Here is a 241,091-nt window from a genome sequence, read left to right as displayed (position 1 = left end):
AGATTGGCTCTGCCATGAAGATAAGCTGAAAAGTGAAGAACCCAGACTCAGATGTGAACTGGAGGAGACCACAGGCACCATCTCAAACACCACCTTCCCTCCTCTAAACTGATGGGCAGACTTGGCCCAGATAACTGCCCAGTATCACTTAAGAAGTTAGTGGCAAGCGAGGCCAAGACTGAGTACTCCCCCCCCCCCATTATTTCCTTATTTTTTTTCCCTTAAAATTTTCCAAATTAAAATCCTTTTTTATAGAGGACTGCAAACCCCAGCAGGATTCAGGATGTCAATATTCAGCTTTTCACCCTGCATCCTTACGTATGTTGTATACGGATTTAGTGTTAGGTGTTGAAAGCTCGTCTGTCTTGATAGCAGTTGCCAATGGTTTGAAGGCTTCTTCCTTAAAACTTGAGAAAAGGGAGTTCCCGTCGTGGCGCAGTGGTTAACGAATCCCACTAGGAACCATGAGGTTGCAGGTTCTATCCCTGGCCTTGCTCAGTGGGTTAAGGATCCGGCGTTGCCATGAGCTGTGGTGTAGGTCGCAGACACGGCTCGGATCTGGTGTTGCTGTGGCTGTGGTGTAGGCCGGTGGCTACAGCTCCGATTTGACCCCTAGCCTGGGAACCTCCATGTGCCAAGGGAGTGGCCCAAGAAATGGCAGAAAGACAAAAAAAAAAAAAAAAAATTAAGAACATGGAGTAAGAGCTCTCAATCACTAGAAGAAAATCCTCCTTCAGAGCAGTTTGGGGAAAATGGGGGCCTATTTTCAGAGTGTAACTTTCCTGATAAATATATTTGAAATAAAACAATTCTAGGAGTTCCCGTCGTGGCGCAGTGGTTAACGAATCCGACTAGGAACCATGAGGTTGCGGGTTCGATCCATGCCCTTGCTCAGTGGGTTAACGATCCGGCGTTGCCGTGAGCTGTGGTGTAGGTTGCAGACGCGGCTCGGATCCTGCGTTGCTGTGGCTCTGGCGTAGGCTGGTGGCTACAGCTCCGATTCAACCCCTAGCCTGGGAACCTCCATATGCCCAAAGAAATAGCAAAAAGACAAAAAAAAAAAAAAAGAAAAAACAATTCTAGAATGGTCTAAATGATGTCCCTCGACTTGAAATGGTTTTAAGCATAATCACCTACTCAAGGTGTGGAGCAAAGTGATTTGCGTGCCTTTTCCGATGCAAATGAACAGTTTTTAACTGTGTCTACTGTTTGCAAGGCTTTGAAGGAACTGGTTGATTTTCTTCCTTCATAAAATAGGGTTGGTAACACCTCACCACATTAAACTTTTTTCCTTTTTCTGGAGGACTGCAAACACAAACAGGATTCAGTTTGCAGAGGAAGTTATTTCCAGGATAAGGTATTTTTGGTTGTTCAGTTTCGGATGGTATAACCTGCCTGCCACGATAGTTCTAGGCTTCTTGTCTCAAGTGTGCACACCCCACTGAGCTGCACTGAGCTGCCCTGAAACAGTGAAAAAGTCTGAACCCTATTCACAGAGGTGGAATAAACCGAAGGAGAAAAGACAAGCTCTTACAAAAGGCAGCCGGACACATCTTAGACAAAGAAGCTGCCCAGGAAGCCATAGAGCTAAGGTACTTGGTTTTCCCTTACTAGTAGTCTCCATCACGAACAAATAAAGTAGTACTGTGTGTCAGCAACAAGGGATCCAAGTCATGTCTGAGAACTGCACCACTGCTCACAGCAATGCTGGATCTTTTTTTTTTTTTTTTTTTTTTTTTTTGTCTTTTTGCCATTTCTTGGGCCGCTCTCGCGGCATATGGAGGTTCCAAGGCCAGGGGTCTAATCGGAGCTGTAGCCACTGGCCTACGCCAGAGCCACAGCACACAGCAACGCAGGATCCGAGCCGCGTCTGCGACCTACACCACAGCTCACGGCAACGCCAAAACCGTGACCCACTGAGCAAGGGCAGGGACCGAACCCGCAACCTCATGGTTCCTAGTCGGATTCGTTAACCACTGTGCCATGACGGGAACTCCCAATGCTGGATCTTTAACCCACTGATCGAGGTCAGGGATCGAACCTGCATCCTCATGGATACTAGTCAGGTTCCTTAACCACTGCGCCACCTCAGGAACTCGGACATCTCCTTTATTCTTAATGAGCATCTTTGTGGCAGGCTTGTGCTAGATGTGTTTCATAAAGGATTTAGTCAAATTCTTAAAGGGATCTTCCAAGTAATAGGTTCTCATGCAGAAACAGGTTCAAGTTAATTTCTGAAGACTGACTGGAAAGCAAGTAAATTGCAGGGTTAGGATCCGGTTTCATGACCGCCCTTACATACCGGGTGCCATTACCTGTAACCTCAGGAATTTTTTTTTTTTTTTTTTTTGGTCTTTTTTCTAGGGCCACACCCACAGCATATGGAGGTTCCCAGGCTAGGGGTCCAATCGGAGCTGTAGCTGCCGGCCTACGCCAGAGCCACAGCAACGCCAGATCCGAGCCACATCTGGGACCTATACCACAGCTCACAGCAAAGCCAGATCCTTGACATACTGAGTGAGGCCAGGGATCGAACCCTCAACCTCATGGTTCCTAATCGGATTCACTAACCACTGAGCCATGACAGGAACTCTGCTCGGGAATATTTTTTCCAGGGTTATAGAGAGTGAAGACTGGTACGTGAACCCAATTCACTGGACTACAAGTTTAGTGGTTCCCTCGCTTTCCCCATTACCATGATGTGACACTGCTTCCCCACAGAGTCTGTTCCCCTATGCTCTTAAGGCAGGTAGCGTTTATCCCTTCCTGCTCTTCATGCTCCCTGTCTGAGACAAGTCCACACAAAGTTCCTCTAAATCAGACTACAAAACAGGAATTGGGTCCATGCTTTAGTGCTCAGATTTCTCAAAACATAACTAATGTAACTCCATCCAACCCTGTGGGTGTTGTAGTTCCCTGATTACTACAGATGCTTTATTTTACAGGATGGATTAAGAGGCCCTCTAGCTCAGGGATTTCAAGCCAGTAATGGTCAACTTAGAAGACAAGGGCCTAGACATGGGACAGGCATTGCTAAGAAGACTGCCTTCATCTCTGCCAGAGGGCTTTTTTCTCCCCCCCTATTTAGGGCCACACCCAGGCTAGTTCCCAGACTAGGGGTTGAATGGAGCTGCCGGCCTACACGGGATCCAGGATACGAGCCACATCTGTGACCTACACCACAGCTCACAGCAACACTGGATCCTTAACCCACTGAGCAAGGCCAGAGATCCAACCTGCGACCTCATGGATACTTGTTGGGTTCCAAACTCACTGAGCCATGATGGGAACTCCTAGAGGGCTTCTGGAAAGTGAAGTTGTGAGGGGGAGGTAGTGAAGCCCTTGAGTTGATTAACTCCCTCAAGGGGAGTTCTCATGAGCATCTAGATCTGTCAATTCTTACATGTGGCTCCTATAAGGGAGAGGCTCCCTGGTTTTCATCGGATTCTTTTTTTTTTTTTTTTTTTTCCGGTCTTTTTTGCCATTTCTTGGGCCGCTCCCACGGTATATGGAGGTTCCCAGGCTAGGGGTCGAATCGGAGCTGTAGCCTCCGGCCTACGCCAGAGCCTCAGCAACGCAGGATCCGAGCCGCGTCTGCCACCTACACCACAGCTCACAGCAACACTGGATCCTTAACCCACTGAGCAAGGCCAGGGACCGAACCCGCAACCTCATGGTTCCTAGTCGGATTCGTTAACCACTGAGCCACGACGGGAACTCCTCATCGGATTCTTGAAGGAGGTCATGATCCTCCAAATCATTAAGAACCATTGGTCCTGGTCCAACTCCCTCTTGAAATTTATGGAGAATCTGAGACGGCAGCATAAATCTTTTAGGGACTTGACCATGATCAACAAAAAAATCAGCTCCACAACCAAATCTGAATCCAGTTCTCCTGACTCCTGGTATAGCTCACAGCAACAGCTCATCAAACACTTTGAGCACTTACTATATGCCAGATGCTAGACTGGTGCTGGTGAGGCGAAGATGTCATATGATGCCAAACCAGACATCAGAACTTCCCAACCATTTTACGTTATGATCCAGGAAATTTGTAGGGCACTCTTAAAATATAAAACAGATGAGACTTCTTGTAGCCAGAGAAGACTATCTTGCTTGGCTACACTGATTTCCCCAGAGGCTCACCATCCAGCATGCCTATAAACCATTCTTGATGGGCAGGGAAGCTTTGAGCTAGGTGAGTCCTCATGCACCCTCCTTAACCTAAGTGTTGCTTCCTCAATGCAGCTCCTCTAAACACCTCCCAGCCCCTCCCTTCTCCTTTTTTTTTTTTTTTTTTGCTTTTTAGGGCTGCATCCACAGCATATGGAGGTTCCCAGGCTAGAGGTCCAATCGGAGCTACAGCTGCTGGTCTACACCACAGCCACAGCAATGCAGGATCCAAGCCTTGATCCTTAACCCACTGAACGAGGCCAGGGATCGAACCTGCAACCTCATGGTTTCTAGTTGGATTCGTTTGCATCATACCATGATAGGAACTCCAGGAACTATTTTCCTGAGCACATCATTGTTCTTAGTCATTTCAATACTCCCTCCCCTTCTACTTCCGAGGTGTGTCTCAGCCAGAATCCCTCCCTCTTGCTCAAAATTTTAACCCTATGACCCCCGTTTCCATGATCTAACCCCAAATTCCCTCTCCATTTCACCTTGCTACTCAGTAATGCTTAATCCCGGCAGCACCTAACAATTTTCCAACTTCAGATCCTCTGCCTTTTCTGTTCTGACACCCTCATCCTGTTCTCAGATCCTTCCTTCAACATACCATCTCTTGCTCTTGGCTCTTTTCTAAGGCCACCGCTTCCCCTGCACTCCTTAACTGCTGATGCTTCTAGGAGTGGGTACAACCAGCATTCTTTTGATTCTCCTTTTGAGTAAAAATCTGTTTGGAAAGGTTTCATGCTATTCAGTTATATTTAGCCCTCTTTTTGGTTAAAGTCATCCCCGCATTCACTAAAGATTTTAGCACCTGGTAATAATAAATTCCATTATTTAATTCTTGCTTCTCACTTTCACTTCCACTACTGTATTCCATGGCTCTGTACTAGACTACTTTTTTGTCTCCTAATACTATTTAACTTAGGAACTTCATTTTACTGCCCTAACACAAGGCTCTCATAACCTTGTTTACACTGCCCTAGTCTTCAATAGTATAGAGACCTGCAATTTTATGGCTCTATCCAGTCTGCACTGGAGCTGTATTCTCACAGTTACTCTCGATTTCCTTTTGGCAATAAATCCCAAGCCCTGGGCAAAAGCTACAAACCATATTCTCTGCTTCTGCAGCCAGGTGGCTGAGTTCTGCTAGAAAAAACGTGAACCATCCACATCCACAGGAGACACTTGAACCCAGGCCTTTGGAAGGTCTTCTTCTGATTCCTCTCCCAAATTTTCTTCACTCTCTTTTGATTCCCTTGCCCATGAACTTCAACCACAAAATTGATGTCATCAAGCCATCGTCCAGAGAGTCTTCCCTCCTTCACATCTATCTGCATGCATGTTCTTGTTTCCTAACGTTTTAGTAGAAAACGGTGATTTGCCTGTAATTTACAGTTCCTTCTCCTAAATTCCTTCTGCGTTCGCCTGCAGGGCATCCCGCCTCCGCAGGGACCTTGAACCTTCATTAAAAGCCTTTCCCTATTCTTTGGCTCTTTTCTCTCAGCCTCTCACAGCTTGACAAATAAACCTAAAAACCAAGAAAATCCCTTTCTCGATCCTCTCACAGCCAAGTTTTCCCAAAGAATAGTCTGTGCTCGCTGCGTCCAACCTTTTCAGTGCCCTGCCTACGGCCTGGAAAAGGACAGAACCCAGCCAATGCTTGATAGGTCCGGAGGCTCGAAAGTACTAGGTGAGGGGAGACTGGCTTTGGGTTCTTCTTCCTGTGTCCAGATACGCCCTTCACTTTCATTCACTGCTCTTTCCTAATCTCGATCCCGCCCTCAGCCTGGGCTTCAGGACTCTCGCGAGACCTGGGGCCTCCGTTACGCGCCGCCCCGCCTGAGCAGCGCACTTCTCGCGAGGCTGAGGCAGGGCCGGGCCCGACATGGCGGAAGGTAGGGTTTTTGTGGAGCAACGCGGGAAGGCGCGGAGCTGTGGGGGCGCTGCTGGTTGGGAGAAGCAGCCCTGGGAAGGAACGGCCGGGCGTGGTCGCTTGGGCACAGCGGGTCTCGCGAGCCTTCCTCTCCAGCCTCTGCCGGGCGCCTGGGGCTGGGGTCTTGAGCGCTATTCCTATGGCAACGCCCCTCCTGGCGTCCCGGACCCCACGGGACCGCGGCGAAGTGCGGCGCAGTTCGCGAGGCCCCTTGCCGGGAATGCGTGCAGCTGCGGAGATCCTGAGGAGGGCCGCCGGGGAGAGTCCTTTGATTACGGGCGGTGCTTGGGACTGCGGGGGAAGTGACCCTTCTCCTTAGGAAATCGAAACTGCTGTCCTGGCAGGTCCCGCATCCGGAAGGGGTACATCCCTCTCCTGCGGAAGAGCTTGGGACTCTAATCGGGGTGGAGTGTGGGGGTGAGCCGGGGCTGTCACTGCCCAACGCGCCCAGCGGGCGCGCGCTGTAGACTGTGGATGTCCCAGCAGCCCGGGGATTCGGGCCGGCCGGGATTCTCTCCCCAGGCTTACAGATGTGGACGGGAGGCGGGGGTTTGCTTGGTAGAGGAATTGAACAAGGTCACACTGCTTTTAAGAGATGTGCTATATCAGCCCCCGCCTCCTTTGCCTCTCAGTCCTTTCCTTACTCGCTTTTCAGGCATTCTCTTTATGACACTGCAGGTAAAGGCAGTTCGGCTTCTCAGGTTCTGTCTCCCTTAACTTAGCAATATTGGAATCCTTTATCATGAAAGCCTTGTACAGGTTGGAGGAGAAGAGGCCCAAAGATGGGGGTAAGCTGCCAGGGACCCTAAAGCGACGGGTCGAACCAGGCTAACTTGGTTCTCCTTTTCACCCCATGACTGGAGGAAAATACTCCTTATTTGACTAAATGTTTACTGAGTGACTGTATGGTACTGTTCCACCACCTGCCTATTGGTTTTGAGCTAAGCTTTGTCTGAACCCATCTTTACTTGGATCTTAGATTTTAGGGGCATCTGACACTCTGCAGGCTTTTCTTATTTGGATTAAACTTGGCAGCAACCTTGTGAAGGAGGCCTGGTGTGGTGTGTTACTTGTACTTTCTTTTATTTATTTTTTTATGTCTGCACCCATGGCATGTGGAAGTTCCCAGGCCAGGGATTGAATCTGAGCAGCAGCTGTGACCTGTGTCACAGCCGCAGCATCGGCACATCCTTCCATCCACTGAGCTGGGCCAGCAATGGAACCCCAGCCTCTGCAGCCGTCTGGGCCACTGCAGTCATCTCCTTGACCCACTGCACCACAGCAGGAGCTCCCCTTGCCCTTTGTAGATAAAGGAATTGAGGCCAGAGTTCTAGAGATACCTGGGACTGACACCCACTTTTTGTCTGTTCTTTCTACCATGTTAGACCCCCTGAAGGAGGAAACATCAGAAAAATATTGTATGAAAGCAGAGGAAGACTAAAAGGAACAGAAAGAAAGCTAAGGTGTCCCCCGCAGCTGGTTTTTGGATAAATCACAGAACATTGTTTAACACAGCGGGCAGCCAGCGTAATGGAGCTTGTTGCCCAGAGCAGAGAGGTGGGGTAGAAAGGTTTGGGAAGGTTTTGTGGGAGGTGACAGGTAGTCCAGCGCTCTTGCACCAGTTAGAGAAGTTGAGGAATGTTTTGAGAATACATTACTGAGTTTGAAATTGAGAGAGCAGCTGGTTTTTCATTCAGTAATTTTACCGAGCATCTGCTGTGCCTTGCCGTCCAATTCCAGCCTGAGGAGCTCACACTGGCTGAATGTTCTTACTGATGGTTATCCTGCAAGTGCCTTTGAGACATGTGCTGGGGTAACCTCCAGAGACATCCAGCCAGCAGAGTACACACCCTAAACAAAAGATCCTTTCAGGGTTAAATTGGCAAGGGAGTACAGATAGGTAAGCAGAGTCAGGAGGGTCTGACTTGACAGTTTGTATCACAGTTTTTTGTGTGTGTTCCATTTTCCTGGTCTGCATTCTGATAAAAGTTTTTTGGAAACAATGTCACAGACTTTGGGAAGAATTGAGTTGAGCAGTCTAGTCCAGTTACCTCATTAAACTGAGAAATTATGCAGAGGAAGGCAAGATTAGCTTGAACATGTTTTGCCCAAGTGTTACTTGTTTAATGCTGCTTGTACTTGAGTCAGAATCTGTTGGAACCACCTATGCTTGTTCAGAAATACACATTTAAATGTAAACAAATAGCAAAAATCTGTGTCATGTTACAATTGGATTATCTATAAACACATTCTCTGGGAACTTTCCTGATGATGGATTTTGTTTGGTGCTGTGAGTGTGTGAGCAGGTGGGAAATTGCGCTTAGGAATAGTAAATAGAACCTGCAGAGGCAGAGTTATACAGTGACTTCTTAATGTGACCTGCATAGAAACCGAGCTCATTTCCTTCCATCCATCCATGGGTATTGGTTTGACCATGTATATTTAGCTAGTCTGCCCTAAAATTAGTTTTCCATTTCTGCCCTACATCTCTGCAGCAGCTATTCTGCTAATCTAAGCGTCCTTCATCACTCAGGAAAGTCCCTCCTTTACTGCTGTGGCTTGGGTTCGATCCCTGGTCCAGGAACTTTCACCAGCCATAGGTATGGGCAAAAAAAAAAAAAAAAAGTTCCTCCTACATGGTCTTCCTGCTTTTACTTTTTCTCCTTGATTTTGCTTCCCCACAGCCTATTTTTATGTTTCCAGCTTCCCTTTAAAACATAAATGAAATCATGTCTCCCCCACCCTTGCAATACACCTCCCCTTCCACGTGCCCTCCCCACTCCCATGGGTCACCGTGATCTTGAAATATATTCTGAAGCCCTGCAGTGACCTGAAGGAAGCGTCTGGCCGCTGGTTAACATTGATGCCTTATTTCTTACTCCTCATTGCCCTGCCTCTTGCCCCACTAACTTCCTTGCTGTTCTTTGTACATTCCCAATGTGCTTCCCCCATTTCTCTGTCTTTGTCCTGCAGTTTCCTTGGCCTCAGACAGTCTTCCCCAGTTTCTCCACTTGGCCGATTGATTTTTATTCACTCAGGTGTCTGTTCAGTTCTCACCTCTTTAGAGATTATCCCTAGTTTGTCTACAGCCATACCACCCTGAACATGTCTGATCTCAGAAGCTAAGCAGGGTTGGGCCTGGTTAGTACTTGGATGGGAGAGATTATCCCTAGTTTGTTTGTTTTTCTTAATTCCCTCACTGGATTATAAATCCCCATGAGGGCTTTTTCTGTTTTGTTCGCTGCCTGCCGTGTCTCCCAATTTAGAAGTGTCCCTGTGGTTGAAGGAACGGATGAGTTATTGAGCATCATTGACCAGACATTGAAGAAAAAGTTGCCTGGATACATCTTTCCTCTTTTGTTCAGTAAGCTGGCTGGTCCAGTTTTTAATGTGCTCTGAATAACTGGGAGCTGCCTAAATTTTGATCCAGGCCAGTTTAGTCTTAGCAGTTAAAGTGTGATGCTTAAGAGTGCCGTCTCTGCAGACGAACGTGGGTTGGAATCTGAGTTTTACTAAGCTGTGATTGTAGACAAGCCAGTTAATTGCTTTCAGCCTCAGTTTCCTCAGCTTTATTTAATTTTTCCAGTTTCCTCAACTTTATTTATTTATTTATTTTTGGCCTTTTTCGGGCTGAACCTGATCCTTAACCCACCGAGTGAGACCAGGGATTGAACTTGTGTCCTCATAGATACTAGTCGGGTTCGTTACTACTGAGCCACAACTAGAACTTCAAGTTGCCTTACCTTTATTATTTAAAAAAATTTTTTTTTAGGGCCGTACCTGCAGCATATGAAGGTTCCCAGGCTAGGGGTCCAATCGGAGCTACAGCCGCTTTCCTACACCACAGCTGTGGCAACGCCAGATCTGTGCCGCGTCTGTGACCTACACCACAGCTCAAGGCCACGCCGGATCCTTAACCCACTGAGTGAGGCCAGGGATCAAACCCACAACCTCATGGGTCCTAGTCGGATTCGTTTCCGCTGCGCCACAACGGGAACTCTTTCCTTAACTTTAAAAGGGGGATGATCACCATCTTGAAGGAAATAGTGTATCAAGAGCCCTTATATCGCAGTGCCTGACGTTTTTCCTCTGCCGTGCAGTCTTTCACTTGGTCTCCTCTTAAACCACTCTCCTCTTTCCTCCCCCAGTAAAATAAAAGTGAGAATTGGAAAAAATGTAAATAATTTGTTAAGCAGAAAAATGATCATAGACTTTTATTAGCTTACTGGAATTGGGTCATAAAAATACCTTTGACAATTGTTTAAGTAACAAAGTGAAGACATTCCATATTCTGGAAAATCACTGGCTGGTACGGTCGCTACTAGATACCTGGTACGGTCGCTACTAGATACATATGTAGGGCTACTTAAATTTAATTAAAGTTAAATAAAATTTAAAATTCAGTTCCTTAGTCACACTGGCCTCATTCCGGGTGTTCAGTAACCACGTGGTTAGTGGCTCCCACACTAGCAGACAGAACAGATGCATAGAACACCTGCATCATTCCCGAAGCTGCTGTTGGACAGCAGTGTTCTAGAAAATATACCAGTCAGTATAGGCTGATAGAAACAGGGAAAGGAGAACGTTTGCTCTTTCCAATTTTGTAATTTATCTCTTAATTTTTATTTTGCTCATTCATCAGATGCCCCAGGCGGTTGATAGTTACGTATTTTTAGTCTGAAGACCCCCTCAAGCACTATCCCTCTCTTTGCCATTCCTTTCTTTTCCTTTTCTTTTTTTTTAAAACAAAGTCTCCAGTCACTGCAGTGTCTGTGGATGTGCCAGAGTAGAGCTACTGAGTCATGCTGAGATATGCAGGCTTCAGTCACTGGCAAGGCGAGTCGCTGTAGTTAGACATTATCATGATTTACAGTCATGCCCAACACAATGAGAAATTGCTGTGAAGTCTGAGTAGGCCAAGGACCTGCCGTGTAAGGCCCTGTGCAGTGGAGGATAGGATGAGCATGGAGTCGAGGAGAGAGAAGTAGTGGGTGGTTAAAAAGGAGGAGCCGCACCTAGAGCCTCTTCTCGGGGAGCTCCGCAGTCCAGGAGGGGAGACAGAAGGCAGGTGTACAAGAAACTGCACTGGAGCCTAGAAGGCAAAACAGGCTTAGGAGTTACTTTGAAAATTCAGAGTAGGAGTTCCCGTCGTGATGCAGCGGAAACAAATCTAAATAGGAACCATGAGGTTGAGGGTTCGATCCCTGGCCTCGCTCAGTGGGTGAAGGATTCGGCATTGCCGTGAGCTGTGGTGTAGGTCGCAGACTCGGCTCGGATCTGGCGTTGCTGTGGCCCTGGCATACGCTGGCAGCTGTAGCTCCGATTGGACCCCTAGCCTGGGAACCTCCATATGCTGTGGGTGCGGCACTAAAAAGACAAAAAAAAAAGAAAAAGAAAATTCAGAGTAGGACGAGCTGTTTAGGGAAGGGGTGGGGAGTATGTTTTGGGTGTCAGGGGAGGCCTTTGCTGCAGGAGATAAGCTGGGCTTATCTGGGCTGGGCTTTGGAAAATAAGCCTCCTTAGGACATGTGGAAACGGGAGTAGTGAGAGGTCACTTTCACAGTGGAAGAAATAGTGGGATGTGAGGTTGGTTGGAAGAGTATGTGAAGGGCCAGATTATGAAGGGATTGGTTAAGCGTTTGGATCTTACTCTGTGGGCCATCAAGTGAGGCTACTGAAAGGTAACAGCTGAAGTAGTGACGTGACTAGAATTTCTGCGGCCTGTTAAAAGGGCTGCCATGTAGGGAATGGATTTGGTGGGGAGGGAGGCTGGAGCAGAGGCTGTAGCGTTGATGTTGAGCCCTTTGCTGAGGGGCGTTGCGGTTATTGCGGGCTGATGTGAGAGACTCGCTCTAGAAGGTGGAAGAGACAGGACTCTTGAAACCTGCTCGTATGTTGACAAGAGGGGATATCAAAGATGACTCAAGGCTTCTAGGTCATGGTGAGTCAGAAAATGACTGGGTTCTTAACGGGAAGAGGAGGGACTGATTTGAGAACAAATGTCTTGACCTCAGTCAGGGACAGATTTTTGCATGAAGTCTGTGTACCTTTAGGTAGTTAGGTCTTAGCAGGCGTTGGAAGCATTTCCAGTCGGACTGGTGTTTGGAAAATTAGCCAGTGAGCTAATATTTGTTGAGTGTCTCCTGTGCAGCCAGTCCTGTCTATAGAGTGTGAGATTTCGAAGGATGTGTAAGTCATGCTATTGACTTGCAGACAACTCTTATTAAGAGTTGAATCTCAATCGGGAAAAATGCGTTTCATTTCTATTCAGTGCAAAGCAGCTCTGCTGGAGACAATGACGGGAGCAGCACACGGTCTCAGTCTTAGCGGAACTTGGGAAGCTGACAGAGGAAGGCAGTTTCTCAGAGCAGCAGCACACAGTCCTTTATAGTTGACTGCGTTTTCTCATCTCTTTTCCATCGAGGATTAGTTTCACCACCATCCAGTCTGCAACTGAGTAATCCCCGACTTCCCCCAACTCTGTATTTGGTCACTAATTCCTGGATCCGTTAAAGCTCTTTCATATGCTCTCCTCTCTGGGCTCATTCCAGTCGTTCTCAACCCGGAGAACCCTGCATGTTAGAATCACCTGCGGAGCTTTTAGAAACCCAGATTGATGCATCACCCAGCTTCAGCAAAGATCAGTATATCCCACAAGATATTTTTTTCAAACTGAGTCAAAATTGAATAAAAGAGTGTCTTACTTAATCATTTTTCATTAAATATAATTATATGTGTGCGTGGTTTGTACACATATACATAAATAAAATAAGATCATCTTTCCAAAGAAGTCCTGAATAGTGAGTTTTATTTGTAACTGTAGTAAATGGATTTTTTAAAGCAAACTTGTATTAAATAATGGCTTTGGGCTTTGTGAAAGCATCCAGGTTATGACAGAATTGCTAGACTTTATAAAGGGTGAAAAAAAGTAAAAATATGAAATTTCTCTTAGCACAATTTTATTTTTAATTTTTTCTTTTTTTCATTTTTATGGCCTATCCCGTGGCATATGGAAGTGTCCGGGCCAGGGATTGAATCCGAGCTATAGCTGCAATCTGTGCCTCAGTTGCAGCAATGCTGTATCCTTTAACCCACTGTGCTGGGCCAGGGATCAAAACCCAAGCTTCTACAGTGACTTGAGCTGCTGCAGTTGGATTCTTTTTTTTTTTTGTCTTTTTGCCATTTCTTGGGCCCCTCCCACGGCATATAGAGGTTCCCAGGCTAGGAGTCTAATCGGAGCTGTAGCCTCTGGCCTACACCAGAGCCACAGCAACGTGGGATCCGAGCCTCATCTGCAACCTACACCACAGCTCACGGCAACGCCAGACCCTTAACCCGCTGAGCAAGGCCAGGGATTGAACCCGCAACCTTATGGTTCCTAGTCGGATTCGTTAACCACTGAGCTGAGCCATGACGGGAACTCCTGCAGTTGGATTCTTAACTCACTGTGCCACAGCAGGAACCCCTTTTAGCACTGTTATGTTTTTATTTTATTTTTTATTATTTTGTCTTTTCTAGGGCCGTACCCGTGGCATATGGAGGTTCCCAGGCTAGGGGTCTAATCGGAGCTGTAGCTGCCGCTTATGCCAGAGCCACAGCAGTGCCAACTCCGAGCTGCATCTGGGACCCACACCACAGCTCATGGCAACGCTGGATCCCTAACCCACTGAGCGAGGCCAGGGATCAAACCCTCAACATCGTGGTTCCTAGTCGGATTGTTTCTGCTGTGCCATGACGGGAACTCCACCAATATGTTCTTAATGATTCATACAAACTGTGTGTGTGTGTGTGTGTGAACTGGGAGAGTGCAGGCTGGCAGGGGTCTTACTATTCCCTTATACTCTCTTCCAGATGGTATTGCTGTCTTCTTTCCCCTTCCCTTCCTCTTTTCTTTAGGGTATTTTGTGAACTTGAATTCTCAATAGTAAACATACCACTTAGTTCTCATTTTTCACTAAACAACTTTGCTATGTTTAGCACTCTTGATTAGTGAATATTCAGTAATCCAGTGAAAGAAAAATTTCCTCTGCCATGTGACAGGGTTAGGAAAATCGTAGTGGTAGGAATTCATCACCAGTGAGGAGCTTATCCCCCTCCCCCCCCCTCCTTCCTTCCTCTCTCCCTGTCTCTCTCTCTTTTTTTTGGTAAGGAGCTTATCTTTTCTGTTGCCAATAAGGAAGATAGTATTTTCTGGGAAGATTGTACATTCTTTAGTGAAATAGAGATACATGAAAGACTCTTCTGTATGTCTGAAACAAAAATTGTTCCTGTAGTTCTGGAGTTCCCATGGTGGCTCAGTGGTTAACAAATCCGACTAGGATCCATGAGGTTGTGGGTTTGATCCCTGGCCTTGCTCAGTGGGTTAAGGATCCAGCCTTGCTGTGAGCTGTGGTGTAGGTCGCAGGTGTGGCTCGGATCTCGTGTTGCTGTGGCTCTGGTGGAGGCCGGAGGCAACAGCTCCGATTTAGACCCCTAGCCTGGAAACTTCTGTATGCTGAGGGAGCGGCCCTAGAAAAGGCAAAAAAGACAAAAAAAAAAAAAAAAAAAAAAAAAAAAAAATCCATGTAGTTCTCAAAATAGATGTTATCATAGCTTTTGCAATCATTTTTCTTTTATCTAATGGATGTAGAGTAGGGACAAAGTCATTTAATAATTAAAGAATTCCACAAAGAACACTAATTCATTGCTAAAATTGGGGCTAGAAAGTAAGAACTATGGAAATGTAGAGAAAGGAAATATCAGGGTTTTGTTGATCAAAAACACTGAATGAATTCAGTGGGTTAGACAGGAGGAGGCTGAGGGGAATAGAAGTTGCATTTGAGGCAGGGAATGGGAAGAACATCTAGTTCCTAAATCAATTAATTAGTAAATATTTGTTTGATATCCTAACACTGGAGCAGAAAGTAAGTAGCATAGTACATGGGATGAGCATGGACTTTGGCTTAAGATCTTAAATCATGATATAGAACATTTTTATAATCTTAAAAAAATTTCCTCAAACTTCTTTGCATTTGACCCCATTTGCCGGACCTCTGGCAACTGCTAATCTGCTTTCTACACAGAGCCTAAAATATTTACTATCTGGCCCTTCACAGAAAAAGTTTGCCAACTGCTGACATTGAAGGAAGAGTCTTTTAGAATCATTGTTGATTCCTTTTCTGAATGTCTCCTTACTTGCTGATTAAATGTATGTATATGTATATATATGTATGTATATTTACATGGCAGTATTTATAGTGCTGTCGATATTGGTCTGTCTTTTTTTAAGGTATTCCTAGGGACTGTAGATTTTTTTTTGTCTCAAGCATCTTTGGTATGGTCAAGCCTGATGAATTACCCAGAAAGCTCATCAGAATGGCCTCCAGTTGCATCGGTGAAGAGCAAGTGGGTATTACTTGGAAAGAAACGTGATTTAATTACAGTGCAAGTGCTTACATTCTTCACTGATACTTAGCATAGCTCTTTTGGAGAAACTGTAGGTTTTATCTCTTATTTAAATCTATAGGCTAAATTTTCAAAAGGAAAGTTGGAGGAAGAGAAAGAAGAAACCACAGCCGAAAAACTAGTCACTTGAAGACCTAGCAGTAAACCTTTAAACTAGAGACTGTTCTAAATACTTTAATCGTAATTACCCCTCATAGCCCTCTGAGGTGCTCTTTATTCCCACTTTTCCCTGTAAAACCGAAGCACCGAGAGGAGTAAGCGGCTTGCCGGAGTCACAGAGCGAGTCTGTGGGCAGGCTGGGTTCCCACCCAGTCAGGTGAGGCTCCAGGGTACATTCTCTTAAGGACTACATTGTGTTGCCTTTCTAAGAATTGTAATAGCAGCCACCATTTTTTGAGCAGGCCAGGTACTCTTACATGTATTAGCACATTTAATGTTTACAACATACTTGATATATGAGGAGGAGACATTTGCCTGATGTGTCAAACCAGAAAGTGGTGGGGCTGGGATTGGATCCCAATCCATCTAGCTCCAGAGCCTGTGCCTTTTCACCTCTGTGCCGTGCTGTAGATTCTCTCTGCATTATTTATTACTCAGCATGGTCATTGTGTATTTTTTCCTGGAAACAGTCTACCGCTTGGTGGTACTTCAAACAGACACGTTTCCCACAGAATAACATCTCAGCCATGGGTGCTCCCTCCATTACGCTATGAAATCGTCTGGCCGTTGCTATAGCAGTGGTAGATGCACTTGAGATCAGGGTTTCCTCCTACAAAAGATGCTGGGCGGCAGAGTTCACTCATGGTCTAGTGGTTAAGAATGTGGTATTGTCACTGCTATGGCTCACATCACTACTGTGGTTTGGATTTGATCCCTGGCCTGGGAACTCCACATGCTACAGGGCAGCCAAAAAATAAAAAATGAAAAACAAAGTAATTTGACACTACTTTGGTGCTACATTGTTTGGAAGAGGTGCAAATTAGATTGCTCTTTTAAAAAAACTCAGGAGTTGCTGTCATGGTGCAGCAGAAGCAAATCTGACTAGGAACCATGAGGTTGCAGGTTCCATCCCTGGTCTCGCTCAGCGGGTTAAGGATCCGGTGTTGACATGAGCTATGGTATAGGTTGCAGACACAGCTGGGATCCTGCATTGCTGTGACTATGGCATAGGCTGGCAGCTATAGCTCCAATTGGACCCCTAGCCTGGGAACTTTCATGTGCTGTGGGCGCAGCCCCAAAAAGCAAAATAAATAAATATTAAAAATCGTTGCAATTCTCACTTAAACAGAAAACCCTCAAGAGTTCTCGTCATGGGTCAATGGTTAACCTGACTAGGATCCATGAGGACGTGGGTTTGATCCCTGGCCTCGCTCAGTGGGTTGGGGATCTGGCGTTGCCTGAGCTGTGGTGTAGGTCACAGATGAGGCTCGGATCCCACGTTACTGTGTCTCTGACATAGGCTGGTGGCTACAGCTCTGATTCAACCCCTAGCCTGGGAACCTCCATATTCCTCAGGTGTGGCCCTAAGAAAAACAAAAGAGTCAATAACAACAACAACAACAAAAACCTCTCAAAGAGGCAACTCCTGATTTTAAGGCATAGTAGGTGCTTCACAAGTACTTGCAGAATGATAGAACCATCAAGTGCAATGGAAATGTGAAGTATTTACTGATGCTGTAGACTTGATGGATTGGAGCTCTTGGGCAAAATGTTCCCTAGAGTATAATGTGATTAAAACCAAGGTTAAAGGATTCAGTTTGCTTCAGGGAAGAAAAATCTGCTATCTAGAGCCTTAGGCTACCCCTGTGAAAACTTGGAACCTGTCTTTTGGGCAAATGAGATGCCACTGTAGCCATCAGTATGAACTAGCAAGATAAGGTGTCCCCTGGCTGTCCATTATTTGACTTATGCAGAGGCCAGTGAGTGACAGTCATTCTTGCCAGTGCCTTCTATGGAGGGCAAGGCTAGGTCTTGGCTTCTGATGATTTATTTTTCTCATGGAGCCTAGTATTATGCCTGTTCCACAAACCTATTGACTGATACAGTTTAGGAGGAAAATCTAAGAGAGTAAAAGACTGAAACCCTTTGCATGCATTTTCTGGATCCAGTATGCTACAAACACAGTCTTTATTTAAATCTTTGGCAGCGAAACACTCTGGGATATCTTTCCTTCGGCTGACCTAAGCCAGGCGGTCTTGCTCCAGGCTCTGTCAGATGCTGTCATTTTGTTTTTTCATTTTATTTTTCTGTTTTTGACTGTGCCTACGGCATGCATGAGTTTCTGGGCCACAGACTGAACCTCTGTCACAGCAGTGGACCTGAAACACTTCAGGGACAACATTGACTCCTTAACCGCTAGGACACCAGGGAACTCCTGACTTGTTTATTTATTTATTTCACTTTTTTTTTCTTTTTTTAAAGGGCTGCGCCTGTGGCATATGGAAGTTCCCAGGCTATGGGCTGAATCAGAGCTGCAGCTGCCTGCCTATGCCACAGCCATGACAGCGTAGCATCTGAGCCATGTCTGTGACCTACACCACTGCTTACTCACTGTTGGATCCTTAACCCATTGAGTAAGGCCAGGGATTGAACTCGCCTCCTATGGATACCATTTGGGTTTGTGACCTCTGAGCCACAACAGGCACTTTCCTGACTTGTCTTGTTTAATTGCCTGTCTTTTCCATTTGCCCTGTCACTTTGTAAAAATCATGTACCAAGATAGTTTTCTTTACTTTGACACTGCCACTGCATAGGTGCTTATTAAATTTTTAATGAACCTTTAGGTTATATAATTATCTTCTTAGATGAAAGTCTTTGGATAAATCAATAAATGAACAAAAAGTTGCAGCTCAGTCGGTCTTCGTTATAAACAGAACATTCCCAGACTGTGTGTGACTTGGGGAAGTACGTGCTGGGAGCCGAACTTTTTCCTCCAGGCTACTCATCCTGATACCAAGGATTGTCTTAGAAGGACTCCCGTTTTGGGCTTCTCTTTTGGTGTAGTGGGTTACAGATCTGGAGTTGTCACTGCAGCTGCTGTGGTGGGGTTCAGTCCCTGGCATGGGCACTTCAGTATGCCATGGGCATAGCCAAGAAAAAGGAAGTGCTCACATTTCTTGACCCTACCCCAAAACTGCTGAGTTTGGATACTTTCTCTGTTTAGTTCAAACTAGATGATTCTTATGCAGCCAGCTTAGGAATAATGTCATCAAGCATGATCTGAGCCAGTAGGTAGTTAGCTCCTGGTCATGGGTCTGTCCCCTTTCTGCTCCTCAGTTCATTGTCTGGGAATTGAACCAAAAGAGGTGATCCTTAGGTTCCTTCCCTTCCTGAAGTTTTGTGATATATAAAGCCCTTACACTTAGGTATTAGAAAATTTTGATTTCTGGAATTCCTGTCGTGGCTCAGTGGGAACAAATCTGACTAATATCCGTGAGGTCGCAGGTTCAATCCAGGTTCCTGGCCTCGCTCAGTGGGTTAAGGATCCGACGTTGCTGAGAGCTGTGGTGTAGGTTGCAGACGTAGCTTGAATCTGGTGTGGCTGTGGCTGTGGTGTAGGCTGGCAGCTGTTGTTCCGATTTGACCCCTAGCCTGGGAACCTCCCTATGCTGAAGGTGCAGCCTAAAAAGACAAAAAAACACACAAAAGGTACAGCTTAATTTGCATCTTTTCCAAATGAATAATAGCGATGAGTTTCAAGCATGTTAGGCTTTGCTTTTTGGTTTGGGATTTGTTAGTGTAGACTTACTCTATGAGGTGATGGAGTGTTTAAAGTAGCTTATTCAGTGTTTAGCAGTGTTTCCATTTCTGTTTTTACTTTTGTTCATCACCTCATACTTCTGATAATGTCCTGCTGATTTACCATGACTTTTAATTGATCAATCTTAATTTCCATGTCGATAAAACATTTGAAACTCATGAAGCTTTTCATAACTCAAAAAAAAATATTGTATAAACAGTTGTAGTTTAAACTGTTCGGTAATTCTGTAGTTGTGGAATGCAGAGAAGAGGGTGGAGGAAATTCTGACAGTTCTGAGTGCATGTGCCAGTTGTGGTCGTTTCTCATTTTCACAACACCAAAAAGTGTATCTCCCTCTCCCCTCAATTTTACATGTAGAGAAACCGAAGCTCAGAAAGATTAACTGCCCATGGTCCCTTTAGCTAGTTACTAAAAGGATTTGGACGCCAGACTCCACTACAGGTATATATCAGTTTAATTGAAGCATAAGATACGTGCAGAAAAGAGCAAATCATTAGTATAGAACTCAACATTGTAAATCAACCATAATAGAAAAAATAAAAATCTTACCCAAAAACCCTCAATGAATTACCAAAGTGAAACATGGGTGTAACCACTACACAACAACAAAAAGGAGGTTACCAGCACCCTAGAGGGTACCCCTCATGTGCCCTCCGCTACCACGCCCCTGCCAATCTTCCAAATGAGGGTACGCGTTATCGTGACACCCTCGATTGATCTTGCCGCAAGTGATAGCAGGTCTCGAACAAAATTTAATCTTACTCCTCATTTGTATGTCCTTTTACATTTTCTGTTAAAACATCTAGAAAATTGATGCTGGCTTTTCTTTAAAGATGCCCGTCAACACCATTGCTTTCTCTTCGGAAAAAAGTGTAACTTTTGTACAGTCACATGAACTTATTTACTGCTTTGTGTTAGATGCATCCCCATTTAGGGTAAATAGTTGCAATTTCTTGCCTCTTTAGTGCAAGTAGCTATGAAGAACTCTTCAAAACCAGTGATGCATAAATTCGTAGAATACAAGTGTAGACCTGAGTAACAGCGCCTTGCTGAGATTTTTAAAGTATAATAATAGGATTGTTGTAAGTACTGTTTTCCTTTAGTTTTTTGTTTGTTTGTTTGCTGTTTGTGTCTTTTTAGGGCTGCACACACGGCATATGGAAGTTTCCAGGTTAGGGGTTGAATTGGTGCTGCACCTGCTGGCCTACACCACAGCCACAGCAATGCCAGATCTGAGCTGCATCTGCAACCTACACCACATCTGGCAGTGCCAGATCCTTAACCCACTGAGTGGGACCAAGGGTCTGACCTGTGTCCTCATGGATACTAGTTGGGTTCATAATGCACAGAGCCGCAATGGAAACGCCTAGCTAGTGTTTTTAAAGCAGTATTTGGTTTATATATTAGTAGGCTAAATAATTGCAGTATTTTTAAAATATGTTATAGGAATTCTCATCTGATATGTAACTCATGAGCACAGTGCAGTTTAGCAGCTATAAGCAAACTTTCATCATCTAAGTGCCTTCTACTTGATTTTCCCAGGAATACTGATTTACACCTGAAATATCCAGGGCTTTTTTTTGTTTTGTTTTTTTTAACTCAGGTGTTTATGTAATATGGATACTCTAGATAAGGGAAAAAAGTTCCTTACTGTATGTATGGAAATTTGTTTAGTATTTAAACAAATTTCTCTTTAAATATTTTTTTTATAATTATGAAACGCATTTGTTATAGAGTACTTGAAATGTGCAGGAAAGCACAAGGAAGAAAAGAATTCTCTCATAATCCCCCCTTTCAGTGAGATCTACTTTATTTTGTGGTATTTGTCCTTTTACTACTCATATATGTGAATATTTATAATAAAATTGGAATTATAAAATATACTTAGTTTCACAGCCTGCTTTTTTCTGTTATAATTATTCTTTCAGTGTGCATATTTAGTATTACATATTTATTTGAAAACATTAATAGTTGCATAACAACTTCAAGCTCATGTACCACTTAGTTTAGGCCCTGTGCTAGGCTCTGAGATGCAGGTTTGATCTGCATCTTCCACTTTGGTGAGCAGATATGATGAGTAAGGGCCTGATTAAAGTCATGCTGGAGATGGGATACAGAAGATAGGAAAAATTCTGGAGAATGTTAAGTCAGATTTTGAGTTGGGGTAGTGTCACTTATTAATTTATTAATTTATGGGCCATACAAAGGAAGAGCAATTATGCCTGAAGTTTTTTTTTTGTTGTTGTTGTTGTTTTTTGTCTTTTTAGGGCTGCACCTGCAGCATATGGAGGTTCCCAGGCTAGGGGTCAAATCGGAACAACAGCTGCCAGCCTACACCACAGCCACAGCCACACCAGATTCAAGCTACGTCTGCAACCTACAGCACAGCTCTCAGCAACGTCGGATCCTTAACCCATTGAGCGAGGCCAGGGATTGAACCTGCATCCTCATGGGAACTAGTCAGATTCATTTCCCCTGAGCCACAGTGGGAACTCCTGAAGTTTTGTTTTGGATATAGAGAATTTAATGTGCCTGTGGGCCGCTGGGGAGAAATATCCGTTGGGCAGATGGATAGATGAAGCTGAGAAGAGGGCTCTCTACTAGAGAGATGGATCCATGGATCATCGGCACTAGGTTTTGGTATCAGCCACAAGATCAAAGATCTGGTGTAATTGCCTTGGGAGAACATCCAGTTGAGAAGAAGGCCATGGATAGACCTCGTGGGGGAGTGTTGGTGGTCAGAGGTTGGGAGGCATGCAGAGAAGCACGTCATGAGACAGACGGAATGGAAGAGAAGGTGGCATTGTGGTGGCTGAAAGAAGAGAAGAAAAGAGGGATGAACAGTCGTGTCCTCTGCCGTGTCGTATAGGTCTGGGAAGAGGACCACTGGCAAGTGTCTGTTGGGTTTGGAAATTAGAAGATCATCAGTGAGAGGAGTTTCAGGGCAGTGGTAGGAACAGAGAGAGGGAATGGGGGGGAATAGTGGGTGGGGAAATGCGCCTGGTAGCTCAGGATGGAGGGGCAGCACGTGTGGAAGGAGAGTTTTACTAGGTAGAGACCTGGACAGGTTTATGTGTTGATGAGAAGAACCCAGCTGAAAGACATTGAGTTGCTGGAGAAGGGGTGGTGGTTGATAAGGCAGAGAACCTGAGGAGGTGATGGGTTTGGAGCAGGGGTGGGGGGGGTTTGGAGAGGAGGGAGATGGTTTCTCTGAGAAAGCATGGGACAGATGGCAGTGGTTGCTGGTATGGTGGGAGTTGTTGGCAGTATTCTCAAGATACTGGCTAAGCATGAGGCAAACTGGGTGGGAGATGGGCTTGAAGGCAGTGTCACGTTTTGGAATGCCTGTGGTTGGGGAGAGAGATGAAGAGACTGAGGCCCAGAGGGTGATGCAGCAGCACTGTGGTTCCCTAGTTAGAGACCATGACTTTTGCATGGTTGCATGAGTCCCTTCCAAAACTCCAGGTAAAGGAGGAGAGAAGTTTCTTGATTATTTGCTTCCCCAGGAAAGCCTTCCCTGAGGTCCTAAGTTACATTTCTTTCTTGTAGGCTCTCATAGCTCTGTTCTTTCTTTCTAGTGCTCATTAGACTTGTAGTTTTGCATTTGGTTGTTGCAGTTGTTGTTGCGATGATAGAAGTTTACTTTCCCCAGTAACTAAAAGCTCTGAGGAAAGTTAGGTCTGATTTTGCTTATCACTGTACAAGGTCTGGCACCTTGTAGATACTTGGTAAATGTTTCTTAAATTTTTTGGGGGGGTCTTTTTTATTTAGGGCTGCACCTGTGGCATATGGAAGTTCCTAGGCTAGGGGTCAAGTCGGAGCTGCAGCTGCCGGCCTACACCACAGCCACAGCAACGTGAAATCCTTAACCCACTGAGCAAGGCCAGGGATTAAACTTGCATCCTCACGGATACTAGTGGAGTTCATAACTCACTGAGCTGCAACAGGACCTCCGTGTGTTGAATTTAATGCATTGAATACAGTGGTTCTCACCTTTTCTGATCTGCCCTAGCTCATCTGTGAAACATGACTTGCTTCCACCTGAACCATTATTGACTGCCTGGGGCCTTCCTGAAGGAGGCCAGGTGTCAGGTGGTGTGGGGTAGTAGTTAATAGAGCACAGGCCCTGAAGTGAAAATGCCTGGGCTCACAACCCAGCCTCGCCTCTCACCAGCTTCATGACTTGGGGCAAATTCTTAATCTCTCTGTGCTCCAGTGTCCTCATCTCTAAAGTGTGGCTGGTAAAATAGTACCTACCCCATGACGTTGTCATGAAGCTTGCATGAGAATGCACAGTAAGTCTGTAAAACAGCATGTGACACGTAGAAGTTAGTTCCTGCTCCTAGTGGTCTGCAGAAGTCTCCTTGGTGATTTTGGTAATCCGTCCTTGAGACTTCTGGCTTTGTGGTGAAGGACTTTTGGGGCAGGTACCTATTTGCATCTTATGTGCATCTGTTCCTTGTCGTATATTGAATACTGATCTTGAGGGAAACTGAGAAGAAGTCCCTGGGCCATGGCAAGAGCCCGAATCAAAAGCAGTGTTAGTCTTGTAGGCCTAGCAATAAGAAATGGCCGAAATGTCCTGGGACTGCATTGGACCCTTGAGCAACGCTAGGGGCTAACCTTCCTGCACAGCTGACAATCTGTGGCTTGGAGTTGGTCCTGTGTGACCCCAGTTCCTCTGTTACCTGTGGATTCAACCAGCTGCGAGTCGTGTAGTACCGTATCGTATTTACCATTGGAAAACACTGTGTATGTATAAGAAGAGCCGCGCGGTTCAGACCCGTGTTCAGCTGTAGTTGTTGGGGTTGCCGTCCTAGCTGTGGGAGGAGGGATGACGGAATGCTGTACCGTGGTAAACGTGAGTCTTTGTTTCCTTGCAGAGGAGGTGGCCAAGTTGGAGAAGCACTTGATGCTTCTCCGACAAGAGTATGTCAAGCTACAGAAGAAACTGGCAGAGACAGAGAAGAGATGCACCCTTTTGGCTGCACAAGCAAACAAGGAAAGCAGCAGTGAATCCTTCATCAGCCGCCTGCTGACGATTGTGGCCGACCTGTACGAGCAGGAGCAATACAGGTGCGCTCTTGCCGCCGGGCTAGTTCGGGGAAGCAAGCCCTTTTGCTTTATTCCCAGGCCACCTTGCAACGTCTCCTCTCTTACTGACTTTTTTCCCAAGTTTATTTTTTTAATATTGAGAAGCATTTAGTCTCTAGAATGTAAGGCCCTGGAGGCCAGATTTTGTCTCTTTTGTTTGCTACTTATCTTCAGCACAGAGTATGGGAATCATGGTGATAGCATCACTGGTACGAATAGGAATTAGCTCACAGGTCCAGGAATTCAGAGGGGAGAGGTCACTTGGGCCGGTCAAAGAAGGAGTCTTAGAACCAGTGGGTAGTGCAGCATGATGGTTCAGGGTGCACTCTGCAGCCACACAGCCTGTGTTAGAAGCTCAGCTGGCCACTACTGGCTATGTGACCTTGAGTCATATGATAGGCCTCAGGTCCCCAGTCTGTAAAATGGGGATAATAATACTGCTGTGTACCTTAGGTTGGTGTGTGGCTTAAATTAATAAATGCTTCGTTTATTTAAGCACTTAGAACAGCAGGGTCTGCCATATAGTGAGTTTTCAGGTTTTAGCTGTTGTTTTTGAGTTTGGAGGTCAATGTTAAAGGCTAAGTAGGATTTAATAAAGACAGTGATATTACTAGTCGAGGGAGTGGCTGAGAACAGGCTCAGGCAGGGGAACGTGGGGAGGATGCGGAGGACAGTGAGGGCATGGGTCCATGTAGGGGAGCGCTGGGGGAGGTGGGAAAGGTGGGGTGAGTTGCGTTGAGATGCCACGGTGAGGACTTTGGACTTGATCCTCTAGGAAGTGTGCCGCAGAGGGTTTTTGAGTTACAGGACTGTCATCATCAAAGCGGTGATTTAGGGCGATGAACCCGCTAACATCATATGGACGAAATCTTAAAGAGAAGAGAGCAGCTGTGAGGTTGTGAATTGTCCAGACCGGAAGCGATGAGGGCTTGACCTAGGATCTGGCAGTAGATGCGGAAGAGAAACATGGATGTGAGTGTGCCCAGAAAGGAGGGTTTGGCTGATGGGGAGAAGGATGATTGCACTAAATAAGACATAGCAAAGTTTCAAAATAAATTATGACATTTATTTATGTATTTATTTAGTCTTTTTATTTCTTTCTTTCTTTTTTTTTTTTTTTTTGCCTTTTCTAGGGCCACTTCCCACAGCATATGGAAGTTCCAAGGCTAGGGGTCTGATCGGAGCTGTAGACGCCGGCCTACACCAGAGCCACAGCAACTCGGGATCCGAGCCGCATCTGCGACCTACACCACAGCTCACATCAATGCCGGATCCTTAACCCACTGAGCAAGGCCAGGGATCGAAACCGAAACCTCATGGTTCTTAGTCGGATTTGTTAACCACTGGGTTGTGATAGGAACTCCCAAAATAAATTATGACGTTTAAAACAGTTCAAATTCCAGAACTGCCATCTACCATCTTAATCATTCCTGAAAGAAAAGTTTAGTATCAAAAAAACAGTGTGTAGGCGTTCCCATCGTGGCTCAGTGGTATCGAACCCGACTAGTATCCACTGAGGATGCAGATTTGATCCCTGGCCTCCCTCGGTGGGTTGGGGATCCGGCATTGCCATGAGCTGTGGTGTAGGTCACAGTTTCAGCTTGGATCTTGAGTTGCTGTGGCTGTGGTGTAGGCCGGCAGCTGTAGCTCCGATTCAACTCCTAGCCTGGGAACCTCCATATGCTGTGGGTGGGGCCCTGAAAAGACAAAAAAACAAAAAACAGTATGTACATATCTGAGTGAAGGACAGCCCTTAAAAATCTAATGGATGTAGCTACTCGTAAAATATCGTTCACTGTCATTTTTTTCCCTCCTCTCTTTTCCAAGGACAGGTGAAAACTTCATTTCCACTGGCCCCAGGGAAGCCTGACATAATTTTTTTTTTTCCCCTGTGGTTCTGGTGGGTCTCTCTTAGGCTTCTAAAACCTGTCCTTTATCTAGAAAAGGCTAAATACCTTTGTTATCTACAGCTGATAATCAGATGGGGAATGGAGACTTGAGAGAGGACCTCGCTTTTGAGGTGGAATAACTGAAATTGGAATATCAATTTCTTTCTTCTTTCTTTCTTTCTTTGCTTTTCCTTTTCCTTTTTCTTTTTCTTTTGCCTTTTTAGGGCTGTACCTGAAGTATATGGAGATTCCCAGACTAGGGGTCAAATTGGAGCTGCAGCTGACAGTCTACACCACAGCCACAGCAATATGGGATCTGAACTGTGTCTGGGACCTACACCACAGCTCACAGAAATGCAGGATCCTGGAGTTCCCATCGTGGCACAGTGGTTAACAAATCCGACTAGAAACCATGAGGTTGCGGGTTCGGTCCCTGCCCTTGCTCAGTGGGTTAACGATCCGGCGTTGCCGTGAGCTGTGGTGTAGGTTGCAGACGTGGCTTGGATCCCGCGTTGCTGTGGCCCTGGTGTAGGCTGGTGGCTACAGCTCCGATTAGACCCCTAGCCTGGGAACCTCCATATGCCACGGGAGCGGCCCAAGAAATGGCAAAAAGACCTAATTAATTAATTAATTAATTAAAAAAAAGAAAAAGAAATGCAGGATCCTTAACCCACTGAGCAAGGCCATGGGCTGAACCTGCATCTTCACTGATGCTAGTCAGATTCGTTAACTGTTGAGCCATGATGGGAACACCTGGAATATGAATTTCTGAAGCAAATGCTCTTTTTTTTTTTTTTTTTTTTTTTTGTCTTTTTTGCTGTTTTGTAGATCGCTCCTGTGGCATATGGAGGTTCCCAGGCTAGGGGTCAAATCGGAGCTGTAGCCGCTGGCCTACGCTAGAGCCACAGCAACGTGGGATCCGAGCTGCATCTGCAACCTACACCACAGCTCACGGCAACGCTGGATCGTTAACCCACTGAGCAAGGGCAGGGACCGAACCCGCAACCTCATGGTTCCTCGTCGGATTCGTTAACCACTGCGCCACGATGGGAACTCCTGAAGCAAATACTCTTTTACCAAGATAGGAAAAAAATGCCTTGTCCCATGAACATGCTTATTTTTTTTTCTGCTTTTTGGTTGTACCCATGGCATGCAGAAGTTCCTGAGCCAGGGATTGAACCTGCCCCACAGCAGTGACCTGAGCCACTGCAGTAACAATGCTGGATCCTTAACTCGATTAGCCACATGGGAACTCTACCATGAACGTGCATTTTGTTGAATAATTTTTTTTTTAATCTTTTTTGCCTTTTCTAGGGCCATTCCTGCGGCATATGGACGTTCCTAGGCTAGGGGTCAAATCCTAGCTGTAGCTGCAAGACTACACCACAGCCATATCAACTTGGGATCCGAGCCGTATCTGCGACCTACACCACAGCTCACGGCAACGCCGGATCCTTAACCCACTGAACAAGGCCAGGGATCGAACCCGAAACCTCATGGCTCCCAGTCGGACTCGTTAACCACTGTGCCACGACAGGAACTCCTTGTTGAAGAATTTAAATAGTGTTTTTATGTGCATTTCAGCAATCGGAGTAACGAGTCAAGTGTTAAAATTTTTCTTTCTTTTTTTAAAATTACTAGTATTTTTTGTTTCTTTAGGGCCGCACCCACTGCATATGGAAGTTCCCAGGCTAGGGGTCTAGTAGCTACTGGCCAACACCACAGCCACAGCAATGCCAGATCCAAGCCATGTCTTCCACCTACACCTCAGCTCACGGCAATGCTGGATCCTTAACCCACTGAGCGGGGCCAGAGATTGAACCAGGGTCCTCATGGATAATACTTGGGATCGTTACCCTGGGCCACGACGGGAGCTCCTTAAAAATTTTAAATTGAGGAGTTGTTGTGGCTCGGTGGTTAACGAATCCCACTAGGAACCATGAGGTTGTGGGTTCAATCCTTGGCCTTGCTCAGTGGGTTGAGGATCTGGCGTTGCTGTCAGCTCAGACACGGCTCAGATCTGGCATTGCTGTGGCTGTGGTCTAGGCCGGCAGCTGTAGCTGGGATTAGACTCCTAGCCTGGGAACCTCCCTATGCTGCAGGTGTGGCCCTAAAAAGACAAAAGACAAATAAATAAAGTAAAAATTTTAAATTGAACGTTGTGGAAGAAATTGGTTCACTTCCTTTATTTTTACTTAAGTTCAGGAGAAGGCTTTTGTCCCATAAGATAGTAAACGATGGTTATATGTAGTTATTTATTGTTTTAATTCTTTTAGCAATCAAACATAATTTTTCCTATTAATGTGTTTGAGACACTCTAGTAAGAAGCTCTGTATGCTTCCTCTCCAATAACAGCATCCTAGTATCCATATTTTAAAAGGAAATGCCTTTAATTGTCTAGAATGAAATTTAATAAAATCAGTTACTAGTCCTGGAGTTCCTGCTGTGGTGTAGCAGGATTACCGGCGTCTTGGAAGCGCTGGGATGCGGGTTTGATCCCCATGCCTGGCACACTAGGTTGAGGAGCCACGTTGCTTGTTGCTGCAGCTGTGGCTTTGGTCATGACTGAGGCACGAGTGTGATCCCTGGCCTGGGAACTCCATGTGCCGCAAGGTGGCCAAAAGTGAAAAAAAAAAAAATTACTAGCTTCGTAATTGTTTGTGCGTAGAGTCTTCATGGACCTGAGCTGTCCAATTTTCCATTTTTGAACTGTATTTTAAAAAAATTATTATTAGAGATTACTAGTGAAATCCTTCTCTTTATTTCCCTTTGGGATGTTAGACTACAAAAGAAAAAAGTTTGACTTGACATTAATGAATAGTAGTAGGAATTTTATAGACACATTTATTTACAAATTTGTATTGACGTATATAGTTGATTTATAATGTGTTAATTTCTACTGTACAGCAAAGTGACTCAATTCATTTATCTGTTCTTTTTCATATTCTTTTCCATTATGGTTTACTGTAGGATAGGACATATAATTCCCTGTGCTATACAGTAGAACCTTACTCTTTATTCATATTATATATACTTGTTTGCATCTGCTAATCCCAAACTCCCAGTCCTTCTCTCCCCTACCCCTCAACCTGCCTTGGCAACATCAGGTCTATTCTCTATATCTGTGTGTCTGTTTTTGTTTTGTAAATACATTGCTTCGTGTTGTATTTTAGATTCCTTGTAAGTGATATGGTATTTGTCTTTCTCTTTCTGACTTAATTTGCTTAGAAACATTGATTTTTATGATTTTGTGGCCAAGGTCAGATTTGTGGCAGAAACAGTAAAGTTAATAGTCGTTTATGTTATTAGAATTTAGTATTTTATAAGATGAATAGTTTACTCTCCACCAGTGCTTTACACCCGAATACACCATAGCAAACAAGAAATTAAACATTTCTTTATATAGAAAAAAGAAAAGAATTTAATACTTTATAAATAAATTCAGAGTTTAAAAATTATTTGTGCTTTGTAAAGAGCTGCATGTTTTCAGGGTTTTTTTTAAACCTTATCATAGGGTATAATCTGAGACAGTGTTTTATGTTCCGTTTTAAATAGAGTATCAATTCTCTTTTCTTTATTTATCAATAGTATTCTATGTTAATAGTATTTTCTAGTATTTTGCAATAATAAGTACCCTATTACTCTTTTCAGCTAACATAACTAGTTGCAGCTTGTTTAGTTCTTTGATAGTTTTTTTTTTTTTTTTTTTGGTCTTTTTGCCATTTCTTGGGCCCCTCCCATGGCATATGGAGGTTCCCAGGCTAGGGGTCCAATCAGAGCTACAGCTGCCAGCCTACATCACAGCCACAGCAACGCAGGATCTGAGCCACTACGCAACATACACCACAGCTCATGGCAACACTGGATCCCTGACCCACTGAGCGAGGTCAGGGATTGAACCCACATCCTCGTGGATAATAGATTCATTTCTGTTGCACCACAACGGGAGCTCCTAAAGTATGTTCTGGCTGGTGCTTTTGTGGGGTAAAATATATCTGCTTTGGGCATTATATAGAAACAGTATTCTGTTTGGGTCTTCTTTTAAGTAAATGAATTAATTCATGTAATAACTTTTTTCTTTCTTTTTTCATGTAATAGTTATTGTGATTTAGTTTCTAAAGGCTTTCTAACCTGACAAATTATTTTAAAGGGGAATATGAAAGTTTAAAAAAACATACAGATACAAGCAGGATGATGATGATTGTGGACTGCTGCCAACATAGCCATATGGCACGTGCTTGTGTCACCCAGTGGGTCATCCTTAGGTTTTTGTTAACTGCTCACATGATTTCCTGCCTTGGCATTTGGCATTTCAGAGTTAAATATAAATAACTATTTGGAAAGCTGTTTTTGTATAGTGGTATGTCATAGATAAGGAAACATGTTTGAAAAAAAGATTCTTCTCACCTCATTTCTCTATAAATTGTTGAGTAAGAAATGGCCAGTAATAGATCTGAATATTTCTGGTGAGAACAGGAGTCTAGATAGTGGGTTTCTTAATCTTGACTGCTTTGTCGAAGCTAATTTGTTCAGGAGTTCCCGTCGTGGCTCAGTGGTTAGTGAATCTGACTAGGAACCATGAGGTTGTGGGTTTGATCCCTGGCCTTGCTCAGTGGGTTAAGGATCCGGCGTTGCCATGAGCTGTGGTGTGGGTTGCCCACGCGGCTCGGATCCCGCGTTGCTGTGGCTCTGGCGTAGGCTGGCAGCTGCAGCTCCGATTCGACCCCTAGCCTGGGCACCTCCATATGCCGCAGGAGCAGCCCAAGAAATGGCAAAACGACAAAAAAAAAAAAAAAAAAGCTAATTTATTCATAGCTTTTTGTCTAACCTTACTTGACCGTTAATATAGTATAGAGCTTTGCAGCACCGTAGTCTCAGACTGTCATCATAAGCTTTCTGTCTTTCTCTCCCTGATGTTTTATTTTGATCTTTTTTTCTGCATATAAAATGTCTTCTACTTTTTATATGACTATTAATCATCCCGTGTAACTCGTAGGTTCACCATCAATATGTGCCATGAAGGAATGTCATTGAAAGCAGGACATCCCATGTGAACTAAAGCTAGAAGTTCAAAATAGAAAACATGTGTAGCAACATATTATAAATATAACCCATCAGAATTCGGTGCTTGGGTAGAGAAGTAATTTTCCTGTCACCTGTTTTCTTTTGCAGATGTGTGTCATTCTGCCAGTACTCATGTATTTGTCAGCTGTGAATCTAGCTCTGTCTGTTATGATGACATTTTCTTTCTCTATCTGTGGATATTTTTCCTCACCAGTGATCTGAAGATAAAGGTTGGGGGCAGGCACATCAATGCTCACAAGTTTGTCCTGGCAGCCCGCAGCGATAGCTGGAGTCTGGCCAGTTTGTCTTCCACCGAGGAGCTGGACCTGTCAGGTGAGCCTCTGACTGGCTGGGGACTCAAAAATCCCAGCACAAGAGCACTTGGCAGGAGGTTATGGTTTGACATCTTGAAGTGTTTGTGGTTTAATGAAAGTAGAATACTTTTTGTATCAATTGATGGCAGTCATAAACTAGTTAAATTATTAGTGACTCAGTAGATGGTACTTTGTGGATACTTCTGTTTAATATCTGGCTGACAGATCATAAATATTTGAGGGTCTACAGTATTGTTATAATTTATAAAATAAGACTATCTGTTCAGAAACTCTTATCATGTATAATAGTATGCTATAAATATGGGAGCATGTGTAGACAAAGAAATTTTTCTTCCACTCCAAGGAAAAAATCCTGCTGCTGTTTAGTTGCTTAAAATTTAATCATTACTGCCAAAGTAATTTTCCTGATCTGTAAGAACTGAATTCAGAAGTAACAGTTGCTCCAAAAATAAGAATATTCTTTCCTCTTTCTTTTTTTTATAGTGATTTTTATTTTTTCCATTAAAGCTGGTTTAGTATATTCTTTCTTCAACATCTAAGAATGACCATCAGTCTTCAGAATTTGAATAGGTGCACTGAAAAAAAAAAAAGGAAAATGAATAGCACATTGAGCTATTTAATGTTATTTGTTTTATGCCACAATATGTTGTATAGAATTTGGGTTAATATGGTGATTAAGGAGACTTAAAAACATCTTTCAGAAGTTGATTTCAAAATCGTGTTTTTTTTAGTTCTTGCCTAACTGCTGCTAAAAGAAATAAAAAGAGCAAATTTCCAATTTAATTTTGCAATTAATAGTCGAGAGATTACCACATAAGGAGCGTACCCAGGCATTAAGATAGATTTACTTGTAGAAGTGATTGGCTGTGTGCAAAGTCTGCTGAATTATGTCTTTGTTCAAAAGGTTTGCCAGTTCGGGAATTCTCTGGTGGCCTAGCAGTTAAAGGATCTGGCGTTATCACTGCTGTGGCACAGGTTTGATCGCTGGCCTGGAAACTTCCTCATGCCATGCGTGTGGCCAAAAAAAAAAAAAAAAGTTTGCCAATTCAGAAGGTGCTGTTTTCCACGGGCAGTGCTAGGAACCCTGAGAGGGTTGTAACACTCTCCTTGCCATATACAGTTCATACTCTGTTGGAGGAAAGGGGTTAATAAATCATTTCAGGCCAGGGCTGTATACTCAGTAGTGTAATTGCTGTATGTCTGAGGTACAGAAGCGATTAACTTGGGCTGGGGAGGAAGATGGCAGAGGTGGCTAACACCTGGGCAGTGTTGCACAGGTTCAGTAGGCATTTATCTCAAGGACATGGGGGAGTAGATGTCTGCTGCTTTCCCACTGTGAGTGAACTCTGTCTCACTATGTTCATTTCTAAGTTTAACCCGAGGGGCGTAATTCATAGTTGGAAACACACAACATACATACATGTCTGTACATGTGTGTCTGCATCCGTCCCTGAACTAAAACCTCTACTTGGGTAACAGCTTTTATTGGAAGGGCACCAGTCTCCATGATTGAAATCTCTGAACAGAGTTTTTCTTTTTTAAAAATAGAACTTTTGGGCGTTCCCATCATGGCTCAGCAGTGAGCGAACCCTGACTAGTATCCATGAGAATGAGAGTTGGATCCCTGGCCTTGCTCAGTAGGTTAAGGATCCGGTGTTTCTGCAAGCTGTGGCGTGGGTCGAAGACACAGCTCAGATTCTGAGTTGCTGTGGCGTGGGGGTCGCAGACACAGCTCAGATTCTGAGTTGCTGTGGCGTAGGTCGCAGACACAGCTCAGATTCTGAGTTGCTGTGGCTGTGGTGCAGGCTGATGGCTACAGCTCCAATTGGACCCTGAGCCTGGGAACCTCCATATGCCATGGGTGTGGCCCTGAAAGACCAAAAAAAAAAAAAAAAAATTAAAAAATTGCAATATAGCCTTTTGGAGTTCCTGTTGTGGCACAATGGAAATTAATCTGACTAGTATCCAGGAGGATGCAAGTTTGATCCCTGGCCTCGATCAGTGGGTTAAGGATCCGCCATTGCTGTGAGCTGTGGGGTAAGTCGAAGATGCGGTGCAGATCTGGCGTGGCTGTGACTATGGTGTAGGCCGGCAGCTGTAGCTCTGATTTGACCCCTAGCCTGGGAACCTCCATATGCTACAGGTACAGCCCTAAAAAGCAAAAATAAATAAATAAATAAATAATCTTTGGAAGCCATATTATCTTTGACCCCATGTAACAGAGCTGTGGATAGCAAAAAACCCTTTAGATCATGAGATGTTTTTCACAGAATACTTGATAGAATTACATGAACAGATAGTTTTCAAAGACTAGTATAGATAATAAAATGCTGAAAATTCAACTTTGTTAGAAAAAAAATTTAGGAGTTCCCGTCGTGGCGCAGTGGTTAACGAATCCGACTAGGAACCATGAGGTTGCGGGTTTGGTCCCTGCCCTTGCTCAGTGGGTTAATGATCCGGCGTTGCCGTGAGCTGTGGTGTAGGTTGCAGACGCGGCTCGGATCCCGCGTTGCTGTGGCTCTGGCGTAGGCTGGTGGCTACAGCTCCGATTCGACCCCTAGCCTGGGAACCTCCATATGCCGCAGGGGCGGCCCAAGAAATAGCAAAAAGACATAAAAAAAAAAAAAAAAAAATTTAGGATAAGTTGCCATCTCTTGATACCTAAAATACCAAAAATTTGATGATCCCAGTAGTCGTGAGGCTTGTGAAGGTTGCACTCTTGAACACTGCCAGTCACGTGATAATGGGTATGATGGTTTTAGAAAACTGCTAGGCAGCTGAGCTATAAAATTGTCTTTTTTTTTTTTTTAACCTCATCATCTGACTTCTAGGTGATTCAGACAGCATAGATGTTTATCATGGTTTATGTGTAACTGCGAAATACTGAATGTAACCAAATTGAGTAAAAGTGGGGAAAAATGAAATATGACTGCTCCCCAGAACAAACAAAATTACATGAGAACACAGAAAATTGCATCAGTATATAAAAAGCTAAATTTAAACATTGAACTGAAAACCTTGCTTTTCCTTTTTTTTTTTTTTTTAATTACATCACAACATTTAAGAGTTGCTTTAACAAGTAACCATCTGACCCATAATATTGTGTCACTGGAAATCAGATTTTTCTAGAGTTTAGGAAGGTATCATGTTAATGCCTTTAAATGTCCCTGGATGCCCTACTGTTGTCAGTGATCAACTCGGTTTGATCCTGCAGTGAGGTTTGCTTTTAGGAGCGAGCACTGCAGAGCCAGCGTTTTTTGTGGCTTTGGTAGATCAGGCACCTACTGGAGTAGCTGTGGTAGAGCCTATGGCATCTGTGCTTTGCTTTATGAAGTTTATCTTTGGAGGGTGTCATGGGAGAGGGTTCCACCAAGGTGGTGGCCTCTGGGGACTTCTTCATGTTTGTGTGCTTTGTCCAGTAGTCCTGCTGCCCAGCCTGTGTGGGCATGGGTGCGATTGCCCTAAATCTGGGGTTGCAGCAGCTGAAACTGCCTCCGGAGCCTGCATGTTATGCGATAGCTGGAAACACTACCGCTCGTGGCCGGCCAGGCGTTGAGGGAGAATAGAAATAGGTGCTTGTAAACAAGTGTATAAATAGCATGTGTAAAAAGCTATGTTTTAAGTGGTTGAACCTTTTCCACACTAATGGGCTTGGGGATAAAGCCATTTTGTGAATTTATTTGGTGTTTTGTTTCTTCAGAATTACTCCATTAGTATCACAGATGCTGAGTGCCAGACACTTTTCAGGTACTAGGGGGATAGTAGTGAACAAAACTAAATTCCTAGGAGAGATTGACAGCCTAAGCTTCACACTTTCTTTTGAAGATCTTGTGTAATTGACATTGCTTAAAATTCAAAACAAGCAAATCTTTAATTCTGTTAATTATGAGAATTTTAGCACGTCAGTGATGGTATTATATAGCAAGTGTTTAAAGTGTATTTGAACATGGAAATTTTCTTAAATCATACCTTGTTCAAAAAGGTAAAATGTTTTGGAGTTCCTGTTGTGGCTCAGTGGTAACGAAACCCAGCTGGTATCTATGAGGACTTGGGTTCCATCCCTGGCCCTGCTCCCTGGGTTAAGGATCTGGTGTTGCTGTGGCTGTGGCATAGGCCAGCAGCTGCAGCTCCGATTCTACCCCTAGTTTGGGAACCTAACTAGGGGTAGTATGCTACAGGTGCAGCCCTATTAAAAAAAAAAAATGTTTTGTGCCTGATGCAATGACAAAAACACAGTCACTTCTCTAGGATTCTTGCCGTAAATGCATAACCTTAGTCTAATTATAAGAAAGCATCAGTCTAACCCAAATTGAGGAACATTCCACAGATTAAGTGAGCCACAATGGAGCTCCTAATCACCTGGTTTTAATAATCGTACTATGATTGTGCTAATATTAGGGGAAGGTGGGTAAAGGATGTATGGGAACTCTTGTCTGCACCTGCTCTGTAAATCTTAAATTGTTTCAAGAAAGATAAAAAGATATAAATTTGGAGTTCCTGTTGTGACTTGGTGGAAATGAATCTGACTAGCATCCATGAGTACACAGGTCGATCCCGGGCCTTGCTCAGTGGGTTAAGGATCCGGTGTTGCCATGAGCTGTGGTGTAGGTCGCAGACAGGGCTCGGATCCCGTGTTGCTGTGACTCTGGCGTAGGCTGGCAGCTACAGCTCCAATTGGACTGTGGGTGTGGCCCTAAAAAAAGACCAAAGAGAGGGGGAAAAATATAAATTTGCTTTTTATTGATTATTTTACATATAAAGATATGTTTATAAAGATGCTGACTGTTCACTCGGGAAGAGAAGACTGTAACCGTTAGCTCAACACAGTATAACAAATCATGAGCTTTGGAGGAAAGCAGATATTTCAGTCTCAGTGAAGTAAAGCAGTTTGCTTCAGGCTCAGTGATTGGTTTATAGCCTCTGTAGCACTTGAGCCTAGCAGCTGACCCTGTGCGAGGTTCCAGGGCGGTAGAAGGCTGTTTTGAAGCTAGAGTTTCTTGCATGCTTTCTCCAGCAAAGGTCTTATGGTTCTCTGGCATAAGAGTTTATGGTGAGTCATTCAGCTTTCCTGGAATGTGTTCTGGGTCCTGTCGAGCCGTTCCGAGGAACGGGCAGCATCCTGCTTTGCTCTTTGCCGTCCAGGTGGGGAAACTGCTCATGAACGCACAGACCTGGGAGGTGGCACTGTGCAGTTGAAGGGGCAGGTGCTCAGACTGCGGGCTCAGGCACCCTAAGGTGCTACCGCAAACCCTCAAGGCCAGTGATGTTTTACATTTTCAAGAGAAACAAGGCGATATCTGTTGGATACCATGGGAACTACTAGCTCAAGATTGTTCATTTTCAGTATTTTGATGATATCCTTGGTAGTTTTAAATGTGTCCCTAAATTATTTGCTATTCTTCCCTTCAAAAGGTGGGGAATTCTTCTCTGGAGTGTAGGCGGACTGAGCTGGTGGTAGAAGTGATACTTCAGAGAGGTTCTTTCTTAGGCGTGTGCCTTCTTCCTGGCTGTGTTTCGGATTGCTCGCTTTGGAAGAAGTTGGCTGCTGTGTCATGAGGACTCTCAAACAGCCTTTGCGGCCTCTTGCTAACAGCTGAGACCCTCTCCCAGAGATTCTCTTAGAGCTTCACGGAATCTATTTTATCTGTGGTCATGTCTCCTTACTCGATCCTAACATGACTTTTGTGTTTTTCTCTAATCTTTGGTTATTCTTGAATTGTCTGTGTGTTGGTTAAAATAGTCTGCCTTGGAGTTCCCATCGTGGCTCAGTGGTTACCGAATCCGACTAGGAACCATTAGGTTGCGGGTTCGGTCTCTGCCCTTGCTCAGTGGGTTAAGGATCCAGTATTGCTGTGAGCTGTGGTGTAGGTCGCAGATGTGGCTTGGATCTGGTGTTGCTGTGGCTGTGGTGTAGGCTGGCAGCTGTAGCTCCAATTTGACCCCTAGCCTGGGAACCTCCATATGCCGAGGGAACAGCCCTAGAAAAGGCAAAAAAACAAACTAAAAATAAAAATAAAAAATAAAATAGTCTGCCTTAATAATAATCGTAGGAATTCTCATTGTGGCTCAGTGGTAAGGAACCTGACTAGTATCCATGAGGTTGTGGGTTTCATCCCTGCCCTTGCTAAGTGGGTTAAGGATCTGGCATTGCTGTGAGTTGTGGTGTAGGCTGGCAGCTGCAGCTCCAGTTCAGCCCTTAGCCTGGAAACTTCAGTATGTCGTGGGTGCAGCCCTAGAAAAAACAAAGAAAAAGGAAAAAAAATAATCATAGCAAATTTTTATATAGCAATTACTATTTGGTGCAGCAGGTATTAATGCATATATCTTTACAATAATACTTTGAGGAGTATTATCTTTAATGCTTTTAGAATAATACTCTTATAGATGAGGAAATTGTGAAGCAATATTAAATAACTCCCTCAAGGTCACACAATAGTAATGGTCCAAGCTGGGGTTTGACCCCAGTTATTTGAGCTGCAGAATCCATGTCATTAACCACAAGGCTGTGCTGCCTCTCACTTTTGGTTTCTTTTTCTTCTGACTTTATTGAGATATAAAGGAAGTGAAATAAATTGCCCACAGTAAAAGTGTACAGTTTGATTAGTTTTGACGTAACTGTGAAGCCATCACCACGTGGAATAACGAACATTTTCTTTATTTTGTTTTTGCTTTTTAGGGCTGCGCCTACGGCATATGGAGGTTCCCAGGCTAGGGGTCGAATTGGAGCTGTAGCTGCCAGCCTATGCCAGAGCCACAGCAACTCAGGATCTGAGCCATGTCTGCGACCTACACCACAGCTCATGGCAATGCCGGATCCTTAACCCACTGAGCAAGGCCAGGGATCGAACCTTTGTCCTCGTGGATATCAGTCAGGTTTGTTTCCACTGAGCCACAATGGTAGCTCCTCGTGTATGTTATCTGAGCCATTCTTTTGTATATATATGTATTTTTTTTTTGTCTTTTCTAGGGCAGCGCCCAAGGCATATGGAGGTTCCAGGCTAGGGGTCTAATCAGAGCTCTTGCTAACGGCCTACGCCACAGCCACAGCAACGTCAGATCCAAGCCGTGTCTGAGACCTACACCACAGCTCATGGCAAGGTCAGATCCTTAACCCACTGAGCAAGGCCAGGGATCGAACCCGCATCCTCATGGACAATAGTCGGGTTCGTTATCCACTGAGCCATGATGGGAACTCCACCTTCTTTTCTTTTTTTTTTTTCTTTTTTTTTTTTTTGTCTTTTTGCTATTTCTTGGGCCGCTCCCGAGGCATATGGAGGTTCCCAGGCTAGGGGTCCAATCGGAGCTGTAGCCACCGGCCTACGCCAGAGCCACAGCAATTCGGGATCCGAGCCGCGTCTGCAACCTACACCACAGCTTATGGCAACGCCGGATCGTTAACCCACTGAGCAAGGGCAGGGACCGAACCCGCAACCTCATGGTTCCTAGTCAGATTCGTTAACCACTGCGCCACGACGGGAACTCCATCCCCACCTTCTTTTCTAATGTAAGGACTTAAAGCTCTAAGTTTCTATGTACTGTTCTAGCTGCATCCCTGCAAATTTTCATATGTTGTATTTTCATTGTCATTTAGTTCAGGATATATTCTGTTTTTCCTTGTGGGTTCTTCTTTGACCCTTGAATTATTTACAGGTGTGTTGCTTAATTTCTAGATATTTGGGATTTTCCTAGATATTTTGTTGTTATTGGTTTCCAATTTAGTTGTTATTGTCCAAGAACATACTTTATGTTTCGATCCTTTTAAATTTATTGAGACTTTATTTATGGCTCCGCACGTGGCCTGTCCTGGTGATTACAGGCACTCTTGAAAAGAAAGTATATTCTGCAATTGTTGGATGTAGTGCTCTTTAAATGTCAGATCAAAGTGTTTGATAATATTTTTCTTTTTTTTTTTTTTTTTTTGTCTTTTTGCCTTTTCTTGGGCCGCTCCCGCGGCATATGGAGGTTCCCAGGCTAGGGGTCTAATCAGAGCTGTAGCCACCGGCCTACACCAGAGCCACAGCAACGCGGGATCCGAGCCGCGTCTGCAACCTACACCACAGCTCATGGCAACGCCGGATCCTTAACCCACTGAGCAACGGCAGGGACTGAACCCGCAACCTCATGGTTCCTAGTCAGATTCGTTAACCACTGTGCCACGATGGAAACTCCTGATAATATTTTTCAGACCTTCTGTATGTTTTCTTTGTATGTCTAGTTCTGTATGTTCCTTGAAGGTGGGTATTAATGTCTGTAATTTTAGAACTCTCAAGTTCTTTCTTGAATTCTGTCAGTGTTTGCTTCATGAATTTCCTTTCTTTGTCGTTATCCTCATGTACATTTGTAATTATTATTACTTTCTGATAAATAGTGGCTTTATCATTTGGAAATGATAATTTTTATAACTAGTAACACTTTTTGTCTTGAAGTCTGTTTTATCTGATATTAGTCACTGCAGCCTTATTATGCTTATTATTTGCATGATAAATCTTTTTCTGTTTACTTTCAACTTATCTGTATCTTTTTATTTTGTGTTCCTTAAGGAGCATATAGTGAGGTCTTGCTTTTCTCTCTCTCTTTCTTTTTTTTTTTTTTTGTCTTTTTGTCTTTTTAGGGCTGCACCTGCAGCATATGGAGGTTCCCAGGCTAGGGGTCCAATCGGAGCTGTAGCTGCTGGCCTACGCCAGAGCCACAGCAATGGGGATTCGAGCCACATCTGTAACCTATACCACAGCTCATGGCAATGCTGGATTTTTTTTGTTTTGTTTTGTTTTTTGGGATCCTTTAACCCACTGTGCCAGGCTAGGGATTGAACCTGTGCCTCTGCAGAGACCTGAGCTGCTGCAGTCAGATTCTTAACCCACTGTGCCACAGCAGGAACTCCTTTTTTTGCCTTCATTTCTAAGAAGGATATTTTTGCTAGATATGGAAACTCCTTTTTTTGCCTTCATTTCTAAGAAGGATATTTTTGCTAGATATGGAAACTTGAGTTGACAGCACCCCCCCCCCCCCCATTTTCTAGCACATTAAAGATATTTTTCCACTGTATTCTGGCCTCTTGATTTCTGATAAGAAATCTGCAGTCATTGGAATCTTTCCTCTGTATGTAGTGGTCATTTTTCTGTAGTTTCTTTTAAGACTTTTTCTTTTTTTTTATAGAATAATTTTTATTTTTAATTATGTTAAAATGCATATAATGTAAAACTTACCTTTTTTTTTTTTTTTTTTTTGCCTTTCAGGGCATATGGAGGTTCTCAGGCTAGGGGTCTAATCAGAGCTACAGCAGCCACAGCCACAGCAACTCGGGGATCTGAGCCTTGTCTGCAACCTACAGCACAGCTCACGGCAACACCGAATCCTTAACCCACTGAGCAAGGCCAGGGATCCAACCCGCAACCTCTTGGTTCCTAGTTGGATTCGTTTCCACTGCACCACAGTGGGAACTCCACCATTTTAAACATTTCTAAGTTTTCAGTTCAGCATTGTTAAGTATATCAACTGTTGTGAATCTTCATTGATGTGCAGCCTATCTCCAGAATTTTTTCATTTTGTAAAACTGAAAATCTGTGCCCGTTAAATAGCACCTCCTCATTTTCCCTGATTCTACCCCGTGGCAACTGCCCTTCTACTCTGTTTCTTTAATTCACTTTAATTATCTCATGTAAGTAGAATCATAAAAGTATTTGTCTTTTTGTGACTAGCTTATTTTATTTATTAACGCAATGTTCTCAAAGTTCATTCATTTTTTTTTTTGTATGTGTTGAAATTTCCTTGCTTTTTAAGGCTGAATAGTATTCTGTGTATATACCATATTACCCATCTGTCCACTGAAGGACACTTGGGTTGCTTCTACCTTTCGACTATTGTAAATAAGGCTGCAGTGAATATTGGTGTACAAATCCTTCTTTTAGATCCTGCTTTCAGGAGTTCCCGTTGTGGCTCAGTGGTAAAGAACCCAACTAGTATCCATGAGGACATGGGTTCGATCTCTGGCCTTGCTCGGCGGGTTAAGGATCCGGCGTTGCTGTGGGCTGTGGTCTAGGTTGCAGACATGTCTTGGATCCTGCATTGCTGTGGCTGTGGTTTAGGTTGGCAGCTGTAGCTCCCATTCGACCACTAGCCTGGGAACCTCTATATGTCGTGGGTGTGGCCCTAAAAAAAAAAAAAAAGATCTTTATTGTTAAAATTTTCTAATCATCATCTGACAACACAGGGTCACCATAAACCTTCAGTTTGTAAAACAAACAAGCAAACAAAACCAAACCCCACAGTATCTGTGAAGTGCCGTAAAGTGAATTGCAATAAAATGAGTTATGTCTGTACATAATTTTGGCACTTTTTGGTGACTCTGGACAAATCACATGGCCTACCTATTTTCTCTTACATTGAGACATTAAACCCAGTTTACAAAGCCAGCTTAGAATTTCACTTTATTCTAAGATCTGTTCTGTTATAGTTGAAATACTCCTTCAACTAGATTATTTCTATAAATCTAATTAGATGGTCTTCTGATTTTAAAATGTTTCCTCAGAGTTCACACTGCAGCTGTGGCTTGGATTCAGTCCTTGGCCCCAGGAACCTCCATATGCTGTGTGTGTGGGCATTAAAAAAAAAAAAGTTTGAGTTCCCATCGTGGTGCAGCAGTATATAGGTCGGCAGCTGTAGCTCCAATTCCTACCCTAGCCTGGGAACTTCCATATGCCTGGGGTGTGGCCCTAAAAAAAAAAAAATTACACTGGTGTGTATGTTCATTAAATAAAAATCAGGGAGACGATAATCTAAAAAAAATTAGTTACAAATTCTAGTAGGGTTGATAATTTTAGTGTATGACCTTCTAGTGTCTCAGCAGATAGGTAGATAGTCAATCTATGTATGGCCATACAACCCTGAATGTCTTCTCTCTTGGATTGATCTTGGAAGGTAAGTAGGGTTGGACCTGGTTAATACTTGGATGGGAGGCAGACGCAAAACTGTATATATGTGGGTGTGTGTGTATGTGCACCCATGTACACATGCAAATATATCTAACACAAATGAAATTGTTTAATACATGTATTTTTTTTTGTTGTTGTTGTTGTTGTTGTTGCTATTTCTTGGGCCGCTCCCGCGGCATATGGAGGGTTCCCAGGCTAGGGGTCGAATCGAAGCTGTAGCCACCGGCCTACACCAGAGCCACAGCAACGCAGGATCCGAGCTGCGTCTGCAACCTACACCACAGCTCACGGCAACGCCGGATCGTTAACCCACTGAGCAAGGGCAGGGACCGAACCCGCAACCTCATGGTTCCTAGTCGGATTCGTTAACCACTGCGCCACGACGGGAACTCCTAATACATGTATTTTTAACTACTTGGTTTTTTAACCTGCTATATAGTGAATTTTTTTTATGTTGAATATGGATCTAAATAATTTTAATTGATGCACAATTTTCTAGTATATATTATTTAATTAATTCTCTATTATTGGACTTTTAAGATTTTTGCTTCAGTTTTTCGTTATTAAAAATAATAGTGCATTGACTCTTATATTTCTCTATATTTGTTGAGTTATATTCATAGGATAATGTACATGCATAATTTCTGTGTAAAAGGTTATGCATTTTAAAGGATCTTTGCTAGTCTGAGACAAAAAATACATTCTAGCTGAAATTTGTATTTCGTTGTTGGTAAGGCTTGTTGGGCATTTATCTCTGTGAGTTACCTATTTATATCTATTGCCCACATTTCCATTGGGTGATCATCTTTTCATTTTTGTTTGTACAATCTTTTTATTAGAGAAGTTCCCTGGTGGCTCAGTGATAAATGTAAGCTATTTTTCATATAAAAGATATTCGGAGGTCTCTATGGCCTAGCAGGTTAGTGCTCCATCGTTGTTACTGCAGCTGTTTGGTCCGTGTCCTGGGAACTGCCACATGCCACAGGTGCAACAACAACAGCAAAAATTTCCCTTGTTTGACTTACATCTTTTAATAGGTTCATTTCCCCTACCCACTGCCCCTTCCAAAACTTAACACGTCTCTGGAGTCAGATGGGACTCAGAATGCTTAAGCGCCAATTTTAATGGCTGTGTGGTATATCTTTGAGTTGCGTATACCAGAATTTCCTTCCTTAGCCTCACCTTTTGGGGGTCCTCAGGAAGGCCTGAGTATGTCCTCTGTGCCTTGTTTTCAGTGCCTCCACTTTCTTTCCCCAGATGCCAACCCCGAGGTGACAATGACAATGCTTCGCTGGATCTATACGGATGAGTTGGAGTTCAGAGAAGATGATGTGTTCCTGACTGAGTTGATGAAACTAGCTAATCGGTTTCAGCTACAGCTCCTTAGGGAGAGGCAAGTCACAGCAGATATATTCAAGCACCTCAGATGGTGGTGGCTGAGCTTTAATTATGCCAAGCTCTGGGAAAACAGCTGCTTCTGCTAATGTAAATAACTTTTGCAAGGTGTTCTTTTAAAGGCAATAGTGGGGGGAGAATTTTATCTCCCTTCCTTTGTGTTATCTTGTAAGCTAAGCTTTGGCCAAAGCTCTCCCTGGTTTATTACCTGAGATCATAAAGTTTTGTGAACTGATGAACTGAATATGAAATAACATATCCAGTGTCAACCCCTCCCCTTTCCTTCCTATGCCTTTTCCTTTGACATTTCATCCTACTTTCTTTTTTTTTTTTTTTTTTTGGTCTTTTTGCTATTTCTTTGGGCCGCTCCGCGGCATATGGAGGTTCCCAGGCTAGGGGTCGAATTGGAGCTGTAGCCACCGGCCTACACCAGAGCCACAGCAACTCGGGATCCGAGCCGCGTCTGCAACCTACATCACAGCTCACGGCAACGCTGGATCGTTAACCCACTGAGCAAGGGCAGGGACCGAACCCGCAACCTCATGGTTCCTAGTCGGATTCGTTAACCACTGCGCCACAACGGGAACTCCCCATCCTACTTTCTGATATGTCTACCTGGATGAAGTTGTAGGATAATCTCTTGTTAGAAACACATTAAATGCCTGAATTAATCCCGGAGAGTTTCGTAGTCAGTGTTTCTGAGATCTCGCTTCATTTGTTACTGCTTTTTAGGTTCCCAAGGAGATGGCCTGCTCTGTTTTACATACTGCATTTTCTCCGTTGCTCTCCCGAGTTGGCCTTTTAGAACAACAGAAAGCAAAACCCGAGGATACTGGGCAGAATGCCCTTTGCTTTGTTGGAGGTGTGGCCCTTGGTAGTCGGCCTGGTCGGTGGAATGTCGGTGGTCTTCTGTATTCTGTGTGCGTGAAGGAGTGGCTTTTCTTTCCTCCTGGTGGGTCAAGGGATGGTTTCCGCCATCGGGAGGCCTGCCGCCTGTTGTTGTGTTGCCCTCAGGGAGTGAGAGAGACCTTGCTGCCTAGAGCTGCTTGTTCTGTTTTCATCGTGGGGCCGACGTTTCCCATGAGGCGCCCGCGTGCCCCACACGCATCAGCACCCGGGTTACTCCTAACTATCTATGATGCATGTGGGCTCGAGGACATTTTAATACCTAAATCTAAGAATTAAAAAAAAACAAAAACAAAACCAAAAGAGGGTCTAAGATTTGTAGGCACTGTAATATTAGGTTTACCAAAGAGTACTGTAAAGGCCTTTCTTTGGGTGAGTTTTTGAATTATCTGAGAGTGAAATGAGAATGATTTTAACTAGATTGAGTGTGATTTATATCTTCTTTTTCCCTCCAGATTTCCTGAGCTTTCTCCCGTTGCTTATAAATTAAATTGCTTCAATAAAAGTGCCCTGGGATTGGAGTAGTTTAGATAATTGTAATTTGTGTAATGGAGTCTTTAATTAAAATGTTTGTTATTTATTGACTGGTGAGGCTTCATAACTATCAACATTACCAGATGCTCAGTTTTGTGTTGTTGAATGAGGGCATTAAGTTTATCTGCTGCGGTTCTGTTAAGAGCTAGGGTGGAGGAGACTCCGTCCTGGAGTCAAATGTTGGCTTTTAAAAGATCACAGAGTGCCCCCTGCCGTCTGGAGGAGAAGTTACACATTTGAAAGAGTGCTCGAAAGGGCTCGGCCACAAATGTGTGCTGTTAAATGTGAGGCACGTATTGCTTGTTTTTGTAATCAGGGATCGTGGTGGGTTGGGAGTGCTGTCACCAACTTGATGAAGAGCTAATGTTTTGGGTAAGCATTATCAGGAAAATACTCTTTTTTAAAAAGAATTAATAGTGTTTGCTACTGATTGACAGTTAATATAATTATATCCTGATTATTAACTACATGTTCAGTGTATGGTGTTTGGAAAGTATAGAATCATGTAAAGAAAAAAAGTAAATCAACTGTAATTCAACCACTGTTCACCTTCTCTTGTTTACCCTTTTAGTAATTTTCCTGTCTTAGAGTCATACATATGGGATTGATACAAAACTAGACAGGAGTTTGTGGGATCTTCAGTATATGCTTGATTTTGTACTTTCAAAATTAGTTTTGTCGTTTTCGTGCATCCATCTCCTTTTTGAACTCTAAAATTAAAAACACGGAGTTCTTGAGGCTCAGGGGGTTAAGAATCCGACCAGTATCCGTAGTGGATTCAACCCCTGGCCTCACTCAGTGGGGTAAGGATCCAGCACTGCCATGAGCTGTGGTGCAGGTCACAGACGCGGCTCAGATCCCATGTTGTGGCTGTGGCGTAGGCTGGCAGCTGTGGCGTAGGCTGGCAGCTGCAGCTCCGGTTCAGCCCCTCACCTGGGAACTTCCATATGCCGCAGGTGCAGCCCTGAAAGTAAGTGAATAAATAAATTTAGAATTAAATTAAAAAGGTGTTAACAACAAATCACTTCTGAGGAAGCCAGTCTGCCTTGCTACTTTCCAGAGAAAAGACATGTCCTGAGAATCTGAATTTTTAAAAATGATCACATGTTCTTCCGGTGTGTAAATCACCTCAGTTACTATTTATAGGCTGTCCAGCTAGTGAATGGCACTCCAGGGGTTCCAGAGTTTCGTGAAACTAAAGTATCTGCCATGTGTCACAAAACATCTGTCCTCCTGAAGCAGAGTCGAGTATCTTGGTGTGTTGTCTTCGGCAGGAGTAAGGAGGAGAACGGAATTTTCAGACTCTCAATGCTTGTCTGTAAAAATTCTTTGTAAAGTGCTGTACAGATGTGTCCGATGTGATTCCCGAGATCACGCCGTGTGTTAGGATGCTAGGATGTTCGTCATCGTGAAAGCGGTAGAAGTTTCCCGTATCTGAAAAGGAGACCTTTTTCTGCTGAAAAGCTCTGATGTCATAGGGCTCCGATGACTTGGTGAGACAGTGCTGTGGTATGCTAGATGCTAGGGACACCAGCTGAGGGACAGCAGTGGTTCCGACAGCAGGGGCTCAGACAACACGGTCACTTAGTGTGATAGTAACTTATTTGGATATTGTGATAATTGGGTTTGAAGGTGCCCTGGGGAGATGCTTCTTTACACCACATCAGCTGTATCGCTTAAAAACAAGGCACTTAAGCCCAGGTCTTGGAATAAAATCGGTGCCTTCATTTACAGCCAGGTGGAGAATCAGCTCCGAGATTATTCTTGCCTCTAGCCTAAGGCCTCACTTGTGAGCTATGGAAGGTTTGTTCCTCCTCCTCCCCAGGTCTTTCTCATAATTTTCTCCTTCTTTCCCCCACCTCCTGCTCACCACTAGTTATCCAAACCAAAATTGGGAGTTACCTGCTCACCAGTCAGTGCTACTTGCGGTAGTTTGGAAACCCTTTGTATCGGTTATTAAATTTTGTGAGTGAGCGTACCTTTCATATACCTCAGACTGTGCCAAGTTTATATAGTTTTCCTTGATTTTGCAAAACAGCGATCCTCTAAACCTCTAAAGTAGAGTATTCTTATGTCACAGAGCGCCTGCGTAGCTTGGCGTTTCAAACGCAGTGGACCTCATCTGAGGTCTTTCTCACCTCATGGTCCATTTTGCTCTCATCACAGCATTCTGCCCTCGTGATCAGAAAAGGGTTTCTGTGGGGCTGTGGGACAGCGATGGTGGGGTGTCAGGGGACACTGACACCATACTAGGCCTCTCTCCGCTGCCCTTGGATGTGAACCAGATTTGTAGAGAGATGTACAAGGCAAGGGAGATGGAAGGACCATGCTGCCCGCCTCCTTCCCCCCTGCCCGTTTCTGTGGCAGCTCACTGGGATTTTCAGGAATTCTGGGGTAGCAAAAATCTGGGGCTTCCCAGCTCTGCATCTTGTAAGCTAGGATGTGCCCCTGCTTTGTGCTGCCAGAGGCCTGCCTACCTGCCTGTGTGCAGCCCTCTCTTCCCTGCTGTGGTGGGCGCCCCCTTACTAGTGATTGTGAGAGTCTTGTTGTCGTTACTGTTGTTGTGCTTGTTACCAGGCCTTACGGACGTCCGCTGTAGCCAGCTCTTCTCTGTCTTGGTGTACTGTAGTTTGCCTCCCAGCTCAGTTGTTTTTATACATGACACATTTTTAAAGTGGGCTTTCTAAGCTTTATTGAGCTGTAATTCACTTACCATATAGGTCACCATTTGGGAAGACTTGTATAAGGAGGGGTTCATATGCTGAGGCATGGAGCCTCATAGCTGAAGCTACTTCTAAGCCACACTGGTTGCGTGCTCGCGTTGTGCTCCTGGGAACTGCCCGTTGTCCCATGCAGCACATCCCAGAGGACTGAGCTTGACCCATCGTGTGTTGATATTACACCTACCTGTGTGTATGATCATTTGCACGTGATTACTTTCAAGGGTGTTGGGGGTTATGCTTAACCTGTTTATTTACAGATTATTTTGATTCTGAGCAGAATGAGTAATATAATACCGGACTTTTAAAATACAGTAACTCAGCTATCGTATATTCTTAACTGCTTTGCATAGACCTTACACCTCGGTGCTCTTGGACATGGCTGGCCAGTACACAGATTATTGCTTTGGGTTTCTCACTTGCGCATCTCTTGGTCCTAATACTGTACCTCGTCCCTGTGCTCTCGTAGATGTGAGAAGGGTGTGATGTCTCTGGTGAACGTCAGGAACTGTATCCGCTTCTATCAGACAGCAGAGGAGCTGAATGCCAGCACGCTCGTGAACTACTGTGCGGAAATTATTGCAAGTCACTGGGTGAGTGCAAGCCCGAGGGATGTGGAAGTAGGAAGGCTGGGGCTTGGGACCTGGTTCCATAGAAAGAGACCTCTCTGGTCCCTAGTGTCCTCTTGGAATGAAATTGAAGGCTCAATAGTTGCGTTAGGTGAGCTGGGAGGTTTTTGTTGTTTTGTTTTTGGCTCTCAAAGTCTTGTTGTTCTGATGTTGGAGTAGAGGGGCAGAAGGTAGCTCAGGTCGGGAAGCAGGCTTGGAACGAAGGGACACACCCGCGTCACCTTCCTCTGCAGGAGCTGCAGCGGAGCCACGGGCGCGGGGGCCGTTGTGGGGCCATCCGGCCCTTCCCAGCTCTCCCCGAGAGGGTGGTTGTGTTTACGTCTGCCCTTCTTAGGTAGCTTTCATCAGAAAGAACTGATACTGCCTTTCTTTTGTTGTTGTTGTTGTTTTGTGCATTAAAAAAAAATCGTGGCTAGTGTCATGCTTTATAGCCTAGTTTCTGCAAGTTGTTTGGTATTCAACAACAACATGTGAAAAACGTACCTTAAGGAACTGGGTTTTAAAGGACTGAAACAGGCACAGTAACCTTTCTCCTGAAATGGGTAGATGTTTAGAGAGCTGCAGCGGCAGAGACCGGCTCGGTGGAGGGATTTGTTTGTGGACGTTCCAGTGAATTCTGTGATGGCCCTCTTTGTAGGGCTGAGGGGCGGACCCTGTTCTCGCGTGGGTGGGGACCCCTCGGGACTGCGTCCCCGTGGGGTGTCAGTGTTGGTTGTGCTTTACCGTCCTCACCAAAGGCTCCATGCCCGGGAGGCGGGCCACGTGGCTGGGCCGTTGGCTCACTGTGTGGACTTGGGCAGATGTTCGCTTTATGCGCTACTTTCTTCATCCGCAAATGGGGATAATGATAGTACCCACCTCACGGGGTTTTCGTGAGAATCGCCTGAGTTGGCAAATGTTTATAAGCCCTTTGAAGTAGGGCCTGCCACATTCCAAGGGCTTCTAAATAAATGTCAGTTGTTGTTGTTGACATGTTGCATCGTCGTGTCTTTCCCTAGGATGACTTACGAAAGGAGGACTTCAGCAGCATGGGTGCTCAGTTATTATACAAAATGATCAAGTCTAAGACCGAGTACCCCTTACATAAAGCTATCAAGGTGGAGCGGGAAGACGTGGTCTTCCTTTATCTAATTGAAATGGATTCGCAGGTACTGTACCTTTTCCCCGATCTGTATTTCATTTGTTTTTCTCTCTAATGCTCCTCATTTCCTTTAATGTCTTTAAATTTTTATTACCATTATTTTTGGTCTTTTTAGGGCCCTACCTGCAGCATGTGGAGGTTCCCAGGCTAGGGGTCTAATCGGAGCTGTAGCTGCCGGCCTACCCCACAGCCGCAGCAATACCAGATCTGAGCTGCACCTGCGACCTACACCACAGCTCACGGCAATGCTGGATCCTTAACCTACTGAGCGAGGTCGGGGATCGAACCCGCAACCTCACGGTTCCTGGTCGGATTTGTTTTCCCGCCGGGACGGGAATTCCACCTTTAATGTCTTGAATGTCCACAGATGACTGCTGGCAGTTTGTTCAAGGCAATCTGAGCTTTTCCTGTCTTGCTTCTCGAAATTCTTCTACCTCTGCGCATTGCCTGCTTCTAAGGACAGTTCCACATTTGTCGGTAGTTGTTACAGCAGTATACCACTTTTAAGTACTAAAAATCTCTTTGAGTTTTTCTTTTCAAACTATAAGAAACCACCACAAATGTAGTGGTAGACAACGCAAATTTATTATCCTATGGTTTTGAAGAATGGGAGTCCAGTAGAGGTGTCACCTTTCTAAAAATTGAGGTGTTGGCCCACTGTGTTCCTTTCTGGAGACTCAAGGGAGGCCTGCAAATTTGGGTTGTTGGCAGAATTCAGTTCCTTGTGATTAGAGAACCAGCAACCTCAATCACTGCTACAGAGTGCCTTTCTTTGTGCGAGGCAACGTATTTACCGATCCCGGGGACTAGGACATGGACATCTTCAGGGGCTCTCATTCTGCTCACCACGCTGCCTCTGAAGACCTGCGGTTGCTCTCGAGAGATGGATGCGTCATGAGCTTTTATGCTGGGTGTGCAGGGGAGACGTTACAACTGTGGGGAGGAGTTGGGTGGTTAAGCCGCAGCTGTCAGCTGTTTCCCACCTGAACCTCTGCCCTGGCACGCGTGTTCTGCGGCATTGTCTGCATTTCCCCCGCACACCGCCTTCGTGGTATTTGCACCTGCTCTGTGACCCCTCTTAGTTCTGGGCTCCCTGAAAGGTGTGCATGCTGAAGAGGCCTGAGGGAAGTTTGTGAGTTGAGTCGAGTGTGGGGAGGAAGCAGTGTCACAGGACTAAAAGTTGACATTTGTATGAGATGGTGTCTGAGAGTCGAGGTTGGAGAGATTCAGCTGTATTCTCTACTGGCCGGGTGCTCATGTGCAAACTTCTCTGTGCAGCTGCCCGGGAAACTGAATGAACTGGATCAGAACGGAGATCTTGCTTTAGATCTAGCCCTTTCACGACGCCTGGAGAGTATCGCCAGCACGCTGGTCAGTCACAAAGCTGATGTGGACATGGTGGACAAGAACGGCTGGAGCTTGTTGCATAAAGGAATCCAAAGAGGTAGGAGGAAGCATAGTTTCTCTTTTTCTCTGGGGACAGTTTTACTTATCCAAGTAATTTTTGAAGACGCTCTGACTCCGTTCCACAAATTGCCAAAGGCTTCTTGGGTCTGCACTCGCAGGCCCCATGATGGCACATTTGTGCTTAGGGGGTCAGAGGAGAGGCCGAAGCACTCCTGCCTTACGCCTCGAAGAGGTGGGCTCCTTAGCGGGTCACCAGGACCCCTGAGGAAGGCTCGAAAGATGGTGCTTTCAAAGGAAGCGCCTTTTACTTGTGAGCAGTTGGAGTGGGTGTTTGCTCATTCAGATGTGTCGCTTTCTCCAGGAATTGTGCTAGGAAGACTTTACTTACATCTGTGACTTTACGAGAGGGAAAGTTTCAACACCACAATATTTAAATATATTCTTGCAGTTCCCGTCATGGCTCAGGAGAAACGAATCTGACTAGTGTCCGTGAGGACACAGGTTCAGTTCCTGGCCTCACTCAGTGGGCTAAGGATCCGGTGTTGCCTCGCGCTCTTGTGGTGTGGTGTAGTTTGCAGATGAGGCTTGGATTCTGAGCTGCTGTGGCTGTGGTGTAGGCCGGTGGCTACAGCTCCAATTCCACCCCTAGCTGGGAACCTCCATGTGCTGTGGGTGTGGCCCTAAAAAAAAAGAAAAGAAAAAGAATAGACAAACAAAAAACCCTATTCTTGGATTCAGAGTTTTCACTTTCAGAAGACTAGACTTCTTATCTGTCATGGCAAGTGATAAAGTTTCGTTTTTGTTCTAGAAAAGTGATTTGACATTGTAGCTATAGTTTGAGTACATTGTCATTAGTAGTGGGAAGAGGGAGGTGATAGAATTAAAATCAAAGCATTTTCATCTTAATGAATTCATGTTCCAAGGGAAAAAAAGTACTAGTCTTTTTTTTGTTTTTCCCGTGGACGTCTATAAAGGTAGAGTTCCAGTTTGGAATGAAAGCTTTCAAATGTCTCAAAGCCTTCACTATGTAGAGGTAATGACTTGATTAAAATACTCGCCTTGGCCATTTTTTTGTTTACATGTGGACATCAAAACCGAAATATACTGGTTTCCCCACATCTTTTTTTTTTTTTTTTTTTTGTCTTTTCTCCTTTTAGTGCCGCACCCTCGGCATATGGAGGTTCCCAAGCTCTAGGGGTCAAGGTGGAGCTGTAGCCCCTGGCCTACACCACAGCCATAGCAAGACCAGATCCGAGCCTCATCTGCAACCTACACCACAGCTCACAGCCACGCCGGATCCTTAACCCACTGAATGAGGCCAGGGATTAAACCTGCAACCTCATGGTTCCTAGTCAGATTCACGTCCGCTGTGTCACGACGGGAACTCCTCCCCACATCTTAATCATGTATCATCGTCTGGCTGTGCCTTATTATACTGTTATCATCTCTGCCACACTTTGACCGTTCACAGGTGGCTCCTAGTTGGTAGAATGTAGTTACTTCAAATATGGTCCTCTTGCAGCTGTGGCTTTGCCCTTTTTGGGTCAAGCTTTTAATATAAATATCCCTGCAAGCCATGTGTTAGAGTGTTATGCTTGTGCTGGCTGCTGGAGAGGAAAATTTTGTTCATCACTGGGAAGGAAGTCTAGAGTGCGTCAGTGTCAAGAGCAGATGCATTTTTCCCAAGTGCCTCGCCACACTGTGCAAAGCCGCTGGGTGCCGAGCCCTGGGTGTGCGTTCAGGGTGGAGAGTTTCCAGCACATCAGGAATTATTCTTTCCCATACTGCTGAGTGTCTGAGATGTTTATTTTGGAAACAAGAACACTTGTTACTGAAAAAAACAATCTCAGGATTGTGTCTCTTTCCTCTTAGGGACTTAAATTCTCATGTATGATGAAGAAACATCTTTGACGAGTTGCTAAATATTTTGGTGATTGCTTAGTTACGAGAATTGTCAAGAATTGGTGATGCCTTTTTGATGCTTATTTTCAGATGATTTAATCTTGCACTCTAAATTTCTCAGCGGCTGAAAGTGTGTGGGTTGCGGGGTGGGCATGAAAGACTTGATTGCTGCTAACTTGAGGGAGTGTGGCATGGGGTGGAAGACAGAGCACTGGCGTTGGAGCCTGGCTGTACCAGGGTTTGAGTCCTGGCTCATCCCTGTATCCGGTGGCCTTGGACAAGTGACGGAAGCCTTCTTGAGTCTCATTTTTCTCACCTGTAAAGCGGGAATCATTTCTGCGCTGCTGGTTGTGGAGAGAATGAGGGACAGCGCTGGCACCCAGCCCAGGGACCGCCATGTGGCAGGGGCAGCCTCCAGCTCTGACCTTGTCCTGTATTGGATTTCTGTGACCAGCTTTGATTTCTGTAGGAATTTTTCACTTTGCCATCTTCACCTTGAGCTGTCCATCTATTGACCTGCTCAAATGATTAAATTGAGTAATATCCTTAACCTTTTAAGTTCCTTCCGTGTGAAGGTTTTTAATCTACGAGATTTCGGTCTGGTTCTGAACACACTTTGGAATCTATAACCAGAATAGTGGGTGGTCATCCTAATAACGGAGTGTACCGATCAGTTTCTGTGACAGACAAAGGCGGCAGCCAGTGTCCGTGACTGAGTCTACAGGACGTGTGTATGTGGCCCGAGCAAGGCTGTCTTGTCTTACTAGCTAGGTCTGGGCAGGAAGATGAATCCTTGCTTTAAAAAAAAAAAAAAAAAAAAAAAACTAGTTCTAGAGTTTCCTGGTGGCACAGTGGGTTAAGGATCTGGCGTTGTCACTGCTGTGGCGGGAGTGTGACCCCTGGCTGGTGAATGTCCACCTCTGGTCCATCTTGTGCTTGTTTTTCTTGATGATCAGCAACATTCAGTGGGTCTGTTTTTGGCCGCAGCACACAGCAGTTGATGTGTGATCTCAGTTCCCAGACCGGAGATTGAGCCCTGGCCACAGCAGTGAGAGCACTGAATCCTAACACCGCACCACCAGGGAACTCCTTCAATCAGTGGGTTTCTCAAGCAGCATGCTCCTGTCTAATTATTTGTAGTAAGCCTGCAGATGCCACCAGCGGGAGTGGCATGAGATGCAGTTTTTATTGAGTAATGAAAATCACTGCCTATTCCTTGAATGAAACATCTGTCAGGAAGCTTCATTGAAAAAAAAGTTGTGTGTGCATTTTTAAGAAATGTTAGCTGAGTTATTAGAATTTTGTGTGTGCGTGTGCGTGTGCATTCTTTAGGGCCACACCCATGGCACATGGAAGTTCCTAGGCTGGGAACTGTGGACACCGCATCTGAGCTATAGCACCAAATTGGAGCTGTAGCCACTGGCCTACGCCACAGCCACAACAACATGGGATCTAAGCTGCGTCTGTGCCCTATACCACAGCTCATGGCAACGCTGGATCCCCGACCCACTGAGCAAGGCCAGGGGTCAGACCCACATCCTTGGGGATACTGGTTGGATCATTTCCTCTGTGCCACAATGGGAAGTCTCAGTAGAAATATTTTCATGTGGACAAGTCATTATAGTAACGCAGCGCCAGTGAATGAGGTGATGGAGTAACTGGAACTATAAGCACCAAATAGTTTTTTGATGGAACTCTTTCTAAAATGTACTAGAGGAGTTCCTGTTGTGGCTCAGTGGTTAACGAATCCGACTAGGAGCCATGAGGTTGTGGATTCGATCCCTGGCCTTGCTCAGTGGGTTAAGGATCCTGCATTGCCATGAGCTGTGGTGTAGGCTGCAGACATGGCTTGGATCCCACGTTGCTGTGACTCTGGCGTAGGCTGGTGGCTACAGCTCCGATTGGACCCCTAGCCTGGGAACCTCCATATGCCGCAGAAGCGGCCCTAGAAATGGCAAAAAGACCAAAAAAAAAAAAAAAAAAAAAAAGTACTAGAGCTTTTCTTATTTACAGAAACTCTTTTTTTTTTTTTTTTTTTTTGTCTTTTCTAGGGCTGCTCCCGTGGCATATGGAGGTTCCCAGGCTAGGGGTCTAATCGGAGATGTAGATGCCGGCCTACACCACAGCCACAGCAACTTGGGACCCAAACCATGTCTTCAACCTACACCACACGTACACCCACTGAGCAAGGCCAGGGATCGAACCCGAAACCTCATGGTTCCTAGTCTGATTCGTTAACCACTGAGCCACGATGGGAATGCCTACAGAAACTTTCTAGGTGATGCTTTTGGCATTTTCTGTTCCCTCATTCTCCTTTTTTGATGTCTGTTGTCTGTTTCCACTAGGTTGTATATCCATGGGCTTTCTTTTAACGTAATGGACTTTGTTTTTTTTTTTTTTTTTGTCTTTTGTCTTTTTGTTGTTGTTGCTGTATCTCTTGGGCCGCTTCCGCGGCATATGGAGGTTCCCAGGCTAGGGGTTGAATTGGAGCTGTAGCCACTGGCCTACGCCAGAGCCACAGCAACGCGGGATCCGAGCCGCGTCTGCAACCTACACCACAGGTCACTGCAACGCTGGATCGTTAACCCACTGAGCAAGGGCAGGGACCGAACCTGAAACCTCATGGTTCCTAGTTGGATTCGTTAACCACTGTGCCACGACGGGAACTCCGACTTTCTTCTTTTAATGTAAAACACCATCAATATTCAGTTTCCAATAATTCCTAATTTGTGTGGGATGCATATATTGTATGTATGTATGATTATTTTTAAGAGGGCTGAAGATGTAAAAAATTTTCTCATTATGCCATTCATCTGAATCTAGCTATTGATAGATTTCCCTGTACCGTTATTTCTTTGTGCAGTATATACACCATATGATAATTTTCATTGGCCTATCTTATTTTAGCTTTACGATCTGTTTATTACTTAGTTTGGAATATATGCCAGGCTTCAAGTTAACAAAACCACATTCCATCTCTCCCCCCAGTATGCTGTATATCAGATTTGTCATTTTAAGGCTCTCTGTCCTAATAATTGTAAATTTCCTTTCCACTTCCAGTAGCTTCTCTAGGATGGTATATTCTATTGCTAATGTGTTGTTTTTACATATTTTCTCTTAGACTGAATCTCTCTGGGGTTTGTTCATGTTACATCTTAGGGCCCTACTGAGAATCTGGATATGTTTATGTATGGATGGAGAGCAGAGGCCTGAACCAGCCTAACCCTCTGATATGCATGTTACCTGTTGCTTTCAGAGCTGTACCAACGGTTTTTTTTTTTTTTTTTGTCTTTTTGTTGTTATTGTTGCTATTTCTTGGGCCGCTCCCGCGGCATATGGAGGTTCCCAGGCTAGGGGTTGAATTGGAGCTGTAGCCACCAGCCTACGCCAGAGCCACAGCAACGCGGGATCCGAGCCGCGTCTGCAACCTACACCACAGCTCACAGCAACGCCGGATCGTTAACCCACTGAGCAAGGGCAGGGACTGAACCCGCAACCTCATGGTTCCTAGTTGGATTCGTTAACCACTGCGCCACGACGGGAACTCCTTTTTTTTTTTTTTTTTTAAAGGGCGGCACTTGCAGCATGTGGAGATTCCCAGGCTAGGGGTTGAATCGGAGCTGTAGCCGCTGGCCTACACTACAGCCACAGCAACACTGGATCCTTAACCCACTTGGCGAGGCCAGGGATCGAACCCGCGTCCTCGTGGATACTAGTCAGGTTCATTACTGCTGAGCCATGATGGGACCTCCTCTACGAACATCTTTTGTAAAGAAATCTAAGCTTTGGTCCTTTACAATGATGTTGGTAAAGACAGCGCCTTCCCTTAACCCCCTCCCCCAAGGAAAAAAAAAACAGGGACAGAAGAATGAAAGCATTTCAGAAGGAGCTGGTTAGAGAAGCCTTAAGTTACCAAAGTCATAATTGATTGGAATTAGAGCCAGTCTTTTAAAATAGAATCTAATAGTCTGGACCAGCCAATTCATTTTCTTCCCAAACATTTCCTTGGTGCTTGTTTTGTATAAGACAGTGTGGATACAAACATAAATCAGACATGGACCAATCTGCTTAGTGGCCTTGCCACCTCAATGCCTAAGCTCACATTCCCCAGCAAGATGCTTCCTTGGAAGGAAGAAGAGAGCAGATGGGAGATGTCGAAACTAGATATTTTGAAATTCCATCTCCACCGAAGATCAGATGAAACTCATATTATTCAGATGAAAATGAGCCCAGGAATACAGACAACAGACTTGAGAGCTTTGCCACTCCTGAAATCCCAAGTGCCATCCTGGAAGTTCAGACAGCGGAAGGGTGTTTGAAGAAAATGAAATAATATTGCAAGGCATAAAAGCAAGTTATAAGTGACTGTGTAACAGAAAATCTCATCTGGAAGTTGTGATTCAAAGGAGTGTGGGTCCACAGCACTAAAAGAATGAGGAACTGGAGTTCCCATGGTGCCTCAGCGGAAACGAATCTGACTTGCGTCCATGAGGACGCAGGCTTGATCCCTGGCCTCACTCAGTGGTTAAGGATCTGGCATTCCCAAGAGCTGCAGTGTGGGTTGCAGACACAGCTCAGATCTGGTGTTGCTGTGGTTTTTGGTGTAGGCCGGCAGCTACACATAAAATTTAATCTTTCCTAAGAAAATGAGGCAAGACTAACAAGAGCATCGTAAGATAATTTGACCTCTAGCCTGGGAACCTCCATATGCCGAGGGTGCGGCTCTGGAAAGACAAAAAAAAAAAAAGAAAAACAAAAAATGAGGAACCGATGATAGTGTCCTGATGCCAAGCAAAGGACAGGACAGCTCTGGCAGGAGCACCATTGCTGATGATCAGCACAGGGAAGAAGTTCAAGGACCTTCAGCAACCTTGCATTCACCCCAAGACTTGGTGGTCGTAGGACCAGCAAATCAGCCTGGGAGGTTGCTCTGCGTTTTAGGGAACTTTTAGCTGAAGAAGGATGTGATTTGCAAAAAAATTCATCCAGTAGACCTGGGTGGAATAGAGGTCTGCAGAAAGTACCTCTGAATCCCAGCAAAGCTCTTGGGATGACTTAACATACGGACTTTGGCACAGCCACCAAAGCCAGACCATCCAGTTTGCTTTGAGATGCCCATCTGTGAGCTGATCGGTGCACCTGGAGGCCCCTGAGAGAAACACTTTCTTCCACCCAGTTAGGTGGAATGCCTCAAAGCTTGCAGTGTGCACTTAGAAGTGATGGTTTTTCTGTTAAGCTCATTATCTTATGATGTTCTTGTTACTCTTGCCTCATTTTCTTAGGCAAGATTAAATTTTAGGTGAAGTGAGTGTTTTTGTATGTTTTAAATTATAAATGGAACCAAACCTGGAGTTCCCTGGTGGCTCAGCTGGTTAAGGATCTGGTGTTTGCCCCTGCTGTGGCTTGCTGGCTGCTGTGGTGTGGTTTCAGTCCCTGGCCTAGGAACTTCCACATGCTGTGGGCAAAGCCAAAGAACAAAAAATAACTAGAACTAAATCCAAGGAAAATTGAACTTTAAGTAATCTTACAACAAACTTATTTTCTTAGTCCCTATCATCTTCCAAATTAACTTGATCAAGCATATTCTAACTGCTTTTCCACAGGTTTTTTTTTTTGTGTGTGTTTGTGTGTTTGTCTTTTTAGAACCTCACCTGTGGCATATGGAGGTTTCCAGGCTAAGAGTAGAATTGGAGCTGCAACTGCCAGTGTATACCACAGCCACAGCAACCAACTCAGGATCCGAGTTGCCTCTGCAACCTGCACCACAGCTCATGGCAATGCTGGATCCTTAACCCACTGAGCTGGGCCAGGGATCAGTCCCAACTCCCCATGAATACTAGTCGGTTTCGTTGCCACTGAGCTACAGCAGGAACTCCAGTTATTGTCTTAATTTGGTATTTGTAAATAATTTTAGGTAGATTTTTCTACTTGTAATACTGCAAGAGTTAAAGCAATTGAAGGGACTTAGAAGCTTTGTTTTTACAACAAAGTAAATAGTAACGTGCAGATTCTTTGTTAAAAGAGTCAGTTGAAAACCTCTTGTTATGTTAGTATGCAGTGAGGCTGAGAAAGTAAAAGGCATCTTTGTGATAATAATAAATCCGTCACATGGTCTTACCCTGAACAGGAACCTGGCGACAAATACAGCAGGTTGGGAGTAGGTCTTAGGTACAGACTGTGGTCCAGAATGAGAGAGGCAGGTAAATTGTGTTGGGAGGAGTCTTGGAACCCTTTCTGAGAGCTGATGACTGGAAGAGGCCTTTGAAGGGTAGAAGCCTGGTGTACTTAGAATTGTGAGGTGATGCAGAAGTGGAGGGTCACGGCAGATGACAGCAAGTCATCAGAAATTGAATTCAAGTATTTAAGTGCAGGATTGCAATGATGAGATATACTCTATCTGCAGTCACTTTTGGGGGGTGGGGGTTGCTTTTTTTTTTTCAGTCCACACCCACTGCATATGGAAGTTCCCAGGCTAGGGGTCCAATCAGAGCTACAGCTGCTGGCATCTGTCACAGCCACAAGGCCAGATCTGAGCCGTGTCTGCAACCTACACCACAGCCCGCAGCAATGTCGGATCCCCGACTCACTGAGCAAGGTCAGGGGTCAGACCCATATGTTAGGACCCATCATGGATCCTAGTTGGATGCCTTTCCGCTGAGCCACAACGGGCACTCCAGACTGGTACCTTTTTGACGCATTGGCCAGAATAGCTTGCCCTGGGCGTTGTCAGATGTGACCATTGCTTCTCCTGTTTCTTTTCAAGGAGATCTCTTCGCTGCCACTTTCCTCATTAAGAACGGGGCCCTTGTCAATGCTGCTACATTGGGTGCCCAGGAGACACCGTTGCACCTTGTAGCTTCGTACAGCTCAGAGAAACACTCTGCAGGTGTGATGTCCGAGATGGCACAGATTGCGGAGGCTCTCCTGCAGGCTGGCGCCAACCCCAACATGCAGGACAGCAAGGGCAGGTAAGCGGTGGAGCAGATCAGCTGCTCTGAGCCCTAGTCCCAGAATGTTGTTTGATGGTGGCACATGGCCGGTAGATGAGGACTGGTCAGTTTGGGGTTATTCAGTCTGAGTTTTATTGAAGTCACAAACATGTGGTTGTTTGTTTGTTTTTATAAACATGTATTTTGCAAATGAGAGAGAGGACTAAGGCCAGAGGCCCTTGGGGGAACCATTCCAACCATTTGCATCCTGGGTAACTGAGGTCCTTGGTTTTAAGCAGTTTCTGTCATTTCCAGAGGGGTCATCAAGTCCAGCTCCTCCAGGGGTTCCTTCTTCCAGCATCCTTGTGAGGGTTACGTGGATACGTTGAAGAGGAGCACGCCATCGCAGAGCGATTTGCTTTATTGCACACCGAGCAGTGAGGTCTCATGGTTGGGAGATTCTCTGGATGAAACCCAACTCTCACAGCTTGCAGATTCCACAGCACATCCCTTTGTGTATTTGACCGCAGTTGTTGTGTTCCTCTTGCCCCTTCCTAGAAATATTTGGTTGAGGATTCCTCGTGGTTTAGAATGTAAGAAAGAGCTGCTTCTCTTTAGGACAACAGCATGGGGGGCATGGAAGGGAGTTAAGCCACCTGAATGATCAACACAGGCCAGACCCACTTTTGTCATGTCCACTCAGTATTTCCTACCTTTAATAATATATACCTCTCGAAGTTCCCGCCGTGGCATGCAGTGGGTAAAGAATTGCTGCAGCCATGGCTCTGATTCATTTCCTGGCCAGGGAACTTCCATATGCCCTGGGTGCAGCCAAAGAAACCAAACAGGAAGAAGAAATAAGAAAGAATGGAAACAGAGATTTGTACGATGGGTGAAGGACCTCAATAAGGCGGATCTCCGTGATCTCAATGTAATGGGATAATTACCTTATTTTTCAAAATAACTGCGTCCTCTTTTCTCTTCTGGTGATGCCCTAATTTTTTCCCCCAACTGTAACCATCGCCAGCGTTCTCTACTGCTGAGACCGCTGCCAGCCTGGGAGTCCCTGTGCTCTGCGGGGCAGTCTTCTCGGGGCACGTGAGGGCTAGGCGAGAGCGCTGCAGAGCCGCGAAATGGCTTTGTAATCACTTCTCACCTGTTGCCACTCAGAATATAGCAGAACTGTGGAACGAAAAAAAGTGTTTTCAGAATTATGCAGGCTAGATAGCGAAAAACAGGCATACCTGCGGCAGAAACTACTGTTTTAAAAACACGAGTGAAGGTCAGTATTTCATTGGAGAGTATTTTATTTTATTTTATTATTTTTTATTTTTTATTTTTTTATTTTTTTTGGTCTTTTTGCCACTTCTTGGGCCGCTCCCTCGGCATATAGAGGTTCCCAGGCTAGGGGTCTAATCGGACGGAGCCATAGCCACCGGCCTACGCCAGAGCCACAGCAACGCGGGATCCGAGCCGTGTCTGTAACCTATATCACAGCTCATGGCAACGCCGGATCGTTAACCCACTGAGCAAGGGCAGGGACCGAACCCGCAACCTCATGGTTCCTAGTCGGATTCGTTAACCACTGCGCCACGACAGGAACTCCTGGAGAGTATTTTAGATCTCTTCCTTTTAATGATTTTTGTTCTTTTGGCTACTGAATAAATTGTAACATGTAATCAAATCCTAATGGAAAAAATAAAAATCAGTCAAAGCCAGGAGTTTCCGTCATAGCCCAGCAGTTAACGAACCTGACTAGCATCCGTGAGGACACAGGTCCAATTCCTGGCCTCCATCAGTGTGTTAAGGAGCCGCCATTGCCGTGAGCTGTGGTGTAGGTCACAGATGCAGCTTGGATCCCACGTTGCTGTGGCTGGCGTAGGCCAGTGGCTACAGCTCACATTAGACCCCTAGCCTGGGAACCTCCATATGCTGCAGGTGTGGCCCTAAAAAGACCAAAAAAAAAAAAAAAAAGTCAAATCCAGTTTTATTCTTTGAAACTTGGTCATGGCGTTGGAAAACTGTTTGATGGGGTGAAAGACTTTGTGGCAGAAATGTAGAATTTCTTGTGGATTCTAGTCGCTTCCTGCTGGGCCCGTCCTGAGCTGACGCCTCTTCTTCTTCGTCCTGCAGGACTCCCTTACACTTGTCCATCATGGCCAGGAATGAACACGTCTTCAATCAGTTGCTGCAGTGTAAACAGTACGTAGGGAGACATGGAGAAATGGAAAGCCAGTTGTGAGGGTGGGATTGTGAGTGAAAAATAATGCTTTTAAACCTTCTTTTAGCACTATCAATTTTAAGAAGTAAAAGTAAAAGTACACCGTTTTCGGAGTTCCCACTGTGGTGCAGCAGCATCTCTGGAGCGCTGGGACGCAGGTTCGATCCCTGGCCCAGCACAGTGGGTTAAGGATCTAGTGTTGCCACAGCTGCGGCATAAGTCACAATTGAGGCTTGGATCTGATCCCTGGCCTGGGAACTCCGTATGCCTCAGGGACGGCCCCCAAAAAATGTAACATTCAAAAAGTATAAAGCGAAAGAATGAGCCGTTGACGGTACAGAGTGTCTAGAGATGATGGTGTATGCGGTTCACATTGCTTCCTCATTTCAGACTGGATCTGGAGCTGAAAGACCATGAGGGCAGCACAGCTCTGTGGCTTGCGGTGCAGTACATCACGGTGTCTTCCGACCAGTCCGTGAACCCCTTCGAAGACCTCCCTGTGGTCAACGGGACCTCATTTGATGAAAACAGCTTTGCCGCCAGACTCATTCAGCGTGGCAGCAACACCAATGCGCCTGATACGGTAACAGGTAAAGCGCAGACCCCTGAGAGCTAATGCTCACGTCCGGAGACTCTGCGAAATAGTGTGTCAGCGTTTTTACCAAAAATTTAGAAACTGAATGGCATGCTATTATGAGAATTACTATGAACTTAATTGCAACCATAGTAAAAGGCCTGCTCTTGTGCTTCAAAAACTTAGCCAGTGGAGTTCCTGTTGTGGCTCAGCAGGTTGAGAACCTGCCATAGTATCCATGAGGATGTGGGTTCGATCCCTGGCCTCACTCAGTGGGTTCAGGGTCTGGCCTTGTGGCAAGTTGTGACGTGGGTTGCAGATGTAGATCGGATCCAGTGTTGCTGTGGCTGTGGTGTAGTCCAGCAGCTACAGCTCTGATTGACCCCTAACCTGGGAACTTCCAGATGCTGTAGGTGTAGCCTTAAAAAAAAAAAAAAAAAATTAGCCAGACTCTAAAGTCCTTTAAGTGTAAATACTTCTATTTATTTAATGCAGTGAGTTTCGGTCTTGTTGGACTCAGACCTCTTTTGCACTCTTAAAAACTATATGTCAACAAGCTTTTGTTTCAGTGAGTATCTTTGATATTTATCATATTAGAAATTAAAACTGAGAATAAGATGTATAATGACAACAAACCATTTTAGGTTCACATAAAACATTTTTCTTTTCTTTTCTTTTTGTCTTTTTAGAGCTGTACCCACAGCACATGGAGGTTCCCAGGCTAGGGGTCGAATTGGGGCTGTAGCTGCTGGTCTATACCTCAGCCACAGCAACACCAGATCCAAGTCATGTCTGCAACTTACACCACAGTTCACGCAACTCGATCCTTAATCCACTGAGTGAGGCCAGGGATCAAACCACCATCCTCTTGGTTACTAGTCAGATTCATTATCGCTTAGCCACAATGGGAACTCCTTATGAAGATTAATTTTCAAAACATAATTTAGGGAGTTCCCGTCGTGGCGCAGTGGTTAACGAATCCGACTAGGAACCATGAGGTCGCGGGTTCGGTCCCTGCCCTTGCTTGGTGGGTTAACGATCTGGCGTTGCCGTGAGCTGTGGTGTAGGTTGCAGACTCAGCTCGGATCCCTTGTTGCTGTGGCTCTGGTGCAGGCCGGGGGCTGCAGCTCCGATTCGACCCCTAGCCTGGGAACCTCCATATGTCGTGGGAGCGGCCCAAAGAAATAACAAAAAAGACCAAAAAAAAACCCCGAAAAACATAATTTAGTTGGCAGAGTGACTGGTTTCTGAGCTATGCATTATATTCCGTCTTTCGAGATGTGTTGTTTTGGTTAAAGAAAACACACCTCACACAGATACGTGGAAGGAAAAGGGAGGAGGAGGGAGGTGTATTTCATTTCATTTCATTTCATTTTTGCTTTTTAGAGCTGCATGTTCAGCACATGGAAGTTCCCAGGCTAGGGGTCGAATTGGAACTGCAGCGCCTGCCTGCATCACAACCACAATGCAGGATCCGAGCGACCTACACCACAGCTCATGGCAATGCAGCATCCTTAACCCACTGAGCGAGGCCAGGGGTCAGTTGAACCCACATCCTCATCCACACTAGTCGGGTTCGTTACTGCTGAGTGACAACTGGACCTCCAGGAGGCGTCTTTAAGAGCCTTTTCACATAATTGTGGTTATGTTTCTTTGATGCTATAGCTAGCAAAATTTATCAAGGGGTAATTTCTTTAAGATTAGTTGCAGTGTGGAAGCTGAAAGTATTTCAATGAACTTTTTTTTTTTTTTTTTGTCTTTTTGCCATTTTTTGGGCCACTCCCGTGGCATATGGAGGTTCCCAGGCTAGGGGTCGAATCGGAGCTGTAGCCACCGGCCTACACCAGAGCCACAGCAATGTGGGATCCAAGCCGCGTCTGCACCCTACACCACAGCTCACGGCAACGCCGGATCATTAACCCACTAAGCAAGGGCAGGGACTGAACCCGCAACCTCATGGTTCCTAGTCGGATTCGTTAACCACTGCGCCACGACGGGAACTCCTCAGTGAACTTTTTGTATTCTGTCACTAAAATTCATTGTCTGGAGTTCCCGTCATAGTAACGAGCCCGACTAGTATGCATGTGGATGCAGGTTCGATCCCTGGCCTTGTGCAGTGGGTTAAGGATGGGGCCTTGCTGTGAGCTGTGGTATAGGTCGCAGACATGGCTCAGATCCCATGTTGCTGTGGCTGCTGTGAAAGTGCCGAATCCTAACCACTGTACCCCCAGGGAACTTTCAATAATTAACTTTAAATAAAGGTCAAATGTAATCACCTTTTGGGTGACATAAAAGCTAAAGGCAGCACTGCTGCAAGACAGGAAGTGTAGGGAAAACTGTGTTTTAGACTAAAGATCTCTGGAAATGAGGTTGTTACTAAATTGTTTTTAATTCATAAATGTATGTTGTTTTTTGGCCGTACTTTAACTGTGGGATGCATGTAGCATTCTCTGTTCATTATGCTGTTCAAATCTTATTCATTAACCTTTGGATTCCTTAATATATCAGTTTCTGGGAGGTGTATTGATAAGGTTCATGGTGATCATGGATTGGCCCATTTTTCTTACCAGTTTTGTCAGTTTTACATTATGTATTTTGACTTGTTTTTTTTTTTTTTTTTTTTTTTGCTGCACTTGGGAGCATACAGAAGTTTCCAGGCCAAGGACTGAATGCCACAACAGTGACCCAAGCCACAGTGGTAACAACGCCAGATCCTTAACCTCTAGGCCATCAGGGAACTCCTATATTTTGAGTGTTTTGTTTGTTTTGTTTTTTTGTCTTTTTAGGGCCACACCTGCAGTGCATGGAAGTTCCCAGCCCAGGGGTGGAATCAGAGCTGTAGCCACCGGCCTACACCACAGCCACACCAACACGGGATCCAAGCTGTGTCTGCAACCTACACCACAGCTCATGGCAGCGATGGATCCTTAACCCAGAGATTGAAGCCAGGGATCGAACCTGCATCCTCATGGATACTAGTCAGATTCATTTCTGCTGAGCCACAACGGAAACTCCTATATTTTTAGGGTTTTTTTTGTTTGTTTGTTTGTTTGTTTTGTTTTTTTTTTTTTTTTTTGTCTTTTTGCTATTTCTTGGGCTGCTCCCGTGGCATATGGAGGTTCCCAGGCTAGGGGTCCAGTCAGAGCTGTGGCCATCGGCCTACACCAGAGCCGCAGCAACGTGGGATCCGAGCCCCATCTGCAACCTACACTGCATGTAGCTCACGGCAACGCCGGATGGTTAACCCGCTGAGCAAGGGAAGGGACCGAACCCGCAACCTCGTGGTGTCTAGTCGGATTCGTTAACCACCAAGCCACGACAGGAACTCCTATAGTTTGAGTTTTAACCCAAGTTTAGGGTTATTTTCCTTGTACCAGTTTTCAAGTAACATGTAAAATAACCTTAGTCCTCTGTTTTCAACATGTCAGTAATGTTTTAGCACTTGGAGGTTTTCTGTGTTCTGTGGGAAGGTACATGATTTAGGTCTTTTGTACACCAGGATGACCACACCAAAATAGAACTCCTTTTTTTTTTTTGTTGTTGTTGTTTTTTTTTTTTTTTGGCTTTTTAGGGCCACGCTTATGGCATATGGGAGTTCTCCCGCTAGGTCAGGGAATCAGACCCGCATCCTCATGGATACTAGTCAGGTTCATTGCCATTGAGCCACGATGGGAACTCCCCCCAAATAGAACTCTTAATAGGAGTCTCTGAGTTCGAATGACTCTCACCTCGGCATGGAATTGCTTTCTCTGAGGGAAAAGGTAAAGAATGGCATGGAAACAAACAGTGCTTTGTCCCATTGCTTTACTTTGCTTTTTAGTCCTGTGATTTAATTTAATTTGAATTTTCAAACGGCATAGCGGTAGAACATGGGATTTTGTGTTTACTAGAAATAGAAAACACTGCTCTGGGGTAACACCCTTTCAAGAAGAGAAAAAAAAATTTTTTTTTTCTTTTTAAGATTTTTATTTTTAAAAGAGCGACAGTGCTAAACTAAGCACAACATTTCTAAGCCAAGAACAAACATGTTTAAAGCCCTAGGAGTAAAACTGAAACATAAGGGGCATTTTTCTGGTAGAACTTTAGCTCATAACGTCTTCCAAATGGTCATCTAGCCCAGAGATTCTCAGAGTGGACGGTCCAGCCCTCACCCCCAACATTTGGCCACATTGGTGGACATTTTTGATTGTCATCGTAAGGCTGGCGGTGCCGCTGGCGTCTAGTGGGCAGAAGCCAGGGATGCTGGCGAATACGGTACCTGTGCAGGACAAGGAGCTTAGAGCAGAGAATTGTCTGGCCCCGAATGTCAGTAGCACTGCTGTTGAGAAGTCGCTTTCTGACCAACCCAGGAGCGGAGACAGGACTTCCCTCTGGGCCTGGGCGGTGGCTGGTGGCAGCCCCAGGCAGGAGTGAATGTCTCCTGACTGCCAGGCCCCGGCTCAGCCTCGCCTCGTCTCCACGTCCACACACACAGAGTGCCTATGTGGACTCAGATCCTGCCTCCCCGCTTCTGGTGTGGGCTCGCCAGCATGAAAGGCGGCGGGGAGGGGGAGCAGGGTGTGCACAGTGTGAAATTTGACCTCATTTCAGTGCCAATGGCAGAGCGAATATGCCCACTTTCTCGTAGGAAATTGCCTACTCCAGCGGGCGGCTGAAGCAGGAAATGAGGCAGCAGCTCTTTTCCTGGCAACCAGTGGTGCCCACGTTAACCACAGAAACAAATGGGTAAGTGTGACCGGGCAGCCAAGTGAAGTGGTTTGGGTCTTCGGAAGGAATGGCAGCGGTGGATGGGTGGGACAGACTAGAGCCCACATGGTCTACCCGCTGTTCCTGCTCTGATACCCTTCAGAGCAAGACTGGGTGCAGACCTAACGGTGTGGAGGCGCAGAGGAGACTCGAAAGCAGATGAGAATGACACTAGAGAGGGGTCTGGCCTGCTGCTTTGAGGTGTTTGGACTTTATCCTGTGGCAAGAGAAACAGACAAGCAGTGTGATCATGTCAGAGGTGTGAAAGCTTTCTGGAACAGCCGGCGACGTAGCTGTGCCATTGCGGTATAGACTGGAGCCAGGTAGCGATTGTGTAGACAGGCAATGACTTGTCCTGACTTCTGATCCTGGATTTGGACCCAGGGGCTGGCTTTTCAGAAGAATTGAAGAATTACAGTCAATGGGACATATCTCTGTGGCTCTCTTGGAAGCAAGGGCAGGAGAGGTGCTCAGACGGGTGTGTTAGACTGAGAAGAGGAGAACCGGCCGGGGGTGCGGCGGGGTGGCGGGGGGTGGGGGGGACTGCCGGCAGAGAGGGCATCCCATTGCCATTGTTGAACTCCTTTGTAAACCCTCAGGCAGGGATTTCCTGAGTTAATGGGGTAGTTGGATGTCAAAGCAGGGCTGGGCATCTGAGCGCCCCTGCTTGTAGATCCTGGTAGAGGTCACGGGGTAGGTGCCCACACCCAGGCAGGCTGTGGGGGAGAAGGGCTGCAGCAGAAGGCAGCCCCCCAGAGCAGGCTCCCCCGCCTCGGTGGGGAGCGGAGGGGTGGGAAGGAGGTACGGGGGAAAGGGAGGGAAAGAGCCAAATCCTTATCACACAGTGAAGGCGCAGGGACCCCTGGACCCAGAGAATCAAGAGGCGGCCTTAAAAACAAGTTAGACGTGTGTAGATTACAAAACCCAGCTCAGCAAGTTCAAAGTGGTTCCCCTGGGGAAGGAGAATTTTTGGGGAAAAGGAGGTAGGATCTGGCTATTTTTCACAGCAAGCCTTGTGGGTGTGAAAGAATCCTTGGACTCTTTAAACAATGAGGATATGTAGCTTCTGTAGGAGCCGATGCAAAGCCGCGGGTTCAGGTTGTTTAGGTAAAAGCATTCCTTTGTGTGTGTGTGTGTGTACAGAAAATGGATTAACATATATGTACATATATGTATATGTTTTTCTGTGAATGTTCTGTCGCTGGAAACATGAAACTGGTAATAATGGTTCCTTCAGGAGAGGATAACTGGGGGTGGGGGCAACGCAAGAGAGAAACTGCCTTCTCACTGTATGTTCTGGTGCCTTTGAATATTGAGTGAAGTACGTATATCACTGATTTTTTTTTTTTTTTTTTTTTTTTTGGCTTTTTATGGCATATGGAGGTTTCCAGGCTAGGGCTCCAGCCTACACCACAGCCACAGCAGCTCAGGATCCAAGCCTCATCTGAGACCTATACCGAAGCTCACGGCAGCACTGGATCCTTAACCCCCTGAGCAAGGCCAGGAATCTAACCTGCATCCTCATGGTTGCTGGTCAGATTCGTTTCCACTGAGCCACAATGGGAACTCTAATATATCACCAATTTAAAAGGTTTTTAATTTTAAAAACCAGGGGAAGGAGACCTTGATCAGAGTTCAGGACGAGGTTGATGCTGGCTGGTCAGAGGTGTGCCAGTGAGGGTGACTTAGAGTATTGCTTGTCTCAGGGGCTGTGAGTGGGAGGCCTCTCTGGTTTCCACAGTGTTTATCTTAGTGATACTTGGAGGTCGTCTGTTGTTGCTTAATTATAGTCATATATATATATATATATTTTTTTTAAATTATTCGCTTTTTACTTTTTCATGGCCACATCCACAGCATGTGAAAATTCCAGGTTCTCTCTCTCTTTTTTTTTTTTTTTTTTGGTCTTTTGTCTTCTTAGGGCTGCACCCGGGGCATATGGAGGTTCCCAGGCTGGGGGTCCAATCGGAGCTGTAGCTGCCGGCCTACACCACAGCCACAGCAACGCCAGTTCCAAGCCGCGTCTGCGACCTACACCACAGCTCATGGCAACACTGCATCCTTAACCGACTGAGCAAGGCCAGGGATGGAACCCGCAACCTCAGGGTTCCTAGTCGGATTCGTTTCTGATGTGCCACGACAGGAACTCCAAAATGCCCAGGTCCTTTAACTCTCTTCGTCTGGCCCAGGATGTGACCCTTCACCTCCACAGGAACCCTTGTCCCTGCAGCCAGATTCATAACCCATCACTCCACAGCAGGAACTCCCCTATATTATTTTATAATAAGCAAAATAATGATAAAAACAACGAGAAGAGTGGAAACGCAGATGAGGAGCCAGGGCGTTTGGAGGGCGCCTGGGAGGACGTTGGAGGAACGAGGGGAGGAGAGGACACTGAGGAGGGGACACAAGTCATGCAGCTGGGACGGGATGAGCCAAGGGCTGTGCCTGGCGCCGGGGACCCGCGTTTCGGCACATGGGCTGGCCTCCTCGCTGGGTGAAGGGAGCGCCCAGCCTCGGAGCACGCTGACGGGGCCGTCTGTTTCTGTCCAGGGAGAAACGCCGTTGCACACGGCCTGTCGGCACGGCCTGGCCAACCTCACCGCAGAGCTCCTGCAGCAGGGGGCCAACCCAAACCTGCAGACGGAGGAGGCCCTGCCTTCGCCGAAGGAGGCTGCCTCCCTGTCCGGCTCGGCGGACAGCAGCGTCTCCCAGCAGACGCCGCTGCACATGGCCATCGCCTACAATCACCCCGATGTGGTGTCCATCATCCTGGAGCAGAAGGGTAGGTGGCTGGGAATTACTGCCGTCACTGTGACCTTGGCACAGGGGTCGCGAGTAGTTCACCCCCCAAGATCCTTTGAGGTTAAACCAGACACGCTGCGCCCCGGCCCCTGGGTTTCCGTGCGTACATTTTCAGGATGGGGCCTGCCCGTCTCCCTGGTTGGGTGAAAGTGTGAGACCCTCTGACTCCTCTCTTATTTGGGGTGTCTTTCCCGGGCCACTTCCGTGCAGGTCAGGCAGAGCTTTGCCTTGGCCTGAGCACTGCCTTTGAGATTGAGAACTCTGCTGGTCTTCCTGTGGCCAGTCAGTCCTCTCATCTGCCCATGAGCCCCCCACCCCGGGCGGGTGGACCCTGAGAGGAGCTGGAAAGAGGGGCCATGGGAGGCCCCTGCCACGCAGAAGGCCCATTGCCCTCAGAAAGCCATCTTCCAGTTTTTCGCTCTTCTGCCTTGAAATTTGTCTTGCTCTTGCCTGCGTCCTTGTAAACGCCGGCATTTGTTAGCATTGTGCCTGTGGCAGGAAGTGGGGCGTCAGGTAGGATGTGCCTCTTCTTAGTCCCTGGGGGCTGTGAGCGGGGAGGACCTCGGTGTTAGTAAAGCATCACCGGCACTTTGTTCTCACCCTCCTCGGTGATCAGGTGATTCTCCCTAGTTTCCATCGAAGAATCTGTTTCCCTTTTGGGAACATTCGGTGTTGTAACCTTTCCCAACATTCATCTCCTCATAAGCTTTGCTCCAGACCCTCAAACGTCTGGGCTCCCACTCCCCACAGGATTTACCAGTTCCCCTTGTATAGAAACGGTCAGTCAGTTTGAGACAGAGCTCCTGTTCTCCCGACTACTTAAAACACGATCGTGGGATGGTGAAATCCAGTGCTCTCTCCTTTGAAAAATTTTAGCTAATGCTCTTCATGCCACCAACAACTTGCAAATTATTCCGGACTTCAGCCTCAAGGATTCCCGGGACCAAACTGTGCTGGGCCTGGCCTTGTGGACTGGTGAGGCTTGTTGACGTCGGCAGACAGAGGGCGGGTGTGGGAGGGAGGTGGAAGGGTTGGAGCCAGTCATTGGTTGTAAAATTACTTTCTGTTTGGGTTAAGCCCGTAACAGCCAGTGGGAAGCTGCTGGCCTTGGGAAGTGGAGCCGGTGTGTGTGTGGTAAGAGGTTGAGGGAGCGGGGGAGGCTGAGAGCGCGACCATCGGGGCTCGTTTATTTTGCAGGCATGCACACGATCGCGGCCCAGCTGCTGGGCTCTGGGGCTTGCATCAACGACACCATGTCGGACGGGCAGACCTTGCTGCACATGGCCATGCAGCGGCAGGACAGCAAGAGCGCGCTCTTCCTCCTGGAGCACCAGGCGGACATAAACATCAGGTGGGCTGGGGCAGCACTCCGCCACACGCCAGCTCACGGTTAATTGAGATGGTTCAGGAGCGGAGCCTTGCTTGTAGAAAATATTTTTGGGAGTTCCCACTGTGACACAACAGGAGAGACAGTGTCCCTGCAGTGCCAGGCTGCAGGTTCGATCCTTGGCCCAGGACAGTGGGTTCAAGGATCCAGCATTGCCGCAGCATAGGTTGCAAGTGTGGCTCAGATCTAATCCCTGGCATGGGAACTCCATAGGCTGAGGGGTGGCCAAAAAAGAAAAGAGAAGTTTTTTTGTTCCTTGTTAAATAAAGGAGGGAAACAATGCAAATGTACCAATATTGTGTTAAAACTAAATGTGATCATAGACACAGAAGGGGAATTGCACTTGTTCGACCCTTTCAAGAACAGGGCACAATTGGACTTCCCGTGCAGCTCGCAGCAAAAATAGGGCACAATATTGTATAAATCTCATTAAAATGGACAATCCAGAATCAATTTTTTTTTTAAGTATAAACTTCAGCTGTAGTGAAGTACCTCACAAATGAACTATCAGAAGTCTTGAGGGGGGAAATACACAGTTACATTTTTTTTTTTTTTTGGTCTTTTATTTTAGGGCTTCACTGGTGGCATATGGAAGTTCGAAGGTCGGGGTCAAATCGGAGCTACATCCACAGCCTTCCCCCTCAGTTCATGGCAACGCCGGATCCTTAACCCACTGAGAGAGGCCAGGAATTGAACTTGCATCCTCATGGATGCTAGTGGGGTTTGTTAACACTGAGCCATGATGGGAACTCCTTATGTTTTTATTGTTTTTGTTTTTTCAAAGAAATTTGTCTTTTGTCTCTAATGTCAAGTGACCTGGAATGACTAAGTGGATGAAAAAAGTGTTTTCTCAAGTGGGTAGTTGAGGTGGCATTTTTCTTTCTTTTTTTTTTTTTTTTTTTTTTTGGTCTTTTTAGGGCTGCACCTGTGGCATAGGGAGGTTCCCAGGTTAGGGGTGGAGTCAGAGCTGTAGCTGCTGGCCTTTGCCATGGCCACAGCAATGTGGGATCCAAGCTATGTCTGCGACCTGCACCACAGCTCATGGCAATGCTGGATCCTTAACCCATTGAATGAGGCTAGGGATCGAACCCGAATCCTCATGGATGCTAGTTGGGTTCATTAACTGTTGAGCCACTGCGGGACCTCTGAGGCGACATTTTATTCAGATACTGTTAAAAGCAGCTGTACGAGTTGAGCATGCTGGGATGTTAGTTATGTTGTGGGTATAAGGTAGCGTAGTTGTAGTTTTTAAAAAGGCAGGAGGGACAGATGCTGTCGACAGGTTCAGTTTCTGAGTGAAGCGTGTTTAAGGGAAACAGCAAGCCCTGGCCTCTGGATGCCTGGAGGGGTGCCCTCTGTCATTTGGCTCCAGCCGCAAACACTGGTTTTGGTGCGCGTTGCCCACAGGACTCAGGATGGGGAGACGGCTCTTCAGCTGGCCATCAGGAATCAGCTTCCGCTCGTGGTGGACGCCATCTGCACCCGAGGAGCCGACATGTCCGTGCCAGACGAGAAGGGGAACCCTCCCCTGTGGCTCGCCCTGGCAAATAATCTGGAGGACATCGCGTCCACTCTGGTGAGACAAGCTCAACCTCAGCGCCGTTTACACCTGGGGGTGTTTTGTGTCAGGGGTGGATTTGGTGCCTCCGTAGCAGTCGTAAGGAGGGAGAGGTCTGCAGGGTGACAAGTTGGGTCGAGGACGAGCCATTGAAAGTCATGTTAAGGAAGCCTGCAGCTCAGCGTAGTCTTGGCCAACACCTTTTCTTAGGTTGTCTTTTGGAGAAAACTACCAAGAAGCGAGCGAGCCGAGGCCTTTAACCGGATGTGGGCTGCCCTTGCTATCTCCATAGTGATAAGTTCTCACATCTCAGGATTGCCCCCCTTTTTCAGAAGACAGCCTCCAGAAGTGGAGCTAACCCTGGAAGCTCATTTAGTTTTCTGAAGGGTCTGAATTGTGACATTAAGGCGTTTTGCACTGGGGGTGGGGGGGTACCTAGTTGTTCTTGAGAGTCCCTGGTGATTACAGGTGTTTGTGCCTGGGGCCTTATGAGTGTGTATGTGCAGGGCCTCGTGTGCATTTTCTGTCCCTTCCAGGACCTGGCTCTAGAGGGCGCTAATCAAACAGATCTTTGTTTTATTTCTCAAACCCGTCCCATGGAACCTAGTGCAAAAACTTGGGAGATCCTGCTGAGTAGCATCGAGAACTATGTCTAGATACTTATATTGCAACAGAACAAAGGATGGGGGAAAAATGTATACATGTAAGAGTAACTTAGTTCCCATGCTGTACAGCAGAAAAAAAATTAAAATTAAAAAAAAAATCTGAAAAAAAAATACTGAACAAATATATTCAGTTAAAATTTACCTTAAAGTATACTTATAAGTTGCATTCTCTGAACAAAATAAAGCTATTATTAGTAAAAAAAGAAAACTGGCCCTGAGCAGATTTTAATCAGTGTTTGTAAAGCTAATGACTGACACAGATTAAAATAATTGTCAGTTAATCATCAACTGTATCTTGCCTGAAAAATGGATCTAATAAAGTCTGCAGGGCTCAGAGATGGTAATAAACACAGTCGCCTTTTTTTTTTCTTTTTTTCTTTTTTTTGATAGGCAAAAACTAGATTTATTAAGATAGGATGCTTGTGAGAGATGCAAGCGGGCAGGCATGGAAGCTCTGCCTCTTTCTTGCTTTTTTGGCTGCCCCATGGCCTGTGGAGCTCCCGGGCCTGGAATCGGATCCAAGCCACGGTCACGACCTAAGCCACAGCTGCACATAATGATGGATCCTTAACCCGCTGTGCCAGACTGGGGATCAAACCTGCAACCCAGCTCTCCCAAGATGCCGCCGATCCTGTTGCCCCACAGCAGGAACTCCAGCACGGTCACCTTTGCTAGGCGGTGTTTGTGAGTGACCTGTGTTTTCCTGCAGGTCAGACATGGTTGTGATGCCACGTGCTGGGGTCCAGGACCTAGCGGGTGCCTTCAGACACTGCTGCACAGAGCCATTGACGAAAACAACGAGGCCATCGCCTGCTTTCTTATTCGAAGGTGCAAGAAGCCTAAGTATCCCTTCAGCTCTTAGCTTATTGCGAACTGGCTCTTTTCTTATTTACTCCAGCTGCAGCCTTGATATACCTGTAGCTGGTTTGACCTTCATAATGGAGGCTCCCAGAGGGTCACTGTTCTGTCACGTCAGCCATGGCCTTGACTTGCTTTTGAGGAGAGGGGCTCTCGTGCTTGGGATCAAAGAAACTAAAGGCTCCCAGCTTCCTGCTTTGGGAACCTCAAAGGCTCTGGTAGTCAAATCAGCCTGGTTCACGCAGTGAGACCAAGAGGCTGGGGTGGAGGAGACTGAGTGGCTTCTGCAGGACTCCACCAAGATGCCTGAGCCTCGACAGGCTCCTCGGCCTCAGAGGGCCGGATGTGTGGGAGGCGAGGTCCCTGAGGAAAGCTTTAGAATGATTCTCAAACTTTAAATACACGCACATCGCCTGGGGAGCTAGAAGAGCTCTGAGTCCCAGGTTGCCCCCATGACCAGTTGCCAAAGAATCTAGGGGAGTGGGCCCCAGACCCCGGTGAGGCCGAGGACCAAGGGCTGCAGTCCCCGGCGGTGGCGGCAGCGGTGGCAGCGGGGGCCTTCCACTGGGTGGGCTGCGCTGCTGCTCTGCGCTGTGGGCGTGCCCGCAGGCCGGGTGCGAGCGTGGCTTCTGAAGCCTTGTACTTCCTCTTCCTTTCAGTGGCTGCGACGTGAATAGTCCCAGACAGCCTGGTGCTAATGGAGAAGGAGAGGAGGAGGCCAGAGACGGGCAGACCCCCTTGCATTTGGCAGCCTCCTGGGGCCTGGAGGAGACGATACAGTGCCTTCTGGAGTTCGGTGCCAATGTCAATGCACAGGTATGGAGAGTGTCTGTTGTCCAGGGAGATGGATGGGACACCAGGATCAGGGAGCTCTCCTTCCACGGCCAGGGACCTCGCAGACTCTCCAGTCCTAGGCCTCTGCTTTTCTGTGCGTGGGCCCGAGGTACGGACAGGTGACGTGACCGTCCCGGGGTCACACAGCCTGCGTAGTAATTGTAGTCATTTCAGGTTAAGACTTTTTTGTGCCTTTGTCCTTCCAGCAAAGGAAGATTCGTTCCATTAGCTTTCCTTTGCTTCCTGTCCCCACTGGTTACCGATTTCCATCGCAAATTTGTTCTAGTCCCAAGTGAGTACTGTGTTTAGGGGAATGTTCCAGGAGCTCAGTGGAGATGTGCACCTGCTGCCCTGCAGCCACATAAGTAGGGTTTAACTTGGAGGTGAGGTTGGTTGCAGCTGTTCTAAGCCAGACGTCTTGGTGCATCTGGTGGAGTAAGAGGGGGTGGCTCTGTCTACTCTGTTTAGCCTCCTGGAAAGCTGCTTTCAAATACAGAGTAGTTGTATTGATTCTCAGAACCAAATTTGTTGTGAAAGTTGTTCCCCTTCAGATTTTCCTGGGTTTTATCTTCATTCGGACGTTGAAATCTGTGCGCTGTCCCCATAGGATGCAGAAGGAAGAACGCCTGTCCACGTGGCCATCAGCAACCAACACGGCGTCATCATTCAGCTGCTGATCTCTCACCCCGACATCCACCTGAACGTGCGAGACAGGCAGGGCCTGACCCCCTTTGCCTGCGCCATGACCTACAAGAACAACAAGGCGGCCGAGGCCATCCTGAAGCGGGAGTCCGGGGCCGCCGAGCAGGTGAGCGGCCGGTGCCCGGCGTTCTCCACGGTGCCCGGGCACAGCGGAGCCTGTTAGGTGGAGACTGAACATGTGTCAGCGGCGAAACAGGTCCCCTCTGCATGAAGACAGTTGTCTTTCTTTTTTTGTTTTCTACCTGGGGTTAATGTTCATGAATGGAGATTGCTCACGTTTCCTCCCATCAAGTATGAAGCTGGGGTGTGTGTGTGTGTGTGAGAGAGGATACGGTGCGTGAGGGAATGGGGTGTGTGTGCCTCCCTCCCTTCCTACGGAGCCCTCATGCTGACGTGACAGCTCTGGTAGCTGCAGGTCCTCTGTGGTTTGATTTGAGGGAGCTTTTTTTCTGCTTTATGTCAGTGGAGCAAAATCTGGAATATACTGTTGGTGGCCTAAACAAAAGACTTTCTAGAAATTTCTAAAGGTGTTTCTGACTGCTCAGGGCTCAGGCTGGCTTTGCCGCTGTGACGTTAGACTGCTGGCTGTGACGCCTGTGGCCTGGGTCCCTCGTTGCCTCCTCTGTGCATCCCCACATTTTGGTGCCTTCCATTCCCTGTCCTTGAGGTTGCAAGTCCACTCCTGCTGCGGGAGTATGCCAGGGCAGCTGGGATCCGCTCCCTTTTTCTGACCACGTGGACGGGACCATGCCCGTGTGGTCACGTGCACAAATACACAGCGTGGGTCCGTGGCGTTGGGGGAGGGACGGGCAGGCATCTGGTGTTAGCGCTTGGGAGGGAGCTCCTGGAACCGAGGGAGGCCGACACCACGGCCTCTCCAGTGGTCGGTGCAGCTCGCCGTGCTCCAGAGGCACTCTTGCAGGAGGGCCCACTAATGCTTTGGTTCCTCCTTGTTGCCTTAGGTGGATAACAAGGGCCGGAATTTTCTTCACGTGGCAGTTCAGAGCTCTGATATTGAGAGCGTCCTGTTCCTCATCAGTGTCCAGGCTAACGTGAATTCCAGAGTCCAGGATGCGTCCAAGTTGACCCCTTTGCACCTTGCCGTCCAAGCAGGCTCAGAGATTATTGTCCGCAATTTGGTAAGTGCCACTGCAGCGTTGCTGCCTGTAAAGTGTGGACTACACGTGTTGCAGCGCGTGCGCGGACGCTCTCATCCCACACAGGTGTTTTGTCGGGGACTGAGCGAGGCCAGCGGGGATCCGGGGAGTGAGGCAGGATGCTGGGGAAAGCCGGTGTGCAGTGGGCAGCATGTCCTGAGAGCCCAGGGGCGGCGTGGGCAGGCGGATGCTGGATGAGGCTTTGAGGGAGGGCAGGATGTGGGCGGCAGAGGCAGGGCGCAGGCATCACTGGACGAGAGATCCCTGTCTATGCTTCTGCTGCTCTGTCAGGCCTCAGCTGCGCTGTTGAGTGAGCTGTCTCTCTGTCTCTCACTTTTTTGCATTCATCTTTTTAATGTATTTTTTTGAGGTCTAATTGATAGACAGTATTAAATTAGCATCAGGACACAACATATTGATTCAGTGTCTGTATTTTTGCAAAACAATCACAGTAAATCTAGTTAAAATCTGTCACCACATGTCGTTATAAAACTTTTTTCGGAGTTCCTATTATGGCTCAGTGGTAATGAACCCGACTAGTATCCATGAGGACTTGGGTTCAATCCCTGGCCTCACTCAGTGTTAAGAATCTGGTGTTGCTGTGAGCTGTGGTGTAGGTCACAGAAGTAGCTTGGATCCCTGTTGCTCTGGGTGTGGCGTAGGCTGGCAGCTGTAGCTCCAGTTCCACCCCTAGCCTGGGAATCTCCACATGCCACGGGTGTGGCCCTAAAAAGCAAAAACACTGTCCTTAGGACACACATTCATTTGCAACGCCGGATCCTTAACCCACTGAGCAAGGTCACAGATCGAACCTGCAGCCTCATGGTTCCATGATTCATTAACCACTGAGCCACAACGGGAACTCCCTATCATAGACATCCTTTCATGTTAAATCATAAATTTTTATCATCTTAGTCATTATTCTATTTGTATATATTATAATTTTCATAATTAAATACTTTCTGCTATTTGGTTTTAAGCACTGGACATCCTTATATAGTCACTGCAGTCCTGTGTAGCTTTATACACTAGTACTGATTCCGTGTAGGTGTGTAGACTGCAGTCTTAGATTTTCTGTGTCCTGAGGATTGGCTTTTTTGACACCTTGATAATGGCCAGTTTGCCCTTGGGACGGGTTTCGCTGGCCTGTGTCTCACTAGGAGTGTGTGTGCGGCCCTGCGCTCCCGGCTTTGCCAGCGTGGCAGATCCGTGGGTGCCAGAAGGTAGGCAGGCTTGGCCCCCTTACATGGGACCTTGGTTGGTTGTGGCAGAGTGGCTGCTCATGTAATCAACCTCACCAGCTTCTTGCAGGAGCCAAAGTGAATGAATTAACCAAGCACCGCCAGACTGCCCTCCATCTCGCTGCCCAGCAGGACCTGCCCACCATCTGCTCAGTCCTCTTGGAGAATGGAGTGGACTTTGCTGCTGTGGATGAGAATGGAAATAATGGTAAATCCCAGTCCCTCCCCGTGTGCAGTGCTCAGTGCCTGAAGCAGCCCCTCCCTTCTAGGGGTGCAGGTGCTGCTCCCTTTTGTCTGTCCCCCTTTGCGGAGCTTGGCTCTCACAGGAGCAGGGCATCCAGCCCGCTCCTGACCAGGGCCTGGGCAGCCTCCCGAAGTGAATGGTAACCCTAGAGGCCTGAAGTGGCTTCTTGTGAAACCATTAAATCTCGTCTTCGAGTCACTGTAGAGGCAGAAAGCAGAGTTTTAGGAGGTGGCCTTTATGACGCCTTCTTGGGGCGGGTGGGCTGGAAAGGCTGCTCTCTGAGGGGATGGGGGCGGCTCGGCTGCTCCCACTGAGAGGGAGGTTGGTGAGGTGAGGAAACGCCAAGATCTTGTGCGTTGCTTGTGGGCTTGCACTGAAGAGGGCTTCCTCCCCAGCTCTGCATCTCGCGGTCATGCACGGCCGGCTCAGCAACATCCGCGTCCTCTTGACAGAGTGCACCGTGGACGCCGAAGCCTTTAATCTCAGGTGAGTGTGTGGTTCCGAGCGGAGGCTGGGGCTCCACGTCCCCTACCTGCCCCTCCGGGCGGCGGTCACCGGCACCTTCTGGGAGGCCCAGGTGCAAGCTGCAGAACCGGCCACTAGGGCACTTGGCCGGCCTGTGGTGCCCGGGAATTCTGCTTTTTGAAAATACTTCTAATAAGGACTTTTCTGATCTTTGTGTCCTTGAGATTTATTCAAAATCACAGAGGTCAGAAAATCCCGTTGCATTTGTGCGTGATGGCCGTGGCAGTTACATACCTGACTCTTCCACCTTGTCTTATCAGAGGCCAGTCGCCACTGCACATTTTGGGACAGTATGGCAAGGAGAATGCGGCAGCCGTCTTTGAGCTCTTCCTCGAGTGCATGCCTGAGTATCCTCTAGATAAACCAGATGCAGACGGGAACACCGGTATGTACTGAGGTTTTTGTCTGTCCTGTCTCGCTGATATTCCTTGCTTCCTAGAAAAATAAGAGCCCAGGCACACGTGTCACAATCACTTAAGGACATTCAGCCCAGTGGATTTCAGCTGGGCTCCGTGAGCATCTGTCGCAGGTTCCTGAGGTGCAGTTTGGCAGGGTCTGGTTTTAGGCACAAGCGCATCTGAAGCACATCCATCTAGGGATCCAAAGCCAAAGCCACGTCCAAACGGCCCGCCCACCTGTTTCTAGTGCCCTCATCCACCTCCTGTCCATTCAGCTCGGTCCCTCTCCAAGCTTCCAAATCTCCAGAGAGAGAAAATGCAGCCACCTCACAGATGCTGCAGAAGGAGGACGTGCGCTTCAGTGCGTAATGACGTGCTTTGAAAGAGTGCCACGTTGTGGGCAGGTGCGGGCTGGCGTCTAACTGAGGGGCTTAATCAGCGGGCCTCTCTCGGGGTGGTGCCCTAGCTTCCCCCTTGTGTTGATTTCTGTAGCTTTCATAGTTTTTGTGGTGTACTTTTGCTTTCCTTTTTTTGGTGACAACAACCGTGCAAGGTAAGCCGTACATACAGGAAAATCCAAGTCTCCTTCTTCTCGGCCCAGGCGCTCTCCGTGCTCTGCTGCTGCTGCTGTGTTGCTGTTCCCTCTCCGTCGTGCCAGACAGAGCCTCTGTGGCCTTTGGCAGCACTGCATTCACCAACGGGTGTCCCAAGCCTTAGCCTGGGTCCAAATATTTTGTTATCCATTCTTGGTCTTGATTCATGAAATTTTTTTTGGTTTTTCCTGAGCTCCCACTTTTCCTTTTTTTAAATTTATCTTTTTTACTCATGTATAGTCGACTGGAGTTCCTGTCATGGCTCAGTGGAAACAATCTGACTAGCATCCATGAGGGCGCAGGTTTGATCCCTGGCCTGGCTCAGTGGGTTAAGGATCCAATGTCACCGTGAGCTGTGGTATAGGTCGCAGATGGGGCTTGGATCTGGCGTTGCTGTGGCTGTGGTGTAGGCCAGTGGCTACAGATCTGATTGGATTCCCTAGCCTGGGTACCTCCATACGCTGCGGGTGCCACCCTAAAAAATAAAAAGACACACACAGAAAAAGTGTAGTTGATTTATAGTGTTGTGCCAATTTCTGCTGTATAGCAAAGGGACCCAGTCATACCTGTCTGTATACGTTCCTTTTCTCGTATTATCTTCCATCATGGGCTGTCCCGTAAGACTGGATATAGTTTCCTGTGTTGTACAGTAGGACCTCATGGCTCATCCGTTCTAAGTGGAAAAGTTTTGCATCTGCTAACCCCAAACTCCTGAAGGGACGGGAGGTGGATGAGGGCCATAGAAACAGGCGGGCGCCCATCTGGACGTGGCTTTTGGCCTTGGATCCCTACATGGATGTGCTTCAGATGCGCTTGTGCCTAAAATCAGGTCACCCCACTCCCTCTCCCTCCCCCCTGGCAACCACAGGTCTGCAAGGACATGTTTTCTAAGCCAGCAGTGATGAGCCTGGCTTCAGAGGCGTCAGCCCTGGGAGTGAGAGCCTGGAGCCAACACCCACTCCAGTGAGCGCCACTGCCCAGGAGCAGATAGGCAGGCAGGCTCCTGAGTTACACAGACGGGGTTTCAATACCGAGCTCAGTCATGTTCCAGCAGGGTGACTCGGTAAGCTTCGTAACCTGTCTGCCTGTTTGCTCATTTGCAATCACCCCGATCCTCCTGGATCGTTTAGAGAATTTATGGAAGGATTTACAGTGTCCTGTAAAAGGAAGCGAAAAGGGGCTGATGAGCTGTAGCTGTCAGTACGGAGGGCCAGCAGGATGCCCTGGCCAGAGCTGTTCCGAACCGCTGCGCCTGTACCCGCACAGAAGACGGCTCCGTGGACTCGAGAGCTTTCTGGAGCAGGTCCTGCCTGCTGCTGTATTCTTTTCTCCATGTGTGCACCTCTCACAAGTCTTTAGAATAAGCTACTGTGTGAAAAGGGCTGTGTCCCCTCTGCCCCATGTTGCAGAGGACGGGAGGCAGCTGAGACCTGCTGTATTTCCTGTCTGTGCGACACCGCCCCCCACCCCCCAGCTCTCTTGTGGCCAGAGCTCTGCGTGGCCAAGAGCCGGCGCTGCTCTGGAGCCCTGGTTCAGGGCCAGGTCTCGACGGCACGACACTGCAGGTCCTCCTGAGTTCTCCCCAGAGCCACAGGCCCCCGTGTCAGTGGGGACTTTGCTAGCAAATGTCCGGCCAGCATCAGTCCTGCCCTCGGCTGTCTTCTGCCAAGCCTCTGGCGGGGCCGGCGGGGCCGGCGGGAACGAGCTCCGTGTGTGGTTTTTGTCTTCCAGTGCTGCTCTTAGCGTACATGAAAGGGAACGCCAACTTGTGCCGCGCCATTGTCCGGTCCGGGGCTCGCCTGGGGGTCACCAATAACCAAGGAGTCAACATCTTCAACTACCAGGTTGCCACCAAGCAGCTGCTCTTTAGACTCTTAGGTGAGTGGCCACGTTCCGCTCTTGCAGCGAGAGCACGGTTGGCGGTGTTGATTATCTGGAAGTCCTGGTGCTCCAGATACCTCATAAGGACCTGCTCTACAGGCTGAGCCAGTAGCTTTCCAGGCACCATGCGGCGTAGGACTCTGTGAATGCCATGGAGGCCTTGGGCAGGGTGGCAGGGTCATTGTGAGCCGTCTCCTTTCAGAGCGCTCCGTTTGGGGCCCTTGTCCGTTCCCCATTTCCCATCATCCTGCCGAAATCCGTCAGCTCCGGGCAGGCCCCCTCCCAGGGCTTCTGGCCATGGGTCTGCACATCCTTCGTCCTTCGGCCCATGCCGAGTCCCGGCATCCTTCAGGGTGGGCTTTCGGCTCAGCCCCACTTACCTTTCCTCCCCATGCGCCTCCTGTGGTGAGGAGAGCTTCGTGCTTGATGATCTCATCCCCGTGGCGGTGGCCTCCCTGCCCATGGGTCACTGTACTGTCAGCAGCCACAGTGAGACGGAACAGGGCACGCGCCGAGAGACGAGCTCAGACGTCCGTAGTAGCTGCGTGAGCTTGACATAGGTGGCTCGCACAAGGTCACAGAGTTGGTTTGTAGCAGAGCCAGCGCTGAGGCGCGGCGTTTCCGGAGTTCCCCTGGGATGCCTCAGGTTAAGAATCCAGTGTTGTCACTGCAGCGGCTTGGGTCACTGCTGTGGCACAGGTTTGATCCCTGGCCCAGGAACTTTTCATGTGCTGGGGAAGCAGCCAAAAGAAACAAAAACAAACCAACTCCCTCGCCCAGTGTTTGTGTCTCTAGCCTGCTGTTTGCCGAGCACTTGGTCAGCCTCGTAGGAACTCAGAACAGGAGCCCGGCTGGCCACAGTAACCTGTCTGCTGGCGTGTGGGTGGTGCTGGGTGACAACCGATTCCTCCCTGTGAGCCCCATCTCCTGTGCACACGGCGCTCGCCTTGCCACGGTGCCGGCACGTGGTCCCCCAGCACCAGTAATGCCCAGCCTGAATGCCCCACGGCTTCCACAGGCTTGACACCGAGCCCCTCTGCTGCCCGGGCTGCCTCTCCTGTCTCTCCTCTGCTGCTGGTCCCACCTCAGCCTCGGCCACCCTGTCCAGCAACCTGGGAACCCCCTCGGTCTCCTTCCTGCCCCCGCCTCCCTCTCGCCTTGACTTCGGTTCACTCAGCAAATCTTACAGTTCTGCCTCCTTCATTTCTCCTGCTGCTCCCTCCTCCCTGCTCCCCCAGCGTTTGGGTCCTGCCCCTGGGGCCCGCTGCTGGCCTGTCCCCTCCCTGCCCTGCTCATACTCCGCCGAGCCTGACTGCTTCCCTGCCTTCACTGTGTCTCCCTTGCTCCTGGTCTGCCTCGCCAATGCTCAGCCCCCGTATTTTCCAGCCCCCATTAGCGTGTAGGCAGACCTCGGTCCTGTCCCCACCACTGCAGTAAAGCAAATGTTGCAGTAAAGTGAATCACATGAATTTTTTTGGTTTCCCAGTGCCTATAGAATTACATTTTCATTGTATGAGCGTGCACTAGCGTCATGGCTAAGGAGAGAAATGTGCATGCCTTAATTTAAGGTACTTTTTGGGGAGTTCTCATTGTGGTGCAGCAGAAACGAATCTGACTAGGAACCATGAGGTTACAGGTTCAATCCCTGGCTTTGGTCAGCGAATTAAGGAGCCAGTGCTGCTGTGAGCTGTGGTATAGGTCGCAGATGCCGCTCGGATCCGGCGTTGCTACGGCTGTGGCATAGGCTGGCAGCCATAGCTCCGATTAGACCCCTAGCCTGGGAACCTCCATATGCCGCGAGTGTGGCCTGCTGTGGTACAGTGGGATCAGTGGTGTCTCTGCAGTGCCAGGAAGCAGGTTCAGTCCTCATCCTGGCGCAGTGGGTTAAAGGATCCATCGTTGCCCAGCTGTGGTGTAGGTCAGATTTAATCCCTGGTCTGGGAACTCCGTGTGCTGTGGGGCAGCCAAGAAAGTTTAAAAAAATTAATTTATTGCTAAAAAATGCCGAAGCAATTAGAATAGTGACATCAAAGATCCCCGATCCCAGATCACCATAGCAAACGTAGTAACAATGAAAAAGTTTGAAATACTTGACCAAGTACCAAAATGTGACGCAGAGACACAAAGTAAGAAAATGCTATTGGGAAGATGGCCCCGAGAGACTTGCTCAGTGCAGGGTTGCCCCAGACCTCAACTCGTACAAAACGCGGTCTCTGCGAAGTGCAGTCAGAGGAGACGGGCCTCTAAGTTGCTCTCGTACCCCTCAACTGCCTCTGCAGTGCGGGGCTTTATTTATGGGTCTGTTTTCCTGCTCCTCCTACGCTTGGCTCCTGCTGGGCACAGTCACTCTCTGACAAGAACTAGCCTTCTGCCTGTTACAGATATGCTGTCCAAGGAGCCTCCGTGGTGCGACGGCTCCAACTGCTACGAGTGCACGGCCAAGTTTGGAGTCACTACTCGCAAACATCACTGGTAAGACCCCACCTCCAACATCACCTGCCAGAGGAGTCGGGGGGTTTCTGCTGGTACCATTGCTTCTGCCTTTTTCTGTGATAAACCGTGGCCTCACCAGGGACCTGCACTCTCCTGGGCAAAACTCGGCCAAATGGAGGGACGAGCTGACAGCACTACGCACACTGCCAGTGATGTGGGGAGGCCAGCAGGCACCCACACTGGTGACTGTGTGCTGAGGCCCGTGTTCCCGGTCTGCGCAGCCTGTCAGGCCTCCCCAGGCTCCCTGCCCGCAGTGAAGCAGGGCTGGGCTGCTCCCTGGTGGGAAGGGTGCCTCTGGCCTGGGCCCCGGCCGCTCTGCTGAGAACCGAGGCACCACTCCCCTTGCTGTGAGGCTCTCCTTTGGCTCTCGCAGAGCCTCTCTTTGGATCTTGCGGAGCTCCTCAGGATCACTTTAACTAGTTATTGTCAGGAATTTTGTCTTCAGGGACTGCGGGCTGTGCGTTCGTGGGTCTGACGAGGCTGGAGGGGCGGGGCTGGCCGCAGCCGTGGGTGGCTCCTGGGCAGCCGCTCTCACAGCCTTTCTTTGCTTCCACAGTCGTCACTGCGGACGCCTTCTGTGCCATAAATGCTCGACCAAGGAGATTCCTATTATAAAGTTTGATCTGAACAAGCCCGTGCGAGTTTGCAACATCTGCTTTGATGTGCTCACTTTGGGCGGGGTCTCTTAGTGAGCCCCCAGGAAGGTCCAGGCCACATCCTCGGTCGCCTCCCCAGCAGCTGCTCTGCCCACCAGCCTGACCCGCCCAGAGCAGGAGCTGGCAGTCGTCCTCCCGCGGCAACAGACTGGAACAATTAAGGACCAAATGGCGTGATCGATCTCTTCAAATGATTCTGTATGATTGTTGTGTGTCGGACTGTGATCGAGGTCACGAGTTGTCTCATTAATTGGACCAGGCCATGTAGCCTAGGTGGTCAGTGTGATAGGAATTAGTCCCCATTTTGCTAGCAACATCCAAGGCCACTTCGGAAACCATTTCCCTTCCAGTAGCCCGGTGTCTGTCTCAGAGCGTTCGTGAAGTCTTCCTGCCTGGACGGACTTTCTAGGCAGAGCCTGACCGTCCGTACGGCAGCTGGCGCGCCCAGCGGCTCGACGAGAGCTGGCTTTACTCCAGGGTAAGTGGCTGCGGACTTTTCTGCACAATGTTTTCATAAAGATCATAGGATCCTCTTGCCCTGAAGTCTCTCTCTCTCTCTCTCTTTTTTTTTTTTTTTTTTGGAAAAAGCTAAGCTGTATTTTTAGTGAGCTACCCCTTTAAAAAAAGGTGAAATCTTTCTAAACAGGGTTCAAAGATGAGAGCTGAAAAACTTGTGGCCTTAACAACTGAAAGCTTTACCAGTATTCATGTTGCTCGGGTGTCAGGATTGCGCTTTGGCCGCGCCACCTCCGAGCAGCCGTCTCCTCCTGTCATCTCGCTGTGTCCTGTCCCCGGAGTCCTCTCATCTCCCGCTGGGCGCCGCTGGAGGAGATGCACCCAGAGTGTACTGCACTTTTTATATAGCTGCGTTATTGCCGATTCCAATTTAAAAATCCATATTCAACAGACCCCTCCTGCATCTGTGCCCCGGCGATGTCAAGGATCAGCCTTGACCGGACCTCAGCTCACACTGAGTCTTAAAGGGAAAACTCCTGCCGAGTGTCGTGTCGAGCAAGAGAGTCTCACGGGCCAAGCGAGGAGAAGGGGGACTCTCTGACCTCGGGCCGACAGGTCCCATCTCCTCGCCCGAGGGCTTCTTGCTGAACGATTCCCGGTCGTGCCGTGCGTGCTGTCGGTCCCAGGTCCCAGTTCTGTGTCGCTTGTCCCGCCCCTGAGAGCCGGCAGCCGAAGGCCCTGGCCCAGCGTGTGCTGAGTGAGGCCCCAGAGCTTATCAGGCCTTAGCGGCTGCTGGTATGTACATGAACCCATTAACCCACTTCATTTTTTTGAACGTTTGGCCAGTTCTTTAAATATGCACATTTGAAGAGAAACTTCTACCACTGCTTTAAAAAAAGATAAAAACAAAACTCTGAGATGAACCATATGTGTTGTAGTTACACTCAGAGATTAACAGTCTCAGCCATACATACTGTTTTTTTCAGACATTTAATAACCACTACATTTTTTTTTTTTTTTTTTTTTGCATTCATGAAGTATGGATACATGTATAACAGGGACTAAATGTTTTTTTGCAACAGGCTGGTTTTTTGTTTGGATAGCGGGATGTCCTCCGGGTTGCTGGAGATTTACATATCCTGTTGCCTAAAAATGTGTGTAAAATGAGCTGATAAACCAGAGTGCTACTTTTTTTTTTAATATTTCTGTGATTTATAAGATATATATGCTTTCTATGTTAATATGAGCTTGTGCACAGTGTTTCAAGGAAAAAATTAATTAGAGGGGTTTCCTTGTCCCCTAAAGTCTGTGACATATTTCATATAGAATTTTTATAGAAAAACAACTAGTCTTGGCAAACACCTGACCATATGAAACATGCGGTCAGTTTCCATTTTCTGTTGCCTAAACAGGGCCCGAGGAAGTAGGCCTTAGTTAGGTGGCTTGGTTCTTTAACTGGAAAGATAATTATGCTTCAGATAGGCATTGAGGTGGTCGGTACTTTTATAGCTGTTCTTTTAACATTTGTGGTGGAGAGAGGAGGGCAGGAATTCAGTCAGGGATGAGGCTGATTGTCCTGTCCCTGCCCCACCATTACCAGTTCCAGTAACAATCTTGCCTCTAATCGCACTTCAAATCATGTTTAAAATATGTTGAGTCAAACTTCCTTTTTCTTCGTGGAGTCCAGGGATAGCAATGGTACTTAGCCGCCATGGGGTGGGGGGAACATGGCGTGAGTTCCACATTGGCTTGGGGGTGCGTTCTTGGAGCTCTAGAAAGAGCACCTTTCCAGAGTCTCGGATCTCCCTGAGGTGCCGACGTGCACGGGGCTGCGTGCCGCAGGGTCCTCCAGTGGTGGCTGCCGGGGGCGGGGGGGGGCTGTGCATGTTCTCTGTCCCCTCTGTGCTCTCCAGGCTGTCACACTTGATCCTACAACTGCCTAGCTGTTCTTGTGAAGTTTGAACCCATAGCTTAAGTACTACTAATAGCAACATCTCAATTTTATTTATCCAGAAAGTTGCCAACTGTAAATGAGTAGAGCAGGAAGAATGAACTCTACGGACCTCTAACGTGTCGCGTCAGTCAACATGTGACCCTCACTTAGCTTTTAACTGCCTCTTGCTCATCCCCAGATTTATGCTACAGTGTGTTCTTAACAGCCTTTTCTTTTCTTTTTAAGAGGAGGGTACAGACCCTGTGCTATGTATAAATGGAATGGCTAGAACGATCTCGCAGTGACCCTCTAACACAGGAATTTTCCACAAATTTAAGTGCCTCCCCTTAGGACTTCTTGACTTGCAGCTGTCTTTTTAGTGGTGTCTCACTGAAGGAGGTATTAGCGTGTGTGTTCTGTTCGGAGCTTGTTGCTGTGCGTTGTCCACCCCGGTTACAGTTTCGTCGAGGCCAGACGAGATTGCTCGGTTCACCTGCCATATTCTCTCCAGGAGTGGGGTCCCCGTGACTGTCAGTCCTCTACCTCAGAGCCCTGGGTTGTTTGTGACCGCCCTGTTCAGCGTCTCACTCTTCTCCCTGAATGGGGTCCCTGCGCGGAACTCGGCCTGCATGTGGGTTCCCCACCCCTCCCCATTCGTGTCTCCCACCTTGTAGGGAACAGTGTGCTCATCTTGTCCGCAGGCGTGAAGTGGAAGAAGAGCCTTGGGGCAGGGGAGAGCCTTGATCTCCATCCAGCTTTTTGGTTTTTTTTTTTTTTTTTTTTTAATCTGGAGAAAAAACTCCATTGACCTATATAATGCTTAGGCGTGAGAGGCAGACTAAGCCCCACCCCCCAGGCGATGGTGACATGAGCAGGTAAATGCACCGGTTCGGTGACAGCCCCCCTTGGAGCTTGCAGGTTGAGACCGTGATGGAGCTTCTGAAACAAGCTTTCTTCCAGGACCTAGGGTTGCTTCCCTCAGGACCAGCCCCGGGAGAACCGGGCCCAAGGCTGGCAAACCCAGCCCTTGCAGATCTGAAGCACCAGAGCTCCCCAGCCTGTGCTGTGGAGGGGAGGGAGCAGAGGGGAAACAGCTTTCTGAAGGGGTTTGGAAGCCACATTCCCCTTTTTTGTGCAAGTAATTTAGAGAAGAGCTGATTATTTGACAAGATAAAAACTAAACACTTGTTACATTTCCAGAAGTTATCATAGATGCCTTAAAGACTTTCTTTGGAAGATCATTGCCTGTACAGTTACTTTTTGTGTGTGGCATAAATAATGCAGTAACCTGTTACAACTGACAACGTTGGTTTTCTGTAGCTAAGGAGTCTTGAGTTGGCAGCCTGCTCGACTTAATGGCTCAATGTCCTTTTTGGCAGATGTGTGGAGCTGGCTGTTACCATGACAACCTGTGTGCTATACCAAGGGGAGGGGCTGGGCAGAAACAGCAGGCACACATTCGGGTTGATCACCTTGGCTTCCAAGCCATCCGGGTGGTGCTCGGTGTGGGGCAAGGGCATCTTAAGAGGACCATGGCGCGTATCAGCATCGTTTCTTTGGAGTCTGTGTAATGGAATGTATTTTTCAAATACTGATATTTGCATTTTCTGTAATAATTCCTTATAAATAAAATGAGGTAAAATTGTGCATTTAAATTGGAAATCTTAATAACACATTTGTAGTTCTTTTTAATGCAAAAAGTACCAATAAGCATTAAAAACAAACAAACTTTAAACTCTTGACATGTGAATACATTTTTTAAACCACTACTCTCTCGGAAAATTTGGATTTCCAGTGCTTTTCAGAAACACATTATTGACAGCAGTCAAAAAGTAGCTATTTTAGGAGTTTCCATTGAGGTTCAACAGGTTAAGGACCCGACGTTGTCTCTGTGAGGATGGGGGTTCAATCCCTGGCCTTGGTCAGTGGGTTACAGATCCAGCTTTGCTGTAAGCTGTGGTGTAGGTTGCAGATGTGGCTTGGATCCAGCATTGCTGGGGATGTGGCGCAGACTATGGCTGTGGCTTAGGCTGCAGCTGCAGCTGCAGCTCCAATTTGACCCCTAGCCGGGGAACTTACATATGCTACAGATGTGGCCAAAAAAGAAAAACAAGTAGCTTTTTTAGGCATAACAACCAGCTGCCCGCATGTACTGTGCTCTTGGCCAGACTTCGGCTGATGGTGACGTGTCTGATCCTAGCTACCCAGTCTCTGTCACCGACCCCACGCGGCTCTCTCGAGGGGCTCTGGAAATTCCCTCTCTGACTCCATTATCTGGGAGCAACTCCAGAGGATCCGCCCTTGGTGAGGTTTCTGCTGGTTGTGATCTGAAGGGAGGACCAGCACTGTGAGGTTCGGAGAAAACTAAGGAAGTTTAGAATTTCACAAGTTAAAATCTATTGATCCATAAGCCCCCCGTGCAAATTGTACACATCTAGCAGCGTGCCTGGCCCTCACGCTTTCTTGAACTACTGTTTTCCTTTCCTTTACCTGTCTTCCATTGTGCTCACCCCTAGTTTGGACCAGCTGTTTGCTCCTGCTCCAGGGTGGGCAGAGACATACCAAACTGGAAGCATGAAGACAGCAGTGAATCAGGACAAGAACCTTGAGTTCTAGGCTCAGCTTCATTGCTTTGTGTCTTTATTAAGTTCTTTGGGAGTTACCGTTGTGGCACAGTGGTTAACAAATCCGACTAGGAACCATGAGGTTGCGGGTTCGATCCCTGGCCTCACTCGGTGGGTTAAGGATCCGGCGTTGCTGTGAGCTGTGGTGTAGGTTGCAGATGAGGCTTGGATTCTGCATTGCTGTGGCTGTGGTGTAGGCTGGTGGCTGCAGCTCCAATTAGACCCCCTAACCTGGGAACCTCCATATGCCATGGGAGTGGCCCTAGAAAAGGCAAAAAGACCAAAAAAAAAAAAAGTGTCATTCTAGGCAGAAGGACAGCCTGGGTGAGGGAGTCTTAGGCATAATGCAGTGAGATGAAGGCCCGAGGCAGCGGTGCATGGGGGCCAGGGGTGGTGGGAGCACTCCAGGTGCTGAGAGGAGAGGGCCATCGAAGGGCCTCGTGTTCTGCTGCAGAGCTAGTGCCTGATGCCTACGGGTACGGGAGCCAGGGAAGAGGTTTCTGTGGAGAATGCCCACCCGTCAAGATGACTGGGCAGTGGGGAGGATGGGCTGGAGGGGCGCGTTTAGACCCCTGTAGGGATCCAGGTGAGAAAGGACTGCCTCGAGGGGAGAACTGGGCCTAGATGAGGGGGTGCGAAGGGGAGAACTCCAGATGTGGGGCTGCCAGGCCCTGGAGACCCGCTGGGAGCAGCGGCTCGGGGATGACTGCCAGGCTTCTCACTTGGTGTGACTGGTACTTAGAGGTGGTGATGGTGCGACTGTGCCACGGAACGAGTGGAGTGCTGAGGGAGAAGGTGCAGATCGCATGCCAAAACCTTGGCGTCCGGGGGCCGCCTGGACGAGATAGCAGGTCCGGCAGTCTGAGTGGCCGCAGAAGGTGGAGTAAGAGGAGCTGGCGGGAAGGACTCGTGGAGGAGAGGGGTCTTAGGGAGGCTGAGGGGGACACCCGGGGAGATAAGGGAAGTCAGGAAAAAGCCGGGGGGCCCTCAGATATGACAGGTCAGGCGGGTGATCAGGGCAGGTGGCTGTGGGTTGGCCAGTTCAGGCCGCTGTCAAGCAGGGAAGGGCAGAGACCAGGCGACCGTGCTGCACAGTGAATGGGGGCTGAGGGGCAGAGACCCTGAGCACGGGCAGCGTTTCCAAAAGGCTCAGCTGGGGCAGGAAGTCGACACGGTGCTTCTGAGAAATGTGGCCTGAGGGAGTGAAGGATGGGAGCTGTTGAACGTGTCCTGAGAGGGGGAGCGGGGCCTGAAGAGGTAGGAGGTGCAGGAAGGGCAGGTGACGAAGGCGCCGGGCAGCCAAGGGGCCGAGCAGAGTCCAGGCCTGAGCAACGGCTGTGGGCAGAGGGCGGGGAGCCCCACCAGCCAAGGGGGGGTCCCTCCCCTGTCTGGTCAGCCAAGCTGGAGCGCCACCGAGTGGGATTAATGACAAAGGAGAGGAAAAAAGAGAAAGGAGGGGGAGAGAACGTTCCGATGAACAGCCGCAGGGACTGGGAAGTGAGGTGACGGCGCAGATGAGGAGATGGTGCACCTGAAATTGCACCCATTTCCTTATCGCTAAGGTAGGAACACTCCTTGCCCCTGGCTGCTTCACTAGAAACCAGGGGGTGATGGGCATGAATGCTGTCTGGTGTAGATGACAGGTGACCTTGAACTGTTGAGGCTGCTTGTTTTGCACTTGGCAGCCTTGCCCAAATTTTGTGGTGCTAACCAGTGTCTGTGTCGAAGCAGTGAAATCTTTTACTTAGAATGCAGACTTCTTTTGAAAACACACCACCCTGGAAGTTCCCGTCATGGCTCAGTGGTTAATGAATCCGACTAGGAACCATAAGGTTGCAGGTTTGATCCCTGGCCTTGCTCAGTGGGTTCAGGATCCAGCGTTGCCCTGAGCTGTGGTGTAGGTCGCAGACACGGCTCGGATCTGGTGTTGCTGTGGCTGTGGTGTAGGCCGGCAGCTACAGCTCCGATTGGACCCCTAGCCTGGGAACCTCCATATGCTGCAGGTGTGGCCCTAAGAAGACAAAAAAAGACGACAAAAAAACCCCAAAACAAAGCCACACCACCCCTATTCTTAAATGTTTAAAAGAGAAACAACACCCTTGCTTTTAAATTGTTGCTTTGTTCCGAGGCAGCTGGATTTGCTGCATCCATACAAGTAAAGGCTTTTCCATTTCTCGAATTAGCCTATCCTGTTTTCACCTCTTGCTGAAGTGGTCTAGCTCAGAGTCACTCAGTGTGGCTTTCGGTTGTAAATTCAACCAAAGCCTTCCGGTAGAGAGCTTACATACAGAAAGGCCGTCGAAGTCGGGGGTCCCGGCAGTGACCGGAACAGGGTTAACACCTTTCCTCCCCATTTTAGTTTAGTCGACCTGCAGTGTGTGAGAGAGTGGCTCAGTCACGCAGCTGTCTGTAGCTCGCCACGCCTCTACCCGTTCTTTCCGCTGTGGTTCATCACAAGATGCCGATGAAGGATCGTTCCCCGTGCTGTACGGGGAGTAGGACCTTGTTTAGGCGACACCGTTAATTTACACGACTTTTCTGGACGTGTCTGCTTGTTTCGGAGGTGTAAGGGAAAGACGGGGTCTCTCTTGCCAGTGCCCCCGATCCCCCGACCAGGTTGGGAGTTAGAGACAGGGCACAGCTGATCTAGGCGGTCCCAAAGTCTTGGAAGGAAGCTCCCGGGGCTCCCCGCCTCTTTGTGTGTCCAGCCGGCTAGTTTTGAGTTGGTCTTGTGTGTGCTCACTCACACCTGCGGACTCCAAAGCGGGTGGGCGAGGAGATGAAGGGCGCAGTGGCGGAAACAGGCTGATGGTACGCGGCAGGTTGCCAAGCTGTGGCCTCAGGCACCAGAATGGTGAGTCACAGTGAGGCGGCATCAGTCACGTTCGCGGAGCACAGCCACGCTCCTCTCCTTCCAGGCCCTCTTGGTTCAGGTCAGGAGCCACTAGGCTTCCAGGCAGGGCTCTTGGTGGGTGGGCAGCATACAGGGAACCACTTTAGAGGGGGAGGGAGCACGAGGTGGCCAGGGGTGGGCAGCCTGGGTACTCGGCCAAGCTGGGGTGGTCCAAGTCCCCACGATTCCTGTGTGGGGGGCTGTCCGGCGTCTGGTCGCTAGGGGCGCCGGTTGTTTTCACGCACACGCAGTGGGGCTCCTTGGCACCTGGCTTAAACAGCTTCCTGGGGACTCCAGTCCAGTCTCTGCTCACACCTCCACTAGGGAGAGAATGAAAGAGAACTTCTTAAAAGCAGGCACTCCTGCGTTTCTCTGGGAAGGGGAGAGGACGCCGTGAGGCAGGGCTTGTGAAAGGCAGAAGCCAGCCCACTTCCCATCTTGGGGGCTTCCTGGGGCGGCGGTCTGCCGTGGTCACCAGGCCTTCATGCTCTGAGGGCAGGGCCACGGTCCTTTCGCTGTGGCCCCCGCCCGTGCTCCATGCCTTCCTAGGAGGCAGCACGGCTTCCCTGCATTGCTGGCAACGCCTGTGAAAGGCTTTCCGCCCCTGGCCTGGGAGCTTCTCCGAAGCAGTGTCCGGCTCTGACTCTCTTCTCCCTTCCCCGCCACATCCCAGTGTGGGGCTGTGTCTGGCCCTTAGCGTCTGGGGCACTTGGGTGAGGGTGGAAAAGCCAAGGCCCGATGGGTCAGCCGTCTCTGGGAGGCCCGGGTGCACGTGCAGGCTTTCCTGCCCCTTGCGCAGGCCTGGTCCTTGATGTCTCCGGACTTCAGAGCTGGAGGATCAAGCTCTGGCCCAGCACAGCGGAGCAGCCTCCTATCACGGGCAGAGGGCCCTAACTCATCCTAGGGCAATGAGTTCGGTCTCCAGTGGTCCCACAAGCCTTGGAAATGGGAAATGAGCTTCTTGGAACCAGTACCCGGAAAGGTTCCAGTGCCTGGACCAGGATCACGCGCTGTTTGAGAAACACCCCACCTCAGCGTTGGGGCGCAGAACTGTCTCCCTTCCCGGTCCCTCTTCCCCTCCTTGCGGCCATCCATCCCCTCCCCCCAGTCCCTGCTCTGGGGGCTCGTTTCTCCCAGTCTAAAGGGAGCAGACAGCCGTGCACTGGGCTGAGGGATTGGGACGGGCCAGACTCTTTGGGGTGGGTCTGGAAGAGCTTTGTGGGGAAGGCAGAGCCTAAGCAACTCAGTCAAGAAAGCGGGACGGGGTTACAGAGACAGAGATGAGGGCTCTGGGGAAAGGGGAGGGAGCAGGCCCTCCGAGGGAGCAAGGACAGCATCTGAACGCACACAGGCCTCTGGGAGCCTTCCTGCTTCAGGCTTGCATCCCAGCAAGGACCATCTCGGCCCTAGCTCCTGCCCTTGAAGCGTGCAGGCCAGGTCCTACCTGCTCCCTCCTTCTGGAAACACGCTAACCCTGGAGAAGCCCAGTTTCCTGAAGACTGGCCAGGAGAGAAAGGGCTTTTCCTCTTTTCCTTCCTGCTACCTTTACTCCCGCTCCCCTGAGTGAAGGCAGAGGACGTGTGTGATGGGTACAGTGACTGGGCCTAGAGAGAGCTGGTGGCTTTGGCTGCTTGTCCTCGTCCACACAAGCAAGTACCTCAAGGAGCGCCAAAAGCCATGGCCTCTTCCGGCAGAAGAGGGGGGTTCTGCCCAGGTGAGCACGCAGGGGAGCCGTCTCCTTACCCTGCAGCCTCCCTGCCCCTCCTGACAGAGCGGGGCTCTGACTGTGAGGCCCTGGAGCCTGGGCCGGGGAGGGCGGCCATCTAGTTTCCGCATCTTCCCCCCGACGCCACCCCCCGCCCCCGCCCCAGGAGGTAAAGGAGGTGTGGGGACGTGAACTGCATTTGAGTCCAGGCTGGCCTCAGGAGTAAAGGAGGAAAAACGTGTTTTCTCCAGCCTCCCCAAACCAACCTGGAATCCTCCCCAAGGCATCTATCCTAATCTGCTCACCCACTTTCTTCTTACAGGAACAGACGCCTCCGTTTGGCCAGTACTTCCTGGAATTATGTAGAATTTGCAGGGTTTTTAGGACAGCTCCTCAGGGCATCACTGCCAGTGCCCCCCGCGCCCCCCCTCCTGTTGGCAGGAAGGATTTGTGCTGACAAAGAGGAGACGAAGCCCCCTGGATGGAGGGACAGGCCACAGCCAGCAAGAAACAGCACCCATGCCTTCTCGTTCCCAGACCAAGGGCTCTTCAGCAGGGCCTTTGGGGAATTAAAAAAAAAAGAAAAGAAAAAGAGAAAGCAGTTGCCCAGGTCTCAACCCTCATATTCTCATCCAGCTGTCTAGAGTGAGGCCCCATTCTTGTCTTTTTGCCTTTTCTGGGGCCACTCCTGCGGCATACGGAGGTTCCCAGGCTAGGGGTCTAATTGGAGCTGTAGCCGCCAGCCTACACCACAGCCACAGCAACACGGGATCCAAGCTGTGTCTGCAACCTACACCACAGCTCACGGCAATGCCAGATCCTTAACCCCCTGAGCAAGGCCAGGGATCAAACCCGCAACCTCATGGTTCCTAGTTGGATTCGTTAACCACTGCGCCATGAGGGGAACTCCCAAAGTCCCTAGGGATCTTAGCCTGCAGCTGAAGTTGGGAATCCCTATCCCAGAGCACAGGTATTTTGACAAAGTTCCCCTAGATGAACAGTCAGCTCATGGCCTCACTCAGCAAGGCAGACAGGGTGACCAGGCGGTGGGATGTGGGCGCGGGGCAGGAGGAGCAGGAGGAAGCCACGTACCTCTTCGGGGAACACCAGAGGCGGCTGCCCCGGGCGGAGCTCCACTCGGCATTGCACGGGGGGAACCTCTGCTTCTCTTCCAGGTCCTGCTTATTTGCCTGCACGCCTCGGGCGATCATGGCTTCTGTCCGGGTCAGTTCTGGGGTGGGCAGCCCATCCTGGCCATAGAAGCGTCCGCTCACCCTTCCTGTGGTAACAGGAGAGCTGACGTCAGTACAGCGGAGGGAGCCTGGGCGTCTGCAGCGGCGCCAGTAGGGCTGAGTCCCAGCGTTTGTGCCTTAGGCTCTGCCGCAGCCCGCTGGCTGCTGACTGAGGACGAGCTGACCGGAGGGACTCGTGCTGCCTCCCATCCTGGTGCCTCTCCGCATCTCCCACGACTCCAGACAGACGCCTCCCTGTGCTAGGTGTAGAGTCCTCCAGGGCAGAAATTATGAACCCTGTCTCCCTTCTGAGTTCCCCGAGGGCAGAACCTCTTGGGACTCACTTTTCAAATGTTCCCCAGTGCTGGAGGCTCACAGTAGGTGTTCATTCATTCATTGACGAATGAATGGCTTACCTTCTAACGTTTTGTGGCTCAGAGCTTCCCCACACTGAATTATTTTGTCTTATAGAACATAAATGATAAGTCGTTCATTGAGCGCTCGCTCAGTGTCAGGAGCTGTGCTAGCATTTTACCAAGGTTGTGTAATCCTCGTGACCCCTCTGGAGAGGAATGGGTGCTCCCATGGTCCCGGGAGAGACTGGGAGGGTGAAGAGCTGCAAGTCTCCGAGCTGGTCAGTGGCTCTGGCCCCAGGCTCATTCTCTCCTCTCACCATTCTTTTGTGGCTCCGCCCTTCAACAGCCACACTGAGAGGAAACAGGTTTTAGTTTTAGGGGGATCTTTTTGGGTCGTGCCCATGGCATGTGGAAGTTCAGGATGGAACCTGAGCACAGCAGTGATAACGCTGGATCCTTAACCCACTGAGCCACCAGGGAACTCTTGGTTTTAGTTTAAAATCTCCATCCCTGAGAGAATGTCTAAGATCTGAGCTATGGCAGTGGCCAGCCAAGTGGTCAGTGAGCTTGTAGGCCAGAGCCAAGCAGGGGGCAGTTCTCCTTAGGTGCAGGGACCTTCAGCTCCAAGTCCTGAAGTGCAAGTGGCCTTCCCAAGCAGCACCTGTCACATGGCAAGAGAAGCAGCAGAAAGCACTTGAAGGGTCGACCAAGGAGGAGGTAGCAGTCACACCTTCCCCAGCTGTGTCTGCCCAACCTCTTCAGTCCCTGAGAACTAAGATTCCAGGGTGAGTTCATGAACCCAGGATTAATAAGATCATCCTCTCGAGTCCAACTCCCTCTCTTGACTTTTCTGATTCTATTTTTTTTTTTTTTTTTTTTTTGTCTTTTTGCCTTTTCTAGGGCCACTTCCCGGAGCATATGCAGGTTCCCAGGCTAGGGGTTGAATCAGAGCTATAGCCGCTGGCCTACACCAGAGCCACAGCAACACAGGATCTGAGCCACATCTGAGAACTACACCAAGCTCACAGCAACACCGGATCGATCCTTAAGCCACGGAGCAAGGCCAGGGATCAAACCCGCAACCTCTGATTTTGTCCTCTAAGGAGGCAAATATTAGCCTCTGTCTGTCCTACATGAATTGTTTCCCAGATGGAAGGTAATGCTCGTCAAATATTTGTTCACATCAGTTGTGTAGGGCACTGCGCTTGCTTCTTAAATGAGAAGCTACCTAACAGTGTCCTAAAGACGGTTTTGGGAGTTCCTGTTGTGGGTGTTTGTCAAGACCACACGCAAAGAGGCCTTGAGCCTTCCTGCCTGTGTGCTGAAGCCACAGGTTTGGAATGCAGTGAGACAGGGAAGCTTCCCCCACCCGGGCTGCTTGTTCAACAGGTTCTGAGGCAACAGGCCAAAGCCACAGGTTGGACAAGCCTCTCCCAAGATGCCATGAGTGAAGGAACGAGGTGCCCCGGTCTCTTCCTTCTGGGACATAGCGCCACACTAACAACCAGAGTTTAAGGTGAAAAAGCCATGGGTGTTTTTCAGATTTTAACCTGGAGTCCAATCCCCGAAGAATTCCACCCCTTAAAAAAACTGCGGGACACATAAATGAATGCCATGGAAATGGCCTGGAGAATACCCACCAATGAATTCATAATTCTTCTCGTAGAATGAAAGCCAGTTTTGGAGTGTCAGCATCTCAGAAAATGACAGGTCAGATACATCATCCACAAGGCCTGTTTCAGAGTAGTCCCCGGTCACAAACGCTCTGGATGCATCTCGGCCTGTAGGAGACATGCTTCCAGCAGATTGACTTTTTTTTTTTTTTTTTTTTTTTGTCTTTTTGCCATTTTTTGGGCCGCTCCCTCGGCATATGGAGGTTCCCAGGCTAGGGGTTGAATCGGAGCTGTAGCCACTGGCCTACGCCACAGCCACAGCAACGCAGGATCCAAGCCGCGTCTGCAACCTACACCACAGCTCACGGCAACACCGGATCCTTAACCTACTGAGCGAGGCCAGGGATCGAAACCACACCCTCGTGGTTCCTTATTGGATTTGTTTTCGCTGCTGTGCCACGACGGGAACTCCTAGACTGATATTTTAAACAAACTGATCGTGTTATTCTCTTGCTTAAAAATCCTCCCTGGCTTCCTTTTGCCCTATGACAACATACATGTCCCTTAACATGCCACTCAGGGCCCTACGCCAGCTGCCACCCACCTCGCCTTGCCACCGCGCTCCCTTTCTCCCCTCCCCCACTAGATCAGGCCTCTGCTAACACCAGGATGCTCTCCTTAACACTTGTCACAAAAATCATTCATTCGTTGCTTATGTAACTATTTAGTGTCTGTATTTTCCACTAGTCTGCATGTTTTAGCAGGGAAAGGAACACACCAAACTCCTTTACAATCAATTCCCCAGTATGCGGTAGTGCCTGTTGTTGTTTTCGAGGTTTTTTTTAGGACCACAGCTGAGGCACATGGAAGTTCCCAGGCTAGAGGTCAAATCAGAGCTACAGCTGCCAGCCGACGCCACAGCCACAGCCACAGAAACGCCAGATCCAAGCCTTGTCTGCAACCTACACCACAGCTCACAGCAACGTCAGATCCTTAACCCACTGAGCGAGGCCAGGGATCGAACCCATGTCCTCATGGGTCCTAGCTGGGTTCATTAACTGCAGAGCCATGAAGGGAATGCCATTGTGCCTGATTTTTGGTAAATTCTCAATAAAATACTGACTGAATGAAACCCGCTCATTTAGAATCACTTGGTTTTCAATATGAGTATCAATTCAATGAGGAAAAGAATAGTCTTCACAGCTAATGGGGCTTGGATAACTGAACAGCAACATGCAAAAGAATGAAATTACCACACACCATATATAAAATTGTCTCAAATCAATATGAGTTAAAACTATCTCTTACAAGAAAACATAGGCGTAAATCTTTGTGACCTTGGATGAGGCAATGGTTTCTTAGGACACCAAAAGCACAAGCAATCGCAGGTAAAATAAACTGGATTTGGTGAAAAATTTTATATTTTGTGCATTAAAGGATACTGCAAGAGAGTGAAGGCCCGAAACCATAAAACTCCCATGAGAAAACATAGGCAGTATGCTCTTTGGCATTGGTCTTAGCGTTATTTTGGGGAATATGTCTCCTCAGGCAAGGGAAACAAAAGCAAAACTAAACAAAGGAAACGACTTCAAACTTTTGCACAGCAAAGGAAACTATCAACAAGATGAAAAGGCAGCCTACTGAAAGGGAGAAGATATTTGCAAGTAATACATCTGAAAAAGGGTTAGTATCTAAAATATACAAAGAACTCATATAACTCAACATCAACCCCCCCACCCCCCCCAAAAAAAATCTTGCAAGTTAAGCTTTGTCATGGCTCTAGTTATTGCTGTGGATCCCTGGCCTGGGAACTTCTGCATGCTCTAGGAGTGGCCAAAAAGAAAAAGAAAAAGGCAGAGGACATGAAGAGACATTTTTCCCAAAGGATACTCAGCATCACTAATCATTAGGGGAATGAAAATCAAAGTCAGGAGATATCGCCTCACCCCTGTCAAAATGGCTATTATCAAAAAGAAAACAAATAGGAGATCCCGTTATGTCTCAGCAGGTTAAGAACCCGACTAGTATCCATGAGGATGCAGGTTCAATCCCTGGCCTTGATCAGTGGGTTAAGGATTCAGTATTGCCACAAGCTGCAGCATAGATCACGAATGTGGCTCAGATTCCACGACGTGGCTGTGGCAAAGGCTGGCAGCTGCAGCTGATTCTACCCCTAGCCTGGGAACTTCCATATGCTGTGGGTGTGGCCCTAAAAAAGAAAAAAAGTAGGTTATTTGTTGCCAGGGGCATAGTAGGAGGAAATGGGGAATGACTCCTAACAGATAAGGAGTATCTTTGGGGGATGATAAAAAATGCTCTGGAATTAGTTAGTGGTGGTGTTTGCACAACTTTCTATGTTAAAAACCACTGATGGAGCTCCCACAGTGGTGCAACGGGATCAGCCATGTTCCTGCAGTACCAGGACAAAGGATCTATCCCCCTCTGGGCACAGTGGGTTAAAGTATTTGGCCATTGACACAGCTGGAGTTGATCCTTGCCCTGGGAGCTACATATGCCGCCAGGCAGCCAAAATGAAAACAAAAACACACTGAATTGTACTCTCTTAAAAAGGATGGATTTTACTTATTTATTGGCCATGCTCACTGCATTGAGAAGTTCCTGGGCCAGGGAATGAACCTGCACCACAGCAGTGACCCCAGCCACAGCAGTAGCAAAGTGGGATCTTCAACCACCAGGCCACCAGGGAACTCTGATAAGCTTTTTCAAGGAAGGCAGACAAGTACGTCTATACTAGAAGCAAGAACGATTCAAGCTTCTTAGGGAAAATTTGGAGTGGGGTGAAAGAAAAGTCACTTTGGATTGGAACACACTATAGAAATGATTAATCAGCAGGGCAACTCTGAGGGCAGGGCCAGGGCCTCACTCATCTCTGCCTTGAGAGCTAGGCAATGTGGCACAAAGTAGGTATTCTACTGGCGGTGAAAGAGTGAACAACAGGCAAGAGATGTATTTGTTCAACCTAAGTCACGAAGAGCGGTGGGGAGACAGGACAGAGGCAGGTAACAGGTGCCCACAGTCCTGCCAGAGTCAAAACAGACCAGAACGATGATGTATCTGAGAACGGCCCCCAAAGTGGTCTGACAAATGTGGGTAGGAAAAAAAAAAGCAGATGAATAAACGAAGGAACGAATGAATGAGTGAATGAATGAAACGCAGTCGGCAACCCGCCCGCGTCGTAGCAGGAAACGGCGGGAGCCGCCCGGCTAATACCTGCGAAGCCGCTATACGGGGCCCCAGGTTCGTAGTGCCTCCGGCCAGAGGACACATCGTAGACGCGGCCGAGCAAGGCCAAGTAGAGGCCAGGGTCCCCAGGGCGGCCGCGATAGCGGGCCAGCTCCTCGGGTATGAAAAGGCGGAAGTCAGCGCGGGGACTCCACCAGCCTGTCAGCCGAGCGATCATCGCCGCCACCGCCGCCGCGGCCAGGCCCAGCCAGAGCCCACGCCCGCCGAGCCTCGGCATTTAGACAGCTGTACCCCTCCGCTGCTCCGAAGTTGCCACCTCCGTCCACAACCAAGATGGTGGAGGAGCCGCCGCAACGTCATCGGCGCGACGCGCGCTCTCCCGTGTCCTCCTGTCGTTAAGGGGACCACGGAAAGGGAAGTCTTTGGCAAAAGCGTCACTACTTAGCTCCAACTCTTTCTCGTACTTTACCAGCATAGGTAGTGAACGTGGAACGATACCGAGAAAGTGAGCAGCGACAAGCTTTCTGGGCCCTCAAGTTGCCGCCCCCAACAAAGATGGTGGCAAAAGGAGGCTGGGGGATGACGTAGACATAACTGGAGACGCACCCTCCTGGAAATCCGGCTGTCCTCGGTTAGCTGTTTCACGACAGCCGGTGGAGTCCGCCTGACGGCGTCGTTGCGACAGTAGTCCTCGCTTGTGGGCGAGGAAGCCGGAAGCCGCAGCCGCCGCCGTCGTCCCCTCCCCGTCCCCGCCCGCCGGGTGCCGTCGGAGGTTGACAGGTCGTGGCGGGGAGGCGGCGGCGGCGGCCGAGCCGGGCGCCCGAGGCGGAAACCCCATGGGGAACGCTCCGAGTCACAGCAGTGAAGACGAGGCGGGAGCCGCCGGGGGCGAAGGCTGGAGCCCGCACCAAGACTGGGCCGCGGACTCCGGCACGACCCCCGGCCCGGGCCCCGCGGCCCCGGCGCTGCCCCCGGCCGCGGCTCTGCTGGAGCCGGCTCGGCTGCGAGAGGCGGCGGCTGCGCTGCGGCCCACCCCACCCTGCGAGTCTCTGGTGTCTAGGCACCACGGCGCGCTGTTGCGCTGGCTGGAAGAACGGCTGGGCCGCGGCGAGGAGTCCGTCACCCTGGAGCAGTTCCGGGAGGTGCTGGAGGCTCGTGGCGCCGGCTGCTCGGGCGAGCAGTTCGAGGAGGTCAGGGCTGACTGGAGATTGTGGGGCGGGGGCAGGGGCAGTCATCCCCAAGGGCGTGAAGAGGTGGGTGGTGGCTTTGGAGAGCCTAGGCGGGAATCCATAGGGTCTGCAGGTTCTGAAACTAGGAGCAAGGGTGTGCCGGGACCTATACTGGCGCTTCCAGCCTGCTCGAGCGGGTCGACTGTGAATCTCTTTAACCTTTACTGGGCATGTAGAAAGCCTAGGTCGTTCTTACTCAGAAGTACTGACCAAGCCTAGATGTGTCTGCATGTTGCTGTAGTACAGACCTTTGCGCTGTCCCCTGACACTGGTTCAGCTGCCCTCTGGAGCTTAGTGATCATGCTCCAGAATGGTTTAAGATGTGGTGCAGGGATCAAGGGAGTGGCCATGAGAACCATTCTGTTTTATAGGCTCGTGGGTTTTTAGCCCGCACCTTCCAAATCCAGTGTGGGGGCCCAGCAAATGTGGGAGGAGAGTAACATTTACTGGAAAAATTCACATTCTGAAAGGCACTCTCACCACAAAAACTGGCTTTTCCAAAACACATGTTAGCTTTTAGGTTTTTGAAGAACCATGTTTTAGACTCTCTTAAATGTCCCTCGAACCTAAAACTGATAGGCAAATACCAGGTTTCATGTGACTACTTGTAATTGTACAGTTTGGGGCATAATCATCAACGTCATCTCTGCTAAGTGATGAACAGTGAATTGATTCGGCAAGAAAATGTTTTCCTTAGAAGAGATCTTGGCAATTATCTATACCAAACACTTCATTTTATTTTATTTTTTTAGGGCCGTATCCTCGTCATGTGGAAGTTCCCAGGCTAGGGGTCGAATCGAAGCTTCAGTTGCCAGCCTACACCACAGCCAGAGCAATGTTGAATCCGAGCCTTGGCTGTGGTCTACACCACAGCTCACAGCAACGCCAGGTCTCGGACCCCACTGAGTGAGGCTAGGGATCAAACCCGCATCCTCATGGATACTAGTCAGGTTTTTCTGCTGTGCCACAATGGGAACTCCCCCAAACACTTCATTTCAGAGTTTAAAAGAGAACTGATCTAGGCTTGCCCTGTGAATCAGTTGACAAAACTGAAACTGTCACTCAGATTTCTTGGGGAGTTTTTTGGTTTGTTTGTTTGTTCTGTGTCCTGCTACCTCCTTCCTGGGCCCTGCTTCTTTCTTTCTCTCTCTCTCTCTCTCTTTTTTTTTTTTTTTTTTTTTTGTCTTTTGTCTTTTTTATGGCCACACCCGCAGCATATGGAGGTTTCCTAGGGGTAATCGGAGCTACAGCTGCCAGCCTACACCATAGCCACAGCAAGGGCAGATCCGAGGCACGTCTGCAACTTACACCACAGCTCATGGCAACGCTGGATCCTAAACCCACTGAGCGAGGCCAGAGATCGAACCCACACCTTCATGGTTCCTAGTAGGATTCGTTTCTGCCATGCCACGACGGGAACTCCCCTGGGCCCTCTTTCTACAGTGTAGTAGCAAAAAGGTGCTTAATTTGTCAGAATGGGTAAACTACGTAGTATATTCAGTGTCAATGAAAGGTGAACATGTAAAGCAGTAAACTGACAGGTTCTCAAGATGCCATTCAAAAGTGATGTACACTTTCAAACCAGAGGTTTTTTAAAATACTTTAAGAATGTTTTCCTCCTCGTGGCCAGACTTCAGGTAATGTGGTTTGTTTCTTCTGTTTTCCTTTTAAAATACCTGTAACTCATCCTGTCTCTTGAAAATGTTGGTGTTGGTCATGTGACACAGTGAAGGTTTTCGTTTTCCTACTCTTTTTTTTTTTTGAATTCCAGGAGCACACATAATAATTTCCATTCTAGTCCTAGGTGTATTGTGAGAAAATGACATGGTGTCAGAAGAGCTGTGCAGATTTCTTGAAGGAGTTGGCGCATTTCACAGTTGTCCAAAAGAGAATGGAGAGAAAGTGTTTACGTGGTGAGGGTGTCTGACAGAAGTAGAGCTAAAAGAGTCCTGTGATGTAAGGCCAAGAAGTCCTAGAGGTGTGGTCCAGAAATCACTCAAGGGCCATGACGTTACCCATTCATTCACTGAGCAAATATTTGTTGGGCATGTGCTGAGTGCCAAGCGCTTGGATGACAGTGGGCAAAGCAGATGCTTGCTCTCAAAGAGTATCCAGTACTGAAAGAGATACACATCACCCAGCAATAATAGGTGTGGTGAGTGTTATCCAAGGAGATGAGTAAAGACAAAAAGTAACAGGAGTATTTAACCTCATCTAGGGTGTCAAGGAAGACTTTTCAGCTCAGATTTGAGGACTGAAAGCAGACAAGGAGCAGAAAGCATTAGCAGTGTTTCAGGCGGAGGGCGTTGCATGCCCAAGTCCCAAGTCTAGAGGGTGGAGCATCTGAAAAAAATGGTATGATGTGTTAGGGTTACAGAACTGCTTCAAGGGACAGAAAACCTAGTGCATCAGTGCTTGAAGCAATAAAGGAGATTTTGATGTAAAAGTCCAGGTAGGCGGTCCCGGAGTGCTCTGGCAGTTTCACAGTTATCAAGGGCCTGGCTCCGTCCGTCTTGCTGTGCTGTCACCCTCCACTTAAAGACCCAAGTGACTCCTTTGCTTTCACTTTCCACAGTCTATCCGGCAGGAAAGGGAAAAGGAAGAAGGGAGCCAACACCTCTCCTGAGGGCATGGCTCATCCCAATGGCCCAAACCCAGTCACATGACCACATTAACTGCAAGGGAGGCTGGGAAAGATCCTTATTCCATGACCATTTATTAAGCTAAAAATCAAGATTGAATTATGGAAGAAGAGGAGAACAGACATTGGATTACAGTTTAGCAGTCTTTGACTCACATGGCTAGGTGGTGGGATGCAGCAGGAGAACCAGACTAGGAAGCAGGTGGGGACCAGGTTGGGGGAGTCCTTTGCAGCATCTGTTAAACAGGAGTTTGGAAATAGTGAAGTTTTAAGCAAAGTGCCGTGATGGTTGTGGCTGCCTTGTGGAGAACCAGTTGGTAGAGGGTCAGATGGATCCAGGCAGATCCCGTTAGGGGGCTATTACAACAGTCCAAGTAAGAGATTGGGTGGCTTGGGCTGGTAGTGGTAGCTAAGATAGTATGACGTGCACAATTTTGAGAGCTATTTAGGAAGTAGAATAAGCCGTTCTTGAGATTTAGGGGTGGGAGGAGGATTAAAACAAGAAAGGAATCAAGGGTGCTTCTGGCATTGAGCAGTGGGAAAGATGACAGTGCCATTTTGGGGAAGGGAGGATCTGGAGGGGAAGGTGCGTTCCAGTTGGCCAAGTGGAGTCTCGTGTGTCCATGAGACAGCTCCGTGGAAGCGTATCTTAGACCGTTGGGTGTGTGAGCCTGGAGCTTAGGAGGGAAGACTGCCTGAGACAGAGTCATGTTTATTTCCTCTCATTCTCACGAGGGTGTTTTGGTTTTTGTTTTTCTTTCAGTGATCAAGAGTGAAAAGATTGTGCTCTGTGAGAGCTTAAATCCCTTAGAGGTGGCCCATGGACTGTTTAGGCTAGTGAACTCCAAAGATCATTCAGCCACTGTAACCGAAACAGATGGGAAGAAAAATGTGTGAATGGTTGTATCCTCCTGTTATGAAACACAAAATCATCGTAGTCACATACGAAGCTGACATAAACATTAAGGAATCATAAGCAGAGCCATAAGAACTGGGGATGTGTGGAATGTTGTGAGTTCTTATTTTACTTAAAAAAAAAACCCAAAAATCCCTGGCACAGTCTGGAGTTGTCACAGGGTATTAAGGATCCATACACAGAATTCACAAAAAGTGTGCTTGGAAGTTTTCTTTCACATTCCTATTATCTTACCTTGCTCTCTGCAACGTGTTCAGATACATGGAGTCCGATGTCTTAGACCAGCCCCATGAGCCGGGTGGGGGACAACCGCTACCAAACCCAGGAGGAAGCTGAGGACTCTGCAGGGTTCAGGGACTCACCTAAGTAAGATTGAAAGTTAAGTTTTGGCACAACGATCAAGTGTGGGCCTGCTGACTCCAGATCCTGTGCCCTGTTTTCTTCGTAGAACTGGTTCTCTATGGTTATTCTTCTTTAGTCTCTGGACTACCTCGTTACTTCTTTAGTTTTTCCCTTCATGCTAAGGGAGGCCTAGCATGAGTAATCCACATTGGAGGAAAATCATCATGACTTTTTCTTGAAACCTCTTTATCTTTATTAGATTTGGGGCAGGGAGAGGTGGAGCTTGGTTTGGTACTAAATTTACTGATTCCCCACTGGTTAGCACTGGTTAGTTGAAGAGAACAGTTCTGACTCAAAGTGAAGGCTTAGCTAAGGCTTAAAAACCTAATTGGGATAATCTCACAGTGGTTGTCTTGTCTATTACTGAGGGGTAATTATATTTGTAATGTCAAGAATATAAAGATTAGCTATGCATTTGATGTGCTTTAAAAATAAGTCTGTCTTGGAGTTCCTGTTGTGGCTCAGTGGTAACGAACCTGACTAGTATCCATGAGGATGCTGGTTCAATCCCTGGCCCCACTCAGTGGGTTAAGAATCTGGCATTGCTGTGAGCTGTGGTGTAGGTAGCAGACCTGGCTTGGATCTGTCGTGGCTGTGGCTGTCGCTATGACATAGGCCAGCAGCTGTAGCTCAGATGTGACCCCTAGCCTGGGAACTTCCATATGCCCCGGATGTGGCCCTAAGAAGACAAAAAAAAAAAAAGTCTGCCCTTTGACTTAGATAAGTATGCATTTCTGTATCTTAGTTCTACATCTAAACTTCTGAAAATGAATTATGATATTTTAATACAAGCTTTAGTGTTTTGTGAAATAGTAATAAATGTCTTTATAGTAGCCACAAAAATTATGAGTCCTTTCCCTTCATTCATTTTCTGAGAGCTAGGACAGTGGAGCAGATGATCATCAGTATATATTATGTCTTAGTAGAATGAATTTATAAATTCGTACGAGTGTCCAAGTTGCACGCGTTGGTTCTCTGGGCTCCCGTCGCCATCGTGTCCACTCCGCCGTCTTGCCTTCACGTTCCCGTGACCTTAGTTGCTGGAGGTGATGTCCTAAAGGACTTGTTGGAGTTGTACCAAGGACCAAAGTCTGAAACGTTATCATTTTATGGTACAACCACCTTTTCTCTTGGTGGGTGTGGTCCACGGAGAAGGACTCTGATTTGCTCATAGGGTACAATATTGAATTTAATCAACTCTTATGTAGAAGAGGGATAGAGTTTAAATTAAATTCTTACTTGACATCAGAGATTAAAGATTAGATGTTGTGCTCTTAATAGAACATGCTTCCAGAAAATCCTGTAGGCTCTAGGGCAGGAAAAAACTACCAAGCGCAGGATGATAGCAGACGGCTTCCCGGTGGGAATGTAGTGCTCTGGTGCCTACTTTGTGAAATTCTTTGGGTTGTAAGGTCAGAGGGAAGGACCATTTTTACTCATTTATTTATTGTACCGGCTCCTAGCCAGCATTCGGTAGGTGTTTTCCCCATGAAGCCCCCAGTTTGATTTGATGGATTGAATATGGTACAGTTCTCATTCTCCAACCTTGTATTTTATGCTCAATCTGTAACCTTTTATTAAGATATTTCTTGCCTTTGGAGGAAATAGTTAAATACAGTTTTAGTGAAAACTTAAAAAGGTCCTTAATCACTTTTGAATTTGGAGGAAATTTGGAGAAAAATACCATCTCGGCATTATCATATCAAAAGTATTGATCAGTTAATTTTGAATGGCTCTGAGCCCAAGAACTATGCAGGTAGAATTATGTAGATTCAGAGTTCTCTGGTGGCCTAGCAGTTAAAGGATCCAGTGTTGTCACAGCTTTGGCTTGAGTCCCTGCTGGGGTGCAGGTTTGATCCTTGGAGCCTGTAGGGCCTTCCCACTGCCTGAGGGCTCAAGTGCATATTCCTGTGAATGAGCTGGAGCCCACAGGCTGGCCTCTCTTCCTGTCTGACCCTATCTACCTGTGTCCCCTGTGGGACACCCACCTTGTCCTGTGTGTGGACCTTGCTTCTATGAGTTCTTCAAGATTCCCTGCCTTGGCACTATCACCCGAACAGCACCAAACCTTTCTTGTGGCATGATTCCGGTGGCTTCTTTATAATCATGTTTTTAGTCCTACCCTTTAAAAAATTTTTTTGTTTTGTTTTTTGTCCATGCCCACAGCCTGCAGAAGGGATCAAACCTATGCCGCAGCAGTGACAACGCTGGGTCCTTAACCGCTAGACCACCAGGGAGCTCCTTCATTATTACCCTTGAGGCTCTTGTCTCCTGTTTGGTATAGGTCATTTGGCTCTTAAAGCACACTGTGTGATCTTGCTGTCTCAAGATGCTCTGAGGTCCCCTGACACCTCTTTGCACTGCACTGCCACAGCACGCAGGAAGCCTTCAGTAAGCGTGGCTGTTGCTGGTGATGAGGTGGTGCAGAAGAGGAAGGTCCTGGGTGAACTCGAGATTCTTCTGGTCACGTGTGCTTTGCTCTGGGGGAACGACACTGTTGGCTTCTTTTGGAGAACTTCACGATCACTGAGAACTATGGAGGGAAGGTCACAGCTCTGTTTTGATTCTGATTTCCAGAATACCACTTCATTATGTACTGTCCTGCTTTAAACTTCCGTGGCTCTCCATTGCTTTCAGAATCAAATGTTGGTCTAATATTTGGGTCTTACCTCCCAGGGCTCTTTAGCCAGCCAGGTGCATTCACTGTTTCCCATGTCTGGGCGAGTTTTGTCCTTTGCTCCCTTCCCCGCTTCTTAGAGCTTTACTCCCTCCTAAGCTGTCTCCACTTTCAAGCAGCACGTAAGAGCATTTAATAGTAGCATGAGTCTGGGAAAGGCTTGACCAAACCAAGGCTTGAGGGGCTCGAAGAATTTCTAGGCAAAGGAAGGGATATCCCAGTCGAATGGCCCAGCATGTGCAGATACATTGAGGTGGGGGAACGCGCAGTGTGGGGAATGGTATTTCTCTGGTATCTGGTCTAGAGCCTGAGTTGGCCGGGACCTTAGTAGCCAGTGCAGGCAGCCTGCCCCCTCCCCTTACCCCCAAAGGGATCCCTTCTGTAACATCCCGGACAGTTAGCCTGTCATGGTACCAGCAAGTTTGCTGCTCTGTTAGTGTACCTTTTACAGATTGAGCTTGAGAATTGGGCCCTGGACTCAGGCTACTTGTGCACAAATCCTAGTCCCACTGTCCTCGAGCTGTGTGACCTTGATTGATATGGTCTCAGTTGCCTCACCTATAAAATGAGCATGATAATAGTGTCTATCTTACATAGGTGGTGTGAGGATTAAATGAGTTAATTCATGTAAAGCACTTGGAATGATGTCTGGCACATGCCTGATGCTCAGTAAATGTAGCTTTGAGTGGGGTCGCTCTTCTCTATTGTTCTGACTCTGTGCTAAGATTGTTGACTGCATCTTCTGTGACAGCCCTTCAGTGTTCCAATTCAGCAGGGGATGTGAGACAGTCTTACTGATGAGTAAACTGAGGCCTTAGGTGGATAGGTGGCCCTTTCAAGCAATAACTGGCAGAACTAGGAGCAGACCTAGATCTTTTTTTTTTTTTTGCTTTTTAGGGCCACACCTGCGGCATATGGAAGTTTCCAGGCTGGGGTAGAATCAGAGCTGTGGCTGCTGGCCTAGGCCACAGCCCCAGCAGCCCCAGATGCTTAACCCACTGAGCGAGGCCAAGAATCAGACCTGCATTCTTACGGATACTAGTCAGATTTGTTATCGCTGAGCCACAAAGGGAATTCCTTTTTCTTTTTCGTTTTATGGCCTCACCTGTGGCATTTGGAAGTTCCTGGGCCAAGGATCAGATCTAAGCTGCAGCTGCAGCCTACACCACAGCTTTGGCAACACCGAATCATTAACCCACAGCCCTGGGCCGGTGATTGAACCAGCAACTCTGCAGCAACCCAAGCTGCTGCAGTCTAATTCTTAACCTACTCTGCCACAGTGGGAACTCCCAAAATGTATTTCTTATAGTGGATCAGCTAATAAAAGTTGAGAGGCACTGCTCTGAGGTTTATTGCCAACCTGGAGGCATCCCAGAGAGACCAGCCAGGATGGGAATGAGACTTAAAATCATACCAGTTAGAAAAATGGTTGAGGTGTGGGGAGTGTGAGGAAACCCGGAGGACCTGATCACGGCTTCCAGTGATCTGCAAGCTGCGTTGGGGTAGAAGGAGCTGAACGGCCTCACGGGGCGGTGACATCAGGGAGGCAGTTTCCATTTATTATATAGAGAGGAGAGTTGCTGCTGTCAGAAGTGGCCAGAAGACGTGAGTGTCCTGTCCCCAGTGACACGTCACAGAGACACTGGAGAAGGGGAGTCAGCATACAGAGGAGCCTTTTTGAGGGGGGGTGTAGGGCTGTTCCAGCAGGGGAACCTTTCTAGATGGGGGATGATGGGGGATGATCAGCCCCCTCCCCCCTCATGGCACCCTCACTGTGAGGCCTGAGCTCCTCAGCCTGGCTGCCAGGCTCTCTGTATTCCGACCTCTGTCCATCTCTCCGTCTCCCGCCCCTGCCTCCTTTCCACACCAGCTAGGTAATAGTTGCCACAATCTGCCGTGCACTCTGCGTCTTCCCTCCCCCCAGGATGGCCTCCTCAGCTCCATATGCCTGGGAATTCCTAGTTATTCATTAAAGCTCAGTTCAGGGGTCACTTTTCTGGGGGCCATTTCCGCCAAACATCCCTACCCCTCCTGGGCTTCTGGCCTCTGGAGGGTCTGTTAGCTCATGGCATAGCTGACTGTGTAGGGTCATGGGCGACATGCCCATGTCGTGGTTGACAGTGCAGGGTCCCAAATCATAGAAGGATTCAAATCCAAGCTCCATCATTTACCAGTGCTCCCCATGGGACCTTGAACAAAATACTTGGCTTCTCTTCCCCTCGCTAGTAAAGTGACGGTACCTACCTTAGGCGTGTGGAAAATACGCACGAGTTGATCCAGGTGAGGTGCTTAGCACTCTGCCTTAATAGTAAGTATTAGTTGTCGTGGTTGTTTACGCTGCTACTTCTGTTATTGTAATCATCACACCTGCCACATTGCCGCTGTTGGTTTACAGATCTCTCTTCTAGGCGGAGAGGATTTTGGAGGGCGAGGACTCTGCTCTGTTCACCCCCTGTATGCAGAGAGCCAAGCACGGGTCAGATGGCATTGAATAAGTGCTGAGTAAATTGGCTTCTGTGAAAGCAACTAGATGTTAAGTGTTAGATTTTAAAACCTGTGCTTTCCTTAAGGACGATTTCTGAGTGTTAGGAAATTACATATTTGTTTGGTGAAGCTCTTAGCAACACTGCTCTGATTTTTTTTTTTCTTCATCCCAGAGGCTTTTTTTTTTGTTTGTTTGAAAATTCTTTTTATCATATCCATTAACTATTGAGAAATAAACAGAGTCTGTTAAAAATAGCAAAATGAGGAGTTCCCGTCGTGGCACAGTGGTTGACGAATCCGACTAGGAACCAAGAGGTTGCAGGTTCGGTCCCTGGCCTTGCTCAGTGGGTTAAGGATCCAGCGTTTCTGTGAGCTGTGCTGCAGGTCGTAGACTCGGCCCGGATCCCGTGTTGCTGTGGCTCTGGCGTAGGCCAGTGGCTACAGCTCCGATTTGATCCCTAGCCTGGGAACTTCCATAAGCTGTGGGACCGGCTCAAGAAAAGGCAAAAAGACAAAAAAAAAAAAAAAAGCAAAGTGGGGGCGTTCCCATTGTGGTGCATTGGAAACAAATCTAACTAGTAACCATGAAGTTGTGTGTTCGATCCCTGGCCTTGCTCAGTGGGTTAAGGATCTGGCGTTGCTGTGAGCTGTGCTGCAGGTCGTAGACTTGGCTCGGATCCTGTGTGGCTATGGCCTGCAGCTGTAGCTCTGATTTGACCCCTAGCCTGGGAACCTTTGTATGTCTCCGTGCAGCCCTAAAAGGATCAAAAAAAAAAAAAAAAAAAAAGCCTATCTTTATGATAAGCTTTCCCCTCTAACTTCTAATGACCTTACTTTTTTTTTTTTTTTTTTTTTTTTTTTTTTTGCTACACCCATGACATGTGAAAGTTCCCAGGCCAGGGATTGAACCTATGCCACAGCAGCAACTGTAGTGGCAATGCCAGATCCTTAACCTTCCGAGCCACCAGGGAACTCCGAATGACCTCAATTTTAACTGTCCTTCCCATAACAACCCATCAGATGTTTGAAGAGAAGGAGCCTGTTAGTCCCAGTCATCTCTTCTCCTCACTGAGAGACCGTGGTCCTCTAGCTCTTCTCACAGGGCATTTGCTGCAATCTCTTCATCGTGATCTCGTTCCCCTGGTCTCTTCTATTTCAGTTTCTCTGGGTGTGTGGCTTCCAAACTAAACTCAACTTTCCTGATTGGGTCAGAAAAGAATGGGATGGTATCTTCCCTCCTTTTAAGTGTACCCTTTGATAACTTTTTGGATTAGTAGAGCCCGTTAACTTTTTGGATAATCTCTAAAAAGGAATAGAGACAAGAATGCTGTCATCTCTCTCTTATATTCTGCTTCTAAACTCTGTACCCCATCCTGCATTTAAGTCCATGGTTTGGACCCAAATAAGAATTTGGATATATTCCTATTAAACACTGCATTGTTCAGAGGTATGTGATGGAAATAGGGGTATTTGTGTCAGTGATGAAATGTCAATGGGATGTTTCCATTTTTCATGAAGAAGGGAAACAGAGAGCAGGAGTTTTAAGGAGGAGAGAGGATTACTTAGAAGAGAGGGTGGGAGACTCCTCTGAAGTATTTCCTAGTGAGGGATGTTTATGAGTGAACGTATCAGCAGGAAGAAAGAAGCCCCTGGTGAAGGGGAGGGCCTGAGAGCTGGGGAGAGCGGGGAGTTGCCAGGTGAGGGAAGTCTTGCAGGAGGTGAGAGGGATCAGAGACTCAGGAGAAGGTAACATTCAGATCAGAAAGGAGAAGAGGAACGCTTTGCACTGCTTCTGGGCTTTCACTCTATTGGGCTCTGTTCCAATGTTACTTAATCCAGGCAGCAGTCTGTGAGTTTGCTAATATTTGCTCCATCATTCAGATCAAGAAGCCAAGCCTTATGGAGGCAAGGAAATGTGTGTAAAGTCACATAGCCCGTTCGGTTAGTGACAGAGCAGGATTCAAGCCAAATCCCACGCTATACCCGCTTCCCCAGATGGCCCAGCATGAGCCGGGAGCAAATTAAATTACGGTTAAAGGTTAGCGAAAACAGGACTATGAAGTAGCTAAACCAGGTTAGTTTACTTGTCCAAAGTGTGTTTAGAAGAAAAAGCCCAGCTAAACCGGAGATGCTTCTCTAAGCCAATGCTTTGAATTTTGTACTTTGTAACCAGTTGAACATTTTTGCAGTAGTTTCTTCTGAAATTATTTGGGGAAGGGGGGTAACTCTCTTGAAAGAGATGGAATGAAATGGTATCTTAGTTTTTTGGGTTTTTTTTTTTTTTTGTCTTTTTATATTTTTAGGGCCACACTCGTGGCATATGGAGGTTCCCAGGCTAGGGGTCGAATCAGGGCTACAGCTGCCAGCCTACACCACAGCTCATGGCAACGCCGGATCCTTAACCCACTGAGCAAGGGCAGGGTTCGAACCCGCAACCTCATTGTTCCTAGTTGTATTCGTTTCCGCTGCGTCGTGATGGGAACTCTGAAGTGGTATCTTGAGGCAATACTTAGATACACACATTTTGCAGAGCATAGTGAGTTACTAGCCTGAATTTCTTTGTTCTTCAGATGATATATATCCAGTCTTCCCACAACAACAATAACCACTAAAATCACAACTCTTGAGATGATAGGTCAAAAAGTTATTCAAGATTTGGAACAGACCTGATGTTCTTGAATCTCTTGTCTTTATAGGCCTTCGCCCAGTTTGATGCCGAGGGTGATGGTACCGTGGATGCTGAGAACATGCTGGAGGCCCTCAAGAATTCCAGTGGAGCTAATCTTCAGGGGGAGCTGAGCCACATCATCAGACAACTGCAAGCCTGTTCCCTTGTTCCAGGTGGGCTCTCATCGTTGTGCTGAATGATAAAGCAGCTCTCCCAGAGCCCCGGGAAACTCTTCTATGATACGAGTGTAGTTAGGCAGGCTTGTGGGCCCCATGAAGTAAACTTGCTTCTCCGATAGTCCTCGTTGAGCTCGTGGTCGGAATTAGTGTTCAGTGTAGTCCTCTCTCTTGTTCCCCAGTTCAGGGAGGGTTGAGCGGTTCTGCCATTTTTATGAAACTTGGTCATGAGACACCTTCCTTAGTGGATCTCTTTATTTCCTTTTCTCAGGAAGCCTTCCCTGGCCCCAATTGTGTGTTCTTTTAGCATCCCGCATTTGTTTTTTGGCAGCAGATTACCGTTGTAATTAATTAATTATTACTTATTTATAAATGTCACTTTTTTTTTTTTTTTGGTCTTTTTTGCCTTCTCTAGGGCTGCTTCTGCAGCACATGGAGGTTCCCAGGCTAGGGGTCAAATCAGAGCTGTAGCCGCCGGCCCACGCCACAGCCACTGCAACGTGGGATCCGAGCCACGTCTGTGACCTACACCACAGCTCACAGTAATGCCGGATCCTTAACCCACTGAGTTAAGGGATCGAACCTGCAACCTCATGGTTCCTAGTCAGATTTGAACCCGCAACCTCATGGTTCCTAGTGAGATTCATTAACCATTGAGCCATGACGGGAACTCCTAAATGTCACTCTTATATTGTAAACTCCACAAGGGTAGGGACCTTCTCTTTTATTTCTACTGTGTCCTCACATTTAGTACAATTTTTGGCACATTGTAGGCACTCAATGTTTGTTGGGGTTTTTCTGTTTTTGTTTTCTTTTTTTTTTTTTTTTTTTTTTTTTTTTTGCTGCACCTGCAGGATGCAGAAGTCCCCAGCCTAGGGGTCAAACCCGAGTGATAGCAGTAATGCCAAGTCCTTAACTGGTAGGCCACCAGACAACTCCAGCCCCCATTTTTTTTTTTTTTCTGTCTTTTTGGGGCCGCACTTGCGGCATATGGAAGTTCCCAGGCTAGGGGTCTGTCTAATTGGAGCTGTGGCCACTGGCATATGCCACAACCACAGCAATGCCAGATCCAAGCTGTGTCTGTGACCTACACCACAGTTCATGGCAACACCGGATTCTTAACCCACTGAGCAAGGCCAGGGGTCAGACAGATCTGTGTCCTCATGAATACTAGTCAGATTCACTTCTGCTGAGCTACCATGGGAACTCCCCGATGTGTTTTTTTTTTTTTTTTTTTTTAGAAAGCTATCACTCTGAAATTTTTTTTTTTTTTTTGTCTTTTTGTCTTTTTGCCTTTTCTAGGGCCGCTTCCATGGCATGTGTTGGTTCCCAGGCTAGGGGTTGGATTGGAGCTGTAGCCACCGGCCTACACCAGGGCCGCAGCAACGCGGGATCTGAGCCACGTCTGCGACCTACACCACAGCTCACGGCAACGCGAGGCCAGGGATCGAACCCGCAACCTCATGGTTCCTAGTCGGATTTGTTAACCACTGCGCCACGATGGAAACTCCTAAAATTTAAGAATAAAAATAGCTTAAAACTAAGCAATACTTCTACATTGTACCTATGAAAAAACTTTGTCTATGTTATTCTTTTTTCTACTGAGAGAACAATTGAGCTTGAAAGGAAAAAAACCTTGGCATATCATTCTTTTGGTTCAGTTTATCTTTTTTTTTTTTTTTTTTTTTTTGCTTTTTAGGGCAGCACTTGCGGCATACATATGGAAGTTCCCAGGATAGGGGTTGAATCAGAGCTATATCTGCTGCTATACCACAGCCACAGCAATGTAGGATCTGAGGCATGTCTGTGACCTACACCACAGCTCATGGCAATGCCGACCCACTGAGCGAGCTCAGGAATTGAACCTGCATCCTCATGGGTACTCGTCGGATTCGTTTCCACTGTGCCACGACAGGAACTCCAGTTCAGTTTGTCTTGTCCAAGAACTTTTCTTTGCCCTTGGAGTCATCACACTTAGTGTAGAGCCTGAGCTTGGGCAGCAGGGAGGCAGGTAGACCTGTTGGATGCAAGTAAATGTAACTGTGATTGTCCTTGACCTTTCCGGCTTCCCACTAAGGATATATTGATCTGGGCAAGGAGCTCAGTGAAGAATTCCTGTTTCTACTCTTCCTCAGACTGTCTTTAATTGTGTCATTTTTATGGACATTGTAGGTAGCCTGTACGTAATAACTTCTCTTCTCATGGCAGTTTGTTATGCTTTGAATTAGCTTAGTGAACTTATGTCTTGGCATTTACATATTACTCTCACCTCTGCATTTCCAGCATGGGGATATAGCATCAGGAGCTTTATTTGAACACCTCAAAGAGATGTGTTAGGAGAAGGGGAAACGAATGGAGACTAGGGAATCCACCAGTACTCGGGGCACTGTCGCTCTGGGTGACACTGAGAGCAGGGAAATTGAGTTAGAAAAATCTTGGATCCAGATCCCAGGATGCTTACCTAGCAGGTCGTGACTTAGGACTTTCTGCTCAAATTTTGTATCCACAGCCAACTTAAAAGAGTTGTTTTCTCAGTCTTAGGCTGAACCTTGATGAGCTGCACTCACCTCTCTGGTGGGATCTCCATTTCCTGGTCCCTCTGTCTGCCCAGACCATTATTCCTTTTGTATCACATTGTATGAGGGCTGAATGCTTAAAAGAGAGACAGCCCCTTTCCTTCCCCTATTTTTTTTATTATCTTGGCATCTCACATAAGCCCATTTTCCTGAGGTGTGAAAGGAAGATACCAGTGCTGTCAGTGCCTTCCCCACCTCCAGCCCCGCCGCACCCCACCACCTAGTCACGGGGACTGAATGAGAGGATGTGTGGAGGTCCCCTTGAAACTGTCAAATGCCATGGGAAATTGTCATCGGGGCAGTGGATGTATTTTCATCATTGTGTCTGATGTAGCTTAGTATAAAAACAGTTAAGCCTTTGCTCTCTAATGCGATAAACTTATATTCCTAAGACCATATTCCTTTTTTTTTTTTTTTTTTTTTTTGGTCTTTTAGGGCCACACCCGTGGCATATGGAGGTTCCCAGGCTAGGGGTCAAGTGGGAGCTGCAGCTGCCGGCCACAGCCACAGCCTTAGCCATAGCAATGTGGGATCTGAGCCACATCTGCGACCTACACCACAGCTCACGGCAATGCCAGATCCTTAACCCACTGAACGAGGCCAGGGATCGAACCTCAACCTTGTGGACGCTACTTGGGTTCGTTAGCCACTGAGCCGTGACGGGAACTCCGTAAGACCATATTCTATGTGCAAAACTTCTAGTTAGTATTTATGCTTATAAGTTAAACTTATAAATTTTTAAAGCTGGATTTAAACAAATCATTATTCTGAGTTTTCTAAAAATTCTATTAAACTAAAACAAAATTATTATTTTTCTTTCTATGGCAACACCTGCGGCATATGGAAGTTCTCAGGCTGGGGGTCCAGTTGGAGCTAGCTGCAGCTGCTGGCCTATGCCACAGCCATAGCAGCACTGGATCCAAGCCACATCTTCGACCTATGCCTCAGCTTGTGGCAATGCTGGATCCTTAACCCACTGAGTGAGGTCAGGGATCGAACCCACATCCTCATGGATACTAGTCAGATTCTTAACCTGCTGATCCACAATGGGAACGCCCTGATTTTTAAGTTGAGATTATCACTGGTTCATTTCTTAAAAGCTTCGTTAGATTTTTGAATGATTAAAGCTGAAACTATCAGTGAAGATTCCTAATGACTGCTTTTAATTTAGCCAATCCAGATAGGCTGCCAGCAGGGGATGTGGAAACCATTGTAGTGGGTTCCCAAAAAACACCAAAAATTATTTTGTCTGCTCAGGTTTCATAGACATATTTTCAGAGTCCAAGGAGGGGCTGGATGTTCACTCGTCAATGATTCTGCGCTTCCTGCATCGCAATCGGCTCTCGAGCACCGTCGTCCCCTACCCCATGTTGGACCACTGCAATAACATGTGCACTATGAGGGCTTCTGTTCTGAAGGAGTCTCTGGATCAACTGGTACAAAAAGAAAAGGGTATGTGTGCAGGGGTCCGGGTGTTCCTGAAAATGCTTGGTCATCATTTCTTCCAAATGTAGTATTTATTGGTAGGATGAGCCAGCACTTCTCCCCTGCGTTTATTTCTGAAAACATAAGAGTGACCAGTTTGGAACATAAAAATAAGATCTACTCTCCTGCTTCCTTCTTCCCTCCCTCTCCCCGCCCCTCTCCCCCTCCCTCTTCTCTTCTTAACACAACTGATTTCTCATCACGTGGGTCTCTGCGCCGGTATGACTTCAGGGAGGCCTTTCTTCAGTAGTTTTATCTAATTGATGCCCCCACACCCACCCTTCCCTACCTTTTGGTCACTATCACCTTTGCAGGTTTAATGGTCTCAGTGACACTCATCTGAAGTTGCAGCATTTATTATTTGCTTGCATTTTTTCTGTCTTGTTACTTCATCAGTCTTGGCACCCACAACTACGCCTGCCATGTAGTATATACTCTGTGAATAGTTGTTAAATAAATGAGAGAAACCACTATAGACTCACTTAGTGACCATAACATAAGTTGGTAATGTTGAGTTGGCAGATCTGTGGAACATAATAGAGTTCAAAAAATAGACCCAAGTACATCTGGGAAAAGAGTATCAAATGTAGGTATTAGCATTAGAAAAAAATAAAACCAGATTGTTAACCCACTATGTTCAATACAGTAAATTTCAGCTGGGTTAAAAAGTTCAACTAAAGGAGTCCCCACTGTGGCACAGTGGGGTTGGTGGTGTCTCTGGAGCACTGGGACCAAGATTCGATCCCTGGCTCTGCACAGTGGGTTAAGGATCTAACATTGCTGCATCGGTGGTGTAGGTCACAACTACAGCTTGGCTCTGATTCCTGGCCCAGGAATTCCATATGCTGCAGGGAGGCTAAAACGGAGAAAAAAAAGTTCAACTAAAAAGAAAGCTGTGAGAGTGCTAGAAGAAAGTAGCCCCACGTAATAAAAACGAAAACCTTTCTAAGAGGATGTCAACTCAAAAACTACAAAAGAAAATATTAATAAGTTAGACTGCATGCACATTTAAAGTTCTATATGGCAGAAGACAGCATAAGCAGAATCAAAGGGTGTGACATTTTAGGGAACAAAAGTATGTTTTGTAACATCGTGACAGACTTAGTTTTTCACTAACTCTGACTTGGCCAATTACTTAATTGCCTTAGTTTCCTCATTTCTGAAATCATTTAATACATAGAAAATCTGTAGAAAAGTGCCTAGTTCACAGTCAACAGTTGATAAACATTGCTTATTATATGTGTGTTTATATACATTAGATAATAAATACATATATTGATAAGAAGACTTATGACCTAGTGAAAAATAGATGAGGGTGGGATGAGGCCATACTCAGAAACACGAGTACTTCCAAACAAGTGGCTTAAAAAGTCTTACTCATAATTAAAGAAATGTAATTTTAGACTATAAGACACAATTTTCTTCTCTTGGCATGATTTTGCAATTATGTCAGTGGTTTAATACCATAATCAGCTCACGGAGCAGTCCTTGGCCAATTTCTGCTTTGTATGTGCTCTCCCATTGAAAGAGACTTTTAAGGAACGTTTGTTTGTCTAGGGTCAAATGTCAGGCCTATTTCTGTGAGATATTTTAAATGACCTTTTTTTTTTTTTTTTTTCATTGTGAAAGAGATGTCATATGATAAAGTCTGGTTTTTCTTGCAGAGAGCCCTGGAGACCTGACTAGAAGCCCAGAGATGGACAAACTCAAGTCGGTAGCAAAGTGCTACGCTTATATAGAAACATCCTCCAACCCTGCAGACATTGACAAAATGACAAATGGAGAAACATCATCCTACTGGCAATCAGATGGCAGTGCTCGCTCACACTGGATTCGGTGCGTGCTGTGATACCAATTCTTGAGTTAAAGTCTAAGAAAATTACCTGTAGTCAAGGGGTCAGGACTTGATGCGTTCACTGCTGTGGCCTAGGTCCAGTCCCTTCTCTGGGAACTGAGATTCCACATCAAACTGCTGCTTGCTGTGGCCAAAAAAAAAATTAGAATATTTTCTTCTTAACTACCTAGTTTTTTTCTTCTTGTGACTACCTGTAAAGTTGCTTTAAGAATCAAGTAAAAGTAATGTAAAATTATGCAACCTGGTTCATATAATTGTAAATATGGATAATTTATTTACTTATTTTAAGGGAGAAAATTAGAGTTTGACTAATATTTTATGATAATTATTTCAGATCTTTTTCACTAGTTTCTCAGGAAAATTAGTTAGTATCACAAGGGACCAGTGCTTTTCTTATATCTGATGTGATTTTACTTCAAGATCTTTTCTGTATATTTAAAAAAATCTGTGTACAGGTAAGTTAGCCAGTTTAGAAGAGAACGAGGTGGGGAGTTCCCGTCGTGGCGCAGTGGTTAACAAATCCGACTAGGAACCATGAGGTTGTGGGTTTGGTCCCTGCCCTTGCTCAGTGGGTTAACGATCCGGCGTTGCCGTGAGCTGTGGTGTAGGTTGCAGACGCGGCTCGGATCCCGCGTTGCTGTGGCTCTGGCGTAGGCCGGTGGCTACAGCTCCGATTCAACCCCTAGCCTGGGAACCTCCATATGCCGAGGGAGCGGCCCAAGAAATAGCAACAACAACAACAACAAAAGACAAAAGACAAAAAGACAAAAAAAAAAAAAGAGAACGAGAAAGTGCAGTGGTCAAGAATCCTGGAGTGGAATTGATGACGGTAAACTGTAATATGTCTCTAAGTTCTGAAGCTGCTACCTCAAATTTCACCTGTCCCTTCAGAGAATAGACTGGTTTCAGTTGGTGGAAAGAGAAATATTTTTTCTTATAGACGCTGAGTATATTCTTTGGCCATCTAATTTACGGATGAGGGCGTGTACTCAGTTCTTTGAGGGTTTTTGTTTGTTTGTTTGTTTTTGATTTTTTTGCTCTTTATGGCCGTACGCACAGCATGTGGAGGTTCCCAGGCTAGGTGTCGAATTAGAGCTGTAGCTGCTGGCCAGTGCCACAGCCACAGCCATGCGGGATCCAAGCCTCGGCAGCAACCTACACCACAGCTCACAGTAATGCTGGATCCTTAACCCACTGAGCAAGGCCAGGGATCGAACCTGCATCTTCATGGATGCTAGTCATATTCGTTAACCGCTGAGCCACAACAGGCGCTCCCTCAGTTCTTTGGATGACGTTTAGAATTTGCTTCTTGCCAGGTTAAGGGATTTCGTTAGAATGTTCATATTGTACTTTCCCACCTGTATTAGTAGCTTAAAAAGAAATGTAAGATTGATCTTGAACTGAAAGAAATTTTAGAAACTTGGGAAGGTCATAAGGACTTTGGAACTAATAGCCAGCATTTCAAGTTAGTTGTTTTTCGGAAACTCAGTCTTTGGGTATATCACATGTAAGATCTTGGAGATGGGACTTGGGGACCCTACTGGTTCTCAGCCTGAATAAACATTTGTAGTTTCTGCTCTCCATGTTTTCCAGTTTAAAAATGAAGCCAGATGTTGTGCTTAGGCACCTGTCCATTGCAGTGGCTGCCACTGACCAGAGCTACATGCCGCAGCAGGTGACAGTAGCCGTGGGGAGGAGTGCCAGCGAGCTTCAGGAAGTCCGCGACGTGCACATTCCCAGCAATGTCACTGGCTATGTGACACTGCTGGAAAATGCCAACATCAGTCAGCTCTGTGAGTCAACCAAGATGCATCTTGGCCTTCTAACTAAGCGGATTGGGAGGGGAGGAAGTAATGTTTTGCAAGAAGACCTCTCAAGTAAAAAGCTGTTTCTTTTTCTTTGGAGATCTGATTTGCTTCTCATGATGTACATGAAAATGGTCATTATTTCGCCTATTCAGTGTTTTTAAAAGTTATAGAAAAGCAGTAAAGTCTTTTTTAATTAAAAATACTTAATGTTTTCTTATTAGAAAATTAGAAATATGTAGATAAACAAAAATTTTTCAAAATTCTACTACCCGGGGATTTTTCACTGTGGATCCTTTGTGTAGATCCTTCCACACCTTTTCTTGCTGCATGTGTGCATACATGCGTGTGTGTGTGTATGCCTGTGTGTGCATGTGCATGCGTACAACATACCCGTGTGTGTGTATCTATACACACATATGTATATAGACACACACACATTTTTAAAAATAAAAATAGATTTGTGTATATATATTTCTATATATCTCTAGACGTCTTTTTACAAAAATGGTGATATTTTGTACATGCTCTTTTGTAACATTCTGTGTGTTGTCATAGCATATATTCATGCACATCTTTATTTAGTATTGTAAGACTATGCCTTAGTTTTAACCAGCCTTTTATTCTTGGACATTTAGCTTGTTTCCATTTTTATACTATTATAATCTTGCTTCACACATAGCATTTTGGAAATAATCACAATTCTGTGATTTCTTTCCAGGCTTATTTCATTCAGGGAGCCGGAATGCTTCATGTTTTGTCTCATTTCTTCTAATGCTTTCCTGGGCCAAAAGAAGTGTTCTTTGCTCAAAGGAACTGAGGCCTAGGGAGGTAGCGTCTTTGTGTCTTGCCCCTAGGCAAAGAAGTAGTTAAGCTTGTGGAGTAGAAGCTTCCTGTCTTATACTGTGCTGGTCTTTTCTCTAAGTTAGGTCCTTTTTAACTTCTTACCTCCTCCCCTCCAACCCTCATAAGAAATTGTGACAGCTCTTAAAAGTGAGTCATGTCTATGTCATCTATTTGGACTTGATTATTAAAAAGAAATTCTCACAACTCCTATGAACCAGCTGCAGTTTTATAACTAAAGCCAAATTTCAGAACTCTGGGAAAAATTCTTACTATGTATTTAGTCAGGATTTTTGAAATACACTTTGTTGATTTTCAGGACACATAAATTCCTAAGAAGTTTTGTGATAAATAGATTTAAGCCACCCTTAATTTTGCACATGATTTTTATGACTCCTTAGATTGGTCAGTGCATTTTTTGACAAGTTTATTATATACTAGTTCCATTGCACACATCATTTATTTCTGGCATCCAACTATATCTTCAGAATTTTCTTTTCAGAATGTGAATTACTATTTTGCTTTTAGTCGAAAGCCAGCATTTGCTGAACTGAAGAAGTTAATCCAATACTGAATTTGTTGTTTGCGCTTGACAGATGTCCAGATTAACATAAAGCGTTGTCTTAGTGATGGATGTGACACTAGAATTCATGGTCTGAGGGCTGTTGGCTTTCAGAGAGTTAAGAAGTCTGGGGTCTCAGTCTCAGATGCTTCTGCAATATGGTACTGGTCTCTGCTGACATCTCTGGTGACGGCTTCCATGGAGACAAATCCTGCCTTTGCCCAGACAGTGCTGCGCAACACTCAGTAAGTCACTCTGCTTTCCAGGCCGGCCCCGGCGCACTCATTCTCTGACCCTTTAGGGCGAGTCCCTCAGCAGCCTACGATCATCGAGACTCAGGCAGCAGCTCGGCCCCAGGTGCCCTCTCGTTTCCTGTTTGTGCCTTCAGCTCCAGTCTTTCAGGGGGTCGCACATGCCTTTCCTTCTCTTTAGCCACCGGGAAGCAGTTGCTCACATTTATCTAGCACTTTATATTGGGTACAACACCTTCAGGTGTCATGTCTTATTTACATTGTTGTAAAATGTACCTGTAACAACCCTCTCCACTTTGTAGACAAGGATATTGTGACCGAGGTACATGACCGGGCAGGGATGGGTCAGTCTGAATCTAGGTCTTTGGACCTAGGGCCTTCATTGAGGGCTCTTTTCACTAATGAGTGAGATCTTTTCAAGGACACAAAGTTAATTTATTTTTAAATGTAGAGCATGTTTGAAAATTTTCATTAAAAAACTCTCGGGTTCCCATCATGGCGCAGTGATTACAAATCCCACTAGGAACCATGAGGTTACGGTTTGATCCCTGCCCTTGCTCAGTGGGTTAAGGATCCGGCGTTGCCGTGAGCTGTGGTGTAGGTTGCAGACGCGGCTTGGATCCTGTGTTGCTCTGGCTCTGGCGTAGGCGAGTGGCTACAGCTCCGATTAGACCCCTAGCCTGGGAACCTCCATATGCTGCGGGAGCGGCCCAAGAAATGGCCAAAAGACAAAAAGACCAAAAAAAAAAAAAAACAACTCTTGGGGGAAAAAGCTCAGTAACATACAAGGCAAAACAACCAGCTTCAGTAGCGATGAATTATTAGCATAATAGGTAAATGTAATAGCTGGTAATAGTCACTATTAGTGGAGGCCATCATAGTATCAGAAAAATAGAGGTTGTGAACATTTTGTTCTCTAGATGTCTTAAGATTTGTTATTGCTGTTAAATAAAAATTTTCAGCAAATACTGTGGGCAGTGCTAGAAACGATGGGTCGTATTTGGTTAGATTCCTTTCTTCCTGCCTGTTTTTAAATTTAAAAAAAAAATTTCAAACTTAGAGAAATATTGCAACTTAAAAAAAAAAAAAAAAAATCAGCTCCTTCCTGAGCCAGCGGAGAGTAATTTGCCAGCCTGATGCTCCATTGCTGTTGAGTACTTTATTTAGTATGTATTTCCTGCAGACTAGAACATTCTGCCACAACTGTCAGTATCAGGAAATTAGCATTGATATACTTTGCTACCGTGTAATTCTAAGATCCCATTCACATTTTGGTAGTTGTCTTTTATAGCATAAAAATGTCCTTTTCGCTTTTAAAAGGATCCGGTCCAGAATCATACTTGGTATTTCAGTGTCATTTTTCTGTAGTTTCTTCCATAATGAATAATTCCGCTGTCTTTCCTTGATTTCTAAGACTTTGGCACTTCTGGAAATTATGGGTCAGATATTTTGAAGAGTGTCCTTCACTTTCGGCTTACCAGAAATTTCATCATGATTAAACTTGGGCTTTGTATCTCTAGCAAGAGTGCCAGAGAAGCGATGATGGCTTCTCATTGTATCGATTGGGCAGCACACAGCTGCAGACTGTCCTGTTACTAGTGCTGTGCTGTTAGCTTCGATCCCTTCATGAAAGTGGTGCTGCCAGACTTTTCCATTGTAAAAGAATTCTTCTTTCCGCTTTTGTAATTTTTTTTTTTTTTTTTTTTTTTTTTTTTTTTGTCTTTTTAGGGCTGCACCGTGGCATATGGAAATTCCTAGGCTAGGCATTGAATCAGAGCTGTAGCTGCCAGCCACAGCCACAGCCACAGCCACATGGGATCCAAGCCGCCTCTGTGACCTACACCACAGCTCAGAGCAATGCCAGATCCTTCACCCACTGAGTGAGGCCAGGGATTGAACCTGTGTCCTCATGGATACTAGTCAGATTCATTTCTGCTGAGCCATGACAAGAGCTCCCTGCATTTGTAGTTAATAAGTATTTAGTGAGGAGGTGCTTTTAGACTATGTAAATACCCCATTTGTCATCAAACTTTGTATTGACTGACTCATGATTCCTATTTTATTCCCTGGATTATAATCCGTCACAGTGTTGATGCTCTGATTGGCTCAGGTTTGACTGATGGGAACCCCCTCGGCCTGATTTGTGTGTCCTTTTGCCAAGGCCTCATCTTGGAATACTTCCTTACTTTCTAAAATAACAAGATATTCCAGACTTATTTTGAATGTTCCCTGCCGTAGTCCTAGAATCAGCTATTTTTCTCAAGAGCCACAGTGGCTTTTAGTGGAGAGTTGTGTTTAGAAATTAAACAAACTGAAAACTCATTGCTCTTGGACTGTTGCTTCTCCCAGTAGACACAGCTGCGAAATACATGTTTATAAATAATAGACACACACGTGTCTATATACTTAGACACATTGACACACTCACATATATATTTTTCTTTTTTTCTTTTTTGACCATCCCACAGCACATAGAGTTCCCAGGCCAGGGATCAGATCCAAGCCACTGTCACGACCTAAAGCCACAGCTGCAGCAACACTGGATCCTTAATCCACTGTGCTGGGCCAGGAATCAAACCTGCATTCCGGGGTTCCTGAGACACCATAGATCCTGTTGTGCCACAGCAGGGACCTCCTGACACGTGTATTTATTTCTATATCTGTAACACTGAGAACTCTGGAGTTCACACTGATACTTGTAATTCTTACCCAGCACTATGGTGTTCATTCTGAACTTGCACTTCCCTCCTCTGATCATGAGAAACCTGGCTTCCATCATTCCTTATATATTTACTCATTTAAACAATCCCACTCGGTATAACCAGTCTCCCACCTCCCCGTCCCTTGCCTGGACACCCTCCTCACCCTTTTGGTGCTGACCATCCAGGCCAGGCTGTGTGGATACCTTCTCACCCTCCTGGTGCCCCACTCCGGTTCCTTACTCTGGGCCTCCAGTGCCTCCACCCACCCATGCGTCCACCCAAGCTCACACAGATGCCTGCCTGCGTAGCCCTACTTTATGGATCAAATTTCCAGGAAGGGGAGGAGGAAGAGTTTCTACCTTATCTTCATGAAGCTGTGTCAAGTTGTTGAAGAAAGGATCTATTTAAGTTTATATTGCCAAAGAGTTGTAGCAGTTAACCTGCAGTGGTGTCTTCACTCCTAACTTTTAAATATTAGTGATCTAAAACTATTCTAAAATTTAAAAATTATTTTTGAAAAATCAATTAGGAAAAGTAAGAAAAAAATTACTATGAAACAAAAACAGAAGTAAATTCAGTAAATCCTTGCATTCTGCTTACATTAGACCTCATGGAGTGCAGGTTAGTGTATCGGCCTTACTGCTGCAGCTCAAGGGGGGCCAGAAGTGAGAGCAGAGTGGAAGCTGACACAGTGTTAATCTTGCTGTTTTGTCTCTATTTTGAAGCATAGAAATAAAGTAGTTTCAGGGAATCCTACTTCTATTATCACGAAATGACTTTCGAGTATAGAATTTTGAGTTACTTTTGCATAGCTTCAGTTTGTTCATGGTACACTCATCGCTCAGCACAGTTGTTGACCCAGAGCAAGACTCAGTGATTTTTTTGTTGTTGCATAAAGTTATTAGGTGACTGCTGGTCCAGATGAGGTAAAGGTGTCAATAAGAGGAGATGAGAAAAGAGAAACATTAAAGCAGATATTATGGTAGAAAAGGCAAAGAAACACGCAGGAATAGCGGAGGTCATGGGTGCTGATATGTTTAGAGAAAATAAAATTTATTTTGCAGCTTTAGACACCATGGATCTGAAGGTGAATTTCTTTGTGTGTCACAAACTGCCCTGCCACTGGGGTCTTTCCTAGGAACTCAGGGCTTTTCTCTAGAGTATGTATATTTTTTGTTTCACACTACTTATAATGAATACTTGATTCTAGAGAGCTGAGTAAGCTTTTACAAAGGGAATTCAAACTCTTAAAAGGAAAAAGAAAAGAAAAGAAAGAAACCACATTAAACAGTTTAGCCCCAGGACTCTTGGGGAAAAAAGGCTGGTTTATATTGTGTAGCAGGTTCTCTGTAGGAGCACTTGTCTGTTTCTTGATAAGGGATTAATCAAAATATGCTTCCCATGATTTGGTTTTTGTCTAACATTTTATTATTGCACTAATAGTTTGCCACATGTTCTGATTGTGCATTTTACGCCCCTAGGAAGGCATTGCAGCACATGCCTCCACTTTCCCTCTCACCAGGATCTACAGATTTCTCAACTTTCCTGTCTCCCAACGTTCTGGAAGAAGTGGACAGCTTCCTCATAAGGATAACTAGGTAAAATCAAGGTTGCTAAGAGGGGCTTGGTGGGGGATAGCAGGTATATATCCTTGCTAATAGGTCTTTTGTGTACATTAAAAATGGTTCACTCTTAGCTGCTGAAGAGAAAGGGAAGTACTGGCTCCCCCATCTAAACTGCATTATCTAGCAGTATTACCTGACCTCAGGAATTGAGGGTGAGGGCGGAGTTGTCCTCTGATTCATCTAGAGCAGAGGTCTCAAAGGCCACAGCACAAAGCTTCTCAGTTCATCACATCCCCAGCCCAGCACCTGCTTGTCCCCATGCTCTGTCGAAACAGCCTGATTGTCCACAGACCTGGGAATGGACACCCTGGGCACAGCTCTGTCCCAGCAAGCCCTGAGGATGTTCCTGTGTTGGAGTAAAACCAGGCCCTGAGCCATTCAGACAGTATTTTGTTTTTTGTGTTTTTCTTTGCTTTTTTAGGACTGCACCTGTGGCATATGGAGGTTCCCAGGCTAGGGGTCAAATCGGAGCTACAGCTGTCGGCCTACACCACAGCCACAGCAATGCTGAATCCGAGCCTTGTCTGTGATCTACACCACAGCTCACAGCAACGCCAGATCCTGGACCCCACGGAGCGAGGCTAGGGATCGAATCAGCAACCTCATGGTTCCTGGTTCGATTCGTTTCTGCTGCACCACAATGGGAACTCCGCATTCAGACAGTTTTAAAAGGTCCAGTGTGATGTATCTAAAAAATCAGATGTGCGGGATGTGGAGTAGATCTAAAATACGTTATTGGTGCTTGAAGGAACAAACCCTTAACTTCCCTGGCCAAGCCTCAACCCAAGACCTCTTCATAGCACAACCTTATTGCAACAGCCTATTTAATTTTGGTTTATAAAGTTTGGTTTGTTAAAATTGATAGCATTAATACATATGAATTAAGTCTTCTTTTTTTTTTTTTTTTGTCTTTTTTTTGTCTTTTTTTGTTGTTGTTGTTGTTGTTGTTGTTGCTATTTCTTGGGCCGCTCCTGCGGCATATGGAGGTTCCCAGGCTAGGGGTTGAATCGGAGCTGTAGCCACCAGCCTACGCCAGAGCCACGGCAACGCCGGATCCGAGCGGCGTCTGCAACCTACACCACAGCTCACGGCAACGCCGGATCGTTAACCCACTGAGCAAGGGCAGGGATCGAACCCACAACCTCATGGTTCCTAGTTGGATTCGTTAACCACTGCGCCACGACGGGAACTCCTGAATTAAGTCTTGAGAAGTGAAGATGTAATTTTCTGGTTTCCTGGGTCGATTTAGTTTTTCTTTAGGTTATCTTAAGGATTTTGGAAAAAGTATTCTTGATAAACAGAGAAAGCATATGGTGGATTGAGTTTGCTTATGGCCATCAGATACACAGATGATGAGCTACCTGGGTTTTCCCATGTTTTTAAGAAGTGAAATGTTTGCTTTTTGTTTATAGCTGCTGCTCCACTCCAGAGGTGGAGTTGACGCTTCTGGCTTTTGCACTAGCAAGAGGAAGTGTTGCCAAAGTGCTGAGCTCTCTGTGTACTGTCTCTGATCACCTGGACACGCACTACGACGCCGCTTCCCTCATCTCTTCCATGGCGTCGGTCAGGCAGAACTTGCTCCTTAAATACGGTAAATGACTTCGGCGTGATGCACAGGTCATAAACCGTCATCGTCATTGGTGTGGGACTTGGTGGCATCTTCTTATCTTTTTGGGTCGTTTGCAGGCTGGATCGTTGTAGTTACACCACAATTTCTGGAAAAACATATCTTCTTTGACTGGGTAGGGAGAAGGGAGGTGTCGGCTCACTCATGGAAGCAGTAACAGAAGAGAACCTGCAAGTCCATTGAGTTGTACTCCCAGGGTTTCCTGGCCGAATCACTTAGGCTTGGTGGCCTTTTGAACACAGCCGTCTTTGGTGAAGCATAGCAGTGTCTCATGGTGTTGGCTGAGAGGGTTGGAGGTTGGATCACCCCTCATTCGGAGGAGGGAGGGGACTACCCCGAGTGCATAGGATCCTTGTCTTGGGGTGCATCCCTCTGCATCCTCATGAGAGCTGGTAGCATGTTGCAACAACGTGTATATATATATATATGGTTGTACATACATGCCTGCCACCACTTTCCCCTCCTGGGCCCAACAGCGTCCATCGTAGCACCTTACTACCCCAGGATGGGATCTCCGAATCCTCCTCCACTCGGGAGTCCGCGCAGCTACTCCCAGATGACTGCAGTTGACAGGTGCTGTCCTGGCTTTGAGTGCTGAAGTATCTGTCCACAAAGCACAGTGTTGGAGCCCATCCTTTTCATGAATATGTCCTCAGGATATTTGTACCTTTGCCTTAATAATTTATTAATAATTTATTTTATGTGTATTTATTTATTTATTTATTTATTATTATTATTATTATTTTGTCTTTTTGCCTTTTCTAGGGCCCCACACGTGGCATGTGGAGGTTCCCAAGCTAGGGGTCTAATTGGAACTGTAGCCACGGGACTACACCACAGCTCACGACAACGCCAGATCCCCAACCCACTGAGCGAGGCCAGGGATCAAACCCACAACCTCATGGTTCCTAGTCGGATTCGTTAACCACTGAGCCACGACAGGAACTCCTATGTTTAATTTTTTGAGTTAGACAATTGATATTCTTATAATCCCAGCCATCCCCCTGCCCCCAGTTTTGGGAAGGTCATTTTCTTTGGAGGGGTAGCGGACCATAGCAGGGATGACTGGATGGGAGGGATACGTAGCATCCGAAAAATATTCTCCAGAAGGATTTTTGGTTCACTTTAGCAGTTACTTAGGGAGGGAGTATGGGATAGAGGAGGAAAGTATAGGGGCACTGTTTGTACTGATAATGTTCTAGTTCTGGGTTGGGTTACAGGGATCACATTATATTATTAAAACAAAACAAAAAGTTTTCAGATCATGGTAGCAAAAATTGACTTTTTTTTTTTTTTTTTTTTTTTTTTTTTGGGCTTTTTGCCTTTTCTAGGGCCACACTCAGTTCATGTGGAGGTTCCCAGGCTAGGAGTCTAATCGGAGCTGTAGCCTCCGGCCTACACCACAGCCACAGCAACACCAGATCCAAGCCGTGTCTGCGACCTACACCACAACTCACGGCAACTCAAGATCCCTAACCCACTGAGCAAGGCCAGGGATCAAACCCGCAACCTCTTGGTTCCTAGTTGGATTTGCTAACCACTGAGCCACGACGGGAACTCCAAAAATTGACGTTTATAATTTTGAAAACTTTAAAGATTTGCCTGGAGATGTTTTAAAGAAATAAAATCCCAAACCTTAAGACATTATTTATTTATTTAAATGCAATTACAGTAAGATTAATTGGCTCCAAAACTGTGTCTTAAGAATCCCCCCACACAAATACGTTGAGTGTATGCTATTAATCTATGTCTTATAAGGCACTTTTTTTTTCTTTTAAGGCCACACCCATGGCATATGGTAGTTCCTAGGCTAGGGATCCAATTGGAGCTACAGTGGCCAGCCTATGCCATAGCCACACCAACGCAGGATCTGAGTCGCATCTGCCACCTATACCACAGCTTGCGGTAATGCCAGATCCTTAACCCACTGAGCAAGGCCAAGGATCAAACCCCTGTCCTCACAGATACTAGTTGGGTTTGTTACTGCTGAGCCACAATGGGAACTCCCACTTTGTTTCTTAATAGTGGTTATTCTAGAATGATTCTACTTGGAATCACTTAGGACATAAGCTGTACTTTGTTTCAGGAAAGCACAAAAGGTGGTATCAACTTTTGTCTAATATTGTTTTCTTTTTTAAAAAATATTTTATTTTTTATTTTATGGCTACATCCACATATGTGGAAGTTCCTAGGCCAGGGATTGAATCTGAGCCATAGCTGCGGCAACGTTGGATCCTTTAACCTGCTTCGCTGGGCCAGGGTTCTAACCCGCATCTCTGCAGTGACCTGCATCCCTGCAGTGACCTGAGCCACTGCAGTTGGATTCTTAACCCACTGCATCACAACGGGAACTCCTCCTTTTCTATTCTAGCTCTTAAATGGGTAAACTTTTAGGCAGCAGTCTGGGTGGCCACAGGCTCTCCATTTCCACTGATGTGCACCCTAGTTTTCATTTCTTTGTAGCACCAGCTTAAGGCTCTCTGTCTTTTCTTTGATCAGGTAAACCTCTCCAGTTGACTCTTCAGGCCTGTGATGTCAAGGGGAAGGAAGAGAAGTCAGGACCTGAAAACCTCCTTGTTGAGCCATGGACAAGGGATGGTGAGTGGTGCATCTGTCAGCTTTTAGCAAATGGAAAGGGCCACGTCTCTGTGAAAGCGCACTCTGACCTTTGGAACTTTCAGGATGTGCAGCCCTCACTGCAGGGGTCCGTCAGGTGGCTTCAGTGGTTCCTGAACCATTCGTGTGGTTTTTTTTTGGTCTTTTGTCCTTTTAGGGTCGCACCCACAGCACATGGAGGTTCCTAGGCTGGGGGTCCAACCGGAGCTGTTGCCCCGGCTATACCACAGCCACAGCAACGCCAGATCCAAGCTGCGTCTGTGACCCACACCACAGCCCACGGCAACCCTGGATCCTTAACTCATTGAGCGAAGCCAGGGATCGAACCCACAACCTCATGGTTCCTAGTGGGTTTTGTTTCTGCTGCGCCACGTGGGGAACTCCTTCTGTGGTTTCTTTACTACAGTGTTGCCGTCTGCTAGATGTCAATCACCTGTAACAACCTAAAAGTACTTGAGCGCCTTCCATTTGGAAAAGGAAGGACTTCTGCCCTTGGAATATAAAAAGCTACCATTTTTTAAGTTCAGATTGTCTTTCTATTGTGTTGTCTCAAAGTATCGAGAAACTCAGTGGATCCACAGCACTGTACTGCTAAAAACATAGCTTAAGAAGAAAGATATTTCTGCTTCCATATGGCTGATCTGGCATTTGATGTGTCTGGAAGGAAGCCTCGTGCCTTCCCTGGCGTGGCTGGTGACGGCTGGTGTGCTCTTCAGGGCTGTGGCTCTTTTTTCCTCCTTGGGGGCGGGGGTGGGGGGTGCAGTTGCGCGTCTCTTCCTCATCCATCTTGATGGCCAGCTGGTTATTCTGCTGCACAGGTACCCTTTCTCCTCACTGTGCTGCTCTGAATGTCGTCTGTTCAGTAAAGGACGTGGCGTGTTCCAGCAGTTACCTCCCAGTGAAAGGAACTGGCCTTAGCGCTTTGGGACTCAGTTTCCCCCGGCTCTCCTCACTTCCGAACAGACCTCATGCATTTTCAGTGGTTGCCTCCTCTCTGTCCTATTTCCCGTGGTCATTCTTAGCACCAGTGAAAGAAAGGCCTCTGGGAAAGCATTCCTTCCCCAGTCACACCTCCCTCTCCTGGGGGCCTTTGTAAGCGATGGACTGTCACACAAGACATGCTTCCTGCAGTCTGCGCTGAGCGGCTCAGCCTCTGCAGACAGATTTCTTCCCGGCCTCCTCCTGCCACACGGAAGGTCACCACAGACTGCCCAGTCACCTGCCATCTAAAGTGAGGTGGGGATGAGGTGGCGGCATTTCCCCCTCCCCACACCCAGAAAAAGCAAGACCACTCTGCCAAAGGTTCTGAAAAATTAACAGTTTTATCTCTGTAGTATGTAAGGCAGAATCTTCTTAAAACCAGTGTATGGATTTTTTTCAAACTCTCACCTACAGAAAGGCCTCTTTTTGTTTTATCTTAGTTGTTTATTTTTTAGGGGGCACACCTGCGGTGTATGGAAGTTCCCAGGCTAGGGGTCGAATCAGAGCTGCAGCTGCTGGCCTACTGGATCTGGCGAGATCCTTGACCCACTGAGTGAGGCCAGGGATCGAACCCCAATCCTCATGGATAGTAGTCAGGTTCTTAACCCCCTGAGCCACAACAGGAACTCTTTGTCTTTGTTTTTTAAACTTTTATAATCATTTCAAATTGTATCTCCATAATCTTTTTTTCCCCACACTTGCGGTGTATGGAAACTCCCAAGCCAGGGATCAAATCTGAGCCCCAGCTGCAACCTACACCACCACTTGGGCAACGCCAGATCCTTAACCCACTGCCCCGGGCTGGGAATCAAACCCACGCCTCTGTAGCCACCCACGCTGCTGCAGAGGCAGTGCCAGTTCCTTAATCCACTGTGCTACAGTGGGAACTCTGATCATCTTTTTTTTTAAAAAAGACTTTTCCTTTAAAGAGCAGTTTTAGGTTTACAGCAAAACTGGAAGAAGTGCAAAGATTTCTCATATACCTCCTGCTCCACAGCTGGCTCACCTCCCCCACTATCCACATAACCAGAATGCTATGTTTTTACCAAAGGTGAACTTATATTGACATGTCATAATCACCCAAAGTCCATAGTTTACCTTAGGGTTCACTCTTGAAGTCTTAACATTCTGTGGGTTTGAACAAAGGTATAATGACCTATATCCACCATTATAATATCATGCACAGTATTTGCATTGTCTTAAAAATCAGTATATGGATTTTTACCACTATTCTAAATAAGTCTGAAGGCACCGCAGGCTTTTCTGTCGCTATTGAAGCATTTGCCAGCTCTTCTGCTTTGTCTCCTTTGAATAGCGTGTTATTCTCCCTGTGTGGGGTCCGTCCACCTCTCCTGCCCGCCTTCCACTTAACCTTGGTGGATGAATTGTATAAACTAGTTGTAGTGTGGGTTTGATGTTTTTGTTGTGTTTCTGATGAGCACCCAGGTGGGATGTGGGTGGGTATGAGGAGGAGACTCAGGCTCCCCTGGCCGCTCCCTCCACTTCCCTTACTGTCTGTTTCTTGTAACCCAGGCTTGGCTTTGGGCCACTACAAAAAATGAGCCTGACAAGACAGCTGGGACAGAGGAAGGGCCTCACAGCCAGAACTGTGGTTTTGAGGGGTGATTTGTTTCTTTCCTTATCGGGGGCAAAGCTCTTTTCACCACTACCTTTTAAGATCCCAACTGCCAGGAAACCGTGGCCATTGCCACATGCTGCACAGGGCGCCTGGGGAACCCAAACGTGGGCATTCGGAGGGCTGACCTCCCGCAAGTCTTGCCGTGGGGCTGGCATTGTAAATGAATGCAGGTGCTGCCAGCAAAACTGAGGGCGTAGCGTTACTAAATTCTTTCCATTTGTGATTGGGTATTTTTTGTTTCCTGTCATTCCAAGAGAATGAATTGGGCAGAAGGGGCATGGTGGCCAAACGAACGTAGCTTTTAAAATATCATAATAAGACACATGAGCTGTTTTTTTTTGTTTGTTTGTTTGTTTTTTGTTTTTTTTTTTAACCAAGAAAAGGAAGCACAAAGCTTTTATTTTTCTTTTTAAGCTTAATTTATTTAGTGTATTTATTTATTTTGGCCTTAAAAATGTGTACTTGGTGGCAGTGTTATTTTAAAAGGGTCGGGTTCTTTTGACTTAAATTATTGCTTCAGCTACTTTGAGATTAATGAAGACCGCTGACTCATCAGTTAACTTCTAGATGGTGTTTCAGCCTTCACATCAGATTTGACTAGAGTCATCCAGACCTCTGGGGAAGAGTGGCAGTTCAGTAACCGGGATAGTTTTTAGCAGTATTGTGAGTGGAACTGTGTGAAGTTCTGGCTGTATGGCTTCTTAAAATTGTCTGTAGAATTGGTATCAAATAGCACTAGATCAGTAACAGCTTCTTCCTGTAAATTAGTAAAGATTCCTTTGGATTTAATTTTCTTGGTTTTAGTGATAAATCATGCATATTGTCTTATGGAGATTCAGCTTCACAGACTTTTTCATTGAACTCAGTGAAATGAAATAAGAAGTATGAAATTGGTTTTATTCTATTTTATTTATTTTACAGGCTGGGAATCAAACCCATATCCTTGCAGCGACCTGAGCTGCTGCAGTTGGATTCTTAACCCACTATACTGCAGTGGGAGCTCTGATTTTGTTTTATTTTTTGCTTTTAAATATTTTATTGTTATCCTTTTGATAAAACCAAGTAAAGAAGTAAAGCCTACCTAGTTGATAAGTGCCTTCAAATTTCTAGGCTGTATTCCCCCCTCAGTAAGGTGACAGCTCCTGACATGAGTTAATGCAGGAAAGATGTGAAGTTCTTGGGCTCCGTCCAGCCCCAGATGGAGGCCATCCTTTGTTCAGCCAGAGTCAGAGTGCCCACGTGGAAGGCGTGTTGCTCTTCCCTTCCTGTCACAGCCCCTTGTAGAAGTGGCAGGAGCCACTCCCTGGTTGTCCCAGCCATTCCAACAGCACCTCTCCAGGAGAAGTCCAGGCTGTAGGCCTTCAGTCACCAGGCTAGTCCTGAATCTTCCAGAGCTCTCAGGAAAGCATGAGACTTGTTTTATTTTATTTTTTTTATTACTCAGTGAATTTATTACATTTGTAGTTGTACAATGATCATCACACTCCAATTTTATAGAATTTCCATCCCACAACCCCAGCGCATCCCCCGACCCCCTCAAACTGTCTCCTTTGGAGAACATAAGTTTTTCAGAGTCTGTGAGTCAGTACCTGTTCTTTTTTTTTTTTTTTTTTTTTGGTCTTTTTGCCTTTTCTGGGGAGCTCCCATGGCATATGGAGGTTCCCAGGCTAGGGGTCTAATTGGAGCTGTAGCCACCAGCCTCCACCAGAGCCACAGCAATGCAGGATCCTTAACCCACTGAGCAAGGCCAGGGATCGAACCTGTAACCTCATGGTTCCTAGTCGGATTCGTTAACCACTGTGCCACACCAGAAACTCCTCAGTATCTGTTCTGCAAAGAAGTTCACTCTGTCCTTTTTTCAGATTCCACATGTCAGTGAAAGCATTTGATGATGGTGTCTCATTGTATGGCTGACTTCACTTAGCATAATTTCTAGGTCCATCCATGTTGCTAAAAATGCTGGTATTTCATTTTTTTTAATGGCTGAGTAATATTCCATTGTGTACATGTACCACATCTTGATCCACTCCTCTGTCGATGGACATTTAGGTTGTTTCCATGTCTTGGCTATTGTATGGGTGCTGCAGTGAACACTGGGGTGCATGTATCTTTTTGAGTTATGCTTTTCTCTGGATAGATGCCCAGGAGTGGGATTGCTGGATCACATGATAGTTCTATTTTTAGTTTTCTGAGGCATCTCCATACTGTTTTCCACAGTGGTTGCACCAATTTACAATCCCACCAACAGTGTAGTAGGGTTCCTTTTTCTCCACACCCTCTCCGGCACTTATTGTTTGTAGACTTTTTGATGATGGCCCTTCTGGCTGGTGTAAGGTGGTACCTCATAGTGGTTTTGATTTGCATTTCTCTAATAATGAGTGATGTTGAGCATCTTTTCCTGTGTTTTTTGGCCATCTGTATGTCTGCTTTGGAGAATTGTCTGTTTAGATCTTGTGCCCATTTTTTGATGGGGTTGTTTGTTTTCTTGGTATTGAGCTGCAGAACGTGTTTATAAATTTTGGAGATTAATCCTTTTGTCAGTTGATGCATTTGCAAAGATTTTCTCCCATTCTGTGGGTTGTCTTTTCATTTTGTTTAGGGTTTCCTTTGCTGTGCAGAAACTTTTAAGTTTGATTAGGTCCCATTTGTTTATTTTTGTTTTTATTGTCATTACTCTAAGAGGTGGATCTGGGAAGATGTTGCTGTCATTTATGTCAGAGAGTGTTTGGCATGTGTTTTCTTCTAAGAGTTTTATAGTGTCTGGTCGTTTATCTAGGTCTTTAATCCATTTGGAGTTTATTTTTGTGTATGGTGTTAGGGAGTGTTCTAATTTCATTCTGTTACAGCATGAGACTAGTTTTAGTCTTCTCATCTGGATGAGGCAAAAGGGTCAAAAGCAGTTCATGGTCCCAGGAAGAATGGGTGGTCAGACCGATGGGAGCAAATGAGTAAGTTGTATCACTTGTAGAGCTTGGAAGGAGAAAGGCAACCTTGGGTCTAGCAGACCTTTTTGAACTTTTTTTTTTTTTTTTTTTTTGGTCTTTTTTTGTCTGTTCAGGGCCGCACCAGTGACATATGGAGGTTCCCAGGCTAGGGGTCTAATAGGAGCTACAGCTGCCAGCCTACGCCACAGCCACAGCGACGCCAGATCTGAGCCACATCTGCGACCTACACCATACTCACGGCAACACTGGATCCTTAACCCACTGAGTGAGGCCAGGGGTTGAACCCGCAACCTCATGGTTCCTAGTTGGATTCGTTTCTGCTGCACCACAAGGGGAGCTCCTTTTTGTACATCTTTAAGGGATAATTGACAACAACGACAAAAGGTAAACTATAACTCTCATGCAAATATAAAAGGAACATGTCAGTCTTTTTATCGGTCTCATTAATTAGTGAGGGAACTAGCAAGATGTTACAAGCAGTTCAGAGGAGGACTTATTAATATACAGAGATGAGTATGAATACTGACACAGATCTGCGGATAGTTGGTCAGTCTAAATATCAGTCAGTCTTCATAAGGAATAATCAGCTACATTCCTATAGACACAATTTTTATTTCTGTGCACACGAATCATTTGCCTTACTGTCATTATTCTACAGTCTACAGAGTTGTAAAACAGCCTGGAGGCAGTAAAAGGTGGAGGTAGCTCAAAGAGTGTGCTCAACAGAACACCAAGCACTTTGTGTGTGTGTGTGTCTTTTTAGGGCCACACCTGCAGTGTATGGAAGTTCTCGGGCTGGGAGTCCAGTTGGAGCTGCAGCTGCCAGCCTGCGCCACAGCCACAGGAGCACAGGATCTCAGCTGTGTCTGTGACTTGCGCCACAGCTCATGGCTGGATCTTTAACCCACCGAGCGAGGCCTGGGATCAAACCCGCATCCTCGTGGATACTACTTGGTTTGTTACCGCTGAGCCACAACAGGAACTCCTCTAAAGTCACAATCCTTATCGACTTTTTATTTCTTTATTGTTACCTCAGAGCAGGGCTGCTTGTACGTGCTCTGAGAAAGTTATACGTGGCCCACGATGTTGTCTAGGGGTCTGTCAGTGGGGCTGCATCTGCCCAGAGAGGAAATCTTTTGCTGATTTTGATGAGATACCAGATAGACTAGAAGACCTCTGCCTCAAAGGATGTGGTTTGGTTTCGCTGCTCTTGGTTCTTAGGGCTATTACAGATGTGTCAGTCATCCTAACTCTAGTTTTTCCTTTTTGCAGGTTTTCTTACAGAGACTGGAAAAACCAGAGCAAGTACTATTTTTTCTACAGGAACTGAATCTGCCTTCCAAGTTACTCAGATCAGAATTATGGTAATTCTCATGCTGCCTTCTTTAAAAAATGTGACTACTGTTTTTAGAAATAGGATTGCATTTCAGAGGTCCATGTCACTGGTTTTTCATTGTACGTTTAATGGAGTTCCCCGTCGTGGCGCAGTGGTTAGCAAATCCGACTAGGAATCATGAGGTTGCGGGTTCGATCCCTGGCCTTGCTCAGTGGGTTAAGGATCCAGCGTTCCCATGAGCTGTGATGTAGGTTGCAGATGCAGCTCTGATCCCACATTGCTATGGCTGTGGTGTAGGCCGGCAGCTACAGCTCTGATTAGACCCCTCGCCTGGGAACCTCCATATGCTGCCGGAGTGGTCCTAGAAAAGGCAAAAAGACAAAAAGACAAAAAACACCAAAATCATTGTACGTTTAGTGATTATTTATTCTGTGTCAGGCCTGTCGCGCAGGGCAAAGACGTAAAGATAAGTAGATTGTGAAGTCTGGGAATGATGTGAGGATGAGGATTGAGAAGAGAAAGAAATCGTTTCTGGGGAAGCTCCTTTTCCAGGACTCGGAGTCTCTGAGATCTCATTTTGTTGGTTTGATGTTGCATTGAGTTATTTGAAGTTGACCGTATTATTTGGAACCAAAACAGCCGTGGAACTTGGGCCCCTTTGAGGTACTTTATTTAGATCTTTGTTTCCAGGTTCGACGTGGTGGCATCGGTGCCCAGTGTGGGTTGGTGTTTGCCTATAACTCACCTTCTGATAAATTTCATGCAGAAGAACACTTCAAAAGGTTTGAAAAATATGACAAGTGGAAGCTTCAGGAATTCAGGCAATTTGTAAAAAGCAGGTAAGAACAGAATAAAATTAAGGTTGTGTACACTTTTTTATTGGTGAAATGTATTTTCTGTCTTTATAGGAAAATTGCCACTAACCCATCTTTAGTGGCCATGAGTATTCATTGCTTTCTCGCAGCGTATGTGAAAACATCTATTTTAAGTTATTCACAGACTCTTACTGGTTCCCTTCAGGTGTATAAATCTTCAAAATGGCTGGGTAACAATACACGCCTGAACGGTGGGCAGCCTGAGGTCTTTCGTCTTACCTCGCCACTAGGAAATTTACCTAGGCCCCAGCTTCTCTCTTACTTTTGTGCTTTTATTGAAAATATTTTTTTTTTTTTTTTTTTTGTCTTTTTGCTATTTCTTTGGGCCGCTCCCGCGGCATATGGAGGTTCCCAGGCTAGGGGTCGAATTGGAGCTGTAGCTGCCGGCCTACGCCAGAGCCACAGCAATGCAGGATCCGAGCCGCGTCTGCAACCTACACCACAGCTCACGGCCACGCCGGATCGTTAACCCACTGAGCAAGGGCAGGGACCGAACCTGCAACCTCATGGTTCCTAGTCAGATTCGTTAACCACTGCGCCACGACGGGAACTCCTGAAAATATTTATTAAGCATCTTTTATGTACCAGGCCTGATGCTTGGCACTGAAGATACCGTAATGACCCAACTGACACAGTACCTGCTTTGTAGAGCCTACCGTTTAGCTCAGAAGATGAGCGATAAAGCCTACAGTGTCCCAGTGCTGTGGCTGCTAGGTAGGTGGGAGGGATGAGGTGTTCCAGGAGCACAGGGCTGAGACCCTGACCTCACCAGGAAGGGCTTCCCGGAGGGAGTGTTGAATATGGATGAGCTAAAGTTAAGTAACGTGGAGTTCCCGTTGTGACTCAGTGGTAACAAACCCCACTAGTATCCATGAGGAGGCGGGTTCAGTCCCTGGCCTCGCGCAGTGGGTTAAGGATCTGGTTTTGCCCTGAGCTGTGGTGTAGGTCGCAGACGTGGCTCAGACCTGGCGTTACTCCGGCTGTGGTGTAGGCCGGCGGCGACAGCTCTGATTCGACCCCTAGCCTGGGAACTTACGTATGCCTCAGGTGGACCCTAAGGAAAAAAGAAAAAAACCCCAAAAGCCCTCAGGAACAAGTGGCAGGCAGGTGTCCTGAGCAAAGAGCAGAGTAGAGTTGACAACTCAGAGGTGGAGTCGGGCACACCAAGGGACTGGCAAGTCCCGTGTTGCTGTGGTGTGCTATGGGGTGAAGCTCAGGGGCTAGGAAGTAGGTTGAAGGCCTCTTTGTCTCTACTTCGGGGTTTAGACATTATCCTGAAATCCTTGAGGGCAGGGAAGGGAGTTGGGTGGAATCTGTTGTCAAGAAGTTTCAAGAACAAGGAGATCACATGAGTGCTGTGGAAGTACTGCTCTGGAGCTTGCTGAGTGAGGCATGGGTTGGGGGGCAGTGAGCAAAGTGGCAGGATGAAATGGCGGGGGGGGGATGTCACTGTCACATAGGAAGCCAGAGCGTGGGTGACTCAGCTAGAGCAGCAGCAGCAGCAGTGGAGAGATATGGACCGATTGAAGAGATGACTAGAGGTAGAAGCAGCAGGACCTGGCTGGTCAGTGACTGGAGGTAGAACAGGAGAGGGAAGAAAGCTTAGGCAGCAGTGAGTCCTGGGTTCGCCTGGGCAGGGGAGACCCTGGTAGTGCCTTTTTTTTTTTTTAAGGGCCACACCCTCGGCACCCAGGCTAGGAGTCAAATCACTACCATTGCCAGCCTACACCACAGCCACAGCAACGCAGGATCCAAGCTGCATCTGCCACCTACACCACGGCTCTCAGCAATGCCAGATGATCCTTAACCACTGAGCGAGGCCAGGGATCAAACCACGTTCTCAGAGATACTAGTTGGGTTTGTTAACCACTGAGCCACAACGAGAGCAAACCCCCAGTAGTGCCTTTTTGTAGGTAGCAACTACCTTGAAGAAGCAGGTTTGTGGGAAGTTGATGAGCTCAGATTCGGTCCTTTTGGATTTGAGGTTCTAGGAGGTCTGGGAGATATCCCATAGCTAGTTGGGTGAACAGATCGGGAGCCTGGAGGAGACGTTGTTCTGAAGGGACAGATCTAAGAGACAGTTCAGTGATTGTTTAAAATGAACCAGAAGAGGTCATTCTTGAAGGATGTGTGGCCTTGAAAGAGTAGAGACCTTAAGTCAACATGCTGAGAGGCAGAGCATTGAAGGGGCAGCAGAGGAAAAAGCAGACGGAGAGAAACAGCCAGAGAAGCATCAGGAAAGCCAAGGATGTGTCATCATGAAGCCAAGGGAATATCATGTTTAAAGAGGTAGCAGGTGTCAGATGTTACCCAGGAATCAGTAGAGAAAAGTCTAGAAGTGGGCCTGTTGGATTTAGCCACAGAGGTCCTTGGTGCTGCCCGTGGGTAGTGTTGCTGCCCCTAGCAGCAGCAGCAGGTGAAAACTCTTGGAGCCGAGCCCGACTTGCTCTTTTCGCCCTCGTGTTTCCAGGTCATGGGTGTGGCGTTTTCACTCTCACCCATACTGTACCACGAGGCTTTCATGTGCATATGAACCATGGAGAATTGTGTTAAAAATGTGGATTCTGATTCAGTAGTTCTTGGTGGGGCCTGAGACCTTCATTTCTCACAAGCTCGCAGGTGACTGTGATGCTGCCCTGCCACAGGCGAGGATCTAGAATAACCTCCTCCCCCGCCGGACTTCCTCTGGTGACCTCCCTGACAAGTGGCCGCTTCAGCCTCTAGAAGACCCATAATGCGGGAGGACGCAGGCCTTTCAATACCTAGAATATGCCCAGTTGCCATCTGTATTTGTGACTCAACGCAGTGGTCTTAATTCCAGCCTCTAAAGGAGCTGAAACAACCTCTGTCATGTGTATGTGCTTTTTAAAAAATGTGCTTTTCTTTAAAAATAACTAGAGGTTATAGTTGTTTTAAAGTCGCTGTGTCCCACTCCTGGGACATATTAAAATAGGTCTTTTTCGCTAAACCTGCTGTCAAAGAAGATCCTTCACATCTTATACAGGATGATTTTTTTTTTTTATTAACCTAAATAGAGGCTTATTCACTGGTTGCTTGCTGCTTTTTAGCTCCTGGTTCCAGCCCGAACTACTCGAATTCCTGATTTTTCTGTCCTACATGTTGTCAGTGCCTGTCCAGTTTGGAGAACACAGTGTTAACAGGCATGCCTCTGTCAGGCCCTCTTCTGGTCTGTCTCTGGGCAGAGCTTGGTCAGCAGGCCTCGGACCAGCCGTCTGGTGGCTGTGCGTGCTTGAGGGGACTGACCGTCAACTCTTCGCTCCACGCTGCCTGCTGGCCGGCGGTGTGAGCGGAGCCCCCTCTCCCGCTCGCTCGCTACGCTCCGACTTCCTTAGTGGCTCCCCAGGTGAATGGACAACTTCTCTTCCTCCTCAGATATGGAGGAAGGTCGTGGACACGGTTTTGAGCTAAGACAGAGTTCTAGGGTTAACTACGTCCTGCAAGATTGAGGGGAAGGAGAGAACATCTCTGCTTTCTGTTAGGGAGCTGCCTCTGGGTCCTCTGTCTTTTCCTTCCTCTTGCTGCACATCCCTGTGTTACTTCTCTTTTCCATACAGAACACTCCTGTGTCGGCTAGCTTGTCAGTTGTATCGCAGACTAAATAGTTTCAAGTTTTAGGAATGTTATTTGAAAAGACTGCCATTTTCTCCTTCTCGGTTATTGAATTCCTAAAAAGGAAGTACCATTCAGGTGTCCAGTTTTTAAAAAGAAATGGCACGCAGTTGTGCTTCTTCAGCCTCTGGGTTGAAATACTTTTCCTGAAAGGACTTCTTAAGGAATAGGAAAAAAAAATCCTGAGGCCTTTTGTAAAGGCTGAGGTTTTCCTGTTTCGGAGCTCCAGGATTTGAAAGATCCTTCCGTTGTCACAAGTATGAACCTCATACCAGTTGTGTGTACGTTGGCCAGACTAGGGAGGTGAAGCTGAACCTGCCCTCCCTGGGGTCTTCCCAGAAGCACACACCAGCTGTTGCATTGTGCCTTGTTCCTGAGGAGCTCATCCAAGATGCCTTAACTTCATGTCTCATTCTTCAGATAAGCCAGTTATCTAGAGAAGCACACTTTCTCCTTCGTTCCCAGGTTCTATTTGGGATTAATAAGAATTTCCATTTCACAGACGCAGAGGCCGAGAAGTGGGGAAGAAGTCACCACCAACTCCCTCATATGTTCAGAGGCATCAGATGCCACACCCCGTCCTGATTGTTAAGTGACAAGCCATATTCACAAGTTAAATGCCATTCAGATGGTGCCTTGTTTGTTAGACCCTTGAGGAGTTGAGAAAGAGGAACGTGTTTTGTGATTACCTTTGTGTTTACAGGGTTGGTTGCTCGCCAGATGACCTTGGAGAGGATGATCCTGTGGGCTGGTTTGAGCTGGAAGAAGAGTGGGATGAAGCCGATGTCAAGTTACAACAGTGCAGAGTTGCCAAAGTAAGCAGCAGTGAGTCACGGCCTTCGTGTACCTGCCCCCCCATCCTTGTGTCCTGTGTTTATCGAGTGCTTATTGTGTACCAGCCCTGGGCCAGCCCCAGAATCCTGGAGGTAAACGTGACATGATTATGACCCATGGGAAATTCAGAGTCTAGTGGAAGGTGCAGTTGTATGAGACACTGTGATATGGGTCATGGTAAAGAGACATCCACTGCAGCTCAGAGGAAGACTAACCTCGCCTGAATCCACCAGGGAAGCCTTCCCAGGAAAGGTGGTGTGATGCCAAGTGTTGGAGGCTGGTTAAGCCAGCATCTTTAGCCAGCCTAGGAGGTGTAGAGAAGGGCAGCTCAGGCTGAGAGAACAGTAAATACACAGGTGTAAATGCCAGACAGATGTCTTTCCATAGCTATGAAAGAAGCAGTGATTATTTGGCTATTTGATTTTTTTTTTTACCTCCATTGTAAATTTTTGGAAGAAGCTTAAATAAGAGAAATAAGAGGGGTTCCCACTGTGGCGCAATGGGATCAGTTGGTGTCTCTGCAGTGCCAGGACGCAGACTTGATCCCCGGACTAGCACAGTGGGTTAAAGGATCTGGTGTTGCTGCAGCTGTGGTGTAGGTCACAACTGTGGCTTGGATCTGATCACTGACCCAGGAACTCCATATTCCATGGGGTGGCCAAAAAAGGGAAAAAAAAAAAAAAAAAAAAAAAGAGCGATAAAAGAACTACAGGTATTCTACATAATAGGTGCTCAGGGAATATTTGTGCAACTGAGTAGTGAATTCTGAAAGGCCCTCAACAAAGGCGCTTTCATTGTAAAAAGCAGAGAGGTGCTTTGATGTTGGGCTTTGAAAATGGCTTAGCTTTGAGCAGACAAGGCTGTGTCCTGGGGTCCCAGCACCTGAGTTGCATGTAACTGGGAGTTTTGAGATGATCCCTTAGAGTATTGACTGTTTTCACCGTACAGCTGTTTTCCCTTTCAAAATGACTGTGCCACAGAGAGGACATCCTTCTCTTACTCATCCTGTCTTAATCCCGTTTTTGCCTTGAAGAGGCAGTAATGCCATGTCTCTGATCGTGATCTCTCCCAAAACCTGACTTTGTTGAGCATTTGTATCACCGCCTTCCTATTTGTTGTAGATGCTGGACTTAGGCTTCATGTCCCCAGTACTAGGTAGAGTGGTGCCTCATAAATCATTAAAGCTATGGGACGGCCTTCCCAGAAAGACCTTTTTTCCCCTTTCTCAGTATCCGGGGCTTCTGAATCCTCCTTGCCGCTCTCTTGTCCTTCCCAGTACCTGATGGTGAAGTTCCTCTGCACCCGCCAGGAGTCGGCAGAGCGCTTGGGGGTCCAGGGCTTGAGCATCAGTGGCTACCTCCGGCCTGCAAGAGCAGAAGCAGAGCAGAGCATCGTCTGTGCCCACTGCAGAAAGGACGCGGAGGAGAGCGTGTGTGGCGCCACACTGCTCCTCAGGACCCTGCAGTTCATCCAGCAGCTTGCCCATGACCTGGTAGTGTTTCCTCAGTTGTTAGACCTTTTCCTTTGGGAAAAGTAAACGACAGTGTTGGTTGAGAAGAACCTGGCCCTGCCGAAGCCGTGCAGGATGAATGAGGACAGCAGGCATCATGCTGCTGTGATGACTTTGGGGGGCCAAGGGGAGGGAGATGGTGGGCGTTGATGGCGTCAGTCGGTGGAAGACTCAGTGGCGTGTGGCCATCATTGTAAAGCTTCCTGGAACAGACAACACACAGATCTTGAAGGGTCCCAGCTGGGGAGTTCCCGTCGTGGTGCAGTGGTTAACGAATCCAACTAGGAACCATGAGGTTGCGGGTTCAATCCCTGGCCTTGCTCAGTGGGTTGAGGATCCGGCGTTGCAGTAAGCTGTGGTGTGGGTCACAGACGCAGCTCAGATCCCGTGTTGCTGTGGCTCTGGCGTAGACCGGCAGCTGTGGCTCTGATGAGACCCCTAGCCTGGGAACCTCCATATGCCTCGGGAAGCGGCCCTAGAAAAGGCAAAAAAAAAAAAAAGATTCCCAGCTGGGTTGCCAGGGGTAGACTGGGGAGATGAAGCAAGTTTATGGAATGTATGTCTCTTTTAAGTCCTGAAATTATTCTTGAAGTGTAGGTGAATTCTCTTTGTTTACTAAGTACCAAAATAATAAGAGGATTTTTAAAAATTGAAAAATAATTGACTTGCAACATTATATTAGTTTCAGATAGACAACATAGTAATTTGATTTTTTTTTTTTTTTTTTTTTTTTTTTGTCTTTTTGCCTTTTCTATGGCCGCTCCTGCAGCACTTGGAGGTTCCCAGGCTAAGGGTCTAATCGGAGCTGTAGCCACCGGCCTACGCTAGAGCCACAGCAATGCCAGATCCAAGCTGTGTCTGCGACCCATCTGTGTCTCCAGATGCCATGGGTGCGGCCCTAAAAAGACAAAAAAATAAATAAATAAATAAGAAAGACAAATTGGAGTTGCCTATGCCATAGCCATAGCAACGCAAGATCCAAGCTGCATCTGCCACCTACACCACACATCAGGGCAATGCCAGATCTCCAACCCACTGAGTGAGGCAAGGAATCGAACCTGCATCCTTATGGATACTAGTTGCATTTGTTTCCACTGCGCCACAACGAGAACTACACCACTGCTCTTCCTTGTGGTAACTGTTCTCTGTATCTGAGTCTACTTCTGTTTTGTTAGGTTGTTTCATTTTTTAGATTCCACATATAAGTCAAAGCTTAGTATTTGTATTTCTTTGACTTATTTCACTAAGTGTAATACCTTCTAGGTCCATCTGTGTTGTCACAAATGGCAAAATTTCATTCTGTTTACGGCTGAGTAATATTCCACACACACCACATCTTCTTTATCTGTTCATCTATTGAGGGACACTTAGGTTGATCTTGGCTGTTGTGAGTAATGCTGCCATGAACGTTGTGTTTTTGATAGTGACTTCTACAGTCACTCATAAAAGCATGGACCACCCACTCAGGGAAAGATTGTTGCGGCCATCGCCATAGGTACCGTGGCTTATGTCAGGAATCCAGTGGAGCCCTGGCCTGCGTGGTGTGCAGCAGTGTCTACTTTGACCTTCATTCCGAGTCAGGGCACAGTCAGAGACTGATGACTCAATTAGTATGTGGACTGTTTGGTCTTTGTTGTTCGAGCTCTCCTCTCACAGCAGAAAGTAGTTGATGAGAGGGGGATGCTTAGGAGTAGCAGCGGCAGAGTGACCCTTTCAGGCTACGTGTAGGAAAGGGTCGGCACATACCACAGCGGAGTCCCGGACGGTGGGCATCGTCCAGTGGAGATGACTTCTGTTCCCGCCGTGGTATCTATAAGGTCACGGAGCTCTCCTGGGGATGTTACGTGTGTGTATACATTCACATATGTATGTGCACAACACACACACGCACACATTTTAGAAAGTTTCACACCAGAAATAGTTGTTCACAGACGCTTTAGTGGTTACGAGTAAGCATAGTTCTGTTGGATGGACCTTTACACATGCAGAGCCTCCATATCCCTTAGCAGTGAGAAGTAAAGGAACTATTACAATTTTCCTCTAAATGCGTTTTTTAATTTTATTTTTTCTGGTCTTTATAATTGTCTAGGTACAGCAGAAGGGAAGTGGCTTAAAATATAAATCTTTTCTGGACTTCACGGGTCTTGATTTGCAGATCTTCTGGAATTTTTACAGTAAATTAAAGGAAAAGTAAGTCAGAATTTGTTACAAGATGATAATATAAACACAACAGAAAACACTGAAGTTTGCTGTTCTAAATGGACAAGTTGAAAAAAAATAAATAAATGGACAAGTTGAGTTCCCAGTGTGGCTGAGTGGGTTAAGGATCGCAGCTGCAGCTCAGGGTCAGTCCCTGGCCCAGGAATTTCCACATGCCGTGGGTGCAGCCATAAAAATAAATAAATAAGTAAATAAATGGACAAGTTTTTTCTTCCAAGATTTTTTACTTCCTTCTAGTTTGTATGGTTCTGATTTGAAAGATTTTGTTATTATTGAAAATAACACCTTGTATTTCTATGTAGTGCTCTATTTGGGCAGCGTTTTTGCAGACATAATGTTTGTCGCTTATTGTTACAGCCTTATAATGATAAGCAGGTCAAGTGTTATAGTATCTTCCTTTTAGTAATGAAGAAATAGGATCAGGAATGCATTTTTGTGCCCCAAAGTGGGCAGAGTCAGAGAGGGTCTGTGTTTTCAGACTCTCCCATTGTTCATTCCTTTCCACCTTTCTCTCAGCTGGCGTTCTTTTCACTGAGCCTGACGCCTAGTGGAGAAATCTTTGTAGACAGTTGTTAGGCTTGGAGAGTCAAAGCAACTTGCCTTTTTGCTCTCTGATGTTCTTTGTCTTTCTGTAGCCCAAGGGAAGAGTGTGTCTGTGCACAAACCCTGCTTCTGCAGCTCCTCCAGAGCTGCTTCTCCGTGCTGCAAGGAGACGTGCCGGCCGCCTCCGAGGATGCCAAGGCCCCACGCCAGAGCCCTGGGCAGGTGGAGGCCGCCAAGGAGCTCTACGCGCACTTATGCGATGGTAGGGATTGGCATTTCTTCCCTGTGCCCTGTGCTGGTCGCCGGCAGGGTCTCTTACTGTCGAGCACAGGGGTCCTGTGATCAGGCAAGCCTAGGAAAGGGATTTCTTTGGAGAATGAGCTTCCTCGATCCGCTTTTGAATCGCTATTTGAAGTTGAGAGTTTTAGGCCTGCCTCAAGGACTTTCTCCTGGTTCCCGATACACAGTTGTGTTATACGGAAAGTAATTACTGTCACACTACTCAGTCTTGAGCTAAGACACAGGGTTGAAGCGGATCGATTGCGGGGGAGCGATGGTAGTGATTAGTTGAGAATAGAACATATGTGATCATCTGAGGTTATTTGTAAGTCTTTGCAAAAGGACAGAGTAATAATGAAATAAAAACTGATATATAAGGACAGAGTAATAATGAAATAAAAACTGATATATAAATGTGATTTGTTAAATGTGAACCAATAAATTAAACAATGATTTCCTTACACTGCCTAGCCTGTACAGGAGAATTTCTTTGCTCTTTTAGTGAGTTTAGAGGCTGGTTGAAGCAGATGTGTGTGTATGTGTGTGTGTATTAAAGGCCGGTTGTTCATTTTTATCAGTGGTCGATAGGGTAGATGGAGACTCTGTGCCCATGGAACTACTGAAACAAGAAGTCAGGAATACCCTTCTCAATGGGGCTGCCATCTTCTTTCCCGATCGACAGACCCGGCGGAACCATCTCTTCACCATGATGGTAATTATTTATGTTAAATTTACAGATTCCATTCCTGAAGTCTGTTGCAGTGAAACTTACTAGTCTGTTTTCTCTGAATATCCTCTCACGTTCAGTTTCCCAAACATGTATTTAATTCTTACATACGCGAACGTTGTGTGGGACACGGATATCTAAAGATAGCACTGTGCTCAACCTGGGGGTGACAGGTAGTCCCGACTTCCGTTTCAGAACCTGTTGAATCGCAAAGGGAGAGTTTAGTCTCCTTCATCTTCAAGACGTGCCTACAACCAAGTGTTCTTTTAACATTTTAACTTTATTATGAGAAAATCTAAATCCAGAACTAGACTAAATAATACATTATAATGAATTAATCCCTCCAGCCTCCCAATACATGCTCATCACCTAGATTCAGTAACTGTAAACTCAGGCTAGGAGTTCCCATTGTGGCTCAGTGATAATGAACCTGACGAGTATCCATGAGGTTATGGATTTGATCCCTGGCCCCGCTCAGTGGGTTAAGGATCTGGCACTGCCGTGAGTTGCAGTGTAGGTCACAGACACAGCTCAGATCCCACGTTGCTGTGGCTATGGTGTAGGCCAGCAGCTGTAGCTCCAATTCCACCCCTAGCCTGGCAACTTAAATATGCTGCAGGTGCGCCTTTAAAAAAAAAAAAAAAACTCAGGCTACATTTGTATCATCTATAATATTCCTCACCCACTCTGCTGCACCCTCTTATTATTTCAGCATAACTCTCTGACATACTTTATACATCAATGTTTCAGTTTATATCTATTTAAAAAAGCACAGCCAAGTTGTATAATCCTCAGATGGATTTTCTTACCCTCACAGGCCCCTTCTTGTTACTCAGATATTAGTACTGAGGGGTGAAAAATGCTTTCAGTTTTTACAAGCATTATGTTACCAAATGGAATATCCTTATACAAAGATCTAGGTTTTTCATTCTGGAGGAAGTATTTCTGTATGAAAATGAATGTATCGTGATACATGAAAAAAGATACTAATGATAATGTCAAAGAAAGCAAAACATTTTCTTACTAAGTCATACCAAAAGCATTTAAGTAAAAAGGGGTTCATGGTCTCTAGGGTCCCAGTGATGGTAAAACACAAGGAAATATAAATAAACTAAGACTGTATAAGAAAGAAAAATTATAATATTATTTAATAATCTTATTTAATAAATCCTATTTAAAAATCCTAAGAAAATACTAGTAAACCACTTCAACAAGATGTAAACAAAATTGTGACTGAGTTGCATTTGTCTAGGAATGCCAGGGTGATTTAACATAAGAAAATCAGTCAAGGAGTTCCCGTCATGGCGCAGTGGTTAACGAATCCGACTAGGAACCATGAGGTTGCGGGTTCAGTCCCTGACCTTGCTCAGTGGGTTAACGATCCGGTGTTGCCTGAGCTGTGGTGTAGGTCGCAGACATGGCTCGGATCCCGCGTTACTGTGGCTCTGGCCTCGGCCAGTGGCTACAGCTCCGATTAGACTCCTAGCCTGGGAACCTCCATATGCCTCGGGAGCAGCCCAAGAAATAGCAAAAAGACAAAAAAAAAAAAAAAAAAGAAGAGAAAATCAGTCAATAAGGAGTTCCTGTTGTGGCTCAGTGGAAACAAGCCTGACTGGCATCCATGAGGATACAGGTTTGATTCCTGGCCTCACTCAGTGGTTGAGGATCCAGCATTGCTATGAGCTGTGGTGTAGGTCTCAGATGCAGCCTGGATGCTGTGTTGCTGTGGCTGTGGTATAGGCTGGCAGCTGTAGCTCTGATTCAACCCCTGACCTGGGAACCTCCATATGCCAAGGGTGTGGCCCTAAAAGACAAAAAAAGAAGAAGAGAAAAATCATCAATGAAATTAGAGAGGAAAAAAACATATTGATAGATACAGAAGAAAATACAGAGAAAGCTTAGGTCCTGTTTAAAAACAAACAGAAAGTTCACAAGAAATGTAGTCTTGTCTCTGCTCCTTCCTCTTGGGATGGCATGCCCAGTGATGAAAAGAGACATCTTTTGGAGGTCATATTCGTAAACATTTTCCTGCAGGAAACTTAAAGATGTTAGCTTTTGCAGTGAACACAAGTACACCTGCCATCTTTTGTTCAGACAGGTGGTTCTGCTCCTCTTAGCACTAGCCCGCATCTGAGTCGGGCCCTGTGATGTAGTCGCCCCTGCCCCGGCTTTCCCCCTGTTTGGGACCAGTGAGCTGTGGCATTTCATGCTGCTCTGGGTCTCTGTAATGTCACAGAATAGAGTTCCTGAATGTGCATTTTCTTGTTTCTAGAAGAATGTCACTGAGCAGAACACAAGCAATCCCTGCAGCTCACTTTCCGCTCACTGTGCACATATTTTAGGTAAGTTTATAATTCTTTTCAATTGTCCAATATTTCAGCTCTTTGCAAAGTTGTTTTCTTGAGCTGTCCTGTCCTTTCATGTGCGTTTGGTGTAACCAAGTGCCTGCCTCACTCAGCCAAGTTTCTAGGGTGAGGTATCACTAGTCTCAGAAGTGACTAAAATGATGGTAGAACAATAGTCCTTTCAAGAGCTTACTCAAAGCCCCAGTCACTATAAGACAGTTTAGAGTTGGCGCCATTGGGAACCTTTTTGAAGACTTGAATAGCTACGTGATATTTGAAGACAGAAACTGAAGCCAAAGGAGTTTGGGGTCTAGTCCTTAAGTCTAAACACAAGCACGTTAAAACCCAACTGCAGAGGCACAGAGGGGTAATTTAGCAAAAAGTGGGCTGGGAGGTGATGGGGAGACCTACCTGCTGTGACTGCCGGACACGCTCATGGGCCTGTCGGTGGCATTCGTGGAAGCGCAGACTCTTGAAGGAGGAACTCAAAGCCTGAGTTCCTCTCTGCAGGCGACTCTGCCTGGTGTGGATGCCAGACCCCGAGGGCTCTATTAAATGTCTTCAGAATCAAGTAGCCAGGATGGTGACGGGACTGGGGGCTGTCGTGAGGAACCTTTGAAGATGGAATGTTTCGCCTGTTTTGTCAAATTCACAGTCATGAGATTTAGTGTATTTCCTATTGGGGCCAAGGTGATTTGTTCATCAGATTTATTCCCCAGAATCTCTTCTAAGGACTTGAGGGTTTGGGGGCGCCTGTGCAGGTTACATACATAAAGACATGTGGACAGAGAGTGGGACCCCAGCTTTTTCCAGACCCAAACTCCTCCTCGTATCCCATAGAATTGATACAGAAATCTTGCTACATTCTCTTTTGGAACCGTTTGAGTGAAAAGCCCCTTCCTGAAACAAGGTGTAATGACTGATTTGTGTCCTTTCAGTGATAAGGATCCAGGCGGCCTCCTGCTGTTACCTGAGAAAGGCGACCTGGCGGACACGGACCTCAGCGAGGTGCTGGCGGTCACGCGCACTCTGCTCTCCGTTGCCGCTCGGGAGGTAACTGATGGCTGCTCCCTGTTGCCTCTGCCTCTTGCCTTTAGGAGGCAGGACAGGGCAGCCGTGCCTCCCCTCTAGCCCTCACTTACAGCATGGTTGTAACTTTGCCCAGGACTGTCACGCAGGAGCTCAGAGGTTCCCCCACCTGCCTCCGATCCCAGCCAGTCAGCAGCTCCTGCAGATGAGCGAGGGGCGCTTCCCGCCCCTGGGTAGTCAGCCAGCCATGAGTACCCGGAAGTGCTCACTACGGCTTCCTTTGAAAAAGCGGCATGGGTTTCACCTTGCGCCCTTGTGTCAGTAGATGAGCCCAGAGCACAGTCATGTTTGTGGTGTGAAGCCTGTGGAAACCGCCCTAAATTGTTTGTTTTAATTTAAGGTTACTTAGCAAATCTGCAGACTAATCAAATCTGAGAAGATGGTCTAATTTTTCTGTGCTAATGGTATTTAAATTTTTTGCTTTTTTCTTAACACGAGGGGTATTGTTTCTCAAAATGTGGTCTGTCTGTCAACTGGATCAGAATCACCTGATGCACTGTGATAGGCATTTGAATTTCTAGGTCCCTCCCCAAGCCACAGATTTAGAATCTCTGGGGATAGGGCTTAAAACTCTGCATTATATCAAGTACCCCCAGAGACTCTGAAGCGACAGCCCCTGTGCTAGGGGACCTAGAACCGCCTCTGGACTAAAACATGGGAACCAGGGCGTTAGACGTTATGGGGAGACAGGGCAAAGCAAGCCTTGAAGTGCTTAATAACGTAGCTGAACTCAGTGTCTTTAAACCTCTTACCGTAAATGTAACCTCTTAGTTAGTTTTCAGGTTGCTGCTAGAACAGTGATTTTGTTCAGTGCCAGCCACCTGCTGCCATGGGCTGCTTAACAGTGTTCTCCCACCCCCGTTTGCTCTTCGGGACCTTAGAGAACGTGCAGAGTGGCAGGTTGTTCTCCGTAGTGTGCTTGGGCACGTGAGGCCAACTGACCACTGTTGAGACCTAGTACTCCTTTGATTCAGGGTTGTTTGGATTTCGCTGTGATGCCTGTGTTCTTTCAGGTAGTATATCGACTTTATAAGCCTTAACTGTTCTTAATCACTGCTCTGTGAGCTGCCGTCACATTAATGTTCCCTTTGGTTACTTTCTTCTTTCTGTCTCCTTTCCAGACCTGTCCCTTTCCTGCCCGTCTGCATTGCTCTGCCCCGGTCAGCCGTGTCCCATTCTCTTCGCTGTCTTTGCTTCTGCCCTTCCCCGCACTTACCCTTTCTCCTGGAGCTCCTCTAGATCCAGCCTGTTTCCCAGAGCCCTGACGTCTTATTTAAGTCCTGCAGTCACATCGCCAGTGCCATTGGGCAGGAGACTACTCGTTTTCATAGGTGTTAACTCTGCCTCCTGCGTGAGTCATATGTACTGGAGTCAGGACTAAAGCCCAGGCGACTCGACTCTTAGTTTTGTCCCCTTCCACCAGGCCATCCGCACTGGAAGGTGTCCTTAGAGACATGAGACAGCGTCTGTCCGGGAGAGTTCCTCGTGATCTTTACCACTGGGCGTCACGTTTGTCCTTTTTTCCCTGTCACTTGCCTGTGATACAGAGGAAGTTAGAGACTTCATTGCTCCCCAGGCCAGGGACCACACAGCCATTGAAATAGTTCCTTCAAGTATCTTTCAATAAGAAACATTTAAAGAGGAAGAGTTAGATTTTTTTTTTTTTTAATTTTCAAGGTAGTCAGACACGTCCCTAGTCTAGATAATTTCTCCTAAGTCTATTAGTTCCATAAAGATGGACTGAACGCCCGCTGTGTGCCAGGACCAGTGCTAGACGTGGGGTACAGTGCCAGAAGAGCACAGTCCTGAAGAGCAGGCAAGCATGTAATCAGGTACAACGGTACAGTAAGGGCCTAAAAGCAAAGGTCGTGTGGGTCCAGAGGAGCACACCTAGCCCTGCCTGATGGAGGAAGGTCGCAGAGCTTTCTCAAGCAGGCTTTGGGAAGAGGTGGTGCTGGAGCTCCTTTTGAGCCCATGAATGGAATCTGAGCAAGCCGAGAGGAAAGGCTGTTCTCTCTGGTGATAGAACAGGACACGATGGGGAGGAGCAGGTATTTGACGGGGAGAATGGTAATGGTTAGACTTTGAACATGTTGGGTTTATGGTTCCGGTGACGATATCTGATTGGACCCTCAGGAGCTGAGTCAGTGTTGGAAATGGAGATTTGCAATCATTAACCAACAGGTGACAGTGGAAGCCATGGGTATCAGTGTCCTCTTATCACCTACAGGCATCTTGAGGCACGCCTACGTAGAAAGGGCAGCCAGGAGAATGAGGAGGAGTGGCAGGAAGAAATTCAGGGGCGACAGAAGCTGAGAGAGAGAAGAGTTTCAAGAAGGACAGTGGTCCGCAGAGCCACCGAGGTTAAGGTTAAGTGGGGGGCGTTGCTCTCTGGCTGGTAACTGTGCCTTTGAGGAATGGTGTCAGCGAGTGATGGGAATAGAAGTGGTAGAGCAGCCGCGGGGGGAAAGGCAAAAACAGAGTGGGGATAAGAGCTTTTTCAAGTGGAATACACATACAAAAGGATATGTATTGATGGGCAATTTAAAGAAACAACGATCCTTTTTAAGAACTAGGACATTACCAATATTTTTAAAATCTTCCCACCCACCCACCTGCCCTTCCATGGCTTACCCTTCTTCCTTGCCGGAGGTGACCACCACTCTGAAGTTCATACCCATCATTCTCTTGTTTTTCTTTCTGGTCATCTCTGCATAGCACGTTTGTTTTGCCTGGTTTTGGCCTTTAATGGAATCATGTGGGGTACCATCTTCTGGGACAAGTTTTTTTTCATCCAGCGGCATTTTGGGGGTTCATCAGTGTTGATATATGTGCTGTAGTTTTGGTTTTATTTTCCACTGGTATACAGTATTCCCTTGATGAATCTGCTACAATTTGCTTATTCATTTTACTTTGGAGGGATGGTTGGGTTGTTTCCAGTTTGAGGCAATTACATGGAAGTTGTAATATGAACATAGCTGTGGTTTGTGTGTGCGATAATTTATTCCTAGAGTCCATTAAAGGACGATAGCGGGATGAAGGATTGTTTTTTAAGGTGGGAGAGATTTGATTGAAGGCTCTGAGAAGGAGCCAGAAAGAAAAGGAATTTGAAGAGAGAGAGGGAGAACTCGGGTGGGAGGGGATTCCTCGGAGGTGGAAGGAAATGGCACAAGGAGTAGAGAAACCATCGGTAAAGTTTCTGAAAAGCTGGAGGGCAAGAGAGGAACTCTCATGCCATCTCTGTTGGTCACTTTCAGGTTGAAGGTTCTTTCCTAACTGTTCCCCACTTCCCTAGAATCTTCTGCCTGTGACAGCTGCTCTCTTAGCGAGTGCCCCTGGCTGTGTTCTGTGAATGGCTTTGTTGTGAGCCCTTCCCGTTTGTCTCCTCCCTTGCAGTGTGAGCTGTTGATGCTCGATGGGGCCCAAGGGGAGGTGGGCTCTGTGCTCTTCTCCCTGTTCTGGTCCGTCCAAGGCAGCCTGCTCTCCTGGTGCTACCTGCAGCTGAAGAGCACGTACTCTGGAGCCAAAGATCTTGCCGTCGACCTTATTGAAAAATGTGAGTTTCAGTATGAAATCCATGAAAACAAATAGGCACTGGGTTTGACTCTGTGTGCTCTCCTCTTAGTACTGCCTGCCTGGAGTAGAGTGTGGTTTTCATTTGGTTATTGCAAATCAGACCCATCTTTGGGTTGTTTTTTTCTTCTTAAAATAGAATCCTCTAGTGTGCTTTTTGCTCGGTTTCCTGTCTGAATGTGGTAGTGTGCCTAAGTATTTTTATTACAGGATCGGGTCATCTCATAGCCTAAATATTGCCTCTGCAGTCCCCCAGACTCTAGGTGACAGCATACTCTTTATTTTTATTCTTTTTAGTGACTGCACCCATGACATATGGAAGTTCCTAGGCCAGGGATAGAATCTGAGCTGCAGCTGTGACCCAAGCTGCAACTGAGGCCATGCCGGATCCTTTAACTCATTGTGCTGGGCTGGGAATCAAACCCGTGCCTCCTTAATGACCCGAGCTGCTGCAGTTGTATTCTTAACCCACTGTGCTACAACAGGAACTCGGATGATAAGATGATACCATACTCTTTAGTGGAGTGTGTCTTCCCTGGTTTTTTTGTTGTTGTTTGGTTTTTTGTTTTGTTTTGTTTTGCTTTGCTTTGTTTTGTTTTGGGGTTTTTTTTGGCCATGCCCTTGGCACACAGAAGTTCCTGGGCCAGGGATCAAACTCTCGCCACAGCAGTGGTAAGGCCAAATCCTTAACCTCTGGGCCACCAGGGAACTCTCTCTTCCCTGTTTTAAGCAAGTTATCCAAAAAAGAAAAAGTCTTGAACTTTTATAATCTGAGGTACATGTGAGCATTGCTGTGATCTTTGCTAACGCTGAAAATACTCAGATTCATGTCCCGTAAACCCACAGAAAATTATATGAAACTCAACAGGTTCTGAGAATTTGTATGTGGAAAATTCAGTTCCGTTAAACTTGATCTCAGCAGCTGTGACAACAAATGCTTACAGTATCGAGTCCTGGCTCTTAATGTTTGGCCACTTGGACGGCACACCTGATGACAGGCCCTTTGTAAACAAAGGGAAAGGCAGGCAGGCAGCTGGGCTGGTCAGCCATGTACCTTCACTTATAAAAATGGTACCTCCACCCCATTGGAAAGTAGCAAAGACAACAGAAACCACAAAATCACTCACTTTAAAAGCATTCTTTTACTACGATTTGCATTGCTTTTCCCTCGCAGAGGAAGACGTTTGTATGACACTTCATGGTCTCTGGTCTCTCTGATGTGGCATTCCTCCCACAGCGTCTGTGGCTCTCTCCACCTTTGCCCTTGATGATGACCAAGCAATGAGGTTAATACCATATAAAATAGTAATTATTTTCTTTATGTTTTGGTAGATGTGGGACAGTTTCTGGCAAGCATGAGAGTGATTTTGGAATCCCTCCTGTCCCAGTACAGTGGGAAAACCATAGTGGAAAAATTATGTAATTCGGTGTTTTCAATGGCAGCTCGTCAACTGGTAAGACCAAGTGGCAACCATTTGTAGGGGGCAGGAGGGGGTAGGGGACCTGTATCCCCCCCTCCAGAGTCCGAGGTGGACGCTGAGTGCTTCATTCATCTTCCTTTAGGTGATCTTCCTGCTGGACTTTTGTACATTAGACATTTCACACTGCACACTCCTGAGAGAGTTCAGCGCCCTGACAGAGCTGTTGAAGGAGCTCTGCAGTGACCCCGACGGAGGACTGAACAAGGTACCTCGCGCTGGCCTCAAACCTGCTTTCCATCCCTTCTTAGGAGCGCTGTGACCATACGCGCGAAACGCAGCACTCAGTGCAGGCCCCACAGATCATTCACCTCCGCAAGACCCTCTGTCTTATCAGTACTTTATCAGTGTGGGTTTTGCAAACGCGGATAAATGCCAGTCTGAGTTGATTTGCTATGGTCAGCAGTCAGCATTAGAAAGGAGACACGGAGGAGGCTGTATGAAGATTAAGTTCATCTCTTTTTTTTTTTTTTTTTTAGGGCTGCGCCTGCAGCATATGAAAGATCCCCGGCTAGGGTTTGAATCGGAGTTGCAGCCCCTGGCCTACGCCACAGCCATAGCCCACCAGATCCAAGCCACATCTATGACCTATGCTGCAGCTTGCGGCAGTGCCTGATCCTTAACCCACTGAGTGAGGCCAGGGATTGAACCTGCATCCTCATGGATACTAGTCGGGTTCTTAACCCACTGAGCCACAATGGGAACTCTTAATTTCATCTTTATATAGCACATGAAATTATATGAAGAACCATGTAAGTGAATAACCATATTGAAGCCCAGAAGAGAAAATGTGTGTTGAAAGGCAAATTAGGGGGTTTGGTATTTAAAAGCATTTTCTCCATTACTCAGCCTTATAGGACACGAAGTTTTTTCACTGTCTTGTTTAATTCTCACAACGCTGTGGGAGTAAAAAGGGCCTACATTAAAAAGCCTATTTTAAAGACAAAAAAGCAAAGATTGAAAAAAAAAAGAGAGGGAGAAGAGAGGATGGGCTCAGATCTGCCAGTGTCCTAAATGTGGGTGTAAGATCTTGATACTCCACGGGATATTCATGTAGGTACTGGTTTTGTAAGAAGTGGTTCTGTCATGGTGAGAAAATAAAAGCTAATGCAGGGAGTTCCCATCATAGTTCAGTGGTTAGCAAACCCGACTAGCATCCATGAGGACAAGGGTTTGATCCCTGGCCTTGCTCAGGGGGTTAAGGATCCGGTGTTCCCGTAAGCTGTGGTGTAGGTCGCAGATGCGGCTCGGATCCCATGTTGCTGTGGCTCTGGCATAGGCTGGCGGCTACAGCTGCAATTAGACCCCTAGCCTGGGAACCTCTGTATGCCGCAAGTGTGGCCCTAAAAAAAAAAAAAAAAAAAAAAGCTAGTGCAGTGCAGACCCCGTGTCTCCTCTGCTGAATAAACGAATGTTGATCAGTCTATGTCGATGAGCTTGTGTAGGGATGTCAGTGGCTGCCGTCTGGGCTGACACAGAGGACAGTTTCCTGCAGGTGGCTGCACGGAGAGTGATGAAAACCTTTCTTGACTCCTTTTTCTGCATAGCTGGATGTTGAGACTTGGCAACAGGAACGTCCTGTGGTGTTGCATACATGGACCAAGGAGTCTGCCCACAACTATGAAAATAATTGCCACGAGGTGTCTGTCTTTGTTAGCCCCGGGGCAACCTATTTTGAGGTGGAATTTGATGAGAGATGTGAAACTGAAAAAAGGTACGACTCACCATTCTTTTTTCCCCAAGCAGTGATGGATCAAAAACGAGAGAAGGAAAGTGATAGAGATTATGCTTTCACAGGTATGACTATCTGGAATTCACTGATGCCAGAGGTGGGAAGACACGCTATGACACAAAAGTTGGCACTGATAAATGGCCCAAGGTGAGTGGTTGTCCCAGAGACCCAGGCAATGCCTACTTCTGCATCAGTTCTCCTTTTGTTATAACCTCAGGAGGACAGAGATGTGGTCTTTGAAGGAAGGATTTATATCATACTTTTGTAAAAGGAAGGGTTTATATCAGAGTTCAGCACCTGTTTCATAAATAAAGTTTCTAGAGGACACAGCCGTGCCCAATTGTTTGTTTCACCTGTAGCTTCGTGGGCACGGCAGAGGCAGGGTTGAGTCGTTGCCGGAGAGAACTGTGTGGCCCAGAAAGTCTAATAATTTACTGTCTGGTTCTTCGCCACCCTGGTTTGTATCACATTGTCCAGAGTAGACAGGGAATCGTCATCCTTAGCACGGAGGCACTGATGGGTCCAAGCAGCCTCGCCCACGACGGGGAGAGCCAGGGTCCCCCTCACAGTTTGGGCTGTGCGGCTCTGGCTGGGAAGGTAAGCGCTGCGTCACCGTTGGGGGCCAAGGAGCAGCGCAGTCCCTGGCTGAGTAGGTAGTGGGCAGGGCAGTGTCTGAGGTTTAGAAAACTGACCAGCAGTTTCCAAGTTTACTTCTTTATAAGGTGCTGTTGTGAATTTTCTGTTTCAGTCACTCCACTGTCCAGTTCTTTAGTAGTTTTGGTGGGGGTGTAAGATATAATGGTGAGACTATAGGCCAATTTTAAATGTAGGTTTTTCGAGTCGTGAAGAACATGCTTGTTGCTGGAGTGCTGCCTTCTCCAGTCGGTTCGACCACTTGACCTCTTTGTTTGTCTCCAGAAAGTGACCTTCAAGGCTGGTCCCCGGCTGCAGTTTCTCTTTCACTCCGACAGCAGTAACAATGAGTGGGGCTACAAATTCACGGTCACTGCCTACGGCCTGCCTGATGTTGCTGTGTCTTGGGGGTTGGATTTGCAACTCCTTGTTTCCCGGCTGATGGGCCGCCTCGCTTCCCAGTGCATGGCCCTCAAGTCTGTGCATCGTAAGTCCACGTGCTGTCCCTCCCCGTCTTGCTCCAGCCACACTGAAGAGCAAGGGGGCGACCCGCTTCACATAATTGCAGTGCAAGGGAATTGATACTACGCCCTTTCGGGAGTTCCCGTCGTGGCTCAGCGGAAACACATCTGACTAGTGTCCCTAAGGATGTGTTTGATCCCTGGCCTCACTCAGTGGGTGAAGGATCCGGTCTTGCTGTGAGCTCTGGTGTAGGTCGCAGATGCGCTTGAATCCCATGTCACTGTGGCTGTGGTGTGGCCGGCGGCTGCAGCTCTGATTCGACCCTGACCTCCACGTGCTGTGGGTTTGGCCCTAAAAAGGAAAGAAACCCATTTGCTTTCAGTTTCCTTTAAACCAAACCAGAATCAAATATACACTTGATGCTGTTTTCATAAAGTTTCTTGACTCAGTCATGGGGACATATTTCGAAGGACACTATGGAGGAGGTGGGGGAGGGAGCTGGCTTTTGGCAGTATTGTCACCATTTTTTTGTGAGTGAATTTTGGTATATTCTAACCAGAAGGCAGAAATATAGAATAAATTATTTGTATACTCTTTAATTATGTGAATACGTGTAAAATAAGTGAACATGGATTTTGCCTTGAAGAGATTTTTTCTTTCTTTCTTTCTTTTTTTTTTTTTTTTTTTGGCTTTTTAGGGTCACACCTTCGGCATATGGAGGTGCCCAGGCTAGGGGTTGAATCAGAGCTGTAGCCACCGGTCTACGCCAGAGCCACAGCAATATGAGGTCCAAGCTGCATCTGCCTCCTACACCACAGCTCATGGCAACGCCGGATCTGTAACCCCACTGAGTGAGGCCAGGAGTGGAACCCGAAACCTCACGGATACCAGTCAGATTCGTTTCCACTGAGCCACGACGACAACTCCTATATAGTTTTTTTTTTTTTTTAAGTTTTTCTCATTTTAAAAGTAAAATATCATAGAAAAGTTACATAGTGAAAAAAAAGCCAAGAAGAAAAACCATTATTAATCCTAATCCCCAGAGAGAACCGTTATTAACATTTTAATCTACTTCCACCTTGTGTTTTTTCTTTGGCTCTTCATAAACACATCTGTGGCAGGTATTTTAGTATCATCATTTGTAGTGTGTTATTTATTTATACTTTACAAACTGAAGTTTACAAATTGTGACCGTGTCTCCATAATTAAACATTTCTAAATGGTCTCCTGTTACCGCCTTGGAGGCGACTCCCATTCTGTTTTCAACTTACTACACAAGTTAGTCATTTCAGAGGGACCTGGAACTGAAGCTGTCGTACAGAATGGCAGCATTTCAGGACTGCCTGATGGTTTAGGTCCATCAGGCTCTGTGTTTCACAGTTTTGTTCTGCTGAATGGGTATGACTTCCCGCTCCGACTTAATGCCCAAGTTTTTTTAATCCTTTCTTCATCAGTGCAAAGACTCTGAGTGTGTTAAGGAAAGAACGGAATTCTTGTAAGCCTGTTTCTCTTTCCAGAGTTAGGAAGTAACGTGGCGATACCTCAGGCAAAAATGGCATTAGTCCTCAACTCTCCCTTGTGGAAACCTGTCTTCAGGCACCAAATACGTCCAGAGTTGGGATTAGAAGCAAGCTGGCCCACTCACCCACACCAGGATAATAAGGAGGTATTTACTCTTCTCTTGTCTTTGTATTTGGAGTGGGAAATGTTTACTAGTATTTTATCACTTTAGATTATAAACATTTGTGTTTATATCTCATCACCCCTGTGAAGCTGTTAGTCCTTTGAGGGCGGAAGCTACTACCCCTTGTTCGTTTGGGCCATAAGCGCCAGCATGGCAAGTGCTCACCCGTATTGAATGACTGGCTCCGCAGTGAAATAGCGCAGGAGCTCAGTCAGTCTCTCTTGGGGGAGTCATTAAACAAATCAGGTCCGTTTCCAGTGCCCGCTGAGTCACACTCTAGAGGGAGACTCGTGCTGTACTTTTTGTTCTCCACGGGACAGCAGCCCGATACTTAGGCTCATAATACTCAAAAGCCAAATGAGTTTGCCCGCTGTCTCTCCGTCATCTCTTCGTCCTTCTCTCTGCTCTCCTGCTCTTCCTCCCTTCCTCCCACCTCCCGCCACCCCGTGCTCTTCAGTGGCTGATTGCTGGTCCAGGCCCTCTTCCTCAGCGTCTCTGCTCCGTCAGACCCACCCTTCTCTTACTCCACCGCAGTCCGCTGGCTTCTCTTCTGTCTACCCACTCCGTCTGCCTCCGTCGTTCTTCTTCCTCCTTTTCTGAAGAGTTGGCTTCTTTCAGGCTCTCCCCCCTTTCCTGCCACCCACCAAGACCGTATCCTGTCTCCCGTCTTCTGCTGTCACCTCTGTGTGTGTGCTTCCTAAATAATCAGTTTCCAGTCCTGGTTCTTTTCCCAGGCTCCAGTCACGTGTCCGCCTCTTTCCGTGAGGTGTTCGCATTTCCACGTTCTAACTCCCTTTAACTCAGAAGTGTAAAACCAGGGTGGCTCCCCAGACTGCTCACTCCTATTGTCATTATTGTTTTCCCAGACATTGAGCCACTACTCCCGAGTGTCACCTTTATTCCCACCTTCTTCTCACCTTTCCTGTCCCACGAGCTGCCAGCCCTGTGGATTCCTCTTTGAGGTGTTCATCTCTTTCCATGTCCTCTGCCTCCATCTTTATCCAGGCCCTCATCTTGCACTTGCATTATTACATTGGTACCTACCAAGGTTTTTTTTTTTTTTTTTTTTTTTTTTTTAATCACTGCATTATCTTGTCATTCCACTGCCAAGCACCATTAATGGCTCCCCGTTGCCCACAGGGTGAAGTCTAAACTCCTCAGTGTGACAGTCAAGGCCCTCGCAGTCTCCTTTCACCTTACCTCTCTGACTCTAGTTCCCACCACTCCCCAGCTGAGACTTCAGGCCAGGTCAGTCTCCCCACTGACTCTCTGCTAATGGTTGTGTTCCTCAGGACCAAACCTGCCCCGTCTTCAGGGTCCCGTCCAAAGCCCATCCCCTCCAGGAGGCTTTCCTTAATCACGTTAACCGGCCAGTAGCCCTCTCCTGTGAACTCTCAGCACTGGGTGTCCCTTCTAGGCATTTGGCACTTGATAATCTTTTGCTTTATGGTAGTGGTAGTTTGAATGCTTTTAACGTGTTATTTATCTTTCCTTTTTTTTTTTTTTTTTTTTTTTTAACCCCTGTATCTGTCTGATCTCCTGCCAGTAGTGTTAGATGTCCTGAGAGGATGCTCTGTGCTGTAGCCTTCTGCTTTGGCCTCGTAGGCGTTCAGTCAACTCTCTTTTTTGAATGAATGTGTTAAACATGTTGATGTTTGTTGTTGTTGTTGTTGTTCACAGGTTAAGAACATCCCCGATGATCCCTGCCACCAATTTCTTCTTGACTTTGCACAGTCAGATCCTGCCCAGAACTTCTGTGGGCCATATTCAGAACTTTTCAAAGGATTCATACAGGCATGTAGAAAACAGGCCCCAAAGACAGATATAGTTGCTGGTTCCACTATTGATCAAGCTGTGAACGCCACCTTTGCTGCTCTGGTGTATCGCACTCCAGACTTATATGAGAAGCTGCAAAAATATGGTAACTTATATTACAGGGAATGTTTTTGATCTGAAGGCCAATTGCTAAGTTTTAAGAAAGCCTATCTTAAGCGAACACTGCTAAGTATTTTGGACCATAAACACATTTCCACAACTGTAAACTTCATCTTGTCATTTCTCCTTTGCCAGTCAAAAGATTCGTGACCAATTTATAGTTAGCAGAGTGTAATACATAGCAAGTAGCCTTGAGTTTCCTAATTAGCAGGTGATTTTTCTCTATCTAGAATTCTCATGGAAAACTCCCGAGAAGTTTAATGGAAGGAAACCTTCCCTTGGGTTGTATTCCCAGCTCGCACACTAGAAGTCGTGCAGCTTCAGGTTAATCAGATAACCTTTCTGCACCGTAGTGAGCTTATCTGCAAAGCTCAGCGTTGATTCGCTCTAACATGCTAAGAAATTCCAGTTAAAACCTGGGACGTTTAGGTAATTGAATGTGCGGATAACCGAGGAAGAAAATGTAGGTGTGAACTTCTCTTTAGACTTACAGCCTCTTTGTATCCTGAGCTGCTGGCTTCCTTTGTTGAGAGCCTGCTCCTTGCCATTTCTTTTCCTCACGTGCCCCAGGGATACCACGTCTGTGGATTTACTATAAATGTAGCCTGCAGCCTAACGGGGCCCACAAAGAGGGACGATCTCTCCCTACTCATCATCTCGTGAAGAAAAGCATTTCAAACGCAGGGTAAAGACGAGGTGTGGGCTGTCCCAAGCCCTCTGGCAGGGTGTGTGTTCTTTCCACGCACAGATGAAAGAAGTGCTTCCTTCCTTAGACTAGTTAATCGACTGTTACTGTTGTTGTAATTATGGATGCTATGATCACTGCCACCTTTATTGCTGAGTCCTTTGTGTCTCATATTGCAGAATTTATTTCCCGATGTAAAACATCTCAATTCCTCCCTCAGCTGTTAATAGTTCCTTTAAGAAGCTGCTCAGATAAGTAAAACGACACTGAAGCGTGAGTGATTGAAGGAAACAGCTGTCACATGGAAGAGTGTATCTCTGATGAAGGGCAAGCTGCCCTGTATGGTTTCGGAAAAAAAAAAAAATTCACGATATGTTTTCATAATCAAATTGTAGTAAGAGAACTGGACAATCTTTGTTACCTGTGGGAACTTTCAAGGGAGGGATCCAACACTTATGAGTTAAAAGCTGAGAAACAGAAGGTTTCTGGCTCAGGGAAAGCTCCCCCCTTGTTTTTGCAAATCATGTTTGCATATCACATACCCCTTTGTCTCTGCAAAACGCACGATCAGATGTGACGACTAGAAATATTTTGCCAAATACAGGTTGTTTCTAGAATACCTACCACTGATGCTTTGAAGGAGGCACAGTTGGTCACAGTTCTTTCCGTCCCTGCCGCTAAGGGGCTGTCGATGGGTTCTTCAGAACTGAACTACTTGGGGAGCTGGCCTTGTGTAGCTAATTTGCCAATCTTTGTCTAAAACTGTCACTCTTTTAGGTTAGAAACATATGGAAGGAGTTTTTCAACTAGACTAAGCCGCTCGAGGAGGGACCCTGTTTGTTTTTCTCAGTGCCAGGTGTAGAGCCTGGCACATTCTAGGTATTAAGAAAATTCATTGCATTTGCACTGGCTCAACAGAGAGCATCACTCTGTTCCAGTATATTAGCCTTTAGATTTTAGATGAAGAAAAGGGGCCGGCCTCATAGAGCTTTCTTTAAACAAAACAAAATGTTTTTGTTACTTCTCCAATTATAAAAATAATACGGGAGTTCCCATTGTGGCTCAGTGGTTAACAAAGCCAGCTAGTATCCATGAGGTTGCAGGTTTGATTCCTGGTCTCACTCAATGGGTTAAGGATTCGGCGTTGCCGTGAGCTGTGGTATAGGTTGCAGACATAGCTCAGATCTGGCGTTGCTGTGAGCTGTGGTGTAGGTCACAGACGAGGTTTGGATCTGGTGTTGCGGTGGCTGTGGTGTAGCCTGGCAGCTATAGCTGTGATTTGACGCCTCGCCTGGGACCTCCATATGCTGTGGGTGCAGCCCTAAAAAGACAAAAAGACAAGATAATAATAATAACACCCATTCATGTAGAAGCTTACAAAGTACAGAAAAGCTTACAGTAATTATCAGCTATCATCTCACCACTTCAGGAATACCTCTGTTAACATTTTTCTTTGTATCTACCTGGCCTTTTATTTGGGTATGTTTATATGTGTTTTTACTGTGTAAAACCATGTCTGTACCATGTAAACTCTTTGATAATTTTGCATATACTGCTTCAGTCTAATCCCCACCCAGACTGAGCTGTTTCAGCCACCCTGTAAATACTGTTTCATAACTAACCTTTTTTACTTTATATACGTACCATGAACTTTTTTCCATGTTTATAATTATTTTTTACTCACTTTTAATAATTTTTATTTTGCTTATAATATGTTCAATATTTTACTTTTAATGTTTTACTCACTTTAACAGTATATCCATTTTTAGATATTCATGTGAAAAAAGTTAGTTTGAAGTAACACAGAGAACCCCTTTCAGCTATTTGTGGTTTAATTGATCATTTCCCCCCCACCACCCCCTCTCCGGGTCCTCTCCTGCCACTCTCACTGTGTGAGTGTCAGGGGAAGACTTTCTGTGCGGAGATTTAGAAGTGAATTTATGCTTAGTGTTGCAGCAGTGAATTGTGTTAACTGAATGTCACCTCTCCTTTCCCCAGTAAATAGTGGGGGCAAGACAGCCCTGAGTGAGGAGTTTGCACAGGTGTATTCCTTGGCAGATGGGATTCGAATATGGATGGTAAGATTTTCCTTTGCATGCTATTTCTATATTTTTTGAATTTTTACTATGATATCATGGAATTAAGATAAGTAGCTGTCTCCTCAAAAATAAAACTTCAGGAATTTTTTTTCTTTTTTTTTTTTTTTCTTTTTTTTTTTGGCTTCTTAGGGCCATACCCACAGCATATGGAGGTTCCCAGGCTAGGAGTTGAATGGGAGCTATAGCTGCTGACCTACACCACAGCCACAGCAGTGCCAGATCCAAGCCACATCTGCAGCTTACACCACAGCTCACAGCAACGCTAGATCCTTAACGCACTGAGCAAGGCCAGGGATCCAACCCTCAACCTCGTGGTTCCTAGTTGGGTTCATTTCTGCTGCGCCACAGGAGGAACTCCAGGAATTTTTTTAAGAACTAAAGTTTAGTGATGTGAATGGATAAAAAAGAATAATTGAGAACCCTTGAAGTCGTGATTTGGTGAGTGTTGAGAATGTCAGAGGAAGCAGGGTTTCGTTGACTCTAACCGTTTAGACTAGGAGGGAAAGCAGTGCTTTAGATACTCTTCGACCAGTGACGGTTTTCGGCAGAGGTGAGGCCTCTCTCCGAGGAGAGGGCTTCCTGCGGTTTGGGAAAGAGGTTCTGCGGCACTGTTTGTGACAGCCGTCACCCGGAGGAGCGAAACGTCCGTGGGTAGAACCAGCAACAGGATTGTATGTTATATTACTGTGAGTCTATAGCACGATGAAAAGGAGCGCAGTAGAGCCACATCTGTCAGCATGGATGGTGCTCACAAATGTGATGAGGAGCAGAAGCACGTGGTGGAAGAATGCACAGCTGTGATTCTCCTTCTATAAAGCTGACACTCAGACCGAATGTCTATGTTACGTACATAAAGTGTATGTTATGTACACAGATATTTAGTAAAATTAACCAAATGCATGGAAATGATAAACTCCAGGTTCAGGAGAATTGTTCTTATTACTTAGGCGTGGCGATGAGTACCTGTATATTATTATTTTATTTATATATATACATTTACAACCACCTTAAAAGTTGTATAGTAGTTGAGAAAAGATCTTAAGTGAGTAGAGGATGGATAATAAAATTGAAGGCAGGAGACTAGTTGTGGTTATTAGGTGGGGATGACTGACTTCTGCTACTTAGGAGATAAAATAATTAGTCTCACTGATGGATGTGTGAACAGGCAGGTGGAGCTGAAGACTGTTTCCGGGTTCCTGGTTTGGGTGACTTGGTGGGTGGTAGAAGCATTGACCAGAATGGGAAAAATGGTCTTGGATCTGGAAGTGGGGTGGTCAGTTCAGCTGGGGACAGGATGAGTATGAGGACATCTAGGTTATATGAGACATCCAGCTGTAGAATTTAGTGAGTGCAAAAGAATCTACATGCCGAGGCAGAGATAAGGACAACTTCACATCTTTGGCCATAGTTTTTTTTAAAAGGAATTCGTCTTGTGGCTCAGCAGGTGAAGAACCCAACTAGTATCCACGGGGATGTGGGCTCGATCCCTGGCTTCACTCAGTGAGTTAAGGATCTGGCGTTGCTGCAAGTTGCAGCATAGGTCACAGCTTCGGCATAGGTCTCAGACACGGTTTGGACCTGGTGTGGCTGTGGCTCTGGTGTAGGCCAGCATCTGCAGCTCCGATTTGACCCCTAGCCTGGGAACCTCCATATGCCGCAGTTGTAGCCCTAAAAAGAAAAAAGGAAAAAAAGAATATATGAGTTTATCCAGGTACAAATGCACAGTGATTAGAGCATAGTTGGGGCCCAGAATAAACTGGATAGACAGATGGAGACCAAAATGAACAGGATCTCTCAGAAGAAACTCAAAGGTAACATCATCAGAATGGTGGGAGCGTGTTGACAGAGAAACCAAGCTAGTGGTAGCATTTAAGCAAAAGAGTGTCTCATAAAGTCAGTGACCACAGACAGTTCAAGAAAAAAGGATTTGGCAGCCGACAAAGCACATTGTAGATTATACCTCTGGTGTAGCACAGGCTAGACTGCTGACACTTGGACAAGATGCCAACCTTTTCTCCAAGACCTTGGTCTCCATACATCACGCCCGGTCTTCTGCCTGGGCTGTCAGCACCGTGGTGCATGCTGTGACCATGGCCTGCATGCGTACTAGGAGCACCATTCGCTGCCTGGCAGTCTCAGCATCACTTAGAGGTGTCTTGCTCCTTTAGAGTAGAATAGAGATCAAGTTTCAGTCCAGCGTCGCCTGCAAACCAGGTATGTGACCCTCACCAGACCCTTCACTTCTCTAAGACCTCCTTGCTTTATTTGTACTAGGTCAGCTTTAGGTAAGGGCCCCTCCAACTCCAGGGTTCTAGAATTTTTTTAAAAAGAATAGGGTCATGGTTATAAATTTCTCCCAAATAACACATAGTTAAAAAGAAGGTAGTTTTGCAGGTCGACCGTTAGGAAGCTTCAATGCCTGGATTACCTCCAGGACAAACAAAAACGGCTCAGTCCTAATATCCTCAACACAGGACTATAAAGTCCATGATCTCAGCACGGGGTGCTTTTGAAGTAGTTTGCTGTGGCTGCCCTTGCTCTCCTGCCTGGACAATGTAATTATGTGGCCCCAATCCTCCCCCAGTTAGAGATGAAGCAGAAGTCCCTGATGAGCCTGGGGAACGAGGCAGAAGACCGACGTGGGTCAGAAGCTGCTGAGGCGAACCCCGAGAGCCTGGGTGAGTGCCCGCTCTGGCTGCCAGCCCCGCTTCTTCTGTTTTCACTTCTCAGAAAACCAGTGACCCAGTTTCTAGGCATGTGTTGACACTAACTGTATTTTCTAAGGACATGTCACAAATAGAGAAGTGCCAGAGAGGAATAATTATTTATTAACATGATCCAAATGGAGCATTTTTTTAGGAGGCATTAAGTGTTTTTTGAGCTCTGTCTTGTTATGTTTTTAAGTATGCTCATACTAAATAGTAATAAAATTAAGGAATTACTGTTACTTTTTAAAATGTCATGGTTATGTTATTATCTAAAACTTTTTAGGGAAATAAACTGCAGATTTTATAGATGAAATAATGTAATGCCTGGGATCTACATGGAAATAATCTGGGGAGTGGGGAGCGGGTGGGGGTGAGAAAAGACTGGCCTTGGGTTGACAGCTGTTAAATCTGGGTGAGGGGTACACGGGGGGGTCCTTATACTGTTCTCTCTCTGTATGTTTGAAAATGTCTACAATAAAACATTTTAAAAGTGTGCTCATACTGCCAGGGAGATTTTGATGGATGTGAGGGAAGGTTCGGTTCTGTTCTGTCGGTAGGTGTGTATATCGCTGTGTTAATGGAGATATTTCTTGTCCCAGCTTGTAGAGTTTAAATAGATTATTGCCTCTTCAGAAGAAAACAAGTTGAATTTTGACTTTTTTTCATTATGTTTCTTGCCTTTTGCTTTTAGCGAAGGAGTGTATTCAGAAGAGTCTTCTGTTACTAAAATTTTTGCCCATCGGTGCAAGTTCAAAGGAGAGCTGCGACACGCTGGTGACTGCAGATGAGACGGATCACCTGCAGCAGCCACGGGACCGGCGCCAGAGGACGGGCTCTGTGGCCGGAGAGCATTTCCAAGCCTCCGGCTCCCCCACCGAAGCAGCGCCCCCGGCCGCGGGAGACAGGAGTCCTGGCTTGGGGGTCCAGCTGCCGCCGCCGCCCAGCAGTGGCCCTCCTGCGGCGGACGTGTCCTCTGCCACAGCCGAAGAGCCCTCGTCCCCTTCCACCCCGACCCGGCGGCCTCCCTTCACCCGCGGGCGGCTGCGGCTGCTCTCCTTCCGCTCGATGGAGGAGGCCCGGCCGGCGCCCGCAGTGAAGGAGCGGTACCCGGTGCTGCGGGACGTCATGGACTTCGTCAAAGACCAGGCGCTCTCGCCCGAGAGGTGAGCGCGCGCTCCAGGCGCCCGGTGCCCCGCCTCGTCAGGGCCTTGACGTTCATCTCAGAAATGAGCAAATAATGCTTGCGGGACAGATCAAGGTCTCTCTTAGAATGGTCAGGAGACAGTTTTTGATTTTTTTTTTTTCCCTTTTAAAGAAGTATTTCTTTCACTTGAGGGTTGTACATGATACGGAAATTGTATCTTTGTAATGTACTGGTTGGCTAAAAAAGAACTATTTCTTTTTTCTTTTTTTTTTTTTTTTTGTCTTTTTGCCTTTTCTAGGGCCGCTCCTGCAGCATATGGAGGTGCCCAGGCTAGGGGTCTAATCATTAGACTTGTAGCCACCCGGCCTACGCCAGAGCCACAGCAACACGGGATCCGAGCCGCGTCTGCAACCTACACCACAGCTCACAGCAGCGCCGGATCCTTAACCCACTGAGCAAGGCCAGGGATCGAACCCTCAACCTCATGGTTCCTAGTCGGGTTCGTTAATCACTGCGCCACGACGGGAACTCCCTAGAAAAGAACTATTTCTTTTGGTAGCCACCAAAATAAGTTTGTCTTATATTCATCCCTTGAGAAATTTAGGAGTTGATATTTTCTGACTTGTCAAAGGGCCTACATTCCTAGACGTTTCGCCTGCTTGGCTTCCCTGTCCTCTTGGTCCTGGTTGACCACAGAGACAAACTTCCTTTTTCATTAATTAATTGTTTCATGTGAGTTGAGGGGCTTGTGGCCAGTGGACTGATTTGGAATGCTGCTGAGTAGTGACTAAAAGCAGCAAACAGTTATCGAAATCCTTCCTGAATACTTCGCAGTGGTATTTTTATTGATATGGCACCAGAACCTGGGCGGGGGTCTGTTCTCTCTCTGCCCCAGCTCGAGAGGTTTCTGGGTGTTCCTGACTTGAGTTCTGTCTCCAGTGTTGTCAAGGTTCTTTCCCTGAGGAAGGCCCAGGCCTGCAGCATCCTCGAGGTCCTGAGGATCGCCCAGTGTTGCTCCGAGTCCCTCGGGCAGCCTCACTGCTTCCACCCGCCGTACATACTCTTCCTGCTGGAACTTCTGACCTGCCAGAAAGACTTTACCAAGTAAGTCCAAAGCACAGGTCTGCAAGGAAGCCACGCGAGGTCGTTGTAAAGAAATCCTAGTTGTCTTCTCGGATGAAGGACTCGACCCTTTCCTTGTAGGATGCAGATTTTCGGTTTGGGACAATTTATTCTAATACCATTTCTCCTTAGAAAAAGACTTGTAGTAAGTAAATAATGGAACGTGTTTATTCTTCTGGGTGAGTTTATCAGCTTTCTCTTACTGTCAAATGAGGATGATGTTCCCTGTGTACCCATACCCCTCATTTGGCTCCTGGAAGCTGCGAGCTCAATTTGACGCTCATCTACAGTAATGACATAAATCTAATAAGTACCTCACAAGATTGTTTCAACAACCTCTCAGTAAATATTTTCTGAGTGTTGACTGTGGCAGCCGCTGTTCTAGGTGGTCTGGTTTTCCCAGGGGACGGGCAGACAAGACCCTTGTTCTAGTGGAGCTTATATTCTGTTTTGGAGAGACAGACCAAGAAAAAAATTATATGTGTGTGTACACATAGCGGCAATGTTGATGTATGGTGATTTCATACAGAGTAACCTAATTTGTGTGGTTGGGGAAGGCAGGCCGAGGAGATGACACAGAACCAAGAGATGACTGAGCAGCTGACTTCAGGGGTGGGAGCCCTAAAGACAGGAGGAGCAGCACACAGACCCTAGGGTGGGGGGTTGGCCCAAGGAGCAGAAAGAAAGCCAGTGTGCCTGAGTGAGCCAGATAGGAGGAGATGAGGCCCGAGTAGTAGGCTCATATCATGTAAAGCTTCGTAGGATGCAATTTAAGGTGTTTGGATTTCATACCGAGCTGTAGATGGGAAGTCTTCGGAGGAATTGAAGCCCAAGAGGAACACACTGTGACATATATTTACCAAAGATACTTTTGGCTACTATGTGAAAAAGACCAGAAGGAAGAAAGCAGTTAGGAAGCTGTAGCAGAAGTCCAGGTTTGAACCAGGAAAAATAGCACTGGAGATGGTGAGATTCTGGATATATCTTGGAGGTAGAATTGTCAGGACTTACTGATGGATTCGATGCAGAGGGTGAAACAAGGAATCCTGGGGAAAGAAACCCCTAGGATTTGGCTTGAGCAGCTGGGTGGATGGTGATACTGAGGGAAGAGTATGGAAGAAACAGATGAGGGCAATAATCAGAAGTTTTGTTTTGGCCACGTTTGAACTGCTTCTTTCATACCTAAGTAAATATATCAAGAAAATTGACAGAAGAGCCTAAAGTGCTTGAAAGAAACCAGGACTAGGGATAGACTTTGGATGTTGTCAGCATATAGATGGTATATAAAAGCCATGAGGCCAGGGTGAGACCTTCTGGAAAGTGTGCAGAGAGATGAACAAGAGGGGGCCCAGGACCGACCCTTAGGGGCACTTCTTTGTTTAGTTGAAGTCAAGCAGAGGAAGAGCAGGCAGCTGAGGAGATCAGGGAGTGGCCATCAAGAACAAAAACCAGCGGGCAGGAGTTGCCATTGCCGCCAGGAGAAGACCGTATCTCAAAACATAGGAATGGTCAGTTGTGTCAGATGCTGATGTGAGAGGCGAAACAAGCTAAGAACACACTGGATTTGATGGCAGTCTTACTGGGGCCATGGGCTGCAAGCCCCCTTGGACTGAGTTGAGAAGAGAATGGGGGTAATGAAATGAAGAGGGAGACTAGAAGTTATTTCAGGAAATTTGGCCTCGAAGGGGAGCAGAGGAATTAGGGTAATGATTGCAGGGGATGTGGGCTCCACTGAGGGCTTTGAAGAGGTAGAGTGTACCGCGTGCGGGTGGGAGTGAGTCGCTAATGAGGAAGACTCGATGCGGGAAGAGAGGGACCGGAGGCGGTAGCAACGGCCTACGTAGAGTAGTCGGCCTTTGGCAGAGTCAGGGCGACCGTGGTAGCAGGAGACTCAGTAGCATGCAAGTTGGTTGGTAGATTTGGTGGTGCAGAGACAGAGGTATTCCTGTGGGATCATTTCTGTTTTTAAAATATAGCTCTAAGTGAAAGTTTAGGTAGAAGCAGTGGTAGTTTAAGGAAAGGCAGGGAGGTTTGAAAATTGTGACAGCCAGTCTGATTGCCTGACAATTTTGAGTGCTTATTTGAGAATGATGGTTGTGAATTTAAAGTGATGCTAGTCAGCTTGGTTGTGTGGTGTTTGCTGCAGCCACGTTTCACGGTTTTGATGTAGGCATTCTGTTTCTCAGGCAAGCACGTGGGGGGAGAAAGCAGCAAAGGTTGGGAGGGTGTGATTGTGGTAATGGGCCGTCCAATGAAAGCTGAGTACAGGGCGAAGAGAGAGCACAGCGGGAGTAGGAGATGGTGAACGTGAGGCGTGTCCTGGGTTGGGGCTTGTCGGGATTGAGGAGGCTGTTGCGAGAGTCCCAGAGCAGGTGAGCAGGATGAGAAGTCATGGTCGGAATGGGATGCTCCGAAGTCAGGATTTCAGAGGCAATACAGTTACTATGGTGACAAGGTCAGGGAAGTGACCATCAGACTGGGACGGCAAAGGAGATGGAGGAGAAGACCACTGGAGGCGAAGATGGCAGAGAATTCAGGGACAGGGAACGGGGCATCATTCCCGTGGATGTTGGGGTTGCCAAGGTAACAAGGATCAAGGTAGAAACGGTACCGAGCTTGGTGCTGAAGTCATCAGTGATGGGAGCTAGAGGGACGGGCGTGACCGGGTAGAGAGTGTTAAATGGGGTGATGAGTGAAGAATACTTCACAGTGCCAGGCACTCAGGTAGTGGTGGGAAGGGTAGTTTTTCTGTTAACAAGGAAGGATGAATCATCATCACCTCCATACTCCTGGGAAGCAGCCCTCTTAATCCAGGCCCATGGCTCACATGCCGTTACTTTCTGAAATTACTTGATTTTTATTTACTTTAGTTTCAGTGACACTTCATTAGCTTGCTTCTCCTCTGCTCTTTTCATGTAAGGCAAATTGATTATTAAGTAAATGATGTTTTGGCAATTAAGTGATCAATGATTTCTTCTGCTTCTAGTTATTTTGGACACTTGGAGGGCTGTGGTGCAGATCTACACAAAGAAATTCGAGACACTTACTATCAATTTGTTCTGTTTTTGGTCAAAGCTGTTAAAGGATTCGGTAGCCTAAATGACAGGTACGGGATAATTTTACAATTTCTAGAGAAAAATTATTTCTTTTTTCTTCTGATTTTTAAAGAAATACACTTCCAATGTTGAAAATTCAGAAAGACACAAAGAGTAAAATAAAAATAACCCCCTAATCTTACCATCCAGAGCTAATTGCTAGATGTTAACTTATTAATAGATTTTATTTCAGCCTTTTCTCTATATGGTATACACAGTTAAAGGAGGGATGGGTCTTGGGTCATCTAAGAATCCGTAACCTGTTATTTTCAGTTTTTGATGTATTATGTGCAGTTTTAAAAACTTGAATGTATGAGTTCCCGTTGCGGCTCCAGCAGTAATGAACCCGACTAGTACCCATGAAGATGCAGGTTCGATCCCTGGCCTCATTCAGTGGGTTAAAGGATCCAGCATTGCCGTGAGCTGTGGCGTAAGTCACAGATGTGGCTCGGATCCTGCATTGCTGTGGCTGTGGTGTAGGCTGGCAGCTGCAGCTCTGATTCAGCCCCTAACCTGGGAACCTTCATTTGCCATGGATGCAGCCCTAAAAAACAAATTAGAGACCTTGAATGTAAAGCCATTCCCCATTCTCCTCTATGGTAAGTGGTTTGGACACAACTGGTTCTTTTCTATATCTAAGTGGCATAACCTGGGTTAATAGGGGCTGGCCTTGACCTTGTTACGTATCAGAGGTGATTTTTACTTTACCATGAAATGTCCCCTGTGATAGTCCAGACGGAGGCATGCTTCTTTATGCTTTCAGTACTCTTTTGCTTAAGCTGTCCTTGGAAGAGGGTTTGTATGGAGTCTGAGAAATTTGAAAGGCGATTACAAGAAACTCAAACGAGGAGTTCCCGTCGTGGCGCCGTGGTTAACGAATCCGACTAGGAACCATGAGGTTGCGGGTTCAGTCCCTGCCCTTGCTCAGTGGGTTAACGATCCGGCGTTGCCGTGAGCCCTGGTGTAGGTTGCAGACGTGGCTCGGATCCCGTGTTGCTGTGGCTCTGATGTAGGCCGGCGGCTACAGCTCCAATTCAACCCCTAGCCTGGGAACCTCCATATGCTGAGGGAGCAGCCCAAGAAATGGCAAAAAAAACAAAAAAAAAGAAAAGAAACTCAAACAAGAACCTGGCGTTCCCTTCCTCTTTCCACTGACAGACACACCAGGTCTCTGACTGTTTCTGTCGTCTCCTTTGGTGATGGGCAGCTTTGGTAACTTTCACTTCGTGGCTTCTTCAGGTCCTTGTTGCCTGCCTTGTCCTGTGTCCAGACGGCCCTGCTTCATCTTTTGGACATGGGCTGGGAGCCCAGTGATCTTGCCTTCTTCGTGGACATTCAGTTACCAGATCTCCTCATGAACATGTCACAAGAAAACATAAGTGTCCACGACAGTGTGATCAGGTAAGAACCCAGCCCCGTGCTCCGCAGTTGCTGAAGTAGACCGTGCAGAACAGGGATCGCGCTCCAGGGGCTCAGAGCTGGCCCTGGGCCGAGACCCTCTGTGGAATACCCTGCCTTTGCCACATACTGGCTGGACGACCTTGGGCAACTTTTTAAACTCCTTTGTGCCTCAGTTTCCTCATCTTTAGAACGGTGGGTTGTCACAGTACCTGCCTCATAGGATTGCTGTGCAGAATAAATGCGTTCTCTTTCTTAGTGTTCAGCACGGCGTCGGGGCACAGTGGTGTGTCGCGGTTGTCGGTGGTGGTGGTGTGAACTCAGCACAAGCATCCTCCTCACTTTTGGATCCTCCTACGGCAGTTGAAATGGAAAATCCTTTTCCATATTTTTGTTATACATGTGTGTGCTTTTAGCCACTTTATTAACCTCTTGCACATTATGGAGTTCTCATGGTGGCTCAGCAGTAAGGAACCTCACTAGGATACATGAGGACGCAGGTTCGATTCCTGGCCTTGCTCAGTGGTTGAGTATCCGGCGTTGCCGTGAGCTGTGGCGTAGGGTGAAGATGCAGCTCGGATTCTGAGTTGCTGTGGCCCTAAAAAGACAAACAAAACAAAACAAAAAAACTCTTGCATATTATGAGGACTTAAGGTATGAGAAAAAATATTATGCAGAGTTTTTTCTTTTCTTTCCACTTTTTTTTTTTTTTTTTTTTTTTTTTTTTTTGTCTTTTGTCCTTTTAGGGCCATACCCGCAGCATATGGAAGTTCCCAGGCTAGGGGTTGAATCGGAGCTACAACTGCTGGCCTACACCACAGCCACAGCAATGCAGGATCCGAGCCACATCTGTGACCTACGCCACAGCTCACGGCAACACCGGATCCTTAACCCACTGGACGAGGCCAGAGATTGAACCTGCAACCTCATGGTTCCTAGTCAGATTCGTTTCTGCTGTGCCACGATGGGAACTCCTTCTTTCCACTTTTAATGAGTGTCTCCACCCTGCTGAGGTTCACTTATCCATTAACCATTCATGTCTGTAGAAAAAGGAGAGGATGTAGGAAGAGAAAAGAGGAGAAAATTAGGAGGAAATAAACTGAGTCAACATCAATTTTCACTCTCACTGAAGAGATACTCTGGGAAAAGGAGGCAGAATGTAAGCTGCCAGTCAGTTCCTTATTTCAAGCTTCACTTGCACCTACACGGTCTCGTCCTTGGGAACAGGGACTGGACCTTTCCCACCAGTCCCCTTAGCAGTGGTCCAAAGCCAAGTGAGAGCAGGCCTGAAGTCAGTTTGTTGAAACACACAAATGAACAAATGTGTATTTGTTGGTTGGTAGATATTTTGCATTTGCTGTCGGGTAGAGACTTTTGTATTAAAATTCTGGTTGCCGAAACAAACTGCAACGTGTAATTTTGGAAATCTATAACATTACATCTAAAAGGAGACCCCAAGACTATCTATTAGAAACGGGGAAACCGAGGACCAGTGCTGAGTGCTGTGTCCAGGTCTTTCCGCAGCTGGCAGGAGAGCCAAAGCCCCAGGGTCTCCTGACTCCCTTCTCATGCTGCTACTACTATGGTGTGTCCAAATTGGACCTTTTTTTTTTTCCAATCATTTTATTTGGCTCCAGTGCCTGGCACATAGTAGATTCACCAAAAGTGGCTGATGAATGGCATCATGCCCGGTAGGTATAACCTTTCAAGCTCTAATTCCTCGCCCGTTGTAGTCTGCTTTGGAAGGGGCTTCTCTCTTTTCATTGGTATGTATTTATCTAACATCTTGCAAATCCCTGGGCTTTGAAAACCAAATTGGCATCTTCCTCTTAGAAGTAAAAGTGCCCCATGTGTTGGACCCATAGGACCCAGAGTCTGCTAACAAGCACTTTCCTTGATTATGGGAGAGGCATGCTTTTCTCTCTTTATGTCCTTCTTTCAGCCAATGGAGTGAAGAAGATGAGCTTGCTGATGCCAAGCAGAATTCAGAATGGATGGATGAGTGTCAGGATGGCATGTTTGAGGCCTGGTATGAAAAAATAGCCCAGGAAGATCCAGAGAAGCAGAGGAAAGTAAGACCTCTCAACTAGAGTCATCTGAAGTGATCTGCGAGGAGTTTGGCGAGGAGAGTCGGGGGGGGGGGCGGTGCCAGCAGGCTTTCCCCCGAGAGGGCTCCAGGTGGCAGTCAGTACCTTAGTGAGTGGGCTGTCACCGAGCCTGGGCATTAAACTGAGGGGCCCTCAATTCTGACTTGACCGCACTCAGGCAGTGGCTCCCTCCCGTAGAATTAGATTCACAGGAAATTGGCTCATGAGGCTGCAGTAAGAGATTAAGTGCCAGTGAATTAATTTACGGCAAGAAGTAGAATTACTGAAGGCCCTGGACTCTGGCGTCCTTGGTACATACATTCCTGTAGGCAAGCACGTGGGAAGCCGAGGTTCAATCAGAAGGTCGCCCCGTGAGCAGGCAGATGTGCGCAGCGTCAGAGTTAGAGGATTCAGATGTGCAAAGGCACCAGGCTCAGGTAGCCCGCCACGTCCGTCTCCACATTAGGGGTTTTTCTGTCCCCACCACATATTGTCAGGCATCTGCTGGCCTCGGGTGCGCTGATTTTCTTAGTTTTCTGTGCCTACTCTGTGCCAGTTACTTTGCTCATGTGGCATCTCGGTCGTGCTTGGAGGGAGCACACCACTTGGCCTGTGCAGGTTTTCTCTCTTGGGAGCCGTTCTGTAGCTCTAGGGTGGCGTGGCACATTTGCCGTGATCCATTACTCTAGGGTCACTTGGTGATTTATTTCCACGCCACAAATATAACCTGTGCTATAACCTCCAGGGATTCTCCAGTAGAACATTTTATTTGCTCATGAAACGGTGCCTTTACTCTCCCCAGAAAGTTTTTAAAGCATCAGCAAACAATTCTTTTGCAGTGTTTCCTGTATCTGTGACTACCACCCTTGTCCAGCCAAGTCCTCAGCCAGGAATCTGGACGTTGTTCCTGACCCTCCTTTTTTGGGGGGCCCCCATGACCAGTCAGTCCCTGGGGTTCCTCGCCACCGCCACCTTGGACCTCTCAAATCGTCCCACCTTGCCCCATCTCACCTACCGCTCGTTCCAGCCCTAACTGCTGGTCGGGGGGTTACTGTACAGCTGCTGTCGGGGCCAGTCTCCCTGACTCCAGTCTTGCCCCCTCTCATCCACTCTCTCTGTGACCAGAGCAGCTTTCAGAAGGCTCAAACGGAATCCCACTGCTCTTCCATTTAAAAACATCCATGACTCCTGAGACTAGCATCCAAGGAACTTTGCGGTTTCGCCTTTCTAACTTTAATCACCCCCTCACACTGTGTCCTACATGTGGACTTACTAGCAAGGTCACGAGCCCTCGTCTCGACCCTTTGGTGCCTCCAGGAGCACTTGCCATTGCTTTTACCCGGCTTGCCCACCTCCCTTACCCCGGCCCAGCTAATGCTTGTCTGCCCCTCCCTCAGATCTCACCTGAGGAATGAGCTCCTTTGAACAACTTCCTGTGCCCTCCAGGGCCTCTTGCATCTGCCCCTCCAAGCCCTTAGCGTGCTGTCTGGCGTCCTCTGTTTGCCCCTTCACGTCCTCGTCCTAGCGCCTAGCGCAGTGTGTGGAATGGCTCAAGTGCCTCTGCAAGGATGGGCTGAGTAAGGAAGAACGGCCACATCTGAACGTCTGCGGGTTCATTGTGCCTTGTTTTGTCGTGTAGATGCACATGTTTATTGCTCGCTACTGTGACCTGTTAAACGTGGACATCTCCTGCGACGGCTGCGATGAGATCGCCCCCTGGCATCGCTACCGGTGTCTGCAGTGCAGCGACATGGACCTCTGCAAGACTTGCTTCCTAGGTACACCGCCCGTCGCTGCCATACCCAAGAGGAATAAGCATTTCTCTTTCCCCTGATCTTGTCATTGTTTTAAACTCCCCTCTGCAGTGCCAGTGCTGCCGAGTGGCATTCTCTGAGTGATGTGCTCCAGGGCTCTGTGATCCGAGGCTCTTCCACCTCCTGTCTTGCTGGGTACAGGCCCTCGATAAACACTCAGCACCAAGGGATATACATTTAGTCGAGTTTTCAGGAAATTATTTGGCCTTCTGAATCATGCAGTGTTTGTACGTACACACAAGCAAACCTCAGAAATACTTGAATCCTCTTGGCTTGCAGGTGCTGAGGTAAAGCAAATCGACAGCAGTGAGCAGTTGAGTGCCCAGTCGTGTAAGCCACAGCCCCTGCCCCGGAAGCAAAGAGAGCCTTAGCAGGAGACTGGACCTGCTCGCAGAATGTGTATTCCAGTACAAGTGTCCATGCTGAGTTACAGACGAGCAGTACAGATTATTCTGGAAAACTTTAGAAGCAGGGAAGCCTACCGTTGCAGAAGAGCTTATGGAGGAGGTGGAGTGTGAATTGGTCTTTGGAGGAAGTTAGACCTGGATGATGTGAAGGAAATAGCAGCGAATGTGTCACCATCCATAGTCTGTCCTTTGCTCAGACAGACTCACCCCGGTGTCTGCAGCTGAGTGTTGGATCGAAACAGGTTGGGCTCAGATGGTGGGACCCAGAGAGGCCAGGCTGAGGAACGTGCATGAGTCCACAGACAGTGGGGAAGGTTTTTCAAGTAGGGTGTTAACATGATCCGAGCTGTGCTAGAGGAAGGAGGTTCTGTCCGTTGAAGAGGCTCCTTTAGGAAATCAGTCACAGTAGAGACAAGGGGATTGGTGCCTGGACTAGGTTTCTGGGGCTGGGGACAGAAGTGGGTCAGAGGTAAGGAGCACGAAGCAGGGTGTGTGAGGGGCTTGGAGACCCACTGGACTCAGAGTAAGAACGTGGCCAGAGCCGTCAGTCCCTTTTGTGACTAACCTTTCTCGCTCAGTGGGTCTGGGGTTATGGGTCTCTTTTCATCCCTTGATTTGAGAATGAAGAAGTAAGATCGAAACACCTGATAACATCTTGGTGGTTGTCCGCAAGAATACACCAATTGATGCTTAATATTTGTCAGAGGAGGGGTCACAACTTGGCAGGTGAACTTGTACCTCCCGGCAGAGGTTGCGGTGGAAACTAGTGATCTGTTTGATTGGATTCTGTGTTGCACTGGAAAGGAGGGTCCATCCACGGCATCATTCCTAACAAGTTCCGTGCCAAGGATATCGTCCGTGTGCTCAGAGCCACTGGGCAGAGCACCTCGGTCTCCAGGAGATGCCTGTGGCCCCCGACATCCTGAGTGATCATTTGGGAACAGTCCTTCTGGGGTTGGTTTGAGTTTGGAACCAGTTCTTCTAAGAGCCCTTTGGCCCAGTCTGCCTCATGCTGCTCTTTTTCCTTCAGGTGGTGTGAAGCCTGAGGGCCATGGAGATGACCACGAAATGGTCAACATGGAATTTACGTGTGACCACTGTCAGGGTTTGATCATAGGTCGGAGGATGAATTGCAACGTGTGTGATGACTTTGACCTTTGCTATGGATGCTATGCGGCCAAGAAATATTCCTATGGGTATGTCTCAAGTGGCCTCTAGTCCAGTAACCTTTTCTCCAGGTGTTTGTTTGCTTTTTAAAAAAAATAGATACATAAAACCTTTCATGATAAAAAATTTCAAACATCCCCTCAGTGAAGTGAGTAGAGTGAAGAGAGTAGTACAATGGTACAATGAATCTTCATGTACCCATTATCCAGACTCAGCAATCAGGAAGATTTTCCTTTTTCTTTTTTTTTTTTAGGGCCACACTTGTGCCATATGGAGGTTCCCAGGCTCGGGGTTGAATCAGAGCTACAGCTGCCGGCCTACACCACAGCCACAGCAATGCAGGATCCAAGCACGTCTTCGACCTACACCACAGCTCGTGGCAATGCCGGATTCTTAACCCACTGAGTGAGGCCAGGGGTCTCCAACCTATAACCTCATGGTTATTAGTCGGATTCGTTTCCGCTGCGTCACAACAGGAACTCCAGGAAGATTTTTCTATATGTGCTTTAGTTTATTCTTTTTTTTCTTTTCCTTTGTTAAAGCATTTTAAAGCAAATTCCAGACCTTAAATCATTTCCTTACTACATTGTATCCATCTCTCAAAATTATGGGCGTTTTCTTTCTTTCTTTTCTTTTCTTTTTTTTTTTTTTTTGTCTTTTTAGGGTTGTACTCGGTTCCCAGGCTAGGGGTTGAATTGGAGCTGCAGTTGCTGGCCTACACCAGAGCCACAGCAACTCAGGATTCAAGCTGCATCTGAGACCTGCACCACAGCTCACGGCAACACCGGATCCTTAACCTGCTAAGTGAGGCCAGGGATCAAACCTGTGTCCTCATGGACACTAGTCAGATTTCTGCTGAGCCACAATGGGAACTCCTGGGCATTTTCTCACATCACCAAAATGCTGTTACCACCCCTACAACAGTTCATAGTAGGGAATTCTAACTTTGCCTGGTTTCCATAGACAGTGTTCTGGGGGCTGTGAAATCCTGAAGTGGTATGTGCAGTGTTTGTGTTTGTTCATTTTTCTGAAGAGAGGGCCCACACCCATCTTGAAACTTCCAATAACCACAGCCTTAGACGTAACTGATGTCCAGTCCTGACCATGCATGTGGTGCCCTGAGGCCCCGCTCTCCTTGGACACACAAAAGGGCTGGTAGGCCTTAAAAATGCCTTGCCTTTGCAGCCACTTGCCTACGCACAGCATCACTGCCCATCCGATGGTGACCATCCGGATCAGCGACCGCCAGCGGCTCATCCAGCCCTACATCCACAACTACTCCTGGCTGCTCTTCGCCGCCCTGGCTCTCTACAGCGCCCACGTGGCCAGCGCAGAGGATGTGGACGGCGAGAAGCTGGCTCCCCAGGCCCGCAGGAGTGCCGCCGCCCTGCGGAGCCGGTGCATGCAGCTCGTAGGGGACTGTCTGATGAAGGCGCACCAGGGTAAAGGTACGAAACCGAGCCCCCCCAGCTGCTTGAGGAGCAGCCCAGCAGAAGGGATACGTGGTGCTCGGTATAGAGTCAGTCGCCAAAATCGTTTTCAAGAGGTGCTCACCCTGGCGTGGAACTTAATTTTAAATCCCCAGATGCATTGGAGAGAAATGTTGGCATCAAAATAGCATCTAGTGTCTCCAAAATATTTATGTAAAGATATAAAAATATTAATAATTAAAACTCTTGATGTCTGTGGATGGAGTATTTAGTATCTGAACCCATCAGCTGTAATGTTGCCGAAGGAATTCAGCCTTTTTTTAAAACCTGGAGTGCAAATCTACTTCCGTACAACCGTGTTCCAGATGAGAGCTATTTACAACTGAAATCGTTTGTCCAATAAAATATCTAGATGACTCTGACTTTGCTGAGGGTACCAAGGAGAAAAACGCTGTGCACGAACTTGAGAGACATTTAAGTTCCGTTCAGAGGGCTGGACTCCCCGCCACGGTAGTGGACGGCAGGGAGGTCAGACGGGCGAAGGACCAGGCGGGCAGTGCCAGTGCTTCACTGCTCTTTTCTTATCTCTCTGCCCCAGTGGAGCTGTGGGAATCTGGTTGTGTGGGGGTGACTATAAAATTTTAATGTTTGTGTTTTTCTAAACAGAGGATTCTGTTGTATCTTTTGTCCTCTGTGGTTAATAAGGTAAAAGCACACCCCACTGTTGAAACTTCTGGTGCCTGAAACCAGGAGCTGAGTAGATTGGGACCGCTCAGTTTGGGATCGAGAGTTCTTTGGCCTCGTTTGTGGGAACCTCAGCCATCTGTCTGCAGAGAGTAGCAGAGTGATCTGTGGCATGTAGCGGGAAATGACCCTCGGTTTAAAACTTGGAACCATTCTCTCATTTGCTTCTCTTGTAGGTCTTAAGGCGCTAGCTCTTCTTGGTATTTTGCCTGATGGCGACTCTCCTCCAGAAAATCAGGCCCCGCCAGTCACCGCGCCCACTGGAACAGCAGAGGAGCAGCGGGAGAAGGCGGCCGCGCAGGCTGCTGCAGCGCCGGCTGACGCAGGCCCTCTTGCGCACTGCAGCGTAAGTGACGGTCCTCTCCTGTGCAGTCACGTGAGGGACGGAGCAGAGAGGTTAAGGGCACAGGCTCATGACCCAGCTCGCCTGGTGCAGATCCCTGCTCTGTCAGACCTTGGGCGGGTCACCCGTCTCTTCACCTCAGTTTTCTCATCAGTAAAATGGAACGATAGTGATAATTGATACCTATCCCTTAGCATTGTTGCGAGGATTTATAGGTACACACATTGAGTTATTGTCTATAAAGTGCTTAAAACAGTGTTGATAGTAAGTTGCTCATTAGCATTAACTACTCCGGTTACCTGCCTCCTGCGGTTTTCATAAGGATTGTCAAGATTATGCCCCAAGGGAATTGGTTCCTGGCCCTTGGTGGACACCGTATATGTGAGGCTCCTATATATGCAGCCAACGAATAGGTGCCACCAGCTGCAGGCTACTTCCACGTGTCGTTTACTCACGTTGTTTACAGTCGTTTGCTTCTGTAGTTTATAGTCATTTACGTAGATTACAGTGGTTTACACGTGTAGTTTATAGTCGTTTATACATATAGTTTATAGTCATTTGCTTATGTAGTTTATAGTAGTTTACTTACATAGTTTACAGTAGCTTATATAGATAGTTTACAGTAGTTTACATATGTAGTTTATAGTCATTTACATATATAGTTTATAGTAGTTTGCATATACTTAACATACGTAGAAGAAAAATCTGGGTCTAGATGGAACCTGTGACAGTGACATTAAAGATTGTTCTGTGGGAGTTCCCTTGTGGCTCAGCAGGTTAAGGACCCGGCATTGTCACAGCAGCAGCTTAGGTTGCAGCCATGGTGCAGATTTGGTCCCTGGCCCCAGAATTTCCGCATGCCGTGGGTGTGCCCGCTTACCCCCCTGCCACCCCCACCAAAAAAAGAGATTGTTCTGTGGAAAAGCACAGCAGAGCTTCGGTGATGTCGCCTCCAAAGCTTGAGGTGGGCTGTATGTCCTTGGCTTTGCCCCTGGAGCTGCCTCTTATTTCTGTTCTCTGTCTCTGTCCTGGATTGTCCCCAGTTGGCAGTTATAGTTCACTAAGATTCTGTTGTCATTTAGAGGAAGACAGAAGCAAAGACTGCTGGCAAAAACCTAAAAATTCTGTTAGCTTCATTCAGCCAGAGTCAGCACAAAACAGGTAACATAATAACCTTCAAGCCTGTTTTGACTACAAAACCCTTCTCCAGACAGCATTTTACTCACCCACAGGTTACACTGGGCCGAGAGAATGTTATCAGCAAAGACAGGATAAATCAGCAGTCTTGTCTTCACCTTTGAGCCTCGGAATAATTGTATCTTCTTGTGAGCTCCTAGCATCCTATAATATGCCACCCATCAGCACGCCAGCACCCGTGGATCTGTTTATTCATTTATTTATATCAGGATGGACTCAACAAGTTTTTTTTTTTAATGGGTTAAAATCTTTTACTTATTTATTTTGATGCTCATATTGACCCATGTTTGGCCAGTGGAAACTCCTTCAGACTGGCTTTTGTGTCGTTTTGATAGGTCTTCATTATTCTTTGAGCACTTCCCTAATTTTCGATACACAAAGATGGTTCAGGCTTATCTTAGGCTTTCCCTGGCGAGGGACTGGAATCAGCCTTTTTCTAAGGCACTCCCAGAGCATGAGTGTCACTCCTTTTGGGTCGTCTTCCCATCAGCAGCTGGGTGCACCCAGGGTGCTCTGTCTCTTAGTCCTCTAGCTAGCAAATGGCAGTTGCCAGCACTGTCCCCACGGTGCAACCTGAATATCCCCAATACGATGGCCTGAAGGACCATATCCCATTGGTGCCCTGAGTACAAACCCCTTGTTTTTGAATTCCTGCATGTTTCTAGCCAATCCTAGGCCCTGTTAAAGGCATCTTCCCTCCACCCCTCTAATGCCTAGAAATGCTTTTTGTTGTAAACCACTGAGAAACCAACCTCTGTCAGAGGCACATCCAGCGGATTCTGTCTACAGCAGCCTCTGACCAGTAGTGAGGACCCTTCAAGGGCCCTGCAGTGCAGCTGCAGTAGCTCTTTGGAGCCCTGTGGTAAGAGGAAAGATCAAGACTCACATTCTAAGCCAGAACTTTGGAATGATAGTGTTTGCACACAGCGCCACTTAGCACGGAGAACGTGCTGCTGGAGGTCTTTTCACAGGGACTGTTTTGAGCAAAGCAGGCAGCTCTCCCAGTCCTGGTCCTCTCTTGGGACAGTCACGTTTTTCTTTGGGGGATGTTGAGGGTAGGATTGATGTTGACCTGACGGCATCTGGAGAGTATCAGCAGAGGGCAGGACAAGTCAGCTGCCACCCAGAGATGTCAGGGTCTCTGGGGGGTGTTCGGCGTTGTACGACACGCCACCTTTGGCTCCTTGGAGGTGGGGTGCCTCCACCGCGCACAGAAGACGTCCCGCATGGCCTGGTTTCCACACATTAGCCTGTGTGACAACAAGGAAAAGCACGCTGAGGGCCTGGGGCATGCAGGTGGTTTTGAGGGTGACTCCAAGTGACTCCGGAGGAGATTCAGGCCGAAGACCATCCCCTGCCGGTCTGGGCAGCTCACTGCCAGACTCCGGAGCCCAGAAAACCCTCCCAGCGCCAGTGAGGGCCCCCTTCACAGGTCTCCTTGACGAAATGGAACTCTGACAAGGGCAAGACAGCTTATGTGCTGGAAGGAGATCCACACCTTTGTTTTTTTTTCTTTCCGTCTTTGGCTTCTGAAAGACAAATAGAACGCGTAGAGGTTTGTAGCAGAGCCACTGGCGAGGTGACCGCAGGCTCTGAGAGAGCGGCATGCGGAAGACGTTTGGGGGAATGTGATGCAGTGACTGCTGTCTTAATTAGGGTACAGAGTATCAGCAGCAGTGAGGGGCCTACTCTAATTCAAAAGTATTTTAGTTTGTGAAGACCAATTGGCCAGTGATTTTAGAAATTGTATTATATTAGCAAGTAAACTTCTGTTATAAGACAGATACCTTAATTCTTTTACACTCCGCATTGTGTTTTTAGGGTAAGAGAGATGTTCCCAAGGAAGTCAGGCCTTTGGATCCCAAGCAGAGAAGTAAGGCGGATGAAGGTGTCTCATTAATGAAGGAGCCCTCCTGCCGCACTCAGACTTCAGACGCAGCTGCAGATGCCTGCACACCTACAGGACTTCCAGGTAAAGACTCTGACAATTACCTTGATCTCTTTCATCTTTTTTTTTTTTTGGCTGCGCCCGCAGTATGGAAGTTCCCAGGCCAGGGATCGAGATCTGTTTCGTCTTGAAAGACGCACATGCCTACCCCTGAGTTATTTCTTGCACACACGTTAGAATTGGCTAGCAGCCAAGGGCGCGTGGTTTCTCTGTCCTGCGTCAGATGGTGTTGATAACACTTTAAGAGTCATCTTTCCTTCATCCTGCCTGCTTTCCTATGTTGTTTATTCCCTCATTTACTGAGGGCCTCCATGCACCAAACACTCCCAGACCCCGGGGATGAAATAGGGACCGAATCAGACAGACAGACATGTGCCTCGTGCCCTCACGGCGCTTACAGTCTGGGAGGGTTTAAGACAAAGGTGTTCGTGACGGAAAGGTAAGGTGGAATGTGATCCATCCCGGAGAGGGGCCTGAGCGGCTGTTAGCAGTGATTGGTTCTAACTGGATCAGGCGGCCTCCAAACGAAGCCTCGTGAAGGCGCCTGCAGGGCATCGCGAGTAGGCCGGGCTCTGCTGCGGGGGGAGGGCTTTCAGAGCAGAAGGAACAACGTGAGCATAGGCCCCCGAGTGGGAACCCCCAGATGAATCCAGGGAGAAGTCCTTTGGGCAGGTGTGTAGGGAGGGAATGGAGCCCTGGAAGGCGGACCTGGACGGGTGCTGGGGCTCTGTCGTGGAGGCCCTCAGACGCCTGCCTGGGGACGGCAGCAGCAAGGTCAGAGCCATGTTTTAGGAAGATTGAAGGGCCAGGAGACTGGCAGCAAATGTCAGCCTCCTCCTTCAGGCAGCCCAGGGAGGCAGGATCCTTCCCACGCACCCACTCTGTGAGGGGGCAGAGGTGAGCACCCGGCATTCTGCCCTGTCTGTGGGACCAGCTCTCAGAAGGGGCTGGTGCTCATCTCTGCAGAGCATCTCATTCGAAATTCCAGAAAACAGTCTGACACGCCATGTCAGTCCGGAGTCATCAGAAGCCACTCCGGTCTGATTCCAGCCGAGGACCAGCATCCTGGTTCACATACAGTTTATTCATTCATGTACTTAATGAGTACCTGCTGTGCTCCAGAAACATTGTCACTGAAAAAAAAAAAAATCTAGAAAGATTTGATAAACAATATCAAATGATAAAATATGTTAAAGGGTAATTAAATGCTGTGAGCATGAAAGAGCAGGGTGATGGGGAGTGCAGAGGGGTCGGGAGAGAGAGGAGCAGGCTTGACTTCAAAACCGGGTGATCAGGGCAGGCCTCGCTGAGGTAGACGTGTTCAGCTGTAGGTTTGTAAAGTCCCAGCTTGATTCTGTCATGGCACAGGGGCAGTGCATGTGGTTCGCTTCCCTCTTCATACATATATAGAGGCTGCAAACTCTGAGTGTTTGGTATTTTACAACTCAGATGCTGAAAATTCAGAAGCATCATCTCAGAAACCCATGGAGGAAAAAGCAGTTACTCCAAGTCCTGAGCAGGTGTTTGCTGAGTGTTCCCAGAAGAGGATTTTGGGGTTACTAGCAGCCATGTTACCTCCCCTAAACTCGGTAAGAGACAAATGGCTTTTTTTTTTTTTTTTTTTTTTTTTGATTCAAAAAAGAGGGGTGGTATTATGTATAGAAAAAAATTTTGGAAAACTATATACTGAAATTAACTGTTAATTGCGGTTGTCGCTGTATCCCTGAGGGTGTGGGATTATCAGTTAGAAGTGGGATTGTAAAATGGTGCCTGAGAATGTTTATTTTACAGTAGATTGTACCTAAGCCATTTCTCAGAGATGCTGCATAATTCCTTTGGCCCCAGTCCAGTTATAAATAAAATACGAAGGCGATAGAGTGTTTAGTTGATGTGGTTACATAGATTTTGTATTGAACAGATTTTTCTCCCTCCTGACAGGATCCCACAGGGCCCCTGATAGACCTGGAGCACGTGCTGCCGCTCATGTTTCAGGTCGTCATCTCCAACGCAGGCCACCTGAACGAAACCTACCACCTCACACTGGGTCTGCTTGGCCAGTTAATCATCCGGCTTTTGCCAGCGGAGGTAGATGCCGCAGTGACCAAGGTCCTCTCAGCCAAACACAACCTGTTTGCGGCAGGAGACAGTTCCCTCGTGCCTGATGGCTGGAAGACCACCCACCTGCTCTTTAGCCTGGGAGCCGTCTGTCTGGACAGGTAGCCACTCCTCGCCGTACCCCCTTGGTGTTCAGTTCTTTAGATCAGTGATCTGGCTGTTGATTAATTTCAGTGTGCTTCAGTGCTGTTGTCTAGTAATCTTCTGTGAGAATAGAAGTTTCACTAGCAGTGCTGTCAGCTGACAGTAAAGCTGTGCTTAAAGTAGCTGTGCCATCTCGGCACTGTCTGCCGATTCAGCTCTCTGGTGACACATGTTCTGGTTTGTTTTTTTCCTGAGAGTAATAAATGTAGGCTTTGAGGTTGAAGAAAATAGATATGTTTTTGTTATAAAAGTAATATAATCATGATACCAAATTTGGAAAACAAAAATTTGAAAAAGAAACAAAAACAAAAACAAGAAATCACCTTGCCTTGTACCATATCAGTGCATCTGGTGCTGTTTTAATATATTTCCTTCCAGTCTTTTTTCCTGTGCTTGAGAGTTTGCGCAAGTGCACATGTGGGAGTGACCTTTACCGAGATTTTTTTTAAAGTATAGCTGTAGACTGAGTATATAAGTAACAAAATCTTGCTTCTCCCCCCGCCCCCACCGTTATGTGAAAAGCATGGTTCTGTTAGTTTCAAAACTTATTAACGCAGGGCTCTTTGGCATGCTTCTGGGTCTACCTTGGAATGTAGCGCGCTCCGATGAGTTGAATTTGAAGCCTGTGCACTGCCATTTATTTAATGGAGCTCTTGCCTTCCAGCCGGGTGGGCTTGGACTGGGCGTGCTCCATGGCAGAGATCCTGCGGTCCCTCAACAGCGCCCCTCTGTGGCGTGACGTCATTGCCACCTTCACAGACCACTGCATCAAGCAGCTGCCTTTCCAGCTGAAGCACACCAACATCTTCACCCTGCTTGTGCTGGTCGGCTTCCCCCAGGTACTCCACTGACGGTCTCGCCTCTTCTTCCAGCTGTCATCAGGCACATTAAAGTCTACACTTTTGGAAGTTTTTTTTTTTTCTTTAGTTATATAATTTGCTTTTACAGTATTGGTGTAGTTTCAAGATGATGGGTTTGTTCACCCTGCATTTTTAACAATTTAGCTATTTGATTCATTTTATTAGCCAGCAGTTGGCTCTGAATAATAGGTAGCTGTAATATACTAAATTACAGAGAACCTCAGAGTACAGTTGTATTTCACATGGACATTCATCTTGACCTCATTTCTAATTTTCATGTCTCTCAACTGGTTGGGGCAAAGAAAACTGTGAAAACATGACTTCACCCCGCAAGCACTTAAACCAGTTCTGTGCCAGGCGCTGGGCTGAGATGGGAAGAACCCTAGCCTTGAATGCTTGTTCACGTCAGCGGCACAAGCCAAAGAGACGATGCTGGACGCGCTGTTGAGTTGCCTCTTCTGTCTCTGTCACGTTTAGGTCCTCTGTGTAGGGACCCGCTGTGTGTATGTGGATAATGCCAATGAACCACATAATGTGATCATCTTGAAGCACTTTACTGAGAAGAACAGGGCTGTGATCGTCGATGTCAAAACCCGCAAGAGGAAAACAGGTCCCAAGCATGATTATTTTTTCTAAGAATGCGAGAATGTTGTCCAGTCCCTGTATACCCTAAAATCAGTGAAGATACTTGGTTTTTGCCCCTGCAGATATATGTTTAAAAATCATGTTATAGCTCCCTGAACTTCTTTTTCCTCATTTCTGAAATGATGTGGTTGACAGAGTTCACTCATGGCACCGCAGGTTAAGGATCTGGCATTGTAACTGCAGCAGCCCAGGTCGCTGCTGTGGCGCTAGTTTGCACCTGACCCAGGAATATCCACATGCTGTAGTGTGACCAAAAAAAAAAAGAAAAGAAAGAAAGAAATGATGTGATTGAATTGGGATCGATTTTTTTTATTTTTTGGCTGTACCTGTGGCCTGCGGAAATTCGGAGCTGGGGATTGAACCTGAGCCATAGCCATGAAAATGCCTGACCCTTAGCCCACTGAGCCACCAGTGGACTCCTGGATCAACTTGAAGGCCCTCTCCAATCGTTTGTACATATGGCTCTGTGTGTTTTAGTTGGCCCCATGTTAGTATACTAAGTATTGAAATCAGGTCTTCCAACTTCATATTCCTTTTCCGAATTGTTTTCGCTAGTCTAGTTCCTTTGTCTTTTTCTATAAACTTTAGAACCTCAACTTATCAGTTGCTATTATAAAGAACCTGCTGGGGTTTTGGCTGGCATTGCAGTGAATCTATAGCTCCGTTTGGGGAGAAGTGACATCTTAACAATATTGAGTCTTTTCACCCAGGAGCATGGTCGATCTCTCCATTCACTTAGGAAATAAACGTCAGTCTTAGGAAATGTAGGTCTTAATTTCTCTGAACCTGGCAATAGACTATCAGCTGCCTTCTCTTATTCCTGATTTTGGTAATTGGTGTCATTTCTTTTTTTGTTACCTAGGTTGTCTAGCCAGAGATTTATCCATTTGTGTAATCTTTTCCAAGGACTAGCTTTTGTCTGTTTTTTCTCTATTTTCTGTTTCATTGATTTCTATCTTTAACATTATTAATTTCCTGATTTCTTTTTGCTTTGAATTTAACTTGCCCTTTTTTTTTTCTGGATTCTTTTGGTGGAAGTCTAAATCACTGCTTCGAGACCTTTCTTTGTTGATAGAAGCATTTTAATGCTATGATGTTCCCTCTAGGTGTGGCTTTAACTGCATTAACAATTTTTGATATGTTGTATTATCCTTTTCATACAAGTCAGAATATTTTCTACTTGTGATTTTTTTCCCTCTATGATTATTTAAGTTTTTGTTGTTTAATTTCCAAGTATTTGGGATATATTCCAGATATCTGTTACTGATTTCAAGGTTAATTACCTTTTTTTTTTTTGTCTTTTTGCCTTTTCTAGGGCCGTTCCCGCAGCACATGGAGGTTCCCAGGCTAGGGGCCTAATCGGAGCTGGAGCTGTCAGCCTACACCAGGGCCACAGCAGTGCCAGATCCAAGTGGCGTCTGCGACCTACACCACACCTCACGGCAACGCCAGATCCTTAACCCACTGAGCGAGGCCAGGGATTGAACCCACAACCTCATGGTTCCTAGTTGAATTCGTTAACCACTGCGCCACGACGGGAACTCCTTAATTACTTTTTTGTCAGAGAACATACTATAAATGATTTAAGTCCTTTTAAGATAATTGCAACTTGTTTTATGGTCTGAAATTTGGCCTGTTTCTCATAAGGCTCCATGTGCACTTGAAGAAAATGCACATGCTGTGTTGTTGGTGGAGTGTCCTATAGACATTCATTGTCATTTAGGTCAAGTCACTTGAGAGTGTTCAAGTTTTCTATATTCTTACTGATTTTTTGGCTGTTCTAACAATTACTGAGAAAGGAATTGTGTGTTCTCATTCATTGTGAAATGTTTCTGTTTATCCCTAATAATATTCTTGTTCTGAAAGCTAATAATTTCTGTGGCCTCTCTAGCTTTTTAAAAAATGACTAACCCTTGCAAGATGCCTCTTCTTCAGTTCTTTTGCTTTACACTTCAGGTGGATTCTTGCAGATAGCAGCACATAAAGGAGTCTTCTTTTTTAATCCAGTTCGACAATACCCGCCTTTTAATTGAGATGTTGGCACCATTTATATTCAGTCCTTATCAAGATCATTGCGTTCATTTCTACGACTTCTGTCTTGTTTTTTATTTGTCCATCAGTTCTTTGTTCCTTTTTCCCTCTTCGCAGGATGTGGGATCTCGGTTTCCACTCTAGAGGTTGAACCCTGGCCATAGCCATGAAAGTGCCAAGTCCTAATCACTAGGCCACCAGGGAACTCCCTTGGTTTTTTGTTTGTTTTTGTTTTTTAATGATTCCGTGTTATCTCTACCTTTGACTTTTAAACTGTATCTCCATTTTTTTAGTGGTTGTTCTAAAGTTTACAGGAATTTACCTTGAAATAATTTTTTAGTGGTGCACTAGGGTCTATAATATACATCTTTAACTCATTGTAGTCTGCCTTCAAATAATATTATACCGCTTCACATATAGTAAGGAAACGTTATAGGTTTTATATTTTTTATTTTATCATCTTCCGTGCTGTTATTGTCACACATTTTACTTTTACACAATACAAACCTCACAATATATTATTTATTTTGCTTTAAAAAGTCATATATATATTTTTTCCTTTTTTTGGCTTTTGAGGGCCGCACCTATGGTATATGGAGGTTCCCAGGTTAGGGGTCCAGTTGGAGCTACAGCTACCGGCCTAGGCCACAGCCACAGCAATACCATATCCAAGCCGCATATGCAACCTATACCACAGCTTACGGCAACACTAGATCCTTAACCCACTGAGCGATGCCAGGGATCGAACCTGCAACCTCATGGTTCCTAGTCAGATTCATTTCCATTGCACCACAATGGGAACTCCAAAAGTCATATATTTTTAAAGAGGTTTTAAAATGAGAAAACAATATCCTTTCGTTTAGTTACAATTTCTGGTGCTCTTCATTCCTTTGTGTAAGTTCAAGTTGCTACATGGTATCTTTTTTTCCCCTGAAAACATCCCTTAATACTTCTTTTTTTTTTTTTTTTTTTTTGTCTTTTGTGTTTTTAGGGCTGCACCCACGGCATATGGAGATTCCCTGGATAGGGGTCAAATTGGAGCTGTAGCCTCCAGCCTACACCAGAGCCACGGCAATGCCAGATCTGAGCCACACCTCAAACCCACAGCACAGCTCACGTCAATGCGAGATCCTTAACCCACTGAGCAAGGCCAGGGATCCAACCCGCAACCTCATGGTTCCTAGTCGGATTCGTTTGTGCTGCGCTGTGACAGGAACTCTTTTTTAGCGCCGCACCCAAGGCATATAGAGGTTCCCAGGCCAGTGGTTGAATTGGAGCTACACCTTCCAGCCTACACCATAGCCACTGCAACGCAGGATCCAAGCCTCATCTGCGACCTACATCATAGCTCATGGCAAGGCTGGATCCTTAGCCCACTGAGCAGGTCCAGGGATTGAACCTACATCCTCATGGTTACTAGTCGGATTCGTTTCTGCTGTGCCACAATGGTAACTCCCTCTTTGCATATTTTGAAGACAACAATCCATTTTCTTCTGGCTTGCATAATTTCGGCCATGAAGTCAGTTGTCATTCTCTGTTACTGTTCAAAATGTGTCTCTCTTCTCTGGATACTTGTTACTTTTAAGATTTTTCGCTTAATCACTGGTTTTTTGTATTTTGATTATAATGTGCCTTGTCATGATCTTCTTTCTTTTTTTTTTTTTTTTTTTTTTTTTGCAGCATATGGAGATTCCCAGGCTAATCAGAGCTGCAGTTGCTGGCCTACGCCACAGCCACAGCAATGCCAGATCTGAGCCGCATCTACAATCCACACCACAGCTCACGGCAACACCAGGTCCTTAACCCACTGAGCAAGGCCAGGGATGAAACCCTCAACCTCATGGTTCCTGGTCGGATTCATTTCCACTGCACCCCAACAGGAGCTCCTTGATTTTCTCTATGTTTCTTCTGCTTGGTGGTTTGTTGAGCTCCTGGATTTATGGATTTATAGTTTTCATCAAATTTGGAATTTTTTTGACCATTATGTCTTCAAATAGTCTTTTGCCCCCAGGTAGGACACTTCCACTCTCACTGGTGGGAAGATAAAATATTTCCAGAGGTGTATGTGAGCTCCAAGAATTGTTCTGCTTGCTGGTAGTTCTTTCCTAGAACTGGGTAGTTTCCTCTCACATTTGTACAGATCAGTATTCAGCCAAAGACTCGTGGGGAACCCTCTGTGAATATCTAGAGAGATCTCTCATAACCTCCTTCTCTCTGTACATCTCCCATCTCTGTGGTTTTCTGCCCCATAAATTCCAACTGCCTTGAACTCCTTGAACTGCGACCTCCATCTCTTCAGTTCGTTGGAACTGGACTCTGCTTGGATTTCCACGCAATGCTGGGCAGCTTGGAAACTGTCTCCAGATAGCCAGGGCTATTGGTGGGCTCACCTGATTTATGTCTCTTCTCTCAGGGGTCATAGTCCTGTCCTGCCTTGCCCAGTGTCTGCAAAACATTGTTTTCGTATATTTTTTCCAGTGTTCTGGTTGTTTAATCTGACCCCTCTTAGTCTTGTTCAGCAGTGGGCGTCTCTCATGTGTCCTAACCTTAAGAACTCCCCTCGGCACCTTTGCAGATAGCTGTTTGTGTGAGTAGTAGGAGCATGCATTGCCTCTCATCGTTTCTAATGGGTAGGTGGCCCCAGACCACTTTTGTCCTCAGCTACAAGCTGACCTTAAATGTATAATGGCTAAGTTTGAAGCCAGGAAGATTTGTGGTTTGGTGTCTGCAGTTCTTTAGTAAGTCACATTCCTGGGAAAGAAACTTAGCTGCGAGAAGCGTTAACTGTGCTTTTTGTGCCTTTGTTTTCCTGTCTGACGTCACCCTCCAGTGAAGGACTACCAGCTGATTCAGAAAGGCGGAGGACAGGAGGGCAGTGACGCCCAGGCCCAGCTGAGCCAGTACTCCCAGCACTTTGCCTTTATTGCCAGTCACCTTCTGCAAACCAGCGTGGACAGCCATTGCCCTGAGGCAGTGGAAGCCACATGGGTCCTGTCCCTGGCCCTCAAAGGGTTATACAAAACCCTAAAGGTAAGGCGGAGCCTCTTCCACTTGCTAATGAATCTGCCTGGGACCTGACACCTGCAGGGTATTAACTAGAAGGAAATACCGTCTGATTTCAATGGATGGTTAACCCTAGGATCTTGATGGTTTTTAGAAATGGCTGGGGCCTTGCCCACGGGTAACTTTAAGGAAGAAACAGAGTTTTACCAGTAGTTGGTTCTCTGTGATTTTTCAGCACTGCCTCGTGGAACCAGGTCCTACTGCCTTGTGGGTGCATAACCTTGGAAGATGAGAAGGAAAATGGACTGAGCAGTTTCTCACTTTCCCTCTGAACCACAGCTCCTTCCGGTTCACCATAGGAAGACTAAAGGGGGCCGATATCTATGGGATCTTTGAGCCATAGGTTTGGCAGTTGGGGTGAGAGAAGGCAGACGGGGTAAAGAGCTGGGCGATGGCTGACGTGAGATGGGAAGCCTATGGGAAGCCTCGCCGTGTGGGGAACAAGATGCTTCTACTGCCTGAGGGACATCGATGGGGAGGAAGGGATCCCTTTGAGGACGATCTTCCGGACCCAACTAGCCAATTGCCTTTGGAAAGCTCTTGAATTCTTGACTTCGGCAGTGTTGGCCAGGAGGTCATGGAAGGACCACAGGGAGATGGGACGAGATGGTGCTTCAGCTCTGGTCCCACCCTGAAAGTTTTTAGTTTTAGGATTGAGACCACACATGTGTGGGTTGTTGATTTCATGGCATTTATTACAACCTACGATTGCTTTAGTTGTTTGCATTATAGTAGGAAAGAGAAAATAAACTCCCTGAAGGCAGAAACCATTTCTGTATTTGAAACCTTCATTCCCTAGATATTTGTTGAGCACCAGATGCCAGATGGAACTGAGTAGGTTGCATTGAACTAGAAAGAAGATCCCTGCTGTCTTGGAGCTTTCAGCCTAAATTGCAAGGGAGACAGCAAAGAGCCTGTGAGGAAGACCACCCTGAGCCAAAAAGAGCCTTTCTGAGGGGGCGAAATTTGAGGTGATAAATAAGGAGTCTGGGCAGAGCATTACATGCTGGGAGAGAGCCAACTCCAGGCCCAGGAGCAGGCCTGGTTGTCAGGGAGCAGAAGGAACACCCTAGGGCTTCAGGACAGTGGCAAAAAGGAGATGCGACCACAGAGGCAGCCAGGGGGCCTGCAGGACCTTGTCAGCCAGGATGGGCACCTTGATTGTAGTTTACGGAACAGTGGGAAGCTTCTGGAAGGTAGAGAGCAGGAGTGGGACATAAAACCTCTGTTCTTAGCGTAGGACTCTGCACGTAGAATGTACGAGGCTTCAGAAATATTTGTTGAGTGAATGAATTAGACAGTGAGTGAACAGACTTAGGTTATGGCTCAGCTTCAGACTTTCATCCTTCCTCTGACTCTGGAATTTTCACCAGAAGGTAAACTTGGGCCGCTCGCTGAGACTGGGCTCTGACAGACGCCTGCTTCTCCCCGAGTGACCCTCACTGTCTTCACTCTGAGGCAGCTGCAAATCATTCCTTTTCTACTGGCAGGCTCATGGTTTTGAAGAGACTCAGGCTACCTTCCTTCAGACTGATTTGCTGAAGCTGCTGGTGAAAAAGTGCAGCAAAGGGACAGGCTTCAGTAAAACGTGGCTCCTCCGGGACCTGGAGGTAAGGGACGAGGGTGCTTCCTGCTGCAGAGCCACTGGCCTGGGAGTAGAAGCACCGGTCAGTCAGGGCCAGCGCGGCCCTGTGCACTGCACTCTCTCCTGGGCTGTTGTTTGTCCTCGCTTTGGAAATAGAGATTGTGACACTGTCTTCCCCTGTCAGGGAAAATGAACTCAGTGTTTGTTCAAAGGATATTGAAAGAGAAGTATTTTATGGAAACATACAATTGACCATTATATCCTGGTAATAAAGTGTGCCCTTGAATTATTATTTCCCTTTCAAGTTCCTTTGAGCTAAATTTGTCCTCACTTATGTTTATTTTATGTAGGATTTTAGTTGATCATTTTCATTTTATTACTCTTTCCCATAGGCCTTAGGGTTTTTTTGTTTTTTTTTTTTTATTGGAATTATTGTGGTTCCTGGTGGAGTTCCTGTGCCCAGTGCCAGCTTCAGGTCCGGAAAGGTTGCTGCCGTATGGGAGGCGGTCCCCCGTTCTTAGTCTCAGAGGCCCGAACTCCAAGAAACAGCTCTCAGTTGCCACAAGAGGGTTTGGTTAGGTTTTCGAAAAATATGCTAAAACATAGTAATGGATAACCTGGTGAGCATTTGAACGCTCATTCTTTAGGAAATGTTTTTAAATTAAAATTTTTTTATATTCAAAATTTGCATTTCTTTATATTCAGAGAATTTGAAAAATAGAAAAAAAAAATCTCCAAATTTACCCCCTCAGACACAGCTGCCATTAGTATTTTGTATATTTCCTTTTTCTCATTTTTTTCCTCCTGTGTCTATATTACATACAGAAATTTAAATCATACAATGAGCACACTATTGAAATAAACAGAGGTCATGTGATGGCCATTTTTTTTTAAGCTTCTAGTTTTCATAACCATCATTTTTAAAGGCCGCACATGATCCGTTAAAGCTGAATTTCAGTTTTTGCCGTTATGAAATGCTTCATTAACCACGTAATGACTGTAACCTTGTTGTTTGACATTCCTCCTAAAAGATGAGTTATGGAGTCAAAGGTTATGAACGTTTGTACTGCTCTGTGCGTTTCACCAAAATGCTTCTAAAAAGGTGATACCAGCTTACCCTGTCAGTGGCACAGTTAATAAACACAAAGGTCCCTTGTCGTTTTAGTTGGCATTTCTGTGATTGTCAGTACTAGCGAACGTGTTTTCCTATTTCTTTACTAACTTTCCATTCCTTTCGTGAGCTCTGATGTCTTTTAGAAAGTAGGACAGAAACACGGTGGCTCCAGTTGCTGCTGTGGTGTGGGTCCAATCCCTAGCCTGGGAACTTTTCTTCTTTGTGCATTTTCAGACTGAACCTGTGGCATATGGAAGGGTCCAGGCTGGAGGTTGAATTGGAGCTGCAGCTGCCAACCTGCGCCACAGCCACAGTCACACGGGATCCAAGCCACGTCTGCTACCTACACCACAGTTCATGGCAATGCCGGATCCTTAACCCCCTGAGCGAGGCCAGGGATCAAACCCACATCTTCATGGATTCTAGTCCAGTTGGTAAGGCACTGAGCCACAGTGGGAACTCCTGGCCTGGGAACTTCAACATGCATTGGGCGCTGCCCAAAAAAAGAAAGCTAGGTCAAATATTTTTTATCCTTTGAGGGTTAAAGACCTTCTCAGCCACTAAACACTCACATTCCTGCCCTGCCTGGTGTTCTTTCCGTGTAGGTTTTGTCCATCATGCTGTACTCCTCAAAAAAGGAGATCAACACTCTGGCCGAGCACGGGGAGCTGGAGCCGGATGAGCGCGGGGACCAGGAGGAGGATGTGGAACGGTCGGTCAGCAGCCCTGGGGAGCCAGAGCAGAAGAAGCTGGACCCTCTTGAAAGCCTGGATGAGCCCACCAGAATCTGTTTCTTGGTACGTTCTGGGTCATGGTGTGGATTGAGAAAGTGGCTCTGAGGAATGGATTCTCTTTAGCCACAGGGAACTCTTCAGGCTGATGTCCTGAGAATTACTTCCTGAAGACTCAGCCTGAGTTGGGTAGAATTTTTCCGGAAGGATGCAAAAGCCCTTACGACAGTAGCTCTTAATGTTTTGTGGTCACAGACCCAAAAGCTTTAGATTATTTTTCCATAAAATACATGTGCAAAAGCTCATGTGAAATTCTGCACGTGATTTCAGGCCTGTCCGTAAACCCCCAAATGCCAGTCTGTGCTCAGAGTTACTGGGCTCTTACTTTCCGTGGATAATGCCCCCTTCCTCGGAATGACGTGAAAATGGGCAGGGGCTTGGACTTCCAAGAGTCTCTGTGAAGAGCAAACGAAGAGCATGGGGTGGATGTGAGAACAGCAAGTGCGGTTTTTGAAAACATCAGAGGAGAGTCTAGGACTTAGATATATGTGCCAGTGTCAGACTTGAGTACAAGGCAGCACTACAGAGAAGCCAGCAGCGAACGCGGCCTGGTGGGTAGCGTAATGTGGTGGCGCCCTCTCAGTTGTCTCTCGTCTGCTTCCTCCCGGGGCCTCCAGATGGCTCACGACGCCCTCAATGCCCCTCTGCACATTCTCCGGGCCATCTATGAGCTGCAGATGAAGAGGACCGACTCCTTCTTCCTGGAGGTTCAGAAGAGGTAAGGGACAGTTCGATGCAGCCAAGGCGTAGCAAGGGAACAAGCGAGGGCAGGATTCTCTTCACCTCCTGCCCAGGGGAGCTGGGTAAAAACTCCGAGAGGCCAGCGAGCCGCTGGGGGACTGGTTTTCAGCTCTTCATAAAGCGACTTGAAAGCTGACTGTGCTACACTGCATAGCTCATCCCTCCCCCCACCCCTTTTTTGGGGGGCTGCTCCCATGGCATTTGGAAGTTCCCGGGCCAGGGATCGAACCTTAACCACAGCAGTGACAATGGCAGGTCCTTAACCTGCTGAGCCACCAGGGTGCTCCTGCATGGCTCATCTTTGTGTTGTACTGTATGCAGCTATGGGAAGAGCTTTGAACTTGCAGTCTGCTTCTTAGCCTAAACTCCTTAGGGATGCAGACATTGCCACCCACACCAAAGGCTGTCTCCCGTGTCAGTCCAGGGAACAAGCAGTGCCGAGCAGGACCTTCACCTCTGTTCTGGTCAAAAGTGGTCTTTGGTTTTGTTGTTTCACTTCCGTTTTCATGTTTTTTTCAAAGATTCCTATAAAATTAACAACATTACCTTCCTCTTGACTAGTTCTTGGGCCCAGCTCTCACATTTGTGTCAAACTTCATACATTTGTAACTGATCTCCTCCTCCCCTGCCCATGTCTCAGTTTTGACTTCCTATCCTAACTTGTATCCAGTTCCAATTGAATTTGTTCTTTTCTTTGGTTATTTCATATTTCCGTTTTCCCACATATTATTTCTTACCTCTTGCCTCAAATCCTTTGTGAGGAGTTCCCGTCGTGGCACAGCAGTTAACGAATCCGACTAGGAACCATGCATGAGGTTGCGGGTTCGATCCCTGCCCCTGCTCAGTGGGTTAACGATCCGGCGTTGCCATGAGCTGTGGTGTAGGTTGCAGACGTGGCTTGGATCCCGCGTTGCTGTGGCTCTGGCGTAGGCCAGTGGCTACAGCTCCGATTAGACCCCTAGCCTGGGAATCTCCATATGCCGCGGGAGTGGCCCAAAGCAATAGCAAAAAGACAAAAAAAAAAAAAATCCTTTGTGAGATGAAGCAGAATTGCATCAGTTAGGGCAGAAGTACCGTGGTCGGGAAGGTTAGAATTTGTTTTTCTCTCATGGAACAGTCAGCGGTAGGCGGCAGCCCGGGAGGTGGGCATCTGCTTCGTGAGGTGGCCCCACCCCGCGGTGTTGTCATCCGTGTGGTCAGAGCCAGCCTGCCCGCACCACCTCACTCGTGCAGCCCCAGGGCAGGGGGACGTGGAGGAAGGAGCTCCGAGGGAGTCGGGGCTGCGAGATCGCGTATCTGACTAGAACTGGAGACCTTTGTTTCTAAAGGAAAGGGAGACTGGATCCTGAGGGACCCTTTGCAGCGTCGCTCTGCTCACATGTGCCCGTCTGCTTGCCTGAGTAGATGGACACTGTGACTCTAGTTTGAGAAACATGGAGAGTGAGCATGTAATTTCGGGAGAAAGGAAAATACCGCTGAGCCGCATTTCTGCCACCGTTCGCTGCCTCTCTGTAACTCACGAACCCAACTTGGTGCCCCTCCTCTTGAGGTTTGACGGAGACGAGCTCACCACGGATGAAAGGATTCGGACCCTGGCTCAGAGGTGGCAGCCCAGCAGGAGTCTGAGGCTGGACGAGCAGAGCGCCAAAGCCGTGGACACAGACATGATTATCTTACCGTGCCTGGTAGGTCTCCCCGCCCCCGCCCCCGCCCCCGCCCGTCGGGAGAAGCCCAGGCCTCCGTGACCGTGGTCTCTGGGCTTGCAGTCCCGGCCCGCACGCTGTGAGCAGGCCACCGCCGAGTCCAACCCCGTGACCCAGAAGCTGATCTCCAGCACCGAGAGTGAACTGCAGCAGAGCTACGCCAAGCAGCGGCGCAGCAAGAGCGCCGCCCTCCTGCACAAGGAGCTCAACTGCAAGAGCAAGAGGGCCGTCAGGGACTACCTCTTCCGCGTGAACGAGGCCACCGCCGTCCTGTACGCCCGCCATGTGCTCGCGTCCTTGCTTGCCGAGTGGCCCGGGCATGTGCCGGTGAGTGAGGACATCCTGGAGCTGAGCGGCCCTGCCCACATGACCTACATTCTGGATATGTTCATGCAGCTGGAGGAGAAGCACCAGTGGGAGAAGGTAACTGGGCAGCCGAGGGGGGCGCTCACCCCACTCACCCTCCTCTTTGTGCCCCCTCGCCCCTCTCGGGGTTTGAACAGGCTTCCTCTAGTGAGTGCCTTTCTGGAGTGAGGTTCTGTGTGAACCCCCACCCCCGCAACCCCGGACAGGTGTGAACTCGAGGAAGGTAGGGGTGGGTCCCCGTTGAGCTCGCCCAAGCACTGCCTGGAGCTGAGCTCACAGCCCAGGCAGGCTTGGTGCTCAGGCAGTCCTTGAAATAATGACCCCACGAAAGCTTCCTTGCCGTTTTCCTTTTTTGTTTTCGCACTTAGGAGTCTAACGCTCCTTGCGAGCCCGTCTCTTCTCATGTCCCCTAGAGCGTCACATAGCGTGAAATGCAAGGGACAGGATTAATTACGATTCTGACAGCCTATTCCTGTGGCACGGGAAGCCTTCCAGGCGGGTTTGTGTCTTCAGTTTTAAACCATCTTTTCCAGAATATCTACCCACTGCCAGCACTTACACCTGTGTTATGTTGTGGCCTGGAGGGAGTTTTATTGGTGAAGAAATCAAGACTCCCAGCTTCTGGGTGGCAGACGTGGGATCTCACAGCACAGTCTATGCAGTCTCTTAAGTCCCATGCTTTAATTTTAGACGTCATTTTGACAAATGGTGACTGTCTTTTGTTTTTAAATCAAAACTTGAACCTGGTCCTTGAAAGTAGTGCCAGGTTAGCAAACTTTCACAGGGACAGAAGCATTTCTTCCACCTCCTGCTGGGTAGAATCAGGGGACCCACCGAGCGGAACTCGGGAGCCCTGGACACGGCTCCTAGCTGACCTAGAAAGTTTTGTCACCATCTTCCCATGTTCCCTGCCTGTGTCCCACCAGATCCTGCAGAAGGTGCTCCAAGGCTGCCGAGAGAACATGCTGGGGACCATGGCCCTGGCTGCCTGCCAGTTCATGGAGGAGCCAGGAATGGAGGTGCAAGTGAGGGAGTCGAAACACCCGTATAACAACAACACCAACTTCGAGGTACGAGCCATCGGCGGCCAGACTCCCCCAGCCTCAGGGCACGGCTCGTAGGACCCGCAAGGGGTGCTGAGTAATCAGCTCCCACTGCAGCTCTTCTTCCCCCGCTCCCTGCCCCAGACAGACCCTGCCAAGAAAGTGCTTCCTGTCTAAGCAGCAGTCAACCTCCCTGAAGCCAGACCAGGGAGTCTGTACAAACAAGCCCTTTCTTCTCCTGACTTTGTTTGAATGGAAAACACTGGGCCACCTGGCCCTGGAGGAGAGTTTACCTTTCCTGCAGCAAGCTCCTTGGAGTGAGGCCTTGGCATCTCTGGCAGAGACGCTGAGTGTGGATCTGGGTTCAGCCCTCACTCTCCATCTCCTAATGACCTGGCCACACCATGGCGACTCCCATCCCTTTGTCTAATTACCCTGAACTGAAAAGCCTCATCTTTTCCATCCTTGACTTTGTACCTGGACAGAGAGAGGTAGGCGTTTGGATGAGGCAGGAGTGGGGCCGCCGCAGTTATTCTCAGTGACTGGTACCACTTGCATTTCTTTAGCTCTTTTCAAAACGTTGGAGCTGGCAAGGCACAAGCTTCTGTGTGAATGACACACTAGAGCAGCAGTGGTGGGTGACAGAGAAACTAATCTAGAATGTGGTTGTCGCCCAGCTGAGATTCTTTTTGGTGAAGTACAAGCCTCCTCTCTCTTCCTTCTAAGCCTCTTCTCTCCCCGGTTCCCAGCCGCTGGCCCCATGGAGACACATCTAGTGAGCTACAGAGTTCTGCCTCCCAGGCATCCCCTCACCTCCTCTGCTGCCCTGACTCCTCTCCTTCTCTGGGTGCCTCTAGGAGCTCCTCGCTGATGCCCCACAGCTGGTCTCCCCCTTTGCTGCACACCAGCTGCCCCAGTGATCTCAGTACAGCAGGCACCCAGTCCAGGCGGTCTCCTGGTGACACCTTCCCCTGGGCTCCCCCTGCTGTCCAGACGAAGTCTACACACCTCCCTTCGACACACAGGGCCTTCACCATGTGCCCTGCCGGCCTCTCCATGGTCACCTCACCCCTGTCCCCACCTCCCAAGCCTATGTGCTCGTAAAGCTCACCCTGCCTCAGACTCAGCAAGCTCCTTCCTGTTCCCTGGACGTATTGGACCTACCAGTGCTCTTTCCTCCGCCTGAAGCGCTGCCACACGCGCTCACGTCCCCCTCTCACCTGCCTCCTCCCCCGACAGGCCCCTCTTCCTCCTCCTCCTCTCTCTTTGCAGCAACCTGGGCAGCCCTGTCCTGGGACTTTTTCCTGTCCCCCCCACCAAAGCCGTGCCCTGTCTGCAGTCTGCGCTAGTGTCTTTCCTGCTGTGTTTGCAGCCGGTATGCGTGCTCCCCGGCCCAGGTGGCCTGAGAGTTCCTGGAGGGCAGGGGCTAAGGCCCACCATTCTTATGTGCCCAGTTTCATAAGAAACTGGGACTCGGCAGGAGGAAGCCCTCAGTGACTGTCCAGGGACCAGCAGTGACAGGAGTGTCCTTGTTTCCCCTCCTAGGATAAAGTTCACATTCCTGGTGCCATCTACCTCTCAATCAAATTCGATCCTCAGTGCAATACGGAGGAAGGCTGTGACGAACTGGCCATGTCCAGCAGCAGTGACTTTCAGCAGGATCGACACAATTTCAGCGGGTCCCAACAGAAGTGGAAAGATTTTGAGCTTCCAGGTAGTAAATACTTCGTTTTCTAGACTCTTAACCTTAAGTACTGAAAAGGGAAGCAGTCGGAGGATTTCACAGTGGCTTTACCCTGTTTCAGTGGCGCCCCCTCACTTGCCTTTCCCTGCTGCTGCAGTGGCCTGACCTTCTGATTCTTGTGTGCCAGGAGACACTCTGTATTACCGCTTCACCTCCGACATGAGCAACACCGAGTGGGGCTACAAATTCACTGTGACGGCTGGACACCTGGGGCGATTCCAGACAGGTGTGTGCTCCGGGCTTTCCCTTGGCGTGCTCTCCCTGCCCAGGACACTCTGTGCGTGTAGGTGCCGTCACGTCACTGGTCTTCGTTAAAATCAGAGCAGGTGCTTTTCTCTGAGACGTCCATGAATTTGCCTCACAAGCCCTACGCATGGCACTCTTGAATGTGCTGGGCTTGGCTCGCTGTGACGTGCATGGTGAGATAGAAGAGCCACCTGTCAAGAGCTAGAAGAGATGCTCGTTCTCTTAGAAGTGCCAGGGAAATTTTGCAAAAAGGAGGAAGTGAAAATGAACCTATGTTGCTTTTACAAAAGGCATAATTTCAAACAAAATCTAAATGATCACCATGGTTTTGTCCTGTTTATTAGAACTTGAGTCGTTTATGTTTCTTAAATGTCTGTGTTTTGTGGGGGTTGCCAGGATTCGAGATTCTGAAGCAGATGCTGTCGGAAGAAAGAGTTGTGCCACACCTCCCACTGGCCAAGATTTGGGAATGGCTGGTGGGAGTGGCCTGTCGCCAGACTGGTCATCAGCGGTTAAAAGCCATCCACCTACTTCTGAGGATTGTGCGATGCTGCAGCCACAGGTCAGCCGCCTTCCAGATGGGGTCCTTTGCTGGGCGTTATGTTGTGAACATGGCCCCACACACTTTGCCATTTCTCTCTGTTAGTGGAACCATTGATGAAAAGAAGTTTCTGTTTGAATGTCTCCTAGTTCATTTCCTTCAGGGTAGTGCTTTCATTGTCCTGTCCAGGATGTGCTTCCTTACTTGACCTCAGGGTCATGAAGGTGACACGTGATTGTTTTTCCTTTCACGTTGAGGTCTACAGTCCACACGGAAAGAATTTTAGTGCGTGGTTTGAAGATTTGTTGCTTTCTCACATGGATCTCCAGCTGGCTCTAAAGCCCACCGCTCCCCTCACCACACTCCAGTGCCCCTCTTTGTCACAGAGAAGGTGTCCATACACACCTGGCTCCACTTCTAGTTGCTCTTGTGCCATGGGTCTTCCTGGTTATCTTTGTGCCAGGATCACACTGTCTTGTATATTGTAGCTTTATAACACATTTACGTATCTAACGGTATAAATCTTTCAGCCTGGTTCTTCACCTTCAGGGTTGTCTTGGCTATTTTGACTCTACATGTCCAGATACATTTGATTGATTGATTGCTTCTTAGGGCCACACTTGTGGCATGTGGAGGTTCTCAGGCTAGGGGTCTCATTGGAGCTGTAGCCGCCGGCCTACGCCACAGCCCCAGCCACGCCAGATGCAAGCCACGTCTATGACCTACACCACAGCTCATAGCATCGCCGGATCCTTAACCCACTGACTGAGGCCAGGGGTCGAACCCACATCCTTATGGCTACTAGTTGGGTTTGTTTCTGCTGCTCCACAATGGGAATTCCCCAGATACATTTTATTTTATTTTATTTATTTATTTTTTTTTGTTGTTGTTGTTGTTGTTGCTATTTCTTGGGCAGCTCCGCGGCATATGGAGGTTCCAGGCTAGGGGTCGAATTGGAGCTGTAGCCACCAGCCTACGCCAGAGCCACAGCACGCGGATCCGAGCCGCGTCTGCAACCTACACCACAGCTCACAGCAATGCCGGATCATTAACCCACTGAGCAAGGCAGGGACCGAACCCCAACCTCATGGTTCCTAGTCGGATTCGTTAACCACTGCGCCACGACGGGAACTCCTATTTTATTTTTTTGTGATTTTTTTTTTTGTTTGTTTTTTTTTTTTTTTTGTTTGGTCTTTTTGCCGTTTCCTGGGCTGCTCCTGCGGCATATGGAGGTTCCCAGGCTAGGGGTCCAATTGGAGCTGTAGCCGCCGGCCTATGCCACAGCCGCATCTGCAACCCACACCACAGCTCACGGCAATGCCAGATCCTTAACCCCCTGAGCAAGGCCAGGAATCGAACCTGCAACCTCATGGTTCCTAGTTGGATTTGTTAACCACTGCGCCATGATGGGAACTCCCCCCAGATAAATTTTAGACTTAGTTTATTTTTTCCCCCAGGCTTATTGAAGTATAATTGACAGAGTTGTCATGTATTTAAAGTGTAGAATGTAATGATACGATAAACATTACACACTGTGAAAGGATCCCCAGAAGCGAGTTAGCTAACACACCTGTCACCTCATGTGTTTACCATTTTTGGGTATGTGACAACACTTAAATGTCACTCTCTGTTAAATGTTGTGGCACTGTACACGGTTGTCAGCTGTAGCCGCTGTGTTGTGTAGTAGATCCTCTGGCCTTGTTCATCTAGTCACCAAACCCTTTCCCTCCTTCCCAGCTCCCAGCAGCCACCATTCTAACTCTGCGTCTATAGGTTTGACTTTGTTTGGATTCTGCACATAAGTGATACCATGCAGTATTTGTGTCTCTTGATCTAGCCTATTTCACGTAACATGATGCCTCCGTGTTCATCTGTGTTGTTGAAAGTAGCAGGATCTCCTTCTCTGTCATAGCTGCATAATATTGCCTTGTGTGCACCACATTTTCTTTCTTAATTCATCCATCGATAGACACTTCTGTCGTTTCCATACCTTGGCTGTTGGGAATAATGCTGCAGTGGACATAGGAGCACTGATAATCTCTTTGAGGTCATGACTTCATTTCTTTTGGATACACCCAGAGGTAGGATTGCTGGGCCACTTGGTGGTTCTGACTTTAATTTTTTGAGGAACCTCCGTTCTGTTTTGCGTAGTGGCTGTAGCAGTTTATATTCCCACCCAACAGTGTACAAAGGCTCTCTCTCTCTCCACATCCTTGCCAGCATTTGCTATCTCTTCTCTTTTGATGGGAGCCCTCCTAGCACAGCTGAGGTGATATCTCATTGTGGTTTTGATTTGTGTCCCCCCGCCAGTGATGAGTGACGTTGAGCACTTTTTTGTGTACCTGCGGGCCATACGTGTGCCTTCTTTGAAAGGATGTCTCTTTAGGTCCTTTGCTGCTCTTTTTAATGGGGTTGATTATTTGCTATTGAGTTGTGTGAGTCCCTTGTATATTTTGAATATTAACTCCTTATCAGATAGGTGGTTTGCAAATTCCTTCTCGTGGTCCATAGGAGGCCTTTTCACTCTGTTTCCCTTGTAGGGAAGCTTTTTAGTTTGATATCGTTCCACTTGTTTATTTTTGCTTTTCATATTCAAAGCAAAAAAAATCATTAGATCTACTATATATGCAGCTTTTTTAAGTTTCACATTTTATGTTGCATATCTTGCCCTTTTCCACTGAACATTTATCTTGAGATTTTTTCCGCTGTCATTGAAAGTGCTTCTTAACCGGTTTTGAAGATGCGCAGTTGATTTACATGAAGGTGCTTCAGGATCTCCTTTGCCCTGGAGCCCTGGTTTGGCGGCAGGGTTCTGGCCCTTTTCTTCTTTGACTGTTCGGGGCTGTTTTAGGGGAAGGTGAGTGGGACCGTGGTGCACTGACTTCACTAGATGGGTCGGGGGAGCGTCAGTTCCCAGCTGCTCCCCTCTGTCTGTCTGACCAGCGTGGTCCCAGCAAACCGCATCCTTCCTCCAACAGCGACCTCTGTGACCTCACGCTGCTGAAGCCCCTGTGGCAGCTCTTCACCCAAATGGAGTACAGCCTGTTTGAGGACGTGACCCAGCCTGGCATCCTGCTGCCCTTGCACCGGGCCCTCACCGAGCTCTTCTTCGTCACTGAGAACCGCGCCCAGGTGAGGGCCTCCCTGCCTCCTCTCAGGTTCCAGGGCCAGGCCGGGCCTCGGATCACGGCTTCTTTGAACGCTGGGGTGTCATGGACGGGTGGGGTTCGGGGGACAGGCAGGCGTGGCCTGGAGTCTGTGGGCCCCTCTCCCTGCCCTGGAGAGCCGTTGGGTCTGCCCTGAGGTTGCTTGTTTATTCAGGCCTGACGCCAAAGGGAAAACTGCCCTGGATCAGCCCTTGACAGCAGTGAGTTTGGGCAGATAAACTGATGGGTTCTTTCTCCTCCCTCGTCTTTTCCCTCCCGCAGCACAATAGACGCATTGACGTGGGAGGTGAAAGGGCCTTTCCAAGTTCTCCAGCCCATCCTCTCGTTTTATAGTGAGAAGACGGGCTCCCCTCTCCCGGAGGCGGGGAGGTGGGCAGTGAGGTGCCCAGCAGAGCAAGCAGCGATGATCCCACCTGAGGCTTCTGGGGTTGTGGGTCGTGGGTGGGTGTCTCCTGGGAGCCGGCCCCTTACAACTGCACCCTGCTCTCTCCGCAGGAGCTCGGCCTGCTGCAGGATTACCTGCTGGCCTTGACCACCGACGACCACCTTCTCCGCTGCGCGGCACAGGTACCCCTCCCTGCGGCTGTCCCGCCCCCACCCCGAACAGCCCGGGTTTGCACAGAGCTCTGTTTCGAGTCAGCCACTTCCTGCTGAGGTCCGAGAGAGCAGCCGAGCCCCATTTATCAGTGTCATTCACATTAAACTGCGGGTCAGTAGACACTAGCAGGAATACGTGTCCTTTAAACCAAACAACCAGGGCCTTAAATTTACAGTTTGGCTGATCCCTGAAGTTTCCGTGGAGTTGGATTTCAGATATTTTTGGATGTAACTTTTTTCCCTGGTAGGAGAACTCCTCCCTGACAGCTGTTGGGTCTCAGGGGCCCTTTATGCTTTGAAATTATCAAAGGTCCCCAAAAGCTTTTGTTTATGTACATTATATATATTGATACATACCACTAGAAATTAAATTAGATTTTATTTACTTATTTATTTTGTCTTTTTTAGGGCCACACCCGTGGCATATGGAGGTTCCCAGGCTAGGGGTCTAATCGGAGCTGTTGCTGCCAGCCTACACCACAGCCACAGCAACGTCAGACCCAAGCTGGTCTGCGACTTACACCGCAGCTCAGAGCAATGCCGGATCCTTGACCCACTGAGCAAGGCCAGGGATCGAACCCGCAACCTCATGGTTCCTAGTCGGATTCCTTTCTGCTGTGCCGTGACAAGAACTCCTAAATTAGATTTTAAATTTAGAAATTAAAAATTAAAATGTTAGGAGTTCCCATCGTGGCGCAGTAGTTAACGAATCCGACTAGGAACCATGAGGTTGCGGGTTCGATCCCTGCCCTTGCTCAGTGGGTTAACGATCCGGCATTGCCGTGAGCTGTGGTATAGGTTGCAGACGCGGCTCGGATCCCGAGTTGCTGTGGCTCTGGCATAGGCTGGCAGCTACAGCTCCGATTCGACCCCTAGCCTGGGAAACTCCATATGCCGCGGGAGTGGCCCAAGAAATAGCAAAAAGACAAAAAAAAAAAAAATTAAAATGTTAAACACATTTCTCAATTTATTTTTAAAAATAACAAACTGGAGTTCCCATCGTGGCACAGTGGAAACAAATCTATGAACCATAGGTTGTGGGTTTGATCCCTGGCCTTGCTCAGTGTGTTAGGGATCCGGCATTGCCGTGAGCTGTGGTGTAGGTCTCAACGCAGCTCGGTTGCTGTGGCTGTGGTGTAGGCCGGCAGCTACAGCTCCAATTTGACCCCTAGCCTAGGCATCTCCATATGCTGCGGGTGCGGCCCTAAGCAAAAAGCAAATAACAGTAATAAAAAACCCATTCTATTTTAACATTACAGTTGTGAAAAACAACTATATTTTTCAAAACAAAATAATGTTTGAGAAGGTGGCATTGTGTCCCATTTTTTCAGATCTCATTAATGTCATTACTCTGCTAATAGAAGCAGCTGAATTCACACAGCTGCTTCCGCATCCACTTGTTGTGTTATCCCACACAGTAGCCTCTGGAAAACTCCACTGTATACTTGTGAGAAGATGAAAGTAAAAAAGGCAAAATAATGTCGCGGTATTTTTGTGGAGGTGGTTGTCACGATGCAAAGAGAGCCCCTGAAAGGGTCTGGGGAACCCCCAGGCTCCAGGTACATTTGTGAACCCCAGGCTCACAGAGTCCTTGGATATGGCAGAGCCAGGGGGCTGTGTCCACAGTGTCAGGATCGGGCGCCGAGGCTCAGAGAAGGGAGAGATTGGCTCCGGTCTCAACCGAGGGGGCTTGCGGTTGGGACTCCTGGCCAGACCCCCGCACTCTGTTCCTGCAGGTTTTCTCGGTGAACCTACAGTCCTCCTGCCTCCTCCCCTCATCCTCTGCCGAAGGGTCTGTGTGGATTCTCCTGAGACCTGCAGGCAGAGGAGAACCCCCCCTCCTAACGGATGCCTGCCAGCACTGCTGCCACTGCTGCCACCAGGCCTGGGGTCTTGACGTTTGACCATTTTGACCCCAGTAGCGTATTCCTGTAGGCTCTTCCCTCGTGCCTGTCCCTGTGTCTCGTCCCCTCACCCCCGCTCTGACCCGCCCCATGGTCTGTCCTCTCTGCTGGGCCCGTGTTTTCCGCCTCTTCTCCCTGCCTCCTCCTCCTGCCGCAGCTCGGAGACCACCCTTGGCCTGGCTCCGGGGCATCTGCCTTCCCAGCGTCTTCCCACCGTGCCTTCCAGGGTCCCCGCACTGACTGTCTCCTCCCTTCTGTACCTCTGTGCCGCTGTTCCCTTTCCCTAGGGCGCGTTCCCAGGCCCCACCTCCGCCCCGCGGATGCCTCCTCTGAGGCCCCAGCATCGCACCTGCTTTTCTCTTGAAGCAGTGATGGTCCTGCCTTACCTCCTGGCTCTTCATGTAGTCTCAATTGCTTTGTCTTTCACTCTAGACTGTGGTCCCATCTGGCCCACCTCTGCTTCTCCCCTGCCCCCCTCAAGTGCTCAGCGGAGGAGCTCGTTCTGTCAGCACTTCATGACCCAGCACGTGGCTGGTTCTTGACATTGCTGATGACTCTTTCTCCTCCACAGGCTCTGCAGAACATCGCTGCCATCAGCCTGGCCATCAACTACCCGAACAAGGCCACTCGCCTCTGGAATGTCGAGTGTTAGCCCTTGGTGTGGCGTGCACGGAGACAGATAATCTGTCCACGAGGATCTTAGAGCAGCTGCCTGAACTCATTCGGGAAGACTCCCGTGGCGTCGGCGCCTGGCTCTCCTTGTGCACTCCTCTTCCTCCGACTCGAATGCTAAGCAGCCACGTCTCCAAGAACTTCCCGTGTCACAGGCGAGGCACCCGCACATACCATAGCATGTGAGAATAAGCAGAGCCGTGCAGAATCATCAAAAAGGCCAGGCAGGAGGCCCTTGAAAAGGTTGCTCAGAGACCTGCCTCCTCCAGGGTCTGTCCCTGCAGAAGCCAAAGCCCCAGGAAGGCCTGGCCATAGCTGCACAGGAAAGGGCTGTCTCCTTTGAGCTGGACCTGTCTGCACTTGCCCTTCAGGGGCGATGGCGTCTGCCCAGAGCTGCCTTCCTCAGCAGAACCTCCAGCAGCAGCGGCCCACCCTGGGAGCTCCTCTTTTGCTTTTGCTTCTTGAGGCTGGTCTCCAAACCCAAACCGGTGGAAGCCCCTCCTGGTTCCCACCTGGTCCCCAGCATTCAGTCCGGGACCCACTGCCGCACTAGCCCCTGCGTAGCCACAGCGTCCCAGAGAAATCCTTGGTGAGAAAAGTGCCCTTGGGAACAGCCAGCAGCCACCGTGCGCGTCCATCTGTGCACTGCTCCCGGCACAGGCCCATTTTTTTAGTTGTTGTTTTAACTTGTTTAGTTTCCACCTCATGTTTTTAGAAAGAACCACCTTGACTCCCCTGAGAGGGCCTCGGGGGGTGACCGTCGGTCCGCCGTGCAGGGGGACAAACTGGCTCATTTGACAGTCGCAGAACTTGAATATGCTTTGGCTTCGGTACCTAAAGACTTGACATGTAATCAGAGGAGATCTTATTTTAGAAGTAAAAAAAAACAAAAAAAAAAAAAAAAAAACCAAAAACCACCACACGATGATGTTGTTTCTGCTCCATGGTCGTGGTCATCCATCACGTCCACCTCTGGGACTCTCCGTGGTTCTTTAGCTGTCACTTGTTTAGCAATAACTACATTAGTTCTAATGAATGCTCTTTTCCATGTTGCTTTTTACGGTTGTAGTCTTACCCTGAAGTGCTGATTATTCTCTTGCCAAAGCCACGCTGTGGCGTGCAAGGCTGGGTTGGCCCATGGGCTATGGATAAGCCTCCGTGGGACTCGTCACTTGCAGACTGCCTGAGGCAGCTGCCATTTAAGCAGGGGGGAGTCTGGGCCTGAGCACGTCCCCCACAGAGGGCCAACCCCAAGCGCATCACAGCCAGGGCCAAGCTGAGCGGGCCAGCACTGCCACGGCCTTGGAGGCCCCCTCTTTGGGGCCCAGGAGCTTCCTCCTGCAAGAGCCCTTTTTTCTTCTGGGTCGGGAGGCCAGGGTGCAGCACCCTTCTGCAGCCCTAGAAGTGGATTCTGAGCCTGGCCCCACCCTGCCTGTGGAGCCGTTGTGGAAGGGAGAATTCAAAGGAGACAGAAACAAATAGGACAGGTCCTGAAACTCAGTCACCTGAAGCCCGTCGCCCGGATGTCAGCAAGGCCCGGGCAGCCCCGTCTCCCAGAGGGTCGGGGTGTGAGGAGACAGGCGCTGCCAGCTTGGTAGAAACCCCTCTCTCATCTTCGGTTCTGCCCGCATCCCAGAGAAGGCCCCGCGCTCTGTGCCGCCAGGCGGGTCTCCCGTCGAGGAGGGAAGTCCCGGAGAAGAGCCGCGCTTGGGAGGAGAGGAGAGGTGTGCGCCGCGGCCGCAGGCTCGAGCTGGGCTGCCGGCAGGTACATGCGCGGAGCTGGGGCTCTGGCGGCTCCCCCTCGCCTCTCATACCTCAGACGGACAGCAGAGCAGGGACCCAGGGGCAGGACAGGGGTCACACCCCTCGTGGCAGCGGCCACCAGCGTTGCTCCCCATTCTTCCACCAGAGGATAAACTACGTAACCGCGGGATTCCTCGTGGCTTCTGCCTGTACACCGCCCTTGCTCTTCTGGTCTCTCTGGATTCAGTTTGCATAGAACAAGCCTCGGTTTTCCCTTCGTGCACAACTGCTGCTCTCGCCCGGCAGGGCCCCACCCAGCCCGGCACCCCGGCACCCCTGCACCCTGCCTGCCTCTGCTTCCAGCCACTGGGTGGCGCTGCCGAACCAGGCCCCGCTCCCCTGGTCCTCAGCCGGGGGCCAGCAGCTTCTGCAAGTGAATTCCGTCAAGACCATCATCCCTCTGATCCTTCTCAGGAGGTGGGACTGCCTGGAATGAGATGAAACTGGCAGGAATGAAGGTGTGGAAACATGTGCCTAATCTCTAAAGAAATCTGTTCCAAACCATGTATATTGTACAGACAGACGCTGTTCCTCATGAGGAGTGACTTATTTTCATCATCGTTTTTAATTTGTTTTCTTACGGGTTTTCGATTTTGAATTTTTCTTATTTGGTTGAAAGAAAGAATTTTGATTATATCAGCTGAGTGAGTTCAGCTTGTAAAAAGGATGTTAAGCTGTGGGTAAAATATGCAGATGAAGAGAAATATATTGTACAAATTCTATATAAAAGTACACGTGTGTGTGGGCTCTTTCCCCCTCCTCCTCGTTCCCCTCTTTCTGTGTCTCTTGTGAAGAAGATACTTGGAGTTTCTCCCAAACCCAAACTGATGGAATTTCTAGAATCCCAAGGCCTGGGGGTAGAAAGGAATCCGAGGTTCTTAAGCTCCGATACCCCTCCCCACTGACTACAGTCCTGCGGGGACCCACCTCCCCTCGGGCTCGCGATCTGGGGGCTTAGGCTCATCGCCCGCTACCTCTGCACGGCTGCTCAGCACGCACAGGCGGTGCTCCTCTCCAGCCCCACCCCGAACACCCTTCATCCCTCACAGGACACCCCAAGGAGGTGGGGACAGGTCTCCGCCTTACGCGGCTCTGCACCTGCTTCCGACTAAACACGGGGCTAATGTCCACGTGTCCTGTGGTCTTGTGCTTCTTCCTCCCTCACGTCTCCGGCTTTTTGCTTAATTGCTCTTTTCCCTCCTCAGCCACATTCCTGGTGCTAAAGGCTGTTTCTTTTGAATTAGAGAAGAGAGCCTGGTGGGAGCCGGACTTAACTAAGCTTCGAAACCCATCTGTTCCAGCCTGAAAGCGTCTGACACATCCTCCTAAAGCCCCCAGACTGCCTTCCAAGGAATCGGGGCCCAGGACCCAGGACCCAGCCTCAGCCCTCACTGTCCCTGAGGCCAGCAAGGAAACTGAATCAGCCTGAGGCTCAGCAGAACTGGGCGCTCCCATGGCCTGTGCAGCCACCAAGTCTCCCTCTAGGGCCCTTTTTCGCCTTCTCACAGCGTGGCCCGAGCACTCTGGGCCTTTTCTCCGAAGAAAAGTCCGTCTGGAGAGCCTGGCCGTGTAGTGCTCTGTCTGTCTGAGTCCTGTGCTGCTGCTTTCACCGGCTGCCTTTGTTTGGCTGGAAGGTTTGCCTGCTGAGATTAACCCACCCATAAACAATAGAAGGTCACAGAGGTCAAATGCAGGTTGAACGCGAGCCTTTTGCAATGTAAGGGAAACAGTTCAACTAGCCGAGCCTCCTCAATTGTGAAAGAACTAGAAGCTGTGAGAGGTCAGCTTGGAATCCCACAGGAAGTGGTGGCAGAGCCAGGCCAGCTCACTCCTGCCGCCCAGCCCCAAAGCTGTCACCACGGCAGCCCCGCCCTCATTCACTCAACAAACACTCACTGGACAGATCAGCAGTGTGCTATAAACCACTCGGTGAAAAACCGAGGCTCCCAGATAGAGGGCCCATCTAAACATGGCCCTGTGGGCCCTGTATGGTGGCCCCTGTCACTCACTGCCCTTTCCCACCCACTCCCCTTCCCTGCTAACAGAATCCAATTTTTTTGCAGGTGGTGACAAGAGATACTTTATTTATTTAGGCTTTTTGCCTTTTCTAGGGCTGCTCCTGTGGCATATGGAGGTTCCCAGGCTAGGGGTCCAATTGGAGCTGTAGCTGCCGGACTACATCACAGCCACAGCAACATGGGATACGAGCCACGTCTGCAACCTACACCACAGCTCACAGCAACGACAGATCCTTAACCCACTGAGCAAGGGCAAGGATCAAACCCGAAACCTCATGGTTCCTAGTCGGATTCGTTAACCACTGCGCCACGATGGGAACTCCAACAAGAGACACTTTAATCTCAAGAAAGGTAGGACCTTCCACCAGCTCCTGAGGAAAGTCCTAATTGGTTTAAATCCCTGTTGGTAATCTCATTTCTATTGCTGAATGCTCACTTTCTCAGCCCCTCCCACAGTCACAGTGCATGTGTGACCCAGTTCTGGCTAAAGAATTCAGCGGAAGCTGCTGGGAGGCTTTGGGGAAGGGATTTTTGTCCCAACCCCCTCCTGTTCCCTGTTCATCGACTGTGATGAGAGCATGCAATGCTTGGCTCTCCTGCAGCAATCTCGCTGCCACGGGGGAGAAACAGGAGGTGAAGAAGGAAGAGCCTGACCCCTTGATTACACTAGGCACTGAACGACCCCTAGAATCACCAAGCTCCAGATATGCATGTGTGCATGAGAGGGAGAGAGAGAGAGAGAGGGAGTCTGTGTGTGAGAATGTTACTGTTTGGTCTCTTACAGATGAAAGCAATTCTGACCCAAATTTATGCAACAATTTAGCTCCAGTAGTTTGAAAAAAAGTAGTTCTGTCTCATCAACATGAAAGGTATATGGAAAGGCAGATATGTAAAAATTCCTGAAATAAATAGCTCTCTGATGGTATCCAGTCAAGCCACCAAAGGCGTTAAGCTGCAGCCATTACCAAGTTATTCTTCTCCTTTCTAGGGAGTCTTGCAGATGCAGCTTTGCTCATGCTCAGTGAGGTTCCAGACGAACTTTGGAGGCACTGCCCTGGATTTGTTGGGATTTCTTCAGCTGCAAGTTAAACCCACTCCAAACTAGCTTAATTTAAAAGAGAACTTACTGACTTACAAAACTGAAAAGCCCAAGAGTTGCATCTGGCTCCAGGCAAAGCTAGATTCCAGGTCAGTGTGTCTGTCTGTCCCCACCCCCCACCCACAACCATCCGCCTCTCTCCCCTGCTCTGCTTCCCTCTTGGGCTTTCACTAAGGTGAATGTCAAGAACCAGGTGATGGTTCTCTTCTTTCCAACCTGACTGTGGACCACCGCTGACTCCCCAGTGGTAAGAGCCTCTCTCTGTCTCTTCATGTGAGGCTCCCCTAAGTTGTTAACTGATGTTTTCTAAGCTTGATTTAACTTCATGTTTACAAAGCTACTTGGGAGACCCATGCGTTTGCAGGTTATCAGTCCAGAACTGCTGAGCAACACAACATCCATGACAACTGGGCAGGAGATGTGAAAGGAGACCTCCGCACATGCTGAGGGTCATGTCAACACATCTCCTCCACCACTCAGCTCCCTGCCCGGCAGGGTGCCCCTCATCCATTAGAGAGTATAGACATTCCCCCTACAGAAGTGGAGAGAAACATCCAAAACCAAGTGATTTAAAAACAAAAAGGTCACGGGCGTTCCTATAGTAGCTCAGCAGTAACAGACCCAAACCACAATTACTATTTTGCAGTTAACGACAGTGAAAAAAATATAAAAATTGTGTTTGGGGAGTGGTCAAAATTTTATTCAAGGAAAATCATAACCATAAGTGAATTTTTATTAACATAAGGTAAAATTAAGTGAACTAAGTGTTCATGTCAAGAAGTTAGAAATCAAAAAGCAAAATAATCCTAGGCAAGCTAATAGGAATGAATGGAGATTAAAAATAAAATAATAGGTGTTTCCACTGTGGCTCAGCAATAACGAACCTGACTAGTATCCAGGAAGATGTGGGTTCAAACCCTGGCCTCACTCAGTGGGTTAAGGATCCAGCATTGCCATAAGATGCGGTGTAGGTTGTAGACATGGCTTGGATCCTGCTGACAACTGCAGCTCGGATTATACCCTTAGCCTGGGACCTTCCATATGCCACAGGGTATGGCCCTAAAAAGATAGATAGATAGAGTAATTAATTAATTAATTAATAGGTATTCCTTTGTGGCACAGAAGGTTAAGATCCAGCATTTTCACTCCAGTGGCTTGGGTTGCTGCTGTGGCTTAGGTTCAGTCCCTGGCCTGGGAACTTCCGCATGCTGCAGGCATGGCCAAAATAAATAAAAGAAAATAAATAAAGTAGTAGAAAAAATAAAATAGATAAATGTGAATCCTAAACATGTCAGTCACAAAGCTGATGGGTTTAGCAGCCTTCCTATAAACAGCCATCCCATTCCTGTCTCTGCTGAAGGAGGGGCTGCTTCTTAAACAAGGGAAGCCTCTGATAAGAAATTAGATGTAAAATTCAAATAGGTTGACAGAGATCGAAAACAAGGTATCGTATAAACAGCATCCACAAAAAAGTTGGAAAGTTAATACCAAACAAAATGGACTTTAAAATAGAAAATGCTACTGGTGATAAAGAAGAATTTGATAATGATAAAAGTATCAATCCATCGGGAAGATTTAACAGTTATAAATGTATATGCACCTTATTACAGAAAAACCAAAGTATTAAAACTGACAAAAATTAAGGGCGAAATAGACAATTCAATGATAATAGTTGGAGACTTTAAGACTCCATTTTCAATAATGGAAAGAAAAACTAGTCAGGTCAGCAAGGAAATCGAAGACTTGAACATAAACTAACTTGACCTAACAGACATCTAGAGGATAGCCCACCCAACAACAGCAAAATATACATTTTCTGAAGTGCACATGGAACATTCTCCAGAACAGACCATATGCTAGGCCATAAAACAAACCTCATTAAATTAAAAATGATAGAATTAATACCAAGTGTGTTCTCCTCCTACAATAAAATGAAGTTAGAAGAAAAAGTTGTTATTCTGTAGAAAGAAATTTGGGAAACTCACAAATACGTGAAAATTAAACAACACAGTCCTAAATAACTAATGGATCAAAGAAGAAACCAAAAGGAAAATTAAAAAATGAAATGAATAAAAATGAAGATACAAACGCCAAAGAGCAGCTAGAGCCATGTTTAGAAGACGTTTTAAGCTATAAATACCTACCTTAAAAGAAGAATGAGGAGTTTCTGTTGTGGCTCAGCAGTAACGAAACCAACTGGTATCCATGAGGATGCAGGTTCTATCCCTGGCCTCACTCAGTGTGTTAAGGATCTGATGTTGCCATGAGTTGCAGTGTAGTTCACAGACACAGCTTGGATCTGGTAATGTGTGCCTGTGGCATAGCTGGCAGCTATAGCTGCTCTGATTCGACCCCAGCCTGAGAACTTCCATATGCCGCTGTGTGCAGCCCTAAAAAGATTTTTTTAAAAAATGATCTTGGAGTTTTCTGGTGGCACAGTGGGTTAAGGGACCCAGTGTTGTCATTGATGTGGCTCAGGTCACTGCTATGGTGCCAGTTTGATCCCTAATACTGGAATTTCTGCACGATGTGGGTGTGGCCAAAAAAAAAAGAAGAATGACCTCAAATAAGTAACCTGATTTCCACCTTAAGAAAACAGTAAAATAAAAACCAGCTAAACCTAAAGAAGGCAGAATAAAGTTTGGAATGGAAATAAATAAGGAATAGAAAAACAGAAAAATCAAGTTCTGGGTCTTAGAAAAGATGAACAAAATTGAAAGACTTTAGCTGAATTGACCAAGAAAATAAAAAAGAATACTCAAATTGCTAGAATCAGAAATGAAAGAGGGCATATTACTAAAACCTTACCAAAACAAAATGGCTTATAAAGGAAGACTATGAACAATTATATGCTAATAAATTATATAACTTGGATGAAAGGAACAAATTCTATAAAGATACAAACTACCTTCAAGAAGAAATAGAAAATCAGGAGTTCCCTGGTGGCTCTAAAGCACTAGCATTGTCACTGCTGGAACACAGGTTTGATCCCTGGCCCAGGAACTTCTGTATGCCTGGGTATGGCCAAAAAAGAAAAAAGAAGAAATAGAATATCTATAACAAGAAATTGAATTAGTAATCAAAACACTGCTTACAAAGAAAAGCCCAAAACCAGATGGCTCCACTGTGAAATTCTACCAAATTTAAAGAAGAATTAATACCAAAGCATTATTCACAACCTATTCCCAAAATGGAAAAGGAAGTAATACTTCCCAACTCATTCCGTGAGGCCAGTATTACCACGACAATAAAACCAGTGAAGACATCACTGGAGAAGAAAAACACAGGCCAATATCTCTTATGAATGTGGATTCCGAAATCCTAAACGAAATACTAGCAGACCAAATCCACATTATATGTAAAAAATTATATTCCACGAGTAAGTGGAATTTATCACAGGAATGCAAGGTTGGTTTAACATCTGGAAATCAATGAACATTATACATGATACCAACAGAATAAAAACAAAAACTGTAGGATCATCTCAAAAGACACAGAAAAATCATCTGAAAAAATCTAACACCCTCTCATTATAAAGCATTCAACAAACTAGGATAGAAGAGATCTTCAAGCTCATAAAGAGCATCTACGAAACCCCCACTGACATCATACTTATTAATGAAAGACTAAATGCTTTTCTCCTGAGATCAGGAGCAACACAAGGATGTTTACTCTCATCACGTCTACTCAGCATTGTACTGGAGGTTTGAGCCAGGGCAACTAGGCAAGAAAAGGAAATAAAAGATTCCAGATTGGAAAGAAAGAAGTGAAACTGGAGTTCCCGTCGTGGCGCAGTGGTTAACGAATCCGACTAGGAACCATGAGGTTGTGGGTTCGATCCCTGCCCTTGCTCAGTGGGTCAAGGTTCCGGCGTTGCCGTGAGCTGTGGTGTAGGTCGCAGACGCGGCTCGGATCCTGCGTTGCTGTGGCTCTGGCGTAGGCTGGCAGCTACAGCTCCGATTAGACCCCTAGCCTGGGAACCTCCATATGCCATGGGAGCGGCCCAAGAAATGGCAAAAAGACAAAAAAAAAAAAAAAAAAGAAGTGAAACTATATTTGCAGATGACATGATCTTGTGTATGGAAAATCTTAGACAAGTCACTAAAAAACTATTAGAACTAATATATGAATTTCAGAAAGTTGCATAACACAAAATATCTATCTAAACAATTTTCTTTCTGTATATTTGCAATGAACCATCCAAAAATGAAATTAAGAAAACAATTCCAATAAAAATAGCATCAAAAATAATAAAATACTTAGGAGTTACTTTAACAAAAGCAATGCAAAATTCATCGTGTGAAAACCGTGAAACGTTGAAATAAAGATCTAAATAGATTGAAAAACAATCAATATTCACAGATCAGAAGACTTCCTGCTATTAAGACGGCAATAGTCCCCAAGCCGATCTATAGATTCAGTGCCATCTCTATCAGATTCCCTCACTTCCTTGAAGACCTGGCAAACTGATTCTAAAATTCCTAGGGAATGACAAGGGACTGTGCACAGCCAAGACAATATTGGAAAAGAAAAACATGGGAGAACTCACACTCTCAAGTTCAAAATGTACTGCAAAGCAACGATTTCAAGACGGTGTGATACTGACATAAAGATAGACATATTACTAAACGAAAGAAACAACTTACAGTGTCAACAACCCCATTTATATAAGAAAAAATACTCTTAATATAGGGAAAAGTCTCACAACATTTGCAGTGATAATTCTCAAATAAATACAGGAAATACAGGTAGAATTAAATATGTAGGCTTAAGGCCTGGTGTCCAGAGTGTGTAGTGACCCAGGCCCAGGGGCTGCCCAGAATCAGGGCTCCGTGAGAAACAGTCGGCTCCTGTTTGTTCCAAACTCCCAGTGCCTCTCAGGCAACCTGGAAAAACACAATTCCCCAAGCAGGAAACCCGCCGCATATTCCAGCCTGGAGACCAGAAAGCCAAACCCTGTGACAAATTCAAAAACAAAACTTAAAAAAGCAAACTCTCACAATAGAATGTTAAAAAAAAAAAAACAACAACTTTATTTTCCTTTTTTATTAATAAGTACTACACATTTGTTGTAAAACTTTTTTCAATATACAGATAAGCAAAAATAGATAAATTTCCCATATTCTCACCAGCAAGTATGACCAATGTTAATATTTTACTGCAAATGTTGTGAGACTTTTCCCTATAGATAAAATTTGTTGATATTATTTATAACTTGTTTTTTCACTTAGTGATATGTGTGAATGTCTTTATGTGCCCAGTAAATATGCATGTATAATATCATGTAAAACATCTGCTCTTGCCATTTTCCCTCCTCTCACGGAAGTTTTTCTCTCCTTGTGGACGCCTGCTCCTGGCCTGGACCCAGGCCTGGCCAATAAGAGCCTTCTCTTCCCCTGCTCCAGTGATTCGTCCTGGGTTGGGCACGTGACCCAAGTCATTCCAATGAAACTCTGTCCCAGGACTTTCGCCACAACTGCGGAGAAAGAGAAGTTCTCTTCTGACTGGGGTTGCTGGGACAAAGGAACATCAACCTGGAGCTACTGGTGTTCCTTCCATGGTACTGTCAGGAGCCTAATAAAGTCCACTGATGTTTTGTCCCCTGGTACAGCCACCCTGACGCCAGCCACCCTAAACTTAATCACATGAGCCAAGAGTTTCCCATTTTTGCACAGCCGCTCTGAGATGGACTTCTGTTACTTGTAACCCAAAGAGGCCCTAACTAATTCAGTGAGCTAGGAGCCAGGTGCTATGCCAGGCCCAGAGATGCAGTGTGACAGGCAGACCCAGTCTCCAAGGTCCAGGCTGTCTCCTGGTGGCTGACCTTGTCTGTGGTCCCCCCACCAGCCTGCCCAGCAAGGCAGCCCTCTAGGTCCTGCTGTCCACGGAGGCCTGCAGATTTTGTAAACTCTCCTGCAAGAGTCCTTCATTGGCAGGAGAGCAAGAACTTGAACTCACATTTCCCCCAAATGCTTGACCTCACCTTCCAAATTTCTTAATGTTTCCCACTGTAGCTTAAATTTTATGTAAATTCTGCATTCCCTACTATTCTGTCTCAATATTTTTTTCCTTTTTAGGGCCGCATCTGTGGCACATGGAAGTTCCCAGGCTAAGGGTCAGATTGGAGCTGCAGCTGTTGGCCTACACCACAGCCGTAGCAATGCCAGATCCAAGCCACATCTGTGACCTATGTCACAGCTTATGACAATGCCGGATCCTTAACTCACTGAGCAAGGCCAGGGATCGAATGTGCATCCTCGTGGATACTAGTCAGATTCTTAACCTGCTGAGCCACAGTGGGGACTCCCTGTGTCTTAATATTTAAAGAGTGTGTTCTCCAAAAATCTTGGAGTAAAAGTAAGATCACACTGTTTATCCTGACCTACAGAAACTAGACTCATCATATATAGGATATATGACTAGCAAATATTTTCTCCCATTTTGTGAGTTGTCCTTTTAAGAGTATGTGTATATATACACGTATATGTTCTTTTTCAGATTCTTTTCCATTATAGGTTATTACAAGATATTGAATATAGATCTCTGTGCTATATGGCCAGTCCTTGTTGTTTATATTTATATGTAATAGTGGGTACCTGTTAATCCCAGACTCTTTTATCCCTCTCCACCCCTTTCCTCTTTGGTAACCAAATGTCTGTGAGTCTGTTTTTATTTTATAAATAGTTTCATTTGCATCATTTTAAGGTTCCACATATAAGTGATATCATATGATATCTGTCTTTCTCTTTCTTTGTATAATAATCTCTAGGTCCATAAAGAAGACCACCACATCTTCTTTATCCATTCGTCTGTCATTGGTCGCTTCCATGTCTTGGTTATTATAAATAGTGCTGCTATGAACACTGGGGTATATGTATCTTTTCAAATTAGAGTTTTTATCTTTTCTGGACATATGCCCAGGAATGGGATTGCTGGATCATATGGTATCTCTATGTTTAGTTTTTTAAGGACCCTCCATACTATTCTCCATAGTGGCTGTCCTAACTTACATCCCCACCAACAGTGTAGGAGGGTTCTTCTTCCTCCATGTCCTCTCCAGCACTTATTATCTGTAGGCTTCTCAGTGATAGCCACCCTAGAGTTCCTGTCGTGGCACAGTGGAGAAGAATCTGACTAGAAACCATGAGGCTGCAGGTTCGATCCCTGGCCTCACTCAGTGGGTCAAGGATCTGGCATTGCTGTGAGCTGTGGTGTAGGTCACAAATGCGGCTCGGATCTGGCATTGCTGTGACTGTGGCTGTGGCACAGGCCAGCAGCTGTAGCTCCAATTCAGCCCCTAGCCTGGTAACCTGATGCCACAGGTATAGCCCTAAAAGCAAAAAAAAAAAAAAAATTAGAGCCACTCTAACTAGTGTCAGGTGATACTTCATTGTATTTTTGATTTGCATTCCTCTAATTATTAGAGATGTTGAGTATCTTTTCATGTGCCTGTTGGACATATTTATATCTTCTTTGGGGAAATGTCTAGGTCTTCTGCTGACTTTTCGATTGGGTTGTTTCCTTTTTTGAGCTGTATGAGCTGTTTGGATATTTTGGAAATCAAGCCCTTGTCGGTCACATCATTTGCAAATATTTTCTCACATTCTGTAGGCTGTCTTTTCATTTTGTCTATGGTTTCCTTTACTGTGCAAAACCTTGAATGTTTGATTAGGTCCCATTTTTTATTTTTCTTTTATTTCTTTTGCCTTTGGGAGACTGACCTAAGAAAACATGGCTATAATTTATGTCAGAGAATGTTTTGCCTATGTTCTCTTCTAGGAGTTTTGTGGTGTCCTGTCTCACATTTAAGTCTTTAAGCCATTTTGTGTATAGCATGAGGGAGTGTTCTAACTTCAACAATCTATATGCAGCTGTCCAGCTTTCCCAATACCTCTTGCTGAAGAGACTGTCTTTTCTCCATTTTGTATTCTTGCCTCCTTTGTAAAAGTTTAAATTTTGATGTGGTCCAATTTATTTTGTCTTTTATTGTTTGCTTTTAGTGTCATATCTAAGAAACCATTATAAATTCTAAGTTAGGAAGATTTACCGCATGTTTTCACATAAGAATTGTATAGTTTTAGCTGTTTGATTCATTTTGAGTTAATTTTTGTATATGGTGTGAGGTAAGGGTCCAACTTCATTCTGTTGCATGTGAATATCCAATTGTCCCAGCCACGCAGAGCCTGGAGTGGGCATCTCCCATCTCCCTGAGAACCTTGAAGAGAGGGCACCCCCACACCATTTCAGAAAGGACAGGTCCGCTGAATGCCAGGCCCCGTTCAGGTCAGGATGGTTTGGATCTGAGACGATGGAGAAAGAAACATGATGAGTGAGGACAGGACAAGAAAACAAAGCAAGCGGGGAATTAAGATGGGGGGTGGGATGGGAGGGCACTGAAATGAGGGGACTGGGGGTAGTCTGGCTAGGAGGGAGGGGGAGCCCACCACTGACCAGAGAGCTCAGAATCTGGGGTTGGGGTGAAGCTGAGCCAGGAGCCAGGAGGAGACCTGGAACTGAGGGCTCCTCAGCCACCCAGAAAGGACAGCCCTGAAGCTAAAGATCCTTAGAGGACTGCCAGGCTTAGAGTGCCTGGAGCACTGTTCTCAGCTCCCGGAAAAATAAGTGGTCCCAGCCCTCACTTCAGAACAATAGATGTCCGTGTTTCCAGGCAACATCGGTGAGGCGTTCGGGCTCATGAATTCAGGTACTGACTGTCAGGGCCCAGCTCCTGGATCTGCCACAAATAAGTATGTGGCCTTGGGCAAGTCACTTAACCTCTCTGATCCGTGAGCCTCAAAGGAGGAAAACCTCAGGGTGGGATGAAGGGAGTAAAGTCAGGCAAAGCGCTCAGGCGACCCCGGTACGTACCGCATGCCAAGAGTCAGTTACTGCCTTGTGCCAGGAAGCCTAGAAGTGTAAGGACACTCATTTTCCAATTTTTCACTGTTTAGGTTTCTTACAATGACGGTATATATACTCATGAGCACAAAACTCAGTGACGCTTAGGATTTGTGCCTTGGCGTTTTAACCCGGGGCTGTTCCTGGCTAGAGACAGGAGGCCGAGGGCGAAGGCCACACTATTGGTTTGACCTGAGCGTGGCCAGGCTGCGCTTGGCTCAGAGCCGACTACGGCAGGAAGCATTTGCTGCCTGGAGTCCCCAGCCCTTCATGCCTGGGGCTGCTGGGCAGGGGCTGCCTTGGTGGGAGGAGCTGAGGCAGACCTTAAAAGGGAGCTGGGCGGGGGGTGCTCTTGGAGCCTCATCGCTGCCACCAGACTGGCATGTGGCCCACTTTATTACAGCCTAGGAGTCATTTCAGAGGGCGGGTGACTTGCTTAGGGTTTCATGTGTGTTTCTGGGAATGGACCCCCAATCTAACCTGGGCTTTCAGCACCCTTTTCGGAAAGCCAAGTTCTAGGCCCATGGGCCATAGGAGTCTGAGACGCCTGGTGTCAGCATCTGCACCCCTGGCCGCGGGAAAGTCACATCCGCTGTTAGGCTGCGGGCGTGGGCTCTGCGGCACCTCCTTGGGGGGAAGTTGGCATTGTGTTCTCAATGGCCGGTTGTGGAAAAATCACACACAGAGAGCAGAGTAAACAGAGAACCGGGGGCCGCCGTCATGGGAACCGCCGGGTGGAGGTGGCAGTGGAGGCCAGTGGAGGGAGGCTGTGGCTTGGCCCAGGCTCACCTTGGAGCCAGGAATCTGCCAGCACAGGTCCAGAGGGCCTAAGGGGTGGCTCAAGGAGGTCTGAAGCCCGAGGAGCCCCCCAAGTTCAGCCAGTGAGCCAGGGCCAGGGCAGCACCCGGCCTCTCTGCTCTAGCCCCTCTGGCTCGTGCTCTCCCAGCCAGAGAAGAGATGCTGGCAGAGGAACAGCAGGACGTTTTTTTCTGAATTATCATTTCAAGGAGGCTCTGGAGACAGCCCTCATTCTTCGTCTTCCAGACCCTAATCTTGACTGATGTTCAGAGCAAGGAGCCATCCATAACCCAGTGAAACGGAGTGTGGTTCCGAGTACAGCTCTGCACCGTTTGTTTAGGTAAAGCCCTTCACACCCTGCAGAAAGACACTAGTACCTGGAAGACCCTGGCACACAGAATGTGTGAGCTCATGGGAGGTAATTAGCACATGGAGGTATCAGCACATGGGAGGCAGTCACACTTAAAAGATCAGAATCGGAAAGATTCAGGGGGGTGGATCACACTTAAGACCTGCCGCCTGGGCCCCTCACTAAGGACCTGATCAAGGGGTACCTTCATTTAAGCGGATGATGAATCACTTTGAGGCTAGAAGTGGAAAGAGAGGCAAGATATGGATGTATTAATTACACTCCCTGGTATGACTTGTAACCACAAGCCTTTGGAAGTGACTGGACCCCTGCGCCATCTCAGGGCCTGGGGATGAGGTCGGCTTGCTCTCAGGAAGCTACCGCTTCCTGTGTCTAAGAATAAGGATCAAACAGCATTTCCCTCAAGAGCTCTCAGCCTCCCAGGAGAGACACAGGTCCACTGAGAACACAGGCCCTCCCTCAGCCTTCCATCCTCCGTGAGGCTTCGTCTCTGGGCTGCCCTGGCTCGGCACTCACGCCGTGCCCTGGCTCTCCCCAAAGCAGTGTGCAGCTGCTGGGGCTCCTAGGAGCCTGGGGCTGCTTCAGCGCCTCCTCCCCTCCCCTCCAGGACGATCCCAGCAGCTGACAAAGAGCTGGGCCCTCTCCGTGCCCATGGGAGGAGGTCCCTAGCCTGCTCCCACAGCAGCGGTGGCCTTTCACCTGCTCGGCGTCCCTTCCTCCAGCTCCAGTGCCTCAACTGTCCTTTGGGGACCCCTCCTCAGCCCTGGCGTTGACCTCTCCCCTCTTCCTGAAACCCCCCATCTCTCCAGTTCAGCGTATGTGACTCCATATAGCCCACTGGAGCATTTCAAGGATTGGTTCAGGAGTGGGCTCGGGACCCATGTCCTGTAGGAGCAGAGGACATGAGACTCAAGTCAAGGGCTTGCGATGAAACTGTTGGCAGAGAGAATCTCCTTCCCCTTGGGTGGCCACACAAGCGAGATGTTAGAGTGGCCGGCAGCCACGTTACTGCATGAGGAAAGGACCCCCTTGAAAATGGAGCCGCCACCACAGAGGAAACAGCCCAGAGGCAGAGAGACACTTTCTTTCTTTGTTCTTTTTCGTTTTTCAGGGCTGTCTGTTGTGTTTTCACACTTATCCTAACCTTTTTTTTTTTTTTTTTTTTGGCTTTTTAGGGCTGCACCCATGGCATCAGAAAGTTCCCAGGCTAGGGGTTGAATCAGAGCTGCAGCTGCCAGCCTACACCACAGCCACAGCCACAGCCACACGGGATCCAAACCTCGACTGCGACCTGCACCACAGCTCACGGCTACACCAGATCCTTAATCCACTGAGTGAGGCTAGGGATCGAACCTGCATCATTATGGATCCTAGTTGGGTTTTTTACCCCTGAGCCACAATGGGAACTCCAAGAGACATGGTCTTAAACTCATAATTCGAGAGGCCTTGATTCAGCCGTTTCTGAAGCCATATCACTCCCTGGACTTTTCAGAGAAATGAGTCAATCATTTCCCATTTGTGCCTCAGCCCGTTCAAATCAGGCTTGTGTCCCCTGCGACTGAGAGACTGCACTTGTCCAGCACATCCAGTTCAGACTCTGTGGGACAATGGCGACCTTCCAGGTCACCGCCCCTTTTCTCCGGAAGATCCCTGCTGGCCTACTTCACTCACTCCTCACTTAGACTAAGGACACTCAGAGGGGCTCGGGGGCTCAGGGGGAAGACGCCAACCAGGAGAGACGCCGGAGGGCGAGGGCTGCGGAGGGGTGGAGGTGTGCAACCTGATCCCGCGGCGTAAGAGGCCCTGGCGTGAGGGAGACTCAAAGGGCTGCCGAGACCATCCTGTCTGGCCCTTGCTGTGCCAGCAACGCGACTGAGGCCAGAGGGCAGGGACTGCCCAGGCCCAGCAGCTGGGCAGGGCTCTGTCCACTCAGGCATCGTAAAGAGGCAAGTCGGATGGAGCCCCACACCTCCGCCGGCTGCTCTCTGTGGAGGCAAGATTGCGGCCTGAAACTGTAAGAAGACCACAGGCCTGGGGCTGGAGGGGGAGAGCCTCTGGGACCACCTGATCCCACCTGTCCATCCCTACCCCTCAGCCACCGTGCGAGAGTAGAAACTAAGGTCCAGAGAGGGGCTGGGATCTGCCAGAATTTGCATGGCACGTGTGGTCCGGGGGGCATCCACTCCCTAGGCCTGGGGGGAAGGGCAGGCTGGAGCGGGTGGGGGGTGAAGGTGAGGGGCCCCGAGGGCAGCCCAGGGCTGCTGTCTGATCTCGGGTCTGTGTGGCTGCCCCTGGGTTGAGCGGAGGCCTGACCTTTCTATAGCAAGTGCTCCTTGTTCCCTTGGAGAAGGGGATGCTTCAAAAAAGCAGGCAGGCCAAAGACAAGCAAGACTTGCCCAAGGTCACCCAGCAAATGGGAAGCTGGCTGAGACCCGAGTCCTGGGCCCCACAGCTGTGTTCGAGGGAACCCCAGCTTCCACTCTCCCTTCCAGCGTTCTCCTTCCTCTGCATCTTCTCTCAACTGGTCCTTCTAGGACCCCAGAAGAGGGGTTGGGGGAGACTTTGTTTAACCTTTTCCCAGGGGGCAGGGTGCACTCTTATAGAGGCAGCTGAAGTAGGGCCCTAATGGAGGGTTCATGGTCATTGGCAGCCGGCACGCTATCACCTTGAAGTAAGCGCACCCCCGCCCCTGCTTAGGGCCACAGCTAGAATTTGTCCCTGGGAAGGCCAGGTACATTCTCCAGCAACTGGCAGAAGCTTCCCCAACCACTCACCTGCCTGTCCAACCCCAGCCAAGTTCTAGAGAAGCCACCCTCCAACCCTGCAGCCTGCAGGGGGCTCCCTTCCAGAGCCAGAGCCAGAGCCAGAGCCGGAGCCCTTCTCTCCCAAGTGGAAGGGGCAGCACAGGAAGTCCCCAGGTGGAGATGTTCGGTGATGACCTAGTTTACTGAAGAGGCAGCAGAAGCACCTGGAGGTTTCACAGGCTCCCAGGGATCCCCCATCGGCAGGGGCCCGGTGTCCGAGTTGACTGGGCATGTGGTTCCTCGGGCTGTGCCCAGGGGCTCTGCTGGCTGGCAGAGTCTATGGTCTTCAGAATTGAGTCAGGTCTGCCCCTAACTGTGCAACCCTGGGGCATCAGGGCATCATAATGTGAACCTACTGGGATCTGGGCTGGGCCCTGGGGCAGAGGGAAAGCTCCGGAGTGCACTCAGCTCAGGAGGACAAAAGAGGGCATACATCCCAGCTCAGTGCGGGGCTGGGAAACGGTTCCAACATCCCCCTGGGCGGCAGGCACGGGGGTGGCGGTAGGCAGTGGGGCAGTGAGAGTTTTCAGTTTCTCGAGTTAGAAAGACCAGACCAGAGGGTAGGGCCCATCTGCATGGGACTAGCTTGCTCTCCAGAAAAACAGGACCATGTTTTAATGAGCACATCCAAGCACCTGCCAGGGCCCCTGTTTCCTCTGCCCCCTGACAGGACCGGGTTTTATGACTCTCACTGAATTTGCCTTAGTTTATTAGGCATGTAAGGGTCGCCTCTGGCTGTGTAATTAACATTTCTTTCCTTGCAAGGGAGAGCCTCTACTTTCCCAGCAACCGCCTGCTGCGCACGCACCTGGGGGGGTGGGCTGTCCCTCCACTGTGGACACGGGTCAAGCTGGTGCCAGGACCAGCATTGCCATGGTGAGCAAGAGTGTGTGGCTACTGCCACCCCATCGCCACCCCACGTGGTTCCCGTCCCATGGCTACTCTGTGGTTCCTGTTCTGTGTCTGTTCCCTTGACATTTATGGCAGAAAATGTCATCGCACAAATGTGTATTGTTTTCATCGGCCCTCCTTTGTCTTCTTGCTGACAACATTCCCTGTTCCTTCAACACTCGGACTCCTTTCCCAGCGGAAGCGCTGGCTCCTTCTCCTCGGGACCGTCCCTGGCCTCTCCAGTCCCACCTGCACAAAGGGAGATGGAAGAAGAGGACTCAGACGCCTCTCCAGGTCAGATACTGGGTTCTACTATTTTGTCATTTTTAAGGTGAGGGACAGAGCCCCAGCCTCCTTCCCCACAGCTCCTCAAGAGCAGGTCATCAGGCACTGGGTCCCTTAACCCCTTCTTACCTGTGCTCTGAACCCCTCGCTCTGCCTGGCAGAGCGACACCACTAAGGCTGAAGACCTCTGGAGCCGTCCCGTAGGGCAGGCCCCGTGCTCAGTGCTGGCGACACCAAGGAGGTGGAGTACTCCCGTTTCTCAGACAGCGATGTGGAGAGCAGGGCCTGCGCTCTTTTTGTTTGTTTGTTTGTTTTTGCTTTTTGGGGCCACTCCCACAGCACATGGAGGTTCCCAGGCTAGGGGTCGAATCAGAGCTATAGCTGCCGGCCTACACCACAGCCACAGCCATGCCAGATGCAAGCCGCGTCTGTGACCTACACCACAGCTCACAGCAACGCCGGATCGTTAACCCACTGAGCGAGCCCTGGGATGGAACCCGCAACCTCAGGGTTCCTTGTCAGATTCGTTTCCACTAGCGCCACAATGGGAACTCCAGGGCCTGTGCTCTTCACCTCCACAACACACTGCCTCTTGTTTAAAAAATAAGAACAAAAACCAGCAAACTGTCCCCCCCCCCACAATTCAGAATATTTACAACCCAGGAAGCTAACCAGAAAGCCTTGGGGGCCAAGACCCCAAATGGGATTATCTTAGTTGGGTCCCATCCTTTATCACACCCTTTCGCTGACATTTGAGGCAAAATGCAGCCAGCTCTGGAGATGCCCAGAGCCTGCCATGACTCCGGACCAGGATCTGCATGAGGTCACAGGTATCCTATTGTAGGGAACAGGCTTGGTTCATGTACTCAGGCTGTAATTAATCATTAGGTTCTAAATGAGTCCTGTTTCTCCCTTTTCCTCCCTTTGTCCTCCCTGGGAAACCTCTGGTGGGGGGTCAGCCCCTCCATCTGCTGGCTTCCCTCCAGCTGTTCCAACCAGCTGGGTAGTGGGCACCAGCTGGGTAATGGGCACCTCTGGCAGTTCTGATTCAAATGCACAGCCCAGGTGCACAAAGCAAAAACTGCAGATGAGCGAAATGACTCTTCCTGAAACCCTTCAAGAAGGGATGGGGAGCCAGATACCATCACCTGTTGGTGGTTCCAGCCTGCTAGCTTTCCTGGCAGGCTTGGGGCAGTCTTGGTTTCTCCAGTGGAGCCCATGCCCAGGGGCATCTTAGCACCCTGAGGTCCTGAGAGATGATTGGGCCCAGAAGATTCATGACTCTGTCCCACTTACCCACTGAGTGCATAGACAAGTGGAGTGACCCACACCATTTACCAGCTACTTAACCCAGTTCCCACTTGTATTGATGAAAGGCTTTTAAATCATCTCTCAGAACAAGGAATAGATGTGGGCAACCTCAGGCTATTCTGCAGCTCAGCCATGCCTCCCCACTCCAAGCTCCTTCCCCATGGCCATCCTCAGTGTGAATTTCTCAGCCTCAAGCTGGATGCCTCATGGCCACAAAATGGCTGCTGCAGTTCCAGGCATCAAAACTCTTCATGGACAGGAAGCAAGGAAAGCAAAGGCATCATCCTCTATAATTTATTTAGGAAGACCCTTTCACCTCACTGGCCACGGGTCACATGGCTGTCCTCAGCAGCCAGGGAACTGAGAAAGCCAGTATCTGGCAAAGAGCAAGGGTCTCCCCATGATGGGCTTAAATCCCTCATGTTTCATGCACTGTGCCAGGGTGAAGTCTTTGCTACCTGGAGTGAAATCAAGGCTCTGTGAGCTAAAAGAGGGGCATCTTTGTTGGGTAGCCAGCTAAAAATGCTGTTTTCTCTTCGTTAAATTCACGACAGTCCACTGAGGTGGATCTTGGTATTATTCTCATTTTACAAAGGATGAAACTGAGACTCATTTAGTAACTTGCCCAAGATCACATGACTGGTAACTAGTAGCAGTTTAATCCCAGGTCTGTCTCCTGAGAGCATACTCTTAACTACCACATACCCTTAGGTACCTGCTACCTGGGTATGTGCCAGCCAGGCTGTGACCCTCTTGAGGGAAGGGACCATATCTTTCTTATCTTTGTATTTAGGCAGTGTCTTACAATGGACAGAAGCCCAGCTGAACTGATTTCAACACAGAATCATTTGGGTTTGATACTTGCTGCTTTGTAATATGTTTTATAACTGAGAGTACAAACTTGCCAACACCGCCTCTAAAAAAATAACACCTATCTCTTTTCTTTGGTATCCTTTTCCCCTTGCTCATGCTGGGTTCCTGAAGTCCTGGGAAGAATTCCAACGTAAATATTACCAGTGATGGAAATCTGAGGGAAGGCGAGGAGGATGAAAGACGAATTGAGGCCCCAAAGAGTGTCCAGTTCCTCCTTAACTGCAGAGCCATGGAAAATTCTTTGTTCCCAACTGCTGGCTTCTTGCCTCCAGGATCTGGGTGGGTATTGCCCCTTGGTCCACTTCCTGGTCAGGTCACAGACAGTTTGTCGGTGGGGGGAGTGTCCTGGGGAACAGAGGGCAGAACCAGGCTGGGTCCTTGGAAGTGGATGCAAGGTGCCCTGAGCATCTATCTGCCCCCCAGGAAGCCCAAGCTGGTCTCTGTAGGTTCACTAACTCACTTAGCGCTCAGAACGACTAAGCTGCCCATCTTACAGCTGAGAAAACCGGCACTCAGAGAGGTAAAGCCGCTTGTCTAAGGTCACATGGTGGGGCTAGGACAAACATCTCAAGCCTCTGGGCTTCTCAGGTGAGGTTCTTGTCCCAGTCCAGGGTGACAGCCATCTCGGGGACCTCGAAGAGGATGCGGATGGCAGGCTGGGGACCCCGGCCCCTCCTCAGAGCTTTTCCCAGGCTGTATAACCCAGTGGTCATGAGCAGGGGCCTTGAGTCAGAGGCAGGTCAGGAAATTAGCCCTGCAGTACCTAGGGACCCAGCACAAGCAGTGCAGCACAGGAGTTACGAGCCTGGGCTCTGGGGCCAGATGGCCTGTGTTCAAAGCTCTGTTCTCCCATGGACCAACTGTGTGGTCCTTACATTATTGTGCAGCTCTATCTGGTAGCCATGTACACCTCCTCTAAAGGCTGCTGGTAAAGACTAAATCAGCCCGGAGCTGGCTGTTGTTACTTTATATCCTCAGAGCAGAAAGTGCTGTGGGGGGCCTAAAGCAGACCCCACACCCAGTCCCACCCTTCCCTCCTCCCCAGCAGGTGGCTTTGTGGATGACCCACCCGAGAGGGCCTGTTCTGATTTGGGTACACAAATGAGGGGGGTGTGACCGCAGGGAATTAAAGGCAAATGGACCCAACTTGCAAATTTGGGCATTTTCATGGAGTGCGGTTGTTGGGGCTGGAGGCTGGAGGCCATCGAAAGACCCCCTCCTAGCCCCACCCCCCCAGTACAGAGGGCCAGCCCAGCCCAAGCCTGATGAGTGTCCCCAGTACACCCAGCCATTCTGGGAGTGAGCACACTCACCCATCACACAGATTCCCTTGGTCAGCTAGGCCTAGGCTGGGTCTGCCGTAAGTCATGGCCTCAGGGAGGAGCCCAGAGAAGGAGAGGACGTGCCAAGGTCACCTACAGAGCCGGCAGTGGGGCAGGGAGCCCTGCCGTGCACCTGTCCAGAGACTGGCCACAGCCCAGGCGTCAGATGTCCTGGGCACTGTGCCTGGTCTGCCACGCTGGGGATCTGGGTGCCTTTGCCAACTTCCCTAACCTCTCCGGGCTCCTGGACTCCACCTGGGAACCTGGAAGGGACCCAGAGCACTGGAGCTGCCCTGGCAAGAGGCAGTACCTAGGCTCTGGGCCACAATGACAGGATATCCCCAGGGAGCTGGGCTGGCTGCCACGCAGGGAACACCAGGGCGGAGACCTGGCACCACGGATGAGAGGCCCCAAAGGGCACTGAGGAGGGAAAGTCAGGACAGCTGGGCCCTGAGAGGGTAAAAGAACAGGCCAGGAGTGGCGTGGAAACTGTAACAACAATGAGAGGCCCACAAATAGAGAGCTGAATCTTTGCTCTGCCCCCAGCCTAGGAGCCTGGGGCAGGCCCGGGTCTCCTGCCACTTTGTTCTAATTTTGCTTCTGGGTGGGCTGTGTGAGCAAGTCCCTACCAGGAATCCTGTGAACTCCAGACACTGTTGTGTCCCACCCCACTGCACAGAGACCCTGAGCCCAGAGGGGAGGAGGCTTTCTCAGACTCTGAAGGCCAGGGTCATGCTTGAAAGTACCCAGCCTCACTTGAGGACTTAACCAGCCCCACTAATCCAGCCCCAGGCCCAGGGTTACCTACAGGACAAGGCTGAACCAGCTGCCCCTGCTCTCTGCACACAGGGGCAGGGATGTTCTCCAGGCCGAGGGACTGACCAAGACAAGCCTTACCCTCAGGTACCCCCAGGCCAAAGGCCTTTCTCCAAACCAAGGAGCAAGTCCCAGGTCTCAAATTCCTTTTCAAGCTGTGCCTCAGTCTTTCAAACCTGGTTGGGTGTAACCATTTACAAGGCAAATAAGGGTTTTGTGTTTTATCTTTTTACAACCCACTATTAGCTGATGCCATACAGGCCGACTGGTCAGGTGTGGCCTTGAACCTGGAACAGAGTGGCCTCCCTGCCAGGGAAGAGTTTACCTCACTGGCCAAGGTGATGATCAGCACAGCCCAAGAATATCCACGACACTCTGTGGTTATGCCAGACATTATAGCAGGAAAAAAAAAAAAAAAGAAAGAAAAAAACCATAGAGCTAGAAGGAAACTCAATTGGCTGTGTGATCTCCAGTAAATTCCAGGCTCTCTTTGGGCCTTAACCCCAGTCCATACAATGAATGCTGACTCTGACATATTCCATAGTGAGAATGCCACAGCTCACAATAACGTGATTCTATTCATTGAATTTTTCACTCTCCAGTATTTGTACCTCATTTCCTCTTCTTCTCTTATTGCATTGGCCAGCTAAAAACTTGTTCATTTAACCCATACCTTTGAGAGTCTAGTAAGTGCCAGACCCGGTGCCAGGCTCTGAAATGCCATGAGTGCTACAGACACCGTCTCAGCCTCAGGAGATTCTCATTCTAGAAGCAAATTTTATAATGACCTTCATGCACTGGGCCACCCTGTAGAGACCATTCATCTGCAGCTCCCGTCCTGGAGGGACGCACAGCTTGGGTGCTGCACATGGAGATTCAGGCAAATAGGGAGGAGCACAAAAATGCTAGGCCACTCTGGAGACACAAGGTCACCAGCTTCTGAGGGGTCAGAGAGGGCTTCTTGGAGAAGGCAGCACTTGAGCGTGGCTTTAAAGAGTGAGGAGGGTTTAGCCAGGGAAAGATGAGAAGAACAAGTTTCCCACCCTAGATAACAGCGTGGACAAAGGCAGGGGGGAGAAGACAGGTAAAGTCAAGTCCACGGTGCTGAGGGGCACCAAATAAGGCTGGCAAACCGAGGAGACGATGTTAATTAGAGAGACCCTGGGGAGCCATGGAATGTGCTTGAGCAGGAGAGGAGCCGCACGCCTAGGAAGGGGAATCTAGCGGCAGCCACGAGGGGAGGCAGGCCTGGAAGGAGCAGGCACGCCCTCATGGGACAAGCTCCCCCTCTTCCTGAGGTCCGGGGGTGCCTGTGTCCGCCACTGGGAGGGAGAGGACAGCCTCCTCTCCTCAGCCTGGCCGCGGAGGTAAGGGGGCAAGGACAGGAAGTTGCCTCAAGGAGCCGAGGCGCGAGCAGCCTGGTCCAGGGCCCTGCCCCCCAGCTGCGCAGGTCAGTCCCACAGAGATGGATGCAGGGGAAGGAGGCCAGCATCCTCAGGCCAAAAGTCTAGGCGTCCAGGGCCGCAGGCGCCTGGGTGCCTGTGGTCCCACTGCTGACAAACCTCTGCTTCCCCAGGTCCTAGCGGCCAGGCGCACTCCTGCCTTGATGCAGTCGTTCCGACACTCTCCCTGACACCTCCTGGGAAGCAAGGTGAGTTCTAGGGTGACCACAGAGGGGTGCGGGCAGACAGTCCAACCAGTGTGCTGGGAGCTTGATGGGGACCTGTGGGCTGCGGAGCCTTACTGGCCTCAAAGATGGGCTGTAGCCTGTGGGCCTTAAAGACTAATAGGAATGAGCCCTGGAAGGGTGTTCCCAGCAGAGAAAACAGAGCGAAGAAACTTCCTACTGTGTACAGGGAACTAGACATGGCCCCAGTGGGGCAACCATAGGAGGCAGGAAGTGGCGAGGATGAGTGTGGGCTGAGGAAGATGGTCACCCCTGAGGGGCAGGGCTGGGAGGAGATGAGAGGGTGAGGGTCCCCAGCTTAGAGCACACAGAGAGGCTGGAGGCCCGGGGGGAAGGGTGGCTCCAGGCCAGGTGGGGCCTTGGGCCCAGGAGGACTGGGGAGGTGCATCTGGAACTTGCACAGGGGTCCCCACCCAAAGACCAAATTAGAAGAACTTGGGGTTAGGGAGAGGTAGCCAGCAGGAGGGTCTCCCCCACTGTAGCGGGTGGCCAGTCTTTCCTGCCTGCCCTCAAGGGGTCTGTCTAAGAGGATGGAGCGGAGCTAGGACAGTGGGCTTGAAATCCATGCTCTGCAACAGCGTCCTAGGGAACCTGGGACACCTGCCCACCTGGGCCTGGGAGGAGGAAGCGAGATTCCCCTGCTTTCCAGGGCTGTTTGCATTTCGAGTCAAACCCATTTACAAACCAAAGCGGGGCAGCTGCAGGGCAGCCCCAGCCTCTCTGTCTTCTCTAAGGACTGCAGCTGCCTCAGCTGCTCCCACGGCTGGTGCTGCTGGGACAGACAGGGAATGAGGCCCAGAGACAAAACAGGGACCTCCACTACCTCGTGGCCAGGTCGGCTTTGCATGGGCCATTCCCTCGGCCTGGAACACCTTTCCCTCTCCTGTTCCTTCAGATTTCAGCAGAAGTGTCCCCTCCTCCAGGCGATCTCTGATCTGCCCTCCCCGCCACGTTCTCAAGGCACCACCGGCACCTGAAGTCCGTTTCTGTGTGTGGTTATTTGGGATTAACGACTTGCTCCCTTCTCGGCTGTGAGCTCAGGGAGGACAAGGACCATCTCTCCAGGACTTGGCAACTTGCCTGGTGCATGCCGGGTGCTTGAGAAATATTTGGGAAGGAAGTGGGGAAGGAAGGAAAGCAGAAAGAAGGGAGGAAGGAAGGAGGAAGGGGGAGGGGAGGGGAGAAGCTGGGGCAACAACAGGGTTGGAGCCCCGTCCTCTCGCCTCCAACCCTCCCAAACTCCGGCCTGGCACCTGTCCCCTGAGCTATTGCTCAAGGCCCTTCCCCAGGTTCAGGGCGGAGCCCCCATGGGCCGGGCTGTCCTAGGCTCACTCCCTGGCTTCGGAGGAGACCACCCCAGCCTGGCCCAGCAGAGGCATCCCAGCAGCTGAACCTCAAGGACAGTCACCAGCGCAGGAGGCATGGGACACCTGGCCTGGGAGTTCCAGCTGAAGCTCTGCCTTGGACTCCCTGGCTCCAAGTCACTGTTTGAGTCTCATCATCTCCCTGGGTCTCGATTTCCCCTTGTGTATGACGGGAGGTAGGCCTTGACCTTTGCATGGGGCCCCGCTCAAGTCAGTCAAAAGAACGCAGGGAATGTGAATACACAGGGCCGGGTGGCCAGGGAACTGAGTTTCAACGTGGGGAGAGATTTTAGGGAGAGGAGATGGGAGAGCAGCCTGGGCCAGGGAACAGCCTGGACAAAGGGCTCAAGCTAAAACGTTCAAGGCCAGTTTGGAGAATTTTGAGGAGGCCGGTTTGCTTGGATATACGTAGGAGCCAACTGGTAAAGGAAGAGCTGTGCCCGCCGGGTGGAAGAGCCCCAGCTTTATCCTGCCAGTAACGGGGAGCTGAGGAAGGATCTGAGCAGAGAGGAAGGAATGAAAGCCCCAGCTCAGGCAGGTAATCTGGACACACAGGCTTAAGTCTGGAGGCAGGGAGGCCAGGGTGGAGGCTGTCAGAAGGCTGAGAGAGAAAGGGCCGCCACAGTAAGGCCGAGCAAGGGAAGGGGGGCGAGAAGGAGAAACCCTTCTCTGCCTCCACCCGGAATCGTCCAGGCCCCTCACACTCCACTTGGACCTAAATACACTCCTTGACACCTCCCACTCACCCTGCTTCTCCTCCACCGCAGGGCTGATCCCCGTGCCCACCAGCTGTCACTCCTCCTTTTCCTCTCAGCCCTGATTCTAAGCCACAACCAGGACCTATCCATTGCAGCCCAGGACCTGCCATCTGCCTGGGTCCAGATCTCCTCATTTTTCTTTAGAACGATTGCGGGGTCCTTTCAGTCTCTGCTCTCCCCTTCAACCCCTTCCCCACATTG

The 241,091-nt window shown here is 47.5% G+C and overlaps 3 protein-coding genes and 1 long non-coding RNA gene across 13 annotated transcripts; 3 read left to right on the top strand and 1 right to left on the bottom strand.

The window, feature by feature from the left end:
• ANKFY1 (ankyrin repeat and FYVE domain containing 1) lies at positions 5,954–89,856 on the top strand. Of its 4 annotated transcripts, XR_001299971.2 has the most exons (26): positions 5,954–6,071; positions 24,197–24,389; positions 31,575–31,693; positions 43,884–44,019; positions 48,651–48,774; positions 49,809–49,958; positions 51,230–51,395; positions 60,024–60,228; positions 62,323–62,391; positions 62,801–63,000; positions 67,612–67,709; positions 70,284–70,515; positions 71,412–71,510; positions 71,733–71,886; positions 73,330–73,498; positions 74,855–74,973; positions 75,663–75,819; positions 76,445–76,645; positions 77,502–77,678; positions 78,998–79,145; positions 79,577–79,667; positions 79,967–80,091; positions 82,429–82,575; positions 84,960–85,050; positions 85,628–86,205; positions 86,374–89,846. XR_001299971.2 is itself a non-coding variant. In XM_013981229.2 (25 exons), exons 1-25 carry the CDS (start codon positions 6,062–6,064, stop codon positions 85,758–85,760), a joined length of 3,513 nt encoding a protein of 1,170 aa, XP_013836683.2. In that variant the 5' UTR covers positions 5,954–6,061; the 3' UTR covers positions 85,761–89,856. The 4 variants fall into 4 exon arrangements, 2 of the variants coding, with proteins under 2 accessions (XP_013836683.2, XP_020923353.1); XM_013981229.2 differs by having other exon boundaries at positions 85,628–89,856; XR_002337325.1 differs by lacking the exon at positions 31,575–31,693 and having other exon boundaries at positions 6,042–6,071; positions 86,374–89,626.
• On the bottom strand, positions 86,290–102,599 carry LOC100520452 (neuferricin). 7 transcript variants are annotated; one of them, XM_005669123.3, is made up of 5 exons: positions 101,771–102,330; positions 98,567–98,707; positions 96,431–96,617; positions 95,644–95,690; positions 86,290–94,643 (listed from the first exon to the last, which is right to left on the bottom strand). In XM_005669123.3, exons 1-5 carry the CDS (start codon positions 102,018–102,020, stop codon positions 94,534–94,536), a joined length of 735 nt encoding a protein of 244 aa, XP_005669180.1. In that variant the 5' UTR covers positions 102,021–102,330; the 3' UTR covers positions 86,290–94,533. The 7 variants fall into 7 exon arrangements, with proteins under 7 accessions (XP_005669180.1, XP_020923356.1, XP_020923354.1 ...); XM_021067697.1 differs by having other exon boundaries at positions 86,290–93,953; positions 101,771–102,328; XM_021067695.1 differs by lacking the exons at positions 95,644–95,690; positions 101,771–102,330 and adding an exon at positions 102,350–102,599 and having other exon boundaries at positions 86,290–93,953.
• ZZEF1 (zinc finger ZZ-type and EF-hand domain containing 1) lies at positions 102,557–216,325 on the top strand. Its single transcript, XM_021067699.1, is given in 56 exon segments — positions 102,557–102,933; positions 114,789–114,933; positions 118,770–118,964; positions 120,662–120,833; positions 122,446–122,645; positions 124,097–124,307; positions 128,497–128,613; positions 130,053–130,231; positions 132,767–132,865; positions 139,721–139,812; positions 140,475–140,623; positions 144,993–145,104; positions 146,400–146,615; positions 148,723–148,823; positions 149,489–149,658; positions 150,254–150,387; positions 152,678–152,687; positions 152,690–152,744; positions 153,686–153,800; positions 157,233–157,392; positions 158,742–158,863; positions 158,973–159,095; positions 160,435–160,601; positions 160,685–160,766; positions 161,538–161,739; positions 163,232–163,380; positions 165,079–165,319; positions 168,017–168,096; positions 170,702–170,795; positions 171,517–171,988; positions 172,909–173,073; positions 176,078–176,197; positions 177,426–177,587; positions 179,527–179,656; positions 181,311–181,449; positions 182,923–183,088; positions 184,245–184,507; positions 185,410–185,579; positions 188,595–188,745; positions 190,171–190,310; positions 190,660–190,937; positions 191,645–191,819; positions 192,318–192,450; positions 197,347–197,546; positions 199,070–199,189; positions 200,884–201,075; positions 201,687–201,787; positions 203,360–203,495; positions 203,577–203,936; positions 204,806–204,949; positions 206,468–206,636; positions 206,794–206,892; positions 207,309–207,474; positions 210,432–210,585; positions 211,116–211,187; positions 213,693–216,325. Coding segments are annotated over 56 exon segments (8,904 nt in total). The 5' UTR covers positions 102,557–102,579; the 3' UTR covers positions 213,774–216,325.
• LOC110256095 lies at positions 232,630–238,732 on the top strand. Its single transcript, XR_002337324.1, has 3 exons — positions 232,630–232,768; positions 235,055–235,222; positions 238,658–238,732. It is a non-coding gene; the product is annotated as an uncharacterized LOC110256095 (long non-coding RNA).

Source organism: Sus scrofa, chromosome 12, assembly GCF_000003025.6.
Source record: "Sus scrofa isolate TJ Tabasco breed Duroc chromosome 12, Sscrofa11.1, whole genome shotgun sequence".
In the NCBI taxonomy this organism is placed as follows: domain Eukaryota; kingdom Metazoa; phylum Chordata; class Mammalia; order Artiodactyla; family Suidae; genus Sus; species Sus scrofa.
Note: the sequence above shows the minus strand (reverse complement) of the source record. Positions and strands in the feature narration are given on the sequence as shown.

What these genes read in the sequence shown, in the direction of transcription:
- ANKFY1 (XM_013981229.2), top strand. An exon ending in GCATAAAGGAATCCAAAGAG is followed by an intron (nt 51,396 to 60,023) that starts GTAGGAGGAAGC and finishes TTTCTTTTCAAG; the next exon opens with GAGATCTCTTCGCTGCCACT. An exon ending in GCCTGCTTTCTTATTCGAAG is followed by an intron (nt 74,974 to 75,662) that starts GTGCAAGAAGCC and finishes TCTTCCTTTCAG; the next exon opens with TGGCTGCGACGTGAATAGTC.
- LOC100520452 (XM_003131870.4), bottom strand. Translation starts at nt 102,020, where the DNA reads ATGCCGAGGCTCGGCGGGCGTGGGCTCTGGCTGGGCCTGGCCGCGGCG. An exon ending in CCCGTATAGCGGCTTCGCAG is followed by an intron (nt 98,708 to 101,770) that starts GTATTAGCCGGG and finishes TGTCTCCTACAG; the next exon opens with GCCGAGATGCATCCAGAGCG. An exon ending in GAAGAATTATGAATTCATTG is followed by an intron (nt 96,618 to 98,566) that starts GTGGGTATTCTC and finishes CTGTTACCACAG; the next exon opens with GAAGGGTGAGCGGACGCTTC.